At 38.2% G+C, this 244,726-nt stretch overlaps 3 protein-coding genes across 11 annotated transcripts; 1 reads left to right on the top strand and 2 right to left on the bottom strand.

Annotated features, from left to right (window-relative positions):
• Positions 1 to 4,264: 4,264 nt before the first annotated feature.
• LOC135471828 (eyes absent homolog 4-like) lies at positions 4,265 to 139,762 on the top strand. Of its 9 annotated transcripts, none has more exons than XM_064751203.1 (21): positions 4,265 to 4,608; positions 21,094 to 21,250; positions 92,093 to 92,148; positions 99,489 to 99,620; positions 103,042 to 103,128; positions 103,665 to 103,760; positions 105,893 to 105,953; positions 106,403 to 106,542; positions 108,173 to 108,235; positions 109,302 to 109,357; positions 110,175 to 110,340; positions 113,881 to 114,003; positions 116,476 to 116,550; positions 118,210 to 118,361; positions 125,913 to 126,002; positions 130,353 to 130,411; positions 133,295 to 133,455; positions 133,998 to 134,112; positions 137,290 to 137,411; positions 138,230 to 138,330; positions 138,775 to 139,762. In XM_064751203.1, the coding sequence occupies exons 5-21, from the start codon at positions 103,101 to 103,103 to the stop codon at positions 138,853 to 138,855; spliced, it is 1,689 nt and encodes a 562-aa protein (XP_064607273.1). In that variant the 5' UTR covers positions 4,265 to 4,608; positions 21,094 to 21,250; positions 92,093 to 92,148; positions 99,489 to 99,620; positions 103,042 to 103,100; the 3' UTR covers positions 138,856 to 139,762. The 9 variants fall into 9 exon arrangements, with proteins under 9 accessions (XP_064607273.1, XP_064607267.1, XP_064607274.1 ...); XM_064751197.1 differs by having other exon boundaries at positions 108,170 to 108,235; XM_064751204.1 differs by lacking the exon at positions 108,173 to 108,235.
• Positions 139,763 to 147,159: 7,397 nt separating this feature from the next.
• LOC135469799 (otoferlin-like) lies at positions 147,160 to 225,707 on the bottom strand. The gene is made up of 34 exons (XM_064748402.1): positions 225,671 to 225,707; positions 224,728 to 224,920; positions 223,676 to 223,862; positions 222,384 to 222,598; positions 221,722 to 221,830; positions 220,254 to 220,549; positions 219,472 to 219,669; positions 218,422 to 218,538; positions 217,507 to 217,659; positions 216,488 to 216,680; positions 215,258 to 215,517; positions 213,843 to 214,004; positions 210,028 to 210,159; positions 209,428 to 209,589; positions 208,798 to 208,969; positions 206,333 to 206,457; positions 205,760 to 205,897; positions 204,151 to 204,174; positions 200,497 to 200,653; positions 199,052 to 199,239; positions 198,537 to 198,554; positions 197,271 to 197,360; positions 193,593 to 193,727; positions 190,024 to 190,167; positions 188,520 to 188,647; positions 183,268 to 183,438; positions 177,019 to 177,176; positions 167,698 to 167,840; positions 166,870 to 166,958; positions 163,553 to 163,699; positions 159,474 to 159,664; positions 152,513 to 152,694; positions 150,295 to 150,395; positions 147,160 to 148,894 (listed from the first exon to the last, which is right to left on the bottom strand). Exons 2-34 carry the CDS (start codon positions 224,890 to 224,892, stop codon positions 148,714 to 148,716), a joined length of 5,031 nt encoding a protein of 1,676 aa, XP_064604472.1. The 5' UTR covers positions 224,893 to 224,920; positions 225,671 to 225,707; the 3' UTR covers positions 147,160 to 148,713.
• LOC135470734 (otoferlin-like) lies at positions 225,667 to 238,891 on the bottom strand. The gene is made up of 8 exons (XM_064749772.1): positions 238,777 to 238,891; positions 235,320 to 235,476; positions 234,520 to 234,574; positions 231,038 to 231,169; positions 230,059 to 230,121; positions 227,941 to 228,025; positions 226,178 to 226,293; positions 225,667 to 225,711 (listed from the first exon to the last, which is right to left on the bottom strand). The coding sequence occupies exons 2-8, from the start codon at positions 235,436 to 235,438 to the stop codon at positions 225,667 to 225,669; spliced, it is 615 nt and encodes a 204-aa protein (XP_064605842.1). The 5' UTR covers positions 235,439 to 235,476; positions 238,777 to 238,891.
• Between the last annotated feature and the right edge of the window lie 5,835 nt (positions 238,892 to 244,726).

Below are 244,726 nucleotides of genomic sequence, written 5' to 3'. Positions count from 1 at the left end.
ATGCACGTTTAGGTGTATGGAAACGTGGATGAATATTGCAGCTGTTGAAGCCTAGACCGTTGTTAAAACCCAAAAAGGAAAGAAATAGGAGACTGGTGGAGGATTAAGACGTATACAGGGGAAAGTAAATAGTCGATACAAAGTGTATCCAATAGTATTTCTGTAACAAAGGTGAAATAAGTCTGCACACTGTTCATATATGGATGGATATGATGGTCTACACTTACATCGCAGCATTGAATAATATGACGTTCACATATAGTGATAATGTAGTACTGGTAATAGTATACACACAGCCGCTAGACATCTGGTGCCCAAACGAAATCTTCCGTCCTTGCGCGGCCATTCTGCCATAAATTATGACGTGGGCGTAATTAAGCCTTAGAAACCAATCAGAATATACGATTAGTTTTGATTTCCATATGGACCTTCAGAAGTGGAGGCTCTTTGTATTGTGTAAGTGATTGGTTAGTGTATCTGTGTTGCATTGTATTGTCAAAATACGCGGCCGACCTTTACCCGATGGCGGGACCTTGCAAACATGCACTGGTTCAAGCTGATATAAGCAATCCCCGTCAAATCACGCACTCGGACTCCGTAATGGGCAATACGACACTCACCGACCCTTGTGCTCTGGAAACCCTACCTGTCTGGCATACAACCCTGGGGATTAGGCGAATAAAGAATGCAAGAGATGCGACAAGATGTTGACCGAGACTGGATTTAACAAGAGGACATATACACCAGATGACAGTCTTTGATATACTATGCCGGAGGCTGTACACAGCTAACCGGTGGTTAGTTCAGTATTGAGTCAAGTCACGCACACGATTTATGCCATGGATTATCCAGAACAAGTGTCTTTATTACACGAATACAAAAGCTATACACTGAACTGTTTCTCTTCATCGTCAAAAAATGAGTATGGCTTGTGTACATATAATCTATTAATTGTACATTCGGCATGCATTCCAAGAGAACCGAGTACTAATTAGCCCTTTTGAATTTCTCATCGTGGGATTACCTTCTGGGCCCAGTTGTTCGAAAGTATATTAGCTAATACTGGTATCAAGTCATATTTTAAATTTAATTTTTTAACCAATGCTGTTCTCCAAAGTCAAAAAATAACAGCAGCAATTTTAGTCTATACTAGTATTTAATATAATGCTACACAGTCTTTTTCGGGCTAAGTACAAAACTGAAGACTTGGCCTAAAGGTAAATCTGGTTTAAGCCTTAAACCAGTTTTGAAGAACAGGGCCCTGCTCTATACTCAGCTGAAAGGTCTTCCTACACCTGGATAAAGAAATGTATATGCTTGTCGAAAAAAGTGATCTGATTGTTGTTTTTCTTTCCGTTTATTTTTGAAAATCTGTTCGTAAATGTAAACCCATATCGACTGTACACAGGCAAATGGCAGAATCATAGACAGTTAAAAAATTAATCTGTTAATTTTTACAGAAAGTCTGTTTTTTAAGTGATGCTAGAATGTAATATATTTTGTTAGTATAACATAATGTTCTGTCATATTCGGCATAATATTCTGTTAAATTAATAGAATCTTTATGTTGGATTAATGGAATAGGTGTGCTATGTCTAAAAGAATAATCTGATATAACAGCAGAATACATTCTAGCATCACCCAGGCTATAGACTTTGTGCTAAATTAAGAGATTATTTTGTTGAGTGAAACCGAGCAATGGAAGTTCTAATAAGGCACTGGTTTCATATATACAGACATCTCCCAAAGTCTGCTAAATACACGTGCCAAATATCCGATACAAGACAGCATGGGGAGTACAACTAGAGCATGACAGTGCTATATAGCTGATAAATGGTACTACGTACCCGAAGTGCCTACGTCACTTATGTATACATAAGTCCTGATTTTATGATTTCGTGAAGGAACGTAAGAACGGCATATTAACATGTTCTGATGTAAATTCTTATTCGTGACATCGAAGTAATTATATGAGATGAAATATCGCACTCATAATACGCTGTTATTTAGAATAGCATACAATTTTTCGACACAGAGGAATCATTCGCACCCAGACAGACTGTATTCAAATCTTGCATGGAGCAATTGGTGCCCAGTGGATTGCTTGTTTTCCCGTCTTGTGTTTGTTTAATAGGTACCTGGTGGCGGTCCGTAGTTTATTGTGGATTATGTGTGGGGTTTTCTCCGAAGCTTTTTTTGAGCGAGTTCTGACACCAATCATACATGCACTCAATCAATCAATCAATCAATCAATCAATTCAAGTTTAACAGTATTAAGGACATTTCACGACGGCTTCTACTACAATTGCAGCAGGCCGGCCTGAGTGCTCATATACAAGTTCAGTGCTTCATTGGGACATCCCACGCATGCAAGCATGCCTCAATGGGACACCATTTTGAGCACACCGAAGAGCACAGACTGCCTTGCGCCAAATATGTTGCTTCTACCCACCAACTGTTTTTTGCAATTGCAATGCAAGATTTAGATTTGAAACTCTGGAGAAAAACATAACTAACTCCGGTGGATGCACTTGTATTTCACAAGTATGAAACCTAATACTGTTAATGTTGCGTTATTCATCAAGCATCATGCCACAGTTAGGAGTATATGTACATGTACACTCAGAAAGTAAACCTGTTAATTTTAACAGAAAGTCTATTGCCTGAGTGATGCTAGAATGCACGTCTTTATACATACACCCTATATATCATATAACAAAGTGTATGACGTTAATTGTTCAGACTGCATGATTTAGGAAGTTGACTTATCTCATACATATGACATTATTTTAGCAAATGTGCATGTATATATGTAAATGTATAATTATGACCAAAATTGGAGCATGCATGCAAATACACACACACACACACACACATACACACAATTTTAAATATTGAATTTATGTAAAACCGATGCGCTCTGACTATATATACAGTATAACCTAAAACAGTCTTAATTAGGCATCTTGATTAGATATAAAATCCATGAATATTTGAGTATACGCTGATTTCACGCTAATTTATGCATGCAGCTGTCCCAAAACCAGAGCAGAGGCTATTGAAATAAATATTTATTTATTTATTTATTTGGTGTTTTATGCCGTACTCAGAAACATTTCACCTATCCAATGGTTGCCAGCATTATGATGAGAGGTAACCGGGGAGAACCCGAGGGAAACGCACAACCATCCGCAGGTATCTAGAAGACCTTCCCACGTACGTGGAACATTTGAATTTTTCAGTATGTTATATATATATATATATATATATATATATATATATATATATATATATATATATATATATATATATATAAACGTAAAAATTCATATTTTATTGCTTTTTTAAATTGAACCAATGGTCCGAAATATGTTTCTTGCCAAATAAATTAATGATTCTAATTAAGCATATGGCTTTAAAAGTGACAACAGTAATATTTCACACGACCATGTCGTTGCGATTTTGGTAGGCCTATAATATTCGTATTTAGGCATGAAATATACATGTGTCGACATACATGTCGCTAAGTGCATTTATTAGTACGGTGTACTTAGAGAGTCTATTTATATAGGGTAGGCCAACATCGTCGAACTTTATTTGCAATGGGCCGACGTTCACCGGGCCGATGTTCAACTGTCACCTCACGTCAGGAATCCCGTTTTCAAGTCCGAGTACAGTAAGCTGGTCACGTGGTCAACTTTGCTGAGCAGACGATCACTGGTGAACTTCAAACGCTTCTACTGTGGTTATTATAGACTAGGGCTATACATACCGTAGGCCTACCTGTGCCATAAATAAAGATGCTTTTCACTTCAACATTTGTTGAGAATTTTGCGTTGTTGATTTGCAGATATGCCTTTGTGTTTTTTAAACGTGAGAATTACTTTCAGTTTTAAGCTTTCATCTTGTTTTCTTTACAGTGCATTTAATGCGAATAACTAAACAGATTAAAGCCATGTCTAGGTCAGGTGCGTGCCTGTATGATAGCAGCCGACACACAGGTAAGTCGGAGCTGTCAAAATAGGGAAGTAGTCCTCCGCCGACATGGCATTACCACGACTCTAGCCCTAACACAGCTGTTCTGGTGACACAACTGTAGATAAAGTACGTCTGAATGCTCAACGGTGGCGCAACAAATGAGAAGAAATCATCTAAACACATGGCTACCCGTCAGAACGGTGACCTACTTCTCTGAACGCGAGTGCGGAAGGATATAATCTACCCAACATGCATCGCGCAAACTGCATGGCCGGAGCGAAGTTACGGGAGGGAAAGTCGGATGGTTTGTGAAGTTACAGGCACAGTTTGGAATTATTGGAAAGTTTACCTCGGTATAAATCGCCGGGTCGTGTTCGGGGACCTACCTTGAGCTACTTCCGAAGATACTTGTAGAAGTTAGCGGCTGTACTCTCCACTGTGCAGTGGAAGTAGCGAGTTTGTTTTGATTTGGCCACAGGCAAGCATGGAGGCATTGTAGACTGGTAAGCCGGAGCTACCGACTTTCAGGGAAGTTCGGAAACACTGGAAAATCGGCACTTCAGCATCCGCCTTTGACATCCTGCGCTGACGGAATCTTAGGGATTGTCTCACTATTCTAAATATCCATTTGTAAGTAAAATCTGTGTGGATTGCTTCAGGCATGTAGCTATATTACGATTGTGAAACTGTACCATTGAGTATAGGCCTACAAACGTACTAAGGTACTAGTATGCCTACTGTATAGTACATGCAGTACATGATAAGCCTGCCTTCCTACAACTGTGCGGATTGGCATGCTCTGAGATCTATCTGCTGTTTGTTAAACTGTTGGGATTATTGCTAGATCTACTCTGCCATACTAACATATTGAGTCTGTCATGTCCTCCTCTTAGGTGTCACATACTATAGTCTACTATCTCCTACTTTAGGGGTCTACTATGATCTACTTAGGGGTCCAACTATTACCGGTACCTACTTTGGGGCCTACTATGCCCTATTTACTTGTACTATCAGTGATATTGGGTGTACTATACCCATCAATCGGGTTTACTATAGTGTAGTGCATATCCCAGAATAGCCGTGGATGACTGAAGGAACAATCATAAAATTTCTGAAAACAGTTGAATACTAACCTCCCTGCCCTGTGCAGCTATTCCTTTACAATTCTTAGTGTCTCATGGTACCTGACTATTAAAATCCTGAGCTGCAGATCACCCCAAAGGTAAATATCCATCCATGTTTCAGCAAGTTCAACTTTTCCGCTCTCTTGAACTTCATAAAGATGGCCGCCCATCACAAACACCTTCCAGGGACACACATGCCCGTCATTTGCAATCGCGAGGCCATTTTGGCAACTTGGGATCAGCGGACAGGTTGAGGTACCTGAAATATGGATGGATGTTTACCTTTGGGATGATCGACAGCTTGGGATTTTAACAGTCAGGTGCCCTGGCATCCAGAGTTAATCCCATAATAAAATATTGAGCTTACAGTCCCACTATTCAGCTTACTATATACATGTACATCTACCATAGTTTCAGGTCTACTATGCCCCACTATTATAAAAGCTTGCTTCACGTTTTATTTTACTATTATGCCCATTATCCCCATTTACGTGTTACTCTCACTGTTCGCGGGGCCTCTGTGGCAGTAAGTGGCCGATGATGCTTGTGTGGGCATTTGTGTGGTCTAACGTTCACTGAAAACCCCACTGATATGGTGTGCATTATTATTTACACAGTTACTTAGTAACACCAATAAAAAGGAGATACAAAATATGAGGCTTACTGACATTATCATTACATTATCATTGCATTGACATTGACATTATCACTATCAGTATAATTGTGTGAGTGGGGCCGCTTACTTACCTTTGGTAAGCCGTCTGAATGAAGCAGCACTGGACAAAAGATCGGCGGAAATCCTTCCTGCAACAAGGAGGAACATCTTACGCAGTGTTTAAAATTACAATTGACATGTCGGACAAAAAAATGGCCTTGTCCATCAAAATTTATGTGCAGCAGGGATTGTGGTTGAATATTTGGTGATGAAAATTTGCGCATACATGAAAGTTTGCTACTTTGATCAGTTTCCCAAACTAATGTTCAAGTGGATTCATACGTACACAGTGCATTTAATCATAGATCGGCCAACAGTTCAGCAGGGAGAAATTTTGTCCTGCGAGTTGCAAAAAAATGTTTGGTAACTCTTAGGGATCAACAGGACAATTGTCTTGCCAGCTGTACTTCTAATGTCTATCCCTGACACATTCATGCACTCTAAGGACTCCTTCGTCATCATATGACTAAAAATTGCCAAGTGCGTTAAACCCTAAGTGCTCACTCACTGACTAAAAAGATATGAGGGTTAATGGCACCATAGTTTTCTGTATCCTTTCACTGACACCTCACAAAGTATGGGGGTTACTGACTCCATATATTTTTCTATCCTGTCACTGATGCCTCACAAAATATGAAGGTTTTGTACTGAATATGAACTGACACCATATATTTCCGTATCCTCTGACCCAGTAACCATGTCTTGGAGTTTTCCTGCCAAAAACCCATCAATTCAGTGCAGAGGACCAATGTATAGGGGAATTGCTTGAGCGATGTGACCATTGTTTTCACAACTGAATAAAGGGAGATACCCTAGTTAACTGCAGGATACAGGAATATACTCGTCCACCAGATAACTGTTGCTGTCCAATGGAAACCCAAGTATTTTGACCCATGCGGGATAAATTTCCATGTCCTGTCACGGACACCTCGACCAGTATGTAAAATACCCAATTCAGAGAAAAAAGAGGATGTGAGAATGAATCGCTTCAGTGACACCGTTGTGTGTTAAGAGCCGATCAAACCGATAGCCTAGTTGAAAGATGCATGTGGCCTTGGTTGCAAGATACGGGAATGTATATGAACACGTTCCCCATGTGACCATTGCTGTCCAATGAAAAGTATGTTGTCTGATATGGGATAGATAATCTGTGTATCATATGTGACAAAATTCATCAGTAACTTGCCAGAGGTTGGTGGCTTACCAGAGGGAAGGGCCCTTTGGTTCCATCTACCCATGAAACTGACTGAAGAAATAGTCTTGAGTATGGCATAATGCTAAAACACCACTCAAGCAAATAAAATTGAGCTGTTCGTAGTCTGTTTGTAATACATGTAGAACTGTACCACTACCTGCACCTGATTTCTCATAAAATATTTGATTAGCTTCCCAAACAAATTCATTCTCCCCTCTGCTCAAACCCCCACCCACACAATCACCAACCACCCTCCACTTACCCCTTTTGCAATCCAGATCTTTGTAGGGTCTTTGACATGTTGATATTGGTAGGATATTTAAGAGGTGGTAGGATGTTTAGCGGTGTTTTTCTTAAGGCATCGATTGAGATCTCATTTCATTTTGGCGTCATGTCTGAACAATAATGTGCTTTTTGAATGCAATATGCAATTCATACATACATGTCTTGTTCTTTTCAGGGACTTTAACTCTTGTTGCCTTCTAATTGCAGAAGATTGAATATACATTATACATGTACCTTCATGGGTTACATACTACATGTATGTCTGTAAGAAAATCCTGCCTGCCGGATTTTTCTTAGTGCCTCTTGGGTTCTAAATGCTTCCTGTGATCAGTCGGCCTTGAAGGGAATATAAAAGTCAAATGGGTTAAGATGTTATTTCTGTGTCATTGACTTCACATAATAACCCACCCCCCTTCCCCCTTTAATCAACCCAAGCCTGGGAGGAGACAAGGAAGATTTAAGGTCTTCTGGTAGCTGGAGCTTTCCTTCTACCCTACACTATGTCATTATCTGCCTGCGACACTTTACACAACCCAGACTCCAGTCAGTCGTAAAGGTATGCGGACACAATGCATTATTCGCTCTCCGTTTCAAGTCAACCATACTGCAGTTTCATTTATGGGCTAACTTTGCTAATACTATTATTCTGGTTAATTAACGTTTTGTCATCTGTAATAAATCGTGTCACAGAAAATTTGTCAGATTGGTTATTATGATATCATCTTTTGCAAGTGTAGAGTATTTGGGTTAACATTATTAGTTAACTCAACTCAGATTTTCTTTCTTGTTTTGTCCAACCGGGAAGATATATTGCAAATGTATATGTAGTTAACACTTGAAAAATTCATAAATTTTTGACAAATTTTCATGTTATACTTTCAGAATATGTATACATGTGTGTTCTTTAAAAGACTTAAAAAGAAACCTTGAGTATTACAGCCAATATTATTTATAGTACAGTTGTTCTTTTGACAATTACTTAAGATTGTGAAATAATGATTTTTGCCAAACAGAGCACATAGTCTATCAGACTCTCTCCCAGTTTTACCAGAGTCATCTTGTCACTGCACTGCAAGGATAGGTTTAAACGCCCACTAACCAGTTATCTATGCATCTGTCATTTTGCCCAATGTCAGATGTGGGAATTGAACCCCCACACGTCCATGTACCTGCTGGTTCTGAGGTAAACACACAAACGATCACCCTGACATACCATAACTGTCACTTTGCTTAGTGTCAGATGTGGGAATTGAACCCCCACCCATCCATGTACCTGCTGGTTCTGAGGTAAACACACGAACGATCACCCTGACATAACATAACTGTTACTTTGCTTAGTGTCAGATGTGGGAATTGAACCCCCACCCGTCCATATACCTGCTGGTTCTGAGGTAAACACACAAACCATCACCCTGCCATACCATAACTGTCACTTTGCTTAGTGTCAGATGTGGGAATTGATGCCCCCAGCCATCCATGTACCTGCTGGTTCTCAGGCAAACACACAACCCATCACCCTGCCATACCATAACTGTCACTTTGCTTGGTGTCAGATGTGGGAATTGAACCCCCACACGTCCATGTACCTGCTGGTTCTGAGGTAAACACACAACCCATCACCCTGCCATACCATAACTGTCACTTTGCTTGGTGTCAGATGTGGGAATTGAACCCCCACCCATCCATGTACCTGCTGGTTCTGAGGTAAAGACACGAACGATCACCCTGACATAACATAACTGTTACTTTGCTTAGTGTCAGATGTGGGAATTGAACCCCCACCCGTCCATATACCTGCTGGTTCTGAGGTAAACACACAAACCATCACCCTGCCATACCATAACTGTCACTTTGCTTAGTGTCAGATGTGGGAATTGAACCCTCACCCATCCATGTACCTGCTGGTTCTGAGGTAAAGACACGAACGATCACCCTGACATAACATAACTGTTACTTTGCTTAGTGTCAGATGTGGGAACTGAACCCCCACCCATCCATGTACCATCCATGTGGGTCTGAGGGTACACAGACTAACCATCACTCTGCATGTGTGAGGTAAACACAAACCATCACCTTGCCTTAACATATCTATCTCTTTGCCGTGTCAGATGTGGGAATTGATGCCACCACCCATCCATGTACCTGTTGGTTCTGAGGTAAACACACAAACCATCACTCTGCCTTACCACAGCTGTCACTTTGCTAAGTGTCAGGGGTGGGGATTGAACCCTCACCCATCCATGTTCCTGTGAGTCTGAGGGTATACATACAAACCATCACCCTGCCTTACCACAGTGGTCACTTTGCCAAGTTTATTTACCGTTGGATTGAAGGTAAACACACAAACCATGATGCTGTCTTACCATAACTGTCACTGTGCCAAGTGTCAGACAAGGGAATTGAACCCCAACCCATCCATGTAAATGTGAGTCTGAGGTAAACACATAAACCATCACCTTGCTGATACAGCTGTGATTTTACTGAGTGTTGGGGGTGAGGATTGAACTTACATGTATTCCTCAATGAATGGAAATTGATAATATCCAAATAACTTGATCATGGAACACATCATGGCCATATGGTTAAGATATCTCTCTTTCAACTGTTGGACAGGGAAAGTGTTTGTTTAATTCCAGCTAAGGACAGAGAATATCGAAAAAGGCTGTCCACAGTGTTTTAGTTACTAAGTTGTTTGCAACATTCACATGGCTGATTTTGTGGCATTACATGAATTTGACTAGAGATCACTTGTCGTCCACTAATTTGGCATACACACTATAAGGTTGCTCTACTGGTGAGAGAGTTTTAGTTGTCAAAGGCTTTACTCCACAAGTAAATGTCAGTACGTATTATAACATCACTTTTTTTGGATGATAGCTGGCATGATGGGTTGACTTTTTAGATGTGTAGGAAACATGGGAATTGGAAACATTTTTTGGTTGTTTTGTTGTTTGTGATTCCTGTTAAGAACACAGAGATGCATGTGGCATGCTTCTGACCAATAAAAACATGTTCTTTGTACATGTACAGAAGAATTGAAAACACAAATGGGCCTTCCAACAAGCTCTGTTTCTAACAATGGCAAATTATTGAATATTTAGAAGAGATATAAAACAAAGTGAAGAATTTAACAGCAGTGGCAACTGAAACCACAATGCCCCATCGTATAAGTGAAGTTTTCTAAAGTAGATCATAAAACACCAATCAGATAAGTAAGTAAATCATTTGAAATGTGTTAAAGTAAAGTTTGATGATTTGCTATTTTGGTCAGACCAGATGCTGTACAATTGTTATACATGTATGTGTCAGTATATGAAGTTTCCAGTGCTGTTTTATCAGGAGGTGGAAGTGGTGGGTTGTAGGGTGGCAGTCCTGTGGCTTGGTAAGTCACTTTGCTGGAGGACACGGGAGCTGAATTAGGAAGTGGTGATTGACAAGAGACACAGCTGAAGTTATTCCCAGTGCTCCCCTCCATTGGCTTTCTAAATGGATGACCTCTTCCTAACCTAGGGCCAGCCTCATGTTAAAGCTTCTCCTGAAGCAGGTTATGTCAGGCTTGTTTATAAGATGCATGTATTGGTGTAGTCACTCCAAACTGTGGATATCTAACGAAAGAATAGTGCTCAAGTTTTGGTTGTGTTGCAGAGCATTTATATACATACAAGTATTCTGTAAACCTTTAACCTTTTCAACCACTAAAGCACCCTTTTTCAGTGAAATTTATGCATGCACTTATTATGAATATTACGCTAAAAATGATTTGTTTGTGTCATTTAAGATGGAAGCTTCATAAAACTGTACAAATTATTTCAGAATGTTTCAAAATATTGGTTGCAGAGGCGATAGAAAAGGCTGAAGAATTACATGTAGAGTACATATATGTACTGTCAAATGAATGCTGACATTGAGAGCTTAAGCTACATACATGTACAATTAGAAAACCTTGATACATAGACGATATCCCACCTTTCACAAGAAAAATATTCAAACTTCACTGTGCAATACTATGCAATATTTATTATTTATATTTGACCAAGTTTAAGCAATGGTTTTAGCTGTAGACTTCACAGTGTACATATCGTGTCATCGCACATGACATCTTGTATGACGTCATGTCTTGTGTGGCGTAAGAAATGTTAAAGTTGACCTTGTATAATGACGTCATTCTGCTAAACTCGGATTGGCCTGTCGTAAAATGAAGTATTTCTTTGTGACGTCAGTGAGATATCACTTTTATCAGTGAAGGAGTGAGTGAGTGAGTGAGTGTTTGGGGTTTAACATCGCACTTAACAATGTTTCAGTCATATGACAAGGAAGGAGTCATTAGGGTGCATGTACGTGTTTCCACCGCTCTTTTATCTAGTGCTACTTCACTCGGATGACATACCGAAGGCAAGTAAGCCACCTCTCAGTGAAGGAAATCGTGACATTTCACCTTCGTATAAATAATACAACTTACTAACATATACTGGGCTTTAGTTGCTGCTTTGGTTTATTTGACTGTGTATCTGCATTTAAAGTTAGTACACCTATTTTTAAACATAGTAGTACATTTCTGGTGGCCAGGTGCTTGCAGAAAGTAACATTTGACATTTTTTGACCAATGCGGTGTTGATGGAGATTGGATATGCACATTGAAGATTTATGAATTAGGAATAATTTCTGTTTTTGTCAGTGTCATACGATCATGTAAAGAGTGTATGAAAGAGAGTCAAGCTTGCTTCAGTAGTAATCAATTGATTACTACTGTAATCAATTAATTGACATGTGTCATGTGTAGAGTAAAGACTTATCACTAGTTTAGTAAATTAACATTGAAAAGTGGAAGAAAATGGTAGTATTTTGCTTGTGAAAACAGAAATTCTTTGTGTTTGTAGGGTTTTTGAATAGTAGAGTTATATAGATCTGCAAAGTGTCACATGTACATGAAATCTACATGCTGCATACACAGTACTGTATGATAATGGTATGGGGCCGATGTATGTGTGCCCATGAGGTGGACAGTGTCCTTATACCTATCTGGACTGTTTATACAACCTGCAGTGGGACTAATGATACCCACCTCAGTCATGCAGCACTTAGCACACCGAATCTCTGATAGGCTGGCTTGTGTATTTTGAAAAGTGAGAAGACTGCCTGGGAAACGGTTCATGAATGGAAGGGATAAGAGAGAGAAGGAAATTGATCCAGTGACTGGAGAAGTAACCTCTGGGTCTTACGGTAAACTTAGTCTTGTAGTACAACCAGGGCTGGAAACACAGTACATGTACTACTGGGTACTGCTGACTACAGCATCCCTCCCTCTCACTCACATAGCTTCAGAATTAGCAATGGGGGGTACTCGCCTAGGGTGTCCTTAACTACTCCATTAAAGGCAATGGCCCATGTTCTCAACACCATACGTTTTAATTTTGCGCTTTTGGGGCAAAAAAAAAAAAAATCCAAGTGAAGTTTCATTTCCAACATTTTTTTTTTTTTTGCTTTTAGACCCGAGTTTGACATCTTCACTAAACTAAATTACAGATACTCGTTGCATCTTGCGGACAGACATAAACATGTATACGTGCTGTAACGTTGTGACGTTCTTCCTATTGCTGTGTGTTACTTTGCACTGGTAGCATGTAGTTTGTGGGTTTAATCATGCATACTGGTGATGGCACACCCATGTACTGATTGAGTGTACGTGGTACTATTAAAGTCAAATATTACTGTAGATTTTATCTTTTTTATTATGAGTTGTTATCTACATGAAAAGTCTACATTGACCTCCGCCACACCCATGAAGAGAAAGAAATGTTATGTCATTGTTACAAGTTAGGTGACTATGTGTCAGCCAAACCTGGCGGTGCATATGTCTTTGAATCCATACTGTGTTTAGTTACATAGAAAAGTTCTGAATTTATTAAGATCAGCATGCATGTTGTTAGAAAGTTTTCTTTGAAACTTGTGAATGTGCTTTGCAAGTTACTCTTGCTTTGAATGATGGACTCCAAATTGTTTTTCATCATTTGGGAAACATTGACTGTATGCAAGCAAACATGACACTGTGGCCTGCATGTCTTAGGATATTTGCGTAAAGTTTTTTGAAAATCATGCCTTTGAATATTAAATTTTTACATGACAGAAATTTGTGAAAGAAAGAGAGACTATACTGAGGAATTTTGGCAAAAGAATCACACAGTGCAAGCCAGTCAAATTTATGCTATTACTTTAGAACAGCCCAACTTATGCACGTGTTACTATTGAAAATTGATAATAATGTGGCTGTGTAGCTTTTTTGAAATTTTGAATCAGTTTCACTCGAAAAAAAAGTAGCGGTATGAGTTTAATATTTGGTGTAAAGGAATAATTTTAGCTATTCTTGATAAATAGATAAAATTTGATTTGATTTGCTAGTGTACAATTTTTGCCCAAAACCCTCCTATGTTTACCGTCTTTAACAGACTTCCTTGTACAGAGTTTTGTGAAAGTGTCGGCAGATGTCTTAAAGTCATCACAACTCCATGTAGCATTAGGTACTGGCTTGTTTTAACTACTGTTTGTCTCTCTCAGTCTTGTGTATTAATGTTCAGACACTGCTTGATGAGGGGGTATACATTTAGACCTACAGATGGTATAGAACACACCATTAACCCACTGTCAGTCTACACTGGCTCCCCCAAGCAAAAACCCGTGGGTTGTAGTCCTCACTGGCCTATATAAGTCCTTGCCAGAAGAAGTGAATTGCTGGGTGTCTTATCAGTTCCAGCAGACCTGGAAACTGTTGGGAAACAGGCCAGGGTATGCCAGACTGGGCGAGCACACACATCACCACTAATTAATTGGGTCATCTGTAATAGGACTGGGGACAGAAAGGAAGGGGGTGGTAACCGCCCTCCCCACAACTTGCGTAGGCACACTTCCTGAAAGACCCAACTTGTTTGGCTAAACACTTGGCTGTTTTGCTCTCTGTGAGATACTTGTGTTTTGGCTGGAGTTCTCATGTGTAACACACTATTTGCTGGCTGTGTTTATTTTGGGCAAGAAAAATGGTCCTCTGTTCTGTACATCTAACTGCTCGTTTTGTGTTCGTTTAATATAATATATACACAAACTCCTCCATGTGTTACAGTTTCATGCGTGTGCACTTGCATGAAATTTACCTGTCAGTCATTTGTGTTATTTGAGTGCATTTATTTATTTGTTCAATATACAGTGCAGTGCTGAAGAATTTATCACATATCTGATGGGGGTCAGATTTATAGGGATTATAACGCTTAGATACATTTAGCCTACATAATTTTTCAAGTTCATATACATGTACTGTAATTTTACAAGGAGTCATTTTAGAAATGGGGTAATTTAAGTAATGCAAGAAATGACTTAAGTTCTAAAAACCATGATCATTGTAATATGCATGGACTTGAATGTCTAATGAGGATTCTTTTTAAGGAAGTGGGGTGGATGTAAGGGGTTTGGGAGCAGGTGCTGAGGATCTGTTGTGCCTCATATAGCATGAGGTTAAGATCATAAACATCCTTTTTCTGTCACTGAATTGCAGCTTGGTTTTGGTAAATACATTGAATAGTCTTTTTAATTATGAACATTTATCTTTATAACCTGTTAAATCTATTTACTTGATTCTGATCTAGACTAAAAGTCTTGATGATATTTAACCCCTCTGAACCGTTTTTTTTCCTCATGTGATTCTTAAGGTAAAGAGACTATGCCATAGATTTTTTGCGAATAATCAGCAAGTGCAAATCCAATTGAATGTTTGGTATCATTTTAGAATATTCCAAATAATTACCTTTCACAAAACAACAGTCATGTTCTTCAATATGTCAGTGTTCAAAATCAGTAATAAAGTTCCTAAAATTCATAATAATTGTTATTGAGTGTAACACAAACACATTGAGTGTAACGAAATAATTCGAGCTGCCTGTAAATAGAGAAAATTAGATTAGATAAATGAATATGGATTGTTCGCCAAAAATCTCTGGTAAAACTTTTTCAATTTTAGAATTGTTTGACCATGGCTGTGGTAAACATGCTTGATGTTAACTGTACACAGGGGTATGATCAGACGTAGACGTGGCCTGTTCTGGCCTTGATCAAGTTTACTTCGGACATGTTCACTCTGGTTGGTTTGACCTCTGCCAGATTTGAAAATACATGTACATGTACATTGGCTTTATCTAAAACAGGTTGTATCTTGACATTGGCTTTTAAACTCAACCGGGCCTTGAAGTTGTGTTTGAGAAACTAAACTGTGGTCTTGGTAGCAAAAAAAAGAGGATGTGTGATAATTACGCTTCAGTTGTTCGAAGGCCCAAAAACATTCCAGAAGTTTTGAAAAAGAGCTATTCTGCGGGTAATTTCATCGGGATTGTGTACAGAAAGGATTGCATGAGTGGCCTCGTAGATGGCTGTCAGTGAGGAATAGATCATTCTACACTTTATGGTTGTAATCGCGTACCAAGGCGGGGTCATTGAGGGAAGCCTATTGACATTCCTTAGACCATGAACTTGTAATGCCCATTTTCTGGGGGAAAACCACAGCTGACGGAACAGGCAGTGGTGTCATTGGTTGGAGAAAGAAGGGAGGGAGGGAATATTTATTGACGGTTTCCGTGTGAGCCTGAATTAGCTTGCCTGCTGCTGACTGAAAACTTGTAACCACGAACAATAGGTAGTTTTAAAAAAAATTGCTTTTATGTCCTGAACAAATTTGTCACTTTGTGCGTCTCTGACTGACCTTGGCCTTAAAGCGGAGGGCATTTTCTTGTCTACCTTTAAGGTGAACATTGTGCTGGTACAATTCTGACTTGTAACGCATGTATTACAACTCTCTCAGCTCAAGTCCTTGTAAGCTTTTCACAAATGAAGGGAATAAATGTTCTTGTCGTGCAAAATGACTGATGAATCACATGATTTGCTTTTGAAAAAAGGGAGATAGCATGAAGCTGTTAGATAAGAATACATTTGAATGACAAATGAGTACTTGCTCATACCAGATAGATTGTCTACTTGTATGTGTACTGTAAAATGTGAAGAACAGAATGTCAGCGAGAAATGTAGGCATTAGGAATGAGGGTAAATTCACCTACATGTATATGTCATCTGTGCAACGTTTGCTGATTTCCAAGTCAGTCAAAGCCTACTGTGTCTTTGTTATGCAGTATCATGCCATGTATACAATGTCAAATGCTACATGAAATCTGGCTCCATTGTAATTGTTCAGTTACAATACACAAGAGCTAGATGTAATCACCAAATGATACCTAGTCTCTGGTCGCACATGGAAAGGCCTGCAGCAACCTGCAGATGGTCGTGGGATTCTCCAGGCTGTGCCCGAATTCTTCCCACTGTAATGGTGCTCGCTGTCATATGAGTGAAACATTCTTGAGTATGGCATCAGACGCCAGTCAAATCAAATAAGCAATATTTTGTAGATTCTACATACTGAAACAAGCCACAAGTTGACTTGTTACGTGAAGACTTCGAAATAAAGTTTTTGTATTTATTGACATGCTCTTATTTCAGTTTTAAGATCTATACATGAGATTGTGACACTAATGCACAAGTTATCAGCAAATTGCTCTTGGTGCAGTCTGTCAACTTTTAATGCAATATAATTATTTAATACACAATGTAGATATTTCTCTGCATCTGAACAGTTAAAATAAAGGGGGGTAACTCTATGTGGCTTGGAGGCAGAGTTAATGACTAAATCAGACAAAGTAGATGGATTGGTTGGTAAGACTAATGCTAAAGATAAGATCAAAGTTCTCTGCAATTTACTTTTGTTCATTGTGATTTTGACAATTATTTTGCAGTTGTAGTGATTAGCATCAGTTATATCTGTAGGGAAATACTGTCAGTTTTGCCTCTTGGTGAGAATGTAATTTTTTAATTGTCAGCATGGTATTTACATCAAGTTTTTTGTGGATATTATATATTTAGATGGAGAGGAAGTTTACTGATTTATGAGTTTCTTTATCATTAATTACACAAATATGTGATGCTAATGTTCACTGAAATTTCCATGTTCAAGATAAAGCTTGTTGGTTAGGTGAGGCGTTGGTTGAGTCATGGGTGAATCTGTGTTGTAGAATTCATGAGCAGTCATAAAACAAGATGATGTTTATTAGTTCATACACAATATGGTTGCTATGGCATTGCGGCTGACTTATTACTGTTTTGTGGGCATACTTATCCTAGAGGTTTTGTACCATGTCTTGGATGATGTGGTACATGTATGTCTCTGGTATGTATCAGGGAATACTTCTGTGTAGATGGCTGTCTGGGAACATACCTTGTTCCTCCAGTCTCTCCCCTGCCCCAGGGTAGACTTCAGGGTATGACTGAGGAGATGTGGGAACAACCTTGCCCTGTACAATGTAAACACTTCCATGCTAACCCAACCTGCCTGCCCAACCCCTTTTATCCCTAACTCTCTGATCTGCTTGGGAAGTTGCCCTGTTTATTTTCCTAGCTGTCAGTTTCCCCTTGGAGTAGAGCCTCATACAGAGGGCGGGGAAGGCCAGGTCTTTCCCCAGGGTGCTCAGGATCATAGGGGGTTAGGCTGAGAGGTGGGGAAAGATTGGTAAAGAGGCCATTGATCTGACAGAGCAATCAGCTGGTGTGAGTTATCCACTTTTGACAAGCTGGCCTTGGCCTCCTCCAGAGTGAACCTTCCTCAACCTCCCCACTATACTACTGTGCTACATGTCTGAATGAAGTTTCTGTCAAATATATATTATATTAATTGTCACATACATATATATATATATATATATATATATATATATATATATATATATATATATATATATATACACACACACGTTTGATCCTCACTATTAAAGTTCTACCTGGTTTCCTCTCACCATAATGTGCTGGGTGCTATCGTCTAGGTGAAGTATATTTTGAGTATGGCATAAAAACACCAATCAAATGAATAAATAAATTAAAGCTCTAAGAATTTGCTGCTGTAAATGGTTTCTAACTATATGTAACTTACAATTTATTGGAAATTTTATCTCTGAGCAATGTTGTCATAAAAGGTCATCTTTACTTGTACCTGTATGTTGTGTTTCAAAGTTCTTACGTAGGTGTTAAAAGTTTTCTGTAACTCTTTTCCTGTTTATCACCACTCTTCAGGCACTTGTATACAATGTTATGTTTCTGACCACGATCTTGGTGTCTTCTGACATGCCCGCCAACCACATGTACCTTAACCATTAATACTATAAGTTATTCAAGCATGTTACATGAGTGTACAACCTGATATTTCGCTGATCAAGATGATCAGTATTTTCTCGAGCCCAAAGGGCAAGTGGAAACACTGATCCTTGATGAAATATAAGGCCGTATACCCCAGCAACATGCTCGTATAACATGCATTACGGACAGGTTTTCTTGGACCAAAACAAGCCCTTCAGCCAACGTTCGCTGTGTTTTCATGGATGCTTTAGGGTGTGTGGCCGGCATCACGCCAAGATTGACATCACGGCACATATGACGAGAAGAGCACAAGGTCTGACTGGGCACCTTGGTTGAGCTGAGAGAAAAATACTTACCTTACATGAACTGGTAGTTTGTCATATTCGAATCAGTTTGCAAGGGATTGCAATTTAATTGTCTCAAAAAGATGTTACGGTAAGTTTTTCGACATGGTGTTGTTGTTAGCTGCTGAATCATTAGAACCCTTCATTTGAAAATGAAGGCAAGAAAAGTTATTGACTGGTACATGTACATTGTCAACGAGCTGGCACATGCCTTCCTGACTGCGTAGGTTGGGGCCTATACAGAAAAAACATCCAATACTTGAGAATGTATTCCTCGCCTGTTTGGCAAATTTTGTACATGTAGCTTATCCAAGGTGGATTCACCAATTACAGGCCAAGAATTTTTTCTGAATTGTGATAAATTTAAATATAATGGTGTAGTCCTATAGATAACTGAGACAGAATTCTGGTGAAATGATTTCCAAATGGAGACCTCTAACAGTGTCTTGCAGGAACCTATTGAAATTGCGTTTTGAATTTCTCTGTGTTCAAATAATCCTTTTTCGCAAAAGTAAGTTAGTGATAAAGTACAAGCTAATGAAGGATAAATACTTGATTCATCAGACAGGTACAGACCAGGATCTATTCTTTCTTTTATGCGAGCATTCTGGGATTCCTCACCAAAAATGAGCCATATCTGTCATTACCCGTTATATACTGGCCGCTAGAGTATTAGTGAAGAACTTTTGGATATAGGGTTAAACAATAATAGCTTTTTGCATTTGCTTTTTAGTAACTTAAAGTTCTGAGGAAATGAAATGTATACTTCACTTTATTTCTTATAGCAAGCATAGCTATTTAATCCCAAGACTTGAGGGTAGAAGATTTACAGATGTCCTTGTAGATATTCACCAGCAGTCATTTCCCAGACATTTCAGTTGAACATCCATGTGACGTGTATAATGCTTATAAAAAGAATATTCTCTGTTTAACATGATCATCATCCTCCTGGCACTGTATTTTCTCCCTTAAGTGATTTACGGGAGGTGGGAAAAGTTTCTTTGATCTTTGAGACCATTTTCTTTTTTTTTTATTATGTAGCAAATTGGGAAGCCCCAGGAAAGTGGGAGGGTTGGCTGGGACTGAAGGAGGTGGGGTGTTTTTCTTAGACTCAATGAACTCGGGTTGTTTCGTATACAGCTGTGGTTTAACACCTGACAAATCTGGTACTGATATTGCACTCTTGTACCCTGCCAAGTTTGTACGGGTCCTAGACAGGTGAATAGCAGAATGGCCGAGGTGTGTAATTATCAGTTTCAAGAGCACAGACAAGAGCCAAATCCAGCTTTACCTGGTGCGGTATTGAATCGTTTTCCAGGCTGCAAGAGTCAGCCTCTGTGTTAATCAAGGCATAAAAAAGTGGTACATGTGTTAGAGGGTAATGTACTAGAGCCATTAAAAAACTGTCTCATGTGCAAGTAAAAGTCTCATCAAGATGTTCTGGAGAAATAACAGTATTTGACTTAGTCGTGTTTTTATAGTGTACACATGTGGATAAATCATATTTACAACATTACTGGCACTTCTACATTTTTTTTTGTCTTCAAGAACCTGATTAAGGGTTATTTATGAGGAAACCAAATCTATGTGTAGTGTGGCGTAGGGAACATGGGGAATGCCTGTAGCCAAGTCCAGCTATGACAGAAACTTACATGTAGATGAGAGTCTTCTGTGGGCAGTCTTCCTTACATCGGATAATTACACAGCAGTTGTCTCCCTTGCATCATCAGTAGTGTGCAGACATTTGGCATTACCATAAATGACCCAAAGTTTTGCACACAAATGTCCATTTTTAGAGGCAAATAAATGTCACAAATAGCTGTGGCCAGAGTGAGAATGTTTTATTTTTCATTACATTTTTGTACAGTATGCATGAATGTAGGCCAACCTTATCCAACTCTAAAGAATGTATGTTTTCATATATTTATGTATTTGATTGGTGTTTTACGCTGTACTCAAGAATATTTCACTTATATGATGGCGGCCAGCTTTATGATAGGAGGAAACCAAACAGAGCCTTGGAGGAAAACCCACAACCATTGACAGGTTGCTGACAGAAATGTTGCTTTCAATATTGTGCTATATTTACTATATATTTTGATGTTACACTGAAGTATGTGTAATTTGTTTACTGTAATATCTTGTTTTTTTTTTTTGTAAATTGACCTTTGATAAGTAAAGATAGTAACAATAGAAAGCATGAAGTTAATGAAAGTGTAGGACACAGTTCTGTTTTTGTTTCAGTCTGGCACCAAGATGGATGGGCTGGTGAGTTAGTTGTGAAAGTGTTGCCCTAAGGGTAGACAGAACTCAAGGTCACCCGGAGTTCTCTGGCTGGCCAATCATGGAGAAGGTAGAGAACAACAAGAGGTCTGCCTCGCCAGAAGACAATGACCAAATGGTGAGTACAGCTGTTCTTGACATCAGTCGCTTGAGCATATTCATGTTTCAGTTCCAGCCTATGACTGGGAATTTCTTATTTTGCCATCCTTTGATTGCAGTACATGGGGGTGGTAACAATGTTTGTTGGGCTTTTTAGTCAGCCTTACATGAACTTTATGGGAGATATCGCACCTTTAACAATAGGAAGGTGCTTTATTCCAAGCATTTTGTGTTTCCTTCACTTTAGCAAGCGATGGCCAAAATATACTTATGTGAAACCCTAATTTCAGACTTTGTCTTTGATGTATGCTTTGTCTGTTATTGTTTCATTTTTATTTCTCTGCTTTAAAGTATTCTATAGGTACTTGTGTATTTGCTGTGGTTATGTCTCTCCAACAATATGTCTGTTTATTTTGGTGAGAATTCATACAAACTTATGCCAGTGTAAATAAGTGTAAAATTCTTGAGTGTGGTGTTCAGCAGTAATCTAATAAGTAAATGTACTTCTAGATAATATACAAACTGACGTAGAATCAACTTATTTGCATCTTCAGAGTTATGAAAGTTATGGGTATTGAAAGAGAATCACAGCAGATATGTGAAACTTTGGGTGGGAATTCTATCTGATCCCCTATAACTCATATCCCATTACATGAATGTAAAATGGACATTTAATGCTTTTTGAAAAGCTGACTGATATAGTGCAAAGGCAGTTGAATTGTCATTAAAACTCAGTTTTCAGCAGCCGAATTGTTACAGATGTATCAAACAGTTGTAGACAATGTTAATTGTACATGTAACTAGTTGGGATTGCATGTTGTAGATATGAATGGGATAATCACCTGTAGGAAGATCTCTTCTTAACGTGAAAAAAGCTCATATATGATGACATTGCTCAAATTAACACTTAATTCCATAACCACAGCATTAGTTTTGGAAATTTGTTTTCGAATACTGATGTTCCCTGATGTTAAACTTTTGAAACATGTAGTTTGTCCGGAGTTGTCTCCCCTTGCATGATATATCGTTTCTTACTTTTCTAATGTCAGAAAACATGTAGCTTTGAAGTGTTCATTTGATGATGATAACTACTATATATCATTGCCCACTGTGATGTACATGTATGTATATATATACATAGCACTTTATTATTTAGGAGTTATATCACAGAATATATTGCTTTTCATACCGTCCGGTGGTATATTATTGGCTTCAATGTCATTAGCTGGGTGGGACCAGGTTCTTGGTCATAACTTTATTCAGCATGTAACTGTATTCTGCATCAGACTTGATTGAAATTCATGGTGAGGAGAGGCTGGAATTCATCTTCCTTCAAAAACTTAACTGGTAAATGGGACAGATCCGTTGTGGGATGACAGATGGTTTGAGAGCGATCACGAAGCAGTTCGTAAATGACTGTTCTTGTGTATGATGATGCGCAATTTGTTGCGTTAACCCGTTAGTGAAAGGGTGTATCTGACAGCCACACCTGTTTGCTTTATAATGCAAATTGAGAAGTATGGAAATAGCTGAACTCTGATGAACACTGATTAATGGATGTTTCTTTATAATGTGTGTGCATGCAAATACGTGTGCAAAACCAGTGTTGTTGTAATGTAAAGTCAGTAGATTTAATTAATTATTTTGAAATATTTTTATACATGTATTGATCTGTGTAGATCAGTTGACACAGTGTTACCTTGAGATTTACTGATTACCTTTATTAATGTGTCAATCTTGCATGTGCTGTTAATTCAAAGCATTATTTCAGTATAATGATTTATCACCTCGTGCCTGAAGCCTGTCACAAATTAAGAGGAATAGATGATAAGAAGAAGCTTTTAGTAAAGATTTGATCTCAGTCAGCTATCCTTTTTTGTAATTTATGGTATGAAACCGGGTTGTGATGCTCTTAATAGTTAGGTGTAAATTCCTTAAGTTACCTTGGACCGATATTAAATGATTGTCCATATATATGCATGCTACAATGTGTTATATGAATAATACATTTAGTTCTGTTTGATTAATGGTGCCTATGTGGCAGAGTAGTTAGCATGCTAGTGCAGCACAATGAGGGGGCCTCTCACCAATGCAGCCAGTGTGAGTTCAAGTCCATCTCATGCTGGCTTCTAACCTTGCCATGTGTGCGAAGGTCTGCCAGCAGCCTGCAGATACACGTTTGTTTTCCCGAGGAGAGCCCCAGTTACCTCTCGTCATAAGCTGTCTGCATGGTATAAGTGAAATATTCTTTAGTACAGCATAAAACGGGAAGCAGATAAAATAAGTACCTTGGATTGATACATCTATTACATAATTGTGTTTAAGAATAATATGTTTAGTTACATGCATTATTTTCCCTCCTTTTACTAAAAGATCATAAAAGTGTGATTTATGTGTTTATTCTTGCGTTTGTCACTTGAAGAAGAATCATAAAACTGTAAGTTATGTGTTTATGCTGGTGTAGGGGGCATCAGTTGATATCATACAGAAGTCACAGTCTGCCCTATTGACTCCCAGAGCTGCTGTGAAAAAGCCAGATTGAAGCCCTATGGCGGGTTTGTTTATAACCATTTGTCAACACACAGTTCCACAGGGGCACTGTTTGGGAGTTAGTTTAACAGAAATACACTCTCTGGAGCCGTCCAGATTTCTGTTTCTCTTATTCCCTTACTAAGCTGTTGGTTGGTTTTGTCAGTCACACTTTGTTGGACTCCACCTACTATATAGCAGGGCCTGTGAACATTCATGGAAATATGACCAACCCTTGGGATGCAAGTGTGCCATTTTAATTAACTTACATGCTGCTGGACTTCAAGCTGCTTAAATCCAGATTTATCTGTGACTTGAGGATTGAAGTCCAGACCAGGTTGTATTTATTTGTCTAGCTGCATGGACTCAAATATCTGAAATTTGGGAAAAAGTAGACCAGATTCAAATTGAACCCAATACACAAGTGTTCAAACCATTCTGAGCTGGTGAAATTATTTTTATTATTTTAGACCAGCCCACATAATTACCCTTCACCAACAATCAACTTCGTCTGTACATGGGTTACCATTTAAAATGGACAATAAAGAACCTGAAAGTTATAAAACAAGTTGTATTATAACTGTTTCAAACTTGAAAACCATTTTAACCCTATAAATAGTGAAGATATTAGTCTGACATTTACGGAAATACAATAATTGTAAACACAATTGAGTTGATTTCAGAGAAAATGAATTTTTACCCAAAAATATCCATTTTTAACAGTGGTATTATTAACTGTTTGTCCTGTTTATGACCTAAATGTAGATTAATTGTCATTGTTGAACAGCTTACAGTCAGTCTGTTTTGCAAATGCTAGAGTGTGTTTACAATGTACCAGGAAGGGTTGTTTCACAAGCCAAAGCCAAGGTTTTGTGGATGCCTTTGCAGCATGAGCATAATGTCCCACAAGCAACTATTTCTATGTTAATTGAAAACTTGGCTAAGGCTATAAACCTTTAGAATAAAGCCTGTGGAGGGAGGGAATTATTTGGTCTGGTTTCCTACACAGCTGAGCGGAGTCTCCGGTTTCATATGTCTGCGAGCGTGAAATTTGTTAACTGCACTGTAAGGCGTCACCACAAACACAAACTTGTTTATTTGTCTGCCTTAGGAGTTAAAGTTTGCGTAAAATCTAGATTACATTAAGTGTATTTCCCTAATCACTTAAATGTGTGAGCCCAAATTGCCATAACTGGATCTGTTTGAGTCTTTGGATTAAGAAGGATGGAAGCATCTTTCTCAAGACCACTGGCATAGACATAATATACAAAGTAAATCCTATAATAGAACATGTTTACATAGGGTAATGTATATATATGTTTGTTGTAAATTTTTTCAGTTACTTGCAGATACACTTATATTGAACATTATTTTTCTTTTCGCTCTATTACATGTACATCAAATGGCTTATGTTCATCATTGAATTGGATCATCACGTTGCATATATGAACAGTTGCAATCAAAGTGGAACTGATATACTCCTATATTTTGATTAGTGACCACTTATAAACTGGTTTGGATACTTATTTCATTCATTTGCCTAGAATATTTCTTGAATCTTTCCAACATTATTAAATACTCCCTTTTCATTCATCTGTCTTAATTTCATATTTTCTTAGTTCTGTGAGGGTTTGTGTTGAACACTTTGATGCTTAGTGGGAATTGGCCTTTGCCATTATTGACCTGGAAAGCTAACAAGAAGCTGCTTGTTTTGACCTTGCAACTGCCTGTTTTTTCTCAGTACTCATAGGTTCATGTCCCAGTAGCTGCCTGTTTTTGTCTTAGTTGCCTGTTTTGTGTCAGTCCCTGCTTGCTTTTGTGCCAGTTGCCTGTTTTGTGTCAGTCGCTTCATTTCAAATAGTTTTTGTGCCAGCTGCTTGTTTGTATCAGTCACAGCTTGTTTTTGTGTCAGTATCTGCATGCTTTTGTTTTAGTTACTGCTTCTTTGTTGTGAGTTACTGAGTGTTTTTTTATCTGGTGGGGGAGGGGGGGGGGAGGGGGAGGAGGTGTTTATGTATATGTAACTCCATCTTTGTATCTTCTCTATTACAGATTGGAACTAGTATAGGCATGTTTTTTGTGGGGAAATTTAAAGCTTTCATTGCTTTCATTGCTTTCATTGGTTATATTCTGACCTGTGCTGGCCACTAAGTATCATTATGATTAACCGGTGTACAACTTATTTTATCTCCATGATGGAATTCCAGTAACCTCACAAACTTGTACAAATTATATCCTTTAAACAGTACTTTAATCCTTTTTTTTTTGCCTTATTGCTACCTCTGTTTTACCAACATGTAGCTCACTGTCAAACATGTTCAGTCCATGTTAGGATTAGCTGTGGACATTTCCAAGAAAGCCATACATGGATTACTATATAAACCCTTTCCAGACTTGTAGAGACTTCTAGAGAGTAATCTGTGGATGGTCATGGGTTTCCCCCGGGGTTCAGCCTGGTTTCCTCCCACCACAGCGGTGGCCGCTGGCTGTCAAATAAGTGAAATATTCTTCATTATGGTTTAAACACCAGTCAAATAAAATTAAATAGAGAGTAAGCGGTACAGTTAATAAACAAAAATACAACTTCCATGACAAGTATCCAGGGTCCTTCTTGAATGTCACGAACAGTTTGAAGACCACAGCCCCTGGTAATACTATGTTGACAGTAAATTCACTACAGTTTACAAGTCAAGTGATTTAGAGTTTTGTAAGTTTTATTTTATTATTCCCAGTGAAAAATCCCAGTATTTCCTTCACTGATAAAAATGATATCTTCACTAGTTAGATATCACTTTTGTTATTACATTTTGCTATTACACTGCTGGAGACCTTGACCCATGGCAAAGGGATGTGAAGTCTTCCTGGGCCGCATCACGAGGCCGCTCAATATATAGTTTGCAAAAAAAATTCTTTGTGTGCCTAATTTACCTAAATACCAATATTGCATTATCATTTGTAAAGTGTATATAATGTATAATTACTTACAGACAGCGTTTAAAACTGTAAAAAGGTTTTGTGAGCACAGATGTTAACAAAATTGCAGCGTGTATGAATAGAATCAGAAATATGACAAAGATGGCACAATGCTTATTTTTTTCACGAATGCAACAGATAAACTGATACGCATTTATATGCATGTACAGAGAACATCAGGACATAAATAATAAATATTACATATTGCACAGTCAAGGTGGAATACCATAAATATTGTTCTTGTGAAAGGTAGAATTGATAACCCACTCTTCGCGTCTCACGGGTTATCATTTCCACCTCTCACTGGAACAATATTAATGGTATTCAACCTTCAGTATGCAATATCCTCTATATCCCGCATGAGATAAAATAATCCAGTTTTCATTGGACAGCAACATTCATGTGATGGATGTATATTACTAGTTACATTTTTACTCATTGACAAGATGCGCAAATGTATGGTGTCAGTAATCCTTATATGACACCTCGCCCATTATGAGGATTATTGACACCATATATTTGTATAGCCCTATCACCGAGTCACCATGTAACGAATTTATCGTGCAAAAACCCATCAGTTTAGTGCAGAAGACCGATGTATAGGTGAATCGGTTCAGCGATGTAACCATTGTTGGACCCCAACAAAGGGAGATAAGCTACTCAGCAGGCACACTTGACGTCTGCAGGATTCGAAAATATACTTGTACCCCACTTGACTGTTGCTTTCCAATGAAAAGTATGGGCAGATGAAGCATAGAGTTCAGATACATGTAGTTATTATGTTATAGAAATGTAAATCTTAGTCAGTAGTATAGTGTAGCTTAGAGACTGTCCAGAAACTGTCCAGACTGGCCCCGTTAGCACAATTGGTAGAGCGTTTGTTTTGGGAGGCTGTAGATCCAGGTTCAATCCTCGCTCGAGTCATACCTAAGACCTTAAAAGAGGAAGTTGTGGCATTCAACATGAAGGGGATAGTGCAGCGACTGTGTGGCCCATATCAGTATAATGACTCAGTCCAGGCGGCTTACTTGCCTTCGGTAAGTTGTCTCCTTGAAGCAGCACTAGATAAAAGAGCGATGGAAATGGCTCATGCAACAAGGAAGCACATTACATGCACTCTAAGGACTCCTTCGTTGTCATGGGGATGACTGAAAAATTGTTAAGTATGATGTTAAATCCCAAGCACTCACTCACTCAATCACTCATAAACTGTCCACATACATGCATTGTATGCAGGTGTGTTACTTCCAGTTCTGCATAAATACATATTTCATATGGAATACTGCAGTGATCATTGCTTGAGAGAAAAAAAAAATTATAGCTGCATAAGTCAGCTTTGAATCAAAACTAGAACTTGAATTCCATTTTTGCTCCTTGGAGGGAAATGAATAATTTTTCCAGTGTTTAAAAGTTTGCAATTTTTAATCTGTTGAAAGATTGAATCTGGTAAGTTTGCACCAGGGCCCTTTCGGTTGAGTGATCAGCGTTTATTCCAGACTGCAAAGAACCACACATGATGATGTTAATGGGGGAAAAAAAAATAAGTCGAGTGTATTCGTTGGATTCTTTTGTGACCATAAAATCACCTGTAGGTTGTGAACTGTGGTGATACCATCTTGCACAAGCCACCTCTGTGCCATTGTCGCCGACGTGCCTAGGGACTTCCACACTGATCAGATCTTTGGATTGGTTAATGGGAGCCCTGCTGCTTTTGTCACTTTAAAAATTTGTATGAACTTACGCATGGAGGTCTGGCCTCCAAAAAACTAGGGAGCGAATATTTATGTGTTGTGTGTAATTATGCGCTGCTGAGATTAGCCTTGACTAAGTGCAGACCTGCTGTGGCTTGGTGCCTAGGTTGAAGGCCTGGTGGCTGTGGCTGGCACTGGGGTATTGTGTTGTGGGTTGACTTTGTGGCTGTAAATCCCTGTCTTGTCAAAGCTGTGTTTTTGAGCTCCTCTGGTTTATGAGGCTCTGGTCATGGGTCATCTCTGGTGTTTAGGCCAAGTGTAGGTAAAGAAGACAGGTAGTTGGGCGTCAGGTAAATCCCGGAGCATTTCTCTCGCGTGTCGTATGCTAGTCATATGTACCTGGCTCAAATGGCTAGGTATATATGGATGTATGCGAGGTGAGTTTGATGCCTACAAGGTTCACCTAGCACCCAAATTATTGATGATAGACATGAACAGTTTTTGAGTGACTCTTCATTCTTAAATAAGACATATCGCACAATGGTCCAGAAGTATACTTAAGGAATCATAGAGCAAAGTGAAAAGAAAAACAATGAACCCCCAGAAAATCACATGGAAAAACAACAACAACAAAAAATTTCCAATAAAGAAACAGGAACATTTGAAAAGGTATATGTAATAAGTATGTTAGATACTTCCATAAAGTCCCTTGAACAACATGCATGTAGCTTGTACAGGAAATATAGTGTAGAGTCTTTATAATGTTTTCTCAGATTAGATGACAGTACCTTCTGAACTGAAGGAACCAGTGTTATGGTTAATGGATGAACACACACATTGCATGGGATCCTTTCTCTTTACCAAAGTTGAGGGAGTCCCTGAGAAGAAATCACTGAAGCAGCTTAATAAACTTATAAATAAATCAATTGAAAATCTAACCCAATACTTTGAACAGGAAGCCATTACATGAAGGAAGTCGCCATTAATTGAATGATTTTGTGGCAAGAGAACACGACATCTCTCCTGGCACGATTTTGCTCATCGTTATTTATTGCTCCACAAGTCAGTCATGCCGTTCAGCCGAACAAATAATGGAACGAAGTCAACACAAGGTCAAACTCCAGTTCAGTTTTTCTGTGTAACTTTGTGTTAAACATTTAACAGCCTGTCCTGTTGTTGAGCTGTTTTGTTGCCCTGCTTTTTCAGGGGTTGGGCAAGAAGAAATACATTAGATCATTTAATCTTCATCTTTGCCAAAGACCAGAGCAAAGGGCCTCCGTGGCTCAGTTGGTTAGCACGCTAGTACAGCGTAATGACCCAGGAGCCTCTCACCAATGCGGTCACTGTGAATTCAGGTCCATCTCATGCTGGCTTCCTTTCTGGCTGTACGTGTGAATTTCTGCAGCAACTTGCGGATGGTCGTGGGTTTCCACCGGGCTGTGCCCACTTTCCTCCCAACATAATGCTGGTCGTTGTCATATAAGTGAAATATTCTTGAGTACGACGTAAAACACCAATCAAATGAATAATAAATAAAGACCAGAGCTCGTCATTTATATGGTTGTCAACTCTCACATATGTTATTTTCGTTTTAGATTAAACCATGGTTTTTTGAACATTATTTTGAAATTTAAGCCACAGCCCGCTTAGATTCGTGGAAGAGATTTTACTGTGTTAGGGAACGTTACTTATTTGTATTCTTTGCTACTTTCACACACATGTATATAATATATTATTATACCTGGCGTAAATTTATCATTCCCGCATTGGATAAAATCATGTCACGTGGGGCTCAGCATTTTATGATCTTGCACGCTGTAACCTCATTAAAGAAACAAATGTTATGTAGCATGCTAAACATGCTACATCACATTTACTTTTGGTCGCGCCTTAGGTTGTCTCCCCTTTGTGTTGTATTACGTTACATCTGCCATCTGCTTTGAGAGTCACTGTTTTGACTATCGCTTGTTTTTACTGTCATTGTTTTGGACAAGTCACTGAGAATCTGTTAATACTTCTCAACCCTAACCCATCCCTAACACGACAGCTGATGTACAACTCATATATATGTACAGTGTATATCACCTGTCTCGAGTCAACAAATTAACATGTTCCACTCTAAACATGCAATAATACGCACTTTTCAAGTTACGTCATTACGACAACAGAATGACGTCCTATTGCAAAATGACGTCACCACTTTACGGCACGGTAGGGCTAACTGTCTATCTTATAACATGATCATGTTTAGGTCAAAGTACCAGGATAACATCATTATTTTTGCAATATTGGGAACCCAAATCCATCCAAAAACATGATTCAGAAGATCAGTCTAATGCTTTTTAAGTAGTACTCTATATTCTATATACGACCCCATGTTAAAATTACCGGATTGGCCCTACTGTGCCGTAAAGCGACGACGTTATGTCACAAAGGGACGTCACTCTGTTGTCGTAACGTCATATCTCGAAACCTGCGTATTGTTTTATTATACTGGATAACCCATCATTCAGGACATTATATACATTTGCATGTGAATGAGTTACTCGTCTGAATCACTTTTTTTAACAGTTGTAATCTGGAGTTTTTAATGTTAACTGGTACATACAATGTCCTGTTCAGAAAGATTCCAGGAAAATGGTTTAATCTTCATTCTGACAAAAAAAATTTCCAAAAATATGAAAAATTGCTTAATTTTTGGCACAGTTGTTGAATTTTTCATTTTTTTGCAATGTTGACCTATGCACACATTGTTTTGTTCAAAGAGTAGGGTAGATTTACATCACTGAGCGATGTGAATGGTCCTACACTCCTGGGTTAAGGAGAGAGAACATCTGTAACTCTGTTGACTCCTGGGAACAGGATAGGTTAACCTCTGACTTTTTTCAGATGGTTAGACTTAGCTTTTGTGCTGTGAAAAGTTCATAGACAGATTGCAGAGAAGCATTGGGAAAATTCTCAAAGACATTGACCCCTGTAGTCTTCATAACAACAGATATCAGCATGAATTTAGAAAAGAGCTTCCACATTTATGCCAAATTGACTATCTTGGGGTGAATTCCTAAACCAGCTGTGTTCTAGAAGGATGGTCTGGTTATGTTGACCAGTCCAGTCTTGATATGCTACATGTACACTGGGGTGATTCCTTGACAACATTTTCTGGTTTAGCTCAGAAAATAAAACAAGACGAAAAAAAAGACACAAAGAAAAAAGATGGAGTGCTATTTTGATTATTGAAATGTATACCCTGAAGTGACAAGGTCATGGTTTTGCTGTTGACGGAATGAATGATTAGGATTTTAATGTCACATTGGTTATATTTTATCTTTTAACATGAATAACCTTGGTGTTTGATATGTACTGGTATATATGTTTCCCAATTTTTTGTTGCAAAATTTAATATCAGTTAGTGATTTATTATATATATATATATATATATACATATTGTACACAATTGCATATGAACATTATATACATTGGCATCATATGCATGTATCTCGCCTTGTTTAGATTGTAATTTGATAAATGTGTACTGATACAGGCTTTTTTTGCCAAAACATTGAAAATAAGAATTGAACTTATGCAGGTAAAAACGAAACAGTTGAAATGGAGTTATTTTTGTGATCAAACTCTTCATATACTACTCTTCACGAGGTGGAGAGTTTGTCTTTGCAAAGATCATAACCAAAAACTTACCTGCTCTATGTGGAATGTTTTGTTCCTTTGAATGTGGAAAATGCACAAAAAAAATGCACGAGGAAAAGGATTTATTTTCTCTGCCATGATCTTAATTACTGCGATGGTTGTGTGAACTGCGCATGGAAACAGTCAGAAGTATGTCATGTTTTCAGAAATGACCAAGACAGGCTGGTCATTGTTTCTCTAATCTCCTGTCCCATTTTGGATCTGGCCATTGGCTGGTCTGTCGTTCACCTCTGACCTGTGTCTGGACATGGTAATTTGACCAAGGTGGTTTCCTCTGGGGTATCTCCTCAGGTTTCCCCAGTGGTCAGACACAGGTGACTGAGTGAGTCATCAAGGTGTGCCACTATCACAGAGGGCCTTGGCAGGCAGACAGACTTTCTTTTAAATTGCTTCACTCTGTTAGAATCATTAGTGGAAATCCGAGGCTGTGTTGGTGGATAAAGAGGGAAAATTTGAATCGAGAGCTGTCTGCTGTTTTGGCCTGTGTGTGAGAATGGCTGGAGATTTGACAGTCTGTACTCTCTGATATATCCAAGGCGATAACACTGCTGACATAGTCCGTCATCAATCTTTACCATTTATACCCGGCAAACAGAGGGGGAAAGTTCAACAGTGGCAGGGTGTGGATGAGGACTGAATCTGCAAGTCCATCATCAGCTAACTGGGCTGGGAGATAGACTTCATATAGATCCTATACACACAGACCTTTGAATAAGAAAAAAACTTCTTGCTTTCTAAAAGTTGGAATGATGGGATTGCGAACAAATGTAAAGGGTTACTTTACATTCATGTCCATGCATAATGTTAATGCATTATAATTTAACGTTGATATCAGACTTTACAGTTCACTGTGGTATCAGTAATATATTGTATTTGACCTTAACTTTACCCTGTAAACATGAACTTTCAGAGGCCTGTAAAGGCCTTAAAATGATACTTTTGATTCCACTTAAAGTTTTCTGACAAGACATTAATCACACTTCGTAATAAAACTCTAAAATAGCCCTACTAAGTGGAGGAATCAGTCAGAATCACGCAAAATGTGTGACTTGAAAAAAAAACTGAACTTTATAGGTGACATACAGTAATTATTTAAGGTAATTATTTTTGAGAGTTACATGGGTTGGTGTTTGTTTACTTTCCAGAGATCTAGTGTGTATGAGTTCATATTATCTGTATCATGTATGTAATAATTGTGTACTTAAATTGAAAAAAAAAATATATAAGGAAGAAAACATCCATTGCCATAAACTTAAGTAAAAGAAAGGTAAAATGTAAAGTAAGGTTCTACTAATAATACTTTCTTTTTTTTTTGTTTGCTTTTTTTAAGAGCATTGAAAGGCATTCAAATATTTGATTACTATGGTGCGTTTTATCAACCATACTGACGGTATCTAGAAACTCCTGACATCACATCAACGTTTATTCTTGATGTTCATCAGAAGAAAGGAATTTGTGAGAACACTGTTTCAGTAGTCTTTTACCCATGGGTAAAAAGAGCTGTTCCAACATTCGGTGTGGTGATAAGAGTTGGAAAAACTTCTCCTGACGTCAGACATTCTAAAGTCGGATAGTCTGGTTCATGGAGCCCACCTTATTCAAATGTTTTAACTCTTTTCACAAAAATCTAAGAAAATAAATGAATGTATATTTAGGCATAGTTTTATGTGGTCTATTTAGTGATGCCTATTTTTTGATTTTTAGAGGTCTTTTCCTTAAATGCACAATTTAGTTATGACCACTAATTGACACTATACTATTTAATTAGTTCAAAAAAACTTTCACTTGATGACGTTGTCTGTGTACTTACATATGATACTGAATTGTCATTTCCTACATGTAAAATGTCTTAATTTTGACTGGTTGAGACAAATTTTTGGACTTATTTAATTTTTACGTTATTTTGCCAACAATGAATGCAATGAGGTGCACACTGATGGGAGCCCTGCCCTGTATGCACTTTTCAGATCCATTGCCTGTTCATTTTGACAGTCTGTTTATTTGTAATCTCCTCTTGCGCCTAAAACACCCTCAAAGTACTGCTGTGTCTGCCACAGACTTCCTGCAAGCTTTGTGAGGAAGCACACCTGGCACAATGTACTGGTCCAAGAGAACTCTATCATACCTGTTCAATGTACACATGACAAGAGGATAAGGCCATCCTTAAAAAAAATTTTGCTGGTGGTAGTTCCATCCTGTTAGCAAATATATGGTATTTTTTTTTTTCTATCATTTTGTATTTTATTCTATCTGGTTAAAAGTATATGTTCAGGCATTTTCAAGAAATTAACATTGAGAGAATAAAATTTCCATTAAAAGATCTACATAAACTTTAGAATAAAGCCTTTTGTATAGGGTCAGTCGGGTTACTCGCAATAAACATACTTTTGATGATGGCCTAAATACTGTTGTAGTTTAAGAGATCTTAAAGGTAAAAACAGAAAAAAGAAAAAACCATATGGCTGCATTGTTTTCGAAATTGTTTAGCGATTTGAAGCGATACATACAATATACTTGTATGTGTGTGATCATGTTTTCTGTCAAATAAATTAGGGTAGAGCAAGTCAAAATTGTCTAGTGTACACTATATATCATTTTGTAAGTATTACTTCAAGTTGTGACATTTTCAAATTGGTTGTTTTATGTGTGGTACGCCGTTTGGTTGTGGCAAAACTGGGCTTCACTGTGAAGGAATGTGTTTCTGTTTTGTCGATGCTTTCAAACGCACTTTGTGTTGTGCCAAGAAAACGGCTGCACATGCCTCTTGCCACAGAGCAAGGTATACAGATCATATTAGTAACACTATTAGAAAGTAATTTGTGTGGAGTGTGTGTTTCTTGTTGTGCAGGAGACCGGTGAAGCCAGAGTAACTTGTGTTTCTACAGATGGTGGGCTGTGTGGTAATCTGGTCTGGCAGGTAGCGAAGGTGTGCGGGCTCTGTTTGTGCCCTCAGCACAGGTGTGAGAACCAGTCTGCCTTTATCGAGACAGGTGATCCAACATGGTACCCCAAACAATCCTTGTAAAGCCGCTTCCAATTTTCCACATGATGTAATCAAGGGTGTCGGTAGTAGAGCTGAAACGCAATGTGTTGTAAGAGTCATTATAGTCATTTGAGCTGTCAGAATGGCTGAGTGCACCAGCGTAATGAAACTGACAGAGACACAGGCAAAGAAAAAGGAGGAACAGATCGGAAAATGAGAAAAAATCTGCCCGCAAAAAAACAAACTATCATGCAAAAAGTCTTGGCGAGGAACAGCACTCTTTGACACCTGAAGTGTGTGCAATTATTTGTTATTTCTGCCACAGAAGTTGGCATGGACACTAAAAAAGGAGGAAACTAATGCACATAGTTGATATTTGGCTGCTTACAGATATTTAAAAACCATCACTTAAGAAAATAAATGACGAAGGAGAACATCTGCATGGGTTAGAGGTCAATGGCATTGGGACTAGCCAATCATCTGCTTTTAGCCAAGCATGAGGCAGACTCCTCTGTTGTTTATCAGAAAGCTCTCCCCTAATTCCACGGTGGCTTGAGCTAAGGTTTCAATCTTTTCAACTCGCCTTGTATATATAATACAGTCTATCTTTCAGGCAGGATTTTTTTTTCTTTTTGGCGTATAGAAACATACAGTGGAGTGTTTATAATGCAGAGTTTCTGAGAGGTAAACATCTTGTCTTCTTTTAGTAAAACTCGTGCTTGATTATAGATTACCATGGTAGATTGGTTCTTACATGTATGTGATGGATGTAAGGGAAAAGTCTCGATCACCATTTTGTACTGATGTACATACTGAACATGCTGTGCCTCAAGAAACCCTCGCTCCACAAACATCCCTCTTGTGTATCTATTGGCTACTTGTACGTAAGATTTTCTTTGAAGCTATCTGTATATTGGATGCACACAAATATCAACAACTTTCAAACAGTGTAGTCAGTGTCCACCAGAAAAGACATTTATAAGGATTGATGGCTTCATGAAGTAAACATGTTAATACATGTACTTTTTTTAGGTTTTTTTTGTGGAACTGAAGATGTAAATGTTTATTACCTTTAAATAGTGTGTGTGAACTTCCATCCTTGCCTCGCAAAAAATGCGATCTGTTGCTTTGCAACTTTCTGGGTAAGTGGTTTTGCTTAGGTTAGAAAACCATAATTTTATGGGTGCATTGAGAAATGTGATGAAGTGTTGCATTTCATAGCTTTAGGAATTCAGGCTGAGTTGCTACAATGGTACATGTTGGTTGATTCTGTGTCTAAGACATGCCCAAACTGACGTTAGATGTGTATGCATGCGTAACCAAAGAACAGGATGCAACATCCTGTCAAGGGCCAGTAATCAGAACAACGGGGCTCACCAGCCTTCTGCAAAGGGAAGCAAATCGTGTAACTGATAAAACAGCACTGCCCTCTATCTATTTGAATAACAATGTCAGCTTTTATTATTCATGATTACTGCTGTTGGTATTGAGTGAGTGAGTGCTTGGGGTTTAACGTCGTACTCAACAATTTTTCAGTCATATGACGACGAAGGAATCCTTAGGGTGCATGTACGTGTAATGTGCCTCCTTGTTGCAGGACGGATTTCCACCGCTCTTTTATTTAGTGCTGCTTCACTGAGACGACATACCGAAGGCAAGTAAGCCGCCTCGCCCGAGCCATTATACTGATACGGGTCAACCAGTTGTTGCACTATCCCCTTCATGCTGAACGTCAAGCGAGGAAGTGACGCTCTACCAACTGTGCTATCCGGGCCGGTCTGTTGGTATTGAAATCAGCAGTATTGTTATTTAAGTAGGTAGAGGGCACTGCTGTTTTATCAGTTACAAGATTTGCTTCCCTTAGTACTATGCTGGTGGACCCAAATTGTGTTTTTCTTTGTGGATGAGAAACCATGACACAGTAGCCAGTGTATTGCAAGTTGTATTGAATGAGAGAAACATGTTCCCAGTGACTTAATTTGTGTAAGTACCGTCTACATCTTCTGTTAGTGGTCTAAAGTAAGAATGTACATGTACAAACTTGCCTTTTCTCTTATATTTCCTTGGTCTTGAATGCATGAGAACACTTTGTTGTCATGGCATGGAAGTGGAACATTTTGTGATTCACGTGAAAAACGCTACATGGTCTGTAGGCATATAGAATATGAACGTACAGGTGGTGGTGTTAAAGTGGGAATAGCTGTTATCAATCAATGGCTGTGACGATGTGTTACGATGATTAAGGATAAAATGTTTATGGTTGTATTTTTACGTCTGTGAGCATATTGGTCAAGGACTAACGGTCTGATACAATTGAGAAAGAATACATTGTCTGTACATGTGTATACTATAGTATTATTTACAAAGAATGAAACCAAAGCGTATGCATGAAGTCAGGTGCCAGAGACTACCCTAAATGACCATAAATTTTCTCCATGACTAACTTACCCATTTTTCCTGAATCTGAGAGTTCTATCTATTTGAGAAAGGTGTTTTGAGGTTTGCGTCGAACATGAGGTGATATTGTACTGAAAATTTGTAAGTTTTGGTACCAAAAATAATATTTTGCAACATTTATTGCCTCTAAAATGCTCTTCTCTGGGGGAAATTTTGGGTCATTTAGGGTAATTGAAATGTGATTGTACGTGGAGTCGCTCAATAGCGTCTTATGCTATGCGTCTTCACCGTGACCAGATTGGGCTACACTTGGTGGAAGAGTGCGTGCACATGTTTATGGTGATTGATATTCCTCTTTCATATGACAGCACTACCAAGGCGTTGTCTAGTCACTTTGCTGATGGTTATCAGGCAAGGTTACTGTCTTCTACAACTGCGCCGTCATGCAAGTTTCTTATCAGAAGGAACATTTAATTATCTGTCATGGAATTAGTCATCCTTGTGCACCTGCTTTCTTTTTATCAGGTTGTCCAACTAAAATAAGAAGACTTTGCAATTTGTTAACCATCCAATGCTCTAATCTTGATAAAGGCAGATTTGTAAGAGATTTGGGATTTAATGTGTGAGAATATTGGGCCTTGTACATCTACTAGGTTTGCTTTGAAATTGTTTTTTTTTTCTTTTACTAAACATGTAAATTCTGCTTTCATTTACAAATAAGATTCTGGTTTTTGGTAAATTTGTGTTGTTCCAAAGCCCTATGTTTATGCCAAGGAAAACAAAGTGGAGCCAATCACCATAATGTGTGATAGAATTGCCAGATTGACATCCAGGTATGAAGATCAATTCTCTCAGTCAAATTAGAAAGTTCTTTCCAGGAGATACAGAATGGAAGTTCATCTGGTTTTAACGTTAAAATGATGCATATGTTCATGACATGGAAACCTGATAAATTTTTCTTGAAGGAACTGGTGCGCTGCTATGCAAATGTTTATTGAATTACTTGGAACATTCTTGTAACACAACATTTTGACACAACATTTCTCATTGCTATTAAGGAACAGTCAAGGGGAATTGTAAACACTTTCAGCTTGAGCGAGTTAAATTCCTTTTATACCCTTGTTCTGATCTGTCACAATCAAATAAGGACAAGAATGTCGCCTAGGAAACCCCCGCTGAGATTTGGTCAGTGGAGTTTCTTGTTTTTCTTAGATAAATCCTCAGAAAAAAGGGCGTTGAAAATTGTTTCAAGATGTGGGTCTGCAGCAGTGTGGGTCGCTTGTCAGATGTCAGTGTCTGCGGGACTGTGTGATGAATTTAGTGGCGGTGAACCATAGCTAGCCACAGCACCTCTGTGAGATGACAAGTCTACAAGGCAACCTCCAAGATGTCCAAAACTATGTAATGTACAATTCTACTTGATGAGACAGATGAACTGTGTAAGCTCAGTCAGCAGCCCCTCTAGAACATCTGACAAGGAGAGGACTGCAGTTATTAAGAAGGATGGATTTGCAGGGTAGTAAATCGCAAAATTGCGTCCTATCCAGCAGCAACATAGATGTATTTTTGTTAAGCAACTTTAACCATTGTATGATGGTTCCCAGTACTGATACCGACGCTGTTCTCGGTAGACTCAATTTTGGTAGTTTTCGAAGAAAAACTGCTGAAGGTTATCAAAATGCTAGGACAGGATTTGAACTCCCAATGGGACATACATACGGTAGCAGACACAAATGCCAAAGGTAATTTGTGGTTTCATTTGTACTTAATGATGTAGATGCCCCAATTTGTCAGCATGGTATAGCAATATGATGTTGGGAATCAAAAAAAGAAAAGCTGATGGCCTTGAATTGATTTGAAATAATGTCTTAATGATGAATCAGAAGTATTTCCAGCAGCAACTAGAAATTGTTCAGTTACCAAAAAATATTCCTTACCAAGCCCTCTGCTTTGTTTCCCATAAAATGAAAGCGATGCTTTCAGTTACCAAAAAATAAAGTGATGCTTTAATTGATACAAGTACAAAAAGATGAAAACACAAACAGTTCATAAGTGGGTAATTTTTGTACGTAATTTATGAATATTGATATATTTGTGAATACATGTGTCTTGGTTCTGTTCATAAAGAGAAAAAAAACATTTCGTGGAATGTTGATTTGTTTTAGTCAATACCAGCTTTCTATTTATAAACGGTAAATTCTTCAGGGACATCACAGTTGTGTTCTGAAGCATTTTGACATTTGTGTTAGTGTTATGTTTGTAAACATTTGTATAAGAAATTCTCCCAAGACAAGAGGATGCATGAGGCTATTTTGACTGACAGAGAACAGAAAGCACCTGTAGTGGTACCACGGGTAACCTCACTGTGATACATATATTGTTTGCTTGTGTGGGTTGGAAGGTCTACAAGCTAAATAAATGTAGCCCTTCCAGATCAAGATGTTCTGTTATATTTCCAAGAACAATTAGTCAACATGGACATGTATACAGTTAGGTATTGCAAACATTTGCAGTCGCTTACACTCACAAAGGAGCAAGAAATAAAATAACATGTAGGTTGCAAACTTTTGAGAGCTTGATTTGGTGGCAAAATGGCCTTATTTTGTGTAAAATAACAAGAATCATTTTGATACCCATCTAGTTAGTAGGAGCTGAAAACCATGTTGTAATGGCGGGTGATCTTTTTGTTGTTGTTTGGTATTTGTATACCTTTTGTGAGATCGATGTGTATCCGTTGTGTTGAACCTAACTCCAACAGCTACCTTGAAACTAAACTACATTTGTAATGTTGAAACTACGCTAAACTGTGCTGCATTCATGGTTTTGAAATTAAGTTACACCTGTTGTCTTGATATTAAGCGACCATACCAAAACACATTTTGTGTTGAAGCTAAGTTACATTTGTACATGTATATTTATTTTCAAGTGTTAAACGTAAGTACCATATAAACTAAGGTACTTGTTTTATGATGAAACTGTTTGGTAAAGCTAGGCTGCAACTGAAGTCTGGAAACTAAGCTACATTCATAAAATTTAAACTAGTTTATGCTGGCTTCCTTCTCCAGCCGTAAGTGGGAAGGTCTGCCAACAACCTGCGGATGGTTGTGTTTTTGTTCGGTCTCTGCCTGGTTCCTTCCACCATAATGCTGGCCACCGTCATATAAGTGACATATTCTTGAGTATGCTGTAAACACAAATCTAATAAATAAATAAATAAATAAATAAATAAAATTTAAAATAATCTACTTGTACATTTATAGTGTTCAAACTATAAACTATATTTGTAGTGCAGAAACTATGTTACATTTTGTGTTAAAATTTAGTTATATCTTTTACATGTATTTTCAAGGAGTATAAGTAAGCACATGTAACATTGATATCAACATTCAAACAGTAATGCTCTGCGTAAAGATGACTAGAGTTTTCTTCACATAGTGGTAACTTAAGTAGACCTGTTGACCTAAGGTTAGTGGAGTACACTGCAACAACAACAACACAGACAGGGTTATATAGGCATTAGCTATGTTCTTGGAGATACTGTGTGCCTAACAGATTGCCAGTAAAAACATTGTGTAATGGGGAGTGAAAATGTGAATAATTCATGGACAGATGATATCCATCCAGATCGTGATGGCTTCTCGCCGGGGAAATCATAATAAATTTTGCAAAAATTAATTTGGAGCGTGGCTGTTGACTGGCATTACTGCCGTCTGGTAACAAGTTTTATGACTGAGTTCGGCCTGGCCTCAGGCCAGGTACAAAACTCAATTAGATCGCCCATGAAACTTGTATTCAAACATCGCCTCCCTGAAGACTGGCTCCATAAAGCATGGCCATCAAAAAACAGTTTGCGTGGTCCACAATGTGAACTGTCTTGGCCCCTCGAAGGCCGTGCAGTCATAATTGTCAGCCATAAAACAATTTTCCTTGAATACTCTAGCACCCAGGGACCTATTTTACGCGTTGGTTTTTCATTTTTATTGATGTGGACTGCTGAGTTATCAGAACACTGCATCATATTTTATTGCTTATTCACATGGAGTTCAATGAAATTACTGTATTTTTCAAGGATTTACCCTTATTAATTTCTCATGGATATTAGTAAAACAGTAAATGGTAATTCAAACAAACATTTAGTATAATTTGTAATCCATAAAATTTATGAGGGCTGAACAGTGTCAATATTATCACCCATATATTTTAGGGTTTTGTATCATATTAGTGCCAGTTAGGAAGCATATGTGTTTAGTTCATCCACAAAAGTTTGTCAGCCAACAGTTTGAGATATTTCATTGCAATATATTAGAAAAAGAAAAAATTAAAAAGATGATTACTCTGAAATGTAATTTTTTCTCATGTGCTATGTACAGAATATATTTTTTGTATCAGCATGTATTTCATGTTTAATATAAACTGTATAATATTCTAACAGTCTTCTTAAAAAAAAAAGCCCAACTAAAAGCGGTTTCATGGTAATATTGTTTATGGAGACTGTTCCTTGGATACTATCAGATGAACAAGAACATACAAAATGTGGCTGTCAGTGTCAGCAATTAGTTTTCATCAAGTGGTAATTTTTTTTATATTCTTTATATTACAGTATTAGGAACTGGCACATTTTTTTTTTTTTTTGAGGTGATTCAGAGAACAAAGGGAGAAGTACATGTGTTAGAGGAAGGAGATCGGTCAGTTGTACTGCATAGACCCTCGATCAGCCACAAACATGTAGATAGGGGGCACTTAGTTAGGCCCTATTTAATCTACTTGACATGGATGGTGGGGTTTTTTGGGGGATGATTGTAATCAGTGTTAATGACTTTCACATGCGGCCATAACTTAGCCCCCCACTCATTGGGGTGTGATTAACACTAGAGATGTTTTTGCAAGCAGACAAGTGTCATAAGGTCCAGGGGGGGTTGAGCTTTTCAAGGGGGAGGCCTGTAGGCGAGCCGGAAAAGCTGCGTAAGGATCAGAAGGGGGCCCTCTTCTTAGCAGAGCTGGCCCAGGGATAGAGGGCTGAACCCAGCGCCCGAGGCCTGTTTCTCACAGCACCCCAACACAAAACACACACTCACAACCCACCAAAAAACAGGTCCCTTCCAATGCATGCTCCAGTGGGAACGTTTCTGGAATCCAAACACTTGAACAAGGCTTGCCTTTGAAGTCGGAATTCCCAAACAACAGCAAATGCCAAAGAGTTACCTGATGGGGGGACGGTAGAAAACGGATCTGTAAACGTGGGGAGACCTGGTGTTTGGAGATATTTTGATTCCAGATTGGCGGAAGTTTCTCGAGACTCCATCAAGATTCTTTTGTTAGTTTTTCAGGGTTTATCCCAATTTTAAAGGAAAATAATGTAATAGAAAGACGTATCTTATTGCAGGGTGAATTTCAGTTAGGCCCAGTCAGGGGTTGTTTTCATATGTCTGCACCATCCAGACAGTTGTGAGAAATGACCGTGGAAACTAACCAGTGGCATTAAAAGCCAATTTTTAGGACAGCTGAAGGTTCTTTCAGTTTTGTGTGTAAATATTTGAAACTTATCAAAATCTTGTTTTGGAGTATGGGCTAGTGTATACCAAATGTTATTAGTAGTCTTTCTGTGAAACATCAAGATGCTACAGGGTGTTTTGTAGAAGAACAGTGAACCATCGTTTTTATAGGTCATATAAAAATTACCTGCGAATACTCTTTTTATGTTATTCTCATGTATTTTTGTGCAATGCCATATACAATTTACTGGTATATAACACAAGAGGCACATAGGTTAATAAATGTAGAAACAAATGGGAAGCATGTGTTTTCCAGCACAAATTTAATTTTGTTTCGAATTCCCTTTAGCACAAAAAAAGTGTAATTGACACACAGAAAGATTTTCTGACTAAGGGCATAACTTTGATGCTTTGATCTTTGCCATCTGATAATTGGTAAGTTTCTTCTATGTAAAATAAAGGCAGTATAATCAAACCAGTGTCGACCAATTAAATCTTGTTCTTCTCAACCAGAACAGTATTCCTGAACTTACGTTAAGTGGTACCAAATCCTCTTAGGACTATTTTATTGGTCTGTAGGGGTGGATTTTTTTTCCAGAGAGACTCCAAGTGCCGCCATCTGTTTTAGTGGGCAGAGTGTTGAAGTGTGGCCAAACAACCCTATGCTTCACTAAATAACACAAGTGCTCTAGTTTTCTTTTATCATACCAGAATTAACCACTTTAACCCTCAGGAACTCTGTTCACAGAATGCATGTACCTGTTACACACAGCTGGACGAACCACTTGCTAAAGCGTCTTACGTGTAATTATTCCATGCCTTTAACATTCATTTGTTATTGCCCAATCTCTTTATCCCTTGTGTGCCATTTTTCTTCCGACATTCTCATGAATGCCTGCTAAGACCAGGACAGCACGCTAGATGACCACGCAAGCGCAGTTGTTTGACCCAAAGGAGGAAACAATGGAAATTGTCTAGATCCAAGGCTAAACTGGACCTGGATATAGAGTGAGTTTTCATTAAATGTTGCTAAATCATATCACATGTCAAATGTGGCTGGTGAAGATTAGAAAAATTGCTTCTTGCAAGAGTAATGTGAGAAGCTGATCTGTTTCAGGGATTGTGATTGATTCAAGCTGTGGCTATAAAGAAAACTTGTAACTCTAGTTATGTTTCAGCGAGCCAAAGCTTATCACTTGGGCTGGTAGCACCACCTGAGCCTATATTTATTATGGGTTTGTGCATGATGGGGTAGGGGCTAAGTGTGGGGTGAATGGATTCTCCCTGTCACGTTATGACAACCTTATCCAACCAGCACTGCTGATTTAGGAAACCCATAAGTCTGTCTAATAATGTAGCAAAACATTTTCACCTTGAAGAATTTGTCCTCATTTTTTGGATAAAACTGTTTCACCTTGAAAAAATTGTTATCATTTTTATCTATTTTTTTTGGTGAAGAAACTTCTTACCATATAAAATGCTCATGTACTTGCAAAGGGGTGTTTTTTTTTTTTTCATTCAGTCGTGTGGAATATTTTTCTACAAAGCCAACCAAAGAGTATTGACTAAGAACCATAACATTTATTTGAGAGGATGTGTAAGTGAATCATTCCCTGAGGTTCTCATTGCCCTCATGGAGACATATGAATAATTAGAGATAAATGAATAATTAGGATTAAGGCCACATTAGCAGTATTTCAGCCATATCATCGTGAAATAGACTCTCATGAAACGCACATTTATGATTTTTATGCTTAACTTATATGCACATATATATTTATTATAATTTGAAGATGTGTACTGATTTTATCTATATCGTTCTAAACAAGATTGCTGTATTATCCGAGTCTAATTCTTACTTTGTAAGAGACATATGGCTTGATAATTTTACAGTGATTCTTTTTTTTTTTCGGTGTCTCTTACATTTTTACATTTGAGGCTCTGTCATTGCATTGGACAACCCTGTGGAGGCTGACTTCAAGTCTGGTGATGGTAGCCAGCATAAAACCTGGACATAAACTGAAATTTGAGAATGTGTAAAGGCCGTGGGTTAAAACAGTGAACAGTATTTAGCGTTTAAAGACAATTGGTCTTGTGGGAAACATTGCAAAGTCAGGCTGAGGCTGGTTGCTGCAGTAGTTTACTGGGTGCCCAGAATCAACACCTTTCCTTGTCAGGTTGCCTGCCCTTGGGTTTGATTTGTGCGGAGGGCAGGCGTTACAGAAGGGAAAGGCGAGACCATAATTGCTGTGGACAGGGCCCCAAGTTTTTCCCTCCAACTAATTATCCAAGCAAGTCACATGGGCTCAGGAAACAGGTCTCTGAAATTCAGGCCTTCGCTAAGTTAGTTTATGGCCTATTGAGAAAGTTTAGACTCGACAACTAGCGTGAAGCATAATGCGGCAGTGTTTTACAGTTGTGGGTTATGTTGTGTCTTAACTTGTCCTTGAGTTTATCACTTGTGTTAAAGGAACTGCCTATTCTCAGATATGTATATGCATTTCAAACTTGTAAGCTTACGTGCAAATGTACCTTAAAAACTACATAACTGCAAAACTAGGAAAATATTTGGTCTGATTTGTGTGATGCAGTGGTGTAGAATTTCTGTAATGATTTCTAATTATTTTGAATCATATCATTTGCTTGTTTTTTTATGAATGCTCGTTACGCATCATTTACGTATGTCCTTGTTTTACTTCTTTGTAGTTTTCTTAATGTGCAACTCTCTTTTAACCTCCCTGTTTCTTGTTTTAATCAACCACTGAACCATAATGCTGGCTGCTGTTGTATAAGTGAAATATTCTTGAGTATGGCGTTTGACACCTATCAAATAAATTAAATCTAATTTACACATAACAACAGTAGATAAAAAATCTCTGAAGACTGTATAGAGAAAAGCAGGTTGATCTTAAAAGTTAATAACTTCAGGTTTGTGTGAGGTTTTCTGCAGGTAATTAAATATTCTGTCTCTTTATTCATGCATTTCACATATACGTGTAGCAAAATTGTAGCTTATGTTAGCCAGGCTGCTGCACTCTGATTTAACTATGTTAAAACTCATTTGATGTGAGTGGAGAATTAAATATAGATTCATGCCATATTTTATTAAGAAAAAGACCAGCAGCGTACAACAAAATCACGAATGAACCCCACAGGAAATAGCTTAGACAATCTGTTACCTGAGAGTCATTGGGTGTAAATTCTCAAAGGTGATTGCCAAGCTGGCACAAATGGTTCTTGACAATTCCAGGTAAACAGTTAGCAAGTGTTTAAAATCCACTTCCTCTTTGTGCCTGACCTTGTTTATGCCTTGTTAATGTGTATTAAGGTGGTGTGAATTGGTTTGAGATTTGGGGCAGAGGTCTTACGGGGAGGGGCTAAGTAGGATTAAATTGACTGGGCTGTGGTCACACCCTATTGTTACAGAAACATGACATCGAGGAAGACAGGAGGGATTTGTCCTGGAGGCTTTGTCAGGCTGTCTACTAGAAGTATGGACCGAAGGTGGAAGCAGGCAGCAGACCCATAAAAGAGCCTTCTGTCCAGAATACAGATTTGAACCATACACAGTGTTTGACATCAAATGAGCTGTGTTTAGGCCTCGTCTACTGTGTTATACTTCTACAAAAATTTGGCTAAAAATCTCACGTCTAAATCTTGCATCCACACCAGATCATGAATTTCTGCTTTTCCTTTGTGCCTCGCAGAGTAAGGCCACTGTGGTATTGTTTTTGTGGTGTAAAGGTTCTATAACTTTGGCAGGTTTTGGAGGGCCGTGGTTTGAGCACTTGGACAGCGCATGACTGTGCATACTCTCGCACAGATTAGTCTTGAACAAACGCCTGGCTACTCTTCTCTAAAACGGTCTCCATGCTCTACATTGACTATTGTCAATTATTTTTTCTTTCACTCGTACGGGAAATCTCTAAGCGACCTCAGGAGGAACTCGCGAAGTTTTTCATCTCTGCACAAAGGAGTGTGTCATCAAACTTGACAAGTGGAAAACTTGCATTGTTGTTGTGCTGTACGAGTGGGGTTTCTATGGCTTGCCAGTGTGTAATCAGCCCTGTAATACTGACGTGTCTGACAAATGTACAACACGGCAAATATTGACAAAGATTTCCACTCTCTTTTCACTCTGGTAGATTCTTTGACGATTGGTTTAATTGTTAACCTGTCTAGCTGGTTTATTAGCTCATTGTTGCGTAATATAGTCAAAATGAACAGCCATAATGTTCACACCATGAAAATAAATGTGACAAAATAGCTTTTGTGGAGAATTTCAAAAAAGTTAGGATATAATGGGAATCTCCAGGTTGCCAGATGGTGTCATGAAAATACCTGTATAGTCATGGATAAATATACGAGTGATTAATTGTCATCCAAAAAAGTCATGAATTTTGAAAATTTCCGAGACAGCCATGAAAAAGATTTGATCATGAATGCGTAGTGATGCTATAGTATTATAACTTATTCACTGCACGAATGGCCCTCATTGGAGAGTTGGTGTCAGATTTTGCATTTGATATACCTAAGGTTAACGTGTAGCTAAACAGATGGCAAACTGGTAATGTGCCTTTCTTTGTAAATCTCAGTCAACGTAAGTATTTCTTATTTATTTAGAATTCTTATTATTATTGTTGTTTATTATGTTGCCAGATTTTTTGTCACTACAATGTAGATATGCATGTAGTGTAAAATCTCATGTATAAGCCTGTAGATGGTGGTTTTACCACATACTTACAGCTGGGGTATTATATGACAGAATTTAAAAAAGATTTAGGAATGTAGTGAATATTTTATTAATTAAAAACAAATTCCTCATTTTACTTTACTGAATGGAGTTGGGGAAAACTTGGAAAAAATTATTCAGTCTGAGAGAAAAACTGATTTTATTATATTTGTAATACATATTATGCTCCTTGTTCTTAATGTAAATTGTACTATGAAATCATATTCATGACTGAGGTGAATATTTATTGCATCTTTTGATCATTAATTCCAGCAGTTAATTGTATTCATATCTGCATTAGATTGAGTGAAGCAGCTGTATAGAGTTTGAAGTCACGGTCAGGATGATCTAAAATTTCTGACTTTGGTTACCCAGACAGCTATCTGGCTATCTACATATCTGTCTGTTTCTAATTACACTGCCTTAATTAACAGATAATGTTAACAAGCTTGTTGGGAGGCGGGCTGTTGTCAAGGGGGTGTGGATGGATGAGTTTCAGTCACTTTAGCAGTTGATGCAATGTGGAAGTCATCCATGACAGGATCATTGTATAAATCTGGCATAGTCATGGTCACAAGCAAAGTACCAGTAGTCCGCACCAATAAAGGCAGAATACACCCTTTTTCAGTGGTGGAGGAGGGTATGAAAATAAAACTTGAAAAATATCTAATTTGTGGAAAATGTAGACATGTTGAAGTCACAGATGATCAGAGAGCATTGCATGACAAAAAAATCCCAAGAAAATAAAAAAATAAGATCGGGCAAAATAAAACAGTTGAATTTGAGTTTATTTTATTTTAATTTTTGAGTGTCAGCTCACCTGTATAACAAGAAATTAAATTACTGTTGCCTTAAAAAGCCAGCTGTTTATTTAGTTGATAGGTGTTTTATGGAGTACTCAAGAATAATTCACTTGCAGCTACATGTATGATGGGATAAAACTGGGCAGAGCCCTGGGAAGAGCTACAATCATCCGCAGGTTGCTGACAGACCTTCCCTCGTCCAGAGGTAGCCAGCACGAGATGGACTTGAACTCACTACGACTGCTTTGGTGAGAGACTGCTGGGTCAATGTGCCACGCTGGTGCACAAACCACTAAAACCATGGAGGTCACTCCAGCTGTTTATAATAGGCTTTGTAGCATGGTTTTGAGGAGTTTTCATAGATACATGTTACTGGATATTTTGTCTGGACTATGGAGGATACAAATCTCAATTAAATATTTTAAACACTGAGTGATAAGTTTCACTCCATGTGTGGAATTGGTGGTAGATGGCAGATATTTTAAGTGTTTTTAGGCCTGTAAGTAATTGTAGCAGACTCAAAGTTAATGTGACAGACTTGTTCCAATGTAATTTACATGTATTAGTTTGGCGACTGAAGGCGCATTAATCCCCTACTACTTGTGTCTAATTGACAGGAACACATATAAAACATTTTTGCTTTTAAAGCCGTGATTGTAAACAATTTAATCATTCCCTTCAAGTTCAAAAATTTAACTTAACTCTGGAATGGTTTTATTCTCCCCCTAGTGGGGAGGGGGGCAGGATACCTACATGTACACAAATTGGTTTGATGGCTAGCAAATTTGGGAGCATGCAGGGATCTGGAACCTTTGTGGCCCTTGACAGTTTTCTCAAGAAGGCTGTAATAGTTGCTAACCCCCAATCTCCTTGGCTCAGTTCCCAGGACAGCTTATTTGAGGTTCATATGACAGGTCCCTTAAGAAACAGTCCCCTTGCACTGGGTAATAGAAACCTTGGGGCAAATCCAATTAACTGGCAATTACCTTAGACTAGTGACTAGCAAATGTCCACCTGTTGATAAGGCTCGATCCTGCTTGCGCCATATGTATGACATCAGGTTGTTCACACATTGCTCAGGATTTCTGTAAGAGCTAAAGATGGCTGTAATTAATTTAGGAAATATACACAGTTGGTAATGATCTTAGATGTACAACAAAAGCTGTTGAAGATGGTGCTGGACATGGAAATGTTTGTGTGTGATGTAAATTTGATTTTAAAGGACATCACAGTTGAGAGTTTACAGCATTTCACAGTTGAGAGCAGCATATCAACAACCCATACAAAGCAATGTGAAATGAAACGAGACTAAATGTATTTAAAGTTGCATAACGTTTGCTTTATCTTGTGCCATTAAGAGCATGGTAAAAAAAAAAGTATGTTTCGCATATATTTATCTACTTGTACAGCCAGTCTCACTGAAGTGCGCTCGCCCGCGTCATAAAAAAAAAAGGATCATGTACATCCCTTCTACCTGGTATCATTATTAAAATACTGTTATAATCCTGCCAGAGCTGGGGTCATACCTTTTATTCAGAGTGGCATCAAAGTGGAGTGGCCGCTGGGACTACTTTTATGACAACAAGTTGATTGTTATAGAGTCCAGGGGACCACTTGTATAAATCACCAGCAGCAATTATGTAAATAAAATTGCCTCTCTTCCCCACTGAATCATCTCCTTAAAACCCCTTGGGGTAGGGGGACCAAATGGAAGTCACAGTTTTTTTTTTCTTTTCCTTTTTTTTGTGAACTTGTATGACTCCTCCTGTGCATTGTAGCTATACATTTTACAGAAATATTTCTGACAAAGTGTTGATGAAAAATTTCTTCTTTTCTTTTGTTCTTGTTGGTGTTTGACTATTTTTTAATGATAGTGATTCTTTGACAATACGTGTGCACCATGGGGTTAAAAACTATACAAAGTGTACTTTAATTTTTTTTAATGAAGTTTTGATGAATTAGTCCTATAGCTGATCTTTACTGTTTCGTTTGGAGTCAGATGCAGTATACGCAGTATAGTTAGTACTTTTAGCGCACTTTGCTTAATTCTTATCAAAAGAGCTGACAGTGAAAGCATTGTAATTATTTAGTTACATATCTTCTTGTGTCCTAATAAGGTGACAAAAAGTTACCTATGCATTTTCTTAAAGATGAATACATGCTGATGCATGTTTAAATTTAATCATGCTGATATATTTTAAAAAATGGACATAAATAAAATGTCACAGCAAATTATTTGTGCAGGATGAATTTATGATTAAGCCTTAGTGCCACATCAGCAATATTTGAGTGATATAGCATGAATTTTGCAAGGTGAGATTTCGGCGTACTCTTTAGTTGTGGAACTACGTGTATATGTGAAAACACATCTTGAACATCTTCTGTGGTCCGTTCATGGATAGACCAGTAGGGTGGGACGTCTCAGCCCTGTCTAGTGTATCATGGTTTATTACTTTTTCCTGGTGCTTATAATTATAAAATTATTGCCCTTAAAGACATGGGAAGCATGAACCATTGTTTTCTAATTTACAGGTCCATATTTGTAGGATGTTCAGTTTTATACGCAGATGTGACAAAAACAAAAAGTTAAAGACTTTCCAAGATTTTTGTTGATTTAACTAATTCTCTGTTGATTTCTGAAGACACATTTGACTTCTGTGACTTGGCTTGGATTTGGTGAGCCAGTTGCTGAAAAGAATTCCACTAAAGAAAACAATTTAATATGGGGGTTGGTTTATGGTGAAGTGATATTGTGGGTTAAGTAAGCCGGGTAATGAAAGCCACTGTCTGGCATGGGTGCCCAAGTTGGATGGGAAGTGGTTATAGATACTGGATTGCGGTGGATAATTAATAGGTATCTTTATATGGCTCTCTCTCCCTCCTAAGGAAAGACAAAAACATCCTACCCAAAGACACCTAAGCCATTTCCCAGAGAAGTCAACTGTCCTAACGTTTCATCTTAAGTACAGGCTTTAGGCACCCTATAGGAAGGTGAGGGTTAAAACTGCTGGGACTTAAACTCCTCACTTCTCCCTGATAACCAATCCCCACTGGCTTCAGCAGTGAAGCAGACTGAGGTCAGAGGTCACAGGGCCAGTCTTATCCCATCTACACCTCTTGACTGCCCAAAACAGTGACTTTTGTCTGCCTGGTGGCGTTGCTCACCAGTGCTTCAATCACATAAGTGCTTCGTGCAGCTAAGGGACTGAGACTGCTCTCAAAGGGAGTTGTTGGGTTCTGAGTAATATACTTTGTTTGAATACTTTTTGACTTTAAAATGACGAAAACTTTTTTTTGTACATGTACATGTACATCTATTTATCTAAGGGATAATTTCAGGTTAGCCATTATTTGATGAAGAGTGTTTAACCATAATCATTCATTCATTATTTGATGAAGGCATTAATTCATTAATTTTGTTTAATTTAATTTATATATGTTTTAAATATACAGGTCAATAATCTTATCATATGATATTGTTTTAGATAATATTTGATACAAAATATCCCACACTTGAGTGTTTTTTTTTGTTTTTTTTTTTTTATCTTTTCAGACAACATACTCTACATAGATAAGTGTTAAGGATTTTTACATTTTTAATAAAGGGTAGCAGTTTATTCTTGCGTTAAGAAGTAACTTCTTTCACCTCGGTAACAACAGCGTTTGATGCATTGTTGTTTCGACAAGAATTGACAGAGGTAAATCTTTGTGAGTTGAGGTAGAAAAGTGCACATATGTGTGTTCTGTGTTTTTTGGGAGGTCCAGTGGTTTACCATAATGTGAGGACGGTTTTCTTTGGGACACGCTCAGACGCACTTGGGTCGCCGAGGGTTGTTACCGACTATATGCTCGATTACAATGGACAAGATATATGTGTCGGCTGGGATTATTAGTATCGTCTCGGCTTGTGTTATAGCCGACCGCCACAAAAACACTTTTGGCTCGGCTGGGTTGGGTTTTTTGTCCACTATTAGTGGTTGAAGAATTCAATCAGTTGTGCATGTGCCGTGATTGTACAATAGTCGTCTAACACGTAGGCAGTAGGATGCAGCCATCGTAGTGAGGAATGGTGGCCAGACATGCGAGCGCAAGCTAACTTTATCTCATAAATCTTTATCCCCTCAGCTGCATTTAAACACTTTGCCCCTACGGTTTTCCCCACCCCGCTGAACCACCAGCATAGGCTGCGGTTTTAGGATCAGTGTCATTAACCACAGTGTATGTCTAAATTTCCTTCATGTCATTCGTTAAGAAATATAAAAAAATTCTGTTGTATTCATTTTTTTATTTCATTTACTTTTCATTGCCATTTATATTTCTGAGACGTTGACATTGTCTGATTGCACAAACTTGGAAATGACCTGCCGAACAAGGACAACATCCTCCGCCCAGTTGTACTCCTGTTTTGTACAGGATAAAACTTCCATGTAAAAAACACTGTAACTTTTTTTGAATCATATGGTTACCTGAAAAATTTGTCAATCATGTCAGGCACAAACTTGAAAATTATGTACAGTGTTTTTTCATTATAGTTACGACTTTTGGTGTTATAATGAAAATCATCAAATTTAATCATCATAATTTTAAACGGCTTCTGCTTACGGTTTCTTTCTGTCTAGACAAAGTTGACAAAATTAAGCCTCATATTTGTCAACATAGATATCATTCAGAGTGTGTTTTTTTTATTGGCTACGTTGTGGATGTACATTCTAGGTATAAAGGATTGCTTGATTTTTAACTATGACGCTATGGTAGTTTGGTAGTTTTTGAATAATATACTGCATAACATGGCATGTGAATTAATTAAGAGGATATGATCATGACTGTCATGTGCACTTATCTAGGCCAGCAGTGAATGTGATTTTAAGATAAAACTGGCTAATGTTCACATGGAATTGGCTTTCAAACATTTAATCTGAGCTATAGTACAATTAATATAAGGCCTCTAATTGTGGTCATAGGTGACCTTCCAGTGGTGAAATTTGAGTTTTAGATTGCGGTGATTGAGGTGTTTTCTCAACGTAATGGCCTAATTGTTAGGGAGGAAATATTTGAGGTGACCCTTTGTTGAGTAAGTTTGCAGTGTGATGGGGCTCTGTGTCCAGGAGAGAAGTCTGCCCGATGACCTGACCAGATACCCTCCAAATACTTCATAGGGTAATCTGAAAACAGATAATTGTCAACTCCCTAGATCTGGGGATGGGGGGGGGGGAATGAGCGAGGAGGAGGTAAAGGGGGTTGTGGGGCTGGTGTGTTCTGTATGCTACTGCCGCATGGCTTCAAAAACCACAAACTGTAGCTGCTATTAAAACAGCCATTATTGTAGTAATTTGCCATATTTTCCCCCACAGACACTTTTGTACTATCAAACCCTATTGTGGTAGCTCCAGTTGCATGACCACAAGTCGTTTTTCACTCCCGTGACTGCATACAGAAAACTTCTAACTGACAATACTGTGATTATGGTGGGGCTATTTGATGTGTTAGGAGTGATTCCCAAGATTTGCTTAATGGTGTGTTCCCCTGTCACACATGGCATTAGATTATTTGATGTAAGAGATTAGTTTCAGTCTCTCTTTAGTGTCTATGTAAACTCTATTTATAGGTGCCAGTGGTGTTGTTAATTTATCATCAGTGTAACTTGTTCAGGATTTTTCGTCTTTCAACACCATCGCATTGTGTGACATTTTAGCTATTACTCATTTTAATTATTATAGTTTTGTTTCAGGTTATTAAATGAAGCTAAGTTTTATTTGTTTTTATGATGTGACCAATTTGCATCAAGCAATTAATAGGTAATTTTTGCATTCATTTGAAGAAAGGTGGGCAATGATTTTCTTGCATTTAGTAATTTTGCACCTAGCTGGAAACATAAATTTCTCTTCTAGGATTCCCCCACCCCCAGTGGGCAAAACCTAACATTAACAAGAGGATTTTTTTTAGCACTGTATGTTAGAAACGTGAATTTGAAATGTATTTATTTATATATGAATTATTCAGATGTGATGTGTCAAAAGATTTCACACTTTGTAGGTTTCAGTTTCTGGCATAGAATTAAACCGTCAGTTATTGGGTAGCAGTTCAAATCTCTAGGCTGTCACTTTAATGTTTGTCACACAAACTCCTTTTATAAGGGATCATTAGAAGCATGTACATGTTGCAGTCTGGTAAAACCACTCTGACTTACTTTATGGCTTTAGTTACTGGGTCCCAAAATTAAAACACATGATTTTCGTATAAGTTCAGGAGTTTGTTCTGTTGAATGTAAAACTAGATGCAGTGGGATAAATTATTACCCACTCAATCATGTGATTAGTCAAACAATCTATGACTCTTAGAAGAGCTGTTACATGAGTGGCTGCTGAGTGCCCGGGGCTTTTGTTAACGTTTCCAGAGTAATTGTTTGAAGAATGAGTAAGTTATGTGGGCGAGACATGGTGAAGATAAAACAAACTAGGATTTCACGACCCATCGTTGGGGCGGTAGATAACTCTAGATCAACATAAAACTCTGCACAGAAGCTCCCCTACAGCTGTTAAGCAACCAAAATCACATTCAAGTGGAACAATGTGTGAAAAATTTTGATAAAGCTTAACTTAGGTGATTTATATATGTTGTCTACAGTTTTCATTAGGAACTTAGACGGTTTACAATGAGGTTATGTTTGCCCTGAAGAACTTTCAAATTGATTCCAGCCGTCTGGCTTTTAGTGTGCTAGATGTGCAGTCACTTAATGGTCATCGGTTAAAACCTATTTTAATGTTAGATGCCTACCATGTATTTTTTCAGAAAAAAAATCTGTTGTGCAAATATTGAATTATGTTGTTAAAGTTATATTTTATTTTCATTCCAGTAATGATACATGTAGCTTCTTATTAAACCGCAAACTGCGGATAGTTGTGGGTTTGTGCCCGGTTTCCTTGCACCATATGCTGGTGGCCGTCGTAAAAGTGAAATATTCTTGGCGTGAAACACCAATCAAATAAATAAATAAATAAATTAAATAAATATCTAGCTAATGCTGGCTTCCTCTCCGGCCTTGGGAAGGTCTAGCAGCAACCTGCGGATGGTCGTGGATTTCCCCTTGCTCTAACGTCCTATAAGTGAAATATTCTTGAGTAAGGCGTCAAACACCAGTCAGATAAATAAATAAATATTAATCCCTCATTTCCATTTAATTCACTTTATACAATTCTGGTACGAATGACTTGAATGAGGGGTCTTATCCAAAGTTACACATAATGAAGAAAAAGCATGTCTCATTTTTGGATGGAGTAATGTTTCGTGTAATTTCTTAATCTTATGCAACTAACTTGTTATGTTTATTAATGCCAAAGGCTCTTTAACGAGATGTATTAAGTTGTAGTGTGTCTAATGTCCTAATGTAAACTTGAGGAAGGACAAGGCCTCGTTATACTGTAATTATGTAAGGAGGTAAGTGGTCAGTTTGTGAGATAGCGCTGGAATAAATTTGTCTACTCGTTAATCATTTGTAATTACCACATTTGCAGACAAGGCTTAATTCTCTCTGTAAGAAGTCCGCTTCAGTTTGTGAGAGACTGGTGGCAGTTAGGCCTACTTTGTGACAAGGTCTGACGTCTTGGCTCCTTAACTTTTTTCCCCTGACAGTACTGTATTTAGTATTTTTTTTAAGATTTACTGATCAAGGTTTGGTCCAGATCTGCAGAAGTTTCTATGGCTTTCCAGTCAGAGCAGTGTGCTCCTGTGTAGTATTGAAGTGCTTGTATGCATACGTGAAGTTTGTACATGTACAGGTAGCTCCACGAGTTTCACATGTTGGTTTACAGAGATCTCTGCTGAACAGTGGATCTTTGTTTGGGTAGAAATCAAAAGTGTATATAACATATTTTCTTAGATTTTATTTCAAACAACATTTGGTAACATTCAGTACATTTTTTGGGCTGTATGAAGAGTAACATTGTTTACATTTACCTGGCAGTTTCACACCTTATACAGGAAATTGCCCTAAATTCAGAATGTTTCTAAGACGCACAACTTAAAATGTATGCTCTCTCTCTTTGATAAATATGCATGATATTTTCATCAAGTGTAGTTAAAGAATACCCAAGAGACGTTTTGAACCTACATATGTGAGTTCAAAAGTTTATAATTTTTATTAGTACATGTATTGTCCTGTTCAAGTTTCTCCCTTGCTGTATGAACCAGCATACAGAAATTATCTTGAAAAAAAAGAAAAGAAATGAGATAACAAATGCCTCCAATCCCCCCCCCTTTTAAAAAAAAATCCAATCCCCCCCCCCCCCCCTTTTAAAAAAAAAAACAAATGAGTATGGCTGTGATGATTTTTTTCTTTTCTGTTTTTGTGAGATGCATTTTACAGGAGAATGGTACAGGAGAATTATGTACATGTAAGTGTATTTATGTATACAAATATGTTTGAAAGAATTGACTGGCCTCGTACATCATTGCGAGCAATTCAATCAGTGGAGAGCCCTGATCGGGTTAGCAGTAAGCCGAGCAGGGCAAAGTCGGGCGCTGGGGATATGCTCTGCTCCTGGATGGCGGGCGTGAAAATGTTGTGTCATACATCAGAGACATGCTGGTCGCCACAGTGCTGGCAGAAAAAAAGAAACACAGAGCCCACACAGAAGCCCTCCAGTAACATCCTGTTGTCTGCTCCTGTGATTTCTGGGAAATTTACTTTGAAGTCCTTCTATGGCACATTGCCCCTAGTTACTCAAAGGCATAAGGACTGTCTTTGCTCCAGATTCTATAGTTCTTCAAAGTTGTTTATTATTTCTGGCTCCAGCTTTAACAAGACTGTTCATACACTTTTTCTATGGCAAAATTTTGTCAAATTTTACGCTGTTTTAAAATATTTGTTATTTACGCTATTATGCACCTGGGAATTTTTTTGTCATTTGTTTTAATTCTGAAGATCAACCTTTTTGTCATATCTGAAAATATGTTCATTGGATGATGAAATGCCTGTCAAGTTGGTGATTTAAATAAATTTATTTATTTATTTGATTGGTGTTTTACGCCGTACTCAAGAATATTTCACTTATATGACGGCGGCCAGCATTATGGTGGGTGGAAATGAGGCACAGCCTGTTGGAAACTCACGACCATCCACAGGTTGCCGCAGACCTTCCCACGTACGGCCGACTTAAATAAATTAATAATTACTTGTCACCCATCAATTTAATAATTTCATTCTAGGAAGTTGTGATGATATATTTTTTTCATTTGAAAATACTTATGCAAATATTCTCTGCCTCTATTTCATTTTGAAGGGCTTCATTTGACTCGTGTTTAATTCAACTTACATAATTAAAGTAAGTGATTATATTCCAAAGTAACACTGTGGAAGAATCAGGGAAATTTTAAGTTAAGTTTTTATGATTTGTTAAAACAGGTGTTTGATGCAGTATTTAAAAGCAGTTTTCATACTGAATATTTGTATTCTGATTAGATTAGATGGCTGTTCGTATTTCTAGGTTAGACTATTGAAATGGAAGATATTTGTCAGAGGGGCCCATATGGCGACATTTGAAGAGAAATGATTGAGTTTTCTTACACTTGATGTCCATAGAAGAGAAAACTGGCTCACTTGAAGAATAACAATCTCATCTAAAGGGACAATTATATTTCCTTCATTTGACAACTCTCCATAAATCTTGAGGGAGTAGAATCGTCAATAGTCGTTAGGCTCCATAGTCTTTTATGTGGCCACGATATTCCAGACAAGATGATGGATATGTAAGTATTTTGCTTGAGAAATTCGCTGAAGAAGTTATGACGCTTGAAGAGGGAAATGGTCACAGTTCACTAACCAGATCCCACCACAGATGGTTTACACAACAAGGCGTGTGGATCCACTCATTGAATCCAGTGATAAATGGTATGATAGATTTGTACTATCGGTGGGCTGTGGAGTGTTCTGAATGGTGTTAAGCTATTGTTAAGGACAGGTACAGGCAAGGATTTTGCAGCCTTTTTTTTGTATGCTGGCAGCCAATGTCCCCACCTTCTCATTTATCATAGGGCTCCAGTGAGCTACTGGCCAAATATTGGTACTGGCCAACTAAGAGGTAATACACACAGACCGAGGTCCCTCTCATTGTAAGCTTGGTATTGAAGAGGGGTAATGACAGTTTAGTGGCTGGTGCATGGCTGTATACTGGAGGGGATGGACATGCCCTGCACCCCACCAGTTAGAAAGTACAAGAGCAGGAATAAATATTGTCTTAGCTGGAAAGCTAATAGAGTCGCCTCTAGGAGATCTCAAGTCTGACTCCCGACTGGAATATTTTTGCAGCAGTATTGTCTGAGGAGGGCTGATAATGCATTCACTCTCACACTTGGTTTGGCTGGGTTATGACAGGCGTGAATAGTGACAGGTCAAACTACTGCCCTCCTACAGCTGTTTGGTTTGCCTAGTCCTACATACAAATTAAACACCATGACATTCTATCAAAAACTCTAGACAGATCAAAGAATTTCTGGCACACTCATTTTTCTGCTGTGAATTCACTTCTGTTTTTTTGTCTATCCTCACGGCTTTGTGTTAGGGATATTTGCGCGACTGTCAGGCTCACTGACTGGCTGTACTTTCTGCCTTTACTGTCTCTCTACCTGCTGAGTGGCCTTCCAGATCATTTCTTCTGATCTTTGTTATTGTGTAAATGGGCGACAATTTCTTGTCTGTTGTATTTAGAGACCAGGCAGAATAATTCTGGGTCATACATAGACTGTAAGCTGAGCTGTTAGGGATTACGATCCAATCCGTAAAGCCACCAATCCTCTGGCCACTGCCAACCTCATAGGAAACCCCCAAATCCCTGACACATATTCATCTTTGTGCCAATCAAGGACAGCTCATGTGACACTTTATCAGCTTTTAATAATCAATTTGACTGTATTAGGCCCATTTGTTTTCCATGGGTTCTTATTGTGCCAACAAAAAACTGATTATGAAAGTTGCTTTTGATGGGATAGATACTGGATGTTCTGGTTATTTGATACAGTTGTGGACATTGTACAAATACATACATTGTAATTGAGTAAAACACACTGATCAAAGAATGTTTTCTGCTGGCAGTTTTACAAGATATTAACATCCCTGTTAGCTTTCTGGAATTTGGTTTCAGAATATTGAATATTTCTGTTGAAGCCTTTGCGCCTCGCAGTTTAACACAGATCTTTACAGTATCTTAAACTTGCATAGAACAAATGAGCTTTTTTTTGGTCATTCAGAAGCAGATGTCTAATGGTATTTTTCATAGAGGTATCAGTTCCTTACTTTAATAAAATAGCTAGTAACCACTTTAGATCAATTGGTGATTTACATGTACAGTAAGTATAGTGATGGATGGTTGTCTAACTGACTGGACTGCTGTCGGGTACGTGTCTGCCAGTTGAGATACACTTTTAGGCTAAGTGAAGCTTCACACACATACTATTATTCCAGGCTGGATAAATTTGTCTGCATGGCGTCTGGTGTCTTTGGCCGGATATTCATGTGAGTCAGCACAAAATACAGATCAGCACATCTGTTTTATGAAGACATGGGTAAAATATGACACAAAAAATAATGTCAAAACTGACTTAAAAAAAAACAAAAAACAATAATACCAACCAAAGAAAGAAAATTCATGCATAATCCATCCCTTTTATTGGCATCGATAAAATATTTCAAGAATACCTGATACTAAAATGCTGACCTATATTTATATTGTATATAGGTATATTGCATTTGCCCTAAAATTTGAAAAAAAAAGTACACTTTTAGAGGTAAATAAATGTAATATATTATAATAATAAAATATTAAAATGTTAGATCAGGCCCTGGGATCATGAAGCAATCTTAGACTTCAGTCAGAATTTCATTTATTAAATTTGATATTTTCTTTTTTGTTGTTTTCGCTGAAATTTGTTTTACAAAACAAAAATTTATGTTGTCAAGCAAAATTTTGACCTTATAACATAAGAAACAACATTTTTAAAGATATTCAAAATTTGGACTTATGTAAAAGATTGCTTCAAGACTTCAAGGCCTGGTGCTTTAGATATCATTATGCAATCCAATCAAACCTCAAAATACTTTTTCTGTCATCAGCAGGATGAGACAAAACTCTGAGAATGAGAGAAAACAATTTCTTCAGTCATGAACAAATTATCTCTAAAATTGATTTAATTAGTTTATTGCATTCTTATGATAATTAAAAAAGCTTATCCTTGTGCAATCTTACCAGTTTCTTACATGTTCTCCTTGTAGTTGTTGGGGATAGTGCTTTTAGTGCTTTTGCTTTGTTGGCTTTTGAAATCTGATTAGTGCATTTGCTTTGTTGGCTTTTGAAATCTGATTAGTGCTTTTGCTTTGTTGGCTTTTGAAAGCTGATTCTTCTCAAATCTGCCATGTAGTATTGAAAGCAATCTGTTCTCCTCCCAGAATCACACAAGACAGAGTGATAACAAATATGTGTACATTAACAGAGAAAAAAAGAAAGAAAACAATAAACACAAAAAATTAAAATACAAAAACTCATATGAAGACTAGGGCTTTGGTGAAGTTCTGCTGGTGAAAGTACATGTTTAGTTTTATTCCAAGAAGAGCAAAATTTGAATTACTCAGAATTAAACCTTACATTTAGCACATAAGTGAACAATTCTCGAGAATGAGGTTAAACCATAATTGAATAATAAATAAATACATAACATAAATTTAATACGTATTGGGCTTTGTATCAGCGACCTATATACGAAAGCACCTTTTGCCATTTCAGAGGTGACTTGCACTGGAATGAACCAGTATAGAACCCGATCATGTTGTTTTTGCCAGCATTAGTTTTGCCCGTGAACAAATTAGGGAGACCATGCTGTTAGGGATTATTATATAATGTCATCTGTCATGCAAAGAGATGAGTTATGAGTTTACCTAATAACCACCATACAACTGACATTTACCCGTTAACTTTGTAATTGTTACCAGAATACACAGCTCTGTCAGCTGTTTCATTGAAATAAATACTGGTTTACATGCTTTACATTTTTCATCTAATACCACTGGCATCGTACATGTAGATATAGCAAAAAAAGTTATTCCCTAAAGGAAGAATATGTGTTATTGCTGCTGACAATGCTGAATAATTTTGCTATGAAAGATTTAACCAGTTTGGTAGAGTTTCTCCCCTTTATACATGTACGTGTGCATTAAACCTTGCAGTGGAGAAAACATACATCACACAATTGTACATGTACATTCTTGTGAAGATATTAATTTTGAGTGTTCAGCTGCCACAAGCAGCTTGTATAAGTCACTCTACCTGTATATCTGGGTATTATTTGGGTTGGTCTGCTGGTCTGTTAGCATTCACTAAATGAGGGCCTGACCACAAGAAGAAATTGCAGGTCTATTTGCGGGATGTCACAACTGTTGGAAATATGGGCTTTAAGTCTGTTCATAGGAAAGATGAAGTTGTAGTTCATGCAAGGTAAACTTAGTCATTTTACCGCATATTTACCGCATAGAATGATTTTCTGGTGGACAAGAATTAGCGGGGTTGGGATAAAATTTTGAACAGTATTGGTTTGGAAATATCTCAAGTTATTTTTTTTTTTCAGGACTTCATTTGTTTATGTGTCTACCATTATTCTTAAGTCTGATTCTGTGTATAATTTAAAAACATTAAGCCCGATTGTTCAGAACTTTCTCAAGACTTCAAGCTTCAAGTCTTCAGCTTTGTACTGAGCCCAAGAAATAATTGCTTATCAGTATATTAGATACAAACTAAATCGGCCGCTGTTATAGTTTTATACTTTGGCTTTGGAAGAATATATAATAAGACTTGATACCAGTTTTAGCCAATACTTATTCTAATAATTAGGCTCTGGTGAATAATCATGCTGATCATTGTCTGGTATGATCATCCATGGATTCTTGTAGTGTACATTTCTGTGATGTTCTGGTTAGCTGGGAACCCCTCCTGGTGGGAAGCTGACCAGGTGCTGGTGATAGTGCCAGTGGTGTGGTGTGATGGGCTGGGATGGGGTGGGTGACCTGAAGGATGCTCAGTGTACTGCTGGTGGGAACATGGGCTGTACTGTCTCCAACTCCCCACTGTTTTTGTTTAGATACCACTGGTCAAGCTGTTCAGTCAACATTGTGGTAGACATGCTGAGGACTAGTGCGGCATTAAGCACCATGCAGCATTTTTGACACCCAGTGTAACATTCATTAATTATCCATAGGGTTTTAGTGATTTTAGGATTTTTTAAAACTGTGTATAATTAACCCTCATGTTGGTAAAATGTACATGTACTGTTTACATCAAGTTTTACAAGAGATCATTGCTTTGTATTGTGGTTTGTACATAACATTGCCTGATTAAAATAATTTTTTTGTAAGCAGCTGTTACATACATATGTTAGGTATTGAAACAAATCAAATTTTGCATTTTAAAAATCTGACAATGGTTTTGTGTTGAGTAGATAAGGCCTATGAATATTCAGGTTTTCCAGAACAAGATGTAAAGCAGCACTCACAAGATCTTGAAAGCAGGAGTCTGATTCTGTCCTGTATGTTCATGGGCATTTGATACTTTTTACCATTACAAATTAGTATAACAATCACATATTGGAAAAGAATTCAAACCTGCCTTCAGCACAGATTTTACCATTTGTTAATTATCTGTATTTCCTCAAGAAAATAATCAATCTGTGTGACTCATTGTTTCTACCAACTAATTCTGCGAGGGTAACTGACATGAGAAAAAAATCAGCTTTCAACTTATAACATTTATTGTATGCATGTACATGTACATTGCACTTATGAAGTCAGACTTAGACAAATCAAGAGATTAAAAATGCAGGCTGCTCTGCGGTAAACAGCGTTGTTCGATAAAGAAAGCCGATTAAGAGACTGTTGGGAGATGACCTTTCAGCGATCAGCCCTGTTTGATGACATCAGGCTGAAATCTAGATATGTACCAGATTCTCAGGTGGGAATGTTGTTGTTGTAGTGGGGATTGGTGCAATAAAAGCCAGGTTTCTAATGAGAGCTACAGGACGGGCGAGTGCCATAGATTTACAGAGATAGAAACACTGGGGAAACATTTGTGTTATCAAAGATGTAGCTTACTAACCACAACCTCATGTGCTGCCGGTACTTCAGTGATTTGTGCCCCAAGTTCATGGACTAATTGCGAAGAGATGGAGCTTGATAGCTGCACAGGTTAAGCCAGTGTTGTTTGTTGTGGTCATATATACCTCGCTAATGAAGCCGACTAACTCATGGGGTAAGGCGAATGTCAGAGGAGCAGGCCACTTGGGTACTGCTTGTTCGCGAGTTGCTCTACAATACTTCAGTCAGAATCATCCATTGATCTACCAGTTAACAGAGGAATCAAAGTCCATTGACAGAGCTTTTGATCATGCATGGACAGAAAGACTCGGCACCTTTGTTATGGTCAGTCGCAGCATGTTCCCAGAAGACGCTGTGTTTTGACATATAAGCCTTTATATAGGCTGGCTGCTCAGTTGACGTAATTAGCATATGGATTATGTGTCCATCTGATACACATATATACAATTGGACTGAAGAAAATTGATTAACTTAGCATTCAAAGCTGCCTTTATTTGCTCAGAATTGAAGACAAGCATTTAACATGTTTTATAGTACGGTTGTTAAATATTCCTGTGAAGGATACGTGTATCTGAACCAAGTTTTCAGGACCTTTTTGGAGTCGAACAGCAGCTACAGAAGAAAAAACAGTTCTAAATTGTCATGATGTGTACAAGTTTGTTAGAACTCAAGTTTTCATATCAAAACAAAATGTAGGTAATGTCTCGTTTGTATAACAGTATTTTGGTTTAACTTGAATGTAAATTCACCCCATTATTTATTTATTTATTTATTTATTTTTTTTTTAGCAGATTTGTCTCAACCATCTTGGCATATCAAATCAGCTGTGTCCAGCAGCACTAGTTATCTGACGATGGATGAGCACTCTAATGTATTAACAACACAAAAGCTGCGGTATTGACTGAAAAAAACAAACAAACTATTTATGAAAATAAAATTATAATGTTGGAGTGAATTTTCATTTTTGTGATTAAAGAACTCATTTTAATATGTTTTTGTAACAGATGTCTGTAAAAGTAACATCTTGGTAAATTATTATGATATATGTGAAATATAGATGTTTTTATGTTAGCTGTAAAAATGTCCTCAAGCTGGGCTCTAAAAGCAGGTTTTTAATGCATGCTCTGTGGCTGCTGATTAGCTAAGCAAATGACCAATCATAAATCAGCACTATGGCCCTGTTAGCCCATGGCCATTGCCTGATTAGACTAGAGAAGAGCAATAAACCACATATGACTTCAGATTAATTTTTTACAAAGGTGGGGTAGCATTTGGAGTGGGGAAAGGAGGTCTGACAATGCTTGAGTAAGAAGATTTAACATTAATACGTAGTGGAGGTGAAGGCGGTAGGGGGTGGGCTTGATGAAGCCAAATTTGCTTGCTGCCAGTCTTGTTGTAAATTGTCAAAAAACTCTTTTCCTAGACAGTAATGGCTTCTTACGAAGGGTTTCACACAAGTGCCCCCATGACTTCAATTGCTCTCCTTGCCTTCTGTCCTGGCATTAAAAGGTTCACAGTACTTCCCATCTTGGTGAATACAGAGGACACAGGCCTGGGTTTAATCTGTTCAATGAGCCTCAGTACTGCTGTCAATGTCAGCTGTGAACATGTATCACAGGCTGTGTCTGACAGGCAATAAAGCTTCCATCCAAAATAGATATTAACAATGAACCTGATCAACAGATGGTTTCTGAGTAAGAAAGACCAGCAGGTCTGTGGCTCAGATATTCGGGTGTTGGAGTCGTGTTTAGTCCTGTCGTAATAATGGCCTTCTGTATTATCCAACTTGCTGGAAATGACTCGATTCTCTCTGAGAAGTATTGCAATCATTGTGATGGCTCAAGTGTGCTTTGCTTGCAATAATTTTCATCTGAAAGAGGTTGATCTGCAGGAAGTGTCTCACATACAAGAGGCAGGAGACACTCTTTAGTTTATTAAAACTGCAATCACAGTGTTTGGTGATATTGACTTGTAATGCAGCCCACCTGAACATTTTCTGTTCCGTCATCATTCGTCTTATAAATCATGATTCTCAGGTGTTCATTGGACACTGAAATAAAGCCATGTTGGTCATAAGAAACCAACCCTAAAACTTTAACAATGCTGTATTTGGTTTTCATGTTTATTATATTTTTAAGAATATCATGCCAATGGAAATATGAAAGTAATCATTACAGATATATTTTGAAAGACAAAACAAGATGTGACATGGACTTGAGTAAATATCCAAAGAATGTATTACTTGTCACAAGGCCATTGGTTTGAAAGAACTACCCAAAGTTTTGTCATGAATTTCTGTGGTTTATTGAACTGACTGAGAATTTGTAGATGCAATGTATAAGAAATAAAAATCTGCTGTGAATTTGTATCTGGCAGTTGGTAATCTAGATGTACAAATCCACTTTCAAGAGGTTGTAAAATATTTGCAGAACACCTGTCGCATTCAATAATTGACATGAGTTTTCAAAATGACTATTGTCATGTAATTAATGTGTTATTCACCGTGTCCCTTGGAGGTTTTCTTCCACAATCAGTTGTCAAAAACAATAAATATGCAAGTTGTCTGTTCTGCATTTTTCTTTTTGAAGCAGGAAAATGGTGTAGTGACAGCATTACATATTGTAGAGTATGGTGGTTTTCCCTCAGGCTCTGCCCAGTTTCCTCCGATCGTAATGCTAGCTGCTGTCCTATGAGTGAAATACTCTTGAGTATGGCGTAAAATGCCCAATCAAATAAATAAAGACTTCGGAGTGATTTGTGCTGAAGATAAATGATATTCTGCAAATGTCAAGCCCATGTCCAACGTGAAAGCACAAACTACATGATATAAGTATTATTGTGTTTGAATTATTTGAAGTTAAATTTGTCTTTGAAGATTTTTAACTAAATAGGATGTGCTGTTAAAATATTAAAATAAACAATACTGAGCAAAATAGTAAAAGGTATATTAAGGTCATTGGGGTCGGTACTGAAAGAAATGGCTACATGTTATATCCCATGTTTTTGCATCATTGAAGTGAGTTGCAACAAAACATTTCAAAGCAAAGTTATTTTCTTAGAAGGATTTTTACACATATTTTATTTTTATAATTTTATGCATGCAATATATAGCAATTTTGAAGTAGTTACATATTTAATCAGCGATGTGATTTTCCATATATTAATTTCTTTGCTAAAATGTGCTTTAACAAGCAGTAAATTGTTTCTGTGTGCTTAAAAATGGGGAGTTCCATCAAAATTGGTGGATCTATTCCAGTCTTTATTACCCTGGTATAAAAATGAATAAATGGCACTGAAATTTAAATCTTCCATCAATAGAATTGGTGAATGATTTCAAAAGAGATCTTAAATCTCTGATCTCTTTAGCTTCCAAAAGCCACAATATTGGCAATGGCCTTCTTCAGTGGAATAGCTTGTTGTGTTTTAAACGGATCTGGTGGTGTGGATTGAGTTTCACCTTGCCGCGGCTTGTTCAGGGACCCTTTTATACCTAGGGAGATGTTAGAGATGGGAGAACTCTTGAGAAGGAGGCCAGTTACTGTGACTGGGGGGCTCCCAGAGTGGTCGTATCCACAGCACTGTGAGCTAAACTCTTCCTGTCAGTCGTGTCCAGTATACCGTCCCTTATCCCCCCCAGAGATCTGCACAGTTTATATGCCTACCTACTTGTGAGCGGCCTAACTTATGTGCAGGAAGCTTGTGGTGTATCACTTGCTATAGCCATTGCAGTTGTCAATGTGTGCGGACGATGTCCCGGAAATTACACCAGTGATCTGATCTGCTCGTCTCTATTCTGTGGACCAATAGCTCCAGCCTGTTCAACCATTGGACATGAGTCTGTTTTACTCTTCAAGTGAGTGGACAAGATTTTGTTTCTTTTTGCCATAGTCTTTTGTCCTAAATTTTTTGATATTCTTTGCCAATTTATTTTTCCTTTGTTTTTCTTTTTTTCTTGGTAAGGAAGTGGTGCGTTTTAGAAGGTAAAAGGAAAATATATTTTGGCAAATATTAAGGAGTGGCAGTTTGGATATTTTATAAATTTAGGTGGTTTGAATTTTTTTATTGCAGATTATTGGCTGAATTTGATGAAAGTAGCTATTTTCGAGAACAAAAATAGGGCTCTGCTTTACTGACTTCAGTCTCCTTTCACGAAGAACACCAGTTGTTTTATCTCCGTTAAACTTGCATGATTGCTTGATCGTCACTTTGGCAGAATTCAATCTCGTAAATTTACCACAGTCTAATTATGTGACGCAGAACTCTGCGCAAGTTGTTCTGAATGCTGCAAATTTCCTGACGTCTTTTTAAAAGCCTGCTGGGGGAGCGCTCAAATCTTTGGATAGCAAAGTGCCCCGTAAGTGTGGTTATCTTGTCGGCTCTGTTGTGATGAATGGTGGCATTGCATGATATGTTTTCATTTGGCACTTTGAGTGCATTATATCTACTAAAAGGAGATAGAAGCGTGGGGTCATACTTTGAAGTGATTACTGTCACATAATCAGCCGGCACCGTCGTCTCAGCCAGGTAATTTACCTTCAAATTCCTTATCATGGTCATTTAATGATGCCAGCATTTTTTACAGTGCTTTCTGTTGCCGTTTTACAGCAAGTCTTATTGTTAACGAACATCTGCTGGCCTGTGACGGTTGAGACATGTTGTTTGTGCTTAGTGTACATGTTCTAACGAAAGATACTTACGTTCTTATGTACACAGGTAATTGTACATACACACATATATACATACATTTACTGTAATTCAAGCTTTTTGCATGTTTGCAAGGTGTTTATTTAAGCATATTCTAAAGGCATTATTCTGTGTTGACTGATAAAATTATACTTTTGTAAAGCCCTGGAATTGGACAATCCAATCAGTGTAGTTTTGTCCCCAGAATCAAATTATAAATTGCCCTGAAAGTAACTGTTTCATTTGCGAAATTGTTGAGGAATTAGGGTAAAAGCACAACCATTTCTTTAAACTTGATTGCATGGAAGGGATTCATTTTCAGGTTAACATACAGTGTATGTCAAAAATTCTCTGCGCTTTGGCTCACATTGTTCCTTTGTAAACTTTCTTCGAAGTTATAAATGTAGGGAGAAATTTCATACAAGTTTTGTAATAAAAAGACAGCTGTAATGTAAATGACAAAAAAGAATTAACAATCAAATTATTGTACAATTTTCATAAAGTTTTGGTTATTTTATGAATTATAGAAGTTTGAATTTGCTTGGTTTAAGGGTGTGTTCTGTGGATGTGTTATGGCCTAGTAGGTTTCAGTGATAATATTGGATTTGTTTTTCTTGCGGCCTGAGCACAATTTATTATATTATGGTTAAACATTATTCCTATTTTCATCTGACTGTAATACTTTAACTGTCAAAAAGAGCTCCATGGTTTTGTCTGGTTTCCGGAGTCACAGTGTGAGCAGTACTGTGTGTTATTCAGTTCCACTTAATCATAACTTGGTCCCAGACTACCTGTAGCAGTTGTTTGGTTAAGAGTGGTATATGTTCTCTCCTCAAACAATCACCACATAATATTTCAGTTCATTGAGATTCATTTTGTGGTTAATGAACAAGATTATTGTTAAACTCCTTAGCAGTGAATCTGTTCAAGCTGTTTTTATTCCATTGGCTGAATTACCCAACAGTATCCACCTTGTACAAAATTACCATTAAATTGTGCTTGAATCAAACAACTTTTTTAAAGACAGCTAGCATTTAATTAATCAGGTGGAAACATGATGAATTTAAAAAACTACTTATATGTAATAATCTCAGTTTGTTCCACCCTTTTTTTTGTTGCTTTAACCAGACAAATTTTACATGTATTTACTTGTTTCGAGTGGAATATATGTGTAGGGAAAAAACAGCGATTTATATTGACTAGAAATCTGTAAAACATAAAATTCATAAAGACAGAATTTTGCAAATTTAGCCAAACATTTACTTTTGATTAAACTGGATGGGTCCAAGCCGCTTTATAATTGAAAGCATGTTTCTCAGTGTTCCCCGGGTCATATGTCCTACATCTTGAAGGCGTAAGGTTGTAGGCAGGACTATTTTCACAGCTGAATATTATGGGAATAACATGCAGGTAATTGCTGTATACAGGCATTAGTTTGGGGAGTGTGTATTTGTACAGTTGTTTGTGTAAGGAGTAGGTGCTGAGATAAACTGAAACTGTGTGATTTTATTTTTCTTTTGTCGTCAGTCTCTGGGTCAGTACTACTGTGTCTTTTCTGGGAATAATAATTCCATGTAACAGTTCGCATTTAAAGGAGCGTGGATTTTATGCTTTGAAATATTTTCACATTTTTTTTTTCTTTTGTCATAAGAAAGAAATGGTGGTTATACATCAGAGATATAAAATATAAATTTTTAAATTTTATTTCAGAGAAAAAAAAAAGTATGACAATCTCAATGTAAATGTAATCTGGTTCACATATTAGAAATACTGCATGTTGTAAAAAAAACAGTACTTTATTACAATTGATAATTAAACTATTTTATTTGAAACTGAGAGACCAGGAAAATTCTTCAAAACAAATAAAACAGAAATAAATCATAAAATGAAGAAAAAAAAATTGTCCAGATTTTATGATTTCAAAATATTTCATGTTATACTTCTGTCTGTTGGGTCCTCACCTACCTGATGTTTTTGTACATTAGTGCTGTGTACAGGCTTACTACTGTTATACACCGATGGATATTAAATTGATCTCTAAATAGGAATGTGTGAAATCTAATCTGATTGTACTGTTTTCCCAAGTTTTGTGTTGCCTAATTTAAATATAAATCATAGAATTTGTCCAAAATAGTAAAACAAGTTTTTGTGCTGTTTTATTTTATTATTATTATTATTTTTTTTTTTCAATTTTTCTTGTATTTTTTTTCAGTAGTCTTTTTCATTGTGAGTATTTTACTATAATTGTGTAAATGAAATTAATTTTTTTCAGCCATGGTACAAAATATTATTGGAAACTGGATAAAATAACCCTTTGGAGTATGAAACTGCTTAGGTTACTTCAAAAATTGGTAAATTCAGAACCTTGTAAGGTTTTGTTTGCAAATTGTAAATGTCTGGGTAAGTGCCTGAATGCAACTCAATTTACGAAATGTGTTTGGTTGGGGGGTGGTGGGAGGGGAGGAGAAATTACTAATGTATTCTTTGAGATTGGGTAGACAGTAGGCATTATGCAGTAGCCGTCATTGATAGGGTACTTTTAAGTGATTCGGTATGTGTTTATGGCGTGCTCTTACTTGAATTTTGTTGGCACCAGACGGGATTTTGTTCTATACTCTGTTCATCTGTCTATGTGAATATCTGCCTGTGTGAGGAAAAGGTGATCGTGTGTGTCTCAATAGTACACATATTGTTTTCAATAAGTGTACTATCTGCACTTCAATCTGCACTTAACTATGTAATATTTCTTTTTAGTAACATATTTAAACAATATTAAGGGATATATTCTGTTTTTGTAAACTATCAGATATCCTGTTGAAATCAAAGCATTATTTCTTCTAAGTGTACCATATCTTTTTTTTTTTTCTTTTTGTCTGTTTAAATGCTATTTTTATGTAGATCGCTATGTATCTGGGAAAAACATTTTCTAAAACCAACAGCATTCTGAAAATACACACACACACACACACACACACACACACACACACACACACATATATATATACATACATACACACACATATAGTTTGTTCGGGTACACATATGGATATATACACACATATTTGTCTGAAGCCAGTAAATAGTTTTCATCTGGTTATGTTTGTAACCTTTTACATGTTGTATTTTTGAATATCCAGAACACCTCTACACCTCTTTGTACAATAACAGATATAAATAGCTCTTAGATTTGATTAAGAGATCATTCCAGACAATATATATATTATATATACTGTAATTCTTCAACTATTTTGCATGTTTGCAAGGTGTTTATTCAAGTATTTTCTGAAGGCATTATTCTATGTGGACTGATAAAACTATACTTTTTGTGAAGCTCTAAAATTTGTCAATCCAACCAAAATCAAATAAAAAATGTGCATAAATTGCACTGAAAGTTTTTCTTTCATATGAAAAAAAGGTTGAGAAATTATGGAGCATGTTTTGCATCCATTTGTTAACACACATAAGGCACGTGTACTTTATGTTTAGTAATGAATTCATGTGTTTGTTCAGAAAGTTAAATGAAAGGATTTGAAGACGATTGTCCTTATATTGAAGCCGCATGATTGAGTGATTGAACAACATGCTGTATATCGTCGTCTCCACCAGTTAATTTGACTATTTAGTGTGGTGACGTCCTTTGTTAATTCTCGTGGTGATACTTCAAAGTCTGGTCCTTAAGTTAAGAGGGTGTACATGTATATGGCTTGCGCTTGTAAAATTCCACACAACACAGCTTGATGCTGCTCTCTTTGCTGCAGACAGATGTACATTGTACATGTATTAATCGCTGTTAGGTAAACCCCTGCAAACCGATATGGTATCACCCATGATCTGCAGAGTTTAATCGGAGGGGCATACTTCGTGGAATATTCTATTTCACATGAAAAGTAGGTTTGATCAATGAGTTTTCGCTTGTTTGCCTGTCAGGATGCTATACGATGAAACAGATTATTGGAAAGGCTCACATGGTCTGTACAATTTGCATAAATCAACCAAGAATTGGGTTTTTATCGCAGAGTGGGATTCTTAACAAGCCAGACTGGTTTGATTTAGAGATGCGTATTCCTCAACATGCCCTGCAACTACCAGGAAATAAATCGAAGCCGTGGCCAGTCTAAATGCTTTGCCGCCAAGTTGTTATTGACCGAAAGCATTTTGTGCTTCAGCAGTGGTCGGTCTATCCATTAATGGCGATGGCAGCCTGAAATTCTCACACAACAGCATTTGTTAGTGTAGCCATACAAGAAAGATTAATCAGTTGTAAAACAGTTCTATAAATTTTTTGTTTTGTTTTTTTGTTTTTTTTACAATGGAAATGATAATGTCACATTTGTTGCTTCATGGTGATGTTTTTATGTTGTCAATTCTTCCATTTTTGCTTATGAAATATATAATAACTATCACATAGACATTGATTTTAGTGGATATTTAGTATTGAAAAAAATCAACCTTCTCCAAACTTATGTCTTCATTCTCTGTGAACATATATTGGGCTGCTTCGAGTTATCTAATTTCAAGAGAGTAAAAAGTTATTGCATGACATGATTGTAGATGATGGTTGAATGTGTACTGTGCGTGTGATTGCCCTTAAAGTGCAGAAATATTAAATCCCTTCATAATATAATTGTATTATTATTATTATTTTGTTGTTGCTGTTGTTGCTAAGACCAGCTTCCTGGTACTGTTTAGCAAGGTTAATTGGTTAACTTTCTGTGAATTTTGTATCCATATACATGTATATTACTAGCACTGCACTTAATAGAAAATGCTGCGGGCATCCAGTTGTACTTTTTTATGTCATTCGAAAAAGACAGCCTTTTTCATATGCTTTGTCAAGTTATGATTTCTGGAAAGTGATTTTTATACAAATACATGTATAATGTAGGTGAACAAATGGTTAAATGTATATTTTATATTTCCGCCATGGGCTTTGGTGATTAAGTGTTGTGTCCAGTCTACAGAGAACATAGCCCAAAGCAGATCTTCATGGTTTGGTGAACTTTATTTTTGTGCCTTATTACAAGCTTTAATAATTCCTACCAATAGTATTCCAAATGTGTATCTGTGTAATTATGTCAAGATTTATGGTGAATAAATAAATAAATGAATGAATGAATGAATAAGAGTTAAGATGTGGGTTAATACCTCCATTGATGTAGAATGTGGTTTTCTTAATGTTTTCAAGTAAACTGCATGCACCGATACATGTAGAGTTAGTCTCTGGTGAATCTTTCGCCTGCAGACTTGGCTGAGGAATAGAGGGGTTCTTGTAAATAATAGGCACAACTCCGCCAAGTGCGGTCAGGGTATTGCCGGGTGGTATGGCTGATCAGGTCTTCAGTTTTCTACCCTGGTCTACTTTCCAGTGTTTGTGGCGTTTTCCAAACACACAGCCTTGCCTTAAAAGCCTTTGATGATTCCTACTGAAGATTGTGGGGCGAAGATAAGGCTTGGCCAGACACCCCTAGTTTCGCGGGGCCTGTCTGTATTTGCCCACTTTTGAAGTACTGGAGTCTGACAGCAATCTCCACAGGACAAGACAACACTGGAACATTTCCCTGGCTTTTGTTAGTAAACCATGCACACTGGGGCATCAGCTTGTTGACAGAAAATCACTTGGGCTGGGCAGGCTGTTTTCGTCAGTTATCTCCCTTTATCGCTCTCCTGTCAGGCAAGATGCTGCTGGTTTTTAAAATATTTTACCCAGACATATGTCAAGTAAATGAGTTTTTTTTAATTATTTTACTGGCACACTAAGTTGTGGTAGATAAGTAAGTTTTATATGCATGAAACTTCTGTTGATCCGATCCCTGTTGTTTAGGGAACAAAAATTTCCTTACAAATACAAGAGGAAAAAAAAAGAATCATCATTGTATAGAGAGTTCCATATTAGTATCAGACTTTTTTCAGTGCTTCCCTAGGAAAAGTTTTGGTTAATATTTGGATATTTCATTGCCCATCTTTGTTTAATCTGGTGGATATTGTAAAGTTTTTGGGCCATAAAGTTTTAGCTACAGAATATGTACATGGTCTTATATTTTATACAATGCTGTATGTAGATTGATTTGATAAACTTTTACTTTGGTTCAGTTTTTGTTTATAGCTGGAGGTTATCATTTTATTACTAGAGATCTTCATTTTATGATTCGATGTTTTGTTAAATGTATATGGTACAGATTACATCAGCCTGTATTTGCTAGAAAATTCACTGGCCATCCAATGAAGTTACAAGGTTATGAATAACAAGATGAATGCACTATGGACACATGTTCGTTGTTAGGTTCACTGGCTTGTTATAGTCTTGTATCAACACCCAGTAGAAAGTTTAATGAATTCATAATCAGGCATTCTAAGATTTGCCAATATTAACCGAATTAAAGAGCTCTGTGTCAGCGGGCTTGTGGGCCCGGGTTATAGGTCCCACCTTTATCACTTTGTTTATAAACAAAACATCAGCCTACTTTCTTATTCAGGGACATGCTCGAGATTGCTGTAATCTGTAATAGATACACAGCCCACATTTTCTTTGCTAGATGTGCAAAATGTTTCTAACAAAAGGATTGCAGCTATCAGGAGCAACATTATGTAGAGCTGCTAAATGCAGGATGGGTTTTCATTGGTAGAAAGAGCATTGGTAAATAATTGCAGGTCATGTGGTATTTGGAACTGTTTATTTTAGAAACATGAAAATCTGTTGTGAAAATAGATTGAAGCTGGTTCACCTTAGGTTGGCATGTACAATCAGGGTCAAGTTTCAACCTCATTTGCAGCCTATTTCCTTGTCCTAAAATTACTTAACTTTAGGTAGCAGAAGAGATTATTTGCATCCTACTTCTTCTAAATTTTAGGACCAATATTATTAGTGTTGAAAGCAAAGGATAACATTTCTATCCCAGTTTTTTTTTTGAAAAGCAAGGATATGAATATGTTAAAACAATTAAAAAAAAAAATTTCCATGCCCTGAAAATTCCTCAACTTTGAGTAGCATGAGAGAATATTTGCCCAGCACATTCCGTTTACAACACATGATTTTGGCCTTTACTTTTTGTCCAACTGAGTTATAATTGTTAATGGATTCTTTCAGTGAAAGTTGTGTTTTGTTTTTGATATATACATAGATATGTTTCCATGATGGTTACTTACACAAATTTATATAGGTAGTTGAGGAATATTTTTGGTCTTCTCTAATTTATTTGTCGTACATGTATGATATGTTCCTTACAGAAATATATTTACATATTTCTGAATTTATGAATGTATTTTTCTGTGACTTATTTCTCATATGATGAACTTTAAAGTAATGTGTTCACTGAAATACAGTACTTTACAGTGAAACTTTAGATATTGCTTTATGTTAAAAAATTTAAAAAAAAACAACAACAAAAGAACAGTACATTTGTGAAAACATTTGTAAAAATGTTGTCTACTCTTCTGTTTATTTTCACTTGTCAACAGTGTAAGTATATTTTTTATTTACCAAACTCCTGGGTGAAGAAGGGACCCATTGCGAGCATAATGACTGGAAAAATATTGGGAAATAGTACAGTATTTTTAACCACCCATATTCTCAATATTGACTTAAAGTAACACCTTTTTACCAATCAAATTCTAATTGCTCATGTACTAAACATGTGTTACCATGACAGCCTAGAATGCACAATAAAGGGATGTCAATTTCGTTTTTTCTTTTCTGGGGGTGTGTGTGGGTAGTTAGGAGTGGAAGGGTTTATGATACATTCAAAATATTATGTTGATATGTTATGTTGCTGTTGGGTCAGTAATGGTATGAGAGCGTGGGCATGGATAAAAATGCACATGTTGAAATACATGTAGTCCATGTAGCCTTTTGAAAATATGTAAAAAATGTGTCCCCAGCTGTGGCCTTGTGCAATGGTACCTGTAGTTTATGTATCAGAGGTTAGAGACCCCCTTGATACTCCACTGATGTTCAGGAATTAGATGGCCTCTTACACTTGACATTATTTCTTAATACCTTTTAATCATGCAAGTAGGAACAGAGAGCTGAGGGAACTAGTCAAAGGACCTTGTGCTGAATTTTTCATGCCATCCTTCTGTAGAAGTCAAAAAGCCTTGTGCTAGGCCTGGGGCTGATGACAGCTCTTTGTGTGTTTCACTTGGCACTGTTCCACCAAGGCTTAGCAGGGGGTGGGCCCTCCTAGAGAACTTTTATTTAGTCTTCCACTCCATTATCTGTCTATTCATGCGTTGTACACCAAGAAAAACTGTTCAAGCCTCATGGATTAAAATAAGGCGTGACTTGTTGAAAATCAGATTTTTTTTTTTTATTGTTCACTAATTCAGGAATATTCAGTTGTACACTGTGCTATTGCAAACCCCTGTTCAATTTTAGAAATGGATGTTTTCTCTACTATGATTTCTCCACCGTAATAGACAGTTTAATAATTAAAAGATGTTGTATTTGTTTCGTATCATCAAGGTAGACAGAGAGATTGACACAAGCTGAACTCTTGCTGTATTCTGATTTTAAGACAAACATCCCTAAGTGAATGACAGAATGAAAGGAACCTGTTCATAGTCCATAATAGACTACACACTATTGACCCTTTCAGTGGCTTTAGTTCTTTTTCTCATGGCATGCATTTCAAAGTTCTACCAGTGAGAGGCCAAACTGGACATTCTCCTTTAGCACACAGCGTATTTATCCTCCTGTGTCATTGCCCAAGAATATTTTTCATGCAATCACACATTTTAATGGAATGTGTGAACTTCGCGTGGAATGTGTGGATACTTGTTTATGGTTTGACAAAATACTCTTTAGCGTTTATCATAAGATTTAATTTATGATAATATGGTACTGTATTTTAGTGTATTTGAAAATGTTCAATGGAATTTTTGGAATTTTAACAGTTCACACACACACACAAAAAATCATGTGTCAATCGTTTTAATTCCTCAGCGTATTGTTTAATAACAGTTTTAGCTATCTTTTGATTGTAAGAAAATTAAAAAGAATTTAATCGGATTAGATTGACAAAAAAATTTAAGTTCAGTAAAACTGTATTGATCATTCTGTATAAATGGGTGGCTTTAAAAATTTCCAGGATTTCTCGAAAGAATTTTGTATCCTTTCTTATAACACACTTTCTCTTGTGCCACTCCTTTTCACATAATAAGGAAGGGAACAGGGTATTTTTGTCTCTACACTTTGTATATAACTGGTATTTTTAATTTCCCTTGCCTTGTAAACTTTGAATTAATTATTGTTCTTGTCAACCAGAAGGAGGGAGGAAGAGATTCCCTGTGGTTTAATCTCTTCTTGTGGTGGTAACTCGGCACACAGCTGACTGAAGGGGGATAAATTGGGAACAGAGCCGTTACAAAACCATGTTTTCACAGTTGTCATTTAACTGGCTTCTCTAGCCCCTGTGTCACTGGGTTAGATTGAAAAATAAAATTGCTAGTTTCTCTCGGCCTTGTTTGATAGGCAAAGGATGGTAACATGCAAACAAAACTGAAATTTGGTGTCTAGAACCTCTGGTCTAAACCTCTACTTCCTCACGTAGATCGCTTATTTGCTTGTGCGCGCTGAAACCCCAGGACAAAAGGCTGAATCCAGCAGGGCAGCGCTGTATAATAGGCTGTGTGAATGACATGAGGAGTGGAAATAGGATGGCCTGGCGTGCTGTTCTCAGTCCAAACCACCGCTCCCTCCCATTTTCTACATGACAGGCGTGGAGCCAATGCACTGCCGTCAAGTCTGCCACATTAATATTAATGCTGGCCAGTTAATAAGCGTTCTGTCTAGTTTGGACACCTAAAGGATTGATCAAACATTGATGGTGGAGATTAGTCGGATTTCAATCTGCTCGTCTGACTGTCCTATAAGTTGCCTGTTCATCGTGTTTGATGCTAGATATATGTAGTATTCAGGGAAATATATATATATATAAATATATATATATATGTGTGCAAGCCGTTCACCGGCCGCATCAGGGTAGCCCTTTACACAGGCGTACGCTTGCTACCCTTCGGGACGCTGAGTGGATTACAACAACCACAACAGCCGATAGTTCAACGACAACACTTCCGATAACGGCTATTGACCTTGCCCATGAATGTTCGGCCTGTTCTGATCGTGGCCTGACTGAAGCTTGAGAAAAACTGCTGGCATTGAAGAGGCTGCACGGCCCTAAAGGCCCAGGTAAGCCTTTTATTAGAGAGCTATGAGATAATAGCCTGGAACATGTAACCTGGGGCTGTTTGTCACCATCTCCATTGACACGGCTCTATTCTACGAGGGAAATCACTGTGATAGCAGATGCTCCGGCTTTACGAAATTAATCGTGTAACTGTCACGCTGCCTCGAGCCAATCCAAATCATAGTCAGGACGAAGCCTCTTCTCTCCTCCGTTTGGCAATGTAGAAAAAGCTACCAGAAACCTGATAGTTTAAACACATTTATTTCTTTACCTCTTCGTGCACCAATGTCTGCAGGTTTTGTAAGCGCTCAGGCATTTCCAGGGAGTTTCTGTCTTCATTTACGTGTTGGCAAAATAACAGGATCTTGCCATTGAGGATGGCATTAGCTGTAAATGTAGATAAGTATTTTTCAAGCGATATGAATATTATGTTGGTAGAACACTGACAGATTTATTGAACTGTGGATCCATACGTGTAAGAATTTCAGTTACCAGTTATCTTCTATGATGTAAATTTAGGGTACTGTGAGGCTGATTGATGTTTCCTGCAGATGCAAATGTTCAATATATAAAGCTATATGAAGTCACATAAGTCATGATCCTTTACATGTACTTGCACATTTAAACTGTGCATCTTGTATATGGTAAGCTGGTGTCTATCAGACATATGGAATGTGATGTTAACATCAGGTGAAGTGAAAACAAATGTATAAAACAAAGTTGGACCATAATTGTATGAAATTTTTCCTGTGCAAATTACTCTCATCAAATTAGTTTTTAAAATAGTTGGCAGGTACTAGTACACCAAGCGTTGACACTTTAGTCCAAGGCTTTTATGTCACGTCAGCAGTTTAACGTATGCATGTATCGTAGGATGTATAATATTTTATCATGTTATCTTATGTTTGGTTTCAAAATGGTGCACTGTGCATATTACTGTATATAGATCTTACTTCAGCTCGGTGTACCTGCCTGATGGCGTGTGTTACAGGGGGACGGGAGGGCTGGGTGGAGAATAATCCAGGAGCGTACAAAGAATTGTCAGTCACCTGTTACCTGTAGGGCAAGCTTGTATACAAGGAACAGTGGCTGCTCTGGCAAATGGGGATAAAGGCCACTTGAATCCTGCCTAAGCGATACTTGCCAGTCCCGATTAAACGGCTAATTCATAGAGTGGAGCGGGCGTGTTTCTTTACCTTGCCTCCATGGCCGCCAGACCCTAGGCAAACCTTCTGAACTGGCAGGCTTTGTCGGTGCATTATACCCAGGTATGAATGAAGAGTTAACAGTGTGACAAAGCTAAGTGTCAATATAATCCTGTCCACAGTACATAGAGAGTTGTAGTACACAGAGAATCAACACCCAACCTTACAAGATACACGAGCAGAACCACACTCGGTTAGCCTGGGACCCTCATACACTGTAATATATGGGGTTTGTTTAAGCTTTTAGAGTTGTATTATCAAAAGGGGAAGATGTGTTTTGTTGGGGCTTCTCTTTTGCTGGCTTGTCATAACTAGCAGGGTTTTTTCATGGTTCGCTGTGCCTATAAACCTCGTAAATCTCCTAGTAGGTGAACAATGAGAATGGAATCATGGATCATGAATCATTTTCATTTGTCCATGCGAGAATTAATCATTTATGGCACAGGACCATGTCTGCTGTATCACATTTTGCCAGATATGATTTGTTCTGGTACACTGAAACCCTTCTTTTACATGACTGCATGACCTGTTGGACTAGCGTGAAGGAAGAAAAATCCCCCTGTCTCACCTTATGTGATGAAATTCTTGAAAACCAACAATGAAAAAGATTACCAAGCTTGTTTATCGTGTGAGGAATCACGCTTTTTTATATATGGATGTCAAAATTAAAAAAAAAAAATTCAGAGGACTTATAAAACCGTTAGCTGTAAAATTCTTTCGTACATCAAAAAACATCAATGAAGTAAGCAATCAGTATTTTGGAAACAAAACTAAGAACGATCATTTTTTCTTAAAAATTATGCTTCGAACAATTTATTCTGTACATGTTCTGTTTCTCCCTCCTCTGGCATAATTTTCAAGGAGTAAATTCTGTTGGCCTGCCAATAAGTTTTTGTAGCTTTGTTTTGGTTTTTTCAAAGGTTTTCAGTGAAATTCTAGTCTGATTTGAATTGAAATGGTTATAAATCCATATGTTCCCCAATTTTGTTTTTGAAGCTAGCAAAATTCTTGATATACTACATTTTTTTGTTGTAAATGAGGTTGGGTGACCAAGTACTGTCACGTACTTATTATTCACTGGAATTTATTTTCGTGGATTAATGCCAAAAATATGTTTGCGGGAATTAATTTTTGCATATATAATCAAGGGAATAATGGAAAAAAATCTAAAAACTGTTTAATTTTGGTTGTTATAATATGTCTGACATTGCTCAAGCACGTTAAACAGGGATTATCAAGGGTGGCTTTAATCCTCCTTTGTTTCCTGCCGTGTCGCTAATACCCATAATCTGAATCAGAGAGTAAAACAATGGCAGATGGATTATGACTATGTAAGAAGATTACTTTTGTAACCTATCGTGAGCAGTATTCAAAGAGTTGTCACTTGTTTTCGCATCCTTGATGAGTAGACCTACTTTGAATCAACTGACAAAGTGATCTGTCACTTTTTGAGCAGTTCAGTGCAAAACATATGAATTTAACCATTGTCGGCGCCAGTCATTCATTTCTTATCAATCAGCATGATTATATTTGGATTGTTTTCATCCTCTGTAGCCGATTACAAACCGGTAACATTGCCATAGCGGTCAAATGGCCAGTGCGTCGTTGTACACAGTTCACAATTTGTTAGAAACTCACTGAGTGGTCCACAGGAGAGACACAGCCAATGGGATAGCGTGTGTCAAAGCGTTATTCATTGGAAGCCAGCATGTGTTGGTATCAAGTTTTCATTAATTTTACTGGCATAACCATTGATCAAACTGAAGACGAATCAACTCTCACTTGTTTCATATCCACCAAACCTTACCATCAGAGTTTGTATATATTTAAGGCCTAATTTCCTTCCCTACTGTTAAAATTTAGCTGGCCCGCCAGGCTTTTTTATGGCAACTCCTGTCAGTCCAGTTTCACTTTATTAGTACTACCACCTGTAGTATATGATTCAATATTGGAATATTTTTTTTGCTGGAATTATTTTTTGCAGCAAATAATTGACCACGAAATCCGCAAAAATTAGTTCCACATGAAAATTAAGTATTTTACAGTATGTGGATCATAACAGGGGAATCTACTTTGTGCAGTGTTGTGATTATAACAGTGTAAATCATTGGATGGCTCGAATTTACGTCACAACATTACTGTTTAAAGATAATTTATGTAAAATAGTATAGCATAGTTTGGAATTTTTTATTATCTAGATTTGGCAGCCTTTAAAACTAACTGAAATTAAAGGTGCAGGTGTATGCATAACTCCATTATACCTGCACTGTGTTCAAGATTTGATCTTTCTCGCAAGTTGTCTGATTTCCTGTCTTGTCATATCTATACCTGTTGTTATGGGGTAGGAATCTGATTAAGTAGACTATGAAGCTGGTCTGCGTTAAGTGAAATCAGATAACTGTGGGTATTCAGACCTTAGACTCTGCCTGCGTCTTAGAGTAGATGTGACCATGCATACTAACCACTGATTATTGAATTTCTCTGTATTTTGGGTCAGCTTGTATTATTAGTCACACCAGAATTTTCATATGGTTATAATGTACAGATTTACCTGTAATTTTGTCTTTGCACCAGGTGTGTTGTTTTTGATGAGTTACCAGACATCTTGGTTCTCACAATAATGAACACATTGGCGTTTGTGAGCTGTGTATGGGAACATCTTTTGAGAAGTATTCACAAATATGTCATGGTATGAAGCCTGCCTTGACAGGTATATAAATGTTGTTAATTTGTGTGAACTTGTATGGCATTGTCACAGGAGGTGGGAAAAGTAGGAGAAGTCTTTACAGCTCAAGGACACAAATTACATTTTCTTTTGTGTATGGGTGAGACGCTTTGAAACCTTGTATCATGAGAGACATGATCATTTAACTCCAGACTGATCTATATGGAAAGAAAAATATTTATGAATTGAAAACAGTAATAGTTGTTGAAAATGTGGAAAATATGTTCACATAGGCTATTGGATTTAGTTTGATACATGTTAACAACCATTTGGCTGCAAATGAACATGAACATTTCCTCTGTTAGATGTAGTTTAACAATATCCAACCATATAAAAGAATTAAGATTTGATATTTATTTGTAACACGGCAAGGTTTATTTTGTTTGTGTGTTTTGTAATTGAACTTAATTTATTTGAACATTTAGTCTGTTCATGTTATACAGGTGTATATTTCAAGATTTTTTTCAAGTCTCTCAGTCAATGATTTCTTATGTTTGGCATTAAAATTGAATTCAGATTTTCTCATTTTAATTAGCCAGTACTATATTATTTTCTATTTTTGGCATAAAATTTGCGATGACCACATTTTAAGAAGATTTACCAACATTTACTGTTATGGTTGGCTATTTATTTGTTTGAAATGCAGAATTCACAGTCAAATTATGAAAAGAACGGTACTGCAGGTACTTTTTTTTTTTTTTTTGTTGATAATTTTTTTGTCTGTACTTTTTGTCTGTATTAAAGAAAACCTAACAGATGTGGTCAGGACTGTTTAGGATATGACATTGCTCACTACTTTGTCAGGTAAAGTACCTTTAGCTCAAGTGAAGTACCTGACAATGTCTGCTCAGACCACTCTGTTTTAGCAATGAACAGGAATTATTTTGTGTCGATATTCACCTAACCATTGTCAACCATTTGCTTGGACGCTTGCCAGCAAAGTCCCTTATTCTGATGGGATATCCTCAGTAATGAAGCCTGCATTTCTGTCAGCAGAACACCTCTAGCCACCCGCAGCTTATTAATTGCTCCAGGTAGTGATGCTGCAGCAAGTGGTACCTGGGGGCACATTTTAATTTGGTTTGAATCAAACTCGTTAAGATGCAACTCCTGCCTGTCACTTGCGCTTGACTGTGATCAGAACATTTCCTGGTGGTCGTAATTCTCTAGCGGAAGTTTAGGCGTGTGTCCTTTTTTTCTCAGCAATTATTGTCTTGCTAACGAAGAGTTACCTGTGAACCATGTTTGAAGCAGACCTTCATTTATAAGCCTTGTAGAACCTGTAATAGGAGCTGGCACTCATTCATCTATCTTGGGGAACGGCCGTCCTCTTCACCCCTTAGAGGTGAGAATGGTTCCGCGAACACTCGCCCTCCCATGATCTAACAAAGGAAATACTGTTTTGACAGAAATCAGAGGGATAAAAAATTTTAAAAACTGCTTTATCAATGTATCTGCCTTATGTGCAGTGAATGATTCATCTTTTTGTATTGCTGTATTTGAAAAAGGTCTCCCATTTTCTGCCACAAATCTGGTCAGATTGATGTTACATGTAGCAAGATGAGGAGTTTCAGCTGACACTATTGTTTAGTTTTTTTATGGAGCTTTCTCAGTGTGAAAGTCAAACCTTTTAATCTCAGCTTCAGTGAGCTTAACCCATAGCAGTGGTCTTTTTCATTTGTTTTCATCAATTGACAGAAAACAAGTGATGTTTAATATAAATGATTTTTAATTGTTGAATTAAGTGTAATGATGATGCGATAATCTCAGGATAAAAGATTGCAACACCCTAAATCATCATGGTACTAGAATTAGAAGCATTTTATATACCCTTAATTTCTATTTTTGAAATATAATAATTGCACAAATCTTGTACATCCTAAAAGCAATGTTAAATGATAAGGATCAAGATAGTTGGAACTACTTTCTTGTACATTGTGAAAGAAATGCATTGAATTACAGCCACTATTGTTAGTTTGTGAGGAAAACATGAAAACAAAAGTTTTCAGTCTTTTTCCAATTTTATCTGGTGCGATGTCATGCAAGAGCACTTGACGTCGACCATCACTGATGTATAGTCACAAATGACTTTCTCTCAAACGCGCATGATGTCATCCTAACATAACTCAGCATCACATCTGCCACATCATATCGTCACATAAGAAATATTATCAGGAAAATTTTACAGAAACTGCTGAGAATTTTGTTTTTGAGCATTTTTCACATATAGGGGTTAAATAGTGTTATTCATTGTATCTTTTTTTTGGCTAGCTATATTTCAAAGGGTATCCATCATATCAGTTTAATATTTCCACCTGGCCTCTTTTGTGACTGAAGTAGTACTTTACGTTTGGTTTTTTGTACATGTGTCTTCAAAATACAGAGTAGGTTCCTTGGTGACACTTAAGTTCAGTTTGAAGCGCTAACAGACAAATGCCTTGTGCAACTTGTTGATTTCAGGCAGATAAAACAAAACAAGAAATAACTTCAGTTGTTGTAATATGGAATAATTCATTACATAGATGTGCTAATATTTTTGTAATGTGACCAGAATTGAGTTGAGAAGGAACATCCTGGCACAGTCATTGATTCCTCAGCGGGACTCTGGGGTTTAGCTCAACCCACATTACTTCAGCTCACGATACTATTGGCATTTTGCTCGCCGAGAGAAACCAGTGTTTGCTGTGCTGTCAAGAAGGAAGACCTCCATTGAGTGCTGGCATCGATCTATTGGAATCGCATTGATTAAGAGGGCACTATTTACCCGTTGCCATGGTAACCTGTAAGAGGTAGTGTTTGGAAGTCAGATGAAGGGAAATGAAGCAGCTGATGGTTAGTAATAACACATAGGACACAAGAGATAATCCCTCAATGTCTTTACCTTACTGGAGATTAGCGCTAATGTTCCCATTGATCCGGATGAAGTGAATGCCGACTTTAATGCCTGCATGTCTGCTATGTCAACAGCCCTAAGGCAAGTGCTCTTCAGTGATTTGGTACCTTTCTGTTTCCTGTCACTCTCTCAGAATCCAGTGCTCATTTGACATTTAGGCTTTTGACAAGCCCTGTCTGGGATTTTATACTATTTATATGTTGCAAAGGGTCTTGTAGCAATATACTGAAATTCCTGCATTTGCATATACGTGTCTTGCCTTGTAGCATTTCTTAGATCCTGATTTCAACCAATGCCATAAGTTATTGCTGCAAAGACTGGTGTGTGAAGGTTCAACATGAGTAAAATTGTCATGTAAGTAAACTGGAACACAGTGTTCCGAATCTCTGGCTCTCTGCTTCATAACTCATGTGTCTAATTGCAGTTTTCCAACATCATTGAAAACTGTTGACTGCTTCTCTTTGCATGTATGTTTGTTAATTTCACATTATAAATACTTTCTCACTGGATAGTTTGGTATTTGATGGTTTGTGATGAATGTTGTTTTTGGAATTGGCCATGCGATTATTGACCTGGAACGTCCATCTTTGCTTGATGGCTGGTATACTAATGTCTATACTGATGCCTAGATTGAGCTGGCCCAAATTTTCCAGTGTCTTCTGATAGTGGATTAGTGCATTACTCTTCAGTATACATGTATCTCATTTTGCATTTTATTTTAACATTTTTGGCATCCCTGAATTGAATTTGGTACAAGTTTCTTGTACTTTTGCCAGTTACAAGGCAACTACATACATGTATTCATACAACAGTTATTAACTTGCATGTAGACCATCCAGACATTGATGTGATGACACAAGATTTTCACGAAGTCAGCAATGGGTCAGGAAAGCTAGGAGGTCACTGACATCTTTCCCATGGACACTTTCCCAATGTTGTCTGTGTTGCCTGTACTTAATAATGCTTCCATTAGCCTGGAGTTGCAGCATACTGTTGGCACAATGGTAAGGAAGAATAAAAAGCATTCTATTTATGTTATCTCTTATAGTTATTGATGTGGATGTAAATGATCTGAAATTATATTTAGGATATTATTTGGCTGAATACATCCAAACCTTGCAATCTTGAATGTGATGAGTGTAAATGTAAGGCCTGCGCATATATAGGAGGGATGGGGGTGGGGAGGAGGGGGTGTGGGGTTAGAGCCATAGTGTTGTAAATGGTTGTAAACAGCCAGTGATGAGCTCCAATAAGCACACCCCCAAGTGCTGTACAGGATGGGTAAACATTTAGACAAGGTGTTTTCCCTCATACCCTTAGATTTGTTGCTATGGTTACAAATACAGCAGTGTTATGCTGGTGTAAATCACTGGGCTGTCATATGGTAGAGAACAAGTCATTCACAGATTCCATCAGAGAGGCTTTACCCTGCCAGCCTATTGGGACTTGTACATGTATCTCCAGGGCTAAGGAGGCTGTAGAGTAAGGGTCTCTTAGCATGTAGGGGTCAGAGCTTAGAGGGAGAGGCCAAGATAACAAACCTGACAGCTAACTCACCACAGCAGGTGGAACACTATTGCAGGGCCTCTGCAGAGATCAGTTCGTTAGAAATTATTTCATTTAGTTTTTCCGCCTGTAGCAGTTATGGTTAACCACATGTAATGCTTGTAAGTCTTTGATGGCTGGGTGTTTTCCTTACATGCCCCCCTGTCTAGCCCCTCCTGTCTCAAGGCAGAAACAATAGTTGAAAGTACATTGCCAGTAAGATGTAGAGTGTGGGTTAGGATGTGCTGATGTAGGTGGGACGCAGGCCATCTTAGTAAGACAGAGTTTGGGATCCTGGAACATCATCAGTTGTTGGATTTGTGGGTGTCACAGTCCTAAGACACTCAGTTGAATACAAGAGAAGACAAGTTTCTTGACTGTGGTACCTCTGGTCGTCGTTTTTGCTGCTGCTGTTGTTGTTGTTGTATGAAGACAACCCCCTATTCTTCACATTCGTGTCCAGATCCAGGCTTCCAAATGGCTATGGTATTCCTGTCCAGTCCCCCAAGTCCCAGTATGTTACCATGGATGAGGTCACCCTGCGCTTCACCAGACCTGGACTTTGGGGTAAAAGGAAAACTATTTGTATTTGATCTCTTATTTGGGGATGTTTTAATATTTATTGTAAAATTTAGTTAGGCTTGTCCTACACTGATAAAGGAAGACCAATGGAAATAAACAGTATTTTCACTGGTTTTGATTTATATATGTAAGAAGACGGTTGCAGTTTAATTTGAAACTTGGTGGGAGAAAGTAGAGTGGTGGGAAGGGGTGGGAGGCCATATGAAGAAAGTCTGGGTAATCAACTCATAGCTTTGCCTACAGATTTATGCTGACTATAAACTGTGATGTTTCCAACTCTTAGAAAGAGTGATTCTGATGTTAACTGCCCCCTTCACTGCCTAGTGTGATAGGGCCTTGTTTGTATATTGTTCCAAGGGATAGAACTAAGAACAACCAGGAAGCTGGGATTAGTGGCCCCACATGTCACAGGCCAATTGTCAAACATGTTAATTTCCCTCACATATGGCAGTAATTTGCTCTGTCTTCCTGGGATGTTTTGCTCCGGGTTCCTTTTTTTTCCTTGTTACATGTACCTCTTTGAATGTTTAAAATGGAAGGATGTGAGTGAAAACAGAAATGTATGCTAGAACATTTCTTTAATATTAAGGTGTAGAATTCATAGTTCCAGAACACGAGAATCCTTGCAAGGAGTGAGAGGTGATAAATAACGTGGAGCTAAATGGGTGAAATGCTGATTTTTGCATATTCCAAGAGTTTAAAGTACTACTGCACACTGGACCTATCGTATTTGAAAGTTAGATACATCCTGATTACTTTTCCAGAAAGAATTTTTTTTTACCTAAAAGCTATTCTTTTCTTTTGTTATGCTAAAATCTTCTTCAGTGCGTGTCTCACCTGAGTTAAATTCGCTTTGGTTTCACCTCCAATACTCAGTCACATGACCTAAGGGTGTGCTGATGATTGGCCCAGAGCAGCTATGACATCACTGCAAAACTATGAACTGGTGATGTCATCAAGTGCTCAAGCTCTGTGGTATTTTAGATATGTGACAATACTTTCTCATTATACTGCTGAGTTGGTACGATTCTGTGTTCATGGTTGTGTTCATGATACTGACATTGAATAGTCTTGATCAGTGGTGATAGTGAAGGATAAATATACTTGGACCATGTTTCTTTTATCTTTAGAGCACCATTTTGTATCACTGTCAAATGGGAACACATGTGCACAGTGACATGTTGTTGAGCTGAATTTTTCTTTTAGCTCTGAATCTAATGCATGCTCTGATTTTTAAACTCGCATGTTTGAATGTCTTCATAGTCATACGGTCAAAAGTAAGCATTGATGAACAATTGTGGATGGGTGGTAGAAGCTTTTATTCCAGCTCTTTGAATATGTGAACATTCTCAAAACGGCACATGCTTATAGATGATTTGCAATGGTGTGTGTTTATGGAAAATGAACATCACTTTTCAGTTGTAAATGTATGTTAAAAAAATGTTCAACGAATACAATCAGATAAAATTTCGATATACTCATTGCTTGATTACTCAGTTATAAGATATAATAGAACAGAATGTAAATTATGGTAGAAAACAATTATTAGGGTTGTGTTGTTAGCTTAATTAACTCTTTGAATGAGGTTTTCCAGTTAACATAGGCATCATTGCTTATTACCTATGAGTAACATCCTCTATTGTAGCTCCCATATGAAGCAGTATTTCCTTATTCTTTTCTAATGCTATATTTTATGGTAGAATATGTTTGAAATTGAATCTTGGACACATGTATCTCAACCCTGTATGTAATAACTGATAAGGTGGTGGTATTGGGCTGAGGGGGAATGGGTGAGCAGTGGCTACAGTCTGGGTACAAGACATGATGTAGATTAGCTGTATCACCATGTGTGTTTATGGAGTTAGTAAGATTGCTCCTTTGTTCCCAAAGTACATGTAATTTGCTGAAGACAAGAATACCATCTGTGACTTGGGATATAAATCATGTGCTGATAGAGACAGCTTGTAGGCCAGGAAAATTCAGGTTTTGGGTTTTGTGACTGCTGCACAGCTTTTCTATACTACCTAGTGGATGTTGTGTGGGGGTGTTTTCCTATTGTTCGGGTACATTTGTTAACAAGAATAATTCATGTACATAATTGTAAATCTGTTTTTTGGAAGGCACACTTCCTTTGTGACCTGAGGAAGCTTGAAAACATTGGGTGGGGATGGGGGTCTATTCTGAAAGAGTTTGAACTTTACAGTTTAAACTTAGTAAATTTCCATAAATATTTTTTATTGTAACAGATTTTAGGTGTACAGTTTTGTCTCCTGTGACAAGAAAAATGAAAATGGATAGGTTTAAATCTCAGTGTTTTTTTTTATTGTACCAGACTTAAGGTGTACAGTTTTGTCTTCTTGGGTAAGAAAAATGAAAATGTATGGGTGTGAATCTGGTTTTATCAAGCATCTATGTTCTATATAGGATCAGTGATGTACTGACCTGTAACTTTTAAATATAAGAATGTAACAATCAACACCCATGTGTTACATGCACATGGAATAGAGTGGTTATACCATATGAAGTAAACAGTTCAGAAAAATATTGCGTGACAATCTTTGAAGTTAGGTTGACTCTGTCTAGTGTGTTGGCTTGTACTTGCCGTGCCATATCCGTTGATATGCCTGATCAGATATTTCATTACTATGACCTAAGTGTTTGTAGTGCTGTGTGAAGGTTTTATCCAGGATTTGCTATCCTGCAGACACGACAAAGAACAGGATATGCAGTTGTTATTCACTTGTGAATTTATATTTAGAATTTAGACAAGGGCTGTGTTCCACCATGTGATTTCAACACAAAGCTCATGTTCGCTGAAATGGCGTGATATCACTTGTGCCTACAATAATGGAGTGTAAATGTTTGAGATTTCCAAATATTGCTGGTGGAATTAGTCCAAATTTATGCAGACTTTGTAGTATCGTACATAAATTCATAAGTTTTAACATTTTAATGAAAGAGTTGATTTTTTGGGGAGGAATTTGAATTTGTTGAAAGACTTCAGAAATGTTGTTATCCAGTCTGTACAAGATTTGTGATTACGTGTGTGTCGGTATGTGTGTGCGTGTCAGTTGAAGTTTACATAAGTAAATCTTGTGTTTTATGTTTCAATTTATAAGAGAAATTGCACAAGATGGATTGTAGATATCTGAAGAGAACTTATGGAAACTGTTTTTATGTTTGATGTCAGGATTTTTGTTTATTAGGAAGTGTGTATTTCTGTAATATGACTTACAATCTGAACGCTCTCTCTGTGCCATTAAAAGCTATATGGCGGAGGAAAGTTTGATGTTTCTGATAATTTGTGGTTTTATCTAAAAACACATGAGTGAGGCATAAACAGGATGTATGGGAAAGTCGTTAAGTTGAACTAATTAGGAAGAAGAGGCATTGTTCAAGATGTGTATGGATTATCACTGACTGGGACAGCATTGAAATCCTTGAGGTTAAGAAGTTAGGATCATTAAGTATGGCAATAGGCTATGTAATATACATGTGTCAGAGTGATTGACAGGCACAGCTGGCGGAGAACCATGAAATAGACAAACCCAACAATGGTACAGGACATTAAGGTTATATGGGTCAGTACCCAGGATCTTGTGGAGAATACACATTGGTGCTTTAAGACAACAGGAACACTCTTCTCTCCCCCCTCCCCCTTCCCACCCTCCCACCACCACGAAACACACACACACACACACTGTCTGCACATGGAATCTGCGTGTTAAAATGTATGACGATTACATTTAGAATGACACTGAACCATCCCATGAATTTGTTGGTGGATGACTGCAGGCAATCAGGATTCATCGACACATAAAACTAACCACCTTAATTGTATGAATGTGGAAAACTCTGAACTATTATGTTACACAATAATCAATCAATCCTTCAGTTAATCATGGTTTTGTTAAAACAACTTTTATGTAATGACTTCATCGTTAATCTCATGTTCATTGTTAAATTAAGATAAAGTCTCATTAATCGAGTACTTGTATGTAAATGACTTCTCCACTAAGCTATCGTACAGTTTCATATTAATAATATCCGAAAGGCATAATTGTCATTTAAATTTTTATAATGTCTAAAAGCCTGTGTGATTTAAACTTTAACATTTGACGAGGAAATGTGATTCATAGTTAGATTTTGGAGGAGGTTTACAGTGTAATGAACAGAAGTAATTGATATGCATTTGTGAAATCATCAGTTTCGATCATATTTTGTAAGAATCTCGGAAGCCAGAGACCACGTGATCTCCTTAGTAACAAATGGCGTGGATGAAGAAAACGGTCCTCACAGTGTCATTGCATAGGGAAATGCTTTTTTTGAATCGCTGTCAGCAATCTTGTATTCGTTGGATCTGTATAGTTTTCAGCTTTGTGGATAGTTTGAGTATTTCTTCAGAGCTTTCAGGATGTTATTTTGTACAGCTAGGCCTTACTGGTCTCTAGGGAAGTGGTAAAAAGTGACCTTTTCCCCAGTGTTACAACATTGGGCGGCCATTTTGTTTTCGATATGAAAGGGTGATCACATGACCTCCAACTTTCGACCCGCCTTACAGATTGTTCTGAAATGTAAATTTTATATTTCCTTTTTTTCTTCTTGTCTTCTGCAGGTGAAGCGGTTGTGTCCAGAAAATGAAGGCATAGAGAATTCTCCCAGCCAGAGCAGGTATGTGGGATGAAATTGATGTTCGTTATCATTCATGCTTTGATGTGTTACACACCCAGTGCATCAGCAAAGGCTGGTTGCCAGATTGTGCAAGTTGAACACACACACACAAAAGGGATCATATATGGCCAGATCTTTTGTTTAGATGCAGATATATGCACTCTTTATTGTTAGGGGGAACTGTAAAAATGCATTGCTCTCTGAATGACTATATAGGTTGCTAAAATATGAGAGATGTACCTCTTTTGTCCAGTATTAAGAGCTTTTTGCTTTTGTTATGCTTCAGGGGACATGTCCACAAAGCCATTTTTGACATAAGTCAAAATTGAGCACCTGTTCATTATGCTTAGGTTTTTGTACTCTCTGGCCAGTTTCCTCCCACTATAATGCTGGTCGTCATCGTATAGGTGAAATATGGCGTAAAATACCAATCACGTAAATAAATAGGATTTGAAATTTTTTGTCTTGAGATAATATTGATGAGTTGAACAAAGTTTTACTTTCTGAAGCCCAAAAATAAGCTTTGAGATTGTATTTGAATTTTTGGCCTAGCTCAGAAATACATGTAACTTTGGGACTCAGTTCCAGATTTTAATAGAACAACCCTCTAATATTTGTATGATGAAAAATTCTGTAATTAAGTACATTTTTCTGAAAATAGAAAAGTGTTTAATATGAGTCAGGTAAAGTAATGATTTGATAAATTTTGCCTCTTAAATCTTAAGTTCAAAACCAAGGGCCAGTCTTCTTTGAGCCCTCTTAACCTTGTTAAAATGTAGTGCTATCTTCCATCTGGCAGTCCTTTAGAAGTGACTTGACCCTGCCTCTGGCCACTGATAGCAGACCAATAAGGTACCCATGTCCAAAGCTGATGTCCAGCTGGTCAACCATTAGATCTCTCAGCTGTAATTGTTATGGTCAATTTGTCCTGTCCAGTTGTGTGGTCAATGTACTTAACAGCTTTCTGTGGTGCCATCACTATGGTAAACCTGATGGTTAAACCCATTAAGACCCAATGAAGAGCTTGCCTCTATAGGCCCCCTCCCCATCCACACACACACACTTGAGATGGCACAAGACCCACTGATGCCTCCACTGGTTTACCAAGCACACCTAAAGATGATAGTCTGGTTTTTATGGCCTATTGATAGAGGGGTCTGGTTTAATTCCTGTTAACCAGCTGATCTGATTTCTCCATACAAACTGGAGGGTGTCCTTGCCTGAAGGGCTGTATTGTCAGGTCACCTCATGAATTTCACATGCGATTATCACCTTAAGTCTTGGAGTAGGGCAGCTAACCTCAGGCTAGAGAAGGTTAATCTTCCCAGGACAAAATCCAAAAACCTTTTCATTATTTCCAATTTGTGTGATTTGAATATATTCTAGCAGAATTACATGTGAAAAGCTTTTACATATGTACTTTTTATATTTCATCTTTACTGAAGTTGTACAACCATACAAAAGTTTTGTGGACCAGAAATTTGTGTTTATGAAAATTTAGTATTTCCTCTCAATCAACATGTGTAGATTAGAATCATTAAAAAAAATACTCCCCATAAAACAAACCACTGATGAAACACCAATCAAATCAGTGGATGAAAACCTGTCTTACATCCTTGTTTCACAGAACCATTTCTTCATTGAGTTTAAAAGACTACTAACTGTTTGACTTAGCTTTAATGGGATTTTCCGTCAACATGAGGTTTGTCAGAAATCTGGAAGGGGTTACTTGTAAAAGTCAGCTGAAACCAGTATAGGTCCGTGATATTCTAAATATATGATTGAGATGGATTTTCTTTGTTACAACAACCACTGAACACTCCTGATATAAAAGTTATCTTTAGTAGATATTTCTACATGGTATTTATAGAGAAGTCTAGCCTTTTTTCACAACAACTTGGTCTGAATTCAATGTGAAAAAATAAAAACAGAAATAGAACAGAAAAATGATATACAAGTAACATGTAGTTCGTACATGGTTAAAAGATCAGTCTTAATCCCCCTGAAGAATTTTAATCCACATTAAGCTTTTTTTTTTGAGAAAACAAAAAAGTTTTCAAAAAGAAAAAAAGTGAGGAATGAATGGACAATGACTCATTTGTCTGGTCACATGGCCGTAGTCTTTATCCCACCTCTGCTCCCAACAGAGTTCTTTGCTTTGAGCAAGTAATTAGTTTGATGTGGAAACACCCGAGAAACTAGGTGTCTTTATTGTGGCAGAGCAGGGGTTAGGTCTAGGCGTGACCATACCTGCAGTTTGACAGGCCAGCGGCGGTGAGGCTCATGAGGCTGGGGGCACAGGTGAACTGAGCAGAGGGTGGGGGACAAAGAGGCCCTGTGGAGAGCTTGTCAGTCAGCTTTGTCCCTGCCCCTATACACATAGCTGTGGATTGTGCCTGGTGGGGCGAATGTGATTAGATTGCCAGTAGGGGTCCACTAACCCCCTAGAGTCTGAACAGATGGGAGGGTGAGGCACACACAAGGTTCACACCCAGGCACAGGCTGGTCAGCTTCCCAGAGGCTGCCTGTGTCACACCAACTGTTCAGGCCTTAGCACCAGGTATCCAGCCCCATTTTCACAGGGAGAAGACTCAGAGTTACCCATAGGCCATATGTCTGCCTGCTTTGTGCATGATCTTCCGTACTACCTCAAGAAAGCAAACCAGTGATTCTTACCTACATGTTACAAAGATGTGCCAAATTCCAGCAGGTGTTGTCAGCTAGGAGATGCCAGTTTGCCTGTGGTTCTACAGATCCGCTTGACCCAGGAAGAAGACAATCTGTGATCAGTGAAAACAACAGTGGTGCTGCTCCTTTCTCCCACCCCTTCACCCCCACCGATTATTAGGGAAATATGAAGTACAGGTGATTCCTCATTGGTCAGGAACAGGATCAGTGGCAGGGTGCTTGTAACACCTTTATTTTGGTTTATGGGCTCCTGTGCATTTGATATGAATATGTAGCTCTGACCAGTTCAGATTGCAGCTGCTAGGAAGATTCACACCTTGACAGGTAATTATTTATTTTGTAATTAGCCTTAATGAAAACCTCATAAGGATGTATTCACTCCAGAATGACCTCTCTTTCAACATATGTTTGCTTTTCAACTTTATTCGCTGTGGTCAAATTTGTTTATTTTAGTAAAGATAATAAGGATTATTTGTTGTAAAGACTTTAATGCCTGTCAGCGACATGGTATATCAAGAATGCCCTGTCTGCATTGTAGGGTAGGGAAGGCTATATTTCTAGGGAAATAAATTACATGCAATTGGCCAACAATTTTCGTGGAATTCAAGTGCGGGTTACTCTGAATTTGTGGGAAGATTTTTAATTTTGCATCACACTTGATGTCCAGGAAGTAGGAAGAGGAAATTGTTTTAGTAGCATTGGGTAATTTTTTATTTCCGAAAATTCTATTTTGCCAAAGCTGTTATTTCCTGATTGGCTTATGTAGCAATCCATGTACCATTCAGAGTGATTTCATACACACATGTGCATGTAGTTGACAGAAATTAATGGAAGTTTAATGGGAATAGATTTTATTTAAATCACACATACTGCTGTGTGTTATATTTTTTTTCACTCTTGCATTTTTTCTTAAACTAAGATGTATCTGTAACTTCTTACTCTGAACATATTCAACATACACTTGCTGGGTCAAAGGAGGCAGCTTTTGTTTTCGTTGTATTCTGTATTATAACATCTGAAGTTCAGGTGTGTCATTGAAATACTGATGAGACATATTGAGGGTTATATTTTTAAGCATCACATGAACATTGGGAATAACACCCTGAGAGAGGTAAATGTACAATATGTGTGTGAATTGCTGTGATTTTACTGGTTATGCTGTAGTCTTTTGTATAGGCTTTCTTCTGCATGGAACTACAGGACTACAAATGCGTAATGTATTTCAAAATCTGACTCTCTAAAATGTACCACACTTTGTCTGGAAGGTCTGGATATTGAAATTGACTCAACGAAAATTGCGAATAGGAGCATAATTTGTGGACTACAGTATTTCAGAGCACTTTTATGCAAAGATTCTGCAAATTAAACAAACTGATGCTGAACGAAAACAGCTCCATTTTTAATTTATGAGAGATATCCATGCTGTGAATTTTTATAAGAATTATATAGCAATCTGATCAAAATTTATGTATTTATGTAAGCCAATCCTTGCTAAATTTATATATATTGGGTTGTTAACGCGAGTGAATCGTGTTGTTGTCGGGCAGATCTGCTTGGGATCAGGGCCATGATGATATTAGCCAGGGTGAGATACAGACAGACACTGCTACCTATATGGATAGGTGTGCGAAGCTTTTCCTCTAAAGGTCTCATCCATCTTGTCTCCGAGTTTTGATTAAGCAGTAGACACCTGCACAGCTCTTTCCCATATAGCAGCCCTGTCCATGGTTTATGGAGCACCTGTAAAAGTAGAGTAGCAAGTCCGTAGGGTCTGTGTGTACATCATTTCCTTAGTGTTCGCTGTATGATGAATTGTCTTGCCATTTATTCGTGGCCCTCAGGTATCCACTGCAGCTGAGGCCCAGCCTATGCTAGACTTAATGAGATTACTTACTACCATTAGGCTGCAAATCAATCCGACTGGGCCGGCTTCAAACAAAAGCCGGTTGCTGCCCTTGACTTGTTAGTGGACGGCCCAGACAATGAAGGGTGGTTATGTGCCAGTGACAGTACTTGGCAGACCAGATATGATTTCTGTCCTCATTATCTCTCCATCCCCAACACCCTGTAGTAGGAAAGGGCAAAATGTAAAGATCTTGTTAGTGCTGGGTGTCGGAGGGGCTTTTTCCTGGCCAAATTAACCTGGTCAAGTTTTACGTTAGCTTTTGATGGGCATGGTGATTAGACTGTATTCTGCTCACCTCCAATTACCCACCAGTGTGTGATCTAAAATTAGTCACCTGTGCACATCGCAGAGGTCAGACTCCGGGGCTTCTTCTCCCAGGTACACATTGATCATCTATTACCTGTGCGTAGAAATACATAGTCAAAGATCAAATATTTGTCAGAAATGACTGCTAAGTAGCCTCATTTACAGAGTGTAAGGGTAACATGGCTCTGTTTTGGGCTGAACAGCTGGTCCTTATTACCCTTTGTTATTTATTTATGTCCTACTCTCTTATACCTGTATTTTTCTGACCACATTTTTGGGTTGTTTGAACACTTGGATTCCACATTATTACAGATTAATTTTATGTTTTATGTAATTATGTAGTGTCCAATTTTAAGCCAAGCGACATGAGATTGTTGTGACCGTGTTGTTAAATCCCTATAATGTTAGGCTCTGCCTTCTAGATTGCATGCGACTACAGTCCAGTCTCACAGACATGAACATTGCTTAGCTGCATGATGTTCCCTCTGGTAATGTTCATTTTTTTTTTGTGTGTCTCCGTATATCTATTTGATATCATGCAGTAGTATTATATTTGGAACAGTTTTGTCATCCAGGTACATGGTTATTTCATAATTAAGACTGTTAAGACGGTAGAAGATACAGGACTCTGCTTGTTACAAATATTATGGATTTAAGTTTGGATTCCTTTCTGATTTGTATTGCTTCTTTGGATGCACAGAATATGCCCCTCTAAAACGATACCATTGGTGATGTATTGCTTCTGGCTGAGTCGAGAAAACATTGAAATCACATTATGTGTGGATCAGCAAAGTCCATTAGATTGATGGAAGGGAAATTTGTTCTTTCAATTATAGTGAAAAGCCTTTTATAGGCTTTGACTTGTTTTAACTGTTTCCATATGCAGCTGGTCTTTAAATACAAATGGTTGTAGTCATTTGTTGAGAGCTGACCTGTTTTTTTTCTTTCTCAGTGATGCTATCCTGATAGTTCTGTCTTTATAGTGGCATGGCACAGCGAAATCTGCTGACTTACCTGCCATGAAGTCATCGGGTCTGTGGTAATAGATGGAGACAGATTTAAATAACCCTTGCGGATCAGTACCTAGAAGACCAGAGTATTTGGGATATCCACTAACCTCATGGCTGATTGTTCAATTACGCCGTCAGTATCGTATAACAGAGGACTAATGCTATCCTCAAGGAAATTGGATTATCGCAGGCTGAATGGCCACCTTAACTGTGACGAAGGGGTTTAGTATCACGTGGCCAATTCAGTGAGAACCTTTGCTCTCTTGAGTAATACCCATTTTCCTGCTCAGTCATAGAACTGCATCGGGCCTTGTCTAAGGTGAGGGCTAAATGCAGGGGCTTTAGGGAAGAGGAGTTTCCTTCTTGAGAGATTTCCGTATTGCTCTTTGCTGGAAGCCCCTGAGCTCTTTAAGGGAAAATAAAGGAAGTAAACCTCACTGAAGGAGGTAAAGAGGAACCCTTTTGGCCCCACGTTATTGAAGATATCTTTGCGGTGGGGAAACATTATTGTTCCCAATTGCAGACAAGCATTTAGCTTACAAAGGGAATACAAAAGCGTATTCATTGATTTGCGGGCTAAGCCTGGCTTTCCACTCCACATGGCCCGTGGCAGGGCTGAAGCAGGCTGTTGCCCTGTCGCATTGCACTGCAGGTCACAGGAGAGAGCACTTCCAATGCTGTACATTGTGCATGAGTCCGGGGAGACTGTGCGGCTATAGATGGAGGCAGAGTTGGCTATTCCAGTCTAGCTGCACTTTATTAAGCTCTATTGTTTCCTAGTCTAAGCTATGTCTTTTGCCTCACTGGCTTTCAGGCCGCTCGTCAACTCAGGTAAATCCAGGCTGAGAAAGCAGCTCATCCGCAGGTGGGCTCAGCGCCCTTTTGTCTTCACCTGCTGGTGGGGAATTGTCCTAACCCCCCAGCACTACTCTGATGGACAACCTGTCATTCAACCTCTCCTCACTTATTGATGAGAGTCCAGGCTTAGCACAGTAGTTTTCTTTAAGCTGCTTGCTCATTTCATTGAAGAGTCATTAGAAATTTATCTTCATCATTTCTTTTTTTCCCCATTGCCCACATGGCTTTCTGCATGGTTTGTGTTTACTCAGCTCGTCAAGGTCCACTGGTTTGAGTGTATCTGATGTGTATTTTTCTTGGAACCTTCAGTTGCCACATGTACCAGTGGAATAGCCTGTATTTGTAACCTATTGTGTGAAGACAGCTGACAAAGCGTTTTTCTGTATTGGCTTGATCTTATTTACACAAATTATTGTTTTCAAGGATTTCAAGAATGCACTATTTACATAGGGAAATGTATTGTCTCGTTGTTTTTACACAGTTTGGAGCAGACAGGAAGAACTCCCAACCACACGTATGGAACACATGTAAATCTTCTGCTACATCAACTTGTGTATTTTTTTCCTGTCCAGGTGCTTAGACTTACCGCCGCTATCCAGTCCGGGCAGCCCCGCTTGACAGCGGGAGTAACTCCCCTTTGTCACAAGCACATTCGGTCTTGGATTCGGCATCGCTTAGTTTGACACCTAATGGCACATCAGAAGGTAAGTCACTAATACTAATGGAAAGGTATTCCACAGCAAGTATACGGTTCAAATATAGATCCATTACATTGTTTTACATTGTTTTCTACGTAAGGTAGAATTAGGACCAGTTGTCACAAAATATTTTGCTTATTTCTTCTCTTGAATAAACCGTTTTTTTCGTCGAAAAATTTTGTGAAAAAGCTAGGGATATTAATTTGAGTGTGTCTGTCTGTCTGTCCATTTGTTTGTCTGTCTGTCTGTTTGTTTGCAATCTATAACTGACATTATAGTGTCAGATTTTGATCAAATTTTGCATTGAGATTCACAGTTTGAAACCTGAGATCAAGGTTGAAAACAAGGTTTATCCATGTATAAGTTTTACGTATTTAGCATGGGATAAAACTTGTCCAGGCTTCCTATATCTTGTTTTTGTCAAAAAGACTGACAAGGTTTCTCGAAAAAAGAGTTGTCATGGCCAGTTGTTGTGTAGGTAGTGGTATGGGTGTGGTATGATAGGTAGATAGGTTAAATGAAAACTTACCTGTTTGAAATTTGATGTGTATTTTATGTGTAATTATTTGTTGAGATAACACGAGATGAGATCTGCCCATGTGCGGTCAGCCATAAACCAGATGCTTGTCTTATGAGTGAAATGTTCTTATCATATTTTTCTGTAGTATAGCTATACCTGCTGATAAATTTGAATTTTTTCATAAAATACGTCATAAAGACAATGAACTGTTTATCGCTTATTTTGGAAGGAATTTTTTAGATGATGAAATGTTTTTAAAATATGAAATAACTTGCATTGTTTGAATCCTTTATTAATTAAGATCTTGCAGATGTGAAAAATGTAATATTTATTAAGCTTGAAATCTGGCTGCTGTGCCTAGTAGTGTTTGTATTTATTACAGCTGACCAATAAAAAAGAAGGAACTAAACAAAACTTACAAATGGAAAAATGTTCAAACAGACTTTCTCTGTGTCGCACAAATTTTGGGGCCAAAAAGATGCATACATGTATCTTAATATTTGCTGGACTCTTTCTGTTTTGCATGAAATCGGCATTTAGGGTTGACTAATTAAGGTCCTCACCTACAAGAGTCTGCGTTACTGAATTGTTATCAGTCCAGAGAAACCAACGATCATCAGCAGGGTTTAAGAAATTATCAGTCTTCATGAAATATTGGCTTGCGAATGTTACTTTTAGTAAAAATTATAATCATTTTGGTTTGACATGTATTAAACATGTTTAATTAAGGTCAAAGAATTTATACAGTGAAAAGATGGTAGGCATAGGCCATTATTTGATTGAAAAATGATTGTGTCGTTCTTCACATTTCTTAATCAAAACCTTGGTACTTAGTACAGGTCTGTTAAGGTCGATAGTCAAAATTGAAATGCTGACAACTGAACTAAGTGCACAGTGTAATAGCTAAAGAGAACTGGCTGACATGGTGATAAGCTTCCTACATGTATGTGGTCTGCCAGCAACCTGCGGATGGTCATGGGTTTCCCCCCCTGGGCTCTGGCCAGTTTCCCCAGACCATAATGCTGGCTGCCGTCATCGTATAAGTGAAATATTCTTGAGTACAACAAAAAACACCAATCAAATAACTAACTAAATAAATACATGTATGTATAGGCAGTTATAGGAATGGTCATACGCAACTTGTTGCATTCTGCTACATGTACTTTATACTGAACAAAGTGGCCATTGTTTAGTAGAAGTGTCAAAGTGCCAAAGGTCCCCATCAAGGATCTCTGGTGTAAGAAGTGTATGTGACCTGTGACAGTTGAACTAGGGGTACGGCGTACTGATTCTGTGTACTGTATTCATGAGTTTGAGAATGGATTTAAGGAAATACTACAGGAGGAGTATTAAATCAGGAAGTGATACAGATTTACATGTAGCATAGGGAAGTGCTAGAGAAGTAACCTAAGTGGTTCACAGTGAAGGATCAGTGTTGTAGGATGCGATGTACAGGGACTATTCATTTTCCCTCAGATTCGGTGTGCGTGCGTATGTGGATCGAAGATGTGTCAGTACTGAAATTCTTTAACCTTTTTTGACAGTTCGATTTTTTTTATCTTGAAGTATGATACAGTGTGACGTGGATTAAGCTTTTTACAGGTGAAGTCTTGGTTAAATTGAAGGGGATCTACATGAAATGGAGACAGGATATTTGTGAGAGAAGGACATAACATTTTTGATAGAGATATGAAAATAGTTATACAGCATATATTCATGTACTTTGTATAAAGTATGGTGTTGGTAAGGTTTGTGAACTGTTAGTCTCTGGCTTAAAAAGAATCCGTGGAATCTGACTGTTTGTATTTATTTATCGTTTTTTTTTTAATTGTTGCTTAATGGCGTACTCAGGTATTTTTCACTTATACAATTACGGTAAGTTTTATAAGTGGAGGAAACAGACGGCGTATTCATCCCCTTATCTGTACAGAACCACTGTGTATAAAGCCGTGATTGTTATTGACAGATTGTACACTAAAAATACAAAAGCTTTAACTTGGAAGTATTTGTTTAGCCAAAATGACATTTTTGTCTGTCTATGCCAAAAATGTGAAGATGTGGTTATAACTCCAGAGGTATGTAATGGTGCTGTTAGGATGATTTTGTGACTGTTTTCCAGCAGTGGGTCATCCCTGTAGAATAGGTCAGAGTTATCTGCATGTCCGGAATATATTGCGCTGTTAAAAAGGCTTTAACAGCACGTTAATGGTTATAAGGCTGTATGGTCACAGGTGGTCGGGATATTGCGGCTGCGAGAGCTGGCTGGTCGCTTTCGTGATCGATATTACCTGGCCGTCTGTATGGGGACAGTGTGTCTCTCATTTGACGATGTCAGGCAGTAGGCAGAAAACATGTCTGCGCTGGAACCGTCCAACCATGACGGGGAAAGAGGCGAATTGCAATGGGGGTCAGTCTTTTAGTGACCTTTCTTAGGAACAGTAGACGGTGCTGAGGTCAGGCCACACACAAGGTGTCAGCGGGGCTTTTGTGCGAAGACTATTCCAACAAGGTTTCCTTAAAACGCCAATAATGGCTCTAGCTGGAGAGAGCTTCTATCAGAAATCTTTTTACCGTAATGTATATGCATGTTTATTTGTATTGACTGTATCGATTACAGGATTGTGTTGCAATGGAGGTCGAGGAACTTGTTAGTGTTGCGTCACAACTTGCCCACCTGTAAAAGTGGGCGGTATTTAGACACACTTATGAATATTCAGTACCTGTGGCCTTGTCAACTGGGAGTTCTAGATGTTCCTTTCAAATGTTATAATTTATGATCTTCTTCATGGAGCTCTTAGTCTCTGCTCGTATTTTTGTGGGAACATACGACCATGTTCAAGCTGGGTATGCAGGTGAAAACTTATCATTCTCCATTATTTTCTCCCTTTTTTTTTTTGCCGTCTTAAGGTGACCTGGTGTTGTCAACTCCTGGAGACACCAGTTCATTCAACAACACAAACTGGGTAATGTCCAATGTCAACTCTGCCATTCAAAGTAAGTATTTCTAGAATCCAGGCTTAAGTATTTCAGACATGTAATCATAGATATGTAACTTGTAAAGTGATTATTAACAGAACGTTTCCAGGCCACTTTCACAGAGCAATGTAAGTCTAACTCCATTTAAGTTGTAAGATCATAGTATCTCATGGGTCTCATTTTGTAAGATTACATTTACATGGTCACAGCTGTAATTTGCAAAAAATATATTGTTGGTTATTTGTGCTCCCGAACACCATGGCGTAATGTCTGTTTTGATCACATGTTTTATATTGCTTATGTTTAATAGTTCCTAACACCATAATGCCATCAAATAAATAGAATATTCTTTAGTATGGCATAGAACATTCATCGAGGCAATCAAGTAAATAAACATTCTCAGATCTTTTTTTTTTGAAGTACTTGTGCTCGATAAGGAAACAAATGTGTCATCCCCCCATTTGACAACAATATGGTGAAATTATTTGTGGAGAAAACTTCACATAAATAGATTTTAAGAAAGTTTTTTATTGTGTGTTTTTCTTTCTTAACAGTCAAAACTGAACCAGGCACAGAGAACAGTTCCTCTGGGTCACCATTTGCTGTACCCCCAGCAACAGGGGAAGCGGAGAATCTAGAGAATTTTTCAGGTATGTATTAGTCCTGTCTCGGAGACCCTGTCCTAATTAGTTCCACTTGATACAGCCGTGATGGCTAACTTAAAGGGCATTTCCTCAAAGCATTTCTCTGGGAATCTTTGTTTTCCGGTTAGTGAGAGACTAGGGAAGTTGGAGGGTTGGTATGATAGCAGGTGTGCAACAGCCAGATGTAGACCCATAAACAAGGAAGCTGGGCCCCGCTCTTAAGACGTACTGCCAATCAAGGCGGATTCTCACCAACTCTAGAAATGTTGGGAGAGTTTTTACAGGGCAGTTTAGGCATAGGAAAGGATCCAGCATGGAAGCTTTAGAATGAGTCTGGAGTTATTTGCGGATTGTGTTTCTTGTCCTGTGTGGTATTCCATAAGGAAGCCAGATCCTTGCCAGTTGACCCCATGATGAAGACCAGATTTACCCTCAATAAGGGCCACTTTCACGGCAGGTGCCCCCAAGGGTGACCTGCCCCCTAGGGTAACCAGCTTCCTGCCCCAATTTGCAAACGGAAGTGACCAGTGTGATAATCCTCAAGCCACCAGTAGAGCAACCCTACAAGAATCTCTTGTAGAGCAAATTTCCACCATTCAACTAAGAGTGGCTGATCAGGAGTGAAAAGGACTTAGACTGATCTTTAAAAAGGCTTTATCAGGGATTTTTGGCAAAAAATCCATTATTGTCAATCAAATCAAATTTTCTGTATTTACAGCTCCAATTATTGCCTTTCATTAAATATCAGACTCATAGATTATTCTAAAAATCTAATGACTTGAGAAAGATATAATGTAACCCACCTTTTTATGAAATTTAAGGAACTTTGTTATTAATTTTGAATGATAAGATATGAACAAATTAGGCTCATATTTTGTGAAAGGTAATTATCTGGGACCTTAGAAAATAAAATCAAACATTCATTTTTTTGGGGAAAAAATCTCTGATACAGCCTGGTTGAATTTCAATTGAGACGTAAGAGGGGGGGGGGATATTAAATAAATCCCCCTGTTACAGATGAAGGGAATTAATTCTGAGTGGAAACAAGACCAGTCTATTTACATAACAAAGTCAAATTTATTTTGACCATAGAAATTATTGAAAATCTTTTTCATAAACAATTCTGAGGGGAAAAACTCGCTTAGTTACACATATGAACATTATAAAAGCACCTTCATCTGTATCTAGATTGAGTAAAACCTGATGCAGTTTTATTGTTATATGACATTTGTAGATGCACATTTACCTATTCACAAAGAAACAAATACCCACTTAATGTGCACACTACTGTATTCATCATGTGGGTGGCAAAGAACTGACTCTGCTGTGCAGACATGAGGTGATCTCTGTATGTTTGATGTTAAATCCTCATGTACTGTATTTGTGGTGGTCTGACTGCATGCAAAGATAGAACCAATCAAAAGGGTGATGTAGATATCTAGGTCAAAGCTTTTGGTGTTGAGATTCCAATCATTGATAAACAGTAAAAAAATTGTTTACCTTGCCTGTTGCCCAGCACTCCCTTCTGAATCCAGCCAGCACCCAAGCTGTGGCTTGGGATTCCAGCCTGTCAAGAATTTCCCTGATCTGTCTTGAATGATTGTTAAGGGCTTGAGTCAATAAATACTGGGTGATCGTGAGCAGATCGTTTTTATTTGCTGTAACATGTTTCTCTTATTAAGACCTCAGCACTGAGGTGTCTTCATAAACATAGCCCATGCTCACTGCCTACTTCCAGCCTCTCTGTTTGGTTCAGCCTTCTCACTTTTTTTTTCATTTTTTGCTTTGAAGAAACACTGAGAATGGCCCTGATAAATAAACATGGGTACTACACTGCTCTTTGCAATAAATTTGTCAGCTATTGTAGCAAACAGCAGTAAATTTTTTGCATTTTTGTTTTCATGTTTATGTGGTTAGGGCAGTCCTGAGCAGGCCGTCAGATTATACGCGAAATTTTTGCTGTGCATTTCTGTGGCACCTTCACGTTCATGGCTATTGCTTCGAACTGGTTCATTATTATGTATTATTCTTAATGGACCTTATATCTCTTAAAAACAGTGCCATCAGATGGCACTAATGTTCAGTAGGTGTTGCAGTCTTGTCTAAGAGATTCTGACCAATAACAACCTCTGTTGCAGACCCGACCACCACTTCCTCAGCCAGTTACACAGGCTCTGATTTGACAGCTGTATATAGCGGGTAAGTTATATCTAACATATATAGAAATTCAACTTACAATTTGCCAATAATGGAATCGTATGTTTCTTTGACTGAAGTATTTTGTTTATAAACTGTTCAGGTTTTTTAAATAAAAAGGATTATTTTACTCCTTTTATACTTTCCTGTTTAAAATGTATATTTTCAGCTAATATCCATCTTCAGCCAGCATTTTTTTTTCTTTTCGTGTTTAATAAATTGATTTTCGTGATCGGATGTGAAGGAATAGAGGTGACCACTGTAAGGGTCTGTGTATAAATTATACACCTGAAAACACCACATAGGAGAGTATACATGCTGCATATGTCAATACTAAATGTCAACCTTTGTTACAAAGTAACACCTGCCATGTCTGGAATGGTAAAAAACAAACAAAAAAAAACAAAAAAAACCCCCTGAATATAAACACATTTTACTGTCTGCTCATACAGAAACAATATGCAAACCTACCCGTCAAATACCATGACAGCCAGCCAGAATGCGGGATCCTTTGCCCTGTCCAATCCTGCAATGTATGGCTATGGACCCCAGGCAGCACAGAGTCCTTACGTATTACCCTATTCCACAGAATGTAAGTATAAGCTGTCATTTGTAAACATATACCTGCAGACCTTCGAAGGTATTCAAACTCCAATAAATGAAACGCTTGCGTGCAGATGTCCTTGCTCACAGCGTTAAATGATTTACTTGTGTTGAAACCTGGACAATGTTTTATGATGTTGGTCAATGGAGAAGCCAATTTGTAGAACATGAGTACAGTTACGTGGAACTTTGAAAAACAAAAAACCTCATTTTAACTAGATATTATAGCGTGTTAGTTTTCCATCATCAACATTGTCAAATTCACACTGTTCATTGTAAATTAGTCTGATGATGATATTTTTTTTCATGGTAAATGTTGAGGTGAGGAAAAATTACATTCCATCATAGATGATAATGGCTTCAGTATAGTAGCGAAGTGCGAAAGATGTGAACATGGGACATGCATAGGGTACATATATTGGTTTAAGCGCGTGGGGTATAGTTTCTTTGACGCAGCCTGAAATCGATTGTTTTTGACTTAATGATGAAGTTTCTGATGCATGCCCATTATGTTTTGATATTATACATGTTTGCCCTGAGTAACCATTATTTTCTAACTTCATACATGCATCTCAATTAATAAAAAATGGTGGCATGGAATTGCTTTGTTCGTCTCTGTTATAATGGACGTGCTTACAGCAGTTATGACGAATGTGCATTAAAACCAACTGTTCATGCTTAAACGTTCAAATAGTATTCCTCAAAGAATGCACGCCTAATGATGAGCCTGAAGTGCCTCAAGGCCTTTATTTTGGTGTCCCTATGTCCTCACTGGCCTTGTTTGAATTGTTGCTTTCGTGTGGATTGGTGCTCTCCATGTCAGGGCTGTTCTGAAAGTGGATGATGGATGGGAAGGGAGAGTTCCCCTTGGACAGATCAGCTGGGAGTGTTAACTACTGGCCTATTACATGTACATCCAGCTAAGCCTGGCATGTTGCCCCGGGAAGAATGATTACCCCCCACACCAGTGCTCTGCCTTGTCCCCTTGCATCTCTCAACACATTCTCTTCTCCTAGGACTCCATCTCCCATTGAGAATTACATGGCCAAAAGTCTGATAACCTAAAGTATTCCTCAATGTAGCACAAATTCATGCATTCATTTATCATGTGTTGTCAGCGATGAATTCAGAACTACCAACATTGATGACGTGATGACATTGCAGTTGGAATAAAGACTGTTTTTCTTACCTGAAAAATAAATTGAAAGGAAACATCACCAATATGGAACCTCAATATGTTATTCAAACTCTATGGACTCTTTAGTTTACATTTCGTGTCACTTTTTTTATTAGAAATGTGCATTTCTCTCCAATCGTCGTTCAACAGTGAACGTCCATTTTGTTCGTACATATATATTTAACATACAAGTGATAATATTAGTTTGTTCTCAAACTCTTCGCTTTTTTTTGTAGAAACATTACGCTTCATTGTTTTCTCTTTTCATGACTGAAGATCCATATTAACTTGATTCAGTACTGAGGTGATACTTAGCTACAATTGGAACATGAGTCTACTGTATTGTGGAAAATAAATGGTACAAAACGAGATCAGTCCTTAATCTCATTACGTGACATTTGGTTGTTATGTACTCTTAACCATTTTGCCTGTTTTTCAGCAGTTAAAATAAATAAGGGGAATAGTCAGATGTGGAATTATGGGCAAAGTCCACAAACTTACTACAGTAAGTAACAAAAATTTCTATTTTACAGTACCAAAATAGAAGGTTTATCTTTCCCTTTTCTCTTTACTTTTTTCCCCCCCTTTGGAATTCCTTTTTTTGTGTAAGTCTTTGTTGTCACAGTGATAAACATTCCACATCAGTGCTCATTATGGTGAAATGTAGATTGGAAATCTTTCCTTTTCAAGATCTTTGTAAATAAGCCTTTCCATGAAGAAGGCGGTAGTAAAAGGTACCCATTGAATGGTTGAAGCCTACTATTTGTGTTCGTGTATTAAAAGGTGTTCGTATTCCTCTGACTAGGGAAATTCTTTTTGGTGCTAAGCTATAATGCTATCTAAAACATGTCACAAATTTCGCTTTCTATTGGCGTTTAACAAGGAGAGTTTCATGGCTCTGCATTGTTCACTGCCAGACAAGCTTGATAGAGCATTTGATTGCTGACTTCACCATATCCTGTGCATTAGTGTTTGTATTCTGGGGGTGAACGCTGATCGTGGAAGCCATTTCCTTTGTGGATAAACAAATATCATGTCATGTGATGACCCTGAACAAGAAAAAATGTCGCCATACCATATATTTATTTAGACTTGATCAAACAGGACTTTTGTGACATATCTCATTCATCTATATTTCCAATATTCCTCCACTGCTTGGCCTCTTTTCCTCTTTTACCTCACCTAATATCCACACAGTTACATAGCTTTTTTTTTTTTTTTTGCCTATAAGGATATACATAGATGTCCATATTGGAATGACTGTCACATTTAATGACATGACTGTTTATTTTTTTATTCTGTTGCCCTATCTATTCTATTTATCTCCTTCTTTTAAGCCGACAATTTGTACTAACTTTACTGCATGGTTTTTGAGATATATGTAACAAGTCGTGCATTGCATGAACGTTGTAAATAAAGACACCATATCCTAGGTAAATGTTGCAAATGTTTGAAATGTGTTGGAGCCACTGTTTTGATGCTTCCTCATAACATTGCTTTTTTGTCTTTTTCTTTTGGTTGACATGATGTATTCTGTGGTTACTTACATCCACTGTGGCATGTCTTTTCAGATCCATCATTTAATACTGGGTCAGCCTCTGGATCCTCAGGGTATCCGTCTCAACAGGTCAGTTAAAACAGTAATTTATACCATAGGCTTGACACATGCAGTGCACTGGTTAAAGTGAAAGGAAAAAATCTTAAGTGTCATGGTATCAAATGTTAATCTCAGTGCAATAAAATTGAAGTTTACATACATAAGCCACAGACCCATGTTATTGATGAAGAGAAAGTCTAGATGTTATTGATGAAGAGAATGTCTAGATATTAGGTATTAAGTTTTTGCACATGAAGAATTTAGTTTTGAGCAGGGTAACATCATTGCTGTAATTCTTCAATCTTTTAGCATGTTTGGACGTGTTTATTCAAGCATATTTTGATGGTATTAGCCTACTCTTTTTGATGCTCTGAAGTTTTGTCAGCAAAATCAAACTTAAAAAGTCCCATAATATAAAGTCAAACTGAAAGTTGCTCTTTTATATGCAAAAGAGTCAAGAAATCAAAAGTTTTCATTTTAAAGCAGTTATGTACTTCTGAGAGTACATTTTTACAGGCCTGACGGCCTCTGTTGCTTAGTCAGTTAGCGCGCTAGCGTAGCATAATGGCCCAGAAGCCTCTCACCAATGCGGTCGCTGTGAGTTCAAGTCCAGCTCATGCTAGCTTCCTCTCCGGTTGTAAGTGGGAAGGTCTGTTTAGCAGCCAGCCTGGTCGTGGGTTTCCCCGGGCTGTGCCTGGTTTCCTCCCACCATAATGCTGGCTGCCGTCGTATAAGTGAAATATTCTTGAGTACGGCGTAAAACACCAATCAAATAAATAAAATAATAAACACAGGCCTGACTTTATGTGAAGTGCAGCCTTTTACTCCACTGGCCCTTTTGTTACAGTGCGTGGATGGATTCAGTACATATCCTTACACCCAGGGAACGGCTTATCCCCCGAACTACTACCCCTACATGACGACAACGTCAGGGGGTGTGGCTTCTGCCCAGACAACAGTGCCTTCTACACAGACCTATCAGCTTCAGGACATCCCACCCTCGGTAACGACCGGTAAGTGCTCCTCTGTCGTCTTTTCCCGTCCTCTTTTTTTTGTCTTGTGTGGGTACAGACTGTGACCTTACAGTTAACAGAGCTTTACATCAAAGTCTCAGCTCAATGCTTCAGCTGGATGCTGAACAGGACTGGAAAGTTTTCTGTTCAGGTGTGAATAGGTAGACAGTCCTAGTGATGTATTTGGATCTCATTGTTGGGTCAGAGCCAGCATTTTGTTTCAGTTTTTGTTTTTGTCTTCAAATGAACAAGACCCAATGCAGGGAATACATTTTTTTAGCAAGACATGGTGTAAGCTATTAGCTGGTCAGGAGAGACAGTAGTGGGTTGGGAAACTCACTAGCTGGTTGGGAAACTCACTAGGTGGTTGGGAAACTCACGAGCTGGTTGAGAAGGTCCAAATGCCAAGTAATTATTCCTTAGTAAAATCACTCAATTTACAGAACAGTTAACTCAGTAGTAAGTGATGAGGTCATCAACCAATCAATCAACTTCTTATGTGTATTTGATAACCTTAATAACATTGATTTGCAGTACATTGGTCAACACAAAGGCCAGGACCATTGCTGTATTCCTTCTTGTTGCTTATGGCAATTTTTTAGTTATTTTTCCCCTATAAAATACACAGGTAAATAGTTTAAGGTTTCTTATGGAGTGAACAATGACCAGGTCATTAGGTTGATGTAGTCTTTAAGTATTACTTAGGATCGGCCACAAAGTGTTAGCCCTGATTTCGCAGAATACCCTAACTCTGGAACCTTTTCAGCCGCCCCTGCAATCAATATATCGAAACAGTTTGAGAGAACCATGGGGCGTAGAGACATAATATGCACAGTTTTATCAAGGTTGCATCCTTCATGACAGAAACAAATGATTTTTAACATCATTTTTATAATAATTGTATGCGTAAATTCCACTGAAAAATGTGCTTTAGTGGTTGAAAAGGTAGAAGATTTACAAAATCGAGAAATTAAATGATAGTTTTTTTTCATTCATACATTGGATTGAAATGATACTCTTTGCAAGCATTTTATAAACTTAAAAATAGCATCTCAGTGTAAAACGCATGTTGAAAATTTTGTCCCTTTCCTGTTTTTTGTTGCCAGGTATTACCTGCTTTTATGTTAGCAGGTATGGTTGATTGAACACATGCTGTTCCCTGCAGATCTTTTCATACAGAACAAGCTTGTGTGATGATAAATGTGGAAATGTGTTCATGGGTGTGGGGACAAGAGATAGAATGAGATATTCTTCTTGATGCAAACACAAATATATCTGGGCTAAATCTGCAGCCTTTTGTTCCCTAGCTGCTTTTCATACACCAGTCATACTCTGTGCTTCTTCACGGGGATAATGAATGTATTTTAAAAAGATGAGACCGAGGTCTCTGTATGTAAGCCCATAAATCAGATTGCCACTTCATAAACCAGAGAAGGTTTTTTTTTTTCGTGACTGAAATTTGACAAATGGATTTCAGTTATCTTTCATCACAAACCATTGACATCTTTTTCTTTCTTTCTTCTTCTTTTTTTTTTTTTTTAAACTTTTCATCCTGTGCAGCAAATTACAGATGTTCCATGAATAAATTTGGACCCTTGTGTATACTTACAATTTCCCCTTCTGTACATTAGATTTTTTGTTCCTGGATAGACATTGGTGATGGTCAGTTGTGGTCTTGACCCTCAGGCCTAGTGTCCCAGCAGTGTAACACAAAAGCTGAAAAAAAAATAGACTTGCTGTGAAGCAAACGTCAAGAATAGATGGTATAAAAAGAAAAACATTACTTGCTGAAATGTAGTTCCCCGGCTCAAGTTTGACATATTCTAAATGACATTAATAAAATGTAAAGAAAAATTTACGAAGATTCCTATGATATGTCGTCATAGCGGGATTGAACTCCAGATGAGCCATAAGTTGAGTGCAGGAATAAAATTTAATTATAAAATAGCAGTTTCATTTGCAAGTTGAACCAGGGAAACGGGTTTATTGTTCTTGTGATTAGGCCAAAGAAACTGCATCCATACAAGCACAGAAGTTAATTTATCAGAAATTTCAAGTCTATTGAACTTTAGTCTCAGTGAAGGTTTTCGTTTTTTTTTTTTTTTTTGGCGTGTGCATTATAAAACCCTGCAGTCACATGGATTGTAGCATGTGATGAAAACCGCATTAGATAAGTCCTGTCAGCCTTTAGACAATAAACTGTGGGTTGTTTAATCATGGGAATAGTTGGCTCATTTGAAGAAAACCTTGCCATGGGCTTCATGGTTTTCGTGTTTCTGCATGCCTGAGCTGTAATGGTATAGTCTTGCTTAACATTCATAACAGACAGTTCAGACATACTGGTGGTTTTAAGTTTTCTTTCCTGGGAGAACAGATACATGGAGTTGATAGAGGATGCACATTGTAGTCGTGGTTGGCAGGAAGGGGTACCTTGCTCTGAGGCTGCTCAAATAGTCCTTGTAGCTTTATACCTCAATCTCAGTTTCACCTAACATGATCCTATGGCTGATCACAACTGCTTCCATTGATATTTTTTTTTTTTTTTTTTTTTTTTTTGATTGGTGTTTCACGCCATACTCAAGAATATTTCACTTATACGACGGCGGCCTGCATTATGGTGGGTGGAAACCGTGCAGAACCCGTGGGAAACCCACGACCATCCGCAGGCTTTCCCACGTACGACCGGAGAGGAAGCCAGCATGAGCTGGACTTGAACTCACAGCGACCGCGTTGGTGAGAGGCTCCTGGGTCATTACGCTGCGCTAGCGCGCTAACCGACTGAGCCTCGGAGGCCCCGCTTCCATTGAATACTGTATGACTTTGGTATTATCTTGAAATTAAGAGAAACGTTAGGTTTGTGTTTTTGGTGAAACTGCAGCTGTTTCTGCTGTTTTGATTTCATTGTGTCTCTATAACACCCTACCATATATATGCAGCTCGCTATCATATATGTGAAATATTCCTAAACTCCAAGCAAATAAATAAATACATCTAGCACATTACCAGTATTATCGGGATAACCCTCTGTTTCCAAACTTGAAGACAATTTTGGCATAAAAGGATACCAGTGAACAAGTCTAAGCATGTTAGCTGCATTCTAAGCTTATGTTTCCTTACATTTGTTTAGAGGAATATAGTTTCATTTTCACGTCTAACTCACTCAGACGTTCTAGACATTCACTCTGTTGTCAAAAGTGTGACGTTATTAACACAAAAGGCCATACTGTTTTGTTCCTCACATTCCTGCACCCCTCCAGTATGTGTTGTTTACATGTTATGTTCTATTCACCACCTTTTGCTTTGTGGGTACAGCCAGTGACAAGCAGCGTAGCATTGCTTATGTAGTACCCAGCAGGATGCCTAATTCAGTAATACCCTGTAGATGTGTCTTATGTGGCTTCACTATTTGGTACTAACCAACCGGGCTTCTGTTTAGGATGTACCATGTGACTAAATCAGTACTAACCAATAGTAATGTTGCTGGCGTCTTGTGCCAGTCTGTGCTAACCAATGAAATTGCTCTGTTTCTTTGTCTGGCAGTTGATTCCTCTCATTCAACCAATCATCTGATCCATATGCATGGTCGAGCTGTTCAAAGTTTGCAGCATGTTCTACAAGCTAACCACCGCCTGCCCCCAACAGATTCTAATTTGCATATATCAGGTGTGTCTTCTAATTACTTACCTGCCCATTCATGTCTTGACTCATTGTACCCTTCTTGCTTGAAGCTATGAAATGTGCTTAGTTAGCAGTTTTTTTTAAAGGTGATTTTGTTTCATCTACAGGATGTTAGTGTACAATATTCATCAATCTTTATGCCTGCTTTAAAGCCATATCATTTGACTGTAGTATGCAGACTGCTGTGTTCGCCCCAGACAAAATTAAATTTTTTTAAATATCATAAATTAAATAATATTGTGCTGAAATATCTACATTATACTACATTTCAAATGAAGCTAAAAACACCTTTTAACAAAATTAACGTAATGAGTAACATAAGTCATTGATGAACTATAGGTCAAATGTAGTAAATGAGAAAACCCAACCAAGTACATGTTTTTTGAGAGTTTAGGTCCATTGAGGAAAAATCACATTATTGCTCAAACTAACTTGAATTCTTTTAAAACACACTTATTAAGGTTATTCCTCTCGTGTCATTTATGCTGTAGGTTTTGTAGTGCTTATAATCAGTAATAGTTTGCTTTGTTGTGATGTGCTCTTGTAATTAAGAATGCATGGTTTTGATGTGACAGCTTTATGTGTTCAATACATCTACTAGTGGGGTCGCTGTGAGTTCAAGTCTAGCTCATGCTGGCATCCTATCCGGTCCTACGTGGGAAGGTCTGCCAGCAATCTGGGGGAGGTTGTGGGTTTCCCTCTGCTCAGTGTCCTCCCACCATAATGCTGGCTGATGTAGTATGAGCGAAATATTCTAGAGTTCGGTGTAGAACACTAATCAAGTTAATACACAAATATATACTAAATGAGCAGTGTGTCTTTCCACTGATTAGTCATATTGGAGTTTTTTGCTCAGATTTAGATGTCTGCTCAGCGTTACCCCAGTAGAAAGACCTAACAGGTCTTACATGTTTGAGTGTATGTGTTAATTTTGTTTTAGGGGTTCAGGGAGGATCAAAACTTTCTGGATCTTTGTTTCACATAGTCAGCCTGTTTTGTAATATGTGCCTTTTAACCCTTTAATTTGCTTCAAGCTGTTTTTAAAACCAATCAATCCATACACATGTTACACAAGCATTCTTGTAATGGCTTGTCTCTTTAAGCCTCAGTTATACTTTGGTTGTGATTGCATATTGTAATCAATAGTTTGTGTACCTGTTTATAGATAAAGGTTAGCAGACATCAGCTCGAAGAGTTAAATCAATGACAGGGCTTTGAGGTGTGAGAGTCAGATGGAAATGATGCTAATTACCCCTGTTTGTGTCAAAATTTAAATACCTGAGATAGCTAGAGACCACAGTCCTTTAGATGTACTGCTAAGTATGGACTCTGACAGTGTACTGCTTTACCATAACAGTATAAAATGCAAAAAAAAAAAAAAAAAAAAGGAAATGCCGTAGGAATGAGTTTGAAAAGTCAACATTTGGAGCAGGCCAGTGCTTCACGTGGCTGTATTGAAGTTAATGGCGCTGAACTGATATGGATTTGTGTGATGTTTCCTGGTGGTTGCGTGACCGTGCAGTTTTCTCCCAAACGGCGCGCACCTCTGCTGTGGCTTGACGGCCATAAATCTTCGTGGTCATGGAGTCGGCTGTGTTTACTGGCGTCCTCGGCCTACAGTTCATGTAACCAACCACAATGGAGGTGAAATGCTTCAATGATCTCTCTGAATACAGACTCATGATTTCGCAAATGTGAGGCTTGTTAGACCACGTCCATTATTCTCTCTCGTAATTCTCTGCTACTGGCTCAACTCGTGTTGGACTGCTCCACAACACACCTAATAATAAAAGGCAACGTTCAGCTGAAACACAGCAAAAAAATAATAAACAGTTAAAAAATATAGAATATCTTAAATTTCAATCAAGCCTGATATGTGTTTTTTTTCGCACAAGGAAAGATCTGAACTGCCACTTGGCTTGGCTTAGCAGTTCATTTATTAAATGTTGTAAAGGTTATGAGTAATGTCATCCTTTCTCAGGATTCCTGGGACAGACGGACATAATCATAATTTACAGGATAAAACCATGACCGTACTACCCTAGTTCCTCAACCTTTTCGCATCTGAAAGGGCAACTTTCAGTGGAATTTATGCATGTTTTTAATTTGATTTTGAAGACAAAACTACATCGGTTGCATTGGCTTATTTCGGGGCTTCACAAAATTTCATCTGTGTGCAAAGAATTATGCTTTCAGAAGTTGCTTGAATAAACACTTTGCAAACATGCGAAAAGGTTGAATAATTACAGTAATATATATGAGCTGACACTGGCGATGCCATGTATATTTAAATGTATTATTTGCTTTGTTTGTCCACTTCTGCATTTGAACATCTCACAGTAATTCGCTTGCATACTTGCATTTAATGGTATTGTATGGACTGTTTTCCACCAATGTCCTTGTGACTGACACATCTTGCTTGTGCTAATATCTGGTGTTTTTCTCATTTGCTTTCAGCTGATAACCAATTTCCATCAATACCCAGTAGCCCATCGCCTACAGCTCTGAAATCAGAAACAAACGGAAATACTAGTAAGTAGTAATTTTCAGCTTGTGGCTTAAACTAGCTTTGCATAAGGGAAGGTATCTCCTGAGATAATAATTTGATGCCTTGGCATGAAAAAAGTGCTTCCTTATCCAAACCTCATCAGAATTTGTTTTTGCCATGATATTCATCTGAAATACTATCAGCTTTTGCCTACAGTACTTTTGTCACTCATACATTCCTTACTAAAACTGCTCATGTACTTTCTTTAGCTGTTACCATGTACCTGCAAAATACTATGTGAATTTTTTGTAATCCTCATATAATCAGTATCTTTGGGTTATAATCAGCCTAGCAGATTTTTGATGTATCGATTTTCTATCATTTTTACGTTATTGAAGTGAAATATTGAAGTGAGTCCTGAAACATGCTGCTTTCTGTGCAGCATGTTCTAACGTGTTTGTCTAATACCATAATTCGTCGTCATATGACTGAAAAATTGTTGAGTACGACGTTAAACCCCAAGCACTCACTCACTCTAATACCATAATGGTGTTACATTTTTATTAGAATTAATGATTGCATACATGTGTACAGGTTGCTGCATGTAGTGGCAGTAGCTGTTGTCATGATGTACACTCACATACATGTAACAGGGCGTCATTAAAAAATGTTAAGTCCTCTCTGGCAGTACGTCAGCAACCTGTGAATGGTCATGGGTTACCCCCAGGCTGTGCTCGGTTTCACCATAATGCTGGCCGCCGTTGTATAATTGAAATATTCTTGAGTACGGTGTAAAACACCGATCAGATAAATAAATAAAATTTGCAGCTCCATTCACTGTGTTCAACGTGATATATTTAGCTTGCCATGGCATTAGTGATGCTGACTTAGTAGTTCATGCCAAAGATCGGTTTTCTTTTGCCCTTTGAGCACAGCACTGCCGTCAATTTTAAAGCATATTATACCTGTCATGAATATTCGTGTGATTTTTGTGAATTTGTTTGAAATACAGACTATGTAATTTTGGTAGGGTAGCACTGGTGTTACGGATTACGGATTTGACTGACCAAAGCCGACTCAAGTCCCTAAACGCTGAATGGGTCAAACTGGTTAGAAATCTGCTCTGTCTAATCCCAGGATCACAGAGACGTCTAAGACTTAAGTCAGACTTAGTCTAACTTGTGATATTATTCCTGAACTTCAGTGCTAATTTTCATTTTTGTCATGAAGGTCAAACACAGATCTTAGGTATTTAAATAAAATTGTTTAAATTGTATCATAAGTTTAGGTCAGTCAACTGCTTTAAAGTTAAGACTAAGTCTGACTCAAGTCTATGATGACTTTGTGATTCTATGCCCTGTTCAGCCTGCAGTTTGATCGGTGCAGTGTACTTAATGGACCTGGTTTCCTCTTCACTAAACCTGGAGGAAATGCTTCTGTTGAAATGACCGTGTGTATGGATTGAAACAGTGATGGATTGAAACAATGATGGACTGAAATGTTTTCCATTTATCCCAATCAAATAAATAAATAATATGTAAGAAGAACTGATAGCATTATATTGTTGTCCCCTGTCCATCTTGAGTGTCGGTAAAAAGCAATAATATTGGCTATAATTTGTCTCTTTCTTTCTTGATAAATTTTGTTTTGCTTTTTTCTTGAAACTTTGTGATTATCTCGTCATTGTTGCTATTCTTCAACAGAAAGAAGAAGCGCAGGTAGAGGCCGTCGTCAGAATAACCCTTCCCCTGGTCCCGAGTCTGACCTTGAGAGGGTGTTTGTCTGGGACTTAGATGAAACCATTATCATATTCCACTCATTATTAACCGGTTCCTATGCTCAACGCTATAATAAGGTAAGACTCTATATCAGTCTGAGACTCCCTATAACAGCCTGAAGACTCTCTATAACAGTCTGAAGACTCCCTGTAACAGCCTGAAGATTCTCTATAACAGTCTGAAGACTATATCAGCCTGAAGGCTCCCTACAACAGCCTGAAGACTCCCTATAACAACCTGAAGACTCTCTAACAGTCTGAAGACTCTCTCTAGTGTACGAGTAAGAAATGTTATACTTTAAACATTTAAAAGTCTTAATATATGGCACATCTACATGTATTTTACAGTTGATCTTTTCTACCATCTAGTATCTAGTGTTTCTCTTGTGAGATCATTTTTTTTTAGAGTGAAAAAGCTTCAGTGTAGCCTGAATTTGGTTGAGTAAGGTAACATATTGATGTATGATAAGGAGGGCATCTGTAAACAGATTGCATTGTGCAGTGGTGCACAAACTTCAGTATTCCAAGGAAAATGATTGTGGTAACTGATGCATGTAAGGCATGTACAATCATTTACATGCATCAGGCAGGTTTATCCTGTGATGATTAACATTTGGATCTTCTGGGAAGTATTGGAAGAAAAAATAGAATAAGTCATATTTTGTCTTTTGTCGGTTTTTCTCTTGTGCCACCAAATGCTGCTGATGTTGGAGTACATACGCTGACCATCATACAGCAAGATTTGACCTGTGGTGTTGATTTAGATCAGGAATTATCTTGTTGGCATAAAACTGATACCAATAATATGCTGTGTTACAAAAAGGAAACTTGGGAATGAATCAGTCAGGCCTGGTTGATGACCCACAGGGCTGTGGGTGATAAGCTTACATGTACATATGGGGAAGCAGGAACAATACCGTTCCATGTAAGATCCTTGGAAGGGCTGTAGTGTTGATAATGGATAGGAAGATTCCAGGTAGAGATTGAGGCGTCCCTGTTGATGTCCTTGAGCAAACCTTGTCATGTCCATTAGGGAGATAGCATCTGAACAGCCCTGTGTCACATTTAGATCAGAAAGCTGTCCAGGGCAGCTGGCAGTAAAATATTAAAACAGTTGAAAGAAAAAGGGTTGTGGTTGATTGGGATTTGTGCAGTGGCACCTCCAATTTACCTGATTGGTTGTGAAAGCAGGGCCCATCTAATCTGATTGAATGGGTTGGGGTTATACATCAACGCCGAGACTCGAGACCGTTTTTCTGTGAGCACAGCTCCGCTGCGCTGCTCAGCCCACTCTATCTTTGGCTAGAAATTCCCTTGAGAGATGGGCCCCTGTTGGACAGAGTTAGGAAGGGGGGAGGAAATTAATTCATTGCAAACTTCCTCTAATTGGTTTTGATGTCAGATCTCCAAAAGATATGGAAGTTTCTACTTGGCATGATGAGGCTTTTCATATTTGATTAGTGTTGCAGCAGACCATCTCCCAGCCTCCCTTCCAAATCTAGGCAGTTTAGCCTGGGCACCCAATTCATCAAACTTAATAGGGGATTTTTTGGTGGCACATGCCATCTTTTAAGATTTGACTCCCTAGATTGTCTCTGATAGTTTCTCCTCTCTGTCCACTGTGGTAATGTATGGAGGGGTGTCTCTTAAGCCAACCTTCCTCCTCCCCCATCCCCTCTCTGGTTTCATCCACACAACTCACCCTTTTAGATCTACCCTCTGTTAAGAACATGTGTAGCTCCCTTGTTCCACATGGTCACAGATAAACAGACAAGTTTATGGATAGGTTTTTGTGTCATGTTCTAACCCTGCTTAAGGCACACAAGTCATTAATCAACAGCTGATTGATAGCTGGGAATAACTATAACAGATACTGTCTGGTGTGTTCCTGTGGAGCAACAATATGGGTCAGGGTGTTAAAAAGGAGCCTACACTCATAATAACACTGGAATGTGTTTTGGTACAGCTATTGAGACAATAGTCTACATCTGTCCATTTCATCATGTCTGCACAAAGACAAAGGGCATGGTGCCATGACACTAGGAAGGACTGGGAAGGCTATAAGGCTAGAATCAGTCCTACTGATTTAAAGCTGTGAGGGTGAGTGTTGGGGTGGGTGGGGGGGTTATGGAAGAGAAAATGTAAATTTAATGCTTCCATTAAATTACACTGACCTAAAATCTCACCCCCAAAAGTGCATTTGTAGAGAGAATTTAATGTCACAAAATATTGTTTTTGTTTCTGAAACAATTTTCCTGTAGAATATCGTCCCATTTTCCAAGCAAACCTCAAAACACCTCTCTAGACACAATTGAAGTCTCTCAATTGGGAAAAATGGGCAGGTCTGTGATGGATGAAATTTATGGTCATTTAGGGCATAGTAAATGACCTAAAATTTTGCTCGCAAAAGGGCATGTTTAGAGGTAAATAAATTCCATGAAATATTTGTAGAGTTGAAAGTAAAGCAGTTGTATTAGGATACCATCCTACCCTCCAAACAACCCCCCCCCCCCCCCGAAAACCTTTTTAAGATTGACAGAACTCTTAGAATCAGACAAATTTAATGTACAACTTAGTTGAGATTTGAGTATTCCTTCACCTAGACAAGACTTTAGGATATAAAATATACCAATGGTTGAAATATGATTGTAGGAGTTTGATGTATGTGTAGGTTCTTCATTTTATTAATGCACCTTTGGGGCAGACCAGATCAGAAGTTAAGCACGTACAAAAATTCTAAATTTAAATGAATGTTTAAACTAGATGTCATTTAGCATAGAAACTTGTTCATTGTTATTAGTTATCATTGTAATTTACATTTAAGCAGTTTAGTGTAGGGTTATATATTATGTAAGTATTCTATGACTTTGGGTGACGTTCAGGGCTCAGTTTCACAAAGATTTGTTACATGTATCATAATTGCGCATGTAGGACAGTGGTACGGGAAAAGTGATGTACAAAATATCATAAGACAAATGTAAATTAAAAAAAATGGTATGCCACTTTTTCTAATGTTCAAATGTACTAGGTACCATATGGTATAGGTTTTGAGTTTCCAGCTTTTAAAGCCTAACAGTGGTAGTCCACTTTGAAAATTTGCTTAGTGGTTAAGGAAATTGGGGATAATTGGTGGGAAATTCAGAAACCTTTCCAAAAATGCAAGGAGATGTTAAAACCTTTTGTGGACAAACTGCTCAATTTGGCATTGGCTCTTATGTCTAGATGACAGACAGCTGTGAGTTGACCAGTGGTGGTCAGAGGCTGGACATGGGAGACTGGAGGTGAAGGGTGAGAATGGCAGCTAGGAGGGGTTGAGATGCTGGCCATTAGGAAATGGGTTTGGGTCTGCTGGCTGAGTGAGGGAAGCTGGCCTGTCATCAGTCTACAGATAAGTCTGATAACAGGGCCTTGTTCTCAGCAGCCATGTCAGCTCTGGTATTTGTCAGCCATTTCATTTACACTTGTTTATGGCAGAGAGCCTCTTGATGAACTCCCAGCTCTGTCTGATGATAACACCTCAAACATTGGGACTTATTGCTCACACATTTACAGATTCTCCGATTCCCCAAAATAGATCCCTTCGCCACTTCATAAATAATTATCTGTGATAGGTCCGTGAGTTCTAGAGTTTATTGCTTTCTAAGTTTCTGTCCTATCTGCTGTTTGGCTGTTAAAGACCTGTCAATATGGAATGTTGTTTAGGAAACCTTTGTACTGGTGCCCGGAGATTGTTACCATGTATGCTATTGTGTTAAGATTTTGTTAATTCTGAAGGCTTCTGTATCCTGGCACTTTAAGATTGATTTTGTGTTGAGTTTAGGTCATATATCGAACAGATTTTTATTCTGTTTTTCTTTTAATTTTTTATTTATTTTGGGAAATGTGTTGCTAGAGAGAGAAGGAAATTAATTATAGTTTTTGCTGGCTAATAATGTTTTCAGATTTGTTTCTCACAGGGTATTTGTTTTAAGTTAAAGACAGACTGCTCCACCCTGTCTGATGCCTCCAGACTTACACTTCCAGTGTTTATTTGTTTGGCTGTCCAGTTACAGAATCATTGCCCTATTAGCACATTTTGCTGTTCAGTTACCCTTGAGTATGCAGTGATGGTCAAGCTGGGTGGTCAGTGTGTCACATGTTGACCAGCTAGTGGTCACTCATTACCCTTATCAGGTGGCTGATCTGACCAGTCTCCTCCCAGGTCTTGTCACAGCTTGTAAGATATGCTTCCAGCCCAAGGATTTCACTCCTAATTGAAAGCTAATAGAATCTTTGTGCTTGAAATAACCTGAAATGTTCTGGGAATGTAGCTTTATTGGAAGCAGATTTTCAATTATGTAACACATTTTGAAGAAATTACCTTGTCTGCTTTTAATAGAATTCATTTCCTCTTTTTTTTGTGTGTATGTGTGTGTTGTCAGAAGACAATGGACTAAAGATGAAAACGCAAAACTACAAAGTTCTCTGTAATTTAATTAGTAATCATTAATTTATAAGAACATAAACCAAACAGTTGTCCAGTAAATTATACTGCAGACTTGAATTAAAACTGACATGTATTTTTTTTTAATTATTTGCTGAATATTGCTTGTAAAAATGATGCAGTGCCTGTAGTTTAGACACATAAATTCCTTCAGCACATTGGTACTGGTGAACCTGTTAGGCTTGATTATAGCAAACTAGACGCAGCTGCCATTATCATGTTCATCACCATTATCATGTTCATCGCCATTGCCAGGGTATACTTGTTATCTTTTTGGGGAAACACTGAATGTGACAGCTAAAGACGTTTGATATATTAATTGAAAAGAAAAGTTTTTTTTAGAGTAATGGGCAGCTTTGTTCTGATCTCTTAATCCAACTGTTCTTTTTCTTGAGGGTTGGGGGAGCAGTATGTGTAGAAAAGAGCAGTGGGCAGTAAAACCGATAAGTTTTGGCTGATACAAGTGATAAGGCCAAGTGAAGTTAGGATTGATCTGATAGAGATGACACGGAGCATTAAGAGAGAGAGAGAGAGAGGGAGGAGGATAGCAGTGTGCAGACCCAGATCTCCCATCTGTCACCCAGCCGGCAGGCCGATCTGCAGAAGCAGCCAGAGGAGGCCAGAAAAATCAATAACCATTAAGTGTACAGAGTCTGGACTAATTGTTGGTTTATCAAGGTCCATTATTTCTACAACTCAATCAATTACCCCAGCTCCTGTGATCAGATAAGAATGGGGGCCCACCACTTGTGCTGTCTCATGGACACAAGACGCTTTTCTCTCTCCACTATTATTCTGCCAGATTAACTCCTTGTACTTTTCAACAAGTGAGCGGAGGTAATTTATTTTCCGGGCCGGTGATCTCCTCCATTGTTGAGCACCATTGTGTGCTCTTCCTTCCAAGTGAACACTACCACTTTGGCTTGACCGCTTCTGCCAATCTCTTACAACTTAATCTTTCATAACCACTGGCTAAATGCCTTTTAACCTGGCCTTGTAATTCAGCCACCTGCACTCATGCGTGATCATTCTTGGAAAACGTGCACTTTATATAATTTGTAATTTTAATTCAACATGATGATTATTCTTTGTTGTTTTTTTTTTTTATTGTTGGCCAGAATAAATTTTTATTCTAGAAGCTAACCAAACATAAATTTGAACAACACACATTAACATAAGTATTGTATTATACAATTGTTATGAGATTATAAAGAAATAATTATATTTCCGAAAAAATTTTTGGATGAGGAATAATTACGTTCTACACACTAATGTGTGAGTCAGGATGATACTGTTATATTCTTTTGTTTGATATGTGTTTTTTTGGGGGGGGTTTTTTGTTTTTTTCCTTGAAAGTAGCTTTGCAGTCTTTATGCATGAGTGGGAACTTCAATGCTTGGAGTTAATGCAGTTTGTGTCCATGGTGAGGACATCTTGCGTCCGCGAGGAAAGTGATTTGGACACTGTATTAAGGCAGTCTGGTTAGGAAAGGCTGGGAAGAGGGGGACTAGAGGATACCAGATTCTCCCTAGGGGGGTCGAGGTTAATTGGAAAGGAACTTGGCCCGCGAGACTAGCAGGTTGTAGGGAAAAGACAGAACTGTCTGATTTCCCAAACCACAACAGTTATAAGGTTTCACTTTGTTAAAAGGTGCCAAAGAATTGATGGAGTTAAAATTTGGTTGGGATTTGGGGACCGCTTGTCAGGGCTGAGATTTGCATGAGTTGACAGGCAGAGTTGTTTTGGTCAAGGCAGGGTCACCAGTGGACGTCCACACGACATCGCTGTCACGTTTTCTCTCTCTCTCTCTCTCAGCTCAGTTCCCTGGCTATTAACTCCTCTCAAATCGCGCTTTGCAGACTTTGCTTATGGTACACCCTAGAAATGTAATTATCACAACTGACTGTTCGTAATCGTGCATGTGATGTGTGGGTGGAGCTTAGCAGGTGACATGGCCGTCTAGGGGGAAGAGACCCATCAGGCAGGCACAATCTCTCCTTCGTTACTCCCCCATACTCCAAACCATTTGACCCCCTGTTCGCCCATGATTCATCAGACAAGGATTATGGGCCTCTTTTAACTGTGCACAGCTCTCTTAGATCATCACTCATCATGGTTAAAGATGACAGTAAAGAATCCAATCATGAGAAACAGTGAATTGTGATGCATTTTGTAGCCGAAGCAAATACTATACACACTGGGTGAAAGGCAACATTAACAATGTCAGAGCCATCAGAGGGTTGTCTGAAACAAAATTTGATACATCATTCAAACAAGCAGAAACTTTATTTTATATACATGGGACCTGTAATTTGCTGATGACTGAAAACCGAGTGGTGATTTTGCCTGATTTTGAAAGTACTGTTGGTCTTAAAAAAGGTGTTTGGGGATAACTTCTTGCTAGAAAAGTTTCAGCACCTGAAGTAAACTTTTGTGACCTGGAATGCGCCTCTAACAAACTGCATTTTTGGGGTAAATGTATACGTCTAATACAGCATTTATCCATTTGAGAGTACTAATATGGGTTGTAATTTGACGACTTCTCTAAATGCAGGTTTTTAAGCAATTCTTCCACGTGCATGCAATCTTGTTTTCATCATTTTGTTGTGTCAACTTGCATGTATGGAAATTCCTGATGTCTTAAAATATAAATGAGTATGATTTTAAATTAGTGAATTCCCAAGGTACTATATGTACTGCTACAAGAAACTTTTGCTTTACGACCCTGTTTGTATTTTGGACAAAAGCATGTTGTGAACAAATATATGTTAAATCATCATTTGTTTTTGGCTCACTGTTCATGGGGCCTCAGTGAAAATAAGCCGTTTAATGTTTGTTCAAGACCACTTATCTTTCCTCAGTGTTCTATGCATACCTCTACATCACTTGCAAGAAAGTTGATCAGTGACTTGCCAAAGGTTCATTGTTCACCAAGAGCAATCTGGTTTTGTCCACTCATGAAAATAACCAGCTTCGATATAACTGAAAAATTTTGGAATGTGATATTACAGCAGTCAGATACCTAAGTCATATATTTCAAAGTGTGGATTTCGACAGTGAATAGAAAAGGTGAAAAATATAAATGAACAATACTGTATAATGTCTCGTGCTGTATGTAATGATTCACATGCTTTGTCTCTTTTCAGGATCCTCCTGCCTCAGTATCTCTGGGACTTAGGAAAGAAGAGATGATATTTAATTTAGCAGATTTACATCTCTTCTTCAATGATTTAGAGGTAAGTCCAGACTGAATTACAGTATTGTTACTGTAAGATTTATTGTTGTCCTTTTTTTTAATTTTTAGGGCATTTTATAGAAGATATACTTTTGCCATTGGTTGTGGCAAATTGGCATATTGTAGTACAATACACTGCTATCCTCCGCTGTTTGCAATCTTGCATATTACTCTAGAATATAGTGCTGTCCTCGGCTGTTGCAAAATTGCATATTACACTTGATTACAGTGCTGTCCTCAGCTGTTGCAAAATTGCATATTGCACTAAAATACAGTGCTGTTGTTGAATGGCATATTCAATAGAATAAAGGATGTTGAAATTATGTCCTGCTTAATGTATTGCAGTTATGTGCACTTGTGTTGTATAGAATTGCAAAAAGCCATTTCTCAGGAGAATGCAGCTTTTGTTCCTTCGTTTATGTGCAGGTATTACCAGTGTTTGATGACGTACAGAGTTTTTATATTTATGTCAATGGGGGATTTGTGTCAAGGTTAGAGGATGGTCTCATAATTTGTTCATTCATTGCGTGAAGATGGTTTAAGAGTATTAACTGTACATGTTATTGTTATGGACAGTTTCATCTTTACCTTTTACTGGATTTTCCAAAAGTAACTATGTAGATGTAAGTACTGTCGTGTTCTAGGTTGTCTCCGTTCATACGCATGTCTATAGGTTTTATTTTCAAATCGTGCTACATGTTTGTTGTGAAAACACCAGGTTATAGTCCGACAACAGATTTAGATGAAGTGGCATGGGTTAGTTTTATGGGTTTATTTTCAGATGTAAACAATGATTTGTTAGGAGATGTGGCCTGTGATCTAACCTCATTTTTGCATTGGTCTCACTCACTCATCTGAGGGGATACTCATGGACTGGTCCACTGTAAATTAATTTAAATACAACGACTTCTGGCTGTATTCATCCCAAGACTTTGCAAGAAATCAGATGGGGTTGGACTGAAATTCCCTGTCCCTTGCCTCCAAATATGTGACCCTCCCTAAGAATCTCTTAATTGACTTGACAGAAATCCAGCCAAGTTGCATTGTGCGGGGCAGGTTTTCTCAATTGGGTCCCTGAGTGAGTGTTTACTCTGTAGCGCCAGCCTGTCTGTTCACTGAAGGTATTAGCTGCAGCAGACAGACTGCTGAGGGGGTCTGGGGGCAGCAAACAAATATCGGCACAAACACACTAGTCTTAGCTACATTAAAGACCTGTCAACTTTAGGAAAACAGAACCACTCTACTAGCTTATGGTTAAACACAGCTTTACAGCCCAAAGCCTCTCCTCTGTTGATTCTACCCTGTATTAGGCGAGACCTGGATAATAAACCAGGATGTGTACACAAGTGGCAAACGGGACGTAGGACAACAGAAGCACAATATAGATGCTACTGTTAATATTTCAACAGTTTTTTGGCCTCCTTACATTCCTCAGTTTCCATCAGGGAAGGCAATGAGTCGCATATATCCAAAGGTGTGTTGGTAAGCTGCTTGCAATTTTGTAGTCTGCCAGTAAGTGACTACCTAGGCAGGATGAAAAGATCACCGGACTGCCGTTTTTGTTGTCTTGCTGTTCATTATTCATGAGGCTATGTTTTGTGTCATCACCAGTTAACTCACAGACAAAAGAGATTCTGAAGAAGTCATTACTGTTTAAAATTTATTGCTGCCTTGGGTGTTTTGGCCTGGAAACTAGATATGCTTCTAAGCCACACTGTGGCCTTATAAACAATGACATGGCACAATAGTGTAGCCTATACACATACTACCTCTAAAGCACTTTGGATGTGACAAAAGTTTTAGAACAATGTAGAGCCATTAGTATAATATTTAAGTATAATTGTAAAGATTTTCATACATTAATAGTTAGATGTATTTTGTCACTTAAAATACGAGTCATTGTTAGCTTTGAAAAGTCGGATCATGTGGTAAAATCGACTGTAGGAATTTTTTTCTGTTCATTGAGGTGCGATCATCTACAGTGAAAGTTTTAGAAGGATGAAGGGCCATGAGGATAATATCTGTGTTTAACTGTTATTGTAAAGATTGTCATAGACCAATAGTTGTTTTGTTAGCTATGTTGTTAGGTATGTGGGAGGCAGAGAGGTGCATAAGTCATTAGGTTATGAACCAAAAAATAATCTGATGTGCCAACTGTATAAACGTCATCATGTATACATCTGGGCAATTTGAAAATTATTTGCATTTGCTTCTCCTTGCTGGGAAAGGCCACAGTTGATCTATAATGTCACGTGATTAAATAAGTAATTGGCTGAATGTACAAATTTTCTTGTTCACTACAAACAAAGGGACAGTACTCTGTATTTCTGTCTTGTTTGTCAATAGTGAAGAAATTTTTACAAAATTTTTGGATCTGGATCAGAGATAACTATCACCACAAATATTTTATGGATTTCTCCTTGGCTCAGTGCCAGACTGTGCACAAAATTTCCTCCTGATCTAGGCAAAACTTTTTTGGTAAAGTTGTTGACAGGCAGACAGTCAGACAGACAAACAGACACATAGTATGTGGACATGCATGGAACTGCCTTTGACTCGAAAAATCTGGAATGAGGTTTAAGCAAGTGTAGTGCACTTGTAAACATGATGAAAAAGACGATTCTTAAAGCTTCATTGTGTTGCATTGCACATTCTGTGCTTATGAAAGGGTAGCGACAGGTGGTTAGCGTGAAACCAGCTGGGACAGGGTGTAAAACATGATGACTAAAAGTTGAGGCTGTACCTCTGGTGAAAAAAGGGTACATACGATTTCAATTAGTAAGGCTGACTAGCTTTGATGATTGGTTGACCTGGAGAGTGCCCCTGCGGTTGTGACATGGCCGTATAAATCTTCTGTTCCATAAGTCAGCCAACCAGACTTCAGAACGAAGAATTTTCAACTTCACTGAGCATGTAAAAGTCAGCTAATTAAAATAGGTCTGTGTGTAGACAGGGTACAAGGGGTAGGGTATGTGGGTTGTTGGGGAGGTTCTGTCTTTGTGTTTGCAATGTTTGCGGGGAGCTGAATATGGTGGAGTGATTAAGGCCACTTGTCTTTCAGTGGCAAGGACACATAAAGTATGGGTTCATCCCCAGCCTTGGATAGGAAATTTGTACTTTTGCCTCTCTCATTAATTCTTCATTGGGCCCTTGGTGACAGTAAGTGGTCAGTGATGCTAGTAAATGACTGCAGACTGGCATTCATTGAAGACCACTAATATGGTGTGTATATCTGTATACCATATTTGGGAAAGTTTGTCAGTAACCTACCCATCATCAAGGTTTTTCACCATGCACTCCACTTTTCCCTCAGGTAATAACTGGCTGCCTTTGTACTAGGGAACTCAATCAAATAAATCTTGTTTGTCCTTCTCGATGCCTTCAACTTGATGCTTCAGTTAAGCGGCACCTAGATAGCAGAGTGACAGTTCCTGGCTCTAGGATGAAGACCTGCAATATAACTGAAGTACATTTAACGCATGAAAAACTAGGTGGTCTTAAAAACCCAGATGGCCTGCTTATTAGACAAAATTTCCCTTACAGTTGACCTTAAAACTTTCTCTCATTAGCCACACTTGTTTGTTGACAGGCAGTGATGTGTTAATCTTGTTTCTTTATTGGGGAAAGGTGTTTACATAAGTTGTACACTGGTTATACAACTTGTTAACGCTCATTTTATCATTCTGAAATGTAAGGACCCCCCCCCCCCCCCCCCCTTCCCCCGGAAACCTTTCAGTTGTTCTTCTTCAACTGCTCTGTTTGAATTTGTGTGCAGTTGAGCTAATTGAAGGTCAGTCATCCTTTGCATTGTCTTGCTTATTCCACACATGATTTGGAATGTTGTTCGTGTTTTATGGGGCCATTTATAGGTGCTAGACTGTTGTTTGGTATTATGTTTTGTCTACCTGGACAATCAGGTTTCTAGCACCAAGAGACTTAGTCCTCTGCAACATTTTACCTGACAAATGAAAAAAAGGCAAAAAATCTCAAACCATCCTTACTTGAAATGGTGGCTTAGTCTTCAAATATTTCTTCACTTTACTTTTGTATAGTACTGATAGTTATAGTAACATTAGTATTGATTTTCACCTTCGTTTTTTAAAAAACAAATTTTATTAGAATTCAAACAGGAATAGAACAAGCCCCTAGAGGATTTATTCCCGCTGACATGTGATAAAAATATGTTCATAATATTTGGTAGGGGAAAAAAAATGAAAAGGGGAATTTTTTTTTTATTCTTGTTGCAATTAGACTGTTTAAATTTGTACCAGTCAAGTAAGTCAGTCATGCATGATCGGTCAGTAACTCTGACATGTTAACCTCTTTATCTTTATGTTTATCTCTTCCTCAGGAATGTGATCAGGTTCATATTGATGATGTGTCCTCAGATGATAATGGTCAGGATCTAAGGTGAGTTTTTCATGTGTCGAGTAAAAAAGAACTCGCCAACAGTACAAGGTCTCTGGGGCTACATTAGGACTTCAAATTTATGTACCCTAATTCCTCAACTTTTTAGCATAAGAAAGAGCAATTTTCAGTGCAATTTATTCACATTTTAAATTTGATTTTGGAGACAAAACTCCAATGGTTGAAATGGCCAATTTCATTGCTTTGCAAAAAGTATAATTTTATAAGTCAACACAGAATAATGCCTTCAGAATATGCTTGAATAAACACCTTTTCACACATGTGAAAAGGTGGAGGAATTACAGCAAATATATACTTCAGTACTGAATCGTGGCAATGTTGTAATGCACAAATTTTATATTAGCAATCCGTGCTTTTTTTCAACATTTTTATGAAAAAACCTCATCAGTGTTGCATTTTGAAAAAAAAAAGTCTGAACCTTGTTCTAACATAAAAAACAAAAATGAAATATAACACCAAAGCCAAAAAAAAAAGTTGAAGAAGGTGGAGTAATATAAATCATAGCATTTGTAAAGAGAGATGTTTGTTTTATGAACATAGAGAGAAACGTTTGATGTAACACCTTGCAGAATCAGGCCTGACAGTCTGCCTACCATATTCTGTTTACAAGCCGAGCATATCACCACTAATCATACTGTCAAACCCAGAAATAGCTCAACCACCTTCTGCTGACTTTGTTATCTGTCACAAGACAAATTGTTCTCCAGGAGAGAAATGCTCGCCTGGTGTTTTGTTAACACCAATAGTTTGTGAGAGGAGGATCTGTTTGTGTTGCAATGTTTTACTGTGTCGAAGTGATTTATTTGGCTGGAATTGTTACTGTACTTGTAGTAGTCAATAGTCGCATGCTGTCAGAGTGAACATGGAGTATATAATGTGTAAATAAACAAGGTGCAGTGTGTATTGTCTTGGGCACTGTTACTGTTAACATACAGTATGCAGTGTGTATTGTCTTGGGCACTGTTACTGTTAACATACAGTATGCAGTGTGTATTGTCTTGGACATTGTTACTGTGAACATGCAGTATATAATGTGTAAATAAACAAGGTGCAAGTGTGTATTGTTTTAGACACTTTCTGTGAACATACAGTATGCAGTGTGTATTGTCTTGGACACTGTTACTGCGAACATGCAGTATATAATATGTAAGTAAACAAAGCTCAGTGTGCATTGTCTTGCACACTGTTACAGGGAACATACAGTATACAGTATGCAGTGGGTATTGTCTTGGACATTGTTGCTGTGAACATGCAGTATACAATGTGTAGATAAATAAGGTGCAATGTGTATTGTCTTGCCCTCAGGTACAGTGAACATGCTGTACACAATGTGTAAATAAACAGTGTGCAGTGTGTATTGTCTTGCATACTGTTACTGTGAACATACAGTATATTATGTGTAAATAAACAAGTGTGTATTGTCTTGCACACCGTTACAGTGAACATCCAGTATCCAGTGTGTATTGTCTTGCACACTGTTACTGTGAACATACAGTATATAATATGGAAATAGACAAGATGGAGTGCATTGTCATGCACACTGTTGCAGTAAACATACAGTATATAATATGAAAATAGACAAGATGGAGTGTATTGTCTTGCACACTGTTGCAGTGAACATGCAGTATATAATATGAAAATAGATAAGATGGAGTGCATTGTCTTGCACACTGTTGCAGTAAACATACAGTATATAATATGAAAATAGGCAAGATGCAGTGTATTGTCTTGTACACTGTTGCAGTGAACATGCAGTATATAATATGAAAATAGACAAGATGGAGTGCATTGTCTTGCACACTGTTGCAGTGAACATGCAGTATATAATATGAAAATAGATAAGATGGAGTGCATTGTCTTGCACACTGTTGCAGTGAACATGCAGCATATAATATGAAAATAGACAAGATGGAGTGCATTGTCATGCACAACGTTGCAGTGAACATGCATTATAAAATATGAAAATAGAAAAGATGGAGTGCATTGTCTTGCACACTGTTGCAGTAAACATACAGTATATAATATGAAAATAGAAAAGATGGAGTGCATTGTCTTGCACACTGTTACAGTAAACATACAGTATATAATATGAAAATAGACAAGATGGAGTGCATTGTCTTGCACAGTGTTGCAGTAAACGTACAGTATATAATACTGTAAATAAACAAGGCGCAGTGTGTATTGTCTTGAGGAAAACTGAGGTACATAATGTAAGGTATGCATAAAAATAAAGATAAGGAAGAAATCAGAAGTACAGCTTACAATTAGATGAGAATTCACTGACTTGACAAAGAAACCATGGGTACTACACTGTGGTAAACAAAGGCAAGAGAGCCCTGGTTAAAGATAGGTCATGCAAAAAAAAATGGTAATTTTGGTTACAGATTCACTTATTTAATATGTTTCCTTTAAGGTTGTCTAACATCTTGTCAGTGGAAAAATTAATAAAGACAACATGATTTTTTTTTTTATTGTAACCAAGAAAATAACAATTTAAATAGCTGTTTAACAGGCAGAATAAGTCATTTACCAATATCATAGCAGGGTATGAAAGTACATGTAATACTTGAAAATTGCCCCATTTGTGGGAAATGTGGATTGTCCAAATTATTTTTTCTTGTTGAAGACATGATTGTATGATTTTTAAAATTTTAAAAAGTGGAAATTGTAAAAATATCAATATCTGACAAGAAAGGTGGATTTTTTGTTTCAATTTTTTTTCCATTTTTGTTTTCTTTTTAATGTCGATTTGCTTGTAAAACACAAAATAAAATTAGAGTAGCCTAATGCAGGAAGTTTACATAGATTTGTGGTGGTCTAAATTGTACGAGTCAAAATGACATTGAATGGTTTTTCTCTCTCTAGCACGTACAACTTTGCCTCGGACGGCTTTCACGCAGCGGCCAACAATGCCAACTTGTGCCTAGCAACAGGTGTGCGTGGGGGTGTGGACTGGATGAGGAAATTGGCGTTTAGGTACCGAAGGATAAAGGAAATCTACAATAGTTATAGGAATAATGTAGGAGGTAAGAAGAAACCATCAAACAAAATCTCACTCAGTATTTGAACTTTGTGAATTCCTGGACAGTTTATATTGATGTTTAGTTGAGCCCGGTTTCCTCCCACCCGTGATGCTTGCTGCCGCTGTATCAGTGAAATATTCTAGAGTGCAGCATAAAATGTCAATCAAATAAATAAATAAGTAACTAAATATTGGTGTTGAGCACTTACTGGGCTGTGTATAAAAATTTGTTTTAGAAAATAATTAGAAAATTTTAGGAAACAACTGAAAAAAAATAGGTTGCAGCACTGTCAGAGGCAAATCAGTGGAAAACATCTGTAAGTAGTGAGTGGGAATAACCTTTTAAAATAGTCATTAGAAGTTGGTGGAAAATTGTTGAAAACAATCAATCGAAGACTCTGGAAAAGGGTGGTGGACAATCACCATGGTTGCATACCCAGCATTATCACAAGGAAAGCTGGTTTTTAGCATATACGTCTAATTTTTGTGAAAATGTAGTAAATAAATTATGTCAATAATGTCATTGTTTTTTCTTTGTGCTTCAAGGGTTACTGGGTCCACAAAAACGAGAACAGTGGTTGCAACTACGTCAGGAGATCGAGGGACTGACCGACAACTGGCTGACCCTGGCTCTCAAGTCGCTCTCCATCATAAACTCAAGGTCAGTTTTTTAGGCTTCAGAAGGCATAGATACAAGTCCACACTGGTACGTCGCATGCCCACACGTGCTAATTACGCACTAAGCATATGAGAAATCCTGGAATTAAAATTTTTGATATCCTCAGAAATGGTCTAGGTTTATTCAACCTTTTGTTTGTTTGTTTATTTGTTTGGTTGTTTTTTTTTCTTGTGGCCTTCTCAAGGATGCTTGGCTTGTATGATTGTGGTCGGTTTTATGGGTGGAGGGAACTTATTGCATTTCATGGATTAGTGATTGAGAGAGAGAGGCATAGTTCTCTGTGTATGTCAGTTTTCCAGTGCAGATTCTTCAGTGTTATTGATTTTTACATGATGCATATCTTTATTAACTTCCTTTTCTCTGGAGTTTGAAATTCATTGACGTTTTCTCTCTAGTTGGTTGCCAAATTCCTTGGTCTTGTTTGTCAAGTTACCAAGTTAGGTGACTTTGTCTGTGGAATTACCAAGCTCAGTGACTTTGTCTGTAAAGTTGCCATGCTCAGTGACCTTGTCTCTGTAGTTGCCAGGTACAGTGACCTTGTGTCTGTAGTTGCCAAGTACAGCGACCTTGTATCTGTAGTTACCAAGTACAGTGACCTTTTCTCTGTTGTTGCCAAATATGTTTAAGCTTGTCTCTGGAGTTGCCAAGTTCATTGACCTTATCGTTAGAGATGCCAATTACAGTGACTTTGTAGTTTGAGTTGATAAATTCAGTGACCTTGTCCAGGGAGTTACAAAATTCCATGGCTTTGTCTCACACAAGCATCGATGATTCTGGCAACCTTCTTCATGTTAAGATGTAATAATATACCCTATTTCTCCTAAAATTTGGCACACCTGGTCTGCTCATTTTAGCCAATATGTTTGTAAATCTAACAGGAATATTCAGTTTCTTTTCCCTCACATGGTCGGATCATCTTATGAACAACATACTCATATCTTTACTGGTAAAGAAATGTAATATTCTGCTTCCAACACTACTAATATCTGTCCCAAATTTGAGAAGAATTAGGGTAGCGGTGAGGAAGACATTAAGTGGAGAATGGCAGTACATTATACACACACTGTTATATCCTGCCACTCCAGGGCTGTCATTTGTTCCTACTGGGTGGAAAATTAGTTGGCCCTAATTGTAAAATAAATCAAAAAGGAAGTGATTATGTCAGACAATTGTGCTTTCTGAGTACTCATTTCTTTAGGCAGGAAGGATAGAAGTTGACACTTTGAAGTGAATGAATGGAATTACCCTGAAATACAATCCTTTACCTCTGCCTTATAGCAGTCAAATCGTCCACGTAAGAGTTATAAGGAAAATATGTTTCTGTAGCTTTTGTGAAGTAATTTGTGACATTAGGGTCATTAAAAAGGCGAAGCGTTATGCGACCAGTACCGGAGGTATACACAGGACTGATTGGCCCGAAGCTTACTGCCATACGACAACAAAGGACAATTGGCTTCTGCCCATCCAGCCTGAACGCTGTCACTCTGTTTGTCTGGTTACCATGGTAACCAGGTTGGAGACCAATCTAATTGATAGCTGTAGTAAGATAATGGGGCAGGTCTGGCTCCAGTAAGCACTGGTTAAGAGGAGAGCTGAAGCTACAAATATTGGTTGGCTAGCGTAGTTAAGAGATCCGACCAGGTCTTTTTTTGTACGAATCTTAGCAAAAATAAGACTGACTGGTTGAAAATGTTCTCATAGGACAAACCTAGATGACAGTATACGTCAGGGGAGTGCATGTAAGAGACATGTAGCAAACAGTGTTCACATGCATCTTCATTTTCATATAGACTGTGCTAATCACTTAGTTTTACTTTATGTACATATTCCTTTTAGTAGTCTACAAAGAAGTGGTTTAGTTTATGCCTAAGCCTTTTCAACATTTGGTTATCAAGTCCTAAATTCTGAGTGGATACATTTTTGGCCCCCATTTAAACAGCACTGTTGGATGTATATGTAAGTTCTGCTTGGTTACCTTTGTAGCAAGTTAGCAGAAATTCCCAATCCGGATATGTAATCGATCAATTTAATTATGTTTGTGGTCAGTGTGGTGGGCAGTTAAATTATGCATACATTCATGAGTGTGTCTGGGATACCTTTGTGGTCAGTGTTGTGGACAGTTTAATCATGCATACATTCATGAGTGTGTCCGTATGAGATACCTTCGTGGTCAGTGTTGTGGACAGTTAAATTATGCATACATTCATGAGTGTGTCTGGGATACCTTCGTGCTCAGCGTTGTGGACAGTTAAATCATGCATACATTCATGGGTGTGTCCGTCTGGGATACCTTCGTGCTCAGTGTTGTGGACAGTTCAATCATGCATACATTCATGAGTGTGTCTGGGATACCTTCGTGGTGAGTGTTGTGGACAGTTAAATTATGCATACATTCATGAGTGTGTCTGGGATACCTTCATGGTCAGTGTTGTGGACAGTTTAATCATGCTTACATTCATGAGTGTGTCTGGGATACCTTCGTGGTCAGTGTTGTGGACAGTTTAATCATGCATACATTCATGAGTGTGTCTGGGATACCTTCGTGGTCAGTGTTGTGGACAGTTAAATCATGCATACATTCATGAGTGTGTCCGTATGGGATACCTTCATGGTCAGTGTTGTGGACAGTTCAATCATGCATACATTCATGAGTGTGTCTGGGATACCTTCATGGTCAGTGTTGTGGACAGTTCAATCATGCATACATTCATGAGTGTGTCCGTCTGGGATACCTTCATGGTCAGTGTTGTGGACAGTTCAATCATGCATACATTCATGAGTGTGTCTGGGATACCTTCGTGGTCAGTGTTGTGGACAGTTTAATCATGCATACATTCATGAGTGTGTCTGTATGGGATACCTTCATGGTCGGTGTTGTGGACAATTAAATCATATTTATATTCAGGAGTTTGTCTGCCTGAGTTACATTTGTGGACATTTGAATCAAACATACATTCACATGTGAATCAAACATACATTCACATGTGAATCAAATATACATTAGCATTTGAATCAAACATACATTCACAGGTTTGTAAACCTGGGTTACATCTGCGGCCAGTTCAAACAAACATACGTTCATGCACAGCACGGATAAAGTATTATAAAATAGCAGCATCAGATGCAAGTTTTCATGCTCTTGCTGTGTCTGTTTTGCAGGTCTAACTGTGTGAATGTACTAGTCACCACCACACAGCTGGTCCCTGCCCTGGCCAAGGTCCTGCTCTATGGGCTGGGCGGAGTCTTCTCCATAGAGAATATCTACAGTGCAACAAAAATAGGTAACTATCTGCCGCCAATTTTACAATTTCATCTGTGTTGCAGGTTAATGTGGTCTCTTTTTCATTTCAGCATCTATTTATTTTTATATGTTTTGTTATTTATTTCTCTTTCATTGGAACTTTTCTTGTTGGTGTTAGTTAAATATTTCAATGTATTGATCACTTAAACTGTTCTCTGTCTTGTTTATTTGTAATTGAATCACAGAACAGTTGTCACTTATTTTTCTGTATCATTTGAGCATTTGTTGTCATGTCTTGTCAATTTATATTTCACTACATGCTGGCTTCCTCTCTGGCCGTATGTGAGGTCTGGCAGCAACCTGCGGATGGTTGCAGGTTTCCCCCGGCCTCTGCCTGGGTTCCTCCCACCCTAATGCTGGCGGCTACGTATAAGTGAAATATTCTTGAGTACAGCGTAAAACACCAATCAAATAAATAAATGAAGTATATTTCACTGTATGATTTGGATTTGGATGTCAGTTCTTTCACTATATCATTTGAAAGTTTCTTCCATCTTCCATGGTAGTTATTTGACTGTGTCATGTGAATAGTTTTTATCTTTTCATTAAATCACTGTTTCATTTCTATAACTAATCAGGAATGGACATTCAGTTCAGATATACATGTCTTGTACTGGTGTTCACAGTTTCTTAGTGTTATTTTATGAACAGTAGAAAATGAACACTCAACAGCAAATTGATGCAGTGATGCAGCATTGTTAGGACAGTATCTTGGTATTTCAATAAAAAAAATTGGCAAGATAAGAGTTGTGAAATCCATTTGAGGTCTGTTTCTAATTGGACTGCATTTCGTTACAGGGAAGGAAAGTTGTTTTGAGCGAATTGTGTCACGGTTTGGCAGGAAATGCACCTATGTTGTCGTAGGTGATGGCAGAGACGAGGAGGCTGCGGCAAAACAGGTCAGCATTGCAAATGTTTGATGGGAATTTGAATTAATGTAATCGACAAGAAAATTCCTACAAAAAGGGCATGGTTAGAGACAAATAAGGGTCATAAAGTATTAATTTTTGCATTGAAACTTACATTTCCCCAATAGGATATCATCCTACCTTCCAAACAAACTTCAAAACATATTTGTAAGTTCCATAAAACACAGAATCAGGCAAAATGACCGATATGTGCAGTAACTTGTGTAGAGTGGCTAGCTGAATTATATGATGTTAAATGCACGATTGATCATACAGGAACATTGTAAAAAAAGCCAGCAGGTACTAGAATTAATGTCGATCCAGGAGGCAGGCTATTATATAAGTGATATATTCTTGAGTAAGGTGTTAAACACCAATCAAATAAATAAAGAAATATATTTTGCTACAGTTTACTTTTTTTTTTTTTTCCTTCAGATGAACTGGCCTTTTTGGAGGGTGTCCAATCATTCCGATTTGGCAGCGCTGCACCATGCCCTGGACCTGAACTACCTGTAGTGAAGCCAGCCTAGGGGGCGACTCCACATGCAGCCTCATCGTAGTGGCTAGAGACATTGACAAGGGGTTACACCTGATTCCGCTGTGTGATAGCCGATCAGCTGTCCAGACCTGAGATGGGGAGGATAGAGCTTGTGTGGTTCCTTTTGTTTTCCACAGCAGAAAACTGACTGCAGGTGTGAGGCAGGGAGCCTCGCTCGCACCTCCCCTATTTAACTCACAAAAATTACCATTATCATTCTGGAATCTTCTATACTCACCCAGTGGACCTCAAGGGCCACGTGTACATAGCCTTTCATAGTGTCAGCTCGTGTGTGTACTGACCAGCCCGGGGACGATGAACGGTCCTGAGGGGATCCACTGGTTTGTTTCCATTTGACGTGCCAAGGTGGTGTGACCCTCTGGATCTGTGACCTTCTCAGGCTGGGCCTGGGGGATGTGTTCTGAGATGTGGCCTGGGATGCTGTTATAACCTCTATTGTATACATAATATAGATATATCCTTCGTTCTGTATTATCAGTATGTTACTCCACCGTACCGCCTATCACCCAAAATCATTCCTACTCGTGCTGAATGACGACGATGATGACATCCCCTCCCCCAGTCTTGGTGCTGGTGATGCAGCATCCAAGGTTGAGTATTGGCCAGACTTACAAAACAAAAGGCTAATAATTGGTGGGACTTGACTGTGCTCTGTGAACTCAACTTCATAATAGTCGTCGTACGTCTCTCGCAGTATTACGCCAACCGCTTCTGACATGCCACGGAGGAGGACAAACAAAATTTGCGGAACGAAAATGAAAGAACAAGGCTTGATTGGACAGTTAAAAACTGACGCTGCAAGCAAGAGTCCAGATACCGTAAATGACTGGAGTATGGTCATATGCATATACATATATATACATATATATATATAAATATATAAATACATGTATATCAGTATGTATGGGGTGTATGCCCATGCTTGTTTTACAGACCGGAGTTCTCTTGTCTGGAGAGGTCATTGGTGACACAAAAGCCTGCTCCAGCTGTATTCACCCATAGTTCACCAGTAGCTGATGATAAGCATGCCTGATGGGTGATATGACATTAATGAAATTTTTTTTTTTTGTAATACCGTTGACCAGGTGACGTATTAGTAATTATGAATTATAAACTGTCAGGTTTTACCGGTATTTTTACTTAGTTTCTTAGGACAACGCCAACTTGATGAGGTGTATACTGTGGGCAGCAGATCTCTGTTCTGGCTCAGTTCTCAGCGTGTCTCGTTTTTGTCTGTTGTATCCAGCTCAGTAGTTTTTGTCTCCTGGAATCACAATCTGTGATACCTCTCAGGATTTCCGAATGTTCCGTTTTTTTCCCGACTCACACCATAGTTTTTAATACCAAACTGTTTTCTTTCATTCAAAATTGCAGATCAGTATTCCGTTTAATGTAGCCAAGTTTCAGCACTGCCACATTTTCACTGCACCCAGTCGTTTGTTTTGCTGTGACTGTTAGTAATGAAATAGTGTTTACTTTGGTTTTCTGAAGCATCACTTTTATGGAACTACCGATATCTGTTCCCTTTGATATTTTTCCTTTTGATTGCTCAAACCTTTTCATTATTACCTGGCGGCAAACATTTTTTTTTTTTTTTTTAAGTTTTGAACAGTTGTGTGATACAGTCACCAGTATGTGTGTGTGGGTGTGTTTACAAGTGACATTACGTTTTATCACTTTGTAAAGATCTTACATGTGACATGATCTTTTACCACTTCGTAAAGTTCTTACATGAGAAATTACATTTTACCACTGTGTAAAGTTCTTACATGTGACATAACGTTTTACCACTTTGTAATGTTCATTTTTGGGGGGTTTTTTCGTTGTTTTTGACCAGAGGAAAGTTTACCGAACTCAGCATTTTAGCAAGTTAACTTGCAAAAACCTATATTTTTGGGTGCAGAGCTTTAGATGTTGTTGTCAGGAGAGATTTAAAAAACAAAACACGTAAATAGATAAATAACTGTTGTAAGATGGTGGAGTTTTTCTGAACATTGTCCATTTAACAGAGGAAGAAACAGAAACAAGACGCATTGCTTTGGAATATAATTTCTGATATTATGATGACAAAATGAACCAAATTTGTGATGTGGTATAAACATTGCTGGCCTTGTGTCAGTGCCTCTAGGTATTGATTTCGGGTATGTGTGAAATCAATCCCCTGTATCATAAGACCAGCCCAGTGTCTAGAGAATAAGCAATAAAGACACTATACTCTGTACTTCTACGTATTGATTTATTTCTTTATTTGACTTGGGTTTTACACCCTACTCAAGAAAATTTCACTTATAGAACGGCGGCCCGCGTTTATTTATTTGATTTTAAAATGCCACACACAAAGATTTTTCACTTGTGCAGTGGCTGTTATCACATGGGTGGAGGAAAGGAAAGTGCCTTGAATATTTAACCACCAACCTTTGGCAATTTAATCATTAAATTTTCCATGTGTTGTGAAAGCTGCATGTTCTTATCAGTTGCAGTGAAATTGTTCAGTAGCATTTTGGATTCCAAAGAAGATTCCACTGTAGCTTGGTGGAGATGACCACTATGGAATATTTCATTTTTATGACAGCTGTCAGGTTTGGGGGTTGAAGAAACCATGCAGAGGACAGCATTGAACCTTGCCAGCCACCTGACAATCATTCTGATGAGCAAAACATAAAGCAAAGTGCATCTGGAATGATTCTCCTGATTCTCACTTCATATTATGTCATCTTTTTTATTTTGACAGTTTTTCCTACTTTGCAAGATTATGTTTGATGTTTTCGCCAGATCCCTTGATCAATTGACACATTTTTGTACAATTTTACATCTAACTTCCCTGTCTTCAACCTATCTGTAGTACATCGAAAAGCTAAAGAACAAATGACAGCATGGCAGGAACAATGCAGCAATCAGCATATCACCTATCAGATATTTTTGAGTCTTTGTTAACTCAGGAGTGCATATCTGATTGATTTATTTATTTATTTCACTGCTTTTTTACACCACATTTAAGACCATTTCAATTATATGACAAAATTATATATAGTTTTATGCATTATGGTGGGAGGAAAAGAAGTAAATGTATTTATGTAAAGTATTTATTTATTTTGATTGCTTTTTTACACAGTAAGAATATTTCAATTATACGACGACGGCCAGCATTATGGTTTGAGGAAACAAAGTAAATGGTTAAAAGATTAAAACTCAACACTGTCTTTCATGTTGTCATCATTCTTTATTGGAACAAACAAAGTGGACATCACAGTCTAAGTAACACTGGTAGATACAATTCGTGTGATGACAAGGTGGGCACCCCCCTATTGCCCCACCCAATCCTGCCCTGGGGTGAGGAAACTGTGAATCTTCTGCACTAGATACACCAAGGTGTTAATGGCCATCGATTGACACGGCTAGCAGTGCTCTGGCAGCTCCTAACTAATGTTTGTGTGTGTACCTGGAGCCTTCCAGAGAACTATATCCTTACTGGTCATATTAACTGACAATGCACAATACACAGGACAGCTCTATGTGCTCTATGCACTGTATATTGTGACCAGGATGGTGTAATTCTTCCTGACACTCATGAAATATTACGACAAAATGTGTTAACAGAAGGCTGTCGGTGGATTTAACTACATGTACATACTTGAAGGATTGGAGAGATGAACTGTAAAACGTACATTACTAGGAACTGTTTATGACGTGAAGTGACGGCCTCTATAGACATACATATACCCCATGGTCTGAAGAAACTACAGCTACCGCACGAGACTGTCATATTTTTGATTTAAACTTTCTTCTTTGTAATCTGTGCCAGAAGTTAACATACATAATCTCTGCATCAACCTCAGATCTTATCTGTGGATTTTCTACCAGGCCTGACGGAATGTATCATCTGTCCTGGTCACATTGTTAACATCTCACCCAAACAATGACTCTTCATTCGTTAGAGTACAACTACATGTATATACCTGGTTTGTTACCGGTGTCACATGTCAGAATACAACTATACCTGGCTTGTTACCTTTGTCACACGTCAGAATTCAAGTATACCTGGCTTGTTACCAGTGTCACATGTCAGAATGCAGCTATACCTGGTTTGTTACCTGTGCCACATATCAGAAAGCAACTATACCTAGTTTGTTACCTGTGCCACATATCAGAATGCAACCAAACCTGGTTTGTTACCTGTGTCATATTCCTGGGTCATTACCAGTGTCGCATGTCAGTATGCAGCTATACCTAGTTTGTTACCTGTGCCACATATGAGAATGCAACTATACCTGGCTTATTACCTGTGTCACTTGTCAAAATACAACTATACCTGGTTTGTTAACTGTATCACACATCTGAATCCAATATCTACTTGGCTTGTAACCCATATCTAGTATCTCTTTCTGCCTTATAGCCAGTTAACCACCCAACATTCTCTATCACGAACACATGGATATAATGTAACTGTAACCAAATAGAGACACATGTATAAATATGTTAATATACGCTAACACAAAACATATCTGTCCCTGAAAAACACAGATTCACTTGCAGAGTTAGGTCTAGCTCACAACCTGGTAGGATAACCTTACACATGCATGTCGCCTACATGGATGTGGAAATAATTAGGAGATAAAATACCTGCTTACACATACAAAATGGTAACACTATGAGCAAGAGGACAAAGTATGACATTTATTGCACTTCAAAAGTATTGGTTAAAGTGACAATTTACATGTAGATCTTTTCCAACACTATTTACATATCACATTTGAAATTGCTACCTGTACCAAATTGTGACCAGATTAAGTCATTAGTAAAATTCCTTCATCATCAAGGACGAATAGGAACTAAATGTTTTGAGTAGAATTAAGCTAGGCTTTCGGAATACAATGCAGAAAGAAAACAAAGCTGCTTGATCGTTATAAAGCCAAACTATTGGTTAACGGGAACTGAAATGATAAAGAATTTCTGATGAACATTTTTGCTATCAGAGGCTGCCAAAGGACATACGGGTACTTCAGTAATCACAGTTGTATGACTCTGTGTGTGTGTGTGTGTGTGTGGATGGGGGTGTCTGTGTGTGTGTGTGTGTGTGTGTGTGTGTGTGTGTGTGTGTGGATGGGGGTGTCTATGTGTGTGTGTGTGTGTGTGTGTGTGTGTGGATGGGGGTGTCTATGTGTGTGTGTGTGTGTGTGTGTGTGTGTGTGTGTGTGTGTGTGGATGGGAGTGTCTATGTGTGTGGATGGGGGTGTCTGTGTGTGTGTGTGTGTGTGTGTGTGGATGGGTGGGTGTTTGTGTGTGTGTGTGTGTGTGTGTGTGTGTGTGTGTGTGTGTGTGTGTGTGTGGATGGGTGTGTGTGTGTGTGTGTGTCTTTCTCTGTATTTTCAGATACTTCTTTATGACCATCCAGTCAACCATATGTACTGTTTTTCATGGTACAGTTTTAAATATACTGAATGGTTATCTGCACTGAATCCTTTAAAATTATTTAACTCACAAACAAGGGTTAACTAGACATCTGACAAAAGACAAATCATTCAGGGTTATCTAATTTATACTGTCAGAAATCTTAAAGATAGGTTATGGTACTTTCTATTTTTTTGAATTATATATATCAGCTTGAACAATATGCATATAAATTCATCACGCATTGTACCGTTGTCTTGAAGTATTAGCAAATGATATAATGTCTAAAAAGAGCAATTGTCTTCATCACGATCAGTTGGAGAAAAATGGAAAACCTCGCCAGATCTTCTGGTGAAACAGAACTTCCAATACAAAGAAAAAAACTTGCTTTAAATGCGCTTGTTAAGGAAGAAGTCATTACTTAAGTCTGAATGTAAACAAGATGGCTGCTATCATGGAGAAAGCAAGTCTGGTTTTTTGAAGGTTAAACATTTTTATACACAGGAAAAATATTCTTAAATAGAAAAAAAAATATATTCATATATATATATACATGTACACAATGTCTATGTAAATATTTACAACTGAAAGTTAAAAATTTGGTCCGTTAACTTTGAGTCACATTGAAAATATCATCACTTATCCATGAATTCGTTGAAAATAAATAACTTAAAAAGAAAAAAAATGTAAACACTGGATAATATTAAAATATATGTGTACATGATAAAAATAAAAGCTCACAAAGAGAATGTTAGGGGGTGGGGAAAAGAGAATGTTAGAGGGTGGGGAAAAGAGAATGTTAGGGGGTGGGGAAGAGAGAATTCAGCCAGATAAAATTGAGCAATTCTAAAATGCTGTCACCTAAAGACTACATGTGGCGTTCTGTAACCTACAAATCATTAGAACATTTAACTTCAATTAAGCATTATGGTGATTGCCTTCAATACATATCGTGTGTCTATTTCATGAATATTCTGAACTTTCATGTTTCTGATTATATACATATATACAACACTCTTTTTACGCATACCTGCAGGTTCTTTATCAAAGTGAGAGCGAGCGAGTACATACATGGCAGGAGCTTTGTCCTCACATCGCACAAGCTCCTGCTGTTTTGTTGTTGATATAAGCCTTCACATACTGATCAATGTATCAAAGACAGAAAGCCACTGGACACTGTAAACATTTACAATTTCTTTTGTCCAACTGTCCATTATAGGGAGGTACAATAATCCCCAGCTGTTCAATGGCAGCTTAGTTAGGAATAGAATGAAATTGATAGCAGGTAGAAACTTCGGTGTACATGTACCTAAGCCTGGAATGGGTAACTACCCTATTTCTTCTAAAAATTGGGACCCCTGGTCTACTCATTTCAGCCAATATATATGTAATTCTAACAGGAATATTGAGTTTCTCTTTTTTTTTAACATGGTTATACCATATAATGAACAACATACTCATCTCTTTACTTTTCCAAAACGCTGGTAAAGAATGTAACATTCTACTGTCAACACTACTGATATGTCCCAAATTTTAGAAGAATTAGGTGTGCATATATAGTACAGGTGGATTATCTGTGTCTACCCAAATCTTATCTCTACAGATACGTTTTATTTAAGAGTTAGTCAACTACCTGTCCTCATCATGTATTAAAAAAAAGAGTTAAAACCTCCTCAATCCTCCTTCCTTTTTCACGGTAATTATGATAGTTTATATGCCCTCCATTTGCCCTAGTACACACCTATGCTACAAGAAGCTATATCACCCTCTCAAATATACACACAAAATATAAAACATCTCTTCACTATTTACAGTCAGTCAATTCCCACATGAAAGCCATGTTTTAATTTCTAAAAGTGCAATTTCTGAAATCCTTTCTATCCGTGCAAGTATTTACACATTTATACATTTGTATTGGTTAAAGAGATAGAAGGAGTGCATGTCTGTTAACATGGGATTTTGGCAATCTTTTAATTATCAGAGACAACTGAGTCTCTCTGCTATATAGTAAGCTTAGGTCCCTCTGCTATGTGGTAAGCTTAGGTCCCTCTGCTATGTAGTCAGCTTAGGTCCCTCTGCTATCTGGAAAGCTTAGGTTTTGCAATCTGGTAAGCTTAGGTCCCTCTGCTACATGGTAAGCTTAGGTCCCTCTGCTACGCAGCAAGCTTAGGTCCCTGTGCTATGTAGTAAGCTTAGGTCCCTGTGCTATGTGGTAAGCTTAGGTCCGTCTGCTATCTGGAAAGCTTAGGTTTATGCAATCTGGTAAGCTTAGGTCACTCAGCTATCTGGTAAGCTTAGGTCCCTCAGCTATCTGGTAAGCGTAGGTCCCTCTGCCATGCGGTAAGCGTAAATCCCTCTGCTGTCTGGTAAGCTTAGGCCCTGTATCTGGTGTAAGCTTATGTCCCTTCTTATCTGGTGTAAGCTTATGTCCCTCCTTTTCTGGAGTAAGCTTAGGTCCCTCTGTTATCTGGTATAAGTTTAGGTCCCCCTGTTATCTGGAGTAAGCTAAAGTTCCTCTGTTATCGGGTGTAAGCTACGGTCCCCCTGTTATCTGGAGTAAGCTTAGGTCTCTCTGCCATGCGGTAAGCGTAAATCCCTCTGCTGTCTGGTAAGCTTAGGCCCTGTATCTGGTGTAAGCTTATGTCCCTTCTTATCTGGTGTAAGCTTATGTCCCTCCTTTTCTGGAGTAAGCTTAGGTCCCTCTGTTATCTGGAGTAAGCTTAGGTCCCTATGTTATCTGGTATAAGTTTAGGTCCCCCTGTTATCTGGAGTAAGCTAAAGTTCCTCTGTTATCGGGTGTAAGCTACGGTCCCCCTGTTATCTGGAGTAAGCTTAGGTCTCTCTGTTATCCGGTATAAGCTTAGGTCCCCCTGTTATCTGGAGTAAGCTTATGTCCCTCTGATATCTGGTGTACGCTAAGGTCCCACTGTTATCTGGAGTAAGCTTAGGTCCCTCTGTTATCTGGTGTAAGCTAATGTCCCCCTGTTATCTGGAGTAAGCTTAGGTCCCTCTGTCATCTGGTGTAAGCTTAGGTCCCCCTGTTATCTGGAGTAAGCTAAGGTCCCTCTGTTACCTGGAGTAAGCTTAGGCCCCTCTGTCATCTGGTATAAGCTAAGGTTCCTCTAGTTACTACATGTACCTGGTAAGCTTTAGGATCCTTTGCTGTCTGGTAAGCTAAGGAGGACTTGTCCACCAAATGAACTGTGAGTGGCAATGGAAGCTGATAACTGTGTTAAAATACCAGTACATCTGTATCGTCCCAAGAAAAAAATAGTAATACTATCTACCACTGACCCCTCAATATCTCACCCATCCATAGTTATATTAAAAGTGTCTAATATGTACAGAAATATTAATCAAATGTGTCCTAAAAAATTATGATTATTATGGTTGACCGAAGGAAAAAAAGACATACATAATAAAAAAAAACGAAGGAGGATAAGTTATGTACAGTAGGCCTATGTCCCTGTTTAAATGTAAATCAACGAAATGCTGCATATAGTTTGTGATCAGGTGAAGGACATTATTTACACCTTGTGACACCTGGCTTAATGAGATTTGAAAAAGGTGATCAATAACGTGGTTACAACATACAGGTATATCTTCATTTATAGCCAAGGCTAAGTCAAATTAATTTCCTGTGTTGTTTTTTTTTTTTTAAATTATGATTGCAACACAGGATTATGCTATGCTTGTATATACATACATGTACACCATTGTCAACAAGAAAAAAAAAGGTTAAAAGTTTAATTTCTCCGTCTTTTGGGATGACTAGACATTCTTGGTAACTTCATGTACACACAACGACATTGCCAATACACACATCTTCATACATATCATTTGGATAAAACTCCATTTAATGCAGTGAATTGTATAGTGGTGTATCCAGGCTTATAGTGGTTGGAAACACAAGTTTGTTATACACCTCTATAGTATTATGCCAGTTTTCAACCAGGTGGCTCTATTAAAGCTTGTGAGCTGGTAGTAGTGGCTTTTCTGCCTGTCCCTCTGTCTATAAATACAGCTGTACAGGGTGTGTGTGAGACTGATCAAAGCCTGGTGGGTGTAAACTGTCAGGCAGGGGCCTAGGGAGGTGTGACTGAGGGGTTTGATGATAACACAGACTAGCCCAATTAAGCCTGACCAGATGCTGAGTTACTGAGGATTTAGCTTTGCCTCTGTTGTCCACATGTTGTCTTTCAGTAGAAGCCTGACTGGGAAAGTTTACTGTTATTTTTCTATGAGACTGGGGCTCCTGTGTCAGTCTTTGCAGGACCCCATGGGATCTTAGCCTTCAGTATGCCCCCATACAAGTATCCCTGGGGACAGGACTGGTTCCCCTCCCTCTCTCACATCTATCACTAAGGTTCTTGGACAAATCATACCAAATTGTCTGTGTGTGGGACTCTCTTCATAGATTCTCTTGCTTACGCCCCAAACATCTTCTTGACAGTGTAGCCCGGCATTGCGTAGAAGAAGAGAGCAATTAATGCCACCAACAGGGCAAACAACAAGATCTTCAGAAGCATCCATTTATAGTTGTGCCAGAATATGTATCGCAGTGACTTCAGAGGGCTCAAAAACCAAATAAAAGACGTGTCGGGCCGGCTGTAACAAAAGACATATAAAACAAGTTTAGCTTTTCCTACAGTGCAAGACAACATCCTTACATGTGGAACTCCCACATCTCTAAACACTAAGTGTTTTTTCCTAACAACTACTGACTGTATTAACATAGCAACAAGGCAGCACAAAACTGTTTGCCAGCTGTAAAGAAATTTATATTTTTGCGAGGAAAACTTTCCATTCTTCACTTATTTCAAAGGATGCAGACTTATGATTTACTTGTAAAACTTGTTCACAGGATATTGACATTTTTTCAAGATTTTCAGGGTTGTTATTAAATGAACACCTATTTATAGGATATTTCCTTGTTGTCAGGGCTTGTTCACAGTGTCTTATTTGTAGTACATCTTCACCTTATCCTAACTTTTTTAGAGGACTGGTTCACAGTATCCAGAAGTACGAGTTCACTGTATTCTGACTTATTTATAAGTCAGGATACTGTAAACAAGTTCTCTAAATAAGTCCGGATACTGTGAACAAGTCCTCTAAATAAGTCAGGATACTGTGAACAAGTCACATAAATAAATCAGGACTCGTTCACAGTGTCCTGACTTATTTATAGGACTTGATCAGAGCATCTTTACAGGACTTGCTAACCGTATCCGGACTTGTTTATAGGAGCTGTTCACTGTGTCCGGACGTATTTATAGAAGTTGTTCACAGTGTCCAGGCTTATTTATAGGATTTGATCAGAGTATCTTGACTTCTTGACAGAACTTGTTAACCGTATCTGGACTTATTTAGAGGACTTATTTACAGTGTCCTGACTTATTTATATGACTTGTTTACAGTATCCTGACTTATTTAGAGGACTTGTTTACAGTATCCTGACTTATTAAGGAGACTTGTTTACAGTATCCTGGCTTATTTACTGGACTTGTTCACAGGATACAAACTTATAGTGCATATTTATTTGCACTATGTGAATGAGGAAAAGTACTTGGCAACCTTCCTCACCCATAACCACGACAAAACCAGCATGAGCTCTGTCAAACATGAAACCTCATAGTCAATTATTATTTGATAACATTATTTTTCAGGCTTATAGGTGGAAGAAACTACAAACCTTTGCCAGGAGCCAGACAAATCTCCTGATTTAAAGCCACATTCAAAACAGCTAGAGCTAAATTCAGACTCGTGACTTCACTGGTCAATGGGGCAGACAGATACAAGGAGCAAATGCTTTAACCATCTTAGTTAGTGGGACCCCCTCAAATGTCAAACATCCTCTATTCAAAGACAATTACAGACCGTTTGAAAGGCAAGGCCTTTTGTAATACATGTAAATCATAACATAAATTAACGAATCTTCTTAAATGCAATACAAGATCATATAAGACATGTCAAAAGGTAATTGTAACTTGGGCAGTTGGCTATCTTACTTTGGTTTCTCCAGAGGTTCTGGTTCATTCCTGCCCAGGCCTGCTGGGTGCTTCTCTGCTTCCTCAGAGGTCATCAGGTGTAACTCTGCCTCCACCTTACCCTGCAGGCAGCACAACAACGAGGACAGGAGGGGTAAGTATATGAATGTATATATACATACATATATACCTACATACACCAGGCATCTAAGGCTACTACATGTAGTCTCTCATCAAATCAAAGCTAGTGGCATACATGTATCAGAAATTGTCCTAAGGAACCAGGCTTCCGGATCACAAAGCAATCCTGAACTTCAGCCAAAGTTTCAAATGACTTTTTAAATTGTTATTTGTTACGAAACAAGGTCAAAATATTCCTTGACAGCATAAATTCTGGTTAAGTTAATGGACAACAAATTTCAGCTAAAATAACGGAAAGGATCATACCAAATTTAACGATTAAAATTTTGACTTAAGGCTAAGACCGCTTTGTGATCCCGGGGCCTAAATATATTTTATTTATTTATCTGATTGGTGTTTTACGCTGTACTCAAGTATATTTCACTTATACGATGGCGGCCAGCATTATGGTTGGAGGAAATGGAAAAAACTAAGAATATAAATGTACACCTGTAGATATATGGTTATTTATTTGAAAATCATGTTTAAGAAAATAAATAAAGCTTATCACATCCACTTTATTATGATTTCAGGTTCACAGAAACTAAAGCATCCTGGATATCCACTGCTCTCCATTTATTTATTTGATTGAAATTACACTATTATTGAGAATATTCTGTACAATGGTTGCCAGCAATATGGTAGGAGGAAACTGGGCTATCCTGGGTAAACCCACAACCATCTGCAGGTTGCTGGCAGATACGACCTGAGAGGAAGCCAGCATAAGCTGGACTTGAACCGATTGCACTTTATCAGGTGTGTACATGTACCAGCACACCTGTCAAGTACACCTTCAGATTTAAAAACCACAGATGTTAAAAGGCTTGATGTCAATGGGCTTGTAATTTGACTGACACAAGCAGCCTTGTCAATGTATATGCAAATAATGCAGGTATGATTTATCCATCATTGCAGCAGACTCTGGTGCGTATCTTTAACACTAACAGTTTCACTTGCATGACACAGCTAATGTGCATCTGAGAAGAAGTTTCACTTTCGGCGACGGGTACGGTGCACATATTAATAAGTTACATTTTTGAAGACAGCAGTGGCGCCTATCTACTGCAAGTGTGCACATGTGTTCTGCACGTCACTCAGGTAATGGGGCCAGCTGAAATCAACATCTAATAACCAGAGTCTCATCCGCAGCAATCTATGCTCTCAGACATTTGATGGATGAAGAGAGAAAAAAACTGATCAGATTTCCAATTTGTTCATTTGTGATAAAAGGCCAAGCCTGCGGATAATTGAAGGACAACCTTGCAAAGACTTTTTTCTTCTCTCTCTCTTTTGTTTTTTTTTTTTTTCAGCTGAAGGTTTGGGAGAGTTAAGTGAAAAGTGAGCACTGCCGTGTTGCTGGGAATCCCCCAGTGATTAAACTCAAGTTCTCTACACTGGTAACTTGATCATACCGACTATATAATGGGGCAGTCACGGCCAATTTTAATCCACCTCCACACCTGAACATTTACAGCAACTGTCGACAAATTCGCCTAGATTTGTATTAACGAACGTGTTTTAAGAAGAAGCAATCATTTCTGTTTCAGTTGTAAACATCGGATTAACTCAAGAGAAAATGAGTTCTTTTGTCCAGTTATTCAGAGTATGTTGAGACTTATCAACAGCTTCAGACTTGAGGGAATGTGTTCTGTCATACATTAAAAGCTTCCAGAATTCACTCAGAAATGGAGTCCAATACAGTAAAGCTCTGGGGTTCAAATGACTTTCGAATACAGAGAGCCTAATTAACATATACACTTATTTGACTGTCAGATGTTCAATGATTGCATACTCAGCCATTTTTCACTTCTACGAAGGAAGTCACAGGTGAGGGAAATCATGACCCACTTTCACAAAACTTCGTAAATGTGTTTCTCATAAATGCCGTCACCTTATGGCACTGTGACCTAGACAACCTAAATGACAATGGAGAAGTCTTGTAAAAATGATCCAGAGTGCCTGGAATAAAACCACAGGTATTTGGCGAGTTACTGATAACTCTGCCAGCTAAGTGACAAACATTGAAAATTGCACTTCATCGCTTCTACATGTGTCATACCGTCAGCTCAAATTCATCACTGTTGTCCGACTTGACTGCGAACGGCCACCAGCCCTTGACTCTGTTCTGCTTAAAGAGGTTCATCTGCGGCACCGTCCCGTCCGTCTTCAGCATGTCCAGGTTACACTGTTTGGCTGACTTGGCCCCCCTCGGGAATCGTGTCAAATCCAGAGTCAGTGAGCCTGCAAGGCAAATTTACGATACACAAACATAATCAAAAAATGCCATGAAATCAATTTGAGAGAAGCAATGGCTAAATCTGAGACCGCCAATGCCCTGAAGGGGACTGTAAATCTCAGGTTAATAATTAGTGCGAGAGCATCTGTACCGACTGCCAGTAGGGTTATGTCAGATAGACACACAACTCCGCACCAGTTTTAATAATATCACTATTCTGCCCAGTCCAGGTTAATATCTTCAGCTCTGGCAGCTGCAGTTTATAGCCCTCCAATATGATATTCTGTCACCTTCCTAACAGTCAGCCTCATTTGCAATATTGCATTCTGATACATCATTTTTATAATCATAACCACTTTAATTTGTAGGAATAAATAGAATATAATTTGCACTTCTTTTTTTTGGAGTTGGGGAGAGAACACTGAAAACAATTATTCTTAGGCTTAAATAAATGATCACAAATTAATAATTTGTGGATTATTTCCAACAAAAGCAAACATGTGCAAGTACAAAACTTAAAGGGTTTGCTTTGTTAATTCTTTACATATAAATCAGAGCCCAATCTTTTGTAGAACGGTAGTATTTTTAAGTGAAATATAGACTCCACGAATCAGTACAGTTAATTATTGAACATCAATCTTAAATATGAATCACAAATTGATTTTCTTCAAATTTGTGCATATTTATTTATTTATCTATTTATGTGATTGGTGATTTATGCCAAATCATCAACTTTCATAAATAACGTAAATGAATTAGACATGGATTTTTTTAGGTGTAGCCTAGCCTAGCCTCAAAGTAGATTGTTTTCACCTCATTTGTTATCATCCCACAGTACATGTTACATTGCAAACTAATTCTATTTCTGAAACCATGTTTTAAAGGTCTGCAGAATCGATGTTAATAGGCTGGTTGATAATTGTGCCCTACCCAAAACTGTTGTAAACGGTAACAGATTGTGGTTATGTCATCTTCCAAACAGAACAAGAAACACCTGCATTTGGATCCTAACAAGTATCATAAGGAAAATACATGACATTATTTATCAGACAATATTTATTTCCTCTGTAGGCTGTGTTAGTCAATGTCACTAAGAACAATTAACAGGGATATTAAGTGTGTTCCCTTTGTTCTCTGTGTTTGGGTACCATGAAGGCATACAAGCTGTGGGTTGCGTTTGTCATTGTCACTAAGAACAATTGACATGGATATTAAGTGTGTCCCTTTTGTTCTCTGTGTTTGGGTACCAATGATGGACTGAGTTAGACCACATTAATAATAGACTGAGAAAATGACATGCTCCAGACAGTACAGGGCTGCTGTCCACACACTTGCCTGTCCCACTGATGGACATCATTCCCCAGAGTGTGTCTACAAGGCCTGCAGTCTGTCAGATAGTCTCTCTCTTAAACAGCTGAAGAAACGGTTACCCTCCCCTGACAACTGTTCTCTACTTGATCTTCAATGACCTCTACCCATCCATCTCCCATCTTAATACCCTAGTCTCCCTCTAACTGGCTACTGTCTGAGCCAGTCCTGAGCTAGAATAGAGCAGAGCTAGGGTAAAGCAGAGCTAGGCTGATATCTGTTGCAAGTCACTCAGCAGACCAAACAGTCTTGGCACAAAATTTAAGAGAGGTCAAACAAAATAATTGCAAGCAAATGTTATCTTAACAGATGACAAGTTTTCTGAAGCATGACTATATCCATAGTGAAAACTAACACCTCAGATAAATTAAGGTAATGGATGGTAAGTAGCATTTCTTCCTTAAACAAAAGAAGGAAAAAAAAAAAACAGAAAAAGGAAAGAAAACAATTACAAGTATGAGGGATTCAAAGATTAATGTTGCAGAACTGATGTGTTATTATCTGTACACACTCTTAAGAAGACTTGAGAAATGTGAAATAATTGATCCGAATTCCATACTACATGAATCATGCTCCTGTGTGAAGATGACGGTAATTCACCTGAAGCTTAGCAATTTTCACGTGACATGTGTTGCTTGATTCCGACTGATTCAATCAACTTGATTTTTTGTGATGCTTGATTTATTCCTTATTAGAAAAAACTAGAGTGTTGGCATAAGTAGTGTCTTTATGCCTTTGTGAAAATACAGTTTTACATACCAAACTTTCTGTGAAATACAGTAACTATGCATTCAGTTTGCTAAGCGACAATCAAGTTTACCTTTCATCATGAAAGGGATCTATACAAAGGTAAATGAATGAGTGACATTTGGGAAGATATGAAATGTACGGAACAGCAGCATAACTTTCACACGGCTCTCCTGGAAACTTGATCTATAAAAAGAGAATTTACTCCAGGAGAGGCTTATGAATGTTAACATAAAGAAGCAAGTGGCATTTACCAACAATATGAGGTGTATAGAAATGTGGCCGAAAACCTGCAGTCTGAGGAATATGGACATGGAGTAAAAAACAGAAACATATAAACAACACGCACACTTGACACTCAGTCAACAAACAAATATTATTTCTGCAAAGATTGTACATTTATCAGCTTGACTTGAAACATAATGTAATTAATAACTTGCAAGCAGATGAAAGCGATATGCATTATTAGCCAACTGGCTATGTATCATCTATGTAAATCTTGCTGGCAAAGAGACCATTTCCTTAAGTTTTAAGGTTATTTTAAAGTTACATATACATGACAAAAAGGATTATGAATATATAGGTTTTTCAATCTGAAGTTGTCCAAGTTCATCTAGAATTAACATAGAATTGGTAGCAAGGCTTCCAAAGAGGTCGCCTGTATAAGACACATGATTGCAAAGCTCAATGCATAAAGAACTGAAATTGTGAATTGGGTAATTTACAGTAATCAAAATGCTCACTTAGCGTCAGCGATGGAACATCCCCCTTGTGTCATTGTGCTTTATATGCATGCAAAACTTCAGATCAATACATACAATACTTTTTAAGATACCAACCCTAACTTTCTGTTTAATACTGATTCATATACACCGTACACTAAGTGAGAAATTCAGTAATTTACAGCGCTTAATATGTGCACACTGAATCAAGAATCAATCATCCCTCCCTGACTCCCTCCCTCCCTACCAGACCCCTCCACCCCCCATCCCACTGGTGCTATTCTGCTCTACATGTGCGCAAACTCTGAGGTCAATACCCACAGTACTTTTGATAAACCATCCCTAACACTTCGTTTAACACTGATTCTAATAAACAATACACTAAGTCAGGAATTCAGCAATTTACGGTACTAAATATGCACACATCCAATCAATCATGAAATACTTCGATTGTGCTATTGTGCTCAACATGTGTGCAAACCCTGAGCTTAATACCCACAGTTCTTTTTAAGATACCACCCTTAACATTGCTTTCTCTACTCCTACACACCAACGCCGAAGCTCAGGGTACGACATAAGCTACGCCTGCACTTTACACAGACGAGCTAAAAACTCGTTTTCCAATGGCCAACTGCAGGGAGACAATGGAAACTTGTGCCCACAGCATGGCATCCATGTCAACATGTAGTGAAAACCTGTCACCACTGCCAATGTATGTGCCTCAGATTGATTTTTTTTTTTTTTTTTTTTTTTTTTTGATTGGTGTTTTACGCCGTACTCAAGAATCTTTCACTTATACGACGGCGGCCAGCATTATGGTGGGTGGAAACCGGGCACAGCCCGGGGGAAACCCACGACCACCCGCAGGTTGCTGGCAGACCTTCGCCTCAGATTGACTTTACGTACATGTAAGGGGTGAAGAATACAATTCACGTTCTGTAAAATCCCTACAAGACGCGAAACTGATTCAAAATGTTCTCCATGACAAAGTTACCCACTTTACCCGATTCCGAGACTTCTGGTGAATGAGCTTAGAAAGGTGTTTTGGAGTTTGTTTGAAAGATATGACATCTCCTAATGGAAAATGTAAGTTCTGCAATAAAAATAATTTTTTTATGAAATTTATTTGCCTGTAAATATGCACTTTTTTGAAGCCAAATTTTATGTCCATTACTCTCAGAATTTCCTCCTAAAGATGCGGAAACAAAGAGGCAGGACAAAATGAGAGGATCGTGATTAATTAAGAAGGGTGGCAAAGTGAGTGGGGAGAGATAAATTCCAGGGGACTTGAGGACATGGGTGTGGAGATGGAGGTTGACTGAGGTGAGACTCCATTTTAACCCTCACCTCAACGTCTCTGCCCCTTTTCACTGCCTGAGGTACATCAATACATGTGAGCAGTACAAATCCATCGTAATAAAACAGCCATTATCGCCAAGCCTAACATGCTAATGCGTTTTGGAGCCCATTAAACCCATGTGATACCTCCCGCTTCCTCATTAGTCTGTCATTACTGCTATATTATCTGAGTTATCATCTGTATAGGCTGACTGACCGGGCAAAATCACCACAGTCCTGCAGCCAGCCAATGACACCCACTTGCCTCACAGCAGCCATTTGCTTCATTTAATCTCCAAAAGTGCTTTGCAAATTTGACAGAGTTTTCAATTCCAGATCAAATTCGGGCTTATATTTTAATGTTAATAATATTTTTTGTCACCAGACAATCTAATTGGTCCGTTAAGTTTTGCCTTCTATAGCAACCCGTAATAAATCAGCAGGCTTGGTGTTCCAGTCAGATAACTAGGCATACATCAGACTGGCTACTTAATTGACAAAGATAAATCAAACTACAATCTGGGGTTTTAACAGCACACAAATCCAATACTGACAATGTCTACAGTTGGCTGATTCGCAGCAGTTTGTTTAATTCTGACAGCCCAGCATGCAAGAATTTAGTCTGACATATTACTTCATTATTAATAGACAACATATAAAAAGGAGAATTTTGTATCAATATCAGACTTTATTACAGGGACAATGAAACTGGAATACCTGCGAATCACCTTGAAAAATAATGACTAGCTTATAGAGCCAATATTTCGACCTCTATCACCAGAGGTCCAAATTATCAGGTGTCCAGAATTTCAACTAAGACTAGAAGCAGGTGTTTATCAAGTGACATTGCTGTTGGTACAGGCAACGCAACCAGGTGTCCAGATGTCCAGAATTACAGCTGAAAATTATCAGGTGTCCAGATTTGCAGTTGTAAATTATCAGGTGTCCAGATTTACAGCTAACATTTGAAGCAGGTGTTTCTCAGGGGACACTACCACTAGTACAGGTAATGTTGTCTGGTGTCCACATGTCCAGGTTTACAGTTGTAAATTATCAGGTGTCCATATTTCCAGCTAAGGATAGAACTAGGTGTTTATCAGGTAACACTACCACTGGTGAAGATGGTGCTATCAGGTGACACTGTATATGAATATGAATAAAATACAACACTGCTTTCTGCAGAGAACATCTTTTACTGTAGCTGTATTTTGATGTATACCACTATTAAAGACGGTCTTTCATGATTCAAATACTCTGACTTAAAGGCATGATCGCTATGAGCGAAATAGCTTCCAGTACAGATGGTTTAACATGGTCCCAATATTTTGAGGTACAAGAATGACTGCTACAAGACACAGATTTTAGAAATGTATGACTGCTATAAGGAAAACAATGCTTCTTATAAAGAGTTTTTTTGAGGTACTGTTTTTTTGAGGTGCTGTTTTTTTGAGGTGCCAGTATTTTGAGGTACAGTTATTACTGCTGTAAGATGACGCTACTTCCAGCGAAAACAGAAGATTCTTCCGCACATTTTACAGGTGAACATAATATATTATATTCAGGAGGAATGTGGATACAACTCTTATCAATGCACTTCTTTCAATCCTGCTGTTGTACCAAATGTGTGTGGAAAAATATGGTGCATACTTGTACCCCCCCGCCCCCCACCCACCCTCTGCCCCCGAAAAAATAAGTTTGTGAAAGGCCTAGCCAGAGACATCTTCCTTGTTAACTCGTGAGAATGATGCGGGTTCTACCCCACCCTTTTACTTATGTTCGTTCTGATTGTATATGTCTGCATTCCTTTCCCCAAGAAACTATTGATTAATGGACAATGTTTTTTATCTCTGGAGATTCCATCTGTTAAAAGGAATGGCCCAATAGCACAGTTGGTAGAGCATCCGCTTCGGGAGCGGTAGATCCAGGGTCAATACTGAGTCACGTCACACGTATGACTTTATAACAGGAAGTTGTAGCTTCCTCGCTTGGGGTTCAGTATTAAGGGGATGATAGTGCAATGAATGGTTGACCCATATGAGTATAATGGCTTAAGCAGAGTGGCATACTTGTCTTCGTTAAGTCATCTCAGTGAAGCATCACTAGATAAAAGAGAAATCCGTAATGCAACAAGAGGGGAACATTACACATACATGCACTCTGAAGACTCCTTTTTCGTCATATGACTGAAAAATTGTTAAGTATGACGTTAAACCCCAAGCACTCACTCACTCCATCTGTTAAATCTCACATTCCTGGCCAATTTGAAGAATACTACATTGAAACATCACGTAATAGGTTATACTAATGGTTGGGTAGATTTGTCTCCTTAGATTTCTTTATTTATTTAACTGTTACCGAACGACAAACTCAACTCATAGGTGGAAGAAACCACGAGTACCTGGGGTAAACCACCAACCGTTGTCAAGTTTCTGATGAACATTACCATGCGTAACACAGAGATGTATGTATGTATGTATGTATGTATGTATGTATGTACACCATGTCGAGGAAGACAATGAACATCTGAATTGCTGAACTGGTCCCACAAGCATCATTGCCTGCTCAAGATATTGTCATCAAGTCCCTACGAACATTATGGAAACACTCACCTAAGAAGTCATCTGCGGAGAAGCTGTCTGCGTCCCACACCTGAAGGTTAAGACGTGGCGGGATCTTGGTCTCCGTCTCGTCCCACGACAGGATTGTCTCTTTGCGGGATATAACGATCTTCTCCTCAGCCACCAGGTAATCAAACGGGTAAATGAACCGCCAGTTAAAGTTCCCTTCACCTGTCAATGACCTGTCAACACAAACCACTCTGGTACAAATCTTATAGTTAGATTTAAACCTGGCCTAACTTTTAATACACTTCTAAACAACTGGCCCTCTATTTATATTCTTAAACTTTTAATGCTACAGAAAGGAATTTTTCTCCATGATAAATGAAAAGAAACAAGAGGCAACTTTCACAAGTCATCTTCGTAAATCGTATTCATTGTAACATTTTTACATAAAAGATGATGTCATTTCCCAGAAAAATTACAAAAAAGTTTACTTACACACGTTATTGAAAGTAGGACCAGAGCACCAGGGGTAAATTTTAGCAGGACTTACTGATGAACTGACTTGAATGCAATACTATTAAAAGACCAGATGCCTTCAACCCCTCACTGCTACTAAGGACGCAAACAAAACTTTTCTGCCCATGGCCAGGATTGACGCCCCCCCCCCCCCCCCCCCCCGAGTTTAATCTGAGCATCATTTTAGGTGGTTACAGGTTTTAATGTTTAGATTCCAAAAGTAACTTCTGAAATCATATTTCAAATTTGAGTCAGAAACGGCTTTGTGGAATCAGCCCTATGGCGTTAAGGAACATTTATTTATTCATTTTATTTTTTTTTATTCTTAGTGTTAAACAATCAAGGAATAAAGGAACATAAAGGAATACGACCGAGTTTGAAGCAAAGGTCAAGGACATAATGTCACAGATACAAATGCTTAACCAAACATTTTTCTGCTTTGTGAACTTAATTCAAAACTAAGTCACAGATCTTCACTTGTGAAATAATGAATACACGTTCGTGTTGATGTCCTCCTTAACTGCAAATTACGGCTTCCACGAACAGGAAACTAGAATTTTCAGCTTTTCTGGGAACTACATTTTTTTGTGGTAAATAATTGGTAGGGTGATGAAAACTAATGCTTTTCCTCTGGTCTGTGATTGGCAGGTGCCTCACTTGAGACTGGTTAATGGGGGACTTATCAGCACGAAACAGCTCAGACATAAAAAAGCCAAGGGTGGAGTTATGGTATAAATATCCTGGGCAAGTCCAGCCTCCTGCACTTCTCCAGCAGAGTGCCTGGGGCACAAGCCAAACACAAGCTCACTAGGTGCACAACTGCCTCCAGGAGCACTGCCTTTGATCTTGCAAGCTCGAAACATACGCTTTGATCCTTAAGGTTATATAGGGACATTTTTTGATAACAGTGCAGGCCAAAAAGGACAACAGTTCAGATCCTGTTTGTTTCTTGAAACAATCCATATTCTGTAATGGTTTCTCTCCTTCACTGACCTTTCTCATACGTTAAACCATTGACGCCATAAGCCAAAATTCTTCTGCGGTTTGCAGCAATTCTGACAATGATGATCTATCACGATTTTAGCATTTTCCATCATAGATCTTATTTCAACAGCAAAATTCCCCTTCAGGGCAATTTTTAACATGTGTCATTATTGTGACACAGAGCTTACACTTATAAAAATGTCAGTTGTGTTTTAATTCTTTGAAATCAAACCCCATCCATGGCACAGGGTAAGGGACCTTGAAGTGGGTGTTATTAAGGAGAAGAGCTTAAGGGCTTTACAGCTCGATGGAATGACCTCGGCAAACATTGGGCTGAGGACAATAAGGGCGGCGATTCCCAGGAACTGCACAGAAATACCTTCAGGACAGCCGGAAGACTTCAAAATGGCAAAATAACATGTATCAGTAACTACATGTATAAACTAACACAGACTCTGCCAAATAGTCGATGTAACATCCTTACAAGAACTAAGGGAGGATCCCTGCTGAGGAGGTGTCTCTGCTTTACAGCGTGATATTAAACTGGTTACCATGGCAGAACAACAAGACAATAATCTGAATCTGAATTATGTAATTCTCTAGTTTTGGATGTCATTAAAATTAAATGTTAAATTGTTAAAATTAAATTAAAATCAATAAAAGGAATTTCAAGGATTCAAATACACTTGTAAGAGAAAAAGAAAGAAAGGTTTGTTTTCTTCGTTAAGAACATGTGCTATCAAAAAGAAAAAAAAAATGTTATAAAAACTAACCAGAAATGACCACTACACAAGTCAAGACTGCAGATGAATTCCTTAAAGTTTTAATGTGGTTCTGATAGAAACATTAATCTATCTAATTTTCTCGTAGTTTTACATTGCACTCAAGAATATTTCACTTATATGATAGCAGCCAGCATTATGGTGGGTGAAAATCATCGACTATTGGCAGACTGCTGGCAGACCTGCATATGAATGACGGAGAGAGGAAGTTAGCATGAGCTGGATGTTCAGCATTCACATAGCTAAGAGGCTCCTAGGTCAGTGTTTTGCTCTGGCACATTTACCACTAGGCTAAAGAGGGCTCTCTACAAGAAACATATCCATCTGATGAATGTGACAGATGTAGTATGATGTAGTTGCCCAGTGACATCACCAGCATGTGTTAAGCTCTCACAATGGGTGTCACTTTATGGTTACCATGGTTACTTGCAATATAGCCCCATAGGGTGACATACCCTTACAACAAACACCTGCTTGGCACCACTACAAGCCCTACAAACAACATAGCTGGTTTTTATCTCCCAACACTGAGGAGTGAGCTGACAATTTCCCAATAACAACAAACGGCTCAGGACTGAGTTTCACATGAACACAGAGCGGATGTTTTGATAGAACACTATCTCATCACCTGAGCAGATAATGCAAATCACATTGGCTTCACATACCGGTGTAAACTGCACTAGCCATCACATTTGTGTGGGATTTCATTACATCCATTTTCATGATGTTTCATGGAGTTTAAATGTTTCTTGGGGGAATTGTCTTCCATGACGCATTCATTTAAATGTGTACAGTTTGGAATTCTTTTATGACTTTAACAATTGTTTGGCTCAAAGGTTATGTATGCTTGGAGAGATTGAGTCAGTGCTTGGGGTGTAACTTTGTACTGAACAATTTTTTAGTGCAACTTAGAGTGCATGTAATGTGTCTTCTTCTTTGCAGGATGGACTTACACTGCTCTTTCATCTAGTGCTGCTTCACTGAGACGCCTTACCGAAGGCAAGTAAGCTGCCCCACCCGAGCCATTATACTTATACGGGTCAATCAGTCATTGCATTATCCCCTTTTTTAATGCTGAATGCCGAGCAAGGACATTACAAATTCCTCTTTTAAGGTTTATGGTGTGATATGACCCAGGAATGACCCTAGATCTACTCCCCCCCCCCATGAGACTTGATGCCAAATATTAATGTTTATTCCACAATATTAAAGAGAAGGGCTGCAAAAAATTAAGTCAGGATCCGTAGAGAGGACAATGAAAACCACATTTAAATATAGGTTATTTTAATATTTTCTGTTTTTTTTTTTTTTTGTTTTTTTTTCACTCAACTGAAATAAGTAAAATACTCGAATTGTAAGGCAGGCTTCCTGGACTACAACACCATTGGCATGGTACTCTAATGTCATATCACCTGTTTTCTTCATACTCATGTGCAGGCCAATTTTTTCAGAACAGTACTTAACTAATCTTAAATTACTTGTGGGTAATAAGAGCTGATATTAAAATAAATTTTTTTAAAGTCAGAGTACCTAAACACCAGCTACATTTATAAGACCACCATCTGAATGCTCTTAAATCTCTTTAATAAAATCTAAAATAATAAATAAGAGTATTTTTAAGCATAATTTTCAACTCTCTGCTAATGAGACATTTATTATTTTAGATTTGTGTTATTTTCAACTTTATTTTACACTTTACTTACCATACCACTCTCGTGAACACATGCCCACAGCTTTAAGACCAACCATGCAATTAACCAATGACTACTAAAATTTCAATATTGAATGTGTGGTTTGGGTATCCCTCTGTTAAAACTGCCCAGCACGCCATCTGGTACGTACCTGTAATGGATATCAGTAGCCTGTGTGTCTTCTGGTCCCTTAAGCCATCCTTTCACGTAGATGTCACTCATCTTTTCGCCAGTGAAGAACGCATCATCCTCCAGAATCACATCATCTGTGTTCCAGATGATACACCTTAGTTCATAACTGAAAGGAAAATTTTGGAGAAGGTTTGGTCAGAGCCTTTATACATGTGGCCATCATACAGATTACAGTTCCAAGAGTTCCAAGGAAATGTTAGTAAAGACTTTGTAGAAATCTTCATATAGCAGGCCATCACAGACTACAGAGTTCATGACTGACAAACAAACATTGGAAAAGGCTCAATGTCTATAACGTTTTGTTGAAGGTTTGATACAAGCCTTTATACATTGGGATTCTTGACCTTGAACGTCCATCTTGGTTCTGCATGATTATTTTAATGCATAGAATCATACAGGGTTCATAACTGTCAAGGAAACATTGGATGTTGGCAGTTTTGTACAAAATTTCATAAAACTGGACATCATATAGACTATACTTCGTACATGTGACTATCAAAGACTACAAAATTCATAAATGACCAGGAAACACTAGATAGAGAAGGCTTTGCATAAGGCTTCACGGCAGGCATCACACAAATCATGTGCCGAGTTCATAACTGACAAGAAAACACTGGGGAAGACTTTGTACAAGTCTTCATACAGGAGGCCATCACAGACTATCACCATACAGGAAGCCATCACAGACTATCACCATACAGGAGGCCATCACAGACTATCACCATACAGGACGCCATCACAGACTATCACCATACAGGAGGCCATCACAGACTATCACCATACAGGAAAGCCATCACAGACTATCACCATACAGGAGGCCATCACAGACTATCACCATACAGGAGGCCATCACAGACTATCAACATACAGGAGGCCATCACAGACTATCACCATACAGGAGGCCATCACAGACTATCACCATACAAGAGGCCATCACAGACTATCACCATACAGGAGGCCATTACAGACTATCACTATATAGGACGCCATCACAGACCATCACCATACAACCATACAGGAGGCCATCACAGACTATCACCATACAAGAGGCCATCACAGGCTATCACCATACAGAAGGCCATCACAGACTATCACCATACAGGAAAGCCATCACAGACTATCACCATACAGGAGGCCATCACAGACTATCACCATACAAGAGGCCATCACAGACTATCACCATACAAGAGGCCATTACAGACTATCACTATATAGGACGCCATCACAGACCATCACCATACAACCATACAGGAGGCCATCACAGACTATCACCATACAAGAGGCCATCACAGGCTATCACCATACAGGAAGCCATCACAGACTATCACCATACAGGAAGCCGTCACAGACTGTCACCATACAAGAGGCTGTCACAGACTATCACCATACAGGAAGCCATCACAGACTGTCACCACACAGGAAGCCATCACAGATTATCACCATACTGGAGGCCATCACAGATTATCACCATACAGGAAGCCATCACAGACTATCACTATACAGGAGGCCATCACAAGCTCATGAAGAGATCTTTGGGAAAAGTGCTTCAATTTTGGCTTACAATTTACAGGACAAGACAGCACCTGGCTAAAACATATTTCAACTGAAAACAGGATACTCAAGCCTTCTAAAAAGTGTCATACTTTATTATTTTAATGAGATTTCATCAAATAACATGTAAAACAAAATCGCAATATTGCACAAATGACTAGTGTGAGTCGAGGCGGCCATCTTGAGAATTTTATTCCATCAAACACGTTGCCATCAGATTGCGTAGCCTAAGCTGTGATGTAGCCTTTACTCATTCACTTAAAGAAGTGACACATGACAGAACACGGAACTACTGCATAAGGCATCATTTTGGAATTGTTTACAACCGTTTAGTTGCGTGTAGTGGAAGGGCCATTTCACAAGGTGTTATAGGGCAGGTTGGTATCATTTACAAACCACCAGAGACGTAAAATCAGTTGATTTACAAGCCATGTAATACTCAACGATGATATCACAAATTGTGTCAGACAGTAACACATCGTCTTGGCTCAAACTGCATTCATCTCCCCTAATACATTATTTGTCATTCATTTCAGGACTTAGTTGGCAGTTTCTAAATCAGAAATATCAGAGTCAATGCAAAATTCATTTGGGATGCCGAAGGATTATGGGAATGAGAAGACGGTGTCTCATCAGACAACGCTTACAATGAATTAAATCTTAGGATATAATTTATTTTCTCTGAATTTATTTCATCTGAAGAACTTGAATTCCTTCCTTCATCTTTCTCGCATACAAGGGATGGTTTTTTTCTGTCTTCTTTTATAAAATGTAGTGAAATTATTGAAATGCCTTGTTCAAGCCGAGCTGCACGCTTTCTCTGATGTCTGCGATAACTAGGTCAGCACTGCTTTCATCTTAGAAGTCACCACTACAAAACTGAAGCATAAAATCCAGCCACAGTCGAATACCTAGATCAGCCCCATGCGCTTAAATTTATTTCCATTTGTTTCAGAATTGAGCATGAATCTAGTTATACAACAATCTTATTGTTATTTTGTAAACATTTAAAAGGGGTCAAAATCACCAGCACAACCCCTGCGGCTGTTGCCTAAACAAGGAATACCCCTGTCCCTTCCTGACCTGCCGCTTGGCCATTTACACAGGGTGGCTGGAGTTCCTCGTAAATGATATAGTAGGCCTACTGTATTAACAGTTCAAGCAGTGGAAGAAATATCCTTCTAGTATGTCCAGTTTCCTAGAAAACTATATTTATCACTTAAGTCTTTATCGCTGAAATCCACAACTTCTATCTGCCATAGGCTACTGCTTAGACTATTATATGGGAAACACCTTCGACTTAGAGAGCTAGAGTAAACGTGACGTTCTCGATAATGGAGACGAGCTGCAGGTGTGGGTCAAGGTGAAGTTTCAATAAACTTTTACTGGGTTGAAAAAAATCTAAAAAAATATTTAATGCCAGTTTAAGATACTCTGAATGGTACACTTTCAGTGGACATAAACATTAGTCAGGTGCTGTTTTTCACTTTAATCCTGATGTAAAATCAAAAGAATGAATTTTCTTCCAGCTGCCTGTACATCTATCTCTATTTTTAGTACAATTTGAGGATGATTAATTATTCATTACAATTAATTAATGGATGACTTGACACTTTACTGAATTTTGTCCGCTCGTTTCCTCATGCTTCAATCATCTCCATGGAATGAAGGTGGAATGAAATACATGCGACTTATACCATTTGCACATAATGCAAGAGAGCTTACCTTTTTGGTTTCCGTGGTGATATGTCAACAGGTGGTCCAGGGGGAGGCATATCCATAGGGAACATATCTACCCATAACTCAACTTTGCCCTACACAAAAGAATGATGTAACCTTTGTCATGTTTCATGCAGCCAAACAATCTTCTGACAAAACCAGAATAGAAAATTTTATTTATAATGGTAGGAAGTTATATGTATTGACACATATCCATTCTAGTAACCATTTTTTTTTCTTAAAATGCATGGTTATCTGGTTAACTTCACTATATAAATGGATTTTGTAAAAATTTCAAACAATCCACCACTTCCTTGTATATGTTATCTTTGTTTAATGATGTTCCAGATGAGGATAAAACACATGTTTAATACATACATTTGCTCAGCTAACAAATGTGTTCAACCCAAACTTTAGTCATATTTATATTTTTAATATATTCATAAATATTTTTAAAATACAGATTAAATGCATATGTTTACATATAAGCAACAAATTCATTGAAATAAATTTATTAGTCATGCAGCGCATCCTTATTTAGATCATTAGTATGCAAAAACGCTATACAACACAAGGTGAGGTTTTGTTTTTCCCTTTTCTTAGAAAAGACTATGAATGGTTAACATTTATTGTTCAAATTGTGGTTTGCTCAGAACTGTTCTTCAACAAGATTATCCACCAGTCATGTATCTGTCCTTTCTTTCGATGTATTCTACAAGTGCTACAATTTCAGGCTACATTTACCTGTCATGGAAAATCTACTTATAATCATTACTAATTGATTTTTTTTTTATTTGCTGAAGTGGGGAGGCAGGAATTGTATATGGAATTTACCTGTTCAATGCCCGGCTTCTTGGGGTTATACAGAGGCCGCGTCTCCACGTGTTCTGGTACCAGTTGACAACCCACATTAGGAATCTCCGCCCAATTATTGAGTACCGCTAGTGCCAGGTGCTCATCAGTAGCCTTCATCACACCTGCAATGGTTTATACAAGAGGACAAATGGCTAAATCATTTCACTGTGTCACTTCGCCAAGGACTGATGATATTATCTCCCTGTACTGTCTGGGTACCATCATGTCTCGACGCAAATCACTCCTGAGGAGGTCTCAAGATAGTAACAGAAAGAACATGCACTTTCACGTTACTAATCCATATCATTCCCTCACAAACGAATCATACAGATTCAGTTTGCTCAAAAAAAAAAACACATTTCATTATTCAGTTGCAAAAGAATTGGTTTTAATATTTGTGTCCATACATGTGACCATCATAATGTACCATATTACTGTTTATTTATTGACTTGATTGGAGTTTTACGCTGCGCTCAAAAATATTTCACATAAACAATGGTGGGCAGCATAATAGTGGAAAGAAACCAGGCAGAGTTAGCAAGGAAAACCATGACCATCTGCAGGTTGCTGGAAAATGTTCTCATGTATGACCGGAAGAGGACAGCATGAGCTGGATTTGAATGCATGAGCTGGATTTGAATGCATGAGCTGGATTTGAACACTTTGGTAAGAGGCCCATAAGTCACTGTTGACAATGTTATTATTCATGCCTACAATACTGGCTACTACTGTAGTAACAGCTTGCAGTTGCACATGCAGTTTGTGAAATAAACTGTTGATCTTCAGTTACATGTTTGAAGAAGGTTTTACCATGCACACCTCACAAAACAGCCAGTAATGTACAACGACCTTGTCCAAAACCTTGCTAACTATAAATGCTTTTCAATAATATGGCGCCACACGTTCACCATAGATCCAAGTCCTAGCAAACAATTTTATTGTCTGATGGAAAGGTCACATTTGTATTGTAAAGTTAGGGTAATAGGTAAAGTGAACCACTAAAAGAAAATGAAACCAAAATCGTCTGTTTTGACCGAATGCAGCACACACAACAGCTTTTTCAGGATTATGATGGGTTATGCTCATTGGTCCAAATTGAATACAGTATTTTACATTGTGAGTGAGGTCACTACCACAAAACACTGGCCATGCAATCTGCCCAATGTTCATCAGATATTAAACTCTGACCATGCCCAATAGCTGAATCCAACGGACAGATTCTGTTATTTAAAGTTGGTTCAACACATTGTTTTTCTCTTAACATCCAATGTGGTACTGTAACCAGTTGCCGCAACATGTGTAAACAGATCAATAAAACATTACAACCATTGTTTCGTAATCCAAACAGAATCCACTTATTTATTTATTTGATTGGTGTTTTACGCTGTACTCAAGAATATTTCACTTACACAACGGTGGCCAGCATTGTGGTGAGAGGAAACCACATGGAGCCCTGGATCAGACTTTATCACTAACAGCCACAGAGAAACCAGCATGAGCTGAACTTGGACACACAGCAACCGCATTGGTGGGAGGCCTCTGGGCCATAGTGCTGCGCTTGCATATTAATGGATATATTCGACAAAAACTCTCTTAGATGCCCTTCATAAATTCTGATCACAGTGCTCTTTTTCTAAGTACATGTACATGCATGATTCAAGAGGTCACCAGGTGCCTACAAAGGGCTTTAGTTTTTTGGGCTCTTTTTTGTTCCAGTTGGCACACACAAGATTTTCTCATGGTGATTTCTAGTGAGAATGTAAACACAATTATATGACACAAATGTACAGTTGCTCAACTATACCTAAATCAGACCTCCTAGGCTTTGGCCAGGTGCCACATACTTACACCTGACAAATACTGACAGCTCTCTCTCTCTTCCTCTCTCTCACATATAAGCTGCTACTTCAAAAAGTGCATTTATTTATTTATTTGATGTTTATTTTGTTGTTTAACACCTCACTGGTTGTTAATGTTTATGGATGAAGAAAACAGAAGCGCCTGTGGTAATCCATGACCATTGGCAAGTTACTTATGGACTTTCCAAATGTTGACCAACTGTTATATTGGTGGAAGACAAGTGGTATACAACGCTAGGCTTTGCAAACACCAACACAAACATCATCATCAAGTGACTGTCACTAAGGTCCACAGTGAGTGTCAATTCCCCCCAGGAAGGTCAGGATTGAATCTGCACCTCATGTGTTCGAGAAATTGAAAGGCAAAATTGTTTTAACTAAACACCCACCACTCACTCCCAAACATACTCTTATTTATTTATTTATCTATTTGATCGGTGTTTTACGCAGATTTCAAGAATATTTCACTTACATGATGGTGGCCAGCTTTATGGTGGGAGGAGACCAGGCAGAGGCCGGGGGAAACCCACGGCATTCCATACTTTTAATCATTGAGAATGTTAAAATTGAATGCAAACTGGTTGCACTGATAGGTAGTTTGGTCCACCAGATAACTAGTCCACTAATAAAAACCTTTTTCATACATGGATCACGAACTTCCACACCCTTCCAATGTGAATGACGAATCTTTTAATGATATCCCTAGCTAGCCTGCTCATTTAATCTGGCTGCCCTATGAAGAGTATTCTTCTGACCTCCAGCCCTAGGGTGGTCTGGGAAGCCCATCTCCCCCCCCCCCCCATCTACATGTATCACCTTCATTATTACCTAGTTTACTGATGTTGTTGCCATCCTGCACAATTAACTAATGAGAACTGTACAAGAAGAAGCATGCAACCTGGGATATTGTTCCAGGGACTAGCTTACCCTCCTGGTGCAATGTTTGGGGGGGGGGGGGGGGGGACAGCTAGAGCGATAAAAGGGTTTGTATGCAGGAAGTAAAAGCAGTGTGGTGAGATTTGGAAACAAAACAAACAAGAGAGGTGACAACTTTAAGATAATGAGCTAAATCAACAGGAGTTTTCCTGGTAGCCTGCTAGAGATCAGTGGGGAGAATGGCTAGCATCCAGTGAGCCATTTCCCTAATGATGAGAGCCGCCCTTGTGAAAACAGCCAGGGGATTGGCCCCTATGTTTGTGAGGTGCCCCCTCAGCTAGTGCTAGCCAGCCTGCAGCCAATTTCTCGGTATTTACTTATCAGATACTAGTGCAGCCTACAAGAACTGCTATAATTTCCTGAGAGTTGGGCAGAAACAACATTGGCATCAAACATGGCTGTTTGACTTAGATAAGGTTGCGGGCAAGCCAAACGAGGGTCATTCTCAGACAAAACCCTTAGAAGTGCAGAGTCGCTTCAGATGTGGAGCCAAAGGCCAGACAGGACAAAACAGACTAGTCACCTGGGCACTGACCTTAGAGCTGTCTGACTACAGACACTAGTCACTGGACATCCTGTGATATGTCCTTTTTCCTGAAGGTCAAAGTGGATGACAATGCCATCAACACCACATTGTCCACCTGGACATCCCAGGGTCACACCAGATCAGTTTGTAAACAACCCTGCTACAGTGATAAATAACCAATTTCCTGACAAGTCTATAATTATGTACTCTTCCAGACTCATCCCCTTCTATGTGGGTTCAACTTAGGCATCTCCACAAAAAATTTCAAACGTTACACAAAGCTTTTGATCCTCATGCAGGCTTTTTTATCATGTGAATAATAATTGTTATTTCAAATACAAATGGTGTATACAATGGAATGTTTAGATTAACTGATTAGCACCTGACCAATCAAATTCTTTACATAAGTGAATAAATAAACAACTCACAACTTCTTCCACATTTCAGGGTTACATGTAATAGATAGGTCTTGAAATGGCTATATCAGAGATATTTGGCAAAAAATGTTCTCAGGGCTAATCCAACGGAATTTTCACTATTATTTTAGAATAGCCCGGCTAATTTACCTTTCACCAAATATCAGCCTCGTCTGTCCATGTGTTACCATTCACCAATTGTAATAAAGTACCAAAAATATATAAACTGGGTCGCAATGAAACATTTCCAAGCTTTAGAATATTAGGAGTAAGAGTCTGATATTTACTGAAAGACAATAATATCTTCATAAATACAGACAATTTGACAGGCAAACATTTTTTTAGGCAAAATCTCCGGTGTAGCCTCTTTAAGCTGAATCTCTTTAAGAATGTATTTTTCAGTTTTATAAACTGTTTTTAAATTACTGAGATTAAAAAATGGCATGATTGTGACTATCCACAATTATATTTAGTGATCCCTGAAGTAAGAAACATTACAATGCACTATCATATGGTGCTAGCAGGTGGGTTAAACCTTGCTTAGTATGGTACTTGTTATAAAAGCTGTACCCTTAATGCTGCAATATATGGACTCCCATATGGAAAGTATTGAGAAATGAAAAGCGGTATATAACACAAATCAAGGCCTGGAACAAACAACCAGTGGTTTCTTTCCTATGGCAGGTGAGAAAAACATTGAGGTGGCCTCTAAGACAAACTGGCCACCTCTAAACCACTCCCAGGGCCGGTGTTTACACAAGGCATGTGTAGCCAAAAGTTTAAACATGTCAACACACCATCAAAAACATGCAAGGCCTGTGAGCAATTTAAACTCCAAGCAGAAACATTCAACAAACTCCCAGCAATTTGAAATTGTTTTAGGGAGAATTTAGTGTAAGGTTTCCTCTGCTGTCTATAAACTAAGATTGCTTCATCTGGGAACAATTGCGAGCAGTCAGGCTTGTTGGTTGTGGACACGCTAGTCAGAAGAGCGAGGACATTGCATAAAGCCCTGGCAGTGTGGGGGCATAACTGAGATTGTACACCGGGGGAACCCTTACATAGGGGAACACCTCGGGCACACCATACTGTGTGAAGTCCCTCAGCTGGTATTTCTCAGAAAGGTGGTCGTTCGCTACTATAACCATGTCCTCAGATTTACTCAAGAAATATCCGTGTCCCCTCAAAACGCAGGATCTCCAGACATGTTAATAGGGGACATGGAAACTGACATGACCTCGACAGCCAATCACCAACCGCACCTGGTTCTGCTTAACGTCAAGTCACCCTTGTTCTTGCTCGTTTGATCTGTCAACTGTCTCAGGTGACACAGTTAGCACATGGCGGAACACACTGTTGCTCAGAACACATGTTTTAAGAAACTATGCTTCTGTCCAGGAGAAAAAAAAAAGATCATACTTGTTTTCATGAGCGATCTGTATGATATTATATTAAGAACCATAATATAATCCAAAATTCAACAAATCCATGAAATAAGTGAAATATTCTTGAGCACTGCATAAAACACCTATCAAATAATCAAAAAAAAAACCCATTAATAATAATAAACAAATTAATGAAACGAACACCAGTTTAATTCTAGGTAACGGGGCTGTGAATAATCACTTTTCCAACTGATTTGTGTTACAATGCAGTTACTCAAGACGTAACCTAATGACAAAACAACTGCACCTAACTTTAGAGTTAGCTTTCACAGATGAAACAGCTCGCATTCTTGAGGATGAACCTATTACAACCCTTGGTCAACATGACACTGAGCAGGAAGTCATTTGTAAAAAAATGATCCAAATTTCCAGTTTTAGATATTTTAGATATACAAGCATATTATGCTTTAGAAATAACCCTTTCAAGACAACTTTTGGCAAAGACACTTTGTACCAGATGAGGCTTTGCACGAGTTGCCCAGGTTAGCAATGAGACATTGTGCAGGTTGAGAGTTTGGCAGTGAGACCATGTAAGGTGGAAACTTTGCGGAAGATGAGATTGGACAGATTGGTAATGATACCTTGCATGAGTCGAGACTGCATGAGTTGAGACGTTGCATGACTTGAGACTTTGCACAAGTTGGCAATGAGGCCTTGCATGAGCTGAGACTTTGCACAAATTGGCAATGAGGCCTTGCACGAGTTGAGACTTTGAACCAGTTGAGGCTTTACATATACAGCTTGATAATTCTTTGCACGAGTTGAGACTTTTGCATAACTACATCAGCTGTCTTTCAATACCCACTATACTACCAAGTTCCATAAACAAATACAAAAATGCTACCCCTTCCCTCCACAGCCCAGGCTAAGCAATTGTCCTCCAGCCACCCTGGGAAAAATCCCCGGGGTTATGACACGCATGTAGCGGTGGTGCAATCGTCTGTCACTTAGCCCCTTCCACATCTGCGAACAGTTACACAATATGGACTCAATCTGCTCCCACAAACCACACAGCTTTGCCTCATAAATATCCAATTTATGTGCGAGACTTTTTAATCCTGCTCATTTTTTGATGTGGTTTGGAATGTGCTTTGTTTATAATCTTATTTAAGGGCCATTTCTCCTTTCTTACAAACCCCATGTTAAAGACCATATGGGCACAGTATGCACAGTTTATTTATTAGTGGCCATGAGTTGATCAAAATGTACTGTTCAATGGTGATTAATTGGATTAACGATGTTGTTCAACCCCGCAACTTACATTTATCTAATTAGAAGGCAACAGGTAATTCAGAGCCTATCCTAATACCTCAACCTTTTAGCAGGTAAAAGAGCAATTTTCAATGCAATTTATGCACATTTGTAATTTGATTTTGGAGAGAACACTGCATTGGCTGGATTTATCGGCCAATTTTCAGAGCTTCACAAAAAGTCCAATTTTATCAGTCTTCACCAAATAATGCATTCAGAATATGCTTGAATAAACACTTTGCAAGCACATGCAACAGTTCAAGAATTATACAGTAGTTAGAAAAAAGATGTTGTAGTTACAGTTTCCACATTGAAACATTAATGCCATAAACTGGAAATTGAGTCGCTGTTTTGTAACGAGGTAATTACTACCTACAGTATGATTTCAGAAAAACAGACACATGCTTAGTTAATCAAATGTTTGTTAAGACTATTACTTGAATCACAAACTGGTTCTTATATGGAGGGTGTTACTTTCCTCTATTCTCCCTGGACTTGCTTATAAAATTAGTAAAAAATCTTAAGAAGTTCTTTTGCAAATTTAAGAAATTCATTTTAGAATGATTAACGAAATGTATACCTATATGCTGCACTGAGCACATTCAAAGTGGTTCTGGGTAAGTATGACATTTGTGCTTAAATTACCCTGCAAAGGCATAAATTAGTTTATTTTACAAACAGCACCTCAGAATATAAAAAAATACAGCATTGACAGTAAAACCAGAGCAGAGATGACAATGTGATAGTTGGAAAATGAACACACGTAAGGGGCAAAATACGGCCTTATCAATTTACCTCAGTCAGGGTTTTATTTTAACTGCTCATGAAAATGCTTAAATAGCAGCAAATTAAATGCCCCAACCACCATAGCTTAAGGACAATTAGGTAAAAAATATAGTGATGTTAACTGCTATATAACAGGCATCCCTGGTGTAGGATTACACGAAATGCCATAATGCCATCAAATTTAATACACACACAAATTATAGCAATGTGCAAAATGTTAGAGACTAATGTTGAAAATAGTATAGCAGTGCAAGGTTTCTGTGGTACATGTATCAGGTGTAGTCATACGACACAAATGCAAGTAACTTCCCTATTACTTAGTACCAAATTGTAACAGATCAGACAAAAGCAGGACATATAAATTATAATGCTGACTTGGGTAAGATCATCCACCATATAATCAATCAGGTTTTTAATTCATCTCTCCTGGATCTCCACAAATAGTTACAGAAGTGCTACAGCGAGACTGAGCTCAGTCTGTACAGGCTGTCTACCATGCTTCAACCCCTGTCAACTGACCATGATGTATGAGGTATGGTACTGTTAGTGAGTAGGGCCCTGGGGCACGTCCCCGTGAGTCACAGGTGAGCACTTGTCACCTGTCCAGGTAATGTTGGTCCCTAACGAGACCCCAGCTGGCCACTTACACAAACATTACAACATGCCAGGTCTAGTCTCATTACCTCTCGGGATGAAGGCTAATAAAGCCCGCTTGATAGTTCCTCTGCAAGATCACATGTGACAAGCTCATGACAGCATAATACATCAACAACCTTAACGAGCCCCATCATTAAAACCTCCCAAATGTCCCCTTCCATGGAGTTACTATGCGGACTGAAAGGCCTGCTCCTGTTATTCGTGGTGCAATCTAACATGGGGCTGTGACGCAACATCACAGGCTACAAATCACTGTCAACCGACAAAAATCACAGTACTTAGTGAAGGTGCAATCCTAAACGAGGAAGTATACAGGAAAGAATGACATCATGCAAAATCATCCCAAAACAGGAAGTCTAAAGAAAAAAACAGGCATTATCCAAAAGCAAGAAATCTACAAGACAGACAGACGTCATGTATTACTTTTTGAAGAAGTTTTTGACTTGTTTGTTTGCTAATTGTTTTGTTGGGTTTTCACATCATTTGTTTATTTCACTGGAGTCTTATGCTGTACTCAAGAATGATTCATTTCTATGACACTGGCCTGCAATTATGCTAGGAGGAAACTGAGCAGAGCGCTGGGGAAACCTGCAGCCATCTACAGCTTTTTGGGCAGGCCTTCCCACATGTCACTTGAGAGGAAGCCAGCATCAACTGGACTTGAACTCACACTGTTTGAGAGGCTCCTCTGCGCTCACTGTGATGCCCTAGCATGCTAACCACTCAGCCTCGAAGGCCCCCACCCCCATCACTTCTCAAGATTCCACACCATGATCTGGCCTAATATTACCGGATCACTATGTTATCTAACTGATGCTAGCCCGATGACATAACATGTACAGTGCCGCTTTATTTAGCATATTCATCAGCTTCCAATGGGGTTCACAAGCCCTCTGCAAAGGGAAGCAAATCTTCCAACTGATATAACATCATGCTCTCGACCTACTTGAATAACAATTCAAGTCACTCCAATGACAATTCAAGTGATCAGAAATAATGGTCTGGTGGTTTGGTTTGGTTTGTTTTTTTCAAGCTCTACTCTTGCTTTCCAGACTATTTTTGTCAAACCATGGGGTCTCCCTGTAGCAGGTCAGCTCCCAAAGACACCATGCCTATAGTGATACCTCAATGAAACACCCTGCTGAGGACACGAGACACAGTACAGATAGAAATACATGGATCAATCCAAGTCATTTGTAAAGTTTTGCGCAAAAATTAACAAATGACCAACAGTCAAGATAGAGAACTGCATCACGAATGTGCATTATAAGGCAATGCAAATTTTACCTCCATTTTGTGAAATGGTCTTGTGATTGGAATGTCCATTTTGGTAGGCGGCTGGTTCATACATGTCTCTTTTGACACATATATCTAATATTTTAACCCATCACTAGGAGTAAAACTGTTATGCAACCCTAACTTACCACTTTCGTCTTCAATCTCATTAGGTGCCGTGAAGATGCGGTTGCCCACCCGCACCTTGCCGGGCTGGTAATGTGGCCCGTCCAGTTTGTTGTCTTTCGCCAGCTTGGCCAGAATCTGGGTAGGTTTCTGAGGGTCTCTCCAGGCATTGTACCCGTGACTGTCAACAGATAAAGAAAGGCACAGTCAATCAACGGCAAATGGTCAACAATAACATTGCAATTTCAAAATCATTAACAATGTCATTTTGGCAAAAGAATTTCATATAATACATGTTTACAATTAAATCAACGGCCTTTGTTCTACTCCTCACATGAAAACAACAAAAACAAAATGTACTCATGCACGAAGTCCCTTCCATACATTTCATTCTTGTGTATGCATCTATGTAAGCAGACATATTTTCAAAAGTCAAACAATTTGTGGATTTGAAATATTGTCCTGTAGATTTATTTGTTTACATCATGGCATTTAAAAGGCAGACAAAAACAGTCACAAAAACTGTTTTCATTAAATAATTTATTTGGAATTTTAGCTTCACCATACAAAGCATTTAACATGTTTTTTTAACACAAGGACCTGTTTAAACCATAGTTAAGTGATGTAAAGCCACATCCTTTTCTTCCTAAGAGTTTCCCTTAGTTATCTCTGCAACATTTTGAAAAGAGTTTTTTTTCTGTAAAATCATCTCTGATGAATATCTCAGGATCATTCATAGAAGTTTTTAACAGATTTTTGGGTGCTCAAAATAATGCAAAAGCCCAAAATAATCCAAAAAAAGCCTAAGAAAGTAATTTTGAAATTTCTGGGTATGAAGAAATGAGGGAAAAAAATAGAAAGAAAGAAATAATTTCAAGTATTTCTGGACACAGTTCTCTGTTGCATTTCATTTGAGGCACAGATTATTTTTGAATTCGTGTACACTTAAATGTCCAATGTGACAAACTGCAATATTTTACGTAAATAATTGGAGGAAACTGGTCAGCAGAGACCCCAGACAGAACCAGGCAGTGAACAAAATGATACAATCCAGATCCCAGAGAAAACAAAACATAATTCAGAGGAAACCACTCAAAACCCAGAGGAAACCAACACAAAGAACGTAGCATACACATACTGCTGGAGGCAACACCAAAGTTAAGGAATCTAGAGCCAGACGCTACACATTACCTGAATTACAGACACATACAAGACATTAATTTTCTGTACCCAGTAATTTTCTGTATTAATTTGTCTATATCCAGTTTAATACAGTACAGCTGACCCATTGTATTAATTACGTGGTTCATGAACAACAGGATACGGTAATATATGGTGTCAATAACCATCATCTTGGGCAAGCCATCAGTCAAGACTGATGTATTGGCCAGTTGCTTCACCAACATCAATGTTATCAGATCTGATCAGGGGAGATAACCTACTTGACATCATGCATATGGCATCAGCTGCAAGATACAGGAATATACACGTCCCCCACATGACAGTTACTGTCCAATGAAAACCGGAGAATTTTGTCTGATGCAGGACAAGTACATGAGAATGTACACTGTATGAAGTGGGAGACACTTATCAGTAAGAGAGAGTATACACCCTGGCCCGACATGGTAAACAGTTCTTAAAACACTTGTTATCTGGAGGGGAGTGTTTATGAAAGGAAATGGGGGAAGGGTATTGTGGGGGAGTGGGTACAGGGGAGTGGGGAGGGTGTACAGGGAAAGGCCAAGAGGTTATAAACTGGAATTAATCTGATTTGGACTGAAGTTGTTGACCTTCAGCCTGCTGGTCTTGTGACAAAAAATGGTTATGTTTGGTGTAGCAATAACAGCTGACAAATCCAATACACTTCCACTGCAAAACAGATTTTTTTTTCTCTTTTCCACATAGGCGTCCCTTCACCGGTCCTGTTGTGACTGGCTTTTAAGACATCTCAGCAAGGGGCAAGGAGATTTGTTTGTATTCCTGGGGCTGATATTAAAAGAGTTCTTGTTGGGAGAAGTGGATGGGGTATGTGAAATTCGCGTGAAAGCTTGCCCCCAAGCTGTGCGGCTGTTAAACCTGGGCTATGATTACCTAAACAGTAGTCATATCTAAATGAATCTGAACTCGTCAGCAAGGGCTTGATCCATCACAGGTCTAGACTATGAACACATCAGCAGCCAGTCTATCACTGACCTGCCCATCTTCATCACCTCTATGATTTATAGGTTTTGTTCCTCTGCCACTCCCTGGATGTTTGCTCTTTCTGCACAAGTCTAGTGTGTATACTTTGAGACATACTCTGAGCTTGTTTTCTTACATACTTGGTGTGACTAGTTTTTTGAATGGTGACCCGTTATGTGTGCTGATTTGTGAAAATGTCATGTGTAATTACTACAGGATATGTCTGGAGTGTTCATTCTGCACATCTCAAGTGTGTTAATTTCTGGACAAGTGTTTTGGTACTTATTCCTATATATGGCTAGTGAGTTTTTTCTTCGAAATATCAGAAACAAATCACACACCTGACATGTCAAATGTTCTCACTTTCCAAACATGTCAGGTGAGCCTTTTTCTGTACATGTCAGGTATACCTTTTTCTGGAATGTGTGATTCTCTGGATAGGTGTAGACATTTTGAACATGTCGTGTTCAGGTTTCTCGACATGTCAGGTGTCCAGGTTTATGGATATGTTGAGTGTTCAGGTTTCTGAACAGTGTTCAGGTTTGTGGACATGTCAGGTGTTCAGGTTTGTGGACATGTCAGGTGTTCAGGTTTGTGGACATGTTGGGTGTTCAGGTTTGTAGACATGTCAGGTGTTCAGGTTTGTGGACATGTCAGGTGTTTGGGTTGTGGACATGTCGAGTGTTCAGGTTTGTGGACATGTCGGGTGTTCAGGTTTGTGGACATGTTGGGTGTTCAGGTTTGTGGACATGCAGGATGTTCAGGTTTGTGGACATGTCGGGTGTTCAGGTTTGTGGACATGTCGAGTGTTCAGGTTTGTGGACATGTCAAGTGTTCAGGTTTGTGGACATGTAGGATGTTCAGGTTTGTGGACATGTAGGATGTTCAGGTTTGTGGACATGTCGGGTGTTCAGGTTTGTGGACATGTAGGGTGTTCAGGTTTGTGGACATGTAGGGTGTTCAGGTTTGTGGACATGTTGGGTGTTCAGGTTTGTGGACATGTCAGGTGTTCAGGTTTTGTGGACATGTCAGGTGTTCAGGTTTGTGGACATGTTGGGTGTTCAGGTTTGCGGACACATAGGGTGTTCAGGTTTGTGGACATGTAGGATGTTCAGGTTTGTGGACATGTAGGGTGTTCAGGTTTGTGGACATGTCAGGTGTTCAGGTTTGTGGACATGTTGGGTGTTTAGGTTTGTGGACATGTCAGGTGTTCAGGTTTTGTGGACATGTTGGGTGTTCAGGTTTGTGGACATGTAGGATGTTCAGGTTTGTGGACATGTCGAGTGTTCAGGTTTGTGGACATGTCAGGTGTTCAGGTTTGTGGATTAAAGATTATAATATTTTGAGACTGACCACTGTGTGCGACATATGAGCCAGGGGATATTGTGGATTAAAGACAATCATATTTTGAGACTGACCACTGTGTGTGACATATGAGCCAGGGGATATTGTGGATTAAAGACAATCATATTTTGAGACTGACCACTGTGTGCGACATATGATCCAGGGGATATTGTGGATTAAAGACAATCATATTTTGTGACTGACCACTGTGTGCGACATATGAGCCAGGGGATATTGTGGATTAAAGACAATCATATTTTGAGACTGACCACTGCATGCGACATATGAGCCAGGGGATATTGTGGATTAAAGACAATCATATTTTGAGACTGACCACTGTGTGCGACATATGAGCCATGGGATATTGTGGATTAAAGACAATCATATTTTGAGACTGACCACTGCATGCAACATGAGCCAGGGGATACTGTGGATTAAAGACAATCATATTTTGAGACTGACCACTGCATGCGACATATGAGTCAGGGGATATTGTGGATTAAAGACAATCATATTTTGAGACTGACCACTGCATGCGACATATGAGCCAGGGGATATTGTGGATTAAAGACAATTTAGAATGTACCATGCAATATGACAAGGGAGCTAGGGTATGCTGTTGTTATAGACAACTATGCTTTGAAACCCTCCACAGGGACAAGAAGAGGTCACGCTAAAGGACTTGTGCTGTCAGAATTCTGTTGGGCAGTCAATGGGAATTTGTCCTACAACATCAACGATTGAGTCAACAGCCCAAGGCGAGCAACCCTCCCAGAAGCCTAATTCAATTTCCCCACCAATCGCTCGGCTCCCGAGGCTAAACTAAGTTAATCAGAATTAGTGGCCCTGCTGTGTTTGCAGAGGAGATGGAACAAATTCCCCGAGAATTGGTTTGGGACATGCAAAGCTGTCTTTCTCCCCAGATGCAAATAGTTCTTCAATTGGCAGGCCCCTTTTCAGGGTCTAGCAGGCGGGTGGAGGGTTTGCTGACAGTGGGGGCGAGCTCGGAACTTCAGTAATCATCAACCATGTTAACCGACAAATGTGAGTCACAACTGACAAGACGGCAAACAAAATAGCATTACCAAACATTTATTGGCAAGGCTGCTTTGAGAATTGTGGCCCAATTGAGTTTGCTTCTCTCACCCAATGCAAGAGCTACGTAATCATTTTCGACAACAGCCATTATTTTGGGAGCCGCAGGAAAAAGGCCTCAAGCTCCATAAGAAGTAAACATTTAACCAGATAATTTATCCTGTCCTGTCGAAACATTAGCAAAGGACATGTTATACAATGTGTTCTTTTTACAGTTAATATGAAATTATATGAAAAGTGAAATAATCTCATTTATGCACGAACCACAAATATTTCAGTTCACTTTATTGATGATTAAGAGCCTGATATTTAGAAATACTGTTATTTTTGCCAACACATATGCATGTAGGCCTATATCAATATTTATATGGCATTTAATAATAATAAAAAAATAAGAAAAAAATAAGTATCAAAATTCGTATACACGTACATACAGCTTTGGAAATCCCAAAAGCAGTGAAGCTAGTTAGCAGAAGTACTGTATGTAATTTGAATTTGTCAGATTTAGAGACATGTATATGAGGAAGTCGCTTGAAGTTCAAGAACATTGGTTTATTTATTTGATTGGTATTATACGGAATACTCAAGAAGTTCGAGAGTAAATTTTATTTTAAATTTTAGTGAGAAGTCAATTACATAGCTAAGACTTCAAAACTGCAAATAAATGTAGGTTATATTGTTAACATCACTAGTCTTATCTTATCTCAGCAATAAGAAAGATGGTGTGATGAAGTGAAAAGTAGCAATTAATGTGATATTATGCTGTCTAAAATAACTTGAGAGAAATCCCCCCTTAACGAAAACCAACACATTCACAGAATTTATATGCAACACTACAGTAAACTGGCTAAATTTATGCATGGAGCAAGTTTACAAAGTTGATCAGAGCAGTCACAGAACGAATCTGCATGCCTATATCTCAAGGGGTCATAACAGCCAATATAAATCAAGGAAATAATTAAATAACCCACACATTTTTTGTAATTAAAACTGTTCTATATTTAGAGCAATTAATGTATGGAAATCTAAGTGTGATAGATCCATATTAATAGTTAATGGTTAATATTTTGCAGAAACATGGGATAAAAATATACATGTAGATATACAACAAAACATACATGTAATATATAATTATAAATACCTCAAAATTTCTATATGACACTGCCCAAGCAGGAACATATCTACATGTAGCATATAGAGAAGAAAAAAAACCAAGTCTTTTCAATATGAATATCTTTAAAAAGGGCAATTAAGTACCATGAACTGCATGCACATGTAGATTCAGAACTGGAGACTCCAGCATAAAGCCTTAGAGTATGGTGGTAGGAATGGCAAATGTGTTGGTAATGCTTTGAATGGCATTTTAGCTTTTCCAGGCAGCGTGACAAGTCAATCTCTGTGTTGAATAATTAGGTAAAGTTTTGTAAAGAAAAAACGATTGAGAAAAAATGTGAGAGTTGTTTTTTTTTTTTTTTTTTTTTTCGGGGAACTTTTTTGTGGAATTTTTTCTTGTGCCGCAAAAAGTTTCAGCGGTTTTTATCACATGTTAGATTGTATCGGGACAAATTCCTTCACACCCTGCCTCAACGCCCTGCTGGCTCTAGTGTGGAGGTCAAAGGTCAGCCTCAAAAAGGTCAAAGGTGAGCACTTACAGTTCGTATGTCTTGGCGAGTCCACATGTGGCCCTGTGACGACTGTAAAAACGGTTCTCCAAGTCAATTTTCGTCTCGCCTATGAGATCATCCATGCCGACCAAGTCCCAGTCATAGATTTGCACCGTCAACAAACTCTCCATGGGAAATGTGGCATCAAACTCAAAACATCTACGGAGGAAAAAATAACACCAGATTTCAGACGCGCCTACACCCAAAGTATTTCTACCATAATAAGGTAGTCTGAGATTCACATTAATTTGACTTCATCAGTACTTCATTAACAGCAATAATAGGCCTGTCCGGAAAGAAGTTCATGAAAAACATACTACGTATGTAGATGTCTACTTATTTTCTTTTTACACAAACAAATGACGGCAACATAACATAATTGAATTTGACTCCAAAGAAAACATAACATTCTTCCACTCATCAACCTGACAGAATAGCCATCAGAAAAGTGGAATGTTCTTCAGTACAGAGTAAAACAATATTCAAAACAACTAAGTATTACATCGGCAGAACCACGTCCACATTGGCAATCAATCATTATGGTAAGAACACACTGAACAAGGGCTCATGCGAGCAACCCCTCCCTCTCCATCAATGTCACCACACAATTTTTCCTCAGTGTGCCTGATTTTTATCTCAAGACAGGGGATTTAATAGTTACAATTTCATTTCATCTGTTATCTCAAAACACAGATTTTATAGTCACAATGCATTTCATGTATTTTTATCTCAAGCACAGATTGAGTGGTTACAATGTAATTTAAGTATTTTTATCTCCAAACATCAGCAGTATTTCCCCAGAACTGTATCACTGCCACACTTGTAATAGGAGAAATACAAATTGAAAAAAAGATTGTTCAAGGGAACATTTCCAAAATGTTAAAAAAATTAACTTGTTCATGGAAAGTCTTGCTGGAACTGTTCGTGTAATAGATAAATGTAACTTCCAAAACCTGATCATGAAAGTGTATATGGTTTTAGGAAAATCAATATTAATTTCTATAAAAATTACAGTATCACCAAAATTATTAAAAGTGGAGATAAAATGTCTAACGTGAAAAAATACTGAAGTGTTTTAACTTCCTAAAATCCTCAGTTAGAAAATGTCCAAGGAAAAACCAACTTTCAAAATCTAAAACATTATCAACTTCAACAAAGCATCACTGAGTAATTGTGAAAGAAATAAGTTTCAGAATAATTAAAAGAACAGTCGATTTCCAAAATGTAAACCTACAGTAATTAAATTTTCACAAAATTATCAGCAACAAGTTGTTGAAGGAAAAGTCATCCTTCACAAATGTAAATTCCATACTGCAATCAATGGTATAAGCGGAGCATACTGGTTTCCTCTACCCATTGTAATGATGACTGTCTCATGTGTAAACTGAAAAATACACCAATGTGACAACAAACAACAATCAAATAACTAATCCCATTTCAGCCATTCTACCCTGATCTTTGAGTGGGCTGGCCTATCATCATAGATTGGAATAACCATTAACACTTCTCAAAACAGTTACCCTGAAAACCTGTGTTGGTATCAGAGACTTGTCAGCAGAGTATGGCCAGGTCTTATCTATGGTTGTCGTCACCTCTCGTCTCATGTATTACACCCTCCTCCCTCTTGTCTCATCACCTGGTGCCCAATTTACTTGTCAGAAAGTTACCAGCCTTAGGTTGGATGTGTGACACAACATGAATGAAAAGAATAAATTCAGCTCAACTGAGCTTGATACAACCGTACAGATTCATTTCACATCTCCCTGACTGCATGAAAGGAATGAATTCAGCTCAACTGAGCTTGATACAACCGTACAGATTCATTTCACATCTCCCTGACTGCATGAAAGGAATGAATTCAGCTCAACTGAGCTTGATACAACCATACAGATTCATTTCACATCTCCCTGACTGCATGAAAGGAATGAATTCAGCTCAACTGAGCTTGATACAACAGTACAGATTCATTTCACATCTTCCTGACTGCATGAAAGGAATGAATTCAGCTCAACTGAGCTTGATACAACCGTACAGATTCATTTCACATCTCCCTGACTGCATGAAAGGAATGAATTCAGCTCAACTGAGCTTGATACAACCGTACAGATTCATTTCACATCTCCCTGACTGAATGAATTCAGCTCAACTGAGCTTGATACAACCGTACAGATTCATTTCACATCTCCCTGACTGAATGAATTCAGCTCAAGTCTGCCAGATGAAACTTCACAAAACTTCATATTCAGCTCATGTCTGTTTGACATAACTGCACAAATTCATTTCAAATCTCCCCGGCTAAAAAGAATAAATTTATCTAGCATCTGCCTGATGAAACTTCATAAATACAGCTCAGATCTGCACTACAGAACCGTACAAACTTATTTCACATCTCAGAATTCAGCTCAGATCTGCACTACAGAATTGTACAAATTTATTTCATATCTCAGAATTCAGCTCCAAATTTGCTTGATGAATATGCACAAATTCAGCTCACACCTCCATTGGCTGTACCGTTCAGCCAATTCAGCCTTCTGCACAATCCGGGGATGTTTGTCTTAATGGACTGTAAATTGTGACAAGGACGCCCCAGAACCATAAAATGTAACTGTCTGGAATCTGGAATAGCATACTCCAGTACATCCTGTTAATGGTTTTTCTTAAGCCCCCCCCCCCCCTCTCCCTCCTCCTTACTTCTTCTCCCTAATAAACCACCCCATAGGCTGTTGTGCAGCTGGACCATACAGTAAAACAAACACAGGAGCATGATGATTGGCTGCACCGACCCCATCTTTATGGCCTCCGACCCCATCTTTATGGCCTCCGGGAATCTGGACTGCTCTAGACCTGAGGGTAACGTGTGAGCATTGTCATCATACTAAGGTACTAAGGAAGAGAAGCATTACTGCAGTCAGCCAAAATAAAAGCCAGAGATGTAATTCTAAAAGCTCATACTATTTAAACGCTAAAGTCTTACATCAACAGTTTTTGATAGCTTTATGTCTAGCCCTAATTGAGTCCGCCTGTAGACCACATGTTTGGGTGGCCCGAACTTTTAGGGTGGAGGGAGAGTTCAAAGCTTTAAATTAGCCAGAGGTGTGAGTTTGGTTTGTGACGAGGCAGCAATGGAAGGGAGAGGGGATGGGCTTGTGGGGACAGCTACATATGCGGAATAGCAAAATCACTCCTATAACAATGGTGTAGTAACAAGTTCTAACAAAATAACAACAAAGCACCACTTTTCGACAGGAATTCTTTCCCAAGTAGATTACTTCCTCCATCATTTGCTAACTGTTCAGTGAAAAGTTAGCAGAACTTACACAGGATGCATTACATCTCAGGGGTCCATTCCAAGTTTGTCCATGGTGGAGTTTCTGACACAAATTTACGTGACTAATAAGTTTGCAGAAGAAAAAGATAAAAACAGGAGGGAATACTCCCTGTCTCCATCTTTGTTTACACTGGAAGAGTAAATCTTCCTCATAAAGCTGTTCTATAACTTTTGGGTAGGAATAATTCCTAGCAAAAAATTATTTGGATAATAATAACACATCTTTCAGAGAGAGAAAAAAAAGAAGAAAAACAGAACAGAAATTTTTACTTTTTAGTGACTGGGGTGGAGGTAAGTAATATCTCCCAAGTTATCCAGCGGAACATATAAAAAAGGCTAAAAAAAGCCTTTTTTAAGTGGAATTCTTCTCAGTTACTGGTGCACCACTTATATGCATGTTTTGAATATGTGTATGAGTCAGGTATACAGATTGTAGCAATAGATGGTTCCTCTGAGGTAAGTACATCACAACTGTAATAATTAGTGATCAATTTGTTGTTTGGAGGCTGTGGGATGGAGAGGGGTGCACTTGCAAGAATAGATACACTAGCTGGCAAAATAATGGCTTGTCAGAACATACAGTGAAGGTGTTAACATGTACTGGCATATAAATATATATATATATATATATATATATATATATATATATATATATATATATATTATCTGACAGGGAAAAACACATAGATAAGGGCAGATTGCCTGAAGCCTTCCCCTTCCCGATTCATACTGACTGCAAACAGATGGAATTATCACCAGGAATTAAGGGTCACCTCTCAGATCCACTCCATCATTAATGGTGTTAATCACTGCCTCTTGAAATCTACCAAGTTTCCAAATCCCCCTCAGGGCTCTCTTTCTTTCCAACGCAAAGGGAAAGTCCATCTTGCCATCCTCAACCATGCATTTATTAACGGGTGCTTGCTTTAGTACAAATGACCTTAGATGTTACTGCCCGCTAAACACAGGCAGGACAATTTCTGAGCTGTTGACATGTAATTAGGCTTGTCCCTGATTGCCCCATCTTCAGGGCTGCCTGGGTGGGCCTGATGTGCAGAACTGAATGCTGAGTGGGACTAAGGGGAGATAAGCACACCAAGTAAAGCACCTGACAATCCACAAGGAGCTAAAGAGGAGATAATATATCTTAGCTGGCCGTTTTCCTCAACTCATTTGTCAGCAGACATAACTGGGATGTTGAAGTCATCAGGCTCTAGGTATGGATATTTACTGATGCTTACACTCATAATCCTTAACACACCAGCAGTTTTTTCTGATTAACGCTTTTATATTTGAAAAAAATTACTTTAAATGCGACTGTTTTCCTACCGAATTACTAAATTTACAAATTTTTGAAAGAATTTTTACAAAAATTTCAAAAGGAATACCTATAGCCTTCAATATGGTTTTTGGTTTAAGTTTTTTTCATTTACTTTTTTGACTGGGTGAAGAGTGTTGGGGTTGGTACAAAACACAAGAATAATTTCACTTATGTGGTCAATTTTGGGTGAAGAAAATTACACTGCATAGAACAAAAAAAAACTCCTTCTACCCTGCATCAGATACTCAGACATGAATCCAGACAAAAAGATTGTGGAACCAGCTGAGTGTGGATTAGAACACTTCTACCTATTCATCAAGGGTCTATACAGTCTCCAACAAGTATATATTCATTTGATAGGTGTTTAGAGCCATAGATTACTTCACTGATATGATGGGACACCACACTTGCTGGAAGAACTTCACATGTAAAACCTGGACTTGAACTTATAGTGATCGCATTGATGAGAGGCTCCATAGTTACTCTCCTATGCTAAAGCCTTGGCCACACAGTCTTACCCAGCAATTATAGAGTTTTTGAATTAAAATTGACTGAGTGAAGGCAAATGCCTCCACAATAAAGATCACTTACTTGCCAAAGATTGGGTTGAGTTGTTTAGACACATAATTGTCCTTGTCGTTGGTTGTCTTTTGACCCAGTCGTATAACTACATATGGGTCGGCCTTCCCGTTAATGTCAGCTGGGTGCAAGTCGTTGGCCTGTTGATAAAGTAAACCCATTAAAAAACACAAGCTACGTTCTGTCAATGTGACATTTATTTCACCCTTTCTTGATTGGGCAAGCCAACCATGTTTTAATGTGCCTTGTAAGACTGGCTCCTCTCATCACTGGGTAGTCAAACACAGGCTTTATCTACCAGTTACACAAACCCAGTCCACAGCAAAATCGTAATAAATATACAATACAGCAATTAATTCTGGTTTTTACATGTTTCAGCCGGATGTGAGCAGCCATGGCTTGTCTCCAAAAGTACATGCTGACAAGGGAGCAAAGCTGTGAATAGCTGAAATTTAGCATCAGAAAACCATTACATAGGGCAGTCAATATTTCTGTTGCAACCCCAAGGGAATTTTCCTTCCATTGTGTTCCAAAAACCTCCAACCCGTCATTAAAACACCTCATTATAAACATCATAACTAGTAATAGCTGCCATAAAAAAGGGTTAAAGCATTTCATTAACTGTGACATTTTTATTAGGGCAGATTTAATGGGTTTCCTCGTAGGGTTAATATCCAGAGCCCATATGCCAGACGAGATTAAAGTCAATCAGCTAAACAGGTCAGAGGTTACTCCAAGAAACACACTTCAAATTCTGTTAAACAGCTTGCAAGTCTTGAAATAGGTAACTTTACTATAACACCTGGCAGGTGCCTAAAATCCTTAAAACACTACTTCAGTCCCAAGACAAACTTGGTGGAAATATTAAAATGATATCAATGAAATCTTACATAACTGATCTAACACTGTGATTCAAGTGGATTTAAGATAAACAACACTATGTCAAATGCCTGGCAGTGGGCCAATGTTAATTTGTTAACGCCTAATGTTCCTTTCCCAGCTCATCATGATGACGTCACATCAAAGTACGATATTACAACAGAAACTGCATGATAGACTGTAACACTGTACGATCCAGTTTTGACATAACAATGGCTCGAGGTCCTGCTTCAAAAAATATGCCGCCTTCCCACTGAAATTAGAACCTATATAGCTGCAAAATTTGCAGTGCTCCATTTTAACAATATTATGTGGTTGTTTTGTTTGTTACAATAAACTTTGTCCTTGATACTGCTTCCCGTAGAGCCAGGTTCAGGTCAAATTCCAAACTCAAATACCTGGGAATAACTGGAAACTATAATGCAAGCCTTTTTATCATTCATCAGTGAAAATCATCAAAGCTGTGAAACCAAACTGACGCTGTTGGTGATGAAACATTTTTTACTTATCAGTATATGATGACATTTCTAAAATGTAAAGTACTTGTACAGATGTTCTGGAACAGGAAACAGTTGTACACAAATATTGAAGAAAAAAAAAAAAAGATGTTATCACCTGTAAATTGGAAACAACTTACCTTGACGACATAAACCCTAACGAGCACTCTGAGAGGATCATTACTGGGCAGTCCTTGGAAAAGCCCATACTGAGGGTCCCCTCCCGTAACTGTTGTGTCTTCAATATCCTTAGGCAGAGGGATTTTGTAGATCTTCAGGGAGCCCTATCAACACCAAATGGCCATTCACTTTAAACAAATTCTGAATGAGGCATGAGGCTAATTTCGTCACATGAAACATTTTAACTTTTGGCAAATTAGCGTTTATTGTCTAATTTTGTCACATCGGGCAAAATGCCAAACTGCACATGGGGCTCAAATCTTTCACTTTATTACTTTAATGTACACATAATTTCCTCATGACATCAACGTGATAGTTATGAAGGCAGAAAAATGACTTCTGCTAACTCAGTATGCTAACTTTTCAAATGACAACTTGTCAAGCTTGATGTACAGTTTATCACAATTTTGGTCAAATCTCCCCAAAAATCTCTCACAGGATTTTCGAGTCACAAGCAGTATGATTCCTAATTAGCATACTTCTTCGCAGAATACCGAGTCCGGTTGTTCAAACTGTTTTAAGACTTAATACCAATTTAACTTTAAGCCAAGTGTTCAATTTTATATTTAGCCCAAAATAATTGCATAGCAGATTAAATATGAAGTAAATCTGATGCTCTTGTACTTTGACTTTGGACAACTGTATTAGCTGCTGAGTTTGGTAAAATTTTTGCAAATACACTTTTGAATAACTGTCCCCTGGATTTAATTATCAATTTTGTAATCTGAATTATATGCACTATCAAAATTATAATTAGTGGAAAACCATGGTTTCTCTGATGCAATAATTTGCAAACAATTTCACTGCCAGTCTTTCATTTGTACACTTTATCAGTGTTTTATGATTTAATATTATTATTTTTTTCTAACATTAAAACTACAAAAATTCAGTCAAATATACATGGGTTAAACATCATCCATTACATAAGCTCTTGTCTCATGTGAGCGTAGATAGGAAGTCTAATTCTATCCATTTCCATGGCATGTACATCCCACATATGGTTTTCATCAATTAATTTTTTCCAGCCTATCTTTCACTTGATGACATGTTATTGAAATCTGTTTGCAATCACATCAAGCCTGAAAGTTTCTCTACAGGTGTGTGCAATATTGGACGATGAAAAAAAAAAAAATGACTGCATTTCACTAATTATTTTCCACATTGTACGCAGGCCAATTAACGGGTGAGCTGGTCTAACGAAGTCTGACAAGGAGAAACGACGTCAGGCTTCTAGGCAATAATTATGAGTAATTCTGGCCCTGTCACAACATAAAACTCTGTTAATTTTACTCCTGTCAAAATATGTGCCAACCAGGTTGCTTCAAAAGAAAGTCTAGGGGATGTTTACTTTTCCCTGAAGTAACTTTTAGTAACAGCTTTGGGTTGACTGGGTTGATAATGTATAAACAGAAAGGCCTCAAAAAGCAACAGCCATTTCACAAGAAAACCATCTGTTTCAGTTTCTCGAACTGGGATCCATACATATCCAGCTGTGGGTCGCACAGAGCACTAATTTTGCTACTCCTGTCAGAGATGTTTCTCAAAAGAGGCTTTTAAGAGCTGCCAAAAGTTATACCTTTGCAGTTGTACAGAGATAAAAAGATGTGTAGCAAATTGCAGCCTCTTTTATCACTTTACAGGTTCAACAAATATGCCACAAAATGCTGACTACAAATGTGTAGGATGGTTTTTGGAGAAGCCTAGACCCATAAAGTCATGCTCACTTTAGACTACTTCATCTGCACTTGTACAGCAAGGGGACACTATTATAACTCAAGGGATTAACTTACACTGAAGAATTGTCTCCCCTGAAATGGATCCCACAAAGGAGACAGCACAAAGGAAGTTTCTGTGATATATTATATCTAAACTTATTTATAACCAAATTGCCTTATATACTTGAAAAACCTACTAATTTTATTTTGTGAACATAGCCTAGGACATTTTACCACAGCGTTTAACAGGAGTTCTTCCTTTGCCTCTCTCTCTCTCTCTCAGAAATCCAACTGAAGTTGTACTTCTGTTAGGCTGAATTAATGGGAATGGGTTCTGGTCTGATCACATTAACTGCAGCTTTTCATCACTGACTGAGAAATCATCAGTTATAAAACAATAAGGAGCTCTTGTTTATAGCTATGGGAATTTACAGCCACGGGAAGAAATGGGAGTTGATCCGTTGGACACTATCTTTGTTATACAATTTCTAATTTATTAGAGGATAATGAACTTTGAAGACTGATTTCATCATAGAAGCAAACTGAGCTTATATAACTTTAGATTTATTTGTTTCTTTCTCTTTTTTTGCCATCAACTTTAATATGTTTATATTACAACTTCCTGTGTCTTCTTGAAGCTAGACGTACATGTAGTCTCAATGCTTACATATCTTCAGGGTGCCTCACTTGATCACTACATCACACCCAGCCACTACGTCACACGCTTGATCACTACATCACATCCAGTCACTACGTCATGCCCTTGATCACTACGTCACACCCAGTCACCACATTACACCCATGATCACTGCGTCACACCCTTGATCACGTTACACCATATGGTCACCATGTCACACCCTTGATCACTACATCACACCCAGTCACTACGTCACACGCTTGATCACATCACATCCAGTCACTACGTCATGCCCTTGATCACTACGTCACACCCAGTCCCCACGTTACACCCTTGATCACTGCGTCACACCCTTGATCACATCACACCATATGGTCACTATGTCACACCCTTGATCACTACATCACACCCAGCCACTACGTCACACGCTTGATCACTACATCACATCCAGTCACTACGTCATGCCCTTGATCACTACGTCACACCCAGTCACCACATTACACCCATGATCACTGCGTCACACCCTTGATCAAGTTACACCATATGGTCACCATGTCACACCCTTGATCACTACATCACACCCAGTCACTACGTCACACCCTTAGTCACTATGTCACACCCAGTCACCACATTACACCCATGATCACTGCGTCACACCCTTGATCACGTCACACCATATGGTCACCATGTCACACCCTTGATCACTACATCACACCCAGTCACTACGTCACACCCTTAGTCACTATGTCACACCCAGTCACTATGTCACACCCAGTCACTATGTCACACCCAGTCACACTATACTGACACCAGATACCTCTGAACCTTGAAAATGTTTAGCCAGGAAAAACCAAGACTGTATATTTCAAAATACACTGAATGTGCAATTGATGCACGCAATAAATTCCGCATAAACTGACCTAGATACAACAAGATAGAGACATTATGCACTTCCCTGGCATGCCTATCAGTTTTCATCACTTTTTATTTGATTTTTGTTTTAGGCTGTACTCCAAAATACGTCACTTATATGACCGCAGCCAGCATTATGGTGGTAGGAAATTGGGCAGAACCCAGGGGAAAACCTACGACCATCTGCAGGTTGCTGATCAGAGACACTTTCTTTAAGGTTCCTCCACATCCAAGATGGGATTTTTCCCGTCTTCTCCTTACACACCTTGAACTTTCCAACCACACGGCTTTCATCCGTCTCCTCGTTGCCTGTGTTCTTCCCTCGGTACAGCTCGAATGTGTCTAACCAATCCTTGAACCCTTGGAACTGAGACTGGCTCTCCAACTCATTGGGATACACCTGAAGGAGAAAACATAAAAGGAAAGATAAAAATAAATTCCATAGAGTTCATATTAAGACATCCTGGTGAACAGAAGAATTGTGTACAAAAGTTTTTTTTGCAAGGTTTTACCTTGCTTGAAGCTTCTTAAAGATTATTTTATTCCAAAAATAAAAAGGAAGAAAAAGACATGGTTACTTTCATATTCCTCAACTTTTTTATATGAAAATAAATGTTCAAAATGCAGACAAAATGCAAAAGTTATCCAGTGCCACCACAAAATGATGATAACAAATACTGTAATGAAAAGTCTTTCAAATGACACTGCTACTAATATGACAATCACAGGAAAACTGCACATTGACACAGATTACTTATCTTTGTTGAGTTTTGATTGAATAAATAAAGTGTATTCAGCAATTATATGCTGTATTAAAAGTTAATGACATTAACACACTGTTAAATCTGTTAAATTAATAGCAAATCGATCATTTATCACCCTGTAGATAATAAAAATAAAACCCCTCACCAATATCATCTTAATCATTGAAATTAAAACACACATTTTAATCCGAATTCCAGGATGTATCATTCCCCATAATGAAACTCCAAACATCCATTTCCCCAAAAACTTTTTTGGTGCCATTCAAATTGTTAAAAAAAGGCAAATAAAGTTTTGTGTGGATGGTTCTTAAATTTCCTCACCCTTCACAACCCATATATGTACATATGGTGAGCCGGATACCATTATCTGTTGAGGAATACCAGCATGTGGTGAGAAGTACCAGTATGTGGTGAAGAGTACCAGCATGTGGTGAGGAGTACCAGCATGTGGTGAGGAGTACCAGCATGTGGTGAGGAGTACCAGCATGTGGTGAAGAGTACCAGCCTGTGGTGAGGAGTACCAGCATGTGGTGAGGAGTACCAGCATGTGGTGAGGAGTACCAGCATGTGGTGAAGAGTACCAGCCTGTGGTGAGGAGTACCAGCATGTGGTGAGGAGTACCAGCATGTGGTGAGGAGTACCAGCATGTGGTGAGGAGTACTAGCCTGTGGTGAGGAGTACCAGCATGTGGTGAAGAGTACCAGCATGTGGTGAGAAGTACCAGTATGTGGTGAGGAGTACCAGCATGTGGTGAGGAGTACCAGCATGTGGTGAGGAGTACCAGTATGTGGTGAAGAGTACCAGCATGTGGTGAAGAGTACCAGCACGTGGTGAAGAGTACCAGCACGTGGTGAGAAGTACCAGTATGTGGTGAGGAGTACCAGCATGTGGTGAGGAGTACCAGCATGTGGTGAAGAGTACCAGTATGTGGTGAGGAGTACCAGCATGTGGTGAGGAGTACCAGCATGTGGTGAAGAGTACCAGCATGTGGTGAGGAGTACCAGCCTGTGGTGAGGAGTACCAGCATGTGGTGAAGAGTACCAGCATGTGGTGAGGAGTACCAGTATGTGGTGAAGAGTACCAGCACGTGGTGAAGAGTACCAGCATGTGGTGAAGAGTACCAGCATGTGGTGAGAAGTACCAGTATGTGGTGAGGAGTACCAGCATGTGGTGAAGAGTACCAGCATGTGGTGAGGAGTACCAGTATGTGGTGAAGAGTACCAGCACGTGGTGAAGAGTACCAGCATGTGGTGAGGAGTACCAGCATGTGGTGAAGAGTACCAGCATGTGGTGAGGAGTACCAGCATGTGGTGAGGAGTACCAGCATGTGGTGAGGAGTACCAGCATGTGGTGAAGAGTACCAGCATATGGTGAGGAGTACCAGCATATGGTGAGGAGTACCAGCATATGGTGAGCAGAATACCCGCGTGTGGTGAGGAGTACCCGAATGTGGCGAGGAGTACCAGCATGTGGTGAGCATGATATTTACATATGGTGAGGAGTACCAGCTTGTGGTGAGCAGGAAACCTTCCTTGGAATATTAGGGACTTGAAACAACACTATAAACAGGCTCAGCTTGTTATTGTGAACATCCAGGTTACCAAAGACCCTTTCAGACCTATAAAGCTGTATGTCAGCTAAACAAAGCTCCGCTTGAGTGATATCACAATCTGTTACCATGTTAGTTAAACCTATCAATAAGTAGCCCATGATCTGTAAACACAAACTTGACCTGACAGACACCACCACATTTTGGCATTTATTTCCCAGAACCTCATGCAATCCATCATATTGGCAAGTTAGAAAATTAAATTGCTCACAGATCAGTTGCACAGATTCAAATCCTGAATGTGACTGATGTTCTAGATGAATAAAGCATTGTAGGTATCAACAGTTACTGTTATAGACCAACAAAAAAAGGGAGTTGTCACCAAATTTTACAACCACTTTGTAGAATCAGCACCAGAATTGTTAAAAGTGAGAGATAAGAATAAATACATACATGTACAAATTAGACATCAAACACATTTCATGCACAGTTTTCAGCGTGAGGACATACACTGAAGGATACATTCAACACCTGACACAATGCCAGAAAAATACCTGAAATGTAACATGGTTAGAAAAATTTGAATTTGTGGGAGAGGACGAGTTTGGACGGTGGGGGGTGGTGGGGGTAGCGGAAGGAGGGTTGAGAGGACGGTTTGGGTGGGGGTGGGGTGGGGGGTGGGAGAGAGGACAGGTGTTTTGGTTGGGGGCTAGGGGCATGGAAGATGGGTTTATAATAATCATATACGTATTAACTTTTGGATGAAGTTATTCTCTTGAACATCTAGCTATTTAAATATTGACCTTTGACCAATGTAAAGTCTCGTCTTGTTGGCATCTGATTCACCCACCACAGGGTTAGAACCTCCAGTTTGAGGCTGTGAACCTTCTTTGCATAATAATAAAAAGAAACTGGTAGGTTATGCTTCAGTTTTCATTTAAAATTTTGGGGAGGAAACATTCATTCTGATCTTTCGTCAGGTTCCAGATCTAACACCTGATTACAAGTGGATAGCCCAGACAAATCAGTAACTACTCCATCACTTGGGAATTTAAGGACTTGTTATTCATATACATGTAAGTTTCAAAAACTTTAATTAGATTACACTGACAAAAAAAAAAAATCCAGACTACAACTAGTTATTATTCAAAGCTCTAGATGATGAATATGAATCATTTTTTTTATGCTCTTCAGTCAGCTTACGGAATGTTTGCCTATACTGTAGCATATGTTATGTTGTTTTTTGCTGGTAGTAGTTACACAAATTTTCAGTTGATTTTATAACCCCAAACAAATTACATAATGTCTTTAATTACCAAATCTCCATGCGTGTAAAAAGACATTCACAAATTAGAGTTTTATTTCAACATCTTTTTATAGAACACATTAAAATGCCTGGGAAGATCATTCATTACAGCATTTTATCATTTTATATCATTTTAGCTGATGCAGCAGTATAGTACAGCTGTTTCCATTCACCATGCATTTTATACCCAGAATTGATAAAAAGAAACAGTGAGTAAGTTATTACAAGTCAGTAAGTGCAGATAAATTAAGTTTGAACAAGAGTTAATAGTTTAAATGCATGGATTAATTTCTGCATCCAAAATTTTCGCCATGCAAATTTTACCCGAATTTTCTCAATGTTTTCGTTTTCGTCATCTACAGAGGCAAAATAATCATCATCATCACGAAACATTTTGTTAAAACGGCTTCCGATCTGAAAAAAAATCAAGGTACACATCTTCATACCACATAGTTCTCTGAAAGCGAGACAACAAAAAAAGGTAAATATGCCCACAAAACTACTTTAAGTACAAAAAATAAACTGGACTAATAACAAAAGTGCAAATAATGAAATTAAAGGAGAGATGAAACGCTTGATTTTTATTTCCAAATACAGAGTTTAGAATGTGGCCTAACTTACAAAGGTACGAAAATGAATCTCAGCTTTCTTCTTGGGTTGTAAAAATGATTTTAAACTACAGTTTTCCTAAGGCCCCAGTGGGCAGTCCAGAAACTAAGTAGCCTGCTGTGGTGACATCAGTGGTGATAACTGTTGAACCAACTTTGCTTTGGGACAGAGGAGCCTGAATTGGGGTTGCTAAGCTGGTCCCGTGTTCACAGTAGGTTAGATGCCGTCATTTCCAAATACTCCTGATCATCGATGGAATTAAAATATGCATAAGGTAGAGGACTTATCTAGAGATATGAAATATAACGTTTTTGTCTCTCCAATTTTTTTAGCATATATTTCTTCATTTTATGTAACAAAGCTTTTCACAGGTTTGGATGAAGTCAACTGACATGGTGACAGCAAAATGTGTGGTGTTTTGAATCAGGATGTCTCTCTTTCTGTTTCATCTATGACTCATTTTCTCAGAGATTTTCCATCCTTTGGTTTAAGTACATTTATCTACTTACTCATTTATGTATTTGATTGGTGTCTTATGCTGTACTCCAGAATATAAAGAGCATTTACAACACAGAAGTAAACACACAGAGCTAACATTGTCCATACGCATGGAGGCTAAAATACTGTACCGAACAAACTTGCCTGCACCAACACTAATAGAAGGAGTCCCAGACAGACTCAAAAGCTGATAGAAGGAGTCCTTAACAGACTCCAAAGCTCACACATGGAGCCTAAAACTGATTACAGAGCTCACAGAAGGAGTCCCAGACAGACTCGAAAGCTGATAGAAGGAGTCCTTGACAGACTCCAAAGCTCACACATGGAGCCTAAAACTGATTACAGAGCTCACAGAATGAGTAAAAGGAGATAAATACAGACAAAAGAGCTGAAAGGAGCCCAAGAGACCAAGGTGTCTACACCAGAAGTTGTATTTGTATAGTTGTCTAGATTTGTTAGTGGTATCACAGCGCAAAAACTTACATTCAGCTGCACCCGAGACTGAAATTAAGTTTAGACTTATAATTTCAACACAAAAATATTCTGAAACGAGAGATAGGGCTCATACGGCAGTGTTACAATGGTTTTCACAATTTTATGTGAATGTAAAACGAGATGAATTAACACAAGGACAGAAACGTCACACAATTAGCAAAACAGGAGCACAAAAAAAATAAACCTGATGACGTAAGCAACTGCGTAATTGTCTTTACGAAACTTACATACGTGTAGTTTCAGGATAACCGATATTTGTCCTCATCCATTTAACCATTCAGCTCACTTGTAACAAGTTTAGTCCCCAGGAAGCATGGGCCAATTAATACCCTTCTTCTAGCAATGCTGAGACTTCCCTTGTCCATACAAGCAAGAAACTGTTTGACAAGTGAAAACACCAATACGACGACAACTTGCTTACAACTGTTGTAACCTACATGCACTAGTAGCCTATAGGCATTGTTTATTATGTGATTCAGCAATTGCCTATGAAGGTCTCTTACCTTAAGTTGAGCTGTAAAGGCATTTCCTTTGCCTTTTTTGCGTTGTCCTTTTGGTGACATTTTATTAGCAAGGTTAGCAGCTTTGCCAGCACCAGCGAACCCTTTTTTCTCCTCTCGATCCTTCTTTTCCATCTTTTTCAGTTCTTTCTCCATTTTCTTTGCTTCTTTTTCATTTTCAGGAGAACTGCCTGTAATATCAAGAAAATAACCCATAAATTTGGTACCACTGAATATGATGTTTACTAAGTGGTTTTAAATTTCATTGTTATCCCAAAATCTTAACTGATGCAGATTTACAGAACTATATAAGGATACATGAAACGTTTTGGTTTTATTTCTTAATATACAGATTATAATGTGTAATAACATATAAGAGTACAAACAAACTTTTCAACTTTCACCCTAAGGGGTAAAAATGGCTCCCACGTACAGTTTTCTTAAGGCCCCAGCAGTCAGTCCTGAAATCAAGCAGCTTGCAACGGTGATGTCAATGAGGATCCCTGTTTCAAAAGAACTCTGTTGGGGAGAGACTGAACAGGTCTGGCCGAAAGGGGGCAGGGACGTGGAGAACAGATCAAATGGGAGCGGGTGTAGGGGCGTGGAGGGGGCAATAAGCTGGCCCAAAGAAGCCATGCAGTATATGTACATTTCACCATGCCCACACTGTAGCCACATAGTTCACTGGGACTCGTGGCACTTCGGGGGTGTTCACTGTAATTTCTGAAAAAATCTGACCGTTGACGAAAAATATGCATAACATAGAGGGCTAATCAACAGGTATAAAAATACCCTCCAAATGAAATTTTTTAAACAAAAGTTCCACGGCATAATTTTCTTCACTTGGCATAGAAAGATCATCTCTATTTTAGAGTTCCTTATCATGTACCCTTTAAACAATAACCTGTGCATATTAACAAAGTAACATGCACTGTGTCTCGTAAGTTTTATGCCCACTTGGAAATGCCATAAGGATATTGTGATGTACTATTGGTGGATACAATTACCAAAAATCTATTCAAGATTTGGACTTATCGTTATCTGTGAACACTATTTCTCAAAAAAGTATATAAGTTAAAGCTTCCAAATTTGGTATATACATTCTCTTCATTGTAGACAAGATCAGATTAAACTTTGAACATAACATTTACAATGATTGTTTTCCCCCCCTTTCCTTTTTCATTTTTACACATTTTGGTCATTTTCTGTACAACTGTACAAAAACAGGGTAATACATGCATGTGTTTACAAAGTTATTTGTCTAACATGTTTTTTTTCTTTCAAAGACACCAAGAACTAATAACGAAATGCTATAACTTTCTATCTAACCACAAATATAGGCCTACCTATGCACACAAGAAGATTTTTTCTTAAATTCGTAGCCTACATCACAATATACACCCAAACAACTTGGAAGTCAGTTGTAAGAATAATGAAATCATCCCTACCCCCAGAGGTAGGTCCCCCAGTGCCATTGGGTATTGTCCCGTAGGGTGTGGAGTCAGGTGGATGGGTGCCACCTCCAGGCTCACCCTGGGCCTCCACTGGTTTGTTGTCCAAATCCAGAGGGTCACCTGACTGCTCTTCTCTGTTCTTCTCATGTTCCTGCAGGAGACATAATTACCCGTCACAACAACAGCAACATCACAATACAGCCTGGAGACCGGCATGATGATCTAGGTAACCAATTAGGACATGTGCAGGAATTGTTTTGTTTTTTTCCCCCATCTTAGAGACAGTGTCCAACAAACACTACTTTGTTTGAAATATGAAATAATGATTATTTATACACAGATGCCTGATGTTATTCAAAAGTCTTGGGAGTGCGTCATCAGCAGAATTGGTTATGCTTGCAGTGTATTTAGAGCTGAGCTTATCTCCCTTCCCCCCCCCCCAATAAACTTCTATTGTTCAAGACAAAATCTGCAATTCTAGAAATCACATTGAAATGTATTACATATTTGGCGTCATTACTTTTCTCTTGTTAATCGTAGTAATTTGTAATTCTGTTAACAATTATTCCTTAGACACACAGGTAGGTTTCATATTTAAGGGATTCTCGACATCTATCAAGCATGGCTCCACGTATTACAAATGTTTATATCTGATATTAATATCTCAGCCGCACCACCCAAATTAACCACATGCTTCGTGTGCCATCTTCCCGATCATGCTTACATGCTTCACCCTTATCTTATAGCTTATGAACTCCTAAAAATGCTTCTTCATGCATGCCATTTACAGCAAAGATGTTTTCCTTGCATTTTTAATGGAACATACAATGATTTCGAAAATAACTACAACAATTAAGCCTTTATTATATTTATTGTTTCGCGAATTCATGTAAGAACAAATATTTGGAAAAGAACAACATACGTACATCTTGCTCAATAATTAAAGCAAGCCTTAATTTTTAAGCATTATAAGCATACATGTACACTTGATAAATTATAAACTGTTTAATCGCAAAACAGTTAGTGCTCCATAATCAATGCATATATTTTAAAATATTTTCTTCTGTATGAATTTCAATTCGTCAGTTCATTAGTGTTAACCAGTAAGCCATTCCATCTAACAAGTTTAGTGCATCTTTAAAACTAATAATGCTTATTTTATCCCTGACACAAACATGCATTTACTTCAAATGTTTTTTAACCAACACCTGACCACCTCATACAACTGACTGCCTCGTTTAGTGCTGGTGTCTGCCAACACCTGTGTTACTGCAGTAATGATTTCTCACTGATTCAAATACCTTTGCATTTGACTGAACATTGGGTTCCGTGTAAAAATAATATATTTTCTTAAAAAAGCCCTTGGTCTTTTCAGTTGAGTCTTTTGTATCAGATGAATCTTCCATACCATCCTCATCCTGCCAAGAAGTCATTTCACAAAATAACAAAAATTCTGTATGTACGAACAATTTTATGACTTTCACTCTTGCATGAAATTCGGACCTAAATTTTATCTGTAATATCATGAAACCATGGCACAGCTTAAACAGAAAAGAAACTCAAAATCAAGCACATCAATGCCAGATAAACAGAGCCTCAATCAATCACAATAAAAGGGTCTCTAGTTTCAGAAGCAACAGTTGAGAAGAAATTCTACTGAAGGACAAATACAATGTGGTAATTTTTTTCTTATCAAACAGCACTTCCTTCTGTGGTATGTCATATATACTGTTATTATTGTTATTTGTGCATATCATCGACTTACACTTTAAAAATATTCTGATCTTGTTGTATTCAGCAACAATAAGCCAAATTTGATAACCCATCACTCTTATACATAATAACCTTCATGTAAGCTTACACAAATTCATCAATACTACAGTCCTTGCCCCATTGTTGCATATATACAGTACACAAGTAAGTCTTTACTATATTTCCGTTTTATTATTTTTTTTTGAATACCTATTGTATTAGTTTCATTCTTGTCATCTTTTATTTTAGTTAGTCTAGTTTTGTGTATTGTGTGAGAGATCAGTAATATATTTGGTGACTTCTATAATCCTTGAAAAATGTATGTGTAGTTGTTCTTTATTTGTTATAAGTTCACATATCACCAGATCAGGGAGTTTCTCTGTAATTGGCATCACAGTGGAACAAGGACATAAGAGGAGGAATGGCCTTCATTGGATATCGTATTTCCTACTTTTTTTAAAAAATTACACGCTTAGACACAGACCTACAGTTATCTTTGCTGGTTGAAAACGATAACATGAAGGACACATACCCCCAAACCCAACTGTCCATGTAGCTTTCTTCATAGTTATACTGAATTACCAGTAGTATAAGTTATTGTTTTCAGGGGCAGACTCCACAAAGCCATTTTTGACTTAAAGGAGAAGAATATTTCAGTTCGTATATTTCCGGTAGAAAAAACCTTCTTCCTTAAAGGTAGCAAGCAGTACATTTCGTTTTCCAGGAAATAGGAATGTTGGATGTAGGATCCGAGCTTACATGAACAAGCCGGCAGTTTTAATTACTCTCATTGGCTGAGAGACAACACACCCCCAAAATTAACTACAGGGTGTTAAAGATGAAGGACATGATGGACTCAGCGATTTATGCCAGCTTTATGTGTATGGCGAGGAAAAATCGCAAAATTATGCATTAGGCACCACTAGATAGAAAAAAATATGCTCTTTTCAGCTTATAATGTAATTTTTAAAAATTTTCTTCTCCTTTAAGTCAGAAATGGCTCTGTGGAATTGACCCCTGGTGCAAAGTAAGCAAAATATAACGATTACTGAATATAAAGTTCTAAAATAAAGAAAAAACTTTGGGATTGACTAGTGAAAGACTAGTTTACTAGGAGTTTTAATCATAATATCTCAACTGATAACCAATTAAGAACTGACATATAGGCACTGACATACATGTGTATTATTTATATCCATTATTGGAAATAGTTCATCACCACTTTCAATACATTCAAAACTTAGACAGATCCAAAAACAACTCTGCCCATATCTACACGTGTATATTAAGGAAGAACATTTGAAGCAACCATGTCACTGAAATGTTTGTATGTGTATCAGTAGTTTTATAACATACATACATGTATATGAACACAAATGAAGTTAAAATATTAAAGAAATTTCCAAAGACACAATAGGGATGGAGAAATAGAGAATCTGTGAAAAATAGAGGATTAAATTTTATCCGAGTTGTGCAGAAAAAAAAGTATGTGATAAAATGAACACTCTGAAAGAAAATGAAGAAAACAGCATTTATACCTGGCTCCCTTAATTCACAAAAATTTTGACACCTCAACGCAGACATTATTGACACAAAACGGAGTGGCAAGCAAATATTTAACAAAAAACAGAGAACAGGTCTGTTTTGAGCATAAATGCTACGCTTTGAAATGCCAACCAATTTACTGAAGATATTTTAGTAATGAAGTGTAAACAAATATGTACTGCCACTGGGTTCAATATAAAATATACATCACTTTAAAACGAAGCATTGGGAGAAATCAAGATTATCAGTAATGATAATGACAGTAATAATAATAATAATAATAATGATGATAATAAAGCAGAAAAAAGTGAGTAGTAAAAAATAAGAAAAACAAATTCCCGTGTGTTTTACCTGCAGGTGTCCCGATTCTTTGTCCTGTGCAGAAATAAACAACGGGGTCATGTGACTACTGTACTACAAAAGCTGACCAAACAAAACATCTATGACACTAGGGCAGTGACTACACATATCTCACTGAAAGACACATGCTGCGAACAAAGCACACATGGTTTGGCATCTTTTATCATTATTTGCATATAAATGAAGTTATGCGCAGTTGTTGTGCATTTATATACTTTGTAACATAAGAATGGTCAAAAGGTAGGCAAGGGTCTGCCGAAAGGCAGACAGTTTAAAACTGTCACGGCTCTTTGAGAAGGTTAAATCCTGTTGTTGATTGGCAATGTCCTGATTGGATTATCAGTATAAATTATCAGATTGAAATACGCAGCGGTATGTATGTGCAGAACAATTCACATGTTAGATAAATGCAAACACATAGCGATTTATCCCTAAATTCATGCTACAGCTTTGAGCAATCAGCTCAGTTGTTTTTGTGTGTATTTTTTTAAGAGTCCATGAAAAGTTTTCAAGTGTCTCAAAGATTCCCATAAATTCACAAAATTTTACAGTGCACATATACAGAGTCTTCGCTGTTTCTGAAATATGAGGCTTCCATGGAATACAGAATTTTGAAGGCTCAAGTACTATATTAAATGAGAAAGTAAGACTACAGAAGACTGTGGCATGCTGTAATGATGTAGCAGTGCATGCAACAGAGGGCAACAAAAGTTGCTACAGATGGCTATTTGTGTGTGCAAGTCTAAGCCATGCAACTTACAGCATACTGAAGTCTGCTGCACTGCAAATACTCACGATAACACAATACTGTACGACTGTGAAAAGTTCTCTCAAGTTTTTTTACTAAGACTTGTTCGGCAACACAAAAGGGAAATGACAGGGTTTGTACTACAAATCATGAACCTGATGAAGTCTACAGGTTGATGGTCACTATTATGTCTACTGAATTAACGAACAATAGTGTACATGTACCTATCAGGTGATTAGTTCTATCAAAACACTCCACTGATTCATACTCCAAAATGATTTCTCTTATTTTCTTATTTGTAAGAGAAACTCCTACTTTTGAAGTAAAAATAAAAACTTTACACACCTGTCTTTTCTGTTCCTTTTTTTTTACTTTTAAAAGAGCTTGAGAAACAGAAAATGACAAGAAATGAAAATTGTAACCATAATTTAAATGATTTTTTTTCTTAAACATTGCCGAAATATGATTTTCTTTTTTAAACAGTTTTTTGGGAATTTAAGAAAACGTGAGAATTAACTGCCTTATCACTCACTGTGGGCAGTACAGGTGTTAACATCAACACATCAGTATTCTTGACATAAGAAAAAAACATGATCAAACAACTTTGTGGCATAGCTAAGCAAAGAACCTGTAGCTAACGTTCACGCACAAACAAAGCCAGCAAAGCCTCATGTTTTACTTTAACAAATATAAGCACACAGTGTTTCAAGAACTAATCACCCAAAGATACATCAAAGCTTGCCAAAATAAAGCACAAATCAATATCAACGAAGATTATGACAGCTAGCCGTACACGTCGGCAAAACAACAGCTCATAAATACACAAATAAAACAAGACAAGGTTCTAGTTACTTCAATTAGGGTTTCTATGGAGGCAAAGTACTTGCTCCACCAATCTAAGGCATCCATGTCCATCTCTGCCTCGGTGTCAACCCCATCCTTCTTCTTACGTCGCTTGTTAGACTCAGTTTTCAGCTGTTTTGCAGTCATCTGCAAGAACAAATAAAAAACGGTAGACTTTGATGAGAAACTAGTGCAGTGGACACTGAAAAGACTAGGTGTACTTACTCATGCAAACTGTTTGGCTGAATAATTTTGTTCAGCTCTAACCAATGCAAAAACAAAAACCTTTTTTCAATCTTGCTGTGTCAAACTACATCCTTCCAACCCAATCCTGTGTGCCCTACTGCCCTACTGTCTGACGGTGTTTTATGCCCTACTCAAGAATATTTCACTTATACAATGGCAGGCAGCATTTTGGTGGGAGGAAACCAGGCAGAGCTCAGGGGAAACCCACAGCAATCCACGGGTTGTTGGCAGACCTTCCCACATACAGCATGAGCTGCACCTGAACTCAGACATCCTGACACATTGTGCCGCGCTAGCACGGTTTGACAGATGTAAGACCAGTAGAGCATGACTTACTGTGTCGATTGTGACCACTGGGTCTCTATTAATGAGAGGCCTACGTTCATCCATAGTTATCGCCACATCTTCAGCCCTTACAGAGGCTTGGCCCACCTGTCTTGGACCTCCGTCAATAGCTCGTCCTGTAACAGAACAAGATTTCATCCGATCAAGAAACAAAAGCTTCATCTGTAGGGGAGCACACTATCATCAATAAGACCATGACCAAATATTCAAAATGTTCTACACCATAACAAAACGAAGGTTTCTATAAAGAATAGGTGATCTTAAGTGTTCTTCAATACAGTGTAGCTTCGCCACGGAGAGCCGCTTTGGGGACAGGTTCCCGAATACGTTATATGCTGCCACGCTTTGTAACAAAATGACCTTGGGATCAAGTACATAGGCCTACAGTCTATCTTACAGGTCAGGACAATGAATGAAGTTGTATCGATTTGTCAAATGCTTTCTTACTGTTAGTTTACTATAGACGCATGACATTTTTTGCTACCTAAGGATTCAAGCATTTCAGCCCCGTCCTACGAGTCCTATCCCGCGAAGCCTCGTATCACATAATCACGGGCCTAAGCTGATCTACAGAACTGGGCGCATGTTAAACATTTCCACAAGCTGAATACACGTAACACAGTTTCATCCACTTTATTTTTAAATAAACACAGCTATAACATATTTGGTAACCAATTCCTCCATGTCGGCCTGTATCAGAAGTAACTCATAGAACTCACTGGCCTCACATTTAAAATGGTGGACTGCAGACGACTAGCTATCAACCGGATCACATGACCACGTTATAACTACTGAACATACAAAATAATAATGTTCACCATTTTCATGTATGTCCTGCTAAATCAATGTATTAAATGAAGGAAAGAGGAAAAAAAATTAAGAAACTATTCTCAAAGGTTTGTGCGAGTTCATCTCAACTCTCACACGTCAACATGCTGGTGACCCAAATCTCACTCCCTGCCATTTCACACCTTGCTTTAGAGCCATTCAATAATCTGACTGAAGTTATCAGCATTTACTGGAACGGTGCAAATGTTTAATCCCTTTACGAGGTATGCCTGTCACAGTGAGTAAAATAGGTTCTGCATTGCTGATGAAGCCACACGTAGTAATGTTGTAAAACCAACGTCACACATGCGTTTGGAATCAAACTCACTTGCAAGGCAATGTAACCAGTTACAACCTCTTCCATCATTTATAGAAAATCCGTTTCTTTTTGCTTATTTGATGATGTCGCTTTATTTACATATATTTCATGGTGAAAAATCCTAATTTGTTTAGCTGTTCTCACATGAAGGTACATCACAAATCTTTGGGGGACAAGATTTGGGTCACGTTATATCCGAATGCGCGCTATATCGAGGCGTCTTATAACGAGGCTACCCAGTATGCAATTCTGCAGACTTGACAATCTAAGCTGAAGATCTTGGAGAGGGCAGAGGGTAACTCCTAACAACAGGTGAGTGTGATGCAGACAATTCAGTAAGGTTTAGTAGCATTGTAAGAGTGAAACTCGCGATTGGTAACTTCATATTTCCAGCTGGTTGCCATAGTTTAAATTAGAAGTACTTCAACACATAACAGGCTATACAAACCAAAATTTCAAATCTGTGTGCTAACCCTTAAGACTTTTATTGTGATCACATTTTTGATGCTGCCTATTTCTGGTGAGTTGCTAAAATCCACAGAAATTTGATCAGAACAGCCCCTGATTAAATATGAACCTAGCTCACCTCAATATTGGCCTGCATACACAATATTATCTTTATATGACACCTTATCCTCCTTAATATGCTGATTAAACCATTTTTTAACTTTAACTGATTTGGTGGCAGCATTAAAAAAAAAACATTTGTAGAATGAACATATTACACTCTGAGAATATTGGTATCTTGTCTGATTGAGCAGTTCGCAAAACTGAACAATGTTTAAGTCATGTGATACGTGACCACTAAACCAAAATAAAGTAGCATGATTGACATACACTGGTATCATTTTCTAATAAAATCAACAAGAGAGGTCAAAGTTATTATACTGTCACACCTATGATGGTTTATGGTAAGGATTACAGAGCAATGACTTCATATGTTATGCATTGATGAAAAGCCACAGTGGGGAGTTTGTGACAAAAGGTTTGATATGCATATCCCGAACAGCATTTAGTAATCTATATACTATGGGTGGTAACTGCAACCCTGTGAATGGCCGAGGAAATATGGAGCTATGAGGAAAAACACTTCCTTGATCTTTAATACACAAATTACTAGCGATGATTGGCTATCTGTGCACTACGGGTGGCAACTGCAACCTTATGATTGGCCAAAAACTTTAGCCAATCTGGACACCACCACTGACAACACCTGATCCCTCTCTCGCAATACCTCTCCTTACTTTGTACAGGTGAGCTAAAAAACAATCAATGATGACAGCAAATTTGGTATCAGAGTCTTCATTACCTGGGAAGAGTTTATTTAATGCAGCTTTGGCACTTTTAGTGGTGGGAATGTAGACGAATCTCTGTAGAGAGTTGATGACATGTGTTCCAACCAGAACAAATCGGCCAAAATTCCGACAATCATGACATCGAATGGTGATAGGTGGGCAGTACAACTCATTCTCAGGGAGTTCCTAGGAACAGAATACACAGGATAAACAATGAAATAAAAATATTTCCAAATAAAGCCAAATTGAAGCATTTTCATCTAATTTCTTAGCCATGTGGATCAAGGGGGATAACTCACTCTGTGCTCACTAAGGGGAGATAGCCTTCTTCAGAACAGTTGTACAATAATAAAACCACAATAATAAAACCACTTTCGAAAGTTGTAGTCAGTTTTCACAGTTATTCTGCACTTTATTGCCATTAACTTTGTGTGAAAAGGTCTTACAATCTTACAGTATATCACACTGGTGAACAAATCAGTGATGGCCCCTGCATTTTTTTAAAAACTTAAGCCAAGTATTAGCTTTGCTTGATGTACCAATATGTGTTAAGTATAAATATGATGATTTTTTAAGTGACTAAAGACTAGTATATTGTTACAAAAACTTTCAATAATCAGCCTCCTAAGCTACTGTTTACTTACCACATCAAAAAACTTGACAGGGATGAAGAAGTTTGGATTTTTCTTATAGTTGGTGATGATGACAGACTGTAGAACTTGCCCTGCACATTCGATTTCCACTCTAGGCTGATCAACTGACGTTAGCTGCACCCGCTTCAAGTCCCGTACACCCCAGAATAACACCTGACAAATACATAACAACCACATCATCAAACCCACAGTAATACTTCATGCAAAGACTAAAAGATATTATCAAACACAAAGATCAAATTACACAACTTCACTTGGACTCATCGCTCATGGTTACCACACGTATTTTGATTAATCTGTTAGCACATTTGACCACATTAATTTTAACAACAAATTTATTTTAACTTAACCAAAACAATTTGAATAATTTTGCCTTTAGGATTCCTTATCACCTTCCAGTAAACTTGCTCTAAGAATATGAAGCGATGAAGAAAGAATCACTTGATCACAAGAAACCAGATAGCTAAAAAGAAAAAGAAACAAAAAAAAAAATACAAATTCAAAGCACATCAAATATCTCAAGACATATTCGTGATAAGCTAGGGATGTAATCACCCAGCCACACCTGACTCAGGTGTTACACTATCTTACCTCAATTCTGTGTTTACTAAGGATTGGTCGGATCCCTTTGGGTACGGGCATCACGGGCCCTCTGTCTTGTCCTATATCTGGGATCTCCATGGGAGGTAAATCTTCCCCGGACAAATCCCCAAACGGTGCCAGCTACAGCAAAAAATGTGTATTTTCTAAAATACATGAACAGGCGCACAAGGATACTGTAGGAGTAGATTAACACAAATAGACGGCTGCTTCTTTAATATATCCTGAGTTATACAAACATGTACATCATACTGTGTGTTTGCTGACTGCTGGTGTTGTACTTGAACAGAGATGCAAGTAACTTTTGATGAAATGTAAATTATAAAAATTAATATTAACGCTATCGTTTTAAAAAGCTTCTACCCACCACCGTCAGCCATTAATGGTGTAGTGGATGTCTCAGTTAACTTGAATGATTGCTCCTGTTTTGAGAGCACATATTTCACTATTAAAGGTGTGTAATTTGGAGACTTTTGTCCAACTTGAAACCAAATTTTGCATTATGGAAATGACCTGGTAATTGGAAGATCACATACTTTAACAGTATGGTCAGGATTTCATGGATTTTAATCTAGTCCAAATTACCATGCAAATATAAGACAAAGAAATGTTACACTCATATCAGCGGTCAACAAACACAGTTTACATGTATACACAGTTTGTATGGCACATGTATCATTTCATTAAGCTGCAAAATCCATTACATATCAGAAACAAAGACATGCAATCTTTCATGCGCTGTTATATCCAGACACTAACTACCAGTATTTTTTTTTTTTTTCCAAATCAATACAAAATACTAATTCTGTTATCATGAATTCAAATTAAAATACACTAGTTGTTGAAGTTTTAATTTGATTATTACAGATGTAGGTGCATTAGTAAGTCAAAAAAATAAAACTGCTCTAGTTTTATAGCCTTGATACTACAATATGATTTTAACACAGACATGTGTGGACATGATTTATTGTGCCAGGTGAGAAAGCTGTTCAAACCAGTGCTGTGTTTGTGTCTGGAGTGAAAACCTAGGACGATATAGTGATCTACTGGGTGCACAAGCAGAGAGTAACTTCTTACATATAATAATGGTTTTGTCTATTAAACTATAAACATGAGAGAAACACAGCTTTGTGCCATCATTCTCAATATTGAGGCATTTGTTGTCATGCTGTTGTATACGCAGAGTTGTCGGGGCTTGGAGTGATTTGATGTGGAGCATTCCTGGGCAGTCAGTGAGGATTGGAGGACTGAGGATTGGAGGATTGAGAAGGGACACATCCCCCCCCTCCCCCCGCCATGCTCCTAAAAAACGCCTGGTGTCCAAAGACAGTAGACAACACTTGGTAGTGAATAAAAGGGGTGAACGGGTGGTAACACACAATCTACAGGGCATTATGTCTACCATATCAGAGCTGCAAACTGGGTTGTTTTTGAATTCAGCGTGTTGTCTTGCTCTTTCCAGTGGCCAAGGCGAGGATAAGATAAGCGAGTGGAATTGTGAGAGGGTAGTGAGAGGCTGCAGCCCACAGATACAATGTACACACAGACAGTACCAAGAGCTTCTTCTTCCTTATATGGGGTGGGGTTCGGAAAGCAATCCGTAATTCTCGTTCATCAAAAGGAAACTGAGAGAACGACAATAAAGGGTTAGATCTGTCCCATTTAAAAGACGACAGACAGACTGATGCTAAGGCTTTAATGTTAGAATTACAGCTTCCACCCAGTGGTTAAAGATGAAAACACAAACAAAAACAGTGCAGCTAAAAGACAGGACAGGACAGTACAGTACAGTAAAGACAATTGGATGGACAATTCAGGGACAAACAGGCAAGCTAATGGACATGTAAACAGACAGATGGACAGAAATACCTTAAAAAAAACATCTTAATTCATCATCAAAATAATGCATCTGGAAAGCATCTAATCAACACACAATTCGCAACTCTGAGTTTCAAATACTGTCAAAACTGTGAGAAGAGTTGATCCCAGATAACAAATGCCAGATACATGTATGTAACAATGCAATTTGAACATGCAGATGTCCAAGCAAAAGCATTTATATCAAAATGGTAATAGCTTCTCTTCGCCTGTACTATTCACGCCACTTAACACTGCGACCTGGAGCATGATTTGTTCCAAAATAAAGACAGTTTGATTGGTCAGCTTACAGTCAGTCAGTTACCATGGAAGTTCACTATCTAGTTTCTGAAAAGTATGCATCTAGTAGAAAATAAACAGAGCACCCTCAAAACCTTGTGGTTTTACCAAGGCTTTTTGCACGTCTCCCTGTTAGTTTTTCAGAGGAAAATTAATTCTTAAGGCATCCTTTGAAAGTGTGAGACATTTTCTTATGGTTTTATTTCATAAATCATCACTCTCCATGAGTAGGCAGTTTGAGTGAGTGAGTGAGTGAGTGAGTGCTTGGGGTTTAACGTCATACTAAAAAATCCTAAGGAATCCTTAGGATGTATGTAATGTGCCTCCTTGTTGCAGGACGGATTTTCAATGCCCTTTTATCTAGTGCTGCTTCACTAAGACAACTTACCGAAGGCAAGTAAGCTGCCCCGCCCGAGCCATTATATTGATATGGGTCAACCAGTAGTTGCACTATCCCCTTCATGCTGAATGCCAAACGAGGGAACAGTTTATAACTGAGACTGAAACTCCTTTCAGTCACCACAGAGTACCTTGCTGGTCACAACTGATTCAATTTAAGAACCTTGATAAGAAGCTAATCGTTCAGCACTGTACAGATATATATATGTCAAGACCCAAAACATAAGCACTTCAACACAAATACAAGGAAGGTTACAGTACACAATGCTGTAAAGTACAAATGATCACACTACATCACATGTACCAATGACTGGGCTGTTTTAACTTAAAACAAAACATTTGCAATAGAAAATAAATCTCCAGGTACCAGGTTTGATTGTTCAACTCTAGCAGGCTTTCAGTTTTCACAAGTTAAACACAGAATTCTGACATTTTTCCACATTTAACTGTGACAGGATTGGTAAGGTTTGTCAGAATCCAGAAGGTATCAGTGACGTCACAGCATTACTGTGGACTTGAAATAATTCGTTTCAAGTTCCATTTGTTGGATGCATTCATAGCTCTAAATGAAAATGCATTTTGATTGATGAAATATAGCAATCTTTGTGTGTAGAGTGCCAAAAAAGCTGGAGTGACGTCACTGGTCCCAATATGGGAAAAAGCCACAGTAGAACCTAAAGTTTGAAATGCATTTTACTAGGTCAGAAAATATTCTAAAAAAATAAATCAAATTATTTTCCCAGACAATATTTAATGGTCTTCCATGTGACATGTACTTCATGCTAGTGTATTCTTTGCCTTTAAAGCACTGGAGGTATAATTAGTGCATTTTTACATGGATGGGGACATACAATAGAAAATATTATTCATAATCGACGACTTTTCACTTTTTGAAATATTTAGCTTAGAGGACTTTTTTCAGGTAAACTTACGGTCACGTTTGTCAGTAACCTTCAATACTGCACACCCAAAAATGCACTGATTTGCCCTTGCGATGTAAAAAATAAAACGGATGATGTCATGATAGAAAAGGAACCAGTTTCGTAACATCGAACAGATGTTAAACCTGCCCCAAAACGAACATCTGGATGTGGATATCTTGGCTAAATACTTCCTCCGGTGAATGTGGGCACTACAGCCAGGTGCACCCACATGTAATCAATAATGCACACCCACACACACACGTTACACCTTGCATCTTGTGCTTGTGAATTTATGCACCTGTGCACCTTACAAGCACACCATCTCACCTGTAACAGTTCAAAGCAGGCCAGCAGCTCCCCAGCCTTGTCCTGCCCCCTGTAGATGTCCCACCATTCCAAGCGGGGTGGGAATTTGGGAGAGGTGTATTTCTCATTGCTCATCTTCACCACTGGTTTTGTTAAGGCTCGTCCGATGAACTCTGATTTTCCCTGAAAAAAAAAAGCATGTTACTATTTGCATGCCATTATCAAATCTGGAACTTCATTCTGACTCTCTTCAGGCACTTAGAAAACACACTCCTTGTCTAAAAAACTAAGTCAATCGAGTTGCTTTATCAGAAAGATGTACAAAATACACATTACCAAGTGTATAAAAAGCTTACTGCTCACATAAGGAATCTAAACATCAAGAGTAGAAAGTACATGTAGCTAATGCTTACAGGAAAGAATAACTAAATAAAAGTCTTGTACCTTTTCTTCTGAGTTTTTGTACCTTTTCGTCTTTTTCAGAACTAGTTTAGAAGAGCATGATTTATTTATTTGATCGGTGTTTTACGCCGTACTCAAGAATACTTCACGTATAAGTTGGCAGTCAGCATTACGGTGGGAGCACATTGGGCAGAGCCCGGAGGAAACCCACGACCAGCCATACATTGCTGGCAGACTTACGGCCGTTGAAGGACGCCAGCATGAGCTGGACTTGCACTCACAGTGACTAGAGAAGCTTGATCACACAGTTTTGTGAAGGTTTTCCTGACCCATGGCCAATACTCGTCACATATCTACCACAGACATAATTCTGGATCACACCTTAGATTTGGTAGCAAGGATACCAAACAGCTAGGCTGTATAAGACACATGGATGCAAAACTTGTCAGAATTCCATAGTAATGGAGTACTGAAATGATGAATTTTTTTAATTTAGGGTAATTAATATATACAGACCATAAGTGATGAAACACCTACCTTGTGTCACTGTACATTGTATGCATGTATATACATTAACTTCAGGTTACATGTTGTACTTTTTTGAGATGCCAACCCTAACATTCTGGTTAACTCTGATTCTAATACACAATACATTAAGTCAGGGATTTGGTAATTTATGATATTTTATATGCACACCCTCATGTTACTGTGCTGTACCATGCGCGCAAACCCTGAGCTCAATAAATCCAGTGCTTTTTGAGATACCACCGCTAACATTTTGTTTAATATTGACTTTAATAAACAATACACACCCAATCAACGATGGAACATCCCCCTTGTGGCATTGTGCTCTACATGTGTTCAAACCTGGATCTCAATACCTGCAGTACTATTTAAGATACCACCCACAGCACTTGGTTTAACATTGATTTCCCTGTTGTTGGGCGCTGTTGCTCAGGGTGCATCATAAGCTAAACCTGTACAAAGTTATCTCTTGCATCTGCATCATTACGCTTACAAAATCCCCTGCTCACCACTTTGTCCTGGTCAAACAGCTCCACAATGATGGTGGGTGGGTCGTCCAGTATTTCCTCCATCACTCCATACATGATGACTTCCTTCATGATGAGCAGTTCATCCCAGGTGGGACTCAACGTCTCATCAATAACCTGGGTACTAAGGCTCTGGTCGCAAAAACAGACCCGGGCAAAGGGGTCAGAGAGTCCTGAGGCATCAGAGCCTACAATACTTCTGGCCTGGTACATGTGAGCCCTCAGCTGGAACGTCTGCTTCTCTAAGAAAGAAAAGAGCAAAGAGTCAGTGTGCAGATATGGCAACATTCTGAAAACTATTTCACTTATGCGACAGCGGCCAGCATTATGGTATGAGAAAACCGGGCAGCGGTGTGGGGAAGGGAATGCGGGGAACGGAATGGGGAGCCCATGGCCATCCACAACTTGTTGGCAGTTATGGCTCACTGTGAACCCTAAGAGTCGTAGATCAGGTATATGGGTGGAGGAAGCCTGTAAGAGCTAAACCTTCCCTTGTAAATAACCAACCATTTCTTACACATAGCTGAAGAGCAAGCATTAGTACACCCTACATTACCTCAAATTTCGCCCTCAAAAGTGCATTTTTAGAGGAAAACAAATGTCACAAAAGGTTACATTTGGTGCTGAAACTTACAATTTTCCATTAGAATATTAACCCATGTTTCAAGAAAACCCCCAAACACATTTCTAAAATTAATAGAACTCTCAGAATACCAAAAAATGCGCAAATTAATCATGGACGAGATTTCTGGTCATTCAGCTAATTACAGCAGTGAACTGGTCACTTACATGTGATGAGCAATACTTTATAGTCTGCATGTCACGATCAGCAAGTAAAGTCAGTTTTGTCAGGATCCATTTTGACTAAGTTCATATATAAATAGAAATGTCGCCTATTGAAGTGACTTGTCTGCTAGCCACCTGCAGATGGTCGTGGGTTTCCCTAGGGCTCTGCCCGGTTTCCACCCACCATAACGTTGGTCGCCGTCATATCAGTGAAATATTCTTGAGTATGGTCTAAAACACCAATCAAATACATAAATTAATAACTACTGATGTGACTGTATGCACCAATCAATGTGAAGTGAAAGTAGATAGACTGGGTATGACATAAAGAAAGCATGGAACAATTCTCTCTATGTACTTCTGATACCATACTAAAAATTTCCCATGGATGAGAGTTTGTGGAAATAATCCTGACTGCACGCTTACCTATGTAGGTGATGGTCAGCGGTGGGAATGCATTGGGTTTACTGGCATTCAGAATATCCGCATTCTCTTCATATCCCTTGGGTAGGCCACTTAGGAAGTCCTTTTTGTGTTTGATCAAGCCCAGCCAGAGGTAGACCTGCAGTTTAGCCTGAATTGACCATCCAGACTGGCCACTGGCTTTCTTACCAGGTAACTGAGAGTGGGAATAAAAAAATTTTAAAAACTATGAGGTGTAAAAAACAAAAAAACAAAACAAAAACAGCACTTAAATAAAACTACTGAAGACAATGTCAATTTAATGATTGAGGTCACTTTTTCACCTGTGGTACAGCATATGTTTGAAAACTTCCAAAGAAAAAAAATCCAAATAAAAGAATAATATCTCATTATGAAAACCCAGGTGAATTTCACTTGATGGCTAGCACTCAGTATTAGAGGTTCATTTCATGCAGCCAGTTTTTGACTCAAATGAGAAACTTGATTTTAAAGCCTGCTTTCAAACCCTAAGGGAGAACAATGAGAGCATCTGACAAATGCAATGCTAGGATAAATCTACAACTTCAGCTTCTTGGAAAGTAAATTATGCAACACAGTGTTACATCAAAAATTGCTCCTGTGGAATTGGTCAGAGAGAAGTTATAGCAATGGATCACTTACCCTAATTCCTTCACCTTTTCGCATATGAAAGAGCAACTTTCATTGCAATTTATGCACATTTATAATTTAATTTTGGAGACAAAACAACGTTGGTTAGATTAGCCAATTTCAGGGCTTCACAAAAATTATAAATAAGTCTGCACAGAATAATGCCTTCAGAATATCCTTGAATAAACACCATGCAAACGTGTGAAAAGGTTGAAGAATTACAGTAGACTGTTTATTCAATGTTTTCAATAACCCAAAATGGAGCCAACTTTTTCCACCACTGGACCAACTTCACACTTTCCCCTCAAGGAATCACAAGCATTCTTCTGAGTTAACATCCTAAACTTTGAACTCTACAAAAATATATGTTTCACCTTGAGGAGGAGCGTGATGACCTTGCCACAGTTTTTTCCCTTCTCCTCATCAACCACCGAGTAAATGATATCCTTGGCCAGAATCCTCTGGTAGGCGATCCTCTTCTGACCAAACACCATCCAGATGAAGATGTCGGGCAGGGCATGCTGCGGCTGTAGAAGGCAAATGTCATTCACAGTTAATAACTTCTGTTTGTTTGGGGTTTAATGTACTTTTGCGACTAGTTTTTTGGCAATATCATAACAGTGTCCTTTTAGAAGGCTGGATCCAATGCCAGGACTTATTTCTAATGCTGCCTCACCATGCCAAAGACACCATACACAACCCAGTCACAGATTACTGACATCGGCCCAACCAGTATATGGCCTGTTCCTCTTAGGCTGGGAGCACCACGCAAAACAGTGCCAAGATTGCCAATGTTAGGATGAGAGCACCAAGCAAAACAGTGCCAAGATTGCCAATGTTAGGCTGAGAGCACCAAGCAAAACAGTGCCAAGATTGCCAATGTTAGGCTGAGAGCACCAAGCAAAACAGTGCCAAGATTGCCAATGTTAGGCTGAGAGCACCAAGCAAAACAGTGCCAAGATTGCCAATGTTAGGCTGAGAGCACCAAGCAACACAGTGCCAAGATTGCCAATGTCACTAGTCAGAGTTATACATCAATTATCAGATAATCATACTTATATACAAATACATGTGTTTTGTTAACAGCGCCTAGCTTTTGAAGAAATTGAAAGAATAAAAGCATCACAAGAACTGGATCAGCAATTGTAAAACATTTGTTTCAGCAAAAGATTCCATGTAAACCTTAAACATAGCAATGTATCACCCTGCTTACATCAACACTTATCAAAGTTTATTTTGAAAAATCTATCAGAGCTGCTCTCTTCACTCAAAACACTCAAAACACTGACCTCCACTGCAAGATTGCGTAGTTTCTGTAGGTAATTATTTGCTGCCTTCAGTTTCTCCTTTATGTTGCTTTTGGTGACAGTGGCTTTCATAGTCCTGGCTAATGTTGACAGGTGATCCTGTGGAAAATGCAAAAAACATAAGGCAAGGATTACCTATGTTATAATTATACCTAGTTTTCCATTGTCACTTTGTTACCAAATTTTAGCACAAACTTGAGCTCATCTTCTATCTAGGGTCTTCAACTACTTTAATTGCTTCCAACACAATTTAACTTAACTAAAATGCCTGTCATAATTTCATCAGTCTCATTATTCCTACAACAGCAGGAATCTAAATATTTATTGACATCTATTTATTTGATTGTTGTTTTATGCCATACTCAAGAATATTTCACTCATACAACGGCAGCCTGTATTATGATGTTGAAACCCATGACTATGCGCAGCTTGCTGGCAGACCTTCCCACTTGTGGTCAGAGAGGAAGCCAGCATGAGTTGGGCTTGAACTCACATGTGACCATATTGGTGACACATTCCTGGGTCACTGCACTGCACTGGCTCACAACACATTCTAACCCGACTAAAATGCTCATCATAAAGCCATGTTTGACAACCTCACAAAGTTTCAATATTCCTATAAAAGTCATGAGGGCTATAAATAATATCTAAATGACATCTAGATTTGTAGCAAATGAGATTGTGCCAATTATATTGATAGATCAAAGCAGATCATTTCCCCCAGCTGCACTATGATAAGGTAGTGTTTCTGTTTTTTATCATCAGATACACAGATATTGCTGTTTATTTATTGTGTTTATTTGACTGCTGGTTAACACCACACTAAACAATTTATTGCCTGTACAATAGTGGTGGAGGGTGGAGGTGCCTTGGATAAACCATCTGTTCAAAGATGAACTTTCACACATATGACATGAAGATAAGCACACCATATCACTGATGGAAGGCAATTGGTCATCCATGGTGGTCTTCAATTCCACACATCATCCTCCGCATCACTGACAGCTAATTGTCACCAAACGTCCAGCTTACCATTTCTCTGACCAGCAGTAGATGTCTCTTCTTATCCAGGACAGTTTTGCCAGACGCTGCCCCACCCCCCGTGCCCTTTACCAGGGAGACAAACTTGGAACAGGCAGCCCCCAGCTCCTCAAACAGGCCCCTCAGTCGCTTCTCTGGGAAGGGGCGTTCTTGCTGAAGCATCTCATTCACATCCTCTATGGAGTCTTCCTGCAAATAGAAATGGTAACAGAATCATTAGTTCTAAGGTCAAAATGTGGATTTAGGTAAAAAAGAAATAACAAATACAGACAACAACAAAAAAGCCCACCCAGAAAAGAACCAAAGCTTTTAAGCAAGTTAATCTTCAGTGGATAGGTTAGCTCCAAAGAAATAATAACAGATACAAGCCATATATAATATATGTGTCTTAATGATAGCTAACATATCAATAGAAAAGTTTCTCAAAATTTCTCAGCCAATTTTTTTATAAACCCTTTTATAAACTGTAACAACTTCAGTTCTGACCTGCTCAGACTGCATCACTAACAAACCTATGGAAAATCAAGAATAAAATCCACTAAAACTAAAAAAAAAAAAAAAAAAAACACAAACAAAATGTTTTTTTTAAATATTAAAAATATGTATACAGTTGTTATTATGACTGAATATGCCTTGGCCAACAAACTCACACGCCGTCATATCGATGCCGCAAACGTTCACCCACCGACAGGCGCACATTACGGCTAATTATTTCAAAGCAAATTCACACAATCTTTAACTGGAATATCATTAAAACAGTTTCATATTTGTACCAGTTTTTCTGCGATCTTTTCGAGGATGTTGGTATTGGTCATCCTGCGTCTATGGTCCTCGAAGAGCTCGTTGATGTAGACGCAGGGTTTGTCCTCTTGGTATGGCATGTGGTAGTAGATGAGATCCCGTGTGACAGGCCTGGCCGGTGGGGTCACACTGTGCCATTTGGGCACACGGGGAGTCTCCACCTCCTCTTCATCCTCAGACTCAGTCTCCTGTTCAGATCCCTCGCTGCTGCTCCCATCATCCTTGTGCTTCCTTGGGTGATAACCGTCTAGAACGTTGCCAGCATTGCCTGCAGGAGAGAAATGAAGGAATGAATGAATGACTATGACTTAATCTAAGCAATACTGCAGCTAGATCATGGTGATCCAGGAGAGGTTAAATCCATCATAAATAAGCTAAGGTCACAGGTCAGCAAATAAACGATGTATACTATCCTCACCTTGAAAATGGATCCTCCAAATATTTACAGTCTATCACAGTGATTAGAAAGCCATGAAATGATAACATACTCACCTATACTCATCAAGTGAAATAGCTTCTTCCTGTATCTGTAGTATCACAGTGTTCACACATTACCATACTCACCTATACTCATCAAGTGAAATAGCTTCTTCATGCATCTGTAGTATCACAGTGTTCACACATTACCATACTCACCTATACTCATCAAGTGAAATAGCTTCTTCCTGTATCTGTAGTATCACAGTGTTCACACATTACCATACTCACCTATACTCATCAAGTGAAATAGCTTCTTCCTGTATCTGTAGTATCACAGTGTTCACACATTACCATACTCACCTATACTCATCAAGTGAAATAGCTTCTTCCTGTATCTGTAGTATCACAGTGTTCACACATTATCATACTCACCTGTACATACAGCTCAAAGTGAACTAGCATCCATACCTACAGTCTATCACAGTCAGTATCAAAGCAAGCCCGTACTCACCTATATACTCAACTCAAAGTGAACTAGCATCTTCCCATACTGATGCCTATGGTCCATTGCAGTCAGTATCAATGCAAGCCCATACTGTACTTACCTATACTAATCTCAAAGTGAACTGGGCTTTCCCCATATCTGCTGCCTAACACGCTATGAATCAACACATTTTACTGTACTTACCTATACTCATCTCAAAGTGAATTGGCCTTTCCCCATATCTGCAGCCTAACACGCTATGAATCAACACATTTTACTGTACTTACCTATACTCATCTCAAAGTGAATTGGCCTTTCTCCATATCTGCTGCCTAACACGCTATGAATCAACACATTTTACTGTACTTACCTATACTCATCTCAAAGTGAATTGGCCTTTCCCCATATCTGCAGCCTAACACGCTATGAATCAACACATTTTACTGTACTTACCTATACTCATCTCAAAGTGAATTGGCCTTTCCCCATATCTGCTGCCTAACACGCTATGAATCAACACATTTTACTGTACTTACCTATACTCATCTCAAAGTGAATTGGCCTTTCCCCATATCTTCGGTCAATCATACACGCCTCCAGTATTGTCCCAAACAGAAAGTATTCTTCTTTTCTACCAGCGGCATTCTTACATAGAAAAAAGCAAGCAAAAACTTAAACAAAGAAACCTCAACAAGGTCACATTTTGTTTTAGGCAATAAGTAGATTTTCAGGTGATAAGGAGAGATTTTTAACCTAAAAGCACAAGACTTAAATGCTTCAACAAAGACTTCAAATTTGCATGCAGTGAATGAGGGTTTCTTGGTAACTATAATGTGACTTCAAGAGATGTTCCCCCATGTCTTTTGATATGAGAGGCTGACACTACAGATTTCACATCCTCTTTTTAACAAGATTTACTGCTATTCATTCTTTAAAATTACACAGATTTACAACAAAGTACAACACAGCTGACAAGCAAAATTGACTAAATTTATGATTTATTGATTTGGCTGTTTTTATATTTAAGTTGTAGGGCAATGGTCAAGTTAAAAGGTAAGGGTATAAGGCTGGTATGAAGAGGAAAATATTTTACCGCTTCTTCAGGCACTTCACAAATCAAATGAATTACCAGGTACTTATTTTAAACAACAAAAATTCTTTAATAACAAAAAAAAACACAGACTTTTTTTCTCTTTACCTCAGAGATTGGTAAAGCGGACTCCACCTCCACAGCTGCTGGCCACGATTCCACATTTTCCAGAATTTCTGTTTTGACAGCTATGAGTAGTCTGCCCCTATATGAGACGCCCTCGCCAAGTCCGTCATTCAGGTGGGTGTGCTCATTCATGAGGCTGAAGTTTCGGGGTGATCCATATAAGTTCACCCAACAAGGGCCAAATGTTGGTAAAAACCCTGCAAACCAGGTATTACAAATATAACTTGTTTTACAGTTGATGTAAATCACAATGCCTAATAACTGTAATTGTTAGTCATTGTGTTGAGGCAAGAGTTGAGCGAACAAACTCAAATTCAAGAGAGTTGAGGCAACAAACTTAAATTAAAAGAGATGAGGCAACAAACTCAAATTCCTGAGTTGAGGAAACAAACTTAAATTCAAAAGAGTTGAGGCAACAAACTCAAGTTCAAAAGATTTGAGGCAACAAACTCAAATTCCTGAGTTGAGGAAACAAACTCACATTCAAAAGAGTTGAGGGAACAAACTCAAATTCTAAAGAAATATAATCACCTGGAAAAATGTTCAACTGTCACATTAAATTGATTAATCCAGAAGAACCAAAAATCAAAGCAAAATCTTTCCAGGGTCATATCACATGTGCCACTGGAGATCAGCTGTCTATAAATTCAATATAATTAATATGTGTGAAAGACAATCCAAAAATTCTCTGTACGTAAAGGCAATTAACTTAAACCTCAATTAACAGAGCACAATTTGTGGGAGATAGAAATATGTCTGCTCAATATTCTATGCTTATATTTTAGGCAAAAATCCATATTTGCTATAAATCAAATCAATATTTTTGGTATTTTCCAAGAATAATTATTACTTAAAGTAAATATCAGACATGTACCTTTACTATTTATAGTGTTAATATGATTCCAAAGTTTGAAAAAGTTTTAATGTCATAATATCATATATGAATTTGAGAAATGTTATTACCGATTTTGAATGGTAACAAAGCTGATATTTGTGGATGGTAATTATTTGGGCTATTCTAAGGTATCAATAATTTTATCAGATTTGTGCTGATAAATTTTTGGCCAAAAATTTCTGGTATAGCTTCTTTAACATCTGGTTTAGTACAAAAGCCTTACTATCACTTGAACATGCATATATATGTGTCAACAAAAGTTCTGGAACAGGTTTCAACTTTGGCATAATGCAGTTTTTCCTGCCCTAGGATGCACGGATCAGGCATCCAATGTGACAATGAGTCAACAATTTTTATATATTCAGACATGTCACAGTACCTTTCTCTCCTTCATCTGAAATTTTGGCCAGATCGAGGAAATGTGTCCCGATGACATCATAGTTGACACTCTCGTGGTCACGGAGCTGTATTTTGACTCTTCGGCAAAGCGGTGGGAACATTTCTGTGAAGACAACCTGTTCATTCCACATGGGTTCGTGAGTTCCCTTCTTCACTGACGTCTTCCCCTGTGGTTCAAGACATCCGATTATTTGTTACTTTATTTCTGTTGAATTTAACGCCGTACTCACAAATTTTTTTATGATGGCAGTTGGGCTGATGGGAGGTGGAATCTTGTGTGACCAGAACAAATTGCTGCCTTTTGCCAAATGTCTTTCAAACTCTTAAGGCTAAGATTTATTTATTTATTTATTTGATTTTTGTTTTACGCCATACTCAAGAATATTTCACTTATACGACGGTGGCCAGCATTATGGTGGGAGGAAACCGGGCAGAGCCCGGGGGAAACCCACGACCATCTGCAGGTTGCTGGCAGACCTTCCCACTTACCTTAAGGCTAAGAAGACATTGCTGCATTAATGAGAGTGGCATCTACACCAGCATGTAATCTTGGTAATCAATTGTTTGATAGTTGTTGAACTCTTTTGAATATGATTGGGACATTTTCAATTATGACTATAATCGACCGTGAATTGTGGCAGGAACAAACTGTTCAACCAAATAAATTAGTGAAAACCCCAAAACAAATGCAGGGCTATGGTTTCACCAAAAATCAGTATATTCTTCAAAACGAAAGATGGAAACATTTTAAATTTCTATGACGACAATACACACTATTCCTTAAAAGTTCAACATCAGCAATAGTTAATGAAAGGAAAAAGATGCATCCTGTACATTAGTATCGAAACAAATAAAGTTCTCTTCTGAAGCTCAAAAAATAACACCAACAGTGATGAAAAAACGATGCCTCTCTTTACTGGGTTTGGCACCGGACTTCCGCATCTGACAGATGACTAATTGACACATTTTTAATACTATCAGGTACTATCAGGAGTAGTCTGCCTGTTTATACTTCAAAAGATCCATTTATACCTTTAAACCCGCAAAGGACACTTGGACGTAAGGATCTACGAAGTCTTTGGAGCTGAATTCACCGCTGAAGGCCTTCTTAACGTTGGACATGATTCCAGTGTTCATCCTGGGCAGGCCTTCAGCTCTGTATATCCTAACTATGAACTTGGCCCTCTGGCGATCCATGGGGACACCAGCGGGTAGCAACAGATTCCTGTGCCATTCAAAATAAAATATAACCTACATCAAATATGCAAACACACAAGCATTAGTGCTATGACTGCTGGACAAACTCATGAAAATGGGACATTTCCAGGTGTCCATTACACAAAGTCATTTCTGATGACTTGCGTCAAAATTTTGACCTTTTTGTACCTGTTTTACTTTTTGAGCACTGCAAGATGACATTTTGACATATTTGTCTTTACATGATGGGTCAGATCTGCAGTTCAGAAATAATCTCTAAAATAGTACTTCAATTTTTACTTTTTAAGCCAGAAAAGGCTTTGTGGGAACAGACTCCAAGGCTATACTTTCAGATCAGTATTAGCTTAGAATAAACTGCTTTAATATACATATCCAAGGTATAGGTACATAAGTATATATAAGCGAAAGTTGAAATTAATGAACTTATCTATTTTTTTTTTTTTTTTGATTGGTGTTTTACGCCGTACTCAAGAATATTTCACCTATACGACGGCAGCCAGCATTATGGTGGGTGGAAACCGGGCAGAGCCCGGGAGAAACCCACAACCATCTGCAGGTTGCTGGCACACCTGACCTCATGTACCATAAAAAAATAATTGCATGTGCAAAGGCAAAAATAAAAATTTAAAGAATGTTTTACTTATACTCCAAACACTTCCCATTAAAAAAAAAACCCCAAAAAAACAAAACAACAACAATTTAAGTCAATGTGGTAAATGGCAAAGAGCAAGCATGATTTACAGTGAGAAATACTTACGCTTCAATATCATCTTCATCCTTTTCTGATTTTGGGGGAACCTGTTATCAGCGTAATAATGAGATAAGGTACATTTGTAAGTGCAAAAATGTAGTAAGAGTCATCTAAGATACAGTACTAGTTGTACTTAGCTGCATCGCCTATACTGAGCCTGTGTCCTGGCTTGTACAAGGCTATAAGCTGACTTATCTATTTGCAAGGGGGCCTCGGTGGCTCAGTTGGCTTGTGTGCTAAACCATAATGACCCAGGAGCCTCTCATCAATGCTGTCGCTTTGAGTTCAAGTCCTGCTCATGCTGGGTTCTTCTCCGGCCATACGTCTGTCAGCAACCTGTGGATGGTCCTGGATTTCCCCTGGGGCTCTACCTGGTTTCCTCCCACCATAATGCTGGCTGTCGCTGTATAACTGAAATATTCTAGACTACGGCGTAAAACACCAGTCAAATAAATAAATCTATTTGCAACTTTCAACATTACATGTACATAAACTCTAGCATTAATGGCATACCTTGACGGAGTCCCCTTTCCCAATGACGGCTATATCACACTTCAGGTAGCCTTTAGGGCCGCTGTTCAAGTCATCAGGGTCTGTGAGCACAGCCCATTTATGATAAAACTGGTGATCTGAGACACAATTACCATAATCGTATTAATGACCTTTTTAAATATACAATACAGAAACATTAAAAATTTTAACAAATATCTAACAATGCAATGTACATAAGCTCCACGTCCATTCCAGACACCAAGGAATTTTACACTAAAAATTACTTCAATGGTAAAATGTAAATGTAATGTTACTTGAACAGAAAGTAAGAGATAAACGATCCAGCAAATATTAGCACACGCTTCTCAGATATTAATTGTACTACACAGGTCCTGTTTTACACATCAATACATACATATGCTATAAGTACCCATTAAAGCCACAAAAGTTAATGTGGGGAGGTGATATTAGAGTAAGTAAGTCATACACTGCACCATGCCGAATTATTACAACATTCACATGCAGGTGGTGGTTATGTTGCTATCTTGAGTACATGTTAACAAGATATGTAATGTTACATGTACATTATTAAACTCAATTGTATATCAAGTGCGGCAGTCTATATCTTCAACAGTTTTTTGTCCATTAGCCTGAATAAATCTTTATGAGATATTACAATTACAAACTGTATAAATAAATCTTTGTGAGATTTTATTTGTGTTACAAAACAAACAGCAGTTCAGAGCTGATGAAATCAGCAATGTGGAACATGGAGAGTGGGAGAAGGACTATAGATATTCATCTATATACAGGCCTATTTGATTAGGTAAATGTCACCTAAGTCATATCCTCCATTTGTAGACATAATCCCAGGTCCGAGGCAGATGAATGAAACAATCTTATTGACAATGGAAAGTATTTTTTCACTTTAACGATCAACTGAAAGTAACTAGATGTACAAATATGATAAAGTACATGATGGGGAATGTATGGAATGAAGTGCAAGGAAAACATCTGACGTGAGAGACAACACTAAATAAGAAATAATGCAGATGTGGAAAAGGTGAGCATGCCACATGTGTGGTCTTCACTTGTGAGCATGAAGCATGCATGGTCTTTGCTAGGGATTATGATGCATGTATGGTCTTCGCTAGTGAGTATGATGCATTCATGGTCATCACTGGTGAGCATGATGCATTCATGGTCATCACTGGTGTGCATGATGTATGCATGGTCTTCACTGGTGAGCAAGATGTATTCATGATCTTCACTGGTGAGCAGGATGCATGTGTGGTCTTCACTTGTGGACATGAAGCATTAATGGTCTTCGCTAGTGAGCATGATGCATTCATGGTCTTTGCTGGTGAGCATGATGCAAGCATGGTCATCACTGGTGAGCAAGATGTGTTCATGGTCTTCTTGACCAGTGAGCATGCTTGCCCAGTGAGCACTGTGCATAGTCTTCACAGGTGAACATGATGCATGGTCTTGACCGTTGAGCATGATGTATGGTCTTGACTGGTGAGCATGAACTTGACCAATGAGCATAATGCATGGTCTTGACCAGTGTGAGCACTGTGCATAGTCTTCACAGGTGAACATGATGCATGGTCTTGACTGGTGAGCATGATGCATGGTCTTGACTGGTGAGCATGGTGCATGGTCTTCGCTGGTGAGTATGGTGCATTGTCACAAGGTGAAATGATGCTGACCACTCGCATTGCTGATGCCACACGGCAAGGGTAGTTAGACCCACAGAATGGTTAAAGTGTTGGTTAGTATACCTGGTGCAGAATACACCGTAGCCACATCGAGCTTAAACAACCCCAGGGGCTTGTTTGTCCTTAAGAACTTCCCTGCTTGGCATACCTAGAACCAGTACAAATCACATCTCATACATGCAGCCATTAGTAAACTTGGGCCAGTCATTCAATAGTGTAGACTTACTAATACCAGCGATTATTTTGTTTAAAGTTATGCATTTATTACTATCAGTTTTAAAAAGGCTTGTTAACAGAATTTAATATCCAAATTTATCTTTTCACTTTTAACTTTTAAGTAACCATTGATGAAATTTAATGAAGTTCTAAAACCAGACTTGTGAAATATAAAATACCAGTTAAGGGTCTAGTAAGTACTAAGACACTTTTGAATCTTTAGGCCATGAGGAAATAATCACCTAAGTTCCAGCATGCAAAAATCATTGGTTTTGACGTCCGTTATTTCTGCATAAAACAGATTATTAAATCGCAATATTGTAATAACACATCATGGTTAAGTTTTCTTATGACCTCCTCTACTAAAAAACATGCAGTTACCATCTACTATAATATATACATATGTAATTTTTGAGTTAAAAAATAAAAACGGAGTGACATCCCTTTATGGCATGCAGACACAGCTCTAATAATGATAGGTCTCCATTCTCGCTATTCTCTTGAACAACTGGTTATCAGCGAAACATATATTTTCCTTTTTTTTTACACTTTGTATTGCATTGCAACAAAAACAATTGAAGGCAGACATGTCAGGTTTAATGAGCCGTTTGAATAATGAACACAGCTGTTTGTGTTATGCCTAGATACCAAGGGAAGTCACTCTTCATTAACCTTTTTCACAGTGTTTTGCCTAGAATGACAAGACTGTTAATAAGTGGAATGGTTTGGCTCCTACAATACCCAGCTGTAAATATTTACACATTAGCTCCAGGAGTCATACCCATGTACAGGTACAACATGAAGGGATGAAATGTCATAATCTATTACACAGGATAAATATGATCATAATAAATATGATATTTCCAATCACTTTGACAAGGTAACTGAAATTTGACAAATTGCACATCAAATTGCCCATTAAAGTAAGAAAACAGCTGTAAGTATTGTTTGTGTAATAATTTCCAACCATTAGAATGTTCAGAGAATTAATTTAAACTTGACAGGTAAATCGATTTTCCTTTGGTTTTGCTGATTATCACATGATGTAAGTTGATGTTAACGATGTCAAGGTGAGCATGCGGTTAAAATCATGACATCATATCACACCTAATTAACAGAATGAGAAGTTAAATTTCCACCCTCTTGTTCTCTGAATATATTTGCTCCTGACTGTACACCATTATTAGTTGGTTTGCCCCATTAAAAACTGAAGTGAGATTTCCTTCACCTTGAGGATTAAGAATTTAGAAACTTTGTGTTCATTGCTACAGACATGCTCATAGAGAATTATATTACTGCTCCACTCTGCGGAAATCAACATTTTGTAGAACCAAATGTTTCACATACAGCTGGACTGATTTGTCTAAAAATATTACAGGGCTATCATAGCCATCATTTACAAAAACAAATACACACATTGGGAGTGCATACTTGAACAAAACCGATTCAATGCGAACAACTCCATTTAAGGCACTGTTGCAAAGTTGTCTCCCTTGGTAGGCTTTCTCGCATAAGTTACTCCCCTTGATCCATTTGGCGTTGAATGCAAAAAAGCCGTGGAGACAACTTGGAAAACTTTCTATGAGCATGTCAGATAGTGAGTAATCTGCGTGTTTGATTGAATGTCCCCAGAAAGTTGAGATATATACATGGTTGTAGGTAGACGTGGCCCACATCAATCTGATAATAGCCAACTGTCGGGGCAAACGTCAGTACGTGGTAGTATTCCCGGACTAGAGGATGGAAGTCTAGCACTGAGTCTGTGTTCGGAAATTGACGAGCTTTCTTCACCTGGAAGCAATCAGCAATTTAGTTTTGAACTAAAAACAACATTTCCGAAGAAAAATAAGTCCACAGTTCTGTAAATGATTCAGCTGAAAGAAGAAAGGAGGTCATCAAAATCCACTAAATGCAATCAACTTATAAAGAAAGTGACATGGAAGATGAAAATATGAAAGTTCTTACCGTAAGGGTGATGATTTTATCAAAGAGCATTACTGGAGCCATGTGGAAGTCAAACACAAAATACTGGAAAAAAAAATGAAAGGCAAAGGCAGAGGTTTTATATAGATACATGGAAAACAAGTTTTTTTTCCACCTGGATTTATTTATAAAAATATATTCAACCGAAGTATTCCAAAAATATGTGCAACTTATCACCTGTGATTAATAGAATGTTAAATAGCATGTAATGGGATACATTTTCTTACGTAATGGCATCTCAAGTCCAAGCTGAATTGACAACCGTTTCTTTTTTGATTGATTGATTTATCTGATTGATGCTTCCGCTATACCATGCTCAAGAATATTTCACGTATGTGTCATTACAACAACAGAGTTAAGTCCCAGTGCAAACTTACATGGTTGTTTTACAGCATGGTAGGTACACTTGTCTATCTTTTAACATTGCAGTATTTAAGGTTTGACAAAACTACTAGTAGAACATCACTATTTTCTCAATAATAGATATCCACCCAAGAACATAATTTAGAAGATTAATCTATCAATGCGTAATTGGTTTTCTATTTTCTACAAATCACTCTGTTGTCATTAATGTCACATCTTGAAACCTGCATATTATTTTAGGCTGGGGGCCTCCATGGCTCAGTTGAACCAGAAGCCTCTCACCAATGCGGCTGCTGTGAGTTCAAGTCCAGCCCATGCTGGTTTCCTCTCCAGCCGTATGTGGGAAGGTTCGTCGAGGAACCTGCAGATGGTATTTTAGGCTGGAAAAGCTTCTCATTTTCATCATGTTATAGGGCATGCCCTCTGGCTTATTTTTGGGTGGTCTCTTTCATAACCTACCTATTTATTAAGCTAGGTATACAAAAAAAACTGATGCAGCCTCTGACAAGTTAGACTGGGTCCTTGGTATCAAGGCTTACACTGGGACTAAACCCAGCCTTGTGGCTCACTGAATTGGTCAGTATATAACGGGACATACCTCGTTATAATAGGGGCAGTTCGTGGATTCCTTGACTGCTGTGTACTGCTTCTGGTCCCCAACCTGCACGCAGACAACAGGATCCATGTTCACCCCGGTCAGACCCCGTCCTTCTATCACAGTTACACACACCTGTATGCAGGTAAGACATAGAAGTAAGATCAGGCAAACTGTACATTTATAAGGCGTAATGATTAAGCAGTCAAGCTAGCTGGAGACCTCTTAATTTGCGTGTTCAAAGAAAAGTGTATTATTGTTCTAAGGTTACCTTCTACAAGGTATTGTCTAAGTTCATCTTATATGAAGGTACAGCCATTTGTAACTGTAATCAAATGCTGATAAATAAACCACAGGTCAGATGGACCATGTAGTGCTCAACATTACTGCATGGACTAACCAAATTCCACTGACATCATACCAGTGGGTCAGAACTTTGGTCAGAACATTGTTTTAGAGTAAAAACTTTGACGTGTTCTATTGAGTTTGCAGGCATAGTAACATTATGACAGCTAGGCTTACAAAAATGATCTCTTCTTGAAATCAAAGATGCCTGATATATGCAATCTCATTCTCCTTCCAGTGCATGCTCTCTACCTTTTGCTTTGACATCACTGCCACCACCATCTTGGACAACCTTGAAGTCACTGGTGTCATGGTGATGAGACAGGAAGTGATATCAGAAAACATAAACAATTGGTCTCACCCTCTGTCTCTACCAATACTTTATACACATGCATTCTCCTTATCTAGAGTTTTTACAAGCATGATTCTAACTAAAACCTAAAACAATTTTATTGATGATTGCTGATTAAACAGTTCAAAGAGAGGACACACCTGATGTGGCAAAGCGTGAACAAGCCTACGTGCATCTCACAGGCTCCAATGGTCAGGCTTGCCAGGTGGTGACAGTGATGTAAAGCGAATGCAGAGAGCGATGTGTGTGATGTAAGGAGTATAGTGCAATCTCTGATCATGGAGCTATGCGAAAACACAATCCCAACCACCTTCTCATCACGGCAAGACATTAAAGCATTTCCACCTTTTGTGGTGAGCAAAAACACTGCAACTGGCCAGATTCTTATGACATTTTTTTCAGCTCTGGCTTATATAGAGACACTTTTCCAGCTTGTGACATGCATATTAAAGAGGTTATACTGGAGTATTTACCAAAATCCATATCTGCTCATCAAATCAAATTTTCTGCTTTCACCCAGAACAGTACAAGTTATTGCCTTCCAGTACATATCAGATTCACACCTGTACTATTTATAGTGTATTAAAAGGACTTTAAAGATTGAAAAAGTCATAATGCAAAACGACTAATAAATTTTAGAATCTTAGCTACTGATTTTGAATGGTAACACGTACACAGGGGCTGAGATTTTGTGAAGGGTGAGTATCTGGATTATTTTAAAATAACAGCAAATAACTGATTTTATTATTTATACATCAGTGAGATCCCAGCATTTCCTTCACTGATAAAAATGATATCTTCACTGGTTAGATATTACTTTTGTTATTACATTTTGCTATTACACTGCTGGAGACCTTGACCCATGACCCCCAGTTGACCTTGCCGGAACTACTTTTGTACATGCCGTCTACTACAATCATGTCTGGACTTTACGTCTGCCGTGAAATCTTCGTGCACCGCATCACAAGGCCGTGCATTTCCGCGCAATATATAATTCGCCAAAAAAAAAAAATGATAGAAAGTCTTCACGTGAAAGATGAAATGAATAAATGAATGAATCATGGTCATGGGTCATGCGCTGCGCTAGCGTGCTAACCAAATAAGCCATAGAGGCCCCCATGGCACATAAAAAGCTTCTATTATCCTGTAAAAACCAACATGCAAACATCTGATATCAGAGAAGCAAATGTTCACAACATTAAACTTATGATCTGAGTTAAAGACTGAAAACTATTTGCTGGAGATTTTTTTGTTTTTTGGACTGATGCTTTAAGCTATACTCAAAAATATTTCATCTATACAACAGCAGCCAGCATTATGGGCACCCATGATCATAAGCAGGGTGATTTCATTAAATTTCGTTTATTTAACATGTATTTTGAGAAGATGCTGAAAGATTGCAGAAAGATGGATTATGGCAGGATTAAAGACATTAAGACTTGTTATATGCCAAAAGGTTGCTGGCAGATCTGGAGATATAGAAATACAGACATGCATGATGTATATATACATGAGAACAGAGGCCGGCTGCCTTTCTAAGTCAGAAATAATTGACTGATACAGGACTTGATCCCTGGCTTCCTGAGATCATATAGGATTGCCTAGCATCTTGTTCCCATGAAATATGTATGGGATTATAAATGTGGGAGTCAGTTGAACCCCTTCACTCTTGAGTGGATGCCTGCCCGTGAAATATTCTCCCATCTATTTGTCTTCCTAACACAGACAAATGCGTTTGGCGTAATCACCCAGCCAGAGAAACGAGCCTACACAACGTGAGCCTCTCATGCTATCCCGAGCACTCAAGTGAGAAAGTGTACCATCAATAATGTAATACAGGTGATCTTGCCGCTCTCTGTTTCACTCTGGTTCAATTCAGAGGAGTTCTTCTGTCACGGAAAAACATGTTCACATGGTAACTAGACAATCTACTTGCAATTAGCAAACAAACGCTACTCGCAGTAACTATTGGTCACCGTTTTGTTGAAATGCTTCGCTGTTCGTTGCTGCGCAAAAGCCGAGGCACCATGGGTTATATTATCAATGCTGTTGAATTTGGTGAACACAATATACAACAACAAAAATGCATAATAACACCAGCAAATGTGATACTAATCTAGTAATACAATCTGTTAACAATTTTTATTTAAATGTATAGGTGTCGATTAGTTCAGCATAAAGCATAACTCATCTACAGGTTTATAGTACTCAAGCATATGCATATATGCATTCAGTAAAAAACTTGATGAAAATCAAGGAAATCAATTAACATAACAACAACACTCACATAATCCATACATTGAAATGCCTCTGTTAAAGGGGCTATAGACCGAAGGCTTTTGGCAAAAATTTGATCCAATTAAATTTTTGTCTGTGCAGGAGTTACCATTCAAAAGCGGTAACAAAGTTTGTTAAATTTATTATAATTTTTTTCAAATTTTAGGATCATTTTAACATTATAAATAGAGCAGGTATGAGTCTGATATTTCACAGAAAGACAAATAATTTTAGCTATTGCTGGTGAACAGAGAAAATCTGATTTGATTAGCAAATGTGGATTTTTGTTTTTTTAACCGCAAGTCTCCAGTATAACCTGTTAAAGAAACAACTGAATTTGAGCTGTGCATCATCAGGAAGGCTATGAGTCTACACATTCAAAAAGACCTAGATATGATGAAAACAATGGCAAAACAGTTATATTCCATCACAAGCTGCCTATATACATTGGTCTTCAATTAGGTACATTCATACAGCATATAATTTAAGACCACACCTCAATAACATTTACCTGAAAATCTTGAGCCTTCAACGCTATGGGTTCTAAGGGTTTCTGAGCTCTCAATCTGAAATTGAAAGGAAGTGGCATGTTAAAGTAATCTCCCTCTAATAAATGCTGACAAAATTAATCAAGGTTCCGGTTTATGGACTGCACCTTCAGCAATGAAGTTCCATGCATCAGTCGTTTAGAAGCTGATCTCATCTTAACACACAACAAAAACAGGGACTTCAGCCTGGAGTCAATATTAGGCTTAATTGTTAACACACTTCTCAATGACCAGCTCCAGCACAGTATAACTTTGGCTGGATTGGAGCCTGTGATTTGACTGATCAAGGGACAGTAAACTTTGGGCAGAAGTCTCCTCAACCAGCATTTAAAGAACACAAGAAAAGGAAGTGTAAAACAACAATTATGGTTTTGAAGGGAAATGAGGGAAAAAAATTTCTTTTTGAAATTTCAATTTTTAGGTATACTGTAATTATACCTCTTTATATCCCCTCTGGTTTGGTCAAATTTTCCACCAACTGTCAGAAATTTTCAAAATGACATCATCAGCGAACTTACTCGGATTTCAGGACCATCCAGCTTCGCACCTTTAATTTGGACTGTTCCTCCCACACACTTGTTTTGACAGCTATCGATCAATACTAATTGCACTAGTGTAGGCTACTTAATTTTCGGACTGACCACTGTAATTTAATGCCAACTTTTTGAGTACTTTCACATGTTTTGGTACTTTCACATCCTAGGCTGCATATTAAAACCTAACACTGCTCCATGCATGATCCTTTAAGCTATAGTTTATGTACCTTTTGATGGCTACACTGGCCATGGCGAGAGAGGAGATAGATCCTCGTCCGTCACTTCTCTGGTCATCCTCTGTCATCATCATGTCCCTGTCCAGTGTCCCCATCAACCTCGTGCCCATTTCAGCCGCCTGCTGGTCAAGGGCAGACAACTCATCATCTGAAATGAGGACAGGAATATGTGTATCAGCAGTCAAGTCATGGTCCAGTGGTTAATTTACTTGACCACATGAACCACAATCTTATCTTTAGAGAGGGAATTTGTAGACTCTCCTGCTCAATGTTTGTAGGGCCACAGTGAGATTAAGAAGTCAGTGATGCCCATAAGGCCATTTGCACTGGGCATGTCAGCCACATGTGTCATCAACTTGCCAAAGATCAATGGTTTATGTCAGGCTCTAAAAATTACCACCATCATCTAAGAGAAAAATTCTTGAGAAGGGTGCTCAACAACAACAAAATAAAATCTTTGACCGAGATACTACATGCAGGCTCTAATTAGGCACAATGAGCTAACACAGATCTGAAAAACAAAGAAAAACCCAGGCGAAAAAACCTGTGACACTGCTTTTAAGTCATATCTTCATTAACCGCTGGTTTTTACACACATGAGCTCTCTTCTTTTCTTGTCAGATCACAGCAAGGTTTAATACTCTAAGGAGGAGGCAATGACAAATTCACGGTGAGAAGATGGAGTATTTTAGCACCTGTAAAATCAAGTTCTTAAAGGAGAAGAAACATAAAAATGGTGCCATAATGTGTCAAAACTATATTGTAAATATAGTCTTAATAATTTTTTTTTCAGGAGAAAAAAGTTTTGAATGGTGGGCATTTGGGACCATCTTTTGATATTTATCATCATTCCATAATAATGTTCTATGTAAGAATGTGATGCATGTCTAATAAATTTATTTTAATGTAAATTTTTTCTTCATATCCCAAATATATACATTTTATCTGAATTATGATAATAGTTATATACATATTAAAAATATAAATATGATCAAAATCCAGGTTGTTAGCTGGAAAGACCAAATTCTGGTGAAAATATATTTACTAAACATTTGTTACATCCTGATTTATAACATTATTACACAAAGACTACATATACCAAAACAAAAATACATACAAAAATTATTTTCAAGTGTCTTTTTCTCTTTAAAGAAAACTTGAAACATACATTTAAGACTACGTTTACAGCTAACTTTTCGCACTCTTTCATCTGAACAATATGTAATTTTTATGTTTTAAATTTCTCCACTTTTAAAAGAATGTCAGAAACAATTCTAATTCATTTTTTATTGTTACGAAATGAGCAACTATTATTCCTTGTGGCGACAGACAGCATATTATGGCTTTTCAAAGAAGGGTGCCAATTGATGTGTAAAGGGTTCAGTTATCATGATTTCATTTGTAATTAATCACCCGCCTTCTATCATTCATGAGACTCGTTATTTGTGTAAGGGCGCTTTCGTTCACATCAGCTTGCGTGATGTCCAGACTATGTAGTGACAAGCTCGACCCACGCAGGTTGCTGTTTCATCACTTCCCTCACGCCCTGCCCTATCCCCCTCACACATAAGAGCTGAGCAGCATGCAATTAACTTATAGCCTAGCACAACAACGACGAAAGCTGAGCTCATGGATATGCGCCAACAATACAAGAGCAGGGATGACCATTGTAGGGATCAACATGATAACTCCGTGCCTAACACAGGCCGTCTGCGGGCAAAAGTCCAATAATCAATTGGCATGCCACAGGCTCAGCTGCCCGGTGATGCTCTAGTTCGGATGTGAAAATTCATTGTTATATTAGTGCTGTGGTTATTGAAACGTATTCCACAGTCTGGGACTGACTATATTACATTCAATCTCTATGACAGCACATAAAAGTTGTGGCTACGTTATCTAGCATTGCACTGAAACCCTCAAGTGGTATTTCAGCATCAAAATCTACCACTAATTAATAGTGGATGCAGCCATTTGCGTTACTACACCCAGTCCCTAAAGAATTTCAGGTTTTACAGTACGATTCATGTAATAAGGTCGTTCCCATTGATATTCGTCAGATTATAACTTGCCCTTTAGTATGTTTGAGCACTTCATCATTTCACTGCATACATCACATGTATGTACATAATCAGCCCACACAACCACACGACATGATAAATCTGCACACTGAGCGAGTGAGCAGTTTGCAGCTATAATCTCTGGACACATTTACATATGCCAGAGGAATATCATAGAACTAATTCCCAAAATTATTTGATAAAGGAGATGGCTCGATCTCCTGTGCGTCGATATTTCTCTTGGAGTAATTTCCCCAAAGGGCTCTTCTCCAGTCAATAGATATTTGTTAACCTTTGGGGCTACAGAAAGAAGCCATCCCTCCGCTGTCACCAAATTCGTTGGTCACTGCCACCTGGTTCCTTGTTAATCAAATCTACATGAATTCCCTTTGTTAATATGGCTCACCACAGCTATAAAATATAAATGTCCATCTATTTACTAGCAGAAATCCCTATGAGGCACGACCTACAAGATACTGTCAAGATCACAAAGCATTTGGAGTTATTGCTGGGGAACCAATAAGAGTGCAGTATGACAGGGAAGATCTGACCCTGATTACCCTGTCACAATAGTGTGTTACCACTTGAAACAAATCAGCGGTGGACCACCACATAACCTTCAGGTTTTTCAGCCAACACAGGATATAAGTGGTTTTCAGGCAATACTACATGTATTTTGCTCCATTATCAGCTTGGACTCAACAACACGTACTCAACAGCTGGAGTTCCTGGAATAATGAATCTAAACACACATTTGTTTCAGAAGACTTGGTGAGTGATATACATATGAAGTGATAAAGAGCAGATTAACAGTGAAATCTTTCTCAGTTCTAATCTCTTAGTTAACATCACATCTTCTCTGTTTATTAAACCTTTATGTTGGTAAAAAATATTCTTTCCTATGGGTAAAGACCTCCTCTCCTATGTCAGTAAAAAATATGATCTTCTATGTTGGAAAAATCTCCTCTCCTGTGTTAGTAAATATCTTTTCTCCTTGGCTGGTTAAACCCACATGTTTTCAGCTGGTTAATGACAAGCAACATAGCAACATACCATCTTGTATAAGTAGATGTGTACTAGTGTGTATACATGTACAGTACTGTGAGAATTGAGGCAGTTTTGTGGAAAATAAAAAATGGCATTCCAAAATGGTAAAGCAAAGTGACGATCTTGAAGACGATGGTGTCCTTACATCTGACAGTAGCTCAAGCTGGTTCTGTAAGAAGTCTGTTTCAAGACTCTTCCAGGCTCATCTATGCAAATCCCTGGTTTTTCAGACTTTCCAAGGTCTGAAAAAGTTCAAGGCTTTTACATGGTTTTCAAGGCTCCACATAAACCCCTGCATCAGAGTACAAAATTGGTCACCGCCCAGATCACAGGAAACAACCTACCTTCATTCTGATCAAGTGGCTCTGTTAGAGGCTGGTTTTCGTCATGTCAGGAGGTGGCCTCTGTTTGGCTGCTGCTAACTTCATCATCTTGGCTACAGTGCTCAGGTGTCGCAAACTGAATCATAAGAAATTAGAACAACATGTCACATTCGCAATTTATTTGTTGGTATTTTGAGTTACAGCTTTACAAAACCTTGCTGGATTCACAGCTTCCAATACATGATACCTGCAAGATAGAAAGTTCAGCTTATTTACATTACACTTCCATTTAACAGGACACAATGTATCTAATGTTTTTCAATACTTACATGTACCTCTCTGCATTCACTTGTATGTATAAATGAAATTTACCTAAAACTCTTGTTTTTGCCATATATTTTCTTTGAAATTTATAATTCAGCTAACATGACTTCCAGACTATTTCATTTATAAATATATTTCATCATCTTTTAGTATTCCTGGAGTACCTGTATTTATTTATTTATTTATTTATTTATAAAAAAAGAATACATGCAATTCCTCCATAATACTGACCACCATTGTATAAAAGAGAAATTCTTGAGTATGGTGTTCAACATCAATCAAATAAATCAATCAATAAATAAATCTACAGGCCTGCAGTTCAAGAAATGACTTGTGAGAATCGTAGGTATCTAACTGGAGACAAGCAAGTTTCCGAACCAAAAGTAATATAAATACAATAGTTGGCTTGGAACCAGGTCATAATAACCATGGCTGGAATCAAGAGGACAATGTTCCTCTGAGGACCAAGTTTGTAGCAGGCGATAAATGCATAGCTTTATTAATGTCACAAACATTGAAATAAATGGATGATCACTGTCCAAAATTCTCCATGGTTAGGTGTTAATGCCTTTTTCTAGACGGAATGATTTCTGTACAACTAAATGTAAGTTTAATTATCATTATGGCATAGAGAGAAATAGCTGATGGTTCTAGAAGCATGGTAATCACTATGGCAAGGAAAGGGCAAGGATGAATCTAGAACCATGGTAGTTGCTATGTCATGGAAATGACCATGATGCATCGATTTATCTGGAACCATTTTAGTTGCAACAGCAAAGAAGTGACAATTATGGCCAGGTAAGGGCTAGGGTGGGCCCTAGAACTGTGTTAGTTGCTATGTTAAAGAAAGCACAATTATGTCCTAGAAACCATGTTTAATTGCTATGTCAAGGAAAACCACAATGATGACTTGATTTATCTACAGCCATGTTAGTTGTTAGGTAAAAAAAAAAAAAAGGGTGGTTCTAGAACCATGGTAGTTGCTATGTCAAGGAAACGACAATGATAGATCAATTTATCTGGAACCATTTTAGTTGCAACAGTAAAGAAGTGACAATTATGGCAAGGTAAGGGCTAGAGTGGCCCTAGAACCGTGTTAGTTGCTATGTTAAAGAAAGCGCAATTATGGTCCTAGAACCATGTTAATTGCTATGTCAAGGAAACCACAATGATGACTTGATTTACCTTCAGCCATGTTAGTTGTTACGTAAAAAAAACAAAAAAAAACAAGAGTGGCTCTAGAACCATGGTTGTTGCTATGTAAAGGAAAAGACAATGATAGATCAATTTATCTAGAACCAATTTAGTTGCTACGGCAAGGAAATGACAATTATGGCAAAGTAAGTGCAAGAGTGGCCCTGGAACCGTGTTAGTTGCTATGTTAAGGAAAGGACAATGGTGGTTATAGAACCATGTCAGATGCTATGTTAAAGGAAGGACAGTGATGGTCCTAGAACCATGTTAGTTGCTACGGTAAAGAAATGATACTTGACAATTATGGCAAAGAAATGACAATTACGGCAAGAAATTTGCAGGGAAATGACAAAGGTGATTCTAGAACGATGTTTGTCGCTATGTTAAGGAAATTAGGAACCCAATACCCTTCTTGTTCTACAAGTAGGTAGGCGTGTGCATAAAAACTGTAGCCCTACAAGAAACTTTTCTTGATTACAGAAATGGTAAATCTGGCGAAGTCCATCACCTCAAGTCACAGAAACCCTGTACACAAGACATTGTTGCCCTGCATGGAAACTTAATTTCTAGAGGAAGTGCCTACTACAGAAAACAAAGTTAATATAAATGGTAAATTTTTGAACTGAAAGTCTATCAATTAAAAGTATTCACGAAGCCTATAAAACTAAATTCAATACATCAGTAGGTCCTTTGTACATGTCGATGTACACATGTGAAAAAAAAAATATAAAAAAACACAAACATAATTTTCTATCACTGTATATTGGAGATCCATGTATGATTGCCATTATACAGGAGCTAAAAAAAATAAGTTTACCCTGCCATCTGAGGATGTGCATTCACACGCCATACCCTAAAATAGAGAACAAAAAAAGCTTAACCTTCAATCCATGTGTGATAGCCCAAAGTACAAGAGGTAAAAAAATAAAAGCTTAGCCTGCCATCTGATAATGTGCATTTACACACCATACCTAAGACTAGGGACCCCAAAAAAAAGCATAACCTTCAATTCATGTACGACAGACAAATGTATAAGAGCTAAAAAAAAGCTTAACCATTAATCAATGAATGAGAGCCCACTATACATGTACAGAAGCTAAGAGAAAGCTTAACCTTCAATCCATGTATAAGAGCCCATTATACAGGAGCTCAAAAAAAAAGGTTAACCCGACACCAAAACCGCCACTGACAGCCCCCCCCCCCCACACACACACAAAAAAGCTTAACCTTTAATCAACAAATGAGAGCCCACTATACATGTACAGAAGCTAAGAGAAAGCTTAGCCTTCAATCCATGTATAAGAGCCCATTATACAGGAGCTCACAAAAAAAAAGGTTAACCCGACACCAAAACCGCCATTGCCCCCCCCCCCCCACACACACACACAAAAAAAAAGCTTAACCTTTAATCAACGAATGAGAGCCCACTATACATGTACAGAAGCTAAGAGAAAGCTTAACCTTCAATCCATGTATAAGAGCCCATTATACAGGAGCTCAAAAAAAAGGTTAACCCGACACCAAAACAGCCACTGCCCCCCCCCCCCCCCACACACACACACACACAAAAAAAAGCTTAACCTTTAATCAATGAATGAGAGCCCACTATACATTTACAGAAGCTAAGAGAAAGCTTAACCTTCAATCCATGTATAAGAGCTCATTATACAGGAGCTCAAAAAAAAAAGGTTAACTCGACACCAACACTGCCACTTTTCCCCCCTCTCACAACACCTCGCATAACGTACAGGCGAGCTAAAAATGGACAGCAGTGGCCTTTAAGAATGCCTCTACACCTGGCTGACAGGAATGTAAATGTAGCCATGAGACTCTTTTTGTTGGCTTGACTGTAAAGAATGGGCAGTCAACATGGCAAGAAAATGATCTATGACTGCTCTCACACATTACCAAGGTCTCTCTTGTAGTAAGAGGTGAAAACGTCATTACTTAATAACAGGGCTGTGGGACAGCCACGAATCAATTTGTAATGTCAGTTACATGGGAACAGGATAAGACTGGGGGCGGTAAGAAGATAAACCTCACCAGGATGGCTAGAACGATCAGAGCTTCATTAACAATTTAAACTCCCAGTATGATGTTTAACCCAGTTCATGGGAGTTTTGCAATAAAAGCCTCGTACACCGTGAGCACTCTGCAGCCTCCATAAAACTCAATATATCTAATTGCCTGGCAAACACTGGAAACTTTTGCTTGTCAAATAACATATATTAATGCCAGAACACACACTATGGTATTAGACATGTGCCTTACATATATACATGCATATGTTCACCAAAGAACCTCACATATACATAGACAAAACCATGGATGTCCAGACTTGTTACAATCTTGTATGACAGAAAAAAAAAAATCTTTACAAGCCCGTGGCATCAATGGCGTAGGCGGAAAAGCTCAAGTCTCAAGAGAGCGAGACTGAGCTCAAAGGCAATACTTCAGCTGTCTACATCTCAGGAGGATTTAGTAAAACCCAGCATAAACAGATCAAAGAGTGTATCAGCTACAAGGGCTCAGGTCTTGAGTTAGTCCATTATATTTCATTCAGGATTAACCGATTACTTCAACTACATCAGCCTATGTCTTAAATGTTAAAGTTCGCCTGTTTTGCACAAAATCATGTTTTATTAAAACTGGACATGAGAAACAATGTGTTTGTTCATTTTTCAAATGGAAATATAAGTAGCAGGATCACTGTCATTTTAACTTTTTTGAAAAATAAATCTATTCAACAAACTGCAGCAGTCACATAAATTTATCAGTATATTGAAAGATTCTGAAAGTTATATTTACAAGGTCATTTTAAATCACAGCCTAATAATTAATTTTTCAACCTGAAGTCTATACACAAACTACTAATACAAATTTCATCATCATACTGATGTTGAATAGTAACGGCTTGATCATACATCATAAACAGCTGCTTTTGAAGCTACAAAAGCTAAGAAAAAAATTATCAAAATCGTGCACATTACATCAGTTTTGTGCTTTACATTACAGTTGTGCATATTACATCAGAGCCGCTTACAACACAGTTATGCACTTTACATCACAGCTTTGCACATTACACCATGAAGATCACATTATAATGTGCACAACCGTGACGCATGGTACATCATCAACATGCAGCACATCAGATATGCATTCCACATGATAGTTATGCACAATACATTACAGTTGTGCACATTACATCACTGCTCTGGAAATTATATCACAGCTGTGCAAATGACATTATTGCAGAGCAAATACTTTACAGCAAAAAGCTACTGTAATCTTTAACAATATGATCTCAGGCCGCCCACAAAATGTCTCCCCCCCCCCCCCCCCCCCAAAAAAAGCCAACAATCGTATAGGCTTGCGTGAACATGCATGGTATTTATGGAAAGAAATCAATAGATTCTTATCTTAGACATTCATGATGAAATACACATTAGCACTGTGATTGATGAAGTTGACAGCCTGATCTATCCAATTTCTCGACATGTCACTTCCTGTGGAATTCATTCCCATGAAATGTTTTATTAGGTTTAAAACTGCTTTCAGAAAATGGTTTTACTTTACAAGGAATCTGATTAAAATCACTTTTGTAAGAAGAAACTGGTCATTAGCATACAACATAAAGAGGAAATTAAGCCTGTCTGCTGTAAAAAGAAGCAATCAGAACAAAAATACTACAGAACAGCCAGTCACTTTAAATTTAGCCCCTTCTCAGATAAAACCTGGCAATCAGTGATTATTTTTTGGTACAGTATGTAACTTTCCCTTGGAGATCATCACCTCTATGTATTTGGTATACACAGACAAGGACAATAAGGGGACATTTACAAAGTTAGGTTTTTGAAAGAGAGCCCTGAGTGTCATGTGACTTGTAGCTCTTAGAACTTGACATTGTGGAGCTTCTTAATTCCAACTTTGTTAATATCTAACACCTAAAAATGCTATGAGTTTAGGGACTTCATATTACACACATTTATTTATTTGATTGGTGTTTTATTTCATTCAAGAATATTTCACATATATGCCAGAGGTCAGCATTATGGCAGAAGGAAACCAAGCAGAGCCTGGGGGAAATCCATGACCATCTGCAAGTTGCTGGAAGACCTTCAAAGTAAATATGGCAAACTTAAATGAATGAAATCTTGTACTTGTAACCACATGCAGTTTAATACACATAAATGTAAATCCGCAGTACCTTCTGATGAGAATATCAACCCTAATTTCCTTAAAATGCACACGACTTTTGCTGTCAAAGACCAAACATTTCTCATCGCCCACTCCTCTCTTTCTTTCCTCTTCATCTCTCATGACAAAGTTCAAAAATGAAACCACAAACTGCAGATTCTGTGAATTAACATAGTGTAAACCTGTTCATACTTTTTTTGTTCTACTGACAATTTCTAATTAGACAGCATCAGTAAAACACAAGTTGTAAAATGGT

This window comes from Liolophura sinensis, chromosome 7 (genome assembly GCF_032854445.1).
Source record: "Liolophura sinensis isolate JHLJ2023 chromosome 7, CUHK_Ljap_v2, whole genome shotgun sequence".
Taxonomy (NCBI): Eukaryota; Metazoa; Mollusca; class Polyplacophora; order Chitonida; family Chitonidae; genus Liolophura; species Liolophura sinensis.
This window is presented reverse-complemented; position numbering and strand designations above follow the sequence as displayed.

Excerpts from the sequence above, each read along its gene's own strand:
- LOC135470734 (XM_064749772.1), bottom strand. The coding sequence starts at position 235,438 with ATGGGCACGAGGTTGATGGGGACACTGGACAGGGACATGATGATGACA. Across the intron at positions 231,170-234,519 it reads TGAAGGCTCAAGATTTTCAG|GTGTGTGTAACTGTGATAGA; the intron begins GTAAATGTTATT and ends ACCTGCATACAG. Across the intron at positions 225,712-226,177 it reads GGAAAGGGGACTCCGTCAAG|GTTCCCCCAAAATCAGAAAA; the intron begins GTATGCCATTAA and ends CGCTGATAACAG.
- LOC135471828 (XM_064751197.1), top strand. The coding sequence starts at position 103,101 with ATGTCCAATGTCAACTCTGCCATTCAAA. Across the intron at positions 106,543-108,169 it reads ATTACCCTATTCCACAGAAT|CAGTTAAAATAAATAAGGGG; the intron begins GTAAGTATAAGC and ends CCTGTTTTTCAG. Across the intron at positions 116,551-118,209 it reads AGAAACAAACGGAAATACTA|AAAGAAGAAGCGCAGGTAGA; the intron begins GTAAGTAGTAAT and ends ATTCTTCAACAG.
- LOC135469799 (XM_064748402.1), bottom strand. The coding sequence starts at position 224,892 with ATGGATCGCCAGAGGGCCAAGTTCATAGTTAGGATATACAGAGCTGAA. Across the intron at positions 222,599-223,675 it reads TTCAGATGAAGGAGAGAAAG|GGTTTTTACCAACATTTGGC; the intron begins GTACTGTGACAT and ends CCTGGTTTGCAG. Across the intron at positions 200,654-204,150 it reads AAGAATCGGGACACCTGCAG|GAACATGAGAAGAACAGAGA; the intron begins GTAAAACACACG and ends TGTCTCCTGCAG.